This window comes from Talpa occidentalis, unplaced genomic scaffold, assembly GCF_014898055.3.
Source record: "Talpa occidentalis isolate TD23 unplaced genomic scaffold, MPIMG_talOcc4v2.1 talOcc4.7, whole genome shotgun sequence".
In the NCBI taxonomy this organism is placed as follows: Eukaryota; Metazoa; Chordata; class Mammalia; order Eulipotyphla; family Talpidae; genus Talpa; species Talpa occidentalis.
In genome coordinates, this window is record NW_023605083.1 from 51,745,723 (window position 1) to 52,034,080 (window position 288,358).

A 288,358-nucleotide genomic window follows, 5' to 3' on the forward strand; every position below is an offset into this window, starting at 1 on the left:
ACCGAGTCAGCGGTTGTGCGCGCATGAGCTCCCCGTGCCATCCCGCTTTGACTTTGTAAATGACCGGACTGCACAACATATTTTCTTTGGAGTTTATAGGAATAATGGAAGTGACATAAAAGTGTGCAGCCAGACTCAAATGAAAGGACAAATGTAGTTGGCCAAAATGAACAATTATAGGAAACAAAGGGAAAATAACGATTAAAGATCTTTCATTACAGCCGGCTAATTATCATGAGTTCTGGACTTAACTGTTCAGGCATAGAATTAAAAACCTTAATTATATTGTCACCTTTGTCTCTCAGCTCCCATTGCCACAAATGAATCCATTTACTGTAAGTGCCGCTGATGAGCAGAAATTGATGGCAGTCCCAGTGAGGTGGGAGAAGGGGCCCAGGAGTGGGGGGGGCGGGGGACACCAGTCAGTGCTACCAGGCCCGCACAGCTGGGCGGCATCTGCATTCCAGGACATTATAAATTAGAAACACTTTTAATGAGACAAATACAGGTTTGATGGATTTTATGATTTCTTCTCCCCTTCAAACGGCTAACAATGCTCCTCCTCTTTCTTTCTATTAGAGCTGGCCTCTTGTTAAGTGATTGCGTTAATGGTCTTTGGAGACAGGCTGAGTGTGGGGGGACAAGGGGGACTTCCCTTGTGAGGGCACTGGAAGACTCTTCTCTCTAAAGGAAGACAATTCTCGGCTGTTGTTCCAAATGGGAGCCTTTTAGAGCCCAGCGCAATGAGTGGAAACGTGAGATTACTTTGAGAGCGAGGGAAATTGGAAAAGAAAGCTGCAGGATGGTTGGGGAAATAAAACCCTCAAAACTCTCATTTGAGAGCCAGCCAGTTCGATGAGAGAAGCCAGGTGGGGCTACTGGAGGTGGTCAAGTGGTCAATTTCTCGTTTTCAGGGCAGAGTGGGCTGCAGCTGGGATTGAGGGGTCCTAAAATCATCACCAAATACAGTCTAGTGCTTATGACACAAACTCAGGAGCCAGCCTGCCTGGGTGTGAATCCAGCTCCTCTCTGTGTGACTCTGGGCTAGCTACCTAACCTCTTTGTACCTCAACAGCCTCCTCTGTGGGCCTCCCTGGTGGTGCAAGAGGTTAAGCACAGCACTATGAAGCTATCCGCAGCCTCTGCAACATCACTTCAATCCCCCATGGCACAGCAGACCTCTCCTGTCTTGCCCCCTGCTCCCCTCAACAGTATATTTCAGTCTGCCTGTTCTGCTCCCAATTCTGTCTCTGGTGAATCCTCTCACCCCTTGCACCTCTGGCCTACACCCCAGTTCTTGTATGCATAAATAAATAAAATCTTAAAAAAAATAGCCTCTTGGGCTTCCCCTGGTAGTGCAGGTGGTTGATCCTAGCTCAGTGAAGCTCTCCACAGCCTCTGCAGTGCCGGTTCGATCCTGGTCGACCGGCGAGGCTCCCACATGGTGCACAGACCTCTCCTGTCGAGCCCGCTACTCCCCTCAGCAGTGTATTTCATCAGTCTGCCTGTTCTGTTCCTCGCTGTCTCTGGTGAATCCTCTCATCCTCCTGCGCATCTGGCCTGTACCCCCATTCTTGATAAATAAATAAATAAATCTTTAAAAAAAAAAGCCTCCTCTGTAAGGTGGAACTGTTGATAGAACCTATCACACAGGGTTGTTATGAGGAGTAAAAGAGTTTACATGCATAAAGCTCAGAACAGTGCATGGCTTATTATAAGAACTACAAAAGTGTCAAATATGCCAGGTTAAAAAAAATACAGTCTTCAATTGAAATATTAATTCTCCCACTTAATGGTGGTATGATTTAGCCATGTTATTTAACCTCTCTGAGCTCCTGTTTCTTCTATATACTGTGGGGTGGCGTTCACCATATGTGCTTAGAGGTTTATGCTGGGGAGTGCACCATTGCTAGGGACTGTTCTGTGCTGGTTCCCACTCTGCTGAGAGACAGTTTGGATTTCAGTGCCATGGGGAGAAAAGGCAGGATCATGGTCATGGAGAAACTTGGCTGAAAACAAATGAAAGTCATCTGCTGCCACACTCACTGGCTGTGGGTGTGTTGGGTTGTGGGTGTTCCTGAAGCAGGTGCCAGGCACACAACAGAATCTCAGGCACTGTGCTTCTCTACTGGAAATGAGTCGAGGTCTCTGGCCCTCCCTGCATATCTGGGGAGGGGGTTCAGCCATGCCTGGCTTCGGTGGCCCTCCTATCTCTTATCTTTGGGAGAGTCGGGAGCCTGTGTTGCCATGGTGACGTGGAGGAGTTAATGGGATGGAACTCCTCACAGGGCTGGCGGGGTTGGGGTTCGGGGTGGTGGGGATGGCAGCAGCGGCTGCACAGTGTTCAGATGCCCAAAACAAAAGGGTGAGCACCGCGGCCATGCAGGGTCTCAGCACAAGCCAGCTCGTGCAGATTTCAGGCTTTGCTGCCCAGAGAGCAGTGAGGATCGCTGTCGAGGGCCTTTCCTGCCATATCTGGCAGCCCTCCTCTGCTTCTGCCACCCCAGGAAAAGGCAAGGACAGGGTGATGCCAAACAGGGTGGGCAGAGGAGAAAGGAGGGGACCAATGAGACAGGAAACAATGTGCAAGAGAAAAGCACCCCACTTTGGAGAGAGGGTGTGGGGATTCTCCCCACCCTCACAATTCCTTAAGTGAAAACCCCAGCCAACTAGGTGTAATGGGTAACCAGGGGCTTTGATGTCCCTCAACATGTTTGTTTCTCCAAATACCCTGGGGTGGGGGGTGGTGGTGCCGTATCTGGGAGGGATGCTGCCTGAATCACATATAGTTTAATAGATTTAACTAGATCTCTTAAAAAAAAATACCTTGGGGGTATCTAAAGCAAGATTTATTATCCCATTTTGTTGATGAACAAGCTGACTCTTACTCATGTGATAAGCCTTCCCCAGGGTCAGTGACAGAGCTGGAATCAACCTTCTAACACCATGCCCTGTGTCTTTTCCCTTAAAACCATGAGAACCGGCAGGATTTTGGGGTTGGGGTGGGCTCAGCCCCATGCTGTCTGGGGTCCAGACTTTTTGCCTTTATGGCTCTGACTTTTCGTGCAGAAGCCCAGGGCCCTTCTTAGCTCTGAAATAGGTCTCTGCCAACTAGAAGCAGCTTGCTCCATTGGCAGATGCAGCTGTACCCCCTGAGCTGGGTACCCAGGACTGATGAGGATAACTTGGGTAGCTCCCTGACTCTGGGCCTAAGCTTCCTCGCCCATGGAATGGGGGCAGATATGCCTTGCCTCCAATGTCATAGATTGGCTGTGGAAGCTCTTAGAAGGTTGGCTATAGAGATGGTGCAGAGGCAGGAACTGTGGAAGATGAGCTATTGCAGATGACACGGGTAACTTTAGCAGTTTAAGAAGAAAGGGATTTAAGACAGGGAACCAGGTGCTCACACATCACGTAAAGGGTGAGAGACCCTTGATAGGGTCCCCAGAGATGACTGCCAGAACACTGTAGAACTGGCCTTCCACAGAAGCCCCCGCCTTGCCAGTTAGGAAAATGGGGACTAAGGGAGCAGCACCAGATAGGCCCACAGCAGTAAAGCAAGGATGCCCAGGCTCTGCTTCCCGGCACATGGGGATGCCTGCAAATCTTGCTGCTCAAGCTTAAGGGGCAGAAGCAGAAGCATAGTGCCTGCCTCCCTTCACCCTCCATTGACAGGCTGCACTTAAATCATATCCGGGGCCTTCACTGCAAAGGTGTCAGGAGGCTAACTCTCATGGTTTTGCTTTGTTAAAATCCTCAGGAGGAATTGCTGGGCCCATTTTGCTCTGGCAGAAGCTGAGCGTTTGGAGTCTGGCAGGGGCCAGGCTGCCTGTCCTGTCCTCCCCTGATCCCAGCCAGCTCTTGTCTCCTGCTGCAAGGGCCCTCTTGTTTCCATAGTACAGGCAGGCCACATGGAAGAAAGAGGAAAAGTATGCTGAGCACCAAGCATCCACCACACAGCCATGAGGTTGAACAAAGCAAGCATCCAGGGACCAAATTCGAATGGGAGGGATGCTTACCTGGGGAGAGCTGTCCCTTGGCCAAGGCTCCTACAGTGCCCCCATCTTAAGAAAGGGAGCACTTAGATTCCAGCAGCCTGAGATTCCACACCTTGTCAGCAACTGGTGGATGACCTTGGACACTTCACCCACATACGGACACGGACACGCCCACATGCAACCTTGGTGGAGAGTGCGTGAAGGCTTGATGGGAAAAAGCTCTTCATCCTGGCCCCACGTGTTCAGTTGTGACAATCTCAGCCTCCTGGTCAGACCCCTTGCCATTGGGTGACCATTCTGTGAGTGTGCCTCATTTTGCCGCTGCCATCAGGGCTGAGGTTTCCTGGAGTCCCCTCCTTACCTAAGATGGGGAACTCACATGCAGAGAGGTAAGGTGATGGATGTGACCCAGTCACTGGGCCATCTGTGACCCTGGAGGGCTATTGACCCCTCTAGGCTCCAGTGGGCTCATCAGTAAAATCGCCTTTCTGACTGGCCTCCAGGGTTAGCATGAGGATGAAGAGGACACTGTCCACACCAATCACTCAGCATAGTGCCGGCACTTAGCACAGCTCAGGAGACATCAGCTTCCCTGTCCCCACGGCCCGTTCTTCTTTCACTACCCTCTGATGCATCACAACCTGTGTGTCATCGCCCCTGGCCTCCCTTGTGAAGGCCACTGCAGGGCTACCCCTGAGCCCACTGAACCCGGCCACGTGTAACCATTGAGAGCCTAACAAGGTGTGACCTGAGGACCTGAGGAAAGGGATGGGGGCGTGAGCAGACAGGGCCAGAGCTTCTAGGCCCTGGCTGCACAGTGACAAGTACTGAAGCCAGCTCCCCTGGCAGAGATGGGATGGAACTGCAGCAAGCTTTACCTGCTGTTTATTTTACAGCTCCCAGCAACGCTAATTGTAGCAGGGCCTGAGACACTCTGGACCAGGTGTTCTGCTCCAACCTGCCTGGTTAGGACAGAAGAAGGATGGCCTTCCATCTCAGTGGCTTTCCTGGGCATCTCTGAATCCTTCGGGATAGGAACTAAGAGTCCCGCTTTGTGACAAGGAAATTGAGACACTGGGTTTGGATGGCTCTGATCCACGTGTCCTGAAAGAGAAGTGAAGAGACAAAGTAGGCTAACTCTCATAGTTTTGCTTTGTTAAAATCCTCAGGAAGAATTTGCTGGACCCATTTTGCTCTGGCAGGGGCCAGGCTGCCTGTCCTGTCCACGCCTATCCCAGCCAGCTCTTGTCTTGCAGGGGACATGGAAGGGGCCCTGCCATTCCTTGAGGCAGTCACCAGGATGTCCAGGCTCAGAAAGAGAGGCCTGGCGTGAAGAGGAAGGAGCTCCTAAGTGGGGCCAAGTGCAGTTCCTTCCAGGACCCATCTGTGTGGTGGCATCTTGAAGCCAGCATGGTCCCAGTGCAAGTTGTCCCCGGGTTTGGCTCTAAGATGGGTCGCTCCGTTCTCCCCGTGAGGATCTCACCTCTCGCCCCATGGCTGGGGAGCATCCATCACTCTGAATGTCTCAAACATTGAAAGAGATGGGATTATGGATGGTGCCAGGAGAAAAATAGAGATCTAACTCCCGAGTAAATGAATTTATCTATTCCCAGACCCAGGTCGGACACCACCGACTAGAGGAAGTCATTTATCTCTTTGAGAGATGATTTTAGAAATCCAGTCATGGACGTGTCAGTTCTGTGCTCTGCAACTCCAGGGTGCGATAGCGAAAGCCAAAGTGTCTTCTGCCACTGGAAGACAGCAGGAGGCCCCTAGGTGACGGACTGCTCCGCCTGACAGCAGGGTCCAGGCATCGGGTGCTAATTACCACATCCTCTTCTGAATTGGAGTCTGTGTTGTTCCTCTTCACTTCCTTTTGATTATCTCAGGGCAATTTTGAGAGAGCCGGGGACAAATTTAAGCAGAGCTGGTGCACACATTATTATGGCCTCTCTCTGGGCTTAAATGGCTCTCTTGAAAATAGGCCTTTTTATTTATCTTGTCTTCTCCTCTCCTTAAATTGTAGCCCAGCCCTAAAGGCATGGATTGATTGTGCATTTCCTTTGCTTTGGAATGAGTCTGTTTATCACTTCTGTGGGTCTGGAAATAGCAGGGGAGGCTGCTGGGACAAGATCCCTCCAAAAACCTCTTCTGTCCGCTCGGACCAAAGGTAGCTCTGCCTCCACCTACAGTTTGCATTAGGTGTAGGGGGGTGCAAGGTGTGTGTGGCAGGTAACTGGAGGTTTTATTTATTTCCTTATAAGTGGATGACTCCTTGGTCCTCGGACAGGTGCTGTTTAAGGTCAGTTTAACATCCTGGCCTCGGCTAGTGATGGAGTCAGAAGGGCCCTGGGCCCAGAACAGGAGGCCCTGCCCAGGTGCACTGGCATCAGGCTGGGGTGGGGGACCAACTGTGTCCCAGGACAGTGATCTGCATCCTGACTTCTGATCTGGGAGTTAATGGCAAAGCTGGGACCAGAGGCTGGGTCATTGACATTTTCTACTACATCTTTCTAGTTTCTCCTTCATCTCGACTAGGACAACTTTTGGGGGAGAATCAGAGACAGAGGCCACACTTTGCCTTGGCTTTGTCCTTGTTGGTGTAGGTGGTTCTGCAGCAACACGTCCCACTTGGCACTGTGGTGGACCTTCCATCAGAGGAGACAGTGCTGGCTATCCTGTACTGTCACTCTGCAGGAGGTTCTGTTCCACATGCTTCATTTGTCCTCATAGTGAACAGCTGGGTGACATGGTGCTATTATTATATCATCCCCTGTATCCATTATATGGATGAAAACACTGAGGCAGAGAGAGGCTATATAACTTACCTGTGGTCACACAGCTAGTGAATGGTGAAGCCAGGATCAAACCTAGGTAGTCTGGAGCTTCAGCTATAACTCTTTTTTTTTTTTTTTTTTTAAAGATTTATTTATTTATTTATACAAGCACTAGGTACAGTCAGAAGTGTGGGAGGGTGAGAGAATTCACCAGAGCCAGAGTGGGGAGCAGAGCAGGCAGAAGGACCGAAGTACACTGCTGAGGGGAGCAGCGGGAGGCAGAGGAGGTCTGCGCGCCATGTGGGACCCTCCTCAGGTGGCCGGGGAGCAGCCGGGGATCGAACCGGCGCCACAGAGGCTGCGGGCAGCTTCGCAACCCAGCGCTCAACCACTGCGCCACTGGGGAGGCCCTCAGCTATAACTCTTAACCACCATCCCAGGGAGTCTGTGCTGGGTTTTGAGGAGTGGTTCCAGGGTGACCCCACTGTCACTGCCCTGGGCTTGGCCCACTCAACTCTCCCACTCATGTCTCCCTGGCCACATTCCAGCCATCCACCAAATGCTGCTTGTAGCATCACCCATTCAGACACTCTCTACCCCAGGGACCATTCTAGCATATCCTTCCTACACATGTCCCCCTCCATTCTCCTTGTATGTCTGATTCTGGGTCCCTCTGACACTAGTCTGATCTCTCATGATGACTTTCACAAGTTCTAATCCTTCTAAACAAAGGATGCACCACCTTTTGCAGATGTGTGTCTTCCCACCTGCGAGCCTTTATCCAAGCTGTTCCTCCTGCCTGGAATACCTGCTGTCTTTCCATAGCTATCTCCCTTACCAGCCCAGCACACGGCAGTGCTTGCCAACCAGGTGCTGTATGTGGGTATTTCTTTGTTTGCTAAGGGTGTTTTTTTTGTTTTTCTTTTTGGATCCTAAAAAGAATTCAAATTCATTTTAGAAAATCTGGAAAATACAGATGAGCTCTCAGAAGAAAATAAAAAGTAACCTGGAATCCTACATCTGCTGAAATATTTTGGTGTATATCTTTTCAATCTTTTTTCTTTCATATTTTTCTCTTACTGTGAAATATTTCAAACAGGCTGAGTAGAGAACAGCACTCCCCTGGGCACCAGCCCCCTCTTTCATCAATCTATGCATAAATGCACAGTGATTCGTAAACACATTGGGGCGACATCGTACAAATTGTCCACATGTTTTGAAAGCAGCTCCCTCCACTTAATAAATCACAAACATTTTTCCATGGTTGAGGAGTATTCTTTGAAAAGATGTACAATAGCTTATTCAGATAACCAATCCCTTATTTCTGGACATTTATAATTATCACAAGCAATACTGCACACCCCTGACTATTTACTGGGAATAAATTCAGAGGAGAGGAGTTACGGGGTCAAAGAATTTGGCCATTTTGATATATTCTGTCAAATTGGCTTTTCAAACGATTATACTCATTTACATTTCCATAAGCAACAAACGAGGATGTCAATTTTAGTGCATCTTAGTGAGCAGTGAGTATTAACATTTTTGGAAAACATTATCAATTAGGAAGAAAAGCTGGAAAAAAGAAGGAAGGAGTGAGGGAGAGAGGGAAAGAGGGAGGGAACTATGGGAACCGCGAGGTCTCCTTGGGGTGCTCTCATCACACTGTTAGTCGCCTCATGGCCAGCACTGTCTATGTGCTCGCGTGAGACCGGTCAGGGGGTGGGGGAGGCAGAGGGCTGACTTCCAGACCCTCTCAGTGCGCCTTTAGACTTCAACCAAGTCTCTGAAGTGGCCAGGCAGCCAAAGTAATCACCTTTCTGTGGACCAGTCTGATGTGCTCCTTCCTCGTCATGTGGATCAATACCATACTTAACGCAGATTAGCTAAATGAGCCCGTGGAGCTGGAAATGAGCTTCTAGAGAAAATGACTATGGAAAATGTGGCCATATTTTAGTGAGCACCACATGCATAAAGCTCTTTGCAAATATCAATATATATCTACTTGCTTGACAAAAACAGATCAAACCTAAGTCAAGAGATTAATCCAAATGATCAGACTACAAATGATCCTTATATGAAAGTGTGGCAAAACCTTGACCTTTTCCATGGTTGTTATTGTTGAGATTTGCTGGAAATACCTGGCCTGGCAGAACTGGGCCCTGCCGTTGTTTGCAAATTTGCCACAGGTGGAAATGGGGGGAGCAGAGGCTGCTGTCAATGATAACCATTCATATTTACATAGCATTATCTCACTTGATCTTCACCATAACCTTGGAATGGTCAAGAAACACTTACTTAATAAATCATCTCGTTCATTTAACACATAATGATTGAGAAGCCTTAACGTACTGACGTTGTTCTAGGTGCTGGGGAAAAAGCAGTCAACAAGACAGGATGTTTTTCTGGGGAGTGTGTAGCCTGGTGTGGCGAGACTGATGATAAATGAGAAAAAGCAAATGGATGGGTAGCCCACTGAAGGAAATGCTACAAAGAGAAAGGAAAATGGTGCTATGAAAAGAAAATCTATGGAGTGATGATACTTAGTGTTGATGGGCTAGAGACAGCCTCTCTGAGGAGGTGACATTTATGTGGGAATTTGAAGGATGAGAAGGAGCCAGGGCAAGAAGAGAAGGGTGTTCTAGACTGAAAGAGCAGCTTGTGCAAAGTCCTGCCTGGGAACGAGGCGGAGAGTTCCAAGGAAAGGCTGCTGCGGTGAGAAAGGGGGGAACAGTGCTTCATCAGTGGGAGAAGCAGCCAGACCACACAGGGCCCTGTGGGGTGTGGTAAGGAATTTGGGTTTTATTTTAAGGGGGAGGGGTAGCAATGAAGGGCCTTATATAAGGGAAGGAAATGATCCAACTTATATTTTTATAAGTTTTAAAAGATCACTCTAGGGCCTCCCCGGTGGCGCAGCGGTTGAGCGCTGGGTTGCGAAGCTGCCTGCAGCCTCTGTGGCGCCGGTTCGATCCCCGGCTGCTCCCCGGCCACCGCAGGAGGGTCCCACATGGCGCGCAGACCTCTCCTGCCGCCCACTGCTCCCCTCAGCAGTGTACTTCGGTCCTTCTGCCTGCTCTGCTCCCCGCTCTGGCTCTGGTGAATTCTCTCACCCTCCCGCGCTTCTGACTGTACCCAGTGCTTGTATAAATAAATAAATAAATCTTTAAAAAAAAAAAAATAAAAGATCACTCTAGGTTGTGGGTAGGGAATGAATGAAAAATACTCTATATTTATTTTGATTGTGATTCCAAGCTGGCAAGGGAGGGGGAACTGTGGGTAGATCTTCTGAGGGGCTTTCTGGGTTGTGAGGGTCAGCCAAGGCTGCCAGATGGATATGGGATGAGTTTTCCTGATTCCACCTCTCATCCCAGTTTCTCCCCACCTTGAGGGGGTTTGTCACTGGCATGATTCATGGCCCAGAAAATGGAAAGAGAAAGAACAGAGGGAAAAGAGAGCTGGGAAGCTTTGAGTGGGCATTACAGGAATACCAACCGGCTTTCCCAGGCTGGGGTGTCCTTCTGTACTAGTTCTCACCCCAAAGAACAGCATGGGAGCCCGTCCTCACTACAGCACGCCCTCAAATAAGGTGGATTCATTCAACACAATTTGTTTGATGCAATGATGAGAAAAACAAAATCCCGACCAGTGTTGAGTAAGGACCTGCTTTCATTTATATAGTTTTGCTTAAAGCTGCAGTTTCCAAGAATATATCTGACAATGTCAAGTGAGGACTTACTTGGTCCTTCCAGTTGTGCTTGGGCCTCTGGGTCCCTGGGGAGGTGTGTAAGGGATCCCCGCCATTACTTGGGCAAAGTTTCCCCCTCTTTCTCTGGACTATTGGAGGCCAGGGTGACCCGAAGTTCCTCTCTCATGAAAGGTGGGTGTCTTGTTGGGGAGGCAGCCTGTGCTACAGATGTGCTGGGGTCCGTGCATTCCTCAACATCTGTGATTGGTTCCCAGTATCCTGTCCTTGGACCCCACAACTCCTGGTGTCTTCTCCTCCACAGTTTTCCTTCCCATCACACCTTCCTTACTCCATACAGCTGCCAACTGAAAACATAACAACAATGCTTTTTCTCCAGTGTCTGAAAACAAGCTGCCACTTAGGAAAATGGGAGAAGGGTCAATATGAAGGGAGGGGGATAAAGACACCAGTTCCCTTGAAACCATGGACAAGTGTAGTTAAAGGTGTACTTAAATGTTTACAGGTTCAACTTTATTTTTTTTAAAGATTTATTTATTTATGCATATGCGTTGGGGTACAGGCCAGAGATGCAGGGGGTGAAAAGATTCACCAGAGACAGAGTGGGGAACACAACAGGCAGACTGATGAAATGCACTGCTGAGGGGAGCAACGGGCGAGATAGGAGAGGTCTGCTGCGCCATGTGGGTTGCTCCCTGGCTGGCCCGGGATCGAACTGGTGCTGCAGAGGCCGCGGATTGCTTCATATTGTGGTGCTTAACCCCTTGCGCCACCAGGGAGGCCCCATAATGGTTCACCTTTATAAGAGAGGACTGGAATGCATAACTTCCAAACTAGTAGCAGGGAAGGAACTAGAGGAAACTATGGCTTCAGAGATGGCAAGTGACGGAGAAAGGAGTGGGGAGGGCAAGAGAGAAAGAGTCCTCGTTGAATTTCATTTCAGAAACAGGTTGAGCGTTCTTCTCTGGCAGCAGTCAACCTGGGGCATATTGTCTCAGGAGGCCAAAGTGGGGGAGGCCCTTGTCTGTGTCTCTAGCACCCATGGGTGCCAGTTAATGATTTCCACATCCCTATCTCCTCAATGTTAAACTTCTTAGTGGAAATGAAACTCTTTGAGATCTAATTCATCACGCTATAGCCCCCAAACAGGGAGGATATGTTGCCAGAGAAGGAATAAATGTTGCTAGCATCTGACACAAGCTTTACCTTTCTGTCTGGCTCATGCATCTTCTGAAAGTGTGAGTTCAGATCCCATTCTGAACTGGTAAAGGATTGGGATAGCATGGACAGAGGGGTCCAGGGGCCCCCAGTAATGTGATACTCAGGTGGACAAGCCCCCAGGCAGAGAGCTCCGGGTGTTTGGGGATAGGACACTTGGTTAGCATATTGGCTCCTCTTGCCATGCCCTCCTCCTCCCTTCCCCCCGCTCCTCTGCCATCTCCCTTTCTCTCCTTCCTCGCCCATAGCTCCTGCTTCTTCTCCTTTTGACTTCTAGCTAGCACGTTCCCTTGAAATAAAGCAGTTCCCTGAAAAGCATATGCGAAGTCCCCTTGGGAGTACAAGAAACTCAAGAGCTTCCAGAGGTGGGGAACCACGTGAGACTTGTGCTGCCCCAGGCGGTGGTGACGCCCACAATGCCCATTGTTTTCTGGAGGCATCTCAGAGAAGGCTCCTGCCACCCAGTGACCTCCACATTCACCCCAGGAAGGCAGGAAGGGGCTGAGCGGCAGGACCATGTTCTGCCTGGAAAGTGCGTCTGTTCATTACCCGACCTTTGCTAAGTACACCAACTAATGGAGCGAGAGACATGAAAGATCTTCACAGGCCATGTGGAAATGTAATTCAAACCCAGCCCGAGGAGGTCACCGCAAGTTAGATTAATTTTCATCCTGCCTTTCCTTACAAAGCTAACCTTTGCCTTACAAAAAAGTTCTTTAAAAAGAGATAAGTCAGTGTTTATTTGGCATTTGAAGGAGTTTTAATCCTAGCAACCCTGTTGGAAGCATCCCCACTTCCGTGGGATTTAGCCCAGGAAACTGTTTATTGATCCTGTACATCAGAAATAATTGTTCCAGGTTTGAAATTTATCAAGTATTGGAAATTCAAACTAAACCATTTGTGAAGTTCTGTTTAATGAGAGTTATCAACTGAGAGAGTCGTTTATTAGCAGCGTAGGTGGCCCCCACCCCACCACTCCTGCGGGGACCCAAGACCTCGTTCCGATCCTTAGATGTAGTTGGATGGGCCCTTTCTTGTACCCGGCTTCTCTGCCTACGATGCCGTACATGTCATCCTGCCGGTCCCTGCTCCCTCCACCTTCGCTTCTCTCTTCATCCCAGCCCTTCCATGTCTAATCTTCCTTTTCATTTTCTACTCTGTCTCTTCTGTCCCCTGGCCTCCCTTGCAGGTTCTTGACGCTTTCCTGCTTTGGTCTGTTTCTTTCCCTCTCTGCATCTACATTAAGACCTAGCATTACCAGACCATCTCCCATCAGTGGCCTCTGAAGTGCTAAATGCTTCCCGGTCATGTTGCAACTTGACACCATGAGATTTGAGTTATTAAAATGTTCACCCATCTTGGGTTCACAGTCCCCCCCTTATTTGGCCTGGAACTTTGGCCTTTGTTTGTGGGCTGTCTCTTAAGCACTGGATTGTGAGTTGATGGCGAGTTCCCTGTGCCTCCTCTCTGGCCCTCTGGGCTTTGTAGATTGTAAGCTTGTCCTCTCAGCCCGTGGTGCTCCAGACTGGAAAGTTCTACTGCTCGTTCTCACTATCACTCTTATGCTTACTACTCATCCCCTTTGTTTTCATCTCTGTGTTAGCTTCATTCAGTGAAAGCTTTCCCCTAGGCTTTGGCAAAGGCAGTCATTGCAACCCTGAGCTTATCACCCATCTTCTTAGCATTGCACCATCATTCCTAATAGTTTCAGCCAAAGTCCCTAACTGGCGCAGGCTGAACCAGGTGCTGAAGCCAGGCACCAAGGGCATGTGGTGCTGACATTGGCCATCTCTGGAGCCAGGAACTGGGTTCAGCCTCATTCCAAACCACACAGATTGTGAGTCAGGCAGTGGTGGTGGCCCAGAGTGAAGACCCGGGTCTTGCTTCTAGGTGTAGGATGCTGGGCAGAAATGCAGATGGAATAGCCTCAAATTAGAAATAGAAATAGTCTTGAGCGAACAATCATGAGGCCTTTTGAGCCGTCTTTAACTCTTGTGATGCTGTTTTCCGAAGCAAGCTTGTGCTTACTTGGGGGAGGATGATCAGAGATTCAGGAGAACCTGTGGCAAGTCTGAGCTCAGGGTGAGGAAGTGCTTAGAGCCACAGAGCAGTCAACAATGGAAGGGCTTTTGCCTTGGGAGGGGGCCAGAACGGCTGTGTGTGTTATTGAGAATGCTGTACCAGCAAGGCATGCCGTGGGGAGGGAGTGAAAGGAAAGCAGAGGCTTTTACACCTTTGTTACTGTGACCCATGGAAATGGGTTTACATTTTGAACCAATACACACTCAAACCAAAATTTCACAGAGTGATTTTACTTCATGACAAGCAATGCACTCGCACACAGACTCTTCTTTCTTATTCTTAAAACACTAGTAAATTGATTTCCCAGCCTAGAGCACGGGAACCTGGCCTTGATGGCTTCTGTGGTCCCTGGCAACTTAGTTATTCTGTGTTCAGTGACCACTGGGCCATGAAGGAGGAAATGTGGCTGGGGTGTGCGGAGCAAGCAGGGAGCAGACTGACCCCAAGGCAGGAGTTGGTTGGGGTCCCACAGGGTGGCAGTGGAGAAGCTGTGGGCCGTAGTCAGATTTGGCAGGTTCTGAAAGCCGAGCTGCAGGGCTTGCTAACAAATTCCACATAGTATCTGAGAGAAACAGAGGAAGCAATGATGACTCTGAGGATCTTAGCGTGAGCCCTCAGGGGGTGGAACTGCTGTGACCTGAAAGGATGGAGCCAGGGTGTGGAGGCACTTGGGGGTGGGGGGCGGTTTGATATGCAAGTGCCCAGCTGGACACAGTTCAGTGGCAGAGCCCTTCAGCCCTCCAAGCAGGCGATACAAACTGCCCTGGACACCCATGTCTGGAGGGCAGGGCAGGAGCACTCCAGGGCTGCCAGAACCATCAATTTGGAGGTCATCAGCATCTAGAGTCTCCATTAGTGTGTGTGTGATGAGTGTGTGACATGTGGGGGAGATGGGGACATGGCTGAGAAAATCTAGGTGCCTTTCTCAGGCCCAAAACTGCCCTTTCCTGGACTATTCTAGGCCAGATGCTCAGGAAAGGGTCAGAGACTGCCCACACGCTCTGGGATGCCTTGGTAGCTTGAACTATGGTGGGTCCCTGCCCCTGAACAGGGGTGGGGAGGGGCACTGAGGAGCGGGGTCTTGATATTGGAGACGGTCTGGACAAGTTGCCTCTCAGTTTCTCTACCTGCGATTCTGGCACTTTCCTGGCCTTGAGGGCTCCTCTCTTCTCAGTCCCCTGGGGTCACACACCCTGTCCCACCCTGTGCCCATCTGGAGATGCTTCTAGTACTTCCCTTGTTTTATTCTCAGTCTCCTCAAACTTTTGAAAGATATTAGTAGTGTGCAAGCTGAAGAGGAGAGGGGCATTGACAAAATGAATTCTGACAAAGATAATTGTGTAAATCCTTTGTAGCTCAGCCCTGAACATGGCTCCACACTGTCAGTTTTTATTTTATTCAAATCCTGGAGTCAAACGTCTGCCGGCAGGTGAGGGAGTGGTGGGAGATAAAAACAGGAGTGGGGCTGCAGGCCAAAGGCAAGACTGAAGGCCCCCTCCCCCGCCCCCATCAGGAGTCCTCTGGGGATAGGGTCACAAAGCTGTGCCCAGGGCTCCCTTTAGTCTGGGGACCTAGACAGACCCTGGGCTGGACAGACAGACAGACGTGTGAAAGGCTTAAGGGACTTCAGCATTGGTACTGGCTGCCAATGTGGGAATCACAACCTTAATGAACATTGAATTTCTTGATGAAGCAGGCACGGGCTTGTCCCTCTGGGTGAGAAGAGGGAGCCACTGGCAGGAGTTACGGTGACCTTGCAGGATTGCACTGCAGCCGGCGCCCCTCAGGGCTCCCTGCCGTCAGAGCTGACAGGGGGCTCTGGGCACCGCTGCCCTCAACGCATGCCTCTCGTGTCCAAATGCTTTCACTCCAAATTTCCAGCTCTCGTTCACTGGGCTGAACCCACCACCAGGCTTGTGGCCTCTCTGGGTCAGGAGGCAAGTGTCTGCAGGGTGCTCGGTGTAGATGTACCCATGGATGGAGCAAGTGGCTGCCCCCTGTCCTTTCTGGTCCCTTTGCTCACAATGACCTTCCTCAGAGTCTCAATTTTTACTCTGAAATCTGAGTCATTCATCAATACTTTACTCTGGACCTCAGGATCCTTCTCAGCAAGCAATGACCATGGAACAGTGAGCCCTGGCAAATGAGACGAAAGATATTTACCATCCCTGATCTAGACAAGGGAACCAAAATTTAACCATCATTAGTGCTTTAGTGAAATTGGAATTTATTTACATGTAGCTTAAGCCATGGGGTCAGACATTATTCTGGCTCCTATTATGACAAAGTTTTCATAATTGTTTGATGATGAATATTTGCCTCTGTGTGTGATGTTCTAAATTATAGCTTAGATTTAAGGGGCCAACAGAGAACCCGTCCTCTTCAAGTCATGTCAAAATCACCTCTTAGCAACTTAATATCTTAAAATGCCAAATTCCCATAGTAGAAGTGCAAACATGTGGGTAATTATACCCTATCAATCTCTTCAGGGAACAAATCAGTTGGACTAGTGAACCTGTCCCAAACGCTCACTCAGGAAATCCCTACAAAAACCTGCTTTCCATAGTTTACTGAGGCTTTTCCTTGCTTCATTGGGACAACATTGAGGCATTGGAGGGGAAACATTTATTACAACCAAGGGCCCTGGATGGCCTTTTGGGGAAGTGAGATTAGTCTGGAAGATCGACTAGGTACATCTGTCAACCACTTCTCTTCAGCTCCATATTCTCTTGTAAAATGAGGAGCTGTGTCAATCATATATATGTTTATATACATCTACACATATGTATATATACAAACATATATGTGCATACATATTTATACATATTCGATAGGTGATAGATGTCTGTATATAACATATATACAGATAAGGAAACAACTTATTACATACAGATAAGGAACCAAATCATTATTTATTATGTCTGTTAATTTTACAAGTTGAAATTATATCTCTTTCTTACTTAGAGGAATGTAGAGCAGTGCTGAATAATAGAACTGCCTGCGGTTCTATTGATGAAAATATCTATATACAAGAGAGTAACAACCAGCCAAATAGCTATTGAACATTTAAAATATGGGTAGTACAACAGAGGCACTGAATTTTAATTTTAATTTTATTTTTATGAATTGAAAATTAAATGTGAATCGCTGCTGTGGTTAGTGGCTACCATATTGGACAGTGAAGCATAATGTTGCTATTAAGCTTCTCAGCAAAAACACGCATGTGTCTCTCAGGTGGAGCAAAATGGGGTAGGTTGGGGAGAACTAAAGATCATAGAGACAAAGGAACAAGTTTAATTAAAAGTATCTGGAGAAGTTAGAGAGTGTGCATATTTGTATGTGAGAGGGACCAGAGGTGACAGAGGCTGAATTGTGGACAGTAAGAGGCAAGGAAAGAGGGTAGCTTGCCAGAGTCAATATTCTCATATGGGGTTAAATAAGGCAGGAGGTGGTGAAGAAGCAAGAATCAGAAAGTTCCATGTGTTGGCCACCAGAGTCTCCCACAGACAAAGCACAGCTGGGTTGCTAAGGTGAGAAGTCAGGTATAGATGGTGGGAGGGAGGGTGAGATTCAGAAAAGTCAGGGGAGTAGGGTAAGGCTCGTGACTCTGTGCTAAGCCCTGCTTTAAGTACTTTACAAATAACAACCCTAGGAGGTGTGTGAGTGCTATTTTATCACCCCCATTTTCCAGATGGGCAAGTAAGGCGCAGGGAAAAATTGATCACTTAGCCAAAGTCATAGTAAGTTAATAGGAAGTAAACTGAAAAGTCTGGCTGCAGCATCAGTTAACTGGTGTGCTCTGCTCCACCATGGGGGGTCTGGCCCTGCGTGGTTCTAGAGCTCTGCCTAGAGGGTGTAAATATACTGCCACTTGACTGGATTATCTCTCAGAATCAATCTGCTGGGAAGGGTTACAAAGAATCCTGCATTCCTTTTACTTTTTTTTTTTTTTTTTTTTTTTGCCTACAGCCACTTTTCATTTGTTATACTTTCATTTATTTGACAAATAAACATGGAACGTGCTATGTGTCCAGGCTGGGACTACAAAGAATGGAAGGAGCTTGCCCGGGGGACTTTCAGCTCTGCAGGGGAGATGGGGAATGAATAGAAATGCTTGCCATACAGGGACAAAAACAGAGGAGAGAGAGGATACTGACCAGCTGGGATGTCTAAGTCTTCTTGGAGAAGGGGCCTTGGCGCCAAACCTGGAGGACTAGGTAGCATTTGAACATGCCTACGTGTCTCCATTTTGGGTTTCAGCTGCCTCCTGCCAAACACTGACAAGATATTTGCTACTGGGAGAACGACGTTTTATAGGGAATTTGGAGCTCAAATTATCCTCTGTCCAGCTCCCTCCTTGGGGCTGAGCTTCTTGGTTGTCACAACCTGGCGTGCTGGCCAGAAGCTGGCGGTTCAGGGTCCTCCTGCCTCCTCCACACACTGACCTCCTTCAGACTCCCAAGAACAGTGAGAGCTTTCTTCCCAGTGCCAGCCTTCAGCACAGGCCTTGGCCACATTCTGGGCACCTGGATTCTACAGAAGCCGGCTCCCAGAGCCTGTCCAGCAAGGCTTGGAAGCCCAGGTCCCTGCAGACCTGCTAGTTAATGAGTTCTGCAAAAACTAGGTCTGTCTGTAATCGAAATGGGAGTACAAGGCTCGCGTGGTCTCCGAATTAATTCCTTCCTGTTAGAAAAGGAGCAGGGCAGTTTCTGCTGCTGCCTGCAGCATCCACTGAGAGGTTCCATGTGCCATTGCTGGGACCCGTTGTTTTCATCACTGCAGCACAATCTGGAAAACACTCTTCAAATCTGTTGCTCCTGTCTCCTGCGGCCACACTGAGGCAGTTGTTCACAATGCCCTCTGCCCTCTCCAGACCCCTCTCCTGAAATGCCAGTCTGATGGGCCAAGAGAATATTTCATGACTGCTCCAGTCTGGAAAGTTTCTGTGATTTTATTCCCTTCTTACCCTTGCCCAATTTCATTCCACTTGGGGACAGGTGGGTATAAAATAAATGAAACTGGAATTATAAGTACTGGTCTGGATACAGTGGGGAAATTGCATGTGGTCGGAAATGTGTCCAGGTCCCTACGGATGTGTCCCGTGAATGCTTCAGGCTACTACATGCCAGCTTCTGGCCTAGTCTTCCTCCACATGGCCTGGGAATGGGGAATCAGAGGGATGGGAACTTCCCTTCCCATTACAGTGGTCTGAGTGCCCTGACTGAGGACAGGAGAAATTCATCAAGGGGACTTATCTTGGCAGCCTTCAAGAGGCCCAGGCAATGCCAGTTCCAGGCTACACTGATGATCATAAAATGGGCCCCCAGTGTAACAATACATAGTTTTTGTACACCTCCTCTGGAATTTTCTTTTCTCTTGTCTTCACTCAAATGCCTTCTCCTCCAGGAAGCCCTTTTCGATGACCCTTTCTCAGAACTGCCCCCAAACTCCATTAAATGTGTTAGTTGTCTAGGGCGCTCTCTGCATTATGAGTCCTGCTTCTAATTTCAATGGTTGGTGACTTTCTGTACAGAGGATCTGGAGACACATGTGCTTGAGAATGACTGTTCTTCCATTACTTGCTTGCTGTGTGACCTAGGGCACATTCCTTATGTCTCTGATCCTCAGCACTCCAACTGCAACATGGGATGGTAAGACTTACATTACAAGGCTGTTGTGAGGACTAAATGGGAGCCCAGCTCCCTCCTCTCTGCCCTTAAACCCTTTGTATCCACTATTCTTAGGACACTGGGGTTCTGGAGTCAGACTGATCTGGTTTAAATTCTGGTTCCACTATTTTCTAGCTATGTCCTGTCATAGTCTCTCTGTGCTGTTTCTTTATCTGCAGAATGGTGCTGATTAACCCCTCACCCTTAACTCATAATACACTTGTTTGAGGATAAAATGAGACAATACATACCAAGTGCCTAGCACAGTCTGGACTCAGAGCGAACATTCAAGAAGTTAGCTATTACAATGGCTGTTGTTGCTATTACTAACACTGTGCACTTAGAGAGTACCTTAGCCTCATATAACACCCAGAGGCCAGTGAAAGTTGAGGTTAGAAAGGAAAGGACAATGTTTTCATCCTAAGTTGGAGCTCTATCTAAACGTCATGCTTGACACTGTTGCCCTTTGTTACTCAGGAGTGATTAGGATGTGATACAGCCATCAGAGGACATAGGCTGAGGGGGCCTATCCCTACTGGCTGTCACAGCCCCTTCAGCCTCCCAGCTTTTCCAGGCTTCTGCCTGGTGTGGTAAGCTAGAGGTGACCATCACTCACCTACTGACAGCCAGAAATTTAACCCAAAAGGAAAGAAAATCCATGGCTGCCAGCTCACCTGCAGTCAGGAGCAATTGCTAGTGAGTCAAGTTTGATGGCCAGACAGACAGAGAAACCAAGGAGAGGGTTGGCACTTACTGAGGTTCCTGATCTCCGAGCTCAGGGTGGTGGTGGAGCTGCAGAAATGTGCTTGTGGAGATCATGTCCCTCCATCCAGGTTGGGATGGCCAGGCCTGTCCTGCACTGGAAAGACTGGCCCAGAGCTGCATCCAGGTTGGTATCTATGCCCATGTCTGTGACTTGCCCAGCTAGATTTTGATAAGGGCTTCTTATGTGCCACCTGACCTGGGCCAGTCAGTCATGTTTGGTCTTGCCTGAGACGCAGATGCTCCATTTCCTCACCACAAAATGGGGACAGTGTCAGGCCCCATGGGTATCAGTCAGGTCAGCTGAGTTGTGCTGTGGTAACCAGCATCTCCCAGATCTCAGTGGTTCAATGTGGCCTCAATCACTTTGCGAGTCTGTCCTGGACTAGTCAAGACCACCGGTCTGAGCTGTTCTCACTGTCAAGCTGGAGGACAGAATGACAGAACCACCATCATGTGGAATACCATGGTCTCCTGGCAGAGGAACTGAGAGCATAAAGAGGTGCATTGACTGGTCAGCCTCCCTCCTGACGTGACAGCAGCATGGCCACTCACACTTCAGTCTAAAGCCTCACATAGCCACATCTAACTCTGAGAGGATGAGCAGATGCAACTCTACCAAAATGCCTGACAGGAGAACTGGAAACCTTTGGTGAACAGCAAAAGGTGATCCTTTCATAGGCTGGTGTGGCTTTGGGCATTGAATGGGTTCAAGTTCATTATACGTTTAAAACAGGCACTCAATATGCTCTACAAGGACATCAACGAGGGACAAGCACTACAATTGCCATTTTTTGTTTAAAGGTGGGGAAGTAGAGCACAGAGAGGCTAAGTAAGTTGTCCCCAGGTCACACAGGGAGGGAGTAGGTATTCCCCAGAGGTTGCACTCCTACCCTTGGCACTAGGACCACTCCACCTTCAAAATAACAGGCTCACTCTGAGAGCTCAGGTTGGGTCCAATGGACATAGCAAGTCCTTGAGGCAGACCCAGGCTGTTGGGGGAATGAAAAGGAAGCTATCGTTTAGTGAGCACCATATACGTGGTCTCCTTGAATTCTTACAACTGCCCTGGGGTGGGGGCAGTTGGTGAACTGGGTATTCCTTCAGCTCCTTCCCTGTGGGCTTGGCTTCCCTGTGGGCTTGGCTCTGTGTTCAGATCCGAGCTCCCTTCTCGTGTTTGGTGCCCTTCACTACAGATGAAGCTACAGGGGTGCTCTCATAACTGCTTTCTCCTGCTGTCCCTTGTGGTGTAAGGGTGACAATGGTTCCTCTCTGTTGCTAGTTTCACCATCCCTTGCTGGTTTTTCATGTCCCTGGCCACACCTTCATAAACAATCTCTTCACTAAACTCTCTCCAGTCATGCTTTTGAGTGAGCCATCTGTCTCCTGCCAAAACAGAGCTCTTCCCTAATCGACACAAAGATGTCCTTTGATTGACAGCAGCTTCAAAAGCCTTCTGACCTTATTCTGGAGCATTTGGGGAGGATATTACCAGCAGAGGGGTTGGGAACAACCCAGACCACATCACTCATGGGGTGTCTGAAACAAAAAATGCAGGAACAGAGCAGGGCAGCATGGTGAGATCTGCCTCTCCCCCAGACTTCTGGCCCCTCACAACTCTCCTGTGCAAGCTTGTTACTCTGAGATTAGTTGAATTCTGTAGGCTGGGGCAGGAGAGGCTCAGGATTTAGTCACAGTGACCTCAGGTACCTTCACTGCTCTCACCTGCAGGTACCCCCTTAGATTTCCAGCTCTCTGAGGACAAACTGGAACCTCACATCTCTGGCTCTGCCAATGCAACCCAGAAGGAGATGGGAGTGGGTGGTACAGAGACTTGAGCTGAGTAGAGCTGGCTTGAGTTGGCCTGAAAACCCCATTGGGTGAACCCTGATTTCCTCTAAAAAGTATACCTGCCCATATCAGAGAAAAGTCTGACTTAAAGGGATTTTAGAAAACACCATTTTATTCTTTTTCAAAATGTACAGCAAGTAATCAAGAACATTCCTCCTGAGTCCAGTGCTATTTCCTCTCCAGTTCACTGCCCCTCAAACCAAATCCCAAGTCTGCTTTAATGAATATAGAAAACTCACTTGTCATTAGTTGGACAAAAGCTAATGGACTGGAGTCCTTGAGGACGGTGGGTCTCTTCAGGAAATTAAACACTCCCCTTGCAATCTTGAAGTCTATGTTAAATTGTTTATCAAACCTTTCCTTCCCAGGTAGCATTAAAGTTGAAATTTCCCAAGTTCTGACCATTAGATCAGAAATGTTATTGAACTGGAGACAGGCAGAGGAGGTCATTTAAAAAGTGGTTTTGTTTTGAAGAGGAAAAAAGCATATTATTTAAGGTCTGGGAAAAGATCCATAAATATACTTCACCTCTGGTGTCATTCTTACCTTTGCTCATGGCAGACATTACTAATCAATCATATGTTCTTTCCATTAATTCAAAACAAAACCTACTTGCAAGCCAGGGCCTAGGGAAAGTGGGCCTCCATGATTTTGGTGAGCAGGGGCAAAAAAGATTCTTCACAGGGCAGAGGAATGAGCACTGGGCTGGGCATCTAAAAACCCAGTTTCACTGGGAGAACATTTTTGCACCCAACACTAATGATAAAGGACTGATCACAAAAATCTGCAAAGAGCTGATGAGACTCAACAACAACAAAGAAAATAATCCAGTCAAAAAATGGGCAGAAGAGCTTAAAAGAAACTTCTCTGAAGAGGAAATGCAAATGGCCAACAGGCATATGAAAAAATGTTCAACATCACTTGTCATCAGGGAAATGCAAATCAAAACTACCATGAGATACCATCTTACACCAGTGAGAATGGCACATATTAAAAAACTAGCAACAACAAATGTTGGCGAGGGTGTGGAGAAAAAGGAACTCTTCTGCATTGTTGGTGGGAGTGCAAACTGGTCCAACCACTGTGGAAAGCTGTATGGAGATTTCTGGACCTACTAAACATAGAGCTTCCATATGATCCAGCAATTCCACTCCTAGGTATTTACCAAAGGACACAGAAACATCAATTCCAAAGAACACCTGCACCCCTATGTTTATAGCAGCACTGTTTACAATAGCTAAGCTTTGGAAACAACCCAAATGCCCAAAAGTAGATGACTGGATCAAGAAGATGTGGTACATATATACCATGGAATATTACTCAGCATTCAAAAAAGATAAACACATGCAATTTGCAGCAACATGGATGGCGCTGGAGGGATCATGCTCAGCGAAATAAGCCAAAAAGAAAAAGAAAAATACCGGATGGTCTCACTCATAGCAGGAATCTAGAAAACTTAAATAAGGGACCAGGAAAATGAGTAACTATAAGAAAGTGAAAATCAAAATCAACAAAAAACTATGAACCAGAGACACTTTTAGGGGGCGGGGGTGGGAGGGGAGGGATTGGGGTCAGAATGGGGGGCTGCAATTGTATGGGGAATATAACAATAAAATTTATTAAAAAAAAAATTTAAGAAAAAAAAAAAATAAATGAAAGCGCTGACTGAAAAAAAAAAAAAAATAAATAAAAACCCAGTTTCAGTTCTGCTGTTCCACCTCCTAGTTTGCCATTTGCTCAAGCAGGGAATCCTTCCTGACCTCCCAGCTGAGGTATCATGAGGAGGGGCAAGGTCAAGACTGGAGGAGCTCATCAGGGTGGTACAGTAATGCCAGGCGAGCTAGCTGGTCATGGTTGTCCTGGGTACTGCCATTCAGTGCACACAGACCAGCTCTCCAAGATGCTGAGCCAGTTCATCAGAGATGTCTTCCTGCTGCGCTGCTGATGTCTGGGTCCTGTGACTACATGTGGCCCTGGGGTGAGGTGTGTGGTTTGGGAGAATGGATATAGGGTTTCCTGCGCAGGTTCAGAGAAGTGGAATAGTGGAGCGTGGGGAATAGGGGAGCATCAGGGAGATAGGAACTTTGTTCTAAGTGGCAACAATTCATTATTCATTCATTCATAACAGTTTTCTGCCAGGTCCCCACTAGAGTCTGACGACTCATCATCAGCTCAAGTTGGAGCTTGCTGTCTCGTGGGTGAGAGAGCCCTTAGGAGAGCGTATAGCTACAGAAAGGTCTACCTGGGTGTCCTTGGGCAAGTACTCTCAGAGTCAGTTTCCTTATCCATGAAGTGGGGTTCAGATCACCCTTAAAGGATTCCCTCAAGGATTAAATGAGAGCATGCATGTCTGAAAATGCCTGGCATATCTAATAAGCACTCAAGGAACATTAACCAACCACCGACTATCAGGTCCAATCATTCCCCAGCAAATGCTTCCAGGAATGCCATTCAGTGCAAGTATCCAAAAGGAGAGCTTTCAGAAAAATGGAAACGATTTTATATTTGTGCAGGGAGAAAACAAATATTATTTTTCCTAAAACTGTGAGGAGCTTGCTAAAAGCTCAGAATGAGGCTGTTGGAAACTGAATAACTTCACTTGCAGATGTTGCATCAATTTCATTCAATTTGTAAGCACTTGTCTTTGTGCTCAGGGGGAAAAATGAATTCAGCTCAGTCTATCAGCCTGTTCCTGGGTGGCCTGGAGGAAGCCACCCTCTCAAAGGCCCAGGTGTCTCAAGCTTCCTGGAGCCGAGTGACAGGACCTTGGTAGCTTTGCAGCGAGTTGGGAATGGTACAAAATGAATCTTTGCCTTGCTATTTTTTGTACTCCCAGGTCAGGAACCTGCAAGGAGCCGCTTTGGGAAGATGTTTCAGTCCCATGTTGGGGGAGATTTATGCCTGGGCAACAAGTGCACCTTATGGTACTCCCCAGCTTAGTGGCTGAGGGGAAACACATGCGAGATAGGGGGCGTGTCCCTGCAGGAAAGGCAAAGAGCTGAGGAGGAGGATTCCAGGAAGCAGCTGCTATTTTTCTTGCTCTTTCCTTCTTACCTGTTTGACACCACTTAACTTAAATTGCCCTGAGCATAGCCCTGTTCACAATCAAGTACAGAAATATGACTTTTGGACATGCATATCGCCATGGTGTGCACTACAATGGGATTTTCAACACTCACCTTGTCATCCCTGCCCTTAAGGAAAGGTTAAACCAGAAGCTTGAAAGGAAAGGAGACCCTAAACACGGACACTGATTGAAGAGACTTTCTGTAGCTCCTGGCCAGCCTCTTTCTCCGCCCCACCCCTCCCTTTAAGAGGTGCCCTCTGCCTGAAGTTCCACCGGGACGCTTTCAGTTAGGGTTTCCACCATGAGCTTCTATAAATTGCATGTTCGGGTTTAACAGTTGCCCCTAAAGGCATGAAGACATGTAAATGACCTATATTTCCTCAGTCCCTGGCCACTGGTTGCTGTGTAGTGGTGAGCAGGTAAGAACACGTAAAATGAGGCTGAGACTGATGGCTGGGGTGGGAGTGGGGCCAAGGCCTGCATCTATTCTGCCTTACCTCTTTGATGAAAGGCAAATAGGAAAAGGGGGGAGCGGGAGGAGGGGCTGGTGAGGGAATCCCATCCATAGGCATTTGTGCTCAATTGAGAAGACAAGACACGGCTCAGCCCTGCCAGCCTCCCGCCCCCACCCCCATGATGGAACAAGCTCTGATTGTGTTAAATGTTGACTATTCTCGTGCCACAGCCCCTCGGGGACAGATTCTGGCAAAGATGATAGATAGACCTTGGAGTGGGAAGGCAGATGATGTTTGAAAGCACAGCGCCGGGGGAGAAGCGTCTGGGGCTTAGAGAAAAGAGCACGTTTTGTTTGTTTTTGTTTGTTTCAGCTGGATCTTGTTCAAGGGAGGTGGCGGGGACATTGCAAAATGCCCTTTTGGGTCCACTGTGGAGGCTCAGACCTTGGGCAGCAGCCATTTAGCATCCTATCCAACATTGTCAGGCCCCCGCTCTGGGTCAGGCCTTGTGGGGTCTCTAGGGATGCAGAAAGGAGTCAGATGTGGTTCCTACCTTGAGTCTGGGGGGGAGACAGAGCATGCTTAATAAGGATGATGCAGTGTGACTCATGCTGTGATGGAGGGGGCACCAAGCTGGGGATGGAGGGAGGGGGCAAGTGAAGTGCTTGTGCGCATGTGTGTGTGCGTGACTGGCAGAAGATAGGAAGGATTCCTGCACGTTGTGCCAGGAGGTGTGGGTAAGCGGAGGTTTCTTATGGATGGCGCCAGTGCAAGGGTCTCATGTAGAGGAAATACAGGAGTAAAAACTGGAAAGAAAAACTGGGGCTGCTTCATGTTGGGTCTTGAGTATCAGGCTTTCTCTGGGACAATGGGGAGACAGGAAATAGTGGTAATAAAGTGGATAACTTATGATGAGCTGGAGTTTAGAGGGGAGAGTCCCTGATTGTCATAGAGCTATGGGGTGGGGGGGGACTCTATTCACAGCCTCCCTTGCCTTTAGGGCCCAGCTTGTCTTTGTGAAAATCTGTGGGGAGCCCAGGAGAGTTCCAGAGGACAGGGAAGTATCTCCTGCAGGACAGAGTGGACTGGGACAGTTTTACCCTTGGAGCATATTTTCCAATCTGCAGGCTGTGATAAGGAGGCAGTGAGGTGAGAACCAGGGAGCTAGGAAGAAAGGAGGCAATGGAATGGCGGAGTGGTGGAGCACAAGCTTTGAGAGAGGACATACCTGGCTTCCAATTCCTTTGGAAGCTGCACAACTTCACAGCTGTCTAACATTAAGCATATTATTTAATGTTCCGGTGTCCATCAGGATAGTCTACATTATACTGCAGTAACAAACAGCTCTAGAAAATAAGTGGCTTCAAATGACAGGGGTTTATCTCTTGCTCATGTCACAAGTTCGTTAAAGGTTTGCTGGAGATGGCACTGACCTGGTCCTTGTCCTTGCTATATTTATCTTTTTGGAAACAAACCCAGAAAACCAGGTGGAAATGGTTGAGGTAAAAGACAAGGGTTAAGCCACAGCCTCACGACCATAGTCAATAGCATGCCCACCAGCCATGACAGATCCAGGCAAGGACAAACCCGAAAGAAAAAGGGTCATTAATGCAGTTTCTGGAACACCCAGTCTATTTCTCTGAAACCCTGCTGCTGCAGACCCTTTAGCAGTTCCCTTTCCTTTGTATTTTCCCATGTAAGTCCCTGCTTCTCTCCAGTTCAGGGAGAAGATCTTTGGAGCATGAGCTCCCTTCTTCATTCCTGGGGCAATGAATAAAACCCTCCACTGATTGAATCTTTGTTTTAAGTGTCTTTCCTGAACTTGTTCAGGTGCTGGGTAGGTAAAAGAATCCAAATGATGGGTAAGGGAGGCTCTATGCGTACACTAACTCCAGAACCCAGGTCATGGGGACATCCTTCTAAGGCACAATGAAGAGAGCATGGAGACTCACTTACAGGTTCTTTGAAACTGAAGATAAATGGTTAAATTGGTTTCAGACCCTAAAGTACAAAAGAGAGGAAAAAAAAAACTTATCTAACTTTCCTTTGAGATTTGCTTTCACAGGCAGCAAAGCCTGAACCTTATCAACAAAAGACCCAGCCTGAGCAAAAGAAAGTAACTAACCTTGAGCTGCATTCCAAGGCCAGCTCAAGACTGAGAATGCAGAGGAGAGGTGGGGACTGCCCAGAGGCAGGAGCCCATCTACAGAAATTCAAAACTCCAGCTAGCTGAAGAAAAGCCTCTTCATAGTTCACGCATGAAGTGTCCTGTGGCCAGCCAGTGAACTTCAGCCAAGTCCACATTTCTTTGCTCCTAACTTGCTTTCCAGCCAATAATATTTAACTCTGTTGTCCTCAACCCTGGCCCCCCTTTTCTTTCTTTTTTAAAAATTATTTATTTATTTATGCATACAAAAACTGGGGTACAGGCCAGAGGTGTGGGGAGTGAGAGGATTCACCAGAGACAGAGTGGGGAACAGAACTGGCAGAATGATTGAAAGACACTGCTGAAGGGAGCTTCGGGTGCTCGCTTCGGCAGCACATATACTGAAGGGAGCTTCGGGCACCACAGGAGAGGTCTGCTGTGCCATGTGGGTTGCTCCCTGGCCGGCTGGGGATCGAACTTGTGCTGTAGTGGCTGTGGATAGTTTCATAGTGCTGCATCTTAACCCCTTAAGCCACCAGGGAGGCCCCTGGTCCCCCATTTCATTTCTTAATTGGCAAGGTAGATTTGCATTTATCACCTGCCTGCTTGCCAGTTGATTCACAATAAAGCTGATTTCTCAAAAGTCTTGTCATGATCTGATGTATGCATGTCGGGTAGAGTAGCCCATTGTTTGGAAACAAAATGAGTCACTTCCACTCTTGTGTCACCGATCGAAGCCTGTCCTGTTATATGGCACAAAGGAAACATGGGCACCAGGGCTAAAAAGAAGCAGGTTGAATGCACTGGTGCTGACTCAATGCATTCACAGCCCAAGGCTGAGCCCCCTTTGTAGGAAGTCAGGGGCTTATATACACTTTCAGTTTCTACAAGGTTCCAGGTGGGTTTGCACTGGCAGCTATATATGGTCAGATATGATGTGGCTACATACAGAGAGGTGAGTCGTATAGTTGCATACCAAGGGTGAGTAAAGGGTCATGGGACCCCCCAGGTGCTGCCTCATGGCGGCATACGGTCTAAAATTCATATCAGGGACTAAGTTGCAGACCAGGAACTGAGCAAAAGGTTGTTATTAAGGCCCTCAGGCTGTTTATCCCAGGTCACCATGCTTCATTCTGGCTGTGCCTACCTTCACAGAAAGTAGGGAAGTGAGAACTGGAAGAGTTGTGCACAGCTTACACACATACAGTGAGTCTCAGTGTGCTTATCTGTAAAATGGGAAAAAAAACTACCAGGCTCACATGGCTATTATGAGTCTAATGAAAGAATGCGTGCAGTGGTCTAGGGGATAGATACATAGTCACACTCTATCAAGAGCCAAAAAACAAAAAAGCAAGCAAAAAAACCCATGGTGGGCAAAAAAGACTATTAAGCAAGGTATCTGTTGCGTTTGCAGTTTCCCAGACAGCCTGGTTGATTTGCCCAGAGGAGCGGCAGTGCCTGGAACAGCTGCATCTGGAGCTTGGGGTTGGCTTGTGACTCCTGGAGCCCCAGAGCGCCCAACTCCTGCCTGGGGAAGACTTTCCTGTCTCCGTGAGTCTCAGGGCTGAGCTGGATGTTCTCAGAGGCTGCCTCAGACCTCTGCTCCAAGACTGTGCATTTCAAACACCGACCCAGCGCCTTCGCTGCTGCCACCGGGCCCAGTGGAAATAGCATTTCTATTCTGAGAATCAGTTCCCATTCATCACCGTGAAGCACGATACCTGGGGGGAAATGGTAACTGAGACCTCGCGAGTCTCCAAAGACAAGACTGTGTCTGTGCGAGCTGAGTAATTAGAGCAGTTTTCTGCACACATGTCTAATCTTTATTTAAGACATTTCACTTAGATACACATCTAAGTTATTCAAAAGTCAGATTTGAGACATGGGTATCATCAAACAGCCTCTCATCCCTATTTTAGAATAGTTGAGTAAGCACTAATAACCATAATTGCAAATATTTATTGAGGCTACATTCCAAGCAATTGTATTCTGCACTTCACTTGAAATAACTCCTTTAATTTTCATAACAATTTCATATTCCTTCTTGGGCTTGATCTGGGAAATTCATAGGACTTTCACGTTGTTTCCCTATGAAAGATTCTTAAGTAATGCTTAACAGGAAAATGCTGAATAAATGGAGAGTATGTGGTCTGTGAGATTAAGGAAACAGTTGTAATTAATGTGTATATAGAGCTTATTAAGTGCCAGCCTCTTGTATTTGGTCATTAATTATCTCAATGACCCTATGAAACATATATTATTATCCCCATTTTACAGTTGAGCTAACTGAGGAATAGAGAGGTTACAGAGTTCTCTTCATAAAGCAATAGCTGGTAGGTGGTAGAAAGCACTTGAAACTAAATAGTTCGGCTCCTAACCACTGCACGGTACTGCCTCCTGGTGTCTAGCAACTCTGTCTTAAGTGACTATAAGGAAGTTTTTCACTGACTTCAACAATGGACCAATGGTATAAAGCACAAAGATCTATTTGGACTCCACCCCAGAAAGAACTTCCCTCAGCTAGTATTACTCAGAGGTCAGAGTTCCTTAAGTTCTCTATCACCAGAAATCCTCAAGAACAGACTGAATCGACCTCCCCCTGAAAGGCAGGGTCGAATTCCTTCCTTGGGTAGAGGGGGGTGGGTCAAGGTTGGCTTAGATGACCTCTGTGATCCTCTGATATGACAATTTTATGGACACAATTGTCATGACCTCTGAATATGGCAAAAAGTTTTGAGATGATAGATCCTCTCCCTACTTAACATTGGGAGCTGATGGTGCCATATATGGCACATATAAAGGTGCAGGATGCTTTGCCAGAGCTCAGTTGTATCATTGAAATAAATTCCTAGCATAGCTGCTCTGACACATGATAATGATGCAAATAATTGTTGTTACCTGGATGATCGATTAAATTCAGTTCATTTCATGGACTCTAAGTAGCATCATTTTCCCTAGTCAAACCCACATTTTTATGTTTTTCATTTCTAGCTTTATTACTTTACTTGCTTTTAAAGCACGGTTGAATTTGGTGGTTTTTCTTAATGCTTTGCAGAGTTTTATAGCAATTCGAGGATGAGAGGCTGGTTGGGGACAGAGGCCAGTGGAGGTTGGTCACTCCTTGGGCCAGGAGAGCCAGGAAGGGGCCAGGGAACTCCTGCAGAACAAGAGCAGGTAGAGGGAGACCTGTTAGAGACATGAGTCAGCCTGGACTGGGAGTTCGTAGGGGGCAAACAAACTGGCAACAGAAGGTAAAAAACCAGAAAAAGCAATAACCCCATGGAAGGCCCCCAGTCCCTTAGGAGATGGAGTCCAGGGCAAGGGGAAGTTTGGCTATCAGGATGAGACAGGGTACACATGGAGGAATGGCATGGACAAGAGGTGGCCCCTGTCTCACTTCTGGGCTTTGGTCTGAATCTCCTGCGGCAGGAGACAGTTACAGGTGGATAGACATAAGATTGAGATGCAGGGACAAGGAATTGGTGGTAGTCAATGAGCAAAGATCCAGCAGAAGGATCCTAGGAGCTCCTGGTAGCTAGTCCAGACCAATGATAGCAGGAAAACTTCCTCCGTCTCCAATTCTTATCCCTTCAGTAGAGTGGAGGGTCGGGGTGGGGGTGGGGTGTTGGGGGGAGTTGTGTGTGCACAGGGCTTGGATTCCCATCTCAGGATTGCCTCTGATTTAATGTACAGCCTGGGTAACATCACTTCCCAATCTGTCTTCTGTTCCTCGTCTCTACAGCAGAACTGGTTTACAATCTGCTAAGACCCTCCAGTTCTAAAATACCATGGGGACAACTCTCAAATAGCTTTTTCCCCTTCTTAAGGGCTGTCAGGTAAGTTATACCAACTTTGAGAGTCTCTCCTCTGCACATGAACTAGAATTTTGATTTCCAGTCCCAAGAGTAAAGCAGTGCAGGAGGGAATAACAAGCTCAGTTCTGCCCAGGAGGAACTGTCCCACCGCATTGTCAGCCCATCTGGTTCTTCAGGGTCTAGGGAGATCCAGCCTGGAGATACTGGGTTCCTAAGTCTGACTGCAGAAGACAGCTGATGGTGTTGTCACCCTTGTATGCATGAGGAAGATTTGTAGAAGCTTTCTCCTAAAGAGGAAGAAGAAAACGGAGAGTCAGGACAAAGAGCAGATAATAAAAGCAAATTGCTCACTGTGTTTCTTCTTGGCAAACTAATGCTTATTGAAATTAAGATAAGCTTGACAGACTTTTGTTAGCTGTTTTGGGGGCTTATCTGAGAATATCTTGCCTTGAGAGACTTCTATTACAACTGACTCCACAACTAATAATGTGGTCTCTGTCACTTAACTCAAAAGTCCCTACTGGACCGGCACAGTGAAGCGTTAAGGAAATGAAAAAAAAAAATTTTTTAACATATAGAGCAAAGTTTGATTTGTTGAGAACATTTCTTCAACTGACAAGTTACAAGCCATGTCTGAGAGGCCCACTGGGAACTTTCAAATTTTGAGCAGCAGTTTCTAATCACTGCTGATCATTAGCATTTTAGTGAATAGATTTTTGATAAGAAAAATCTTTGCTCTGTGGGAAAGAAAAAAAAAAACCCTGACATTTGATAATGCAAACAGAGTAACAATTTTAATTAGGCCTCTAGTCCTCCTCAGCGGGCCAAGCATCGTACCAGATCCAGATGTTTTCCATCATGTTGGATGTGAACTTAAGGCTGGTTCAAGTCCTTAGTGCTGGGTTCTATGCACTGAATGGTGAACAATCATAACCACTGTTTACTGAGCACATACTATGTGCTAGAGTGTGTGCTCTCTCACATGTGGTCTCTCAATTAGTTGTGACATTTATCTGATGAGATGGCTATTTTTATTATCATTCCCATTTTATAGATGAGAAAATTAAATCCATAGAGAAAATTAAAGACCCAAAACCACCTGCTTATTGGTGGTGCAGTTACTAATTCAGGCTGTGCACCTTCAGAGTTTCCACGCTCACCTACTGACCCATACTGCCTCCTGGAGGTCATCCGCATGGGGACAGAGTGAACAGGGCTGACACTGGGCTCTTGCCCTAGCTCTGTCAGAGTGTGGGACTGACAGTCATTTGACCTCAGTCTCCCAGCCTATGGAATGGGGCAGCGATCACCCATGTCTCCTACACTGGACCCTGGGGGGCTCTGAGGAAGGGGTGGCTGTCCTTAGAAGAATATGTTTTCCTCTGATGGAGCTAGAGTGATACTATATCTTCTTTCCATTGATCTTAGCCCCAACCTATGGGACCACTAGAAGAATTCTGGCTCCCTTTCCCTATGGTCTTCAGGAATTTGTAATTGGTTCTTGGATTTTCTTAATTTTATATTCTCCAGCCAGACACCTCCAATTCCTTCTGATGTTTCCATATGTCATGACACTGAATTTCAATATTCTGTGTGGAAAATGTTTGTCATCTGCAAAATGGGGATAATGATGGTCATTGGGAGAAGTAAATAAGTTGTGTGATACTCTGAAAATATGCCTGGAACAGGCCATGAGAGGGGGTGGGGAGAAGGGGAGGGGAGAGGAGAGAAAAGGGGAAGAGAAATAAGGGAGAGAGAAGGAGGGGAGAAGGGACGAGAGAGAGGTTATTATTATTGCCTTTGCAATTTCTATTCTCCCCTTTTACTGAGTAACAGAAGCATGATTTCATTTGGAGTATCAGGATGGCAATATCTCCCAGCTTCCCTTGCAGATGGGGGTTCACCCATGAGGTATATTTGCAAACAGTGAACTGCTCAGCTCTTATGTGCACTATGCCATCACTTTCCATGAATGCCCATGAAGACAATGTTTCTAGAAAATCCCCACTCACGTCAAAGTAACCAATAATCCGAATTCTACTACACTTGTCAACTTTGCCAACTCTAGAATAAATGGAATCATTCATTAAGCATCCATTGTTCCTCATAATTTGTTTGATATACATCCAGTTCATCCTAGGCATCTGTGGTTTGTGTCTTTGTACTGCTGAGTGGTTTCCCATTGGGTGACTGTACCACAGTTTACTTGTTCTCTTATTTATAGGCCTCTAGGCTATTTCCAGTTTTTAACTATTGTGAATAAAACTTCTATGACAATTCTTATGCCAGCTTTATCATGGACATGTGTTTTAATTTCTCTTGGATGAATAACTAGAAGTGAAATTTATGAGTCATTGGGTAGATGTGTATTTAATTTTTCAAGAAATTGCAAAATAGTTCTCAAAAGTGGAATTATTGATTTATGGAATTTATATGTTTTGGATACAAGAATGTTGTCACATAAATGTGTTGTGAATATTTCTCTTCATTCTTTGACTTGCCTGTTTGGATTTTTGGTGGCAGTTTGATAAGAAGTTTTAACTTTGATCAAGTTCATTTTCTCATTTTTTTTTTATGATTCATGTTGTGTCCTTTCTAAGACACCTTTAGATCACAAAGATATTTTTCTGTCTTTTCTTGTTTTTACTTTTACTTGCTAGTTTGTAATCTTGAAGTTATCTTTGTTTTTGGTGTGATGTGGGGTCAAGAGTCTTTAATATTCATATGGCTATCTCATTTTTGCAGCACCATTTGTCAAAGACATTTTCCTTTCCCCATTTAATTGCTTTGGCATCTTTGTTAAAATTCAAGTGACAAAACTCATGTAGACATGTTTGGACCTTCTATTTCTGTCTATTCTTTCACCAGAACCATACTGTTTTGATTTTTATAACTTTACATTAAGTCTTAGAATCTGGTTGGGTAAGTCTTATCATCTTGAAATCCATTTTCAAGATTCTTTTGACTATTACTAGTTCTTTGTCTTTTTTTTTTTTTTGTAGTTAGCCACAGATATTTATTTATTTATTTATGTTATTATTTTTTTTAAATAATAAATTTTATTGTTATATTCCCCATACAATTGCAGCCCCCCCATTCTGACCCCAATCCCTCCCCTCCCACCCCCGCCCCCTAAAAGTGTCTCTGGTTCATAGTTTTTTGTTGATTTTGATTTTCACTTTCTTATAGTTATTCATTTTCCTGGTCCCTTATTTAAGTTTTCTAGATTCCTGCTATGAGTGAGACCATCCGGTATTTTTCTTTTTCTTTTTGGCTTATTTCGCTGAGCATGATCCCTTCCAGCGCCATCCATGTTGCTGCAAATTGCATGTGTTTATCTTTTTTGAATGCTGAGTAATATTCCATGGTATATATGTACCACATCTTCTTGATCCAGTCATCTATTTTTGGGCATTTGGGTTGTTTCCAAAGCTTAGCTATTGTAAACAGTGCTGCTGTAAACATAGGGGTGCAGGTGTTCTTTGGAATTGATGTTTCTGTGTCTTTTGGGTTAGTTCTTTGTCTTTCCAAATAAAATTCAAAATCATTTTGGGCAGGATTACAATGTATCTTTAAATCAATTTAAGGAAAGTTGACATTATAATAAAATTGATTCTTCTGATCCATGATTTTTTTCAGTTTTTGATTCACTCAATTTATTTAGGTCCTGAAATTCCCCTTTGCCATTGTTTTTTAATTATAGGTGGAAAAGTTTTACATCTTTTTTTAAATTTCACCTTAAGTGTTTGATGCATTTGAATGTATTATAAATAGTATTTGTTTTTATTATCATTTTCTAACTGTTGACTTTTAAAGTAAAAAGCACGGGGCCTCCCTGGTGGCGCAGGCAGTTGAGCGCCACACTGTTAAACTGTCCGCAGCCTCTGCAGTGCTGGTTCAATCCCGGCCAGCCAGCAAGAATCCCACATGGTGAAGCAGACCTCTCCTGTCTCTCCCACTGCTCCCCTCAGCAGTGAATTTCATCAGTCTGCCTGTTCAGTCCCCCACTCTGTCTCTGGTGAATCCTGTCACCCTCCTGTGCATCTGGCCTGTACCCCGGTTCTTGTGTAAATGAATAAATAAATCTTTAAAAAAAAAAAGTAGAAAGCACAATTTGTTTTTATATTGACTTTTAACATTGTGATATTCCTAAATTAACTTAATAGTTCTAGTAGTTTGTTTTCCTAATTTGTAGGTTCCTAGGACTTCCTATGTACATAGTCATATCATCTGCAAAGGGCACTTTTAGTTCTTTCCTTACTATCAGTATGCCTTTTATTTATTTTTCTTTTCTGGTTGCACTTGCTAGATCTTTCTTTTCCTCTTTGACACATCCCAAGAAGCTCTTTGGTGAAAGTCAGTCTTTGGGTAAGTCAGGATTTTTTACTCTCACAAAAAAGCTTAAATAAATAGTTGTAAAACTCCCTCCTATTCACAGTGTTATTGAATATAGTATTCTAAACTTCAGAACAAACTCAAGAATTTACCTTCAACTTTTCTTCTTTTTATGGGCTGAAATTTGACTTCCTTAGTATATATTAATGCTATTTACCATGTACTTTTAGCCCTCTTACTTTTTGGGTGGAATACAGCATTGCACTATCCAAATACCTCATAGTAAGGTGGGGCCACATGACTGGTTTCAGCCAGTAAGTGAATGCTGAAATGACATGTGACACTTCTGTATCAGAGCATTGGACTACTACTCAAGCAAGAGTCTCCAGAACTCTTTCCTCTAGCAGGTTAACCAGTGATGTTTGGATGAAAACTACTCCATTTGCCTTGATCTCATAATGTCTGCAATGAGCAGAGCCCCCCATCGCTGGCCCACCATGGACATTGAATTGAGATATAAATAAAATTCTGTTGTATAAAGCACTGAGATTTGGGGATTGCTTGTTAAATAGCATTCTCTAGTCTATCCTGACAGATATGACTTATATGAACTAAAGGAGCCATACCTGAGCAAAATGAGAAGTAGAGGAAATATAAGAGAACATATTGTTTTCTTTCTTTGGGCAATAAAAAGGACATATATTCCTCAAGAAACTAGCAGTAAGTCAGAGCCCGGAATCATTTGGGGGTCTTGTATGCAGCAGATTCCTAGTGCCCAGTTGCTTTTAAAAAAGGGTTTGCTTGCATTCAGTTAAACCAGAGTTCTCCTTTCAACTTGCGCTCCGTATAAGTAGAAGCAAAACATTTCCCTTCAGTCCTCTACTACTTTCTCCTTGCCTGCAAATGGGAATGACAAAAACAACTTGTCCTCCACAATTGTTGGGAGAAATTGTGCTGATTACAAAACACTTTGCAAAATGTAAAATCCTATCTAAGTTGCAATTTTCTCCATTGCTCTGCCAATTGTAATAAATAAATATTGTTTTTAAAGCTGGCTCCTGGCTTGCTTTCCCGTGGCCATCCCATCAAACACTTCAACACGCCTGGGGTTATTGTCCACTCTGGATTTGCATGTGTGTGCATGGTGTTGTGTAATGCTGTTTACTGAGGAGTTGAATTAGCCCATCTTGTAGCAATAAAACTTGGGAACGATGTCATACCCCATTGGAGAGGTGATGGGTCAGAACAACTCACTCAGGACAACTGTACTATACACGCCCCTGGGGTTGGAAGGCTTCTTTTAGTCATTTCTGCAGCCGAGTGTGCCTGGATTAGGGAACGTTCTCTGTGGTTATTAAAATGTTTCAGTATTTGGCCCAGCTTGGATTGAGGCCGTAAGTTCCTGGCTCATGGTACAACCATGGGGAGAGTCCAGGAACTCCCATAAATTTTGCACCTGCTGATGGTTAAATTCCTGTTCACTGAACACTTACTATTGGCAATGCTAAAAAAATGAGGGAATGTAAAGTTTCCTGACATGGTCCCTGACCCCAGCAAGCTCCCAGCTAGTAAGGGACTGGGGGAGACATTCATTCACTTGCTCATTCATTCACTCAACTATTCAGTCACTGATTCTATTAATACTCATGCCACTAATATTGAATGATATTTCCAGGTAACATTCTAGCTACAAAATAAAATCTTAGTCCTCACGGGAGCATACATTTTATTTATTTGTATTTTTTTTACATTTTAAAAAGGCAGATTTAATAGGAAATGAGCAAGAAAGAAAGAGAAAGTTACCTGTATAGTCACAGGTAGGCAGGAGAGCTGTCTCTGCAGCACGTATTTTAATAGAGGGGCAGGCATTAGGCAAATAATTACAGTGATAAGCCTTTTATTATAATCTGTGATAATCACTGTTAAAGAAGAGTTTAGAGTGTTGTGAGTCCAAGAAAACAACGGGAATTGCCAGCCAAGAAAAGTCTTCTAGTAAATAAATGATCTTTCAGTTAGACCTAAAGGATGAATGCAGAATTATTCCATCTGGGGGTGAGCTGGGGAGAGGAGAACATTTAATACAAGACAGATTACAAGAGGGGCTACAAAAGAGGAACAGCGAACATGCTAGAGAACAAGTTTTATTGTCGCTAGGGAATGAGGAAGGCTGTGGTACTTGGGCTGGGCTGGAAGGATAAGATGGACTCACAGGTGGGTGGAGAAGGAGGAGCACCAAGACCCAGAGGTAGAAAAGAGAAGGAGTCTCGGGTGGACTGTGCAGAGTTTCAAGTGCCAGGCTAAGGGATCTGAATGTCGCTTCTGGCAGTAGACAGTCAGTGGAGATTTTGGAGCAGGGCAGTGATGTGATCAGAGCACTGGGGTGAGAGAGGCTTCTTTGTCCTCCACAGCCGTGTACGGACCCCAAAAGGATTTCAGAGCCACTGCCCACCCTGAACCCAGAGAAAGGTTCAAGTGCTTGGATTTCCTCTGCTCGCAAGGAGACCTCGCAGGAGAGGTGTAGCATGGGGCACACAGCCCTGCACTTGGGGCTTCTTCCTCAGTGGCAAGAGAATTATGCATGAACACAGTCCTCAAAACAGAGCAGTCCAGAGCAGAAGGCTGCGAGCACCAACTGTCATGTCAGACAGGCTGTCCATTAGTTTGGGGACTCCTTAAGGTACAAGGAAAAGAATCCCATCGCAATCTAAAATAAGAACTGAAGAAATTAACAGACCAGTGAGACTAGGTAGCTTGGCTGCCTCCTCCGGAAAATGGGGCGAGGCCCCTGAGGGGCCTCCAGCCCGGGGCCTAGCTGATGATAGGCACGAGGCAGGGGACAGAGGGAGCGGCTCGAAGCTGGTAATTAATAAATGAAATGCCCTGGGACTGCCGCCCAGCCGCCTCAGATGACATATCTGTCGCGGGCTCGGCAAACCATTAAATGACCATTTTCTGACAGAACGACTTCCTCGCTGCCGCCACCGCTGCTGCTGAGCTGCCTTGACTTGCTGGGATGTATCTTCTCTCTGCACCCTCTTTTCTCCTGCCTGCTCCTCCCCCGCCACGACTCAGCCTCTGCCTCTGCCTTCCCTGCTGTGCTGCCCCAGGTGTCTGTCTCTGACGCTCTCCACCTCTCCGCCTCTCTCTACCTACCAGCATCCCTGTGTGTGTTGCTGCTCCTTGGTCTCTCTCTGTCTCTGCCTGGCTCTATCTCTGTGTGTCTCTGTCAACCTCTCTCCCCGCGCCCCGCTGGCATCTCTTTGTGGCTGCCTCTTTCTGTCTTGGTCTCTGGCCCTCTCTTCTCCCAGGCTCAGCTCTCTCTCCCACCCCCTGGTCCCTGGCCCTCTCATCCCCCTCGCTTTCCCCCCTGCCCGCCCCCCCACCACACTCCATCCTCTCTGTCTGTATAAGGTTTAACACCCCCTCCCCCCTCCGGGTGTCTGCCTCAGCCTCCCCCTTCTGTGCCTCCCCCCTCCCTGCTGCCTGACGGCTCCAGTTCATTTCTGCCTGTTTAATTGGGCCCCGGATGAGTTTGGTCGACAGGGCCATTCATCATGTGGCCGCGGCTGGCGGCGGAGCCCGGGGGAGCGGGGCTGACAGCTCCGCCAGGCTGGGATGCGGCCTGCGTCGGGAAGTTCACATATTTGGGCATTAGTGCAGCTATTAGTTTAACAAGCTTCGTTTATCCTTGTCACTACCACTTCAGCTTCCCATGTAATCATTTGAAATGTAGATTACAGCCAGACAAATGGGACAGCGCTAGACACGCAGGGTGGAGGGAGTGACACACTGCTCGTTAGGGCCGCCTTCCCAGCCCCATCCGTTCCCAAGCTAGGCTTTGATTAGCTTAATATTCGCATGATTTCAGTGGGAAGCACCAGTCACCTGTGCTGAGCTCCTGGCACTGGGCAGAGGTGCCCAGGGTACACCCAGATCAGGGTCCAGGTCCTGCCAGGGTGGGGTCCCTCTGGTCCAAAGACCACCCAGTCCTGCCAGGAGACATGCTTGTGGCCAGGGTCTCAGAGCCTGTCCCTGAAACAGCTCCAGGAGGTTCTCCTCCCAGAAGTCTCCCAGTCTCCGGTTGCTCCTCCACTTCTGATTTCGGCAAACTGGATCCTGGATCATGGTTTCCTGTGTGACCTGGGCAAGGCCTGGGCTTCTCTGTCATGTCCCAACTGGAAAATAGGGGGTTTCAGATTAAGTCACATGGGCCTGTTTCCCCCCATTCCCTTGCTAGACCTCTCTCTTTGGCTCCTGTGATGGAGCCAACTGGTCTCCAGCCATTTCTACTTTTACCTGATACACTGAGGTCTCTTTTCAAAATGTAAACCTGGTTAGATCTGTGCCCTTGCGAAAACTCTCATGGCCCTCAGGATGAAGCCTTTTAGTAGGAATTGGGGAGAGGGAGAAGAGGTGGGCATGGGGCCTCTACCACTCTCCACGCTAGTTCTAGCTTTGCCTCTGCCTGCCCCTCCTATGCTTGTGCCCTTCAGGTCTCTAGGCCCCTGGCAGTTGTCAAATGCCCCAGCTCTGTCTCACGCGCCTCTGGGGTTTGCACATGCTGTTTCCTCTGCCACAGACACAATTCTCCCCATGGCCCGCCCTCCAGCGACTTTTCTGACATTTCTTTCTCACCCTTCAGGTTCCCCATTTAGATGTTCCTTCCTCTAGGAGTTGTCCCCTACCTGGCCTCTCCACCTAGCTCCTGCCCTTCCACGTGCATCTCAGAGCCCCCGGAAGTGCTTCTTATAAGAGCACTCAACACACGGGACCAATGGATCTATTTACATCCATCACTGGACTGTAAAGCCTGTGAGCACAGGGCCTGCCTCCACAGAACCTGGTTCCTGCAAGCTTCCCAACCAACTACTGTAGATGGAACACAAGCAGCGAGGTGCCTGAGAAGCCTCAGATGGAGAAGCAGCCATTCCTGTGTTCTTCATGTAAGGATCGCATTGTGCCAAGGCTTCTCTTTCCCCATCCTGCTGCCTAGGACCATCCCCCGTTTTTCCCCCAAGTAACTCCAGATGGGTCAGGGTCTGGTTCCCATTGGGAAGGGTCCTTTGATTTAGTCAGGGTCTCCGGAACAAATGGCCAGAGCACTCAAAGGGGTCTCTGTGTCTGGTGAATCCTCTCACCCTCCCGCACATCTGGCCTGTACCCCGGTTCTTGTATGCATGCAAAAATAAATCTTAAAAAAAATTATATATATATATATATATATATATATATATATATAAAGGGATCTGCCTGGAAAAGTTTAGGGACGAGGCTATATGCAAATGTGTGTGCAGGGTTAAGGAGAGCAGCGAGGCCTGAGGGCAAGGGGAATGTTATTACCAGGCATTGAAGAAAGAGCAGGAGCCTCAGAAGAGGGACTGCCACCACAGAACTGGGGTTTTGCAAGGAAGGAATGGGGGGGTGGATCCTCTGACCTTTCTCTCTTGTTTTCTCCAGTCTCCACTGGTGCCTCCCACGGGCCGAACCCAATCAGAAGTCAGAGGGGCAGGAAGTTTGGGGATGTGGTCCATGGAGATCAGCTTCCTGGGGGACAGAGCAGGCCAGAGAAAAGGGATGACCTGGTGGGAGTAGGGACAGTGGAAATTACTCCCCTCAAATGCCTCATGCTTTCCCCCCTCGCAGGGAGGCCAGGACTCCCTTAGAAAGACCACAGGAAAAGATGTCTCAGGACCAAGCGGAGGTCTCCACAGAGGGCTCCACAGGGCGTGGGCACCATCGGCAGCAGTCTTTACATCACCCTCACTGTCACATCTCCCCGCCTGGCCCAGCTGAGTCCTAGACGCTGTTTCTTTTTTCACCTCTTCCCCTGCTGAGGAGCTTGTCTCCGATTTCTTCCTGACACCTTCTGAATAATGACACCAGACCTTGAAGCCAACGAGTCGTGAATCAAAGTGGCTTCTCGATATCATAAAAGAGATGTTCTAAACCCCAAACATAAAGATCGTTTTATCTTTATTAATAGTTTAATGCATCTGAGAAAGCTATTTGACATTTTTTACACCTCCAACTCTTTCCTTCATGCATTGCTGGTCAGATTACACCAGGGTTCAGCCACTTAAATCCACTTAATAACTGACTAAATTCTACACTGAATTTACATTGAGCTACAAGCTGATTCTAGGATACAGATGAATTTTCTAGCGGGGGAAGAAAAAAACACCACCAATGCCCTGACTCCAAAGTTGTAAATATGCTTTGATAATGAAAAAGGAATTAGTTAAACTGTTAGAATTGATGTCATGTTTAACAGCTCTTCCTGATGAAGATGCTGCAGCACAGAGTGAAGGAATATACCTTGATTAATAATTGGGGGTGAGTTGTTTCTTCACCTTTTTAATAAAAGTGTCACACTTGCAAACACCCATGTGGAATTAATTGAAAACACGCAAAATTTGGGACACAGAATCATTCAACTCTCCCCAAATGCTGGCAGGCCGAGGGCATATCAGTATATGACATTGTAAGGAGAAAGGTTTGGGCATTAATGACATCTGAATTGGAAAAACATCTAATCGGATAATTGCTCCTATTACTCACACACACACACACACACACACACTATCATGATCACTACCACTACCACTATCACGATCATCACTACCATATCACAAAAACAGATCCAAACTAACATACACATGTATACACTCTGGAGTTCAGCTCACCACACACACAAGCATATACCCACCCCACTCCAGACACATACATGCAAATATTCTCTTAATAAGAGACACACATTTAGGTCTATAGGTTGCAAACAAATATTCCCAAGCAAGCTTTATTGAAAAATCTGGGGAAAAAACCTGTTCTCTGTCTCTCCCCAACTTCCTGGAAAGAAGAAAAAAATTGTAACTGTCAGAAATTTGATAGGACTGTCGAAGACATATGGAAAAAACTCAAACAAACCATGTAAGTTGTGAAACATAAATCCCAATTCTATTTGTTCTGTGACAGTGTATAAACCACATATTTTTCATCAAGATAGAACATTTAAACCCTCCCCAGGTTCGGAATTGCTGGGGAAGTTGCCTAGCGTCCTGGCCAAAGGAGAACCAACAACTCTTCACTGGCCTGGGACTGAAGGAAACTTCTGGACAGTGGACAGCAGGCCTTAACAGGCTCCCCTCTGCATTTTATTCACTTTCAATTTTCTTTAAAAAGTTTATTTTATTATTTTTAAGAATCATGTTTATTAAAGCAATGTTGATTTAAAACACTGCATATGTTTTAAGGGTATAGGTTCACTCTCTACAAATGTATGTTATTGTACCACATCCACCACGAAGCCCCAATAATCTTCTATCTTAATCCACTGGGCTCCCTCCCCTCGGTACTCCCCCCAAAACACATACTTCCCTTCTGGTGGCCTCAATTCTGCAATAAGATTTCAAGGGTTTGTTTTGTTTGGTTTCATCTGTTCCTATTATGTCCCATGTATGAGAGAAATTTCTGGCATTTGTCTTTCTCCTTCCAACTTATTTCACTGAGCATAATCCCCTCCAGTTCCATCCATGTTGTTGCAAATGGCAAGATTTCATCTTTCTTTATAGCTGAGTAGTATTCCATTGCTGGACGCTGTGTGTATGTGTGAGAGATATGATATATATCACATCTTTTTTATCCACTCAGTGTCATTGGGCACTGAAGTTTTTTCCATAACTTGGCTAATGTAAATACTGCTGCAATGAACATAGGAGTGCACCTATCCCTTTAAATTAGTGTTTTTGTGTTCTTGTGGAAGGGAGAGGGATTGCTGAATCATATGTCAGGTCTATTTTTAATGTTTTGAGAAACCGCGATATTTTTTCTATAGAGGTTAAACTAATTTATTATCTCACCAGCAGTGTATGAGGGTTTCTTTGTCTCCATACCCTCACCAACACTTGTTTCTGATTTTTCTGATGTGGGTCATTCTGACAAGTTTGAAGTGGTATCTCATTGGGGTTTTATTTGTGCTTCCCTAATAAGCGATGATAAGCATTTTTTCATGTACCTTTTAACCATCCGTATCTTTTTTTTTTTTTTTGAGAAGTGTTTATATAGCTCTTTGATCCATTTTTGATTGGGAAATATGTTTTCTTCATGCTGAGTTGTGTGAGTTCTTTGCAGATTTTGAATATCAGTCCCTTGTCTGTTTATGATGTGCAAAAATTTTCTCACATTTGGTGGGGTGTCTTTTTATTTATTGATAGTTTCTTCCCCTGTGCAGGAGGTTTTTAATTTGAAGTGGTTCCATTTAGTTTTGCTTTTGTTTCCCTTACCATTGTAGTTGAATTTCCAAAGACATCATTGAAACCAATGTCATGAAGTGCATTGCCTGTTTGTTTTTTTTTAAAGATTTATTTATTTATGCATACAAGAGCTGGGGTACAGGCCAGAGATGTGGGAGGGTGAGAGGATTCACCAGTGACAGAGTGGGGAACAGAACAGGCAGACTGACTGAAATACACTGCTGAGGGGAAGCAGAGGGTGAGACAGGAGAGGTCTGCTGCTCCATGTAGTTATCTCCCTGGCCGCTGGGGATCGAACTCGTGCTGCAGAGGCTGCAGATTGCTCCATAGTGCAGTGCTTAACCCCTTGCGCCACCAGGGAGGCCTGTTTTTTGTTTTTTTTTTAATGTATTTTATGGTTTTAGGTTTTACATCCAAGTCTTTGATCTATTTTGAGTTAATTTTTGTGTGTGGTGTGAGATAGTGATCTAGTTTCATTCTTTTACATGTGTCTGTCCAGTTTCACCAACAACATTTGTTGAATAGATTTCCCTTTCTCCTTTGTATGTTCTTGGCTCTTTTATCATAAGAGTTTCTACTGATTTCTGCTGTGAACCAGGCAGTGCACTATAGGAAATGCAGACATGATAGCGTGTCAGAAACTGCTTCTCACGTTCCAATATCCACTGTCTCCTTTTTTCCGTAGTAATAGATTTTATACCCAGACAGATAGGGTCACTCAAATAAAGATCATGTCCTCCATTCTCCCTTGCAGCTAGCTGTGCCCATGTACTTCAGTTCTGGTCAGGGGATATAAGTGGAAGTCTCAGGTGCCAGCTTTCTGGAACCTTACTCAAGAGCAGCTGGTCCTCTTTATGCCTCCTCTGTGCCACTGTCTGGAATCCTGACCTGCCATCTTGGACCTTGGGACCTTGGGACATAGCCTCAGGAGGACCAGAACAACTGAAAGAGTCTGATCCTCCTTCAACAAAGTTGCCATATCAGCCACAATATCAATTACCAGAATCCAAGTGAGAGAAGGTAAGTTTTTGTCTTGTTTACACTAGTTACCCTGGATTTTTCAGTCATTTGTAGGCTATCTATTCTGTTACAGGCAGTCAAATAAATACTTAATGATGGTTTGAAAAAAAAACCTTATTCTTTCCAACTTTGCTAAGAAAACATCAGAATTTTTCAAAAGGAAATTTTATTAAGAAACTAGATTCTCTGAACACATTTTAAATAAAGAGATGTGTATATGTATGTGTGTGTGTATATATATATATACAGACATATCTATGCACATATATAATATATGCTGGATTATCTTTGGAAGAATAAGAAAGAAGAACTATGTTCATGGGAAAGAGAACAGGGAGCCCCAAGTTTAGGGTTGGTAATAAGACTCACTGCCTACATTTTGTGTTCTGTTTGAATTTTTTAACCATATGTATGTTATTTTTTTAATGCAAAAGTTTAAAAATGAATGAAATACCATTTTATCCCTTAGAGGCCTCCCAGTCTAGCCACTATCAGATGAGCCTCTACAGTGTTGTCAGGTGCATGCCCCGCTCCTCCTGGAGCATCTCAGCGACGGGCTGCCCCCCACCCCCACCCCAAACAGCTTACTCCATGGAAATGGAGAGAAATGACAGGTGTGCTGACTTCTCTGAACCTGTCTCTTCATCTGGGGGAGGTGCAGACCCTCCTCACGGGGCTGTGGTGAGTGCGCCTGAGTCAGCACATCCTAACTGCTCAGCAAAGGTGTCGATTATTATTACCACACTTCATGTCTGCCTGGGTTTCTGCATGTCCCATGACACCTGCTAGATTCTGTGCCTGGGTGGGATGTCCTGATATGGGCTGGCCTCCCCCTCATCAGACAGGTGCTCCCCGAGGGCAGGAACCACACCTGACTCACCTTCAACAGTGATCAAGAGAGTATTTACTGGCTGAAGGAAGGAGAAAACTACTGGCAGTTTATTTTAATATGAGGAACCTGACAGCAGTTCCCAGTAATGCTAGTTGATTCCTGGTTTTCACTGGAATTTGTTTTTTCTGCATTCACCTTTCAGCTGCTTCAATGAATGCCAAGGTAAGACCTGATGACAGAAGCGCCCTGGGACTCTGCCTGAAGGTATCATCCAAATGAGTGCTTTCCTCATGAAGAATGAGAAAGTGAGAATGAGATGCCCCTTGGCATCTTCATCAAGGCTTCACTGCCTGCCTGCTGTTGGGCAGGGGCACTGAGTCCATAGCCAGAGTACAGATTTATGCGGGCCCCACTCTGGGGTCACACAGCCTGGAGTCAGCTCCACATTTTACCAGCTGCCTAGCTGGGGTGAGCTCCCCTGGCTTAGTTTGCTCATAGAATGGTCATATTGGCACTTACCTCATAGGGTTAGCTAAAGATTAAATGAGATTATGCATGTGAAATCAATTTATGAAGGAGTCTCAATTCTTTGAGGTATAATTGCCCCCTGCCCCTCCAGTTCTGCTTCACAGAACTCTACACCCCTGGTGGGGTGACAGATGTCTTTATTGACATCTTGGTCAGATTATAGAACTTTCTAGTAACTTCCTCTTACTAGAACCTTTTCATTCTGGAACTTAACAATCACTCCTCTTCTTTTTGAAACTTCATTCTCAGACATATAATCAAAGCTAGAACTTTCTTCTCATACACCACAACTGACTGGAAATTTCTGTGACTCTGGCAGCATGCAGAAAAACTTTGTTTTCTATTGCAACATAGCAAACTGCTACAAACTCAGTGGCTTAAAACAACATGAATTTATTATCTCATAGTTCCTGTGGGTCAGGAATTTGCTCATGACTTGGCTGGATCCTCTCAGAATTTCACTGAAATCAAAGTGTCGGTTGAGACTGCAGTCTCCCTTAAAACTCAGGTTGTCTGGTTGTTGACAGAATTTGTGTTTATAGAACTGACCCCTAAGCTCCCAGAAGCTTCCCATAATCCCCTGACACACGGCTCTTTCCACAACATGACACTGCTTTTTCAAGGCCAAAAGGAGAGCATTGGCTTTTCAGGTTAGGTCAGGCCCACCAGGATAATCTTGATTAACATAATATCAACTAGTTTGAGACTTTTATTACATCTTCAGATCTCTTTCCCTTTACCATCACTTCCCTCCTGACCCTGACTCCTGCCCACAGTTCCTGTATCTGCCTCCGTTTTTCCTGTTCTTTCCCCCACTCCCCTCTCACAACTCAACCCAATGAGCCTTGTACTTGGAAACAGGGCAAAAGAGCAGAGTGGACAGGGAGTTAGGCTGCTGATGACCAGATCCAAAAGATAAAAGGAAACTGAATCCCTGAGTCTCCTCATGAAAGGCTGTCTGCCTACTAGGAATGCCCACATTTAACATTGATATGGGCAAAAAATTGGACTTAAACTGTAAGACATTGAAGTTATAGGGTATGTTTGTTACATCAGCAGGCATTGCCTTTACTGATACACAAGTTGCATGGAAAATGAGGAAACAAGTCTGCACCCACACAGTGCATGCTTTAAGACCTTTTAGAACTTCTAGGAGTTCGCTGTCGTGCACTATAAAGTACGTACAATGTTTTAATTCCACTTTACAGAGATGTTTTCTTTCTAAAACCTCTTCAGGGGCCTTCCTTATTAAAAAAGTCCATTTATAGAAACTACTACTTAGCATTTTTGGAACTTGTTATCCTATTCAGCAGAGTCTAAGTCAGGAGGCTTTGAACTCGGACAATTACTGCTCTTGATTAACAACAAGAACTGATGAGTTGGCCTTTCCAGTGAGCTAAGCAAACTCAGCCAAGCAGAAAATATCATTGAAGGGGAAACAACGGGAAGTGATTTTCTTAGTTACATTATGAGCCGTCGTGATATTTACACATGTTTGTGGATAATGTGGGAAACTCTGCTGCTTACGTGCCCTTCCAGATGACACAGATGGGCTTGAAACGCCATCTATCCCACTTGACCTGGACTGTAAGTCATCCCAGACTGCAGGCAGCAGCCTTGTGGAAAACCACAGACCAGGGAGTGGGCAGGCCCGAGTGCCGATCCCCACTCGGCACCTCGAGAAACTGCTGGCCCAGGTGTGGCGGGGGCCAGCACCCAGGCAGCTCTGGTCTCGTATTGTCAGCTCAGCGTCAACACAGAGGAGTATGCATTTCCCTGCACCTTGCCAGAACTGGATATTAAGAAAAAGATGTTGGTGAGGTTGAATTATGTTGCTTTTAATCTTGGACTGGACATTCTGTGTTGTCTTCATTTGTGAGTGATCTGTGCAAGTTCTTTACCCATTTCTCTAACAGGAATGGTAGCATATTTTACATAATTATATACAAACTTCTCATCCATTAAGGGCTTGTACCTCTTCACATTTCCTAGATTTAGTTTTCCAAGTCATTGGCTTTTGCACCTTGTTAAATCTTTTTTTGTACATGGAAGAGAAAACAAACGTAAGCAGTCAAATATTTCCTTTGATAATTTCCCTTCTTTTTAAGCTTTAAAGTCATGTTTCATATGGAGGTTTGAGATATAGTCACTTCTAACCCCACTAGCTTTATTTAAATTTTTTTTTAAAGTAACTGTTCAAGCCATTGGGGATTTATTTTCATGGAAAATATGACGCAAGGATCTTGCTGGGGTCTCCATGAGGAGCTGAGATCTGGGACTCTTGAGTGGGTAGGTAAGAGCTTGGATGACAGGGGTGTTAGGGGAAAAAGGATGTCCTAAAGCTAATTCCATACAGGCTTTGTGGACTCCACCCCCACCCCAGGCCAAAGCCAAAGACACTGGGAACTCCAAATCCCATCACCACCAAAGGGAAGGTGGCTGGGACCTGAGGGTGGGGTTAAGCAGCCAGGTTGGGATAAAGCCAGACACGTGGGCTTTGGAGGGGTCCCCCATTTTGACTCTCTGCCAGCTCGCAGGGTCCAGCCAGCTCGGAGAGTGCTTTTTGGGTTTCCAGGTCGGTGGATCGGGTAGGACACATTTAAGACTTTATTTCCCTATTTTCTCCCTGAGTTGTACATTTCCTCAATTCCCTTTCCCTTGTAAATAAACCTTTTATTAACCTTTTGTGTGTGCCTGTAGTGGAGTATTCATAAGTCCCTTGTAAGCGCGCAGGTGAGGACCCACAGCCAGGCAACCCGTTCAATATCGGGGCTGCCCTATAACAGGGGCAGACATCCCTGGGCAAAGGCAGAATTGAACATGCCAAGGAGGAGTTGATGTGTGAAGGGAAGATCCAAGTTGGGCTTGAGTCTAGGGGTCTCTTTTTTCTCAGGTGATATGTGGACTGAATTGTGTCCTCCCCCCCACCCCCCACCCCCATTCATGTGTGACTGTATTTTGGAGACAGGATCTTTAAAGAGGTAATTAAGTTACAATGAGGTCATTAAGGGCACCCTAATTCAATCAGACTGGTATCCTTCTAAGAGCAGATTAGGACACAGACAAGTACAGAGGAAAGTCCATGTGAAGACATCGGGAGAGAAGAGCCATTTGCAAGCCAAGGACAGAGGCCCCAGAAGAAACCTACCTTGCTGCCACCTTGATCTTGGACTTTTCGCTTGCAGAATTGTGAAGAAACAGGCTGTTGTTTAAGCCAGTCGATGGGTCCATTGTTATGGCAGCTCTAGCTAACTAATACAGGTGGCTCCCCAGGAAATGCCCCCAGGACCCGTGAGGCTTGCAAACAAAGGCTCCCATCAGTCTGCTGCTTAGAACAAGCCAAGATAGCAATGTGAGTTTTTAAGTTATTTTAAAATTATATATTATACATATTCATTAAAGAAAAATCAGGACATGCAGATTAGCAAAAGAAATAAGATCACTGGGGTGCTAATCCCCAATGGTCCAAACTCAGAGTCTGTGTCTCCTGCAGTGGGGGCCTCCCCTTGATTTGCTACCAGTGATAATGCCCACTTCCCCTCAGGCTGTGTAGACAGCTGCTGCAGAGGGTGCAGCAGAGCAAAGGCAGCCAGAGGAACCCCTTCCCCCATCACTGCACAGCTAGATAGGACACCCAGAGGCGGCTAGCTCTGCAGGGCTGGAAGTCCATCTGCTCCCACCCTCTTGGCAGCCTCTAGGCAGGGTCTGCAGCCTCTGCTTGTGCTCTGCATGCTCTTTCACCTTGGGCAACTCAAGCTATCAGGGAATGACCTGAGTCCAGGCTAACCTTCACCTTTGCCCCAGAGCCCAGGTTAGCACTTACCTTTGAGCCAGTGGCCCCCACAGAACCTGTAAAGGCAGGCTTGGGGAAAAGACCACAGTACCTCATTAACTCCAAGGGCTAAAGATTTCACAACACAATTTTTTCCTAACCCCTGGGACTTGTTACACACTCTTCCCTCTACCTGGAATGCCTTTTCTTTCTACTTTCTCTAAGATATCCTGTTGGAATCGTGCCCAACACTCAAGGATCTGCTAAAAGGCCATCTCTTCCAAGAAGCCTTCTCTGATCACCCCTGCCCCAACTAATGGAATCCTCTCTCTGAGCCTTGTCTGCTTCCCTCCTGGCCTGACCCACCCATAGGTGGCTCTGATCATGTGGAATTAAAACACACACACATCACCTGCCCCAGACTGCAGGGTCCCTGTTGGTTCATTTCTGCAGTCCACCCTTCTCTTGATCTGCTCAGGCTGCCGTAACAAAAATACCATAGACTGGGGGGCTTAAACAACAAACATTTATTCCCACAGTTCTAGATGCTGCAAAATCCAAAATCAGGAAACTGGCAGATTCAGTGCCTGGTGAAGACCTAGGTCTCATGTCCTTATAAGGGAGAAGGGATGAGAGCCTCGCAGTGGTAATTTTGGTATTTTTTCACGGCGCTAATCTGGTCATGAGAGCTACATACTTAAGACCTAGCCACCTGCAAAAGCCCCACCTCCTACTGGGAGTTACTTTTCAGCACATGAATTTGGGGGAGGATGGAAAGAGTCAGCACCACCCCCCCTGCAACTGCACTGAGCCTGGTTCAGAAGAGGTGCCGAGTAGAGTTTGATTTCTTTTTACAGCTGAGAAAACATCTTAGCACAACTTACATTTGTCATTTGGAAAATTTTTCACCCAATACATAACTGTGTCCCTCACAAAACCCTCAAAGTAAATATCCCATGGAACCAATGGAACTAAGGTTCTGAGAAGTAAGGGAAGGCTTAGAGCAGCAGATTGACCATCGAGAGCTAGAACTGAGATTTTAGCCAAGCTCTTGGAGCCCTTATCCCTCTGGCTTTCTCACAGCTCTGGAGCAGCCCACCCTCCATAGGTCACTTGGCAGCAGCCCCTAGCTTGGGGCCTGGCTCCTATGGGCACTTGAACAATGAACAAACCCCCGGCAGCCTGCTTCGCTCTGTGAGGTGACAGTCACTGAAGGCAGAGGCTGCTGAGGCTACCCAAGCTGCATGGGTATTTCCATCCTCCTTGCTAGAGGCCTTGTTCTTGGCCCTTATTCCACTGTGTGTGTGTAACAGGGTTGTCCCCAGGAAGCAGGGAGGTTCGGGTTCCCCACCCCACCCAAAAGAGGGTGGAGCTAAAGAGAAGAGAAGAAGCTGGAGATGGGTTGGAGGAAGGAAGGAAGCAGGATGGAGCCAGAAGGAGACCTGGAGGAGGCACATGGAGCAGAGAGACCCGTGAAGAAACTGCACTTGCATTTTGATCACGGACTTGGTGACACAGATGTGGGCGAGAGACCTGTGGAGAGGTGACAATGGCAGCTTTTATCTTGATTTTGATTTTGCTCTTTTCCTTCCAGACTTGTGTGGTTGTTTCTGATCCTTTTCTGTGGGTCCCCACTGGAAGATGCTTTAGACTTGTAGCAGGCTTTGGGGCCTTGCTCTGGGCCAATTCCATTTAGGTGGAATTTTGCCCACAAGGGGACGGGTAACTTTGGGTACTTGATTTAGAAACTATATTCTTTGCCTTTCCTGTATCGTTTACTAATTGTATTAAAGTTCCTTTTCATTAAAGTCTCATATGTTTTGTGTTGATGTGGCAGATGGCAGACCCTATTTAGAGCAGGCAGGTTTGCGGGGTCTGGGGTGCCCCTCTCCCTGCCCTGTAACATGTATAGGGGCAAGCCTGCACATACCCTATTTACTGCAGATTCTGGCACCCCACTTCCAAGGTCGGCAGGCCTGAGGCCTCTAGCCAGGAAGAACCAGGCATCAGAGAAGGAAATGCCTGCCCAGCCTTGCCAGTTCCTGTAAGTTTGGGGTTCCATTTCCAGTTTCAAATGCTGCCTCTCCTCTTTGAAGTTTGTGCCTTTAAGTCATGAGCATTGGGAAGAAAGAGCTGGACCAGTGGTCTGCCACCACCGCCTCTTTCTCTCCCTCAGGAATCACCTTCCTCACCATCCATTGCCAAAATGAATGGAGGCCGCACAGCCAGCTTTATTAAATATGAATGAGTCACAGCCCATGGCCCCCACGCGGTCACTCGCCCACTTCATCTCTGGCAATTACTGCATTGCACACACTGTGCCAAGGGGCGCAGCGGTCCCCGTCTGCCCTTGCAGACTGACACCACCCAGCAGGGGCAGGGTTCTGGTCTGCAGCTGCCCTGCCCCCTGATGGAGAGCCACCTCTGGGCTCCATGCAGCCAAAATGTGCAGTTCTAAAGGCAGAGGGACAGGGCATCTCCCACAGAAAGATGATGGATTGTTGGACTCTGGCCAAAAAAACATGACTTTGGATCCCAAAGACAAGGTCTCCTGGGCTCTGTCTGCAGGTGAGAGACATGTGGGTGGCACCCAGACATTCAGATTCCAGGCAGTTTTGTGATGCAGCCTGGATCAAGGTTAAGAGCATGCCTATGCCGTTACCCAGCACGCAGTTGACGTGTGTTAGTGTAATCCTCATGAGAACCCACTAGATTGAAAACTTCATATAGGCAGGGTCTGCGTTAGCCCTGTTCACTGCTGCGTCCCCAGTGCTGAGGACAGATTAGATGCTCAACCACTATTTGTTAAATGAATGAAAGATGTGGGCGTTACTATTTTGGAGCTAATAAAGGTGAGGTTATAGAACTCAGCCAAGGTGCCATAGCCAGTATCTGTGTCTGTGCCAGCATTCAGGCCCAGGGTGGGGCTCAGACGCTACTCCACCCCATGGAGAGCTGGCAGTCTGCCTGAGGTCAGGGACTCTGCCCCCCCACCTGTCTCACCCCATTCTCTCCTCACTCCTCTCCCCTGACCCCCACCCCTCCCCTTGCTAGGGCCCCATTCCATTCCGAGGACAGTACACCTTTTCAGTTGCATGGATTTTTTTTGTCCCCAATACAAATATTTAATATTTGTAAAAATTCTAAATGCCTATAATGATAAAATTTATTCACACTTAGAATTTTATTTTTCTACAAGGATTTAAAATAGTACAGATGTTAATTTTAATATTTTTATCCTGAAATTTCAAACTCTTAAATATCTGTTTTTCTGCTTAGACTTTTTAATTTGTTTGCTTCACTTTTTTTTTGACGTAACATGGATTTATAATATTATGTAGGTTTCTGGTGTAATGCATTGTAAGTCAATATCTGTGTATACTACATCATGGTCGCCACCAAAATCAGGTGAAAGGGGTCAACTGCACGGTGAAGGATGAAAAGCATGGATTTGTTTTGGTCCCAGGAGGAGAGTCAATAAAATTCCCTGAAGCCTAAGTGGTTTTGTCAAAATTGCCAAAGCCCATCTATGAAGTTGTGCAAACAAAGGAGATCAAATTCTTTTCTGAACTTAAAAAATTACTTTTATTTTAGGAACCAATAAAATTATGGCAAATATTTACAAATAATTATCTCACATAAAGGTTACATAAAATCAATTCTTCACAAGTAACAGTCACTCATGAAAAGACACACAGATATTGAAACTACGCCAATCTTATTGCAAGTTTCTCCAACTAATCTAAAATAAAAGTGTTGCAGTCAACCATTTAACTTAGAATAAAACCACAAATTCCAGGTTTGACCAAAAAAAAAAGATAAAAAATTAAACCAAAATCCCACCCCTGTTTTCTCCCAAGTCCCACCCCCAGCCCTTGCCCTCCTCCCAAAAAAAAAAAAAAAAAAGAAAGAAAGAAAGAAAGAAAAATATGTCCAACATCTTTGGCAAATTGGCACTGCTGTAATTACATTCAAATATTATTACACACAAAAGCAACACACGTCACTAAGAAAAAAAAAAACCACCAATATTTCAAGTCAGTTATTTTCTACTAGAAAAAAAGAATACAAAACATACACATTTTTAAGAAGCATTTTTTTTCCAAACTGTTGGAGACAGAGCATCTCCCACTTTCAAAGGCAATTCAATTGTGGTTTCTTTTTTTGTTGTTTTTTTTTTTTTTGTACTTTTTTTTTTTACAAGTAAGCGTCTATGCAGGCATCACAAACTTTGGCGGATACAGTAGATATGTATTTCTTTGATTCTGGAAGGTCGGTTCCTAAGACAAAGTCAATTGTCTCAAAGAATGAAAAGCAAAATCCAAGTGTCTTCCTGGCAGAGTTCCATTTGTAATGTAATCTGCATTTCTACAAATACTCAAAGTCCAAAGGCCACTAGAGGGTGAAAAACCAGGGCAGCATCTTCCAGCAAGAGTCAGGGCAAAACCCGAGTCAGATTTCCACCCTCCGCCTGGAGAGGCCCAGAAGCTTAGACGGGGAAGTGGGGGGTCCTCACTGCCTTCTCCCCCACACCGTGAGGGCAGATCTGCCCAACACAGGCCTGTTTCCCCCGAGCCCCGGGACTGGCTGCTGCCAGGTCTGCTCACCTGTGACCAAAGGCAAGAAGAGCAGGCAAGAACTGGCAAGAGGAGACTCAGCGCTTTCTCTGAGTTTCAAGTATGTCTGAGGTGTAGGGGCGTGTGCACACGCGTGCAGAGGGGAAGGCCAGACTCCACAGCTCTGAGCTTTGCGGGGCGTTTAAAATGGACTCGGGATTTATTTATTTTCTTTTTTAGCTTTATGGCAATTAATTGGCTATTGATTGGTTGGAATGTTCAACTCTCCATTTCCTCAAATACAATAAAATAGTTTCATTAAAATGTATTCATGCTTGAAAATAAGGGAGCCATCAAATGGTTTCCTTTCTGTTCCACTTCAGGGAAAATGCACCGTTTGTAAATCAAAAGTCCATCATCCAAAATCACTTGTTCCTAATGGTGCTTTTGGAGAAGATGGGGGATGTGGCCACACACATGGTGATTTGGGGGATAAGGGTGGCCTGGCAGCCAGAGCTGCAGGATTGGGTGAGCCATGGGTGAGACTGCAGGTTGGCCTCCTTCAGCCAGGAAGGAGGGGCATGTCACCTCCAAGTCATCCCTTCCCTGCTGTTTTGCATGCTTCCCTCCCTGTGACACACTCACAACTGCCCAAACCCGAGGGGTGTAATTGCTGCCTGCGCTCTACCTGAGACCAACTCCACTTTAGAATTCATTGCGATTCCCTTAGTATAAAAAAACAGCTACAATTTCTCCTTGTGCCCCTTGGGGGGCTAAGATGTGGGATGAAGACTATCTAGGCTTACTTAAGGTGGTTATCTTTACCCCCAACTCAGAGATAGATTAAACAGGACTCCTGGGAACACGAGGACTGAAAGTCTAGAATGGCAGGGATGTGACACTGAGGTCTCCTTTGATTTTGGGGGGGGCAGGGGGCTTGGTGATGAGGGGGTCCAGGAATGGGCCCCCAGTGCTGAGAAATTACAGTGAATTAAAGAACACCTGCCTGCTCCAGCCAGCAGGCCAGCCTGAGAATCTCAGTCCCTCTCAGGAGAGCAGGCCACCAGGGACTGGCCTCCAGCGCTCTGCAGCCGCCCCTCAGGACCTGGCCGCCACTCTGGAGGTGCAGCTGGGAGCTGACAGTGGGGAAGTGTGGATCGACACTGTGGCTCCACCATGAATATGCAAGAGGGAATCCTGGGGAACAGGATGGCAGGGGACAAGAGGTTGAAGGGGCTGCCGGGAGGTGGGGCAGACTGCAGGTTGGGAGTCATGGCCTGACTGTCCAACTTTCCAATAATGGATTTTGTTACCTTTTAAGAAATGCACTTGCCTTGGGCCTCTCTGAGGCCAGAAGAACTAAAGCAATCAGTTCACCGGGACCATTGGTGTGCGTGCCTGGAAACCATCTGAGGCAGACTGCAGGATGGGTGTCAAGACCAGGGCTCCTCGCAGGGCCCTGGGAGCTGGTTTAGCCCAGAGCCCGTGGGATCTGCCCACTCCAGAGTGGGTCTGGTGTGGGGGCCTGGATTTTTCTCTATCATCCAGGGCAGCTATGTCTCAGGCATTTCTGTATTCAGCTACCTGTCAGTAGTGCTTGGTTTGTCTTTAAGATTTGCTCCCCGTGACTTGGAGATAAATTCTAGCTGAAATGTCATCCAGAGCCAGTGGCTAGTCAGGGGCTGCCAAAGGCCAGGCAGTCACTCTGGGATATGACTTCTCATAAAGGGATTTCACCCCTCAGTGCCCTGTGGCCACATGTGGGACTCTGCCCCATACACATGAAAGACCCCAGCAGCACCAACCTCCCCTCAAAGTCATGAAGAGTCCCTTGCACATGGCCCCCACCAATCTCAGATGTTCTATCCCACCCATCTTCAGAGCCCAGTTTGCAAGAGCCTAGCATTAAGGAGGGGGCAGAGACTTGCAGTGCCTCTTTCTGCTACTGACTTGCGAGACAACCTGAAACTCATTTTTCATCTCACTGGGCTCCCATGCCCCCAAACTTGTAAAGGAGGCCAAGGAGGTAAAGAAGAAAGGGAGCATTGGTCAAAGAGCAGGGGTCACAAGCTTGTGGCCAGGGGGTCCAATTTGGCCCACAGACATACTGTTTTAACTGACAGAGCATTTTAAAAGCTTTTACCCATTGCCATGGGTGGGGAGCACTCTTTAGGTGTCTGGGATTCCACCACCATGCTCTCTTTTGCTCCACCCACCTGGCCTGGAAGCAGTTAGCTCAGCATCCTAGAGACTGATCTGTGTTTCTTAGGCCTGCAGGTACCCCTGTGGCCTTGGTGTGGGGACCACATCATGGTACTGGAGCCCTGGGCCCCAGCAGGCAGAGCCTGCCCTCATGCAGGCTATCAGGATCGCAGTGTGGCCTTGGGCAAGCTCCCCCTCCTCTTGAGCCTTGGGGCACAGTAGGAAAGGTGCCTGGGTGAAACCTCAGAAGTGTTGGTATGACTCTGGGCAAAAACTTTGCCAGGTTTCAGTGTTAATGGGAATCAAATTAGACCAGCGAAGCGACCAACCCCAAGGTCCCTTTGCCGGGCCAGCCTCTGGCTCCCTGCTTTTTCTTTCCTTGTTCATCTGGGAGGTTTCTAGGGGCTTGAAGGGTGTCTCTAGGCCATAAACTTCCATGACAAGAGTACAATTCTATGGAGAGAGAATGGGGCCTAGACATCTGAGAATTCACTTTAACCTCTATTTTGCCATCTGAAGCCCAAATCTCAATTTTTCCATCTGTGAAATGGGCATTGTGATCTTTGCCACGTGGGATGGTCAAGAAGTGCAAAGCACCATACAAATGTCACTTATGAAAGGGCTAACCCTAAGGTGCCTTGGGAAAGGGATGTTGGGTTTGATATGTCAACACATTTTTCTAGGTTGGAGCCAGACTCATAGTATGAACACTTTTCATAAAATTCACAATGTCCTTTTCAAAAAGTCAGGTCTAGAATGTGGGGCTGAAGGCCTGCAGAGGATGTCCCAGGCCTCCTGCCTCTATGCTGGTGAAAGTCCTGTCCTTGTGCTTTCCATTCAGAATTCTCTGGCATCTACTCAGCGGTGTGTATCCCTTGGATGTCTCCTCTCCAAGCTCCCAGGCAGCTCCACAGGGCAGCGTGGGAACTCGGAGTTGGAGGGCAGGTACATGTGTGAGAACATACATGTGCATTCATGTACTCTTGTGCTTGTGCCTGGCAACCCAGGAATCAGTGGGTCATCTAATAAATCCAAAACTGAGGGCCAGCAGAGCTTCATGGGAGAAAGGAAGGGCATGGAGGAAGCTCATCCCAGGACAAGAAGAGGAACAGGATGGCTCAAAGGCATACAGTGGGACCAGGAAGGCTGGCCTCCTTGCAGCCTCAGACCACAAGGAGGGACCGGAATCCAAAAATATGGGTGTAAGAGACCATGAGCCCAGCACCTCCTGTGGAAGGTAGGGGGAGGGCCAAGGAGCTAGGTAACATACCTTCTCCCGCCTTGCCTGGCATGTGGAGGCTGGAGCTGGTTCTTTCTGGCTCCGGGAGGTGTTCTCTTGCCCCTGCTACCTCCTTCTTTGTGCAGCAGGTACTGGGGCAGGTGCACCACTGTGAGCTTACTGGCTCCAGTTGGTTACTTCTCGGGCCTTGGTGACTGGACTCCTTTGGCAATTCTAACAGGCAGTGGGCCCAGAACCATCTCCTGCTTCCTCCTGTCCCACACCCCCCCCCAAGGGTGTGCTAGGGGTCAGGAATCTCAGACCTGCTTCTGCCTCAGTTTCCCCTTCTCTCCCACCACCTTATAGAGGTGTTGGGTGACAAACGCTTGGTGGTGAGAAGCGGTGGAGTATGCTATTTTCTCTCTGGATGGTCCTAGGCTTCCTCACCGGGTCTCGGTTTCCCAAGGGGAAATGGATTAGGTCTTCTTCAAGGCTGATTCCTACCCCTTTGGGTGTCTTGTTTCCTATTTGGTTCAAATATTCTGAGGACTGAGGTTTCCACTCCTATATGCTTGCTCAGATGACCCTGTCATAGACCAGAGAGGAAGGGAAGGAGAGAGCTGTCAGTGACCCCTGTCATGGCTCAGCAAGGTGCGGGGTCTTGTCTGAGGTGCCGTAGCAAGACAGAGGCATGGCCAGGACAAGACTTCTCAGGCCTGGTAACCTCGGGTGGTGTGGGTTCGCTCAGCCCCAGCTCTCTGCCAGCCTGGCGACAGACAGACATTGGGGACACTGTTAGATGAAATGGCGAAGTCCATTGTCATCGCTGTAGGTCAGTCCAGTTTCAGAGGGAGTCCCCACCTGGCCATCTTGACCTGGCAAGAGATCATGCTAGGAATTGAGGCCACGGGCAGAGAGATGGTGGCCCTCAGTACCCCATCCAGCACCACTCCCGGTTCACACATCAGCTCCTCATGCCTGTCTGTCCTTCTCTGCCAGCGGGCCTTCCTCTGTCCCCATATCTTCCCAGGTGATTTCTCCTGACCACTCTAGCTCACAGGGAGTTCTCTAAGCTCCCTAAGCCACAGCCCTGACCATCTCACCCCCTTGTGTCAACAGGTAGATACCCACTGTGGGAGTCAGGCCCACCTACACTTCCCTTCCCAGCCATGTGCTAGTAGGCTCCACAAGGAAAAGGCTGCTCAGGAAGTCCGGGCTGATTGTTGGAGGTGTCTGTGGTCTTCAGTGCAGGGATAGTCCTTTTTGTTACTCATTGTCTACATGACAGAGTCCGCTTCTAGGGTGCTGAGGTTTGGGAAAGTGTCCGTGTGGATGTCCAGAGTGATCTGAGCCTGGGCACGCCTCCGTGAAACACATCCCAGTTCAGTTCAGTGGTTCCAAGGCTGAGGAGTCAGGAGAGCCTTGGGTCCTGCCTTAGACTGTGGTCTCCTGGATCTCATTCAGCCCTAATGTTCAAAGTCCATGATGCAATCAACACCTTGGACGACATCTTACTTTAGAACAGTGGCTGAGGAATTTCCCAGAAAGTTCTCTTTGAATCCTTTGATGCAGAAAAGAGCTGCTTGCACTGCATTGAGCCCAGGGAAATGGAGGTGGGAAGCCAGGATATCTCCCCAAAATGTGTTTCTCCTGGGGAAGGGTCTGGTCAGGTGGCAGGGTCAGGTGGGGGGAGCTTGAAGCATAACCAGCCCTGTGATACTCCAGGTCAAAACATTAAAGAAGTAATAATGAGCAGGAGGCTGGGGCCCCGAGGTGGGCATCCTGTCTCAAGGACAGCTTCAAGCCCACCTATGGGGGCCCCAGGGCAGAGGGGGAGCTCTGCACACAGGTCTCAGATGTTCTGGGATGCATCGGGAGTGCAGGATGCGTGATACGTGGGCAGTCTGCTTCTTTGGACCTTAGGGCCCACCAAAAAGCAGGAAGGTATTTACATGGGTGCTGTTGAAGCAACCAAAGCAAGCTGTCTTTCCCAGGCCTGGGGCGGGGAAGACAGGTGGGTGGTCAGATAGCTGGGGGCTGGCAGGAAGGGCTGGGGCTGCAGCTGCAGTTGACTGCAGAGACCCAGCTGCCACTGGGAGAAGCTCGATTGACTCTTAGAAACAGATGTGTCTAGAAGTCCAACAGCCCTACCATAGAACCCCAGAGTCCCTGGCAGGAAAAGGGGGGAGGGAATTTCAGCGAGTTGGGGATGCCTGGGGGATGGTCTCGTTGGACCCCTCTTGCTGTCGTCAGAGGGACTGGGAGGCTATCGCCCTCAGTGATATGTGTTTTAAGTGCTTGGCACCCGCCTGGCTCCGAGGGTCAGTGGCGGTCGTAGGCAGTGGCAGCGGCAGGCGGCGCGGCTCCTCGGGCGGCAGCGCTGTAATAGTACGGGGAACCTGGAAGAGACAGAAAGGGCATGGAGGTCAGAGGGTGACCTTGTGCCCCCAGTCCTATACCTGGGCCCTCTATCCTCCCATGTCCCTCCTCTGTGTCCCATCCTCCCCTCACCATCCTCTCTCACCAAAGCCCCTGCTCCCCAAACTGCAAGCCAGTTCAGGGGTGCTACCTGCTTCGAAGATTTCCCTAGAGCTGGGGTGGGTAGACAGGAGCCCTTAGGACCAATCCTCCCAGCTGCCGGTTTGGGTCAATGATGTTCTACCAACCATGACTTCGATGCCACCCAGCAGAGTTGAGTCGCTGCAACAGAGACCATAGGGCCGGCAAAGCCGCACATATTTGCTGTTGGGTCATTTGCAAAAAAAAACCCTGCTAATCCCTGACCTAGAGAATGCAAAGTCCTCACTTTGGGACCTCGCCCTACAGAAAGAAGTCTCTGCATTTACCTCCCACAACCTGTGCCCTCCTACCACACGCATGCACTACCAGCATCAGGCTCTTGACAGCAGCCTCAAATAATGATAACAGCAACTAGCACAGCTGAGCATTTCCTCTGCTCCCCACTGCTGCGTCCTCACACAGGCGTCTCATTGAAAGCTGCATATGGGATAGGAGAGGTAGCCCATTTTATCACACTCTTGTGCCTTCTTTCCCACACTCGGCTTCTTGCCTGGAATCCTTGGCTGCTCTTTCCTGTTGCCTCCTTCAAGTCCCAGTACCTAATCTCTCCTGGGAAGCCCCCTCACCTCAGGGCTGGACCCCATGCTGCCATTACTCCTGCCTGTGCTTTCTTCTGCTCCCCTGGACAGACAACCCACTTAGGCAGGGGCTGATTCTGCTCATCTTGGTGTCTGTCCCCGTTCGCACTCTAAGGACAAGTGGCACGTGCTCAGCTAAGTAAATGAACAACAGCACCGAGCGCAGGAATGAACAGTAGTGAGGATCCTGCCTATTCATTCACGACTCATTTTCTAAGCCTATTGGGTGCAGGGCTGGGCAATAATGCACAAGCATCACCCTTGACACAGGCCAATATTCAGAGTCAGGAAGGGAAGCAGAGTGCTGAGAAAAGAGCTCTGGGGAATGCAAGATTATTCTGGCAGGGTCATGCATTCCAGAGGATGTGGGATCGGCTAGGGCTTAGAGGACAAGAAGATTTGGACGTGGGCTATGTGGCAGAAGGGCAGGTTGCAGCCCTGCTTCCTGGGACCTCTGGACAGAGTCAGTGTGAGGTCCCTCTGCCCCTGGCCTCCCCCATCATTGTCTCCATGTGGTTTTCTTGGACTACATGCTCTGGAAGTGGCCCCTTTGAGTCTTGCTTTGTGCAAACTCTTCCCTAGGAATGACGAGGCCTAGAGGCTCAGCAGGACCAACAGATTCTCAGCACCACAAAGGTAAGAGATGCTAGGCCATTGCCTCCTTTTACCAAGCAGGAAACTGAGGCTCAACAAACCAAAGACATATACTCAAAGCCATATGGGTTCTTATGCCAGGCCCTGGCCTGGAACTCAGGTCTTCTGCCCCGATTCAGGACTCTCCACCACAATGCAGTTTCACCACCTGCACACCTAACACTTGGGGTGGGGTGGGGGCATGATTACCTAAATGGGCAGCAGCTAGGGCCCTGTTAGCCATAATAGACCACATGTCTGCTAATGTGGAAAGAGGAAGCTTCTTACTTTCCCAGGTGAGGGGACTCATTGGTACTAAAATCTCATCCAAATCCAAAGCAATCCTGGCAACTCCCCCAGGTACAACAACTGGCCTCCAGGGTCTGGAAATGACCAGTCAGGCTCTACCACTTCTTGGCTGAGTGACCTAGGACAAGTGGCTTCACTCCTCTGTACGTCAGTGTTTCCATCTGTAAAATGGGGTCACAATGGCTGTGAGGACACAAGATCAGGATGTAAAAGTGCTTTGGAAATGGACACTTTGTATTCATTAACGTTTTTGATTGCCACAGTTCTGTCTCTGAGAAACTGATATTGTTCAGCCTACAACTGAGGCACACAGTAAATAGCTTGCCCAAGGTGACCAGCTGATGTGTAATCAGGAGAGCAGGATGGGAGATTCTTTAGCATGTCTCACTCCCCTCCAAACCCAGCCCTGTTCAGCAGATACATTTCCCAACTCATCCCTGCCGAAGGAAAGCAGTATGGCCCAGGTAGCAAGGACAGCCCTGTCTGGCTATGCTGTTCTGGAAGGCGTAGACACCAATCCTGTGTCCATGGATTCCCAGAGATGGATCTTTCTGCTGCCTCCTCTGTCACCTCCCCAGCTGGAGTCCTGCCGCAGAGACACCTGTCAGCCTTGCCTGCCCTCTATTCTGTGGGATGGGGACAGTGTTAGGACAGTCACCCACAGAGCATCATCAGGCCAACCCTGCATCCTGCCTGCAGGTGGGCTCAGGAGAGAAGGATGCACGTGAGTGTGTGTGTGTGTGTGTGTGTGTGTATGCGCACGCATATACACCAGACCTGCAAGCCTGGCCATGGCACAAGAGCAGAAAACTACATGGGCTGCCCTTACAAACAGACCTGAAGGGACACAAGCAGTACCAAAGGCTCCTCGGCCTCCATAAATCCCACACTGGCCACCTTTGGAAGCTGGCTCTGACTCTCTTCTCTCAAAGCCTAATCTCTTGACCAGGCTGTCCAGCGGCCTCCATGTAAGAGCTCCACGGTGAACTCAAAAGCACTTGCATCAACCAGGAGAAATGAAAATATCACCTCATAAAGCACTCTGTCTTCCTGGTGCCCATTAGACTTCCATCTAGAATAAACTTGTCCTTTTTTCTGTCATTTTTCCTCTCTAATTCACATTATCATCAATTTACTTCTTGACACAGTCATTTTGGGATCCCACTTGCTCTCTAATCCCTTTACAGCGAACACAGGTGCTCCCATTCTAATCCTAATTGACCAGGCAGCCTCCCTTCCCGTCAGCCCTGCTGCCCTGCTTGCCTCTTCTGCCCCTAAGCAGCGTGGGGTCCCCTCAGGGTTGGGGCCCAAGCAGGACAGCCTGTAGGCAGCTCTGGGGAGGAGGCTCAGCACAGAAGGACGGTCTCCTGAGAAGCTGGGTGCAGTGTGGGCAGTGGTGTTTCTCTGAGAAGGCTTCAACAAGGCCCAGGAATGTGACAGTGGGAGTGAGTAGAGTGAGGGCGTGAACACATGTGAGTGTGTGTGGAGGGTCTCACTCACTCCTTACCTCCCACTCATCTTCCAGGAATGCCAAGGAGCCTCACTACAGGTTTCCATACCCCTGGCACTCTCCCCAGATGGCAGAAATAATCAGTCTAGCTCTCCTGTCTAGAGGGGTTCTTTGGCCTAATGCCCAGAAGAAAGTGGAGAAAGGGCAGACTGGGAGATGTGAATGGACCAAGAACATCTTTGCAAGCCTGTGGTAGAGTAAGCTTGGCATCTCACTCCTCTCAGCAAAAGTGGGATTACTGATTATTTGGGGCTGAGGAACTCAAGAGAGCATCCTGTTCAGCTCCTGCTCATTTAGATGAACTAAGTTTTGATTCCTCCTCTTCTCCATACTGCTTCTGGACCCCCTTCAATGTACTGAGCACCTCCCCTGCATAAACATGCTTGCCAAGTCGCCCTCATCCCAGCCCATGAAATAGAGTCTGGGACAGAGTCAGGCTAGGCACTCAGCCCATACCTAAGAATTGGGGATGGGACCTGGATTTCACTCCAGCATAAGCAATAGAAGTCTCAGATGTTGTCCAGTCCTACTGTCCCCGCTATCCCCCATCCTCTTGGGCTCCTAGCTGCCCACATAGTCAGGTCCAAACTTCTTGTCTGGCTGTCTGATCTTTGGGATGGCCCAAATATCTTCATGATGTCCACAGATCAAGCCGGCACCCACCATGAACAATCTGCCCATCTGAAATGTGGGTGGAGATTGGGCCACAGATGAGCTCTGGATGCTATGCCTGAGAAGGCTTCAGCCACAGGGCAACCAATTTCCAATGGACCTGGCTCTGGAGATATCCATGCAGACATTACCAATCAATCACTGGGCCTGAGAGTCCTTATAAAGTCAGGTAGCCATGACCAATCAATCTGAGTTGACCTCTGTGCTGCCTCTTATTTACAGATTTCTCAGCTGAATATTTATTGATTCTTAAGAAATATGTTACTCTCTTGGGTAGGGACTTTCCCTACCTCCTTTTTCTCCTTCAATGACCCACCCCTTCTTTTTTTTCCCCTCTGTTCCTTTCCTGTGCCATTTTCCCTCATCCACCAAACATGTGGGGGAGGGATGGAGGCCTGGAGAGTGTTTACTTAAGGCCCCACCATAACTTGCATATTGCATGTGTCTCGGGCAAACTACACACACCCCACCTCAGTGACAGACCTCAGGATATTAAGGTACCCTGGCCCAACAAAGGGGAGTGATGGGGCAGCCAATGGCCCTGGGGCCTCCACCAGTACTCACCGAGCAGCCCCGGGTTGGGGAACCTCCAGGAGTCGTTGTACGAGGGATACTGAGGGTGGCTGTAGGGGCTCCCAGAAAACTCACTCCCTGCATGTGATAAGCGGGGAAAGAAACAGGAACCAAATATCAAATCAGGTTTGAAAAATGTCAGTGGTATTTTCCTCTTACATAAACTGCTTGTACTTTTTATAACCAACAAAGGCAAGTCTGGTGCACATCCTTGGTAAGTGGATAGCTGTTATTGGCATTGTCTATATTTTTCCCCAAAAGTGTTCTTGTTAGTGGGAGTGACTACCAGCCTCCCACAAGTGTACTGTGAAATTACCACTTGCCCGGTGTTCCCTGAATTTATTGGCCAATTTTACAGGTGAGGAGACTGATCTCACAAAATGAGTACATCCATCGAAAGCCCCAGACTTGTTGGTTCTCATCCCTGGCCATTGCAGACCATTCCAGGACCCTAGTGTGGATACAGTTCCACCTCCCACATGTTTCTGGAGTGACTCTGGATTGAGAAGCCACAGGTGACCTAACTCTAGTCTGGCCCTCTGAGCTATGAACTCAGAAATGGCTTCTCCCAGAGCCTTGGCCCAATGGGACAGATGACACATAAACTCAGAGCCTCTCCTGGGACAACAGTCTGCTGAATGGAAGGGACAAGCCAAAGGGCTGGGGAGCTCATAAGAGGGAGCAGTTGGGGCCTTCCAGGCACTGGGGTGTGCTCAGGCAGGACCTGCAGCTGTGCCAGGTGGGGACAACAGTGGGTGTGGGAGGGGGCACAATGGACTTGGGGTGGTTCGCTCTTGCCCAGCTGCTCATGGACCAGTGATCCTTGCACTTGGAACATCCCCATATGCTCACTTCCAACCCCAGGAATCCTCCCTCCCACCAGCTAGTCACAGGACAGGAGTTCAAAATTCCTGCCACAAACCTTACTGCCTGGTCTCTATAGCAGGCAGGGCCCGGCCTGTGTCCTCCCCGTGACTGGGGACACCCAGAGGGCAGGGTTCAAATCTGACTCATCACAGGGACCCCAGTGCCTGGCACAGGTTGTGTCGGTGGTTGGCTATTGAATGGCTTTTAAAGTCACTGGTTACAAAACATGTGGGCTCCTCACTGGCCATGGTGACAGGAGTTACAGCCCCACGAGACCACCTTCAGCCCACACATGCTTCCATGGATTTGTCTCAGGGATGCTGAAGGGCCAAAGTGCAAGAGCCTCCAGAAGGAGCAGCCAGAATCGGGACCAGAGCACTGTTCTTTCCCTGAGGGCCTACACCCAAATGCTGGGGCTCAGTCAGGTGCAGCTGGAACAATAACGCAGGACTTGGGGGCCAGTTACTCCCACCCGCTGAGCCAGGTGGGCCTCCTCCCTATTTCTAAAGGCAAGCACAGGCAGAATGTGCGTGCACACACACGTGCGCACTCCTCCCCAGGCCTCTCTGGGGGCCACTCCCAGCCTGACAGGCTGAGACTTCCAATTCTCTGTTTTTTATGCCTCAGTGGTCAGGGTGTCAGGTTCCGGCGTACGGAGGGAGAGCATGGTGACAGTGCTGGGCCGCAGCCGCCCAGCCTCAGCATATCCATCAGCGCCACGGCACCTCCTCCTCCTCCTTGGGGGCAGGGTGGGGGTGCACAGAGACAGAGAGGCCTGAAGAAGGGGACAGCTGCCCTCCCCTCTCGCTCCAGGCGCCTGAGGAACTGTCCCATCAGAGGCACTTCCTGACAGCCCTGGGCCTGGACCCAGGGCATTGGGCTCCTCTGGCAAAGTCATCCTTCATCTCCATCTAGCAGCACCACACCTGACTGCCAGGCCCAGCTCCAAGGCCATCTCTTCCAGGAAGTCTTCTTGGTCTCCAGTCCCAAAGGTGCAGGTCTCAGGTGCAAGGCACTAGAGCGAGACTGCCTGGATTCAGATCCTGGGTCTACTTCTTCCTAGCTCTGTGATCTTAGACAAAATCACTCAGTCTGTCTATATCTGTTTCCTCCTCAGTAAAGTTAGGGCAATTAATGGGCCCTACCCCATAGGGTCGCTGTAAAGCAGAAGAATAACACACAGAGTAGCTGACATGAAGTGAATACCCCATAAATGATGGCCACAGAGGCAAAGCCCTGATATCAGCCTCTAAAGCCTCCTTGGCACCCAGAATCTATTATCCCTCCTGACAACCCATGAGGTTCACAAAGGTGGCTGCAACTGCCAGATGCTATATGTGAGGAAATAAAGCCTCAGGAAGGTAGGGAAGGTAGGAGGACTTGGCTGGGCCAGGAGGTGACTTCAAGGTTGGGCTCCTGTCTTCCACACAGGGCCCTCTGCCAGGACACCACCACCTTGGGCCTCTGTCTGCCATGTGTTAGAGAGCAGAGCAAGCCTCCCTGGTGATGCAAGGGATTAAGTCTCAGCATTATGAAGCTGTCCGCAGCCACTGCAACACGAGTTCGATCCCCGGCCAAGGAGGTGACCCACACGGTGCATCAGACCTCTCCGGTCTCATCTGCTGCTCCTCTCAGCAGTGTATTTTCGTACAATGCTGTATGAAAATACACTGCTCCCCACTCTGTCTCTGTGAATTGTCTCACCCTCCACACTTCTGGCCTACACCCCAGCTCTTGTATGCATAAATAAATACATCTTTAAAAAAAAAATAAAGGGCAGATCAGATCAAGTGCTGTCCAAAGGCAGTCCTTGTCTGATGAGCCTGAATTTTACTTCTCAGGGGCCACTGTGCTCCTGACAGGGAGGGATGCCCCTCCTTGGGGCTGTGAGCCTACTTGATACTGGCTTTCTTTGGGTCTGGAGGCTCCCACCAACAGTTTCATATCCCTGCCTGAATTCACCACCATCATTACCCCCAAGGAGCATTTACATTTTCTCCCTCAAACCTTGAAATAGCAACTTAGAAAAATGAGCCTTGGTCAGCCAAGTGCAGATCTAGGGGAGCACTTTCTGGGGTGGAGGGGAGCAGTGAGCCAGGAAGAACAGGGTTTTGATATGCAGAGGGAGCCAAGGTATTGCAGGCACAAGCAACGGTCTATATGGGTAAGGTTAGTGTATGCTCCCTCACCTCCCATGATCAGGTCCTCATGAAGCTCAGCAGAGGCAAAGCACTGAGCAGAGTGGGAATTGGGGGCAGGATCCAGATCCTTTGCTTTCATTAGGGTCGGAGCCCAGAAAAGCCTTCATGCCAGAGTGTGCAGGACGACTGGAGCTTCCAGGGATCCCAGCCTGCTGGTTGCTGTCACAGTACAAGCGAGAGGGACAGAGCTTGGGTGACAGTACAACTGCAACACCCATGCACCTAAGATGATGCCCCTCAAGTGCAGCCATGGTAGTCTCAGGACAGAAAATGAAAGTCCCCACTTCTGGTTCACGGTTGGGGCCCCAGAGGTGCATCCAAACTCACACAGAACAAAACTCACACAGAAGCACCTTCTCTTGTGACTGCACAGCTCACCTCTTTCCATACTTTGCCAACTCTCAGAAATACTGAGTCCTTACACTGGGTCCTCATGAGAGACAGCTCCTGCACTGTCTGGAGTTGGTCACATACAAGCCCCTTGGAACTCTTTCAACAGTGAAGCCCAAGGCACATTCTTCTCCACCCTGGCCCTTTGGGAGCAAGTGGCCCTGAGGAGAAGCCAGGATGGGCCCAGAACCAAAGAGACCTGCGGTCAGCAAGGCAAGTCAGGCCCAGTAAAAAGCCAGGGGAGCAGAAGAGGGACAGAGGGAAGGCGTGCCCATAGGTGGGTGTGGCTATTCCTGTGGGCAGAGCCAGGAGAGAGCACCCTCTGTTTTCAACACTTGGTAGCTGTGTGGCCTTGGGTGGGTGACTGAACCTCTCTGGGCAGTGTCTCCTCCTCCTCTCGCCTACTAAAACACTTACATGGTAGGAATGGCCAGAGGTAAATGAGGTAACATTATGGAAGATTAAGATTCTGAATCTGGGAGGGAAATACCCTCTCCTGGGCCAAGGGGACCAGCGAAGTTGGAGAGAGAAGGAAGAGGAAAGAGTGTCTTTTAAAAGCTGAATAGGACCAGAAAGGAATTTTACAACACTCACCTCGTCCCTGGGTATGCAAAAGGAAGCCCAGAATGGGGCTAGGATGGAGTAGAGAGGTAAAGTAAAAGAAAACAGAGCTGAATTGGGAGGGGGTGTTATTGAGGATGGGGACAGGGGCAGGGGCACATGAACCATGGTGGGGGGGGGTGTCTCAATTCCTATTTGAAGTTATCCAGATGGAAGGCTGTGTCACCCACCCCCACTGCCCACACATTCATTAAGCTGGCTACACGGTCAGCCACCTTGTACGTGGTTGTTTCCCCTGCCATGGAATTTGAAGGAGCTGACTGAGTGCCATGTTTGAGTAGCCAGTGGGATTGAGATAAATAAATGTGGTCCAAGAACAGTAGAGACTGCAAAGCCCAAGAATTCAGTGACATCAGGAAAGATGAGCTAGAGGCGTAGAAAGAAGATGGGATTTGACAGAACAGGTACATTGTGTCCCTCAGGACCAGACAGGGAGGGCTGCTTGGGAACTGGGGGTGGGGTGGGAGTGGGAGGGGCCTCCTGGAAAAAAAAAAAGTGAGTGAAACGGGAAAGAGAGAAAGAAGACCAGCTGCCATGAAGTGTCTCTGAGGGTAAGGGGCAGCCTCCCATCAAAGATGTTAGAGCCAAGAGCGCCAGGCTTGGGGCCACAGGACTTGGCTTCTCCCTGGTCAGCCATGGGCCCAGCACTCATTCCCCTGTTCCTGCCCAACTCCAGGCCATTCATTCCATCCTGGAATTAATGGGAGGTAAAATCAGCCCAACCCCTCCACAGCACAAATTTATCTTACATGGACTCTTGCCGACCCGTGCTGTTATTCAGAGTCCCAGATTATTAAGACTGGAAAGAATTTGAGAGATAATTTCCCTCAACCTCCCTCCCCCAGAGCTAGAGTTGATCAGAGGCAAAGCAGGATGATAGTCCCCAGGCCCTGGGGTATTCACCATCCCAAGGACCAGCAGAAGAAGAGGAATCCCCCTGCACACCCCTTCCCACACCCGTGCAAATTTTCAAACACACAGCAAAGTTAAAAGGATTTTATAGTGACCACTATGTACCCACCACCTAATTCTACCATCAATACTTTTTTTTACTTGCTTATCATATGTCACCATCTCTCCAGCCTTTTATTCATCTTATTTTTTATGCATTTCAAAGTAAATTGTAAACATCAGTACATTTTCCCTTAAGTGTCTCAGCATGCATATTAACTGAAACTCATTATTTGTCTACAAGCATTTTCTTTTGGTGTGAAGTGTACACACAATGAATGGGTAAACGCACACATCTTAAATGATCTATTGCTGTGATTTGGCAAATGTGTACACCTGTGTAATCAACTTCTATCAGGATTAGGACATAATCATCATCCCAGAGAAAGTTCTCTCATTCTGGAGAAGGGAACTTTTGGTCAACTGTGCACCTACTTATCTGAGAATCTGATCAAGTCTTGTGCACGCACATACACACACACACACACACACACACAGACATAGACTCTAAGATTAGTACTGACACCCCAAACCCTATTGCTGACCTTGACTTACAAACCAAAGATTCTTTCAAAGCTACTAAATAAAACAAAGCTAGAGAAATGCATGTTCTTTTCTCAGACTCAGAAAGCAGAGACTTTGGAAATGTAGGATAAGCGGTGGGTTTCCCCCAAACAGCACTGTCTTCCAAATATAGCAGAGCTGGCTGTAAAAATCAATGAGGTGACTAGAAAGGACTGATTAAAATTAAAAGTTTAAAGGGGACCATGAGAAAATGCACTTAATGCAGCTGAACTGGAAACTCCAGGGCCAGGAAAATGCAGAGAGTCAGAGATGTTTCCAGTTTCCCCTTCACTACAAGCTCAAAGATGGCAAGAAAGTCGAAGTTTCCTAAAATTCTCAGAAGTGACAAGTAAACGGGCTCAGTGTAGCTCTTAATTAACCCAAAACGACACCTGCCAGATGATGGGGATTTGCAGAGCGCGCTGGGGGCCGACCCCATCTGCAGATGGTGGGCTCCCACCTCTGCTCGAGACCTTGGCCGACTGTAATTAACATACAGAAAGTCTTTCAAAGTGACTTCACAGCCAAGTTCTATTTCTGAGGCTTCAAACTGGGCTGGGAGAGGAAATCTTTGAGGAGGAGGAGGAAGAGGAAGGAAAGATTTGAAAAAGTGGGTGAGATTCTGCCGGTACTCCCCTGTGGTTTTGCAGCAGGGCTCAGCTGCTCCTTGGGGTGTTACTGAACAAGGCCGTCTATGAAGACAGTGACCATAATTCAAGTAGCTCACACAGACACAGCCAACCTTTATGCTATATATATAATACAAATTATACATTTGTCAATACATATGACATAACTCATATAGGTAAAATATACCATAGCCTGTATTATGTATTAGTACACATTATATATTATATTAGCATACATTATTCATTATATAAATAATTTATATAAATTATTATAATACACACAGGTATACATAACATATACACATAATCATATATGCATGTATAGTTTTAAGACTCACATATACATAGCATATATACGTGTGTATATACCCATATACACATACTTGCACACACATGCACACAGGAACACTGTCAAAGTCTTTCTAATGACTTGATCAAGTCCCTTCTCCTCACCAAGCCTCAGTTTTTTCATCTGCAAAACTTGTGTGTGGAGAGATTTAAATAACTGACCTCAAAGGACTTTCAGCCTAAGACTCCTATCTTCACTGCATTCCTCTTCTCCCCAGCCTGGACCCCTTCAAGGGGTCTTGCTTCTCTCCAGAGCAAGACCTTCCTGGGCTCCCACTGGGGAAAGGAAAACCCAAGCAAGCTCAGTAAAGGTCAGGCCTGTCAGCCTGGACAGCCCAGCACAGAGCATCGATCCATTTCTGGGAAAAACCTCTTCCCCACCAGCTCAGGTTAGACACGAAGGCACAGAAAAACAGAGAGAAGAGAAAAACCAAGAGAGAGGGCAAGAGTGAGGGAGAGAATACAGAATGTGCCTCATTTCTGTGTCTCTCCAAGAACCATGGGCTCTAGCTGGATGGCTGTGCCAGGCAGGCCACAGTGAGACCAACTGTCCTCACTGCTGGCTGGCCACGAGGCCTAGGGTGGCCATTCTGGGCCCCCATCTGGTCCTCCGCAGCCCACTCCCTCTGTCTACGCTGTAAAGACCTGAACTCAAGGGAGACACCGCAGCATTGCAGCTCCTCTACCTTGGGTCACGGGCTATTCCTGAACCTACCAGTTGGCCATCTATCAGAGACAAGAACTAGAACCCCAGTGCCACATGGGCCAGGAGAAACATATTAGTGGGCTGTGCAGTGTTTAAAAGGGCAAGGCTATCCTAAGTCACAGAACAAGCAATTTAGAACCATTGTCCTATCCCTAAGGCCAACTTCCCACCTGGGCCCATCAGGCATTTCAGTATGAGACCCCTGGCTATTCTCTGGCCCAGCTGTTCTGGTTATATTTGAATTCACTCTCCTGTGTGGTCTTATGCTAAACTCCTGTTCCATCCTGACCCTCATCTTAAGCAAACGACGGAGGAGACACTGCAAATGCAGCCTCACAATATAAGACAATACCTTCTAGTGCCACTGAGCCACTTAGTTGAGTGACCCTGGAGAAGTCACTTTACCTCTATGAACCTCAGCTGCTATTTGCAATGTGGTTATGATAACACTCACGGGAGCAAACAATATCAGCGCATTTCAAAGCCCTCTATGAATCAGTGCTCTACACAGTGAAGGGCTATTCTGTGCTTCATTCAGTCCTCAGCAAAAAGTGCACAGTCCATGTGTGACTGCTGTAGAGCTGGGTGCCCTGGGGCTTGTTTTCAATGAAAAGTACATCTCCAGATGGCTTTCTTGCATTTCAACAAGAGTCCCACATTCTTATTGTAGGGAAAGTCTTGGACTAGGTGTCAAGTCTCTGCCATTGTGTGACTTTAAGCATGTCCCTTTCAGGTTCACTTAGCTCTTTCCCCAAATGGGAACAGACAAGGTATCATGGGAGGGAAACCAGATTGGTTTCTAATCTTCCTGCCACTAAGAAACACTTGTTTTCCAGTGACTTCTGTTCAAATGATCCTTTGCTTGCTTAAATGAGTCCAGTCCCACACCCTTTGCAAGTGTCCTACCAGGATTTTTGTGAGCTAACAGAGGATTTCCACCAGGCTGCTTGTAAAGCCGAAACAAGTCCCTAACCCCCATTACTGGCTCCCAGACTCAAAAAATGGCCCTACCTCCCTCCAGCTCAGAGGCCCTCTAACCTCCCCACTCACTCCCAGAGCCTTCAGGGACCCCTCTCAGGCCAGTGTCAACCTAAAGCTGACTTACTTTTCTGTGACCTAGACCTTGGCCTGTCCCTCAGAGCTGCCAGGGGTCCTCCTCTGAAGAAATGGCCTTCCCCTGGCTGGGCCTGGCTCGGAGAAGGCCCCAGCACCCTGCCGCTGACTAATGAGGGGGAGGTGACAGTGTCATACCTTGCTGGGAAGTCACAGTGCTAGTCCCGACCCGTGCCTCCTGCCATCAAATTTTAATGCTGCTGCTGACATATTTATGGAATACCTCACCAAGTGTTTGCGAGGAGACCAGACAAGATTTACCTCCACAATTACCACCGCGATGTGCGGGCTTTGCTCTGTGCTGGGAACTCGGCAGCACAGAGGCCCCGAGCCCCAGTGCGCCCCAAGGAACACACTCAATTCCGCACACCTTTCCTGCCCCCAGTGTGCAGGACCCGGGACCAGGGGAGGACAGAGATGAATCAGACACGGTCCCTGCCCACCATGAGCCCACAGTCTGCGGGAGGAGGCAACATACACATTAATTACAGGGATCCTGGGAGCTGGGAGCCAGCGCAGGACACAGGTACGACATGCAGGCTGGAGAGGGGGAGGGGGACTTATTTGTCTACTTATTTGTCTCAGGGTCAAGAGCAAAAATGAAGATAGGGTTTTGTGGAACCATCTAGCTGCTTCAGCTCTCCTGGCCCCTCCTCTGCCTAGAAGTCTCCCCATGCTCTCTATCCCCCATCCTGCTGGCCTGAGGGACTCAGTAGCCCCCTCTTCTTCACTACCTGTCTTCTGCAGGGCACACTGGGAGTGGGATGCAGACTCCCAGCTCCTTACTCTTCCTCCTGTGTCAACACATTTCTTTAAATTGTGTTGCTCTCCCATGATGAAGCCGCCCCAGGGGGCAAGAGCTGACCCAAGCCAGGGGTTCTCAGAACTTGCTGCCCCGCAGAATCTTCTGGGAGCTTTAAAAAATGCAGATGAATAAGCTGTACCCCATCCTGGACAAGTCAGAATCTGGACTCAGGGATCACTCTTCTAAGGTGATCCCAATGTGTGGTGCATTTGAAAACCAGTGGTGGGGCACTTGGTACACAGAGCAGGGCAGCATTGGTGCCGCTGGGGAGCTAGTCAGAAATGCAGTGTTCTGGGCCCCACTGTAGCCTGGCTGAGCCAGAATTTGCCCTGGAAGAGGATCCCGGGACAGGGTGGGGGCTTGTGCGCAGTAAAGGGTTGGAACAGTGAACCATGTTAGAGTTTCCAGTGTTCTTATGGCATATTGATATCTAGTCCCCAGGCCCTGTGCAAAGGGATTCTTAAGAAGGCCAGCCTCTAAGAGGTTAACCACTTAGAGGGGCCAGCCTAGTATGGGTGGACCCCAGTGGTCAATGGGCAACTGCAACTATTACTCAGCGAGCTTGACAAGACATGCGCTCTTGTCAAGACATGTGCAATGTGTCTACCTTGACGCAGGGCACACAGAGGGGCGCTCTGTGGTGAGAGCTGAATCAGGATCGCCCCCAAGCCTGCCCTCACAGCTGCTAAGGCTGAACCAAGAGGCAGGAGCCTGATATAAAGACTCACAGGAGGAAGGCCCTGTCTCAGTCCAGGCCTCAGTTTCCCTAGGAGTGCAGTGAGTAGAAATTGGCTGCAGTCCTGAAATTGGCTGCTGATGGAGATCTTCTCTTCCTTATATTCAACTGACACTTGCATCTGCGTCCTCTGACCAGTCCACAGAGCTGGCTAAGAGGTGGTATGGGAAGGAGGGGCTTGGGGGAGGGTGGATGTCTTTGGGGGCCAAGGGAGAAAGACCAGAGAAGCCTCTTAAAGGAGGGATAGGGGAATCCCCACAGTTGTGTTGGGGAACCCAATGTGTCTACCTTGATGCAGGACACACAGTAGACTGTCAATATTTCACCTACCCATTCATTCACCAGATATTGACTGAGTGCCTACTAGGTACCAGGCACTGTTCTAGACACTGAGGATACAGCTGTGAACAACACACAGAAGTCCCTGCCCTCAGAGAATTTATATTCTAGTGTAACAAACAGACAACAAACAGGAAAAATTAATAAAAATAGAGCATACAGGGTGTGTTAAGAAGAAAACATTGTATCATTTTAGGTTGAGTGACAAGAAACAGCTTCACTGAAAAGGTGATTTTTGACAAAGAGTCAAAGGAAGTGAGTTAGCTATGTGACTCTCTGTGGGAAGAGCATGCCATGCAGAGAGAACAGCAAGTGCAAAGGCCCTGAGGCAGGAGAGTGGTGGTGTGTAGGAGGAGCAGCTAGAGCTCTGTGTGGCTGGAGAAGAGGAGAAAGGGAGGAAAGGACAGATAGAAGGAGGGAGGGAAGGAGAAGCTGAGGTATAGGAGGGAAGTTTGTATAAGGACTTTGGCCTCTACTCTAAGTGAGCAAAGGAGGGACATGACCCGACTCAAATTTTAACAAGCTCACTCTGGCTGCTGTTTTGAGCCTGGACTAAAGGTGGCAAAGGTGGCAGTAGGGATACTGGTAAGGACATTACTGCAGATATTTACTGAAAGACTGACCTACTCAGAGAGTGGGCCCCTCTGGCGCTTTGGAGCCCAGTGCCATGAGGCTGGGAAGGGCCAGGCTGTGCTGGCATGCAAGCAGAGGGCCAGCCGACCAAGACCAGATATGGGGGGATTGGGTGGAATGGAGAGTACCCTGGATTCCTGCCTCTGCGTGATCTCAGGCCAGCCTCTTCCTCTCGCTAAGTCTACGACAAAATGATAACCAAGGCATTTAAAGGGTTGTGGTGAGGATCCTATGAGAGCATGGATGTATCAATTTTGGAAAAAATGAGAAGGGGTGCATGGCCATAAAGGTGGTCCTGTCCTGTCCTGCCACACGCCTGGAATGCAGGAGGACGTTGTGTCCCAACTCTCCACTAGGGGGAGCCTAGGCAATTCTTCCTAAAGCAGAAATGATGTTTGCAGGCATCCATCCTGTCTCACCCTGCCATTTGGCATCGGGATCCTGTGGTTGGCAGAATGTTCTAAGAGATGTTCTAAGTAGCACAACAGCAACTATTGAGACATTGGTACATGAAGTTCCAAAGTTCCATCACATTTATTCATGAGCCCGAAATAGACAACCGAAGAGTAGTTGGAAAGGGAAAGTCATGGGAAGGAAGAGTCGCCCTGGCTCTAGGTGTTTGGTCTGCGGCTGGCAGGCGGAGTGGCTTGCAGTTCACCCCCTGCATGGGTTTGTGTGTCTGTTTTCACTCTTGGTCCACAGGTTATACAATGTGGCTGCTCAGCCCTTCACTAAACATCTACTTGGTGCCAGGCTCTGTGCTGGCAGCGGATGGTATCATGAGGAAGCAGGAATGCCTTCTGCCCCCATGTAGCCACATCTATCTGAAGGCTAAAAAAGTCCTCATAAGATTCCCTTAAACAGGGAAAAGGGTCAGGGCAGCCACGAAGGAATGAGCAGGCTGTTTAAGGCACGAGTATATGAACTCACTGGGCGTGTGAGATCAAGTGCAGCCTGCTCTCCATTCTGCAAACTCTGAATCCTGGCATGGGGCTTCATCTGCTCATAGGAGGAAGGAGCAAGGTCCTAAGAAATAGTCGGGGGGGGGGGGGTTGGGGAGGAGCTTCAAGATAAGCTCTGTGGCTTTACTTCTCTCTCCAGCAGTAGCTTCTGGACTCTGCTGTCACAGATCAGGAAGGACCATAACAATGACACAGTGTATCCCCCAAAGACAATTATACTTGCCCTCCCCCCCCAGAGCTGTCGTATAACCCACACTTATCAATACTGAGAAGGTACCAAGCACAAATCATCTGCAAGGGGGAGTTATCTTGCTACGCATAGTTGAGGCTGGGAGCATGAGCTGGCTTCAAGGGCCCTGTGATTTCACTCCCTAAAAGAGCAAGCGAGACTGGACTCTATCCCAACCCTGCCACATGGGCAAGTCACTCCATGTGTGCTAAGGCCTCAGCTTCCTCCTCTGCGAATAGGATAATGTCAACACCAACCTAGTACAGTCACTGTGAAGGGCAACTAAGTTGGAGAGCGAAAGGCACTCAGCACAGGGACCACACATAGATGTTCTCAACAAAGGTCAGCTACAGCTGCAAAGCAGGGTCTTCTCCTCTCTCTCACTTATCCTCATTACAGCTGATGGGGATGCCTCCACCATAAAGCTGCTGAAACTGAGGTCCAGAGGGGGAAAGGTGACTCCCCCAAAGACAGTATGCCCGGAGGTGGGACTAAGGCCCAAGGCTGCTGGTCCAGGGGCTTGACCCACACCACAAGTCTTCTAAGCCTCTCCCTGGTCTCCATTCCACTGGAGGAATTCCATGGATGGATTTGGACAGAGATGCTCCAGGTCTGGGGGCAGGTGAGCAGGGATATGTTAAGTCAGGTCTGGAAGACAAAGGAGGAGAACAAGCAGGACTTGAACTTGCTCCTTGTGGATGTGCAGGTGAGAGTCCCGACAGACCACTCAGAACCCACCAGCTATGAGGCTCCCTGTGCCCCAATGGGGCCCTGAGTCAGGAGGCCACCCCTCTACCCTCACTCTGCCCCAACTGCCCCAATTCCACCAACCAGCCTCCCCCGCCAGCCCACCCGCCAGCCCGCCTGCCTCCTTGGCCCTCCAGCATGGTGGCAGGCCCTGCCTGTTCCCCAGGGAGCCCGCCGCCAGGCCTGATGGCGCTGACGGAGGGAGGGAGGCCGCCAAGCTGTCAGTCTGGAGGTGCCCCTCGGAGCCCCTCCTGGCTGGAGCGAGGAGGGTGGGCCGGCACTGGAGCCGGGCTGTCAGGGCCTTCACAGAGACGAGGCCAGAGAGGCGCTGCCTGACAGCTCGCCCACCGAATTAGGACCATTTGCATGCTAATTTCCAGCGCTCTAACGGGCTGGCAGGCTGGCTGGGGTGTGTAGAGTGTGCAGAGAGAGGCTGCCTCGGCCTCCCCGCCCGCGATGGAACAATGCTTGACTGATCTAGCTGCGTTAACGAGCAAATTATGGTAATTTTGTTATTACAAATGCATAGAAATTTCCAAAGCAGGCAGCCATTCAGGGCAGCTCCCTGCTCCTCCCCCCTCCTAAATACCGAGCCCCCTGTTTGTACACACGGGTCTGGCATCCACTCCAGGGATGGAGCTTTCTCGGGGCCCCGCTTGCCTTGTCGCCCTCCCCGAGGGGCCAAGATGAGCTGGCCGGGAGCTGGTCACCCGTCAGGGCCTCCCTTCCCATCAGCAGCCGAACCCTCAGGTCCTGCACCCCTCAAACCTCATCCTCTTATCCCCAAGAAAAGGGTGGTGCCCCGGACTTGAAATGCCACAAAACCACCACATTTGAGCTGGTCTCTTCCCATCTGAGCAGGTGACATGGGTGATTTTCCCCATCGTGCTCTTGGGTCTTGAGAAACTCAATTGTTTCTGTGCCCACCCTGTGAAGTGGGCTCAGCACCTAGGAGGAGCTCAGGGATGTCCAACAAAGGAATGAATGAATGATGAATGAATAAATGACTGATGAATGGATGAGTCAGTGACAGAGTGAATGAAGGAAGGAAATAGGGATGAAGGAGAGGAGAGAATAAGGGAGGAGGGAGAGAAAGGAAGAGAGGAAGGAAGAGAGGAAGGAAGGAAGGAAGGAATTTCACAAAGGAGGACAATTAAGAGAACCCCACCTGGTCAGCTTACTGGTGGCATAATTAATCCAAGACCTCATCAGAGGAGTTTATTTGCCAACTGGCAACCCCTCCTGGTATTTATAATTGTCCACTGTCAAAATTACAAATTGTCCCCACTTTTCTGGTGATCTTCTTTTTGATTAAAAGTATGTTTTTGGAAGCATGCTCTGGAATGTATCCAGACAGAAACTGTTTCCAAAAAAGCCACTCCTGGCTCCCAGCAGTGACATGTGGGGACCTCCAGGCACAGGGCTGCGTAAGTGGCGGCCCCCGTAACCATGAGTCCACCGGTGGGTGGGGGCGGCAAGGCTACCTCCGTGCCTCTGCGTGTGACCAGCTGGCAGCTCTCCTATTTTATGACGGATTTCAAGTTTGGGCTGACGTTATTGAAAGGTCAAGAAGCTGCCTCAAATCCATTTTGGAAGTCAGTGGGGAATAAATCATCAATTACGGAGGAGAGCAGCACCGAGCAAGAGCTGCTCAGGTGGCCCAGGAAGCTCGAGCCGCCCGGCTCTCAGCAGCGTGGGAGGCAGAGACCTAAATTCAAGCAGAGACTTTATAACCTCAGCCAGGGTCGCCGCCAGATTTTTCTATTTGTCTGATTTTCTAATTGGGTCACAACTTCCAGAGGGAAACTGAATCCAGGAAAGAAAACAATCATTTCTTTGTGTCTAGCTGCCTGACTCTGGGGGGGAAAGCAGAGAGCTGGGGTCTTGGTGTGGCCTGTAGGTCCCAGGCTGAACCTCGGAGGGGTCTGGGGAGGTCCTGCCTGCATCCTAAGATATGCCTTGCATCTGGCCAGGTCCCCGGACTGGGGAAAGAATCTGGGCTCAGGAAAAACATGACCAGGTGGGTGTGAGGTAGGGCAGGAGTCCTGCTTTGAGTTGTTCTAGAAGCTAGATCACCCAGAGACAATACCCCCCCCCCCCCAGCAATATCAGGCCCGTATGAGGTCAGGAGGCAAAAGCTTCCTTTTCACTGAACTACAGGATAGGGACAGGGAGGGGCAACAGAGCAGGTTGGTACCACAAAAAGAGAGCTAGCCTGGCCTTTTCTCTGATTTGTCATATGACCTTGAACGAGTCCTTTTCTAGCCCTCAACTGCACATTTCTGGGTTCATTTCTAAGGTTGCGTTCCATCGACAACAGAGGGAGAAGTGGCTACACAATGTGCAAAGGCCCTCTCCAGCCCCTCCGTGAGATCTGTGTTGGAACAGAACCCTCCCCCGTGAATCCAGACAGGACTAAACACCTTCAATGCTTCTATGGGCAGATTCCCCCTAAATCAAGGGCAGGGCCTGAGCTGGAGACCACTGAGTCAATGCTTTTGCTGCTGCCCCCAGTTTCGTGCTCTAAGCTCATTGCCCCCAAAGGTCCTGGGTGGCGGTGGGTAGTCTCCAGAATCTAATTCTCTTGCAGCCTCACTTGTCCAGGTGTCTCTGACCAGGGAGTTCTCTTTGCAGGAATCTCCCACCCAAAGGACTATCAGAAAGTTTGCACCTTCACAAAGTTCTGGGGGCTGTGGGAATTTGCTTCATTCCAAGACTCCTGGGGCAGACATGGTGTCTCTCCTGACCCCAGATCTGCTGATCTCGCTGTCTTTCATGTCAACACAGAGAAAGCAATTCCTAGAATTAGCACAGTGTTGCCAAATCCTTTCCTTGTCATCTAGGCTCAATCACTCGCTGCCTGCACGGCCTCAAGCAGATCCCGAGCCTCAGTTTTCATCTCTGTGAAATGGCGCTGCTCACGGCTCCCCGTGCCTGCCTGGCGGGGATTCACTACGCAGAGAGGGTGGTGAATTGTAAAGATCCGTCCAGATGGTGGTTCGTTTCCTTCGCATTGTTGTGAACAAGACTTCAAAATGACCACAACTGTCAGGCATCTGGCTGTGCGGGACAATGCCCGCGGCATCGGTGACCCGGCTGGTCTTTAGACTAAGGGACAATGATAACACCCTTGTCGTTTGAAGGTTTCCTCTCCTCCCTCATTTCTGTCTTGCTGTCTTTTCCACTCCTTCCCTTTCTCTTTCTCTTTTCCTTTCAACCCCGGATCTAAGTCGCCCTGAGCCGAGTCCTTTATTTGTGCTGTAGCACATAGACTCTTATAAAGAAAATTCATTTGTTCAGGGTCACCGCGTGGTTTTTCATTAAAAACAAATTACCCGCATTCAGGGAGGACATCTGGGCTTCGCGGGTCCCATTAATGACTATATTTCCAGCCTCCCCGGCCCGGTTGGGCTCCCCTTGCCTGTCACCCCGCGTTCCCGGCCCCGCGAGGACAATGAGAGTGACAGTCAAGTGAAAGGGAAGACATGAGGGATGAGGGCGAGAGGCGAGTCCCCCGAGAGGGAAGGAGGGAAAAGTGAAAAAAATAAATAACTCAAACAGAGGGTAACAAGGGCCATTGTCTCGGCGTCTTCCAGCAGGAGCCAGAACAAATATTGGAAGAGCCAGTGGGGGCGTTGAAGTCAAGCGGAGCCCTGCTTCATTACACAGTTGGGCCCTAAGCCCTCAATTCGGGACCGGATAAGGTCGAGGGGGGCATGTGCTGGATTCAAATAAATGCCACCCATCTCCATTGAGCACCTGCTGTATGCAGGGGCAAGGTAAGGGGAGGAGGAGCCGGGAGATGGGGACTCTCAGTCACTGTAGCTCTGACCACAGTGGCCATAGACAGTGCCCTGGGGTTTGCTCAATGGAGTGCATTTGATCTGGGCCTGGGAGGATGGGTCAGACATGGAGGTGAAGGTGGGGAGTAGAAGGGAATATACTGGAATCTGAAGTGTGGTTCCCTGATGTCCCAGCTGAGAAGGGTTTCTCCTGGGTCATGGAAGATCTCTGGGTCAGAAAACCATCCCAGAGCCCTCCTTGGTGGCGAAAGGGGTTAAGTTTCAGCACTGTGAAGTTATCCACAGCCACTGCAGCACGAGTTCGATCCCCAGCCAGGGAGGTGACCCACGTGGCTCGGCAGACCTCTCCTGCCTCACCCGCTGCTCCCCTCAGCAGTGTATTTCAGTGGATCTGCCTGTTCTGCTCCCCACTCTGTCTCTGGTGAATCCTCTCACCCCTAGCACCTCTGGCCTGTACCCCAGTTCTTGTATGCATAAATAAATAAATCTTAAAAAAAAAAAAAGAAAATCATCCACAACCTGGATGGAGCACCGAGGACCGAGGAATCCAAGCCTCCCACTGGAGGAACTCCACTCACTCTCACGTGCCACAGGTACTAGGCACTATGTGAACTTGAGACCTGAGTTCTAGGCACCCAGCCCAGCTGTTCCCCTGACTGGCTGTGTAACTTGGGCATGTCTCCAAGATAGCATGTCTCCAAGATAGGGACAACCATTCCAACCTCCTGAGGTGCTTCCAAATTACAAGTTCCAAAGGGCTAAATGGTGTGCTTGCCTTTATAGACTAAAGCACCTTGCAGGTTGGTCCCTAAGCTGGTAGCTTACAGGAGAAATGAAATGGTTTCCTTCAAAACCATCGCCTTTGGAGAGCAGGATTCAAGCCCCAGTGGTTCTTCTGCCCTGGAGGTTCTGGGCACTGACACAGGTCTCTGGAGAGAAGTCTCCCAGGTGGGGTGACCCACAGGGTGAAATATGGTGGTCAGTGCAGCTAAGGACTGACAAGCAATGAGGTCTTGGAGACGGGGCTACAGATTCCAGCAGATCAAAGGGAGGAAAACACAGAGAGCCACAGTAAATTCAATTTGATGACTGGAAGGACTCCAATAGGTACAGAAGCAAAACCTCTCAGAACCTTTGAGTTCTTGGCCCCAGTCTCTGCATGAAGCATTCACTTTCTCCCTTCTCACTCCGCCTCCCACTGGCTGAAATATGCTCTCTCAACCCCAACTCTGAGACACCCCTCCTCCTAGATTCCTCCCATTATCGAGATGCAGCCCCCAAGGGTACATGTGGACAATGGTGTTTTCTCAATTTTAGCAAAACTCTCTGCAAAGCCATCTTCAGATATGCCCACTCCCAACCCCTATCAACCTTCCTACAGAGAAATTCTGGGTTCCTTTATGCCATCTCCAGTCTAGGCAGGATCCCCCCATCTTTGTGCTCCCAGAGTCTGAGTTTACATGTGATCACATCTATTCCCCACAGCCTATCATGACTTCCCCGACTGCACTACATACAGACTAAGCATTTCTCATGGAGATCGGTCATGGCTTTTACCTTCACACCTCTAATGCCTGGCACATGTCGGTAGTGAATACATATTGGAAGGGAGAGAAGGAAAGTAGGAGAAGAAAAGAATAAATAATGGGTAGACAGATGGATGGGTGGGTGGGTGGATGGATAGATGGGTGAATAGGTGGGTGGACTAATGAATTAATAGATGGGTGAATGGACAGGTGGCTGGATAGGTAGCTATGACTGGATGGATGGGTAGATGGATGGATGGATGGATGGATGGATGGATGGATGGATGGATGGATGGATGACTATTGCAACCTAGTCAACTCAAGGTCCCACCATAACAGTTTATGTTCGGTACAGTTTAACAGAAAATCAGGGTATCTCCCAAGTCCGTCTGTCCTATGGAGACTGCTCTCCACTCCACCTTACAGCACAGCACATATTAAATGCCCACTATATACCCTCCAAATGATACTTTTGCTCTAAAAATATGACTTATTTTTGTAATTTTATTCCCCAAATTATTTGGCCACAAGTAATTTATTTTAATTTATGATTGGCTATGATTTCTCAGCAATCAAGACACAGACTTGGAAATTCTCGCCAAGTAAGAAAATCTAACCTAAAAATTGTTTTCAAATGTAATGAAATTTTTACGAGCACTAAATTTACTAGCTAATGAAGTTAACTTAATAATGTTATAATTGGTAGGCATTTAATTTAACATTTACTGACGCCAGTTTTCCAGCTTCCCTTTCTGAATTTTAGAGACAAAAGGAATTTTGGTTGGGCTGTTATAAAATTCTGAAATACTTTTAGGTTCTCAGTCCAGGACCTGCCCCAGAGCCTGCATCCCCACTCACCAGCCTGTGGCAAGTCCTGGGACTCCAAACTCCTTCTTCAGGAGCTAAGATGCAGTCACAGACAATGTTATAAAAATGAAAAGGAAAGGTAACCGGAAGGAGTAAGCTGGGCCCTGGGCCTCTAACAGGTGGCTGGCTGCTATCTGGTGGCTAAGGGGCTAGTCTGAGTCCTGGTCACTGCAGGTTACAGGCTCCTGCGTGGGGATCCCTTCTGAGAGTAGCTGCCTCGCCACAACTCAGCCCTTCCACAAGGAGATGTAGTGATGGGTACATGGGGTTAGTTCAGCCGGAGGCGCCTTCCTTCAGCTCTGCCCTTTGGAACTTATTACCAACTTACACTTGATAGCTCGCCCAGGGCCACTGCCTTATCATGCCAGAGCCCACATCTTAAGGAAACTGCCCACTTAAAATAGACGTGGCAGAGCAAGAGGAGCCTCCCAGTTCAGCCTGCTGGAGGTGATACCAGCAGGCATGGGTGTCACAGATTTAGAAGTCCTTGAATGGCACGGCCAGAAAGCCTCTCTAGGGCGAGGCTAATCCAATCTCTGCACCCCCTGCCTCCTGAGTTAAGAGATAGCAGGAAGTCCCAGGGTCATAGCCCAGGGTTACATTGCAAATATTGATACTCGTTGGAATCAGACCCCAGCTCTCCTAAATTCAGTAAGAACATCATGCCCCCAGTATGCTTTCCCACTTGACTTCTGCAATTCTTTTCTTCCCAATGCAACAATGAACTCATAAGGCCCCAATGGATGTTGATTTTCCCTAATCCCAGCATCACTTCCACACAGGTTTCTTGGGTGCTTCAGTCACAACGATGGCCCAGATCAGCCACTCCAGAGCCCCAGCTCTCCATTCTGTGAGGTGAGCACACAGCAGCCTCCCCTCTGACCCATGTCAGATGTGCCCAGACAGAGCCTGCTGTTTTTCAAGGCTACTGTGTACCACTTTCTGCCATGGGCTTCCAGGACTTAAGGCTTGGGTACTGACAGAGCCCCTTCTTCATTAGACCAAGCCTGCTCTTCCTTCTCATTCCTGATACCCCACAAGGTTTTGGTCACGCCTAGCTCCTCCTTGATGCCCAAGATCTCTGTTTCTTTGGACTTCTTGCTCAATAATTCTCTCCTAACATCTCAGACTGGCAAACTCACCCTTCAAGGTCCAGCTCACATGATCTCTCCCAGGAAGTCCTCCCTGATTTCCCCTCTCCTTCCCCATTGTCCCAGAAGATTCAGCAGCCTCCTCCCCTGCATTCCCTAGCACTTTGAATATTACTACATTAAAAGTTTTAACATCTGGTAGGAATGAATTTTTATCTTTTAGAGGGTATGTATCTATTAGATAGCCCCATTTAGACTGCGTGTTCCCTGAGGGCAGGGGCTGTATCTGCAACACCACACATAGGTCAGAACTGGCACACAGTGACTCTTAGGAAATATCTGGAGAATCAGTGAATGAACAAGTGAATGCCCACCTGCCATTTCATGCAGGCTGTATCTGGCATCCCCCAGGGTCAATTCTACATTCCTGGTGTGGCAGAGTGATTGGGGGCCACTAGAGGGCAGCAAAACGTCAGAAATGAGCAACAGGTGGGCTCCCCAGAGCCCAGGGAGAGTTTGACAAAGGTGCAGAAGGAACCTGGAAAGCACCCAAGCCCCAAGAGTACCCAGAGCCTCCTCAGCCAGGGAGAAATAGGAGCTAAGAACAAAGATCATTCATTCCCTGATCACACACTCCCCAGAGGCTTGGGCTGGAAAATACTGGGAAATTTCTGGTCCAATCCCTCCAAGTCCAGGCTGGCTCTTGATATGCATCAGGCAAAATTCTAAGTCTTTACACAGATAATATCATCTAGTGTTCACTCTTATTATCATCACCCCCATAGGATAAACGAGGAAACTCGGGCACAGAAACATTATGTATCTGGCCCAAATCACACAGCTAAAGAGAAGCAGAATGTCAATTCAAAACCAGGTAATCCGGTGGTGAAGAGGGTATGCTCTTAACTCCAGCCTTTCTGCCTCACACGTGGCTGCCTCTCCGGCCCTTGGGCAGCCCTGGCAGCTTTGCTTCAGCATGGGGCCAAGCTCTCACGGCAACCCAGCCCGAAGATCCCCTTTTTTAATTTCAACTATTTCCTGAGTGCTGCTATGGGCCCGGCACTCTGCCAGGAACCAGGGCATAGTGATGGACAAAACAGACAGCCGCTTCTACAGCCCTGTGGACCACACGGGCCTAAAGGGAAGGCAGACAAGGGAGGAGCGAAGCACCAATGAAATGACAGCCACTGTGCTTAGTATCTATCAGGAATGAAAAGAGCACATTGCTTTGAGAGAGGTCTAATGGGGGTTCAGGTTTAGATGGTATGGAGGGTAGAAAGAAGCACCCCCCAACCCAGCAACGATGAATACATCCTAATCCCTGCAACCCGTGAACATGTAGGTTTTATGGTGAAGCGGAATTAAGGTTGCTAATTAGTTGATCTGAAGATAAGGAGATTATCCTGGATTATCCAGGTGGGCCCAATAAAATCACGAGGGTCTTTATAAGTGGAAAGGGAGGAGAGAGGGGGAGAGGGAGGGAGAGAAAACCAGAAGAAAGATGTGTCATGATAACATGATAAAGACTCAGCCCAGGCAGCCCAATGTTGCCAGCTTTGAAGATGAGGGAACTGGACCTGGATGTGGGGAATGGGTGTTGCATGGGAAGCTGGCAAAAGCATGGAAACAATTCTCCCCTAGAGCTTCCAGAAGGAACACAGCCCTGCAGAACACTTTACTTTAGTCCAGTGAGACCCATTTTAGACTTCTGACCTCTAAGATAAGAAATGTCTATTGTTGTAAGTTATAACTCATTATAGCAGTGAAAGGAAACTAAGATCCATTAAGTGGTGGGAAAGACTCCTCTGAGGAGGTGAAACCCACAAAGGAGGCCAGGTCAGCTGGGCCAGTGGGCCATGGGAGAGCAGAGAGGGCTGAGTGCCCAAGGAGAGGAAATCGCAGGTGCTAGGGGGGGTAGGGGGGCTCTCATTCCTCCTGCTTGCCCACCTCCCAGGTTCCTGCTCCAGCCTCATCCTCTCCTTCCACTTCAAGAAAATAAAAGCCATCAGGTAACTGAGCAATGTAATTGAAAGGCATCTAGAAATGGCGGACACCAGTCTCTGGTAAGTGGAATACTCAGGCTAGGAGGGCGCCACGCTCCTCGGCTGCTCCTGGTGGGCTTCTTGGCTGCTGCAACATGGTCAGGATTCCCAGGGACTCTGGCTTCAAGGCCCCAAGAGCAGTCAAATGAGAAGGGGGGCTTGTGGGGGGCAGGCCTTCCTTGACTGGTTCATCTCAGAGCCGGTTACCTTGCGGCTTAGACTCACTAAAGCGAAAGGGCAGTGAACACCCTTCCTTCCCCCCAGTCCAGAATTTTTAAGAGTTTCAAATGCCATGTCGATATCTGTTAGGCTGTGCAAATATCTTCAGGCAGGAAACAACTAGTTCCACCAATCAAGACTCTATGGAATCTTTGGTGCAAAACTTTTGGCATTTGCTGGCACTTGATGAAAATAAAATCTGAAGCCTGTCTCCATCCTCAGCTGATAGGATGTGCTGTGTTCCAGTCAACGTAAGTGGGTGGCAGAGACACGGGGCTCGCAGAGCTGCAGAGAGGGAATCTAGGAGCACTAGAGGAGAACCCTGTTTTTTGCAGGCATGAGGATGCCCTGGAGCCAGAAAGGGCACATGGTACCCTGTTGGCAGAATCTGGATTCAAAAGAAACAAGAGTCCAAGCTGCCAGAATGTAATGGAAATATGTGGAGTTGGAAGATGTAACATTTCCTTTCGCAGACCCAGAGGTTCAACTGTCAAGTGTACCCCAGAGGCAACTCTCCTCCAGAAGCCATAAAACAAACCTTATGTTTGGAAGCCTTGCCTCATAGGTGAAAGAGGTGCAGCCAAGTCTCCCAAAACATAGGGCGGCAGAGACCCAGAAGAGTTCTGGTTTCCCTCAGGCGAGGAGGGAGGACCGCTCAGCTCCGCACAGAGAAGCAGCCTGGAGACAAAGCAGGATAAAGGGAGGCAAAGGCTTGGTCCACTGGTTTCTCCAAACCCTGTCCGCTCGCCTGGGGGGTTACCACAGGGGATCATCTCAGCCCTGTGATCACAAACAAATATCTCCCAGGGTCAGAAGGCTAAGAGGTTAGGAATCAGAAATCCAAACATATACAAAGTTGAAATTCTCACATAAGTAGAGGTCTAACCGTGTCCTAATCCCTGGAATCTCTGACTGTTACTTATATGCCCCCAAAAGTGGGGGTGAGTTCTTTGCAGACTAAGGATCATGAAATGGGAAATTATTATGGACTATCTGGGAGGGCCTTCAATGCAATCACTTGTCTCCTTATCAGAGAGAGAGAGAGAGGTGGAGGGACTTCTGATGCACATGGAAGGGAAAGTGCTATGAAGAGAAGCAGAGAGATTTGAGCATGAGGGAAACAGCCAAGGATGCCAGGGGCCACAAGGAGGCAAACCAGCTTCTGGAGGCCATGCTGGGTTTCAAGGCTGTGAGAGAAAATCATCTCTGTTTTCTTAAGTCACCTAGTTTGTGATTGCACTTGTTACTGCAGCCATAGGAGATGAACACACAGGTCAATATTAATTTTCCCTGCCTCCCTCCATTGGCCAACACACACAGAAGAACCTACTATGTGCTAGGGACAGGGAAAGGGTAAGAGACTAATAAGGCGGAGGACTTGCCCTTAAGGAGCTCACCTCCCATAGGAGAGAGCAGGACCCCAGATTCACACGTGTGGGGTCACCGCCAATGGCAGATGTTTCTGCTCCGCCCAGAGGGTGAAGGTGGATTCCAGTAGATGGAGGCAGGAGATGGCCTCAGTCAAAGGCACAGGATGAGAACAGTCACTGACCAGTAAGAACGTGAGCTGTGCTGGGAACCAGGGAGAGGCCACATGGGGAAAGGGCTGGGGGAGGAGATCAGAACTACAAGCTGAAGCCAGACCTGGGGAGGCCCAGGACCTGCTCTGTTGACAGGTGGGCATCTCGGCTGTGGGCCCAGCCTCAGGGCAGTGCCAACAAGGACCTTGGGAACTGCACATCACTGCCCCGCCCCGCTGAGCTATGGAAGAATCAGATTTGGAGATCACATTGTAAATAGAGTCCCGAGCCCCCTCTCTGCTTTGGGTGTTGAGAAACAGGCACTAAGGACTGTGCCCACCAAGCATGGAGCTCCGGCCCTGACAGTGAGTGCGGCACTGAGTGGCGCTGGGTGGTGTCTGAGAAGAGAAAACAAGTGAAGAAACAAGAGGACAGAGGAGGGAGGAGAGGAGAAATGCGGAGAAGCAAGGAGTGGAGGGAGAAAGGAGGAAGACCTGCCAAAATGCTTGTCTCCCTCCCTCCCTGGAGACCCCCCCACTATGCCAGGGGACAGAGTTTCAGGGGACCTTGGGGTCACCCATGTCCAGGTGCTACCAGCAGGTTTCCTTAGTCTGTGCCCTAGCTCGGGCTTGAGCTTCCTGGGGCCACCGTTAATGGCAAGGAAACTCCTGGGTTCCTGCTGGGGGCTCTGCCAGGCCCAGGCCCTTCACCTCCTGAGCCTGGCATTAGGGCTGGCGGCATCACAGGGGCCTGGGGCGGGCTCCGTTTGGATAAACCTGGGCAAGTTCTGCTGTTTCTCTGAACTCAGCCTCTTTGGGGTTTGCTGTCAGGTGCTAGCAGGGGCAGCTGGGTGGCCTCAGCTTCACCGGCCAACGTGCCCTCAGGACAGGGCGGACAGGGCCCCGGGCTGCCGCTGCCTCTGCTTGGTGTCCCTGAGAAGCTTGTGTTGAGGGGCCCAGAGCCCACTGGCGGCAGAGGGCGGAGGAGGGAGTGCTGAACTGGAGGCAAAGCCCCAGATCACGGTCCTCCTACCTGCCAGCTGCACCGCTGTGGCAGCCCCTTAACCTCTCTGAACCTCAGCTTCACTTTTGGAAAATGGAGCGGGGGGGAGGGAGGCTGGACTCCTGAACCTGCCCACCTCACAGGCTGGAATGTGAAAGTGCTCCTGGGAAAGCACTCTGCCTTCCATCAAGCACTACACAGAAGCCAGGCCCACAAATGGACACCACGTGGGCTCCATCTCCAGAGGCTGCACTAACTTGCCAAGGGCTGGGCAATGAGCGGAGGATGGGGTAGGCGGGAAGAGGTAGAGGGGTGTGTCCCCCACCTCTGTTTGCCTGGTGCACTGTGAATAATTTCCCGATGATCTGCCATGGGTAGAAAAGGCAAAGGCTTTGCTGGCATGAGCCTGGCAGGCCTCCCCAGCATTGGCAAGGCCCAGGGCAAGAGTACACATGGAGGCCATTTCCCATATGTCTCATATTTAAAAGTCATAAATCAAACTAACAAACCGTTAAATGAAATATGCTCTACCCTCCCACCTTGTTAAATACATCTTCGTAACAACCTGGAAGGCCAGGATGCATTCAGAGCCCTCGGACGCCTCAGCGTCTGCACCAGGACGAGGCTCGTGGGGCTTCCCTCTGCTCTGCAGCCCTTCCCACCCCGCCCCCTCACCATCCACAGCTGTGGACACCCAAGCCTCACATTCCAGCTCTGTCCTCACCCCCACGACCAGCTGTCCACAGGGGTGCTCACACTCATGAGCTGGGCTAGAGAGGAGATTTGGGGCTATTTGGGCAGAACCCCAGGGTGGGATAGAAAGAGGAATGTGGGCACCAGGTGGCCACGTCCCCTGGTCCCTGCAGATGCTCCCCGGTCTGTGGGCCGGGGAGACACTGCCCTGTGGGGCCAGACAGGACCCTCAAAGGAGAGTTCATGCCAGGTCATGGCTCTGGACATGGCTCTTGCTCCTACTTGCTGGGTGATCTAAGCAAGTCCCAGGCCTTCTCTGGGCTCAACTTCCTCATCAAGAAAGTGGGGTGAATGATCCACCGCCCAGTTCTCAGAGCTGTTATGAGGCTCCAACAAGACAGCTGTCTCAGTGGGGAGGAATAACCAACACTCATGAGAGTCAACAGCGTGTGTTAGGAGACAGTCCCCAGCACTGAATGAATGACTTGAAACCAGAGACAACAATAACCCATAAAAGAAGTGAAGCAACATCCAACCAATTCTGATTTCCCCCAATTTTAAAAAAAAACAACTTTCAAAGAATGATACTTTAGGTATCCCTGCTTATGCTGATGCCCTTAGTCCATGGAAAGCCCAGCACCTTGGGGATGCATTGCCTCGACCCCACATCACCCCACTATTGAAGGAGACTTGGGGGCTGCCTTTCCAAATGTTTTGAAAGAAACTGACACATCACTGGCCTGAAGGGATCAGGTTTCAGTGGCCACAGGGTGTTCAGCTTAGAATCAAGCAATAATCCCACATCCTGTCTGTCCTGAGCACAGGACCCTCAGCCAAAGAGTAAGACCATTGAGATCACTGGGGGGGTAGACAGGGGCTCCCCTGAGTTCACAGCATACTAAGTGGGTGAGGGGAGAAAGGATGGAGGGCCCCACTCCCAAAGGGCTGGGTCGCCTTCAGCTGCTGCACCCTCTGTTCAGACTCCCCGTGTGGCCAGTGAGGGGCCCCTCTCTCTGATGTGCTCTGGGCACTGCTGCTGACTGGTCCTGGCCCCGCTGCTGGCCCAGCTGTAGAGGAAGAGGCCAAGAGCTGAGACCTCTGCCTGATTAATTCAGGTCCACTTCTCAGAAGTAAAGAAGTCACCGGGTTGTTTGGGGGGTGCCCCCCGCTGAAACCCCATGCGCGGCCTGCTGTGGAGACGCCGACAGTGCAAACTCACCAGGCACCATCCCTGTCAGCGTCGGTGCTGAGTAGCTGCCCTGTCCGGCGGGGGGGACGTGTGGAGGGTACCCGGGGAGGGTTGTGCTCGCCAAGTCACGGCCTGAGGAATCAAAGCAACAAATCATGGGGTGAGCATCTCCGCGGCCAGCTGCTCGTGTCCACAGCTCCCTGGACACTTCTGCACATTTGTCACGTCTGGATGCTGAACACCAGTGTGCCCCCAGCCCCAGACCTCATGCAATTGTGCATGCGCACATGTACACACACACACACACACACATAAACACACACACACACATCCCTCCACAGCCACCCTGGCTCCATTCAGGAACCACTAACAGCTCTGCCAGGGACACGGCAGAGTTCCTGGCAGAGCTCTGTCCCTGGAAGAGCTCCTTTCTCTCTACTCCCCAAGGAGTGCTTGGATTTCTCACCTCCACACCTTGGCTTCTGCCGTGCCCTCTGCACGAAGCACCCTCTCCTCCAGGTGCACACGGTCCAAGCCACCCACCTTTAAAGACCAACCAAGGGCTTTCCTCCTCCTCCTCAACAGTGGGCAAATGCCTCTGACCCCTAGATTTGGATCAGGTGCTAGAGGATTCTTCCTCTTATGGCCTAGAGCTACTCGTTCACTCAGTGGAAGTGCAGGAAGCACCTTGTGTTCTGGGCACTGGGACCTGGGGGTTAAGGCTCGGCAGGCCCTCCAGTGGATGCGTGTCCTCTTTCTGCAGTTCCTTGAGGGCAGGGGTGACAACCCAGAAAACCTGCTTTCCCCACAGAATTTAGTATCTGGTAGGCTCTTTTAAACGCATGAATGAACAGAGCATCCAAGTGTGCTGGTTTCCAGACCAGGTGGAAAAGAATTCCAAGGTAGCAGGGGCCTGCATGGGAGAGGCCACTGAGGTCTGTGAATGTCTTAGGAAAAGAAGGGGCAACAGCCCTTTCAAACACGGCCAGTTGTATATATTGACGAAGTGATCACCAATAACTTGGACCTTGGCAGTCAGACTAGTGGGTAAAGTTGGCAGTTACCCCAGAAAGTGCCAGCCAGTGGATGGGAAATGAGGTGGTCTCGGGAGGAGGGCGGGGAGGCGGAGCCTACACATCTTCTGGATGTGGACTCTGAGGACTGGGGAGACCAGAAGAGATCTGGGGGTGTGCTGGGATGGGGGGGCAGCTCTTCACCACACGGAGCCAGCGGAGCCCCAGGAGTCTCCTACTGGCCCAAGCAGGTGGTGCAGGCAGAACAGGTAGCTGACTGAGCTCCAGGCCAACTAGCAGGTGGCCCAATGAGAGGGGCCACCTCTCACCAGCTCCCCTTGAAGAATCCAAGCCAGCACATGGATGAGCCTGTGAACGTTCCCTGGATAAGTGAACAGTCCTTCTAGCATCAGTCTACCTCATTTCCCAAGGTTCTGCTTGCTTACCTTCCAGAACACCAGGCAGCTGCCAGACAAGGGGTTCCCTCCCTCTCTTTGCACATCTCCTCCCTGGCTTGTGATAAATGCAGCTCACATGTCTTCACAGGAGGCATTGCTACAAGGGAGCAAATGCCCCAGGACTTAGCACTGGGACTTCTCAATCCCCCACCCGAGCCGCGTATGACTCCCCATGAGAGTTGAAATCAAACACAAAACTGAAGTTGGCAAAACTGACCAAACTTATAAGGTGATTTAAGGGGGGTTGCCCCACTCCAGGCCTCTTTGTCTCCCCCTCTCATCCTCCTTTGACCCGGCACCCACCACCCTCTATGGCAGCCCTGCTCATGCAGTGTCAGCTCCGGGAGCAAGTCTCGTACCCAAGGTTGGAATAGGATTTGTCAAGCAAAGGAGTGATGAGGCCCTGCTAAAGTAGGAGCTCTCCAGAGTCCATAATGCTTCCCTCCACCAGCAGCTCGTCAGGGGTAACTGTCCCGGGCAAGAAGGGCCTTGTTGCTCTTCTTCACCAGCTCCTGTTGCCATTTAGCAGATGGAAAAGCCAGCCACGGTGAGTGGGGAGCAACTGGCACAGGTCTCACAGGGGGTGGGGGCAGAGCAGGTACCTTAGCCCAGACCCCTCCTCTACCCTCAGCAGCATCGTGGTGCTGTAACCACAGTGGTTACAGAGACTCTGTGCCCTGGGCTCTGCAAAGATGTCTGAGGGAGCCCATGAGCACAAGTGTCAGTCTGGTCCCTTCAAGATCAAAGTGTTGAGGCCAGACTGAGACAGGCTCCAGCCTGGGGTTGATACATCCAATGACACAGCAAACCCCAAAGGCTTATAGGGATTACAAAGTTCCAGGCTCTGTTCTCAGTATTTTGATTATGTACTCACTTAGTTTTCAACCCCTGAGTGACAGCAGACCACATAATGCTCTCCCCATTTTACAAGGCTCATGGGACACGATAGAAAGGGCAAATCATTGATGCAGGGTTGAACAGTAAGAGTCAGAATTTGGACCCAAGCAATCCAAAGTCAGCCCATGTGATGGGGTGAGAGTCAGGCCCACCTGATGAGGGGGAGGCCAAAACTACCCACTGGAAGTCAGAGGATGTTATCCTGACAGGAGGTTGCCTAGTGGAGGGCAGCTCAGGGGTGTCAAGCCTTGGCGGCTACCTGGGATGGAAAAGAGGGTCTTGAGAAGGGACGGGACAGGTCCGAAGAGCCTCTGCTGATTTGAGGCAAGGCCAGGATTGGAATCCAGCTCTCCTGCCTACTGAGATTGGGTTCTTTCTTCAATGGGGGCTGATCATCTCTGAACCCCAACAGTTCCTGCCAGCATTACACATGTTTTAAAACCTTGATCTCTAAAGCAAGGGTGTAGAAAATCAGTGCTTCACCAAAGCACTCAACTCAAGAAGCCAGATAAAAAAGCAATAAAGTGAACCCAGGGGAAGGAGGAAGAAGGAATCCATAAATAAAAAAGAGCAAATAATGATTTAGGAAACAGAAAAGCAGGCACAACAATAAATATGACCAAGAATTGTTATTTGAAAAGACCAAAAAGATTGGCGAAACTGGGGCAAGTTTCAAAAAAGAAGACACAAATATCAAGATACTCAGAGATATGGATGGGACGGTATTAAAAAAAATCAGAAAATGCATGAATGCTTTACACTAATCAAAGTGGAGATCTCAACAAAGGGCACAATTTTTAGAAAATATGAATTAACAAAATTAACTTGAGAAGAGGTAGAAAATATGAATCACCCAATAACCTTAGAAGAAATAGGAAAGATTCTTTTAAATTATTTTTTTAATAGGTGCCTTGTCTACTTAGCTCCTTAGGCAAGCTTCTGTTTGTATATTGTTTTTGTTTTTGGCAAGTTCTTTTAAACCTTCTCAGGACATAGACTTGTGATATTAAATTGTTCCAAGATATGGAAAATTAAGAAAATCTAATTCATTTTGCCAAGTGGGCATAATCCTGATATAAAAACTTAGCAAAGGTGCACAAAATTGCAAATTAATGACTAGTCTCACAATTCATTAAAATTCCTGCAAAAAATCTACTTTCTCTTGGATCAAGTAGTGTTAGAAAGAATAGCATACTAGGTCAAATTAGTTTATTCCAGGTAGGTAAGAATGATTCAGGGCCTCCCTGGTGGCACAGTGGGCTGAGCACAGCGCTATGAAGCAGTCCGCAGCTTCTGCAGCACGGGTTCGATTCCCAGCCAGCCAGGGAGATTCCCACATGGCGCAGCAGACCTCTCCTGCCTCGCCCACTGCTCCCCTCAGCAGTGTTTTCGATCTGTCTGCCTGTTCTGTTCCCTACTGTCTCTGGTGAATCCTCTCACCCTCCCTGCGCCTCTGGCCTGTACCCCAGCTATTGTACAAATAAAAAATAAATCTTTTTTTAAAAAAAGAATGATTCAATATTTAAGCACTGGCTGAGATATCATATTAATGTATCAAAGGAGGACCACCATATGATTATATCAAAGCAGTGGGAAAGGCATGGGCTAAAATATAACATTAATTCCTTACAATACCTCTTAGCAGATAAGAATTGCAGTAACACTTCTCTGATCTGATATTGATCTTAAATCTAGAGTTAACATCATAGGTAACTGCTAGAATACTTGAAGCATTCTTAGTAAAATCAAGACTATATCCAGGAAACCTGTTCTCCATGTTATCACTGAAAATTGTTTTTAAAGTTTTAGCTGATCCAGTAAGATAGAGACATAGGCAAGAGGGGGAGAGGAGCACCCAAATTATCACCAGCTGGGTATAACTGGAGCTTGAAAAATCACAAGATAATCAGTTCATCTATTGGAGCCAATGAAAAAGTTTGGTGAGACAGGTAATAGATGTCCAGAATCAATACCTTTCTAGATGCAAAAGCTCCCTAATGCCTATTAAATTAAGTACAGATCTTTGGTTTGACTTTCAAGGCCCTCTTCAGTCTGTGCCCCCAACCTGCAACCTTCCAGCTTTATCAATACCTACCTCCCTGGGCCATTCCCCAAGCTAACTGTTAGAAGCAAGCCAGCAAGCAGGCATGCTCACCTCGCACTGTGCCCCCTCTGTGATGGTTACAACACCAGGAAATACAGCCTGGGGTAAGGAAGTGGAAATTGAATTGCTGGTCCCAACTCTCAACCTAGTCCTGAACCCCACCCTTATGACCACCATCTTGAAAAGAAATGGTCATTTGACACCCAACATGTAAGAAAACATATTAAACTTTTTAAACCATACAAGTTGACTTAGGAAAAGCTAAGAGACATCCTTTGCTGTTCTTTCTATTAGAGGTGGAGTTTGTATCTCTGTTCTTGGCCTCAGCCATGTGCCTTGCTCTGGCCAGTGGGATGTTAGCAGTTAGCTACATGCTCATGGGGCAGGTGACTCCTTTGTGCTCTTGACTTTTCCATGGCTCATATGCTATGTGGAGGGAGACGTGGGAGAAGAGATGGATCCAAACCAAAACCGGGGCCAAGCCCAGCCCAGATCAGCCCACCTCTGATGCATGGGTGAGGACTTCAGAGGAGGCTTACTCAGAGCAGTGCTGTGAGAATAGCTGCTGATCAATGTTACCTGTTCTTATTTATATCATTATTCTTTCCTTAAGCACACACACTTTCTCAGGACACCTGTCTAAACCCAGAGACTGCTTACCAGCTGGTGGAAAAACTACAGAGTGAATGCAAGTCTCAAATTTGCTTTGATGGCCTGTAAGGACTCTCCCAACTCTGAGACAAGGATTCGTAACCTTGGAGTATATGGGCATTTTCATCTATTCATACCCTATTCTAAGGTTTCAGGCATGTTGCCAAGGCTGGGTGTGTTAACAGTCAACAAAAGGCAGCTAAGGGGATGGTACTGCTCCTTTTAGTTCTAATTGAGGTCTTCTGATTGAATGGGAAACCATAATTCAAGCTTCTGAACTCAAGCGGACTTCAAAGCATCACTGATGTTATTTTTTTGCCAAAGAAGAAATTACTTATATCATTTGTGATGACTCCAATTGTTATTATTGACATGTAGTAAATTTGCAAATAACTAAATAAAATGAACTGATTTAGGTTCCTGACATGATTTCTCCTATTAATGACAAATAAGTACACCTTGGTGAGCTCATATGTGGCCTCTCTACCCAGACAGAATAAGCAAGCCTTAGTATTGCTCACTGTTAGAAAGGAATCCATAGTTTTAACTGACCCAAGGTCACAGAGTAAATGGTAGAACAGGAACTTCAACTCATGACTTGTAGTTAAATATTATTTGTCAAGGATTAATCAAAATGTCTCCCTCAAGGGGACCAACTCTCCTAGATAGCAAAAAGTCTAAAAAGTTTTTATAATTAAAACTGGGATATTGGTACATACATAGACAGAAAACCAAGGCAGGAGAATGAAAATCCTACATATGATGAAGGTTGGATCTCAAATCACTAGGGGTAAATATGGGCTTTTTATTAAGCGGTGTTATGACAACTGGAGTTATTTGGGAAAAAAGATAAAATACATGGATTATTCACACTATAGCTAAGAATAAACCCCAAATGAATCCGAGTTCTTTTAAGTGTAAGGAAAAAAACAACTTCAAGACAAATGAAAACATGCCCACACAAAAACTTGTAGATGAGTATTCAAAGCAGCATTATTCAAAAAGCCAAAAAGTGGAAACTACTCAAATATTCATCAAAGGATGAATGTATAAACACAACACGGTATGTATTATACAATGAAATGTTTATCAATAAAAAGGAATACAAAATTCCCAAACCCCAGTCTCAGACAAACACTACTCTACTTTTTGTCTCAATAGATTTGCCTATTCCAGACATTTTATATATATAGCATCATACAATGTGAGAATGGGGAGAAGGGAGTAACTACTAATGGATATGAGGTATTATTATCATAGAGAACACAGATAAAAATAACAGAGAAGGGAGATTCCTGAGACCGGGAAGGGTGGAGTCTGGAGTCACACAGGCCTGAGTTAAAATCTTAGCACTACTACTTTGTCATTCTTCTGACCTTTGGCAAGTTACACAGTCATCCAAGCCTTGGTTTTCCTTTTCTACTGATACTTAGAAAAAAGAAGGCATTTGATGGGGGGAATGAGCAATGGTACTCACTGTGACAGTATTAAAGGAGGTCTGCAAAATCCTTGTTACTGTTCTCGTGGAGGAGTGGCCGTAAATGTGGGCCACCTTGGTGACTAGTCAACCAACAGAGTGACAGTCTTACTTGGAAGTTCCTAAGATCCAGGCCCTGGCCCATGTACATTCAACACTCACAACCCCAGAAGGTAGGTGTTGTTATCACCCCACTTTAAGATAAGGAAATGGGGCCTCCCCAGTGGCGCAGCGGTTGAGCGCTGGGTTGTGAAGCTGCCTGCAGCCTCTGCAGCGCCGGTTCCATCCCCGGCTGCTCCCCGGCTGCCGGCGAGGGTCTGCCGGCGAGGGTCCCACTTGGCGAGCAGACCTCTCCTGCCGCCCGCTGCTCCCCTCAGCAGTGTGCTTCGGTCCTTCTGCCTGCTCTGCTCCCTGCTCTGGCTCTGGTGAATTCTCTCACCCTCCCGTGCTTCTGACTGTACCCAGTGCTTGTATAAATAAATAAATCTTATAAAAAAAAAACTTAAAAAAAAAGATAAGGAAATGAAGTCTCCAAATAATTGATGTGCCCAAAGTCACAGTTAATAATCATAAAGATGACTAAAGGTGTTGACTTACATAAGCCAGGCACCGTTCTAGGCATTGTCCAAATACTGTTTCTACATATTGACTTATCCTCCACACTCTGCAGGGTTAGTCTTATGATTGACCCCATTGTATAGAAGTGAAAACTAAGACACAGAGAGCTTGGGTACCTGTCCAGGGACCCATGACTCCTAAGGAATGGGACTGAATTCAAACCCAGGAATTCTGCCACAGATTCCTTCAATTTCCCCAACACACAGGGCATTTTCCTTCTGCCCCTGGGCAGGAGGTCCCAGAAAACAAGAGCTGCTTGCGTCTCTCCCTTTCCTGCATAGGGCTGGCTGGTGCTTTGAAAAGGTCTGCCAAGATGAAAGCAATCAGAAGACATGGGTCTGCCTCCTGAAAGGAACTTTGGTTCCCATCTCACCAGCATCTCGGAAAAGTCCTTCATCGTGAACTCTGCAAAATAACTAAGACCCAATTTATCAGTTTTTTGCTTGGATGCAACTTTTTCTTTTTCATGCAGCCCATTTCTAGGTAGGCTCTCTCTATGTACACTAATGGGGGGAAATGTGAATCCAATTAACTTCAAATTTAGCTCATAATGAACTTATCTCATTTTGCTACCAGCTCGGTTCTCTTCGTGTGGCAGTAATTAACCACTGGGGGTTGTCACTCCCAGACACATGACATGGAGATCCTCCCAGCCCCTCACTTCAAACCCTTGCAGAATTCATTACCCTGACAGTGTGAAAACCCTTCACAGTGCATACCACCAGGCACCAACCAAACTCCCCCTCTATGTACCTGATGGTGTAAGAGCAGGAGAGAGAAGGAAGAAAGCAAGTCACTGAGAAGCCATGGAATTGTGAACAAGATGGGAGGTCGGGTGAGATGCTGGTAATGGCATGATGACTAGAGAGGGGCTGCCAGAGAAGGGGGCTCTCCCCACCTCGATGCCCAAACTATAAGGGAATATGGTGGAGCTGGTTGGAAAGGCAAAGTGGCCATCAATCATCTTCACTGGGGACTCTTGATGCCCAGGAAGACTCAGCCAGGCAGTGATAAGGTGACTCGCTGTGTGACTTGGGGTAAGTTCCATTTCCTCTCTGATTTTCCCATCTGAACACGCAAGCAGTGGGAGCATGTGGTCTCTGAGGGTCCTTTTCTGCTCCAGCACTCTGCAAGTGAGTGGCTTCACTTTACCGTGTTGAGGTTAAGGGAAGCTGGCACTGACTGCTATGCAGGACATGGAAGTGCCTTTCCACCTCGTCTTGGCACTCCTGTCCACAGCCCCAGACTCCCTGGAGCCCTAGGTGAATGCTAGTGAAAGGAGAGTAAGCATCGGCCTTGTTTTCTTATCTCCAGGAATGGAGCTTATAGAAGAAGATGAGGATGGCTGAGCTGCACGCCATTGCTATGGTCCTCTCATCTGGGGGACCCCCGCCTCCAAGCCTGGGACAGCAGGCCCTAGAGAGCTCCAGGGAGTTTTCAAAGGAAGCTGGAATTTCAATTTCTTTTGGCCTCATCTCATTTGGGAACCTCCAGTCCAGATGCAAGTAGACACTAATGAGTTTTAAAAATATACACCAAAACTGAAGAAAACTTGCCTAAAGGCAAGTCTGCAGACTTCCAATTTTCAACCTGTACTCATCCTCAAAGATCTCGGATGCTGTCCGAATGGACCCTCCCCCACCCCCACCGGCTTCAGCAGTTGCCAGGACTTTTAGGGAAATGAGCCCTGCTTGGTATCCTGGTAACTGGCAAGTAGGTAACTACCTGCATGGGGGCAACAGGCCAGAGCACAGAATAAAGCACTGCAGAAGAGATTTCCAGGAAACTGGGGTGTGAGCACAGCCAGCTCCCTCAGGCTGCCCAAACCTCTTGCCATCCTCCCCATTTTTATAATGACAGCCCCGGTCTCCTGGCCATGCCTCCTCCCTCATGCCCAGTCTCCAAGTCCCTCCTGACTCTGTCCCTTCAGCCCCAAGGCCCTCTCCCACTCAGCTCAGACCTAACCTGTCTTCCCTTTCCATTTCCTGGTGACCTCTCCCTAGACCACAGCCCCACCCTCTGCTCTGGACAACCTGCTGAGGCTCTTCCTGGGCTCCTCAGGCTCCAGCCACAGGGAACCTCTCACTTCACCCTGAAGGGCAACTTGGAATGATGTGGGAACTCACTGAGCATCCTGAAGCCAATGCTTCTGATACCATCTGGGTTCAATCATTTAACCAGAGCAGCAGGCACTTCAACTTCTGAGACAAGAGCAACATTGTCCCAGAAACATGGGAATAATTTTGCATGCTAAGAAACATTATTTAAAACTTTTTTTTGGGGGGGGGGCTCCCCTGGTGGCACAGGCAGTTGAGCGCAGTGCTGTGAAGCTGTCCGCAGCCTCTGCAGCACCGGTTTGATCCCAGCCGGCCAGCGAGGGTCCCACATAGTGCAGCAGACCTCTCCTGTCTCGCCTGCTGCTCCCCTCAGCAGTGTATTTCTTCAATCTGCCTGTTCTGTTCCCCACTCTGTCTCTGGTGAATCCTCTCACCCTCTCATGCATCTGGCCTGTGCCCTGATTCTTGTATAAATAAATAAATCTTTAAAAAAAAAAAAACTTTTTTTAAAAAAGGTCATAAAGGTAGGAAGTATCACTTTCCAAAGTCACAGGCACACACCCCAGATCATGCCCTGAGACAACATTCCTGTGTTCGATGACTCCTTACTGCTTAACTGGGGCCCAGACACTGGGGAGACCTATGTAAATGTGTAGATTTCTATCAAGTAGAAAACAATAAACCCCAAAGGTTTGGGTTTATTGCCTTGTAGGACATTAACTCATTTTGTATCTAATCTGGCAATTTTATTCCAACATTTTTTAAAACGCCTTTCCCGATGGATGATATAAACCCTGCTCCTCAAATGCTCCTGGAACCACTCTTATCTTTTTATAGGTTCCCTCATTAATTTATGAGTTAAATAAAATCTTCACATGTGTTCATTCTATATTGGTACATGAGTTATGTGCTTAACTTTTTGAAAACGTTACTTTGACCCTTGTTAAAGGAAAAAGCCAACCATGCCTGGGTGACACGAGCTGAAGATTTCGACAAACGCCAGAGCAGATGACAGTAAACTGCCACCCTGGAGGAGGGGTGAGGAGCGCCGGGCTTCGAGAGGGGACCGATTCCGCAGCGCAAGCCTAGTGTCGGGTACATGTGGTGCAGACACCCCCAGGCTCACTGACTCCAGCTGGCGTTTGAAACATGTGACAGTTTGAACAGGGGCAGCCCTGAAGTCCCCCTTTGTTGGACCCACAGTGAGTGAAGGGTGTGCTGAGCCGCGCAGTACAGAGGGGGTGCATTTCGCCTTGCGGGAAAAGGCTGTATCAGCCCCACTCACATGTCGAAATGGACAAGCTAATTGCAGATGAGCCACATCCAGTCATTAAAGCAGACCTGGCAGGCCCCTAACAACAGGTTTATTAGCCATTAGTTTAGGTGGTGTTATTTACTTAGAAAAAATAACCCTAACTTTCTTTGTCCAAAATTACTTAATCTCTACTTTTCACTATTTCTGACTGGCCTCCCTCTAATTGCTCTGGCTAAAGATCTAATCTGGATTTGGAGAGCAGGGAAGCCAACTCTGAGAATTCATTAATCAGGACACCGTTTACTTAGCGACCATCAGCTTTCTCCGTTTCCTCCTTTGGCCTCATCCACTTCCTTGGAATCACTGGACACTACCAGACTCCAACACCGTGTTTCAATTTCCAGGGAGTGTTTGAATTTCATCTGCGCAGCATTTTAGAGCAGACACTGTGGCTTGGTCAATATTTTCTTATACATTTAGGATGCAATCTCTCTTGAACTACCAACTGTTGATCCAACATAATAAACCAACCAAGGTGGATTCTGATGAGCAAGGCTGCAAAGCAGCTCTGCTACACTTGTACCCAGGGCTCCCTGCCTGCACAGCCACTGCCCCAGGTATAAAAGGAAATGGCATTTACAGTAGGAGCATGCTGAGGGCGACTGCAAGCAGGCTGTGCCTTCATTCATTCACTCATTTATCCATGCATTATCTACCATACACGAAGTTCTAAGCACCTTTCTAAATGCTCCAGGAGACTTGGGAGACAAGACTACTACTAATAATAATAACCACCACAACAAAAGTTATCATTTATTCAGTTCTTACCATGTGTCAAACACCATTATAAGTGCTTTCTGTGTATTATTTCATTTAAGGATTGCAGTTACCCAGAGAGATCTAAACCTTCATAATCCTTAATTTGCAAATAAGATACCCATCAAAAAAGAGGTGGGGCTGGAGGCACACTGAGGAAGGCTGACATCCCCCTGCACGAACCCCCACCCCTGCACTATTCTGCTTTCACAGGTGAGTTGCATACTACAAAATACATCTTCCCTGAAATTCCACTTCTAGGATTTTAGCTGTATATATACACGCACACACAAAATTTACATTTAATGGAAAGAGAGCAAAGAAGAGAGGAAGGACGACAATCCAAGTATCGACCATAATGACTAGGTTAAATATATGATGCTGCCTCCCTGTGAGCTATTAGACAGTTATGGGAAACAATAAGGTAGATTTGAATGTGTGGATTATGGAGAGAGTCCTAAGATAATTATTAAGTGAATAAAGCAAAGTGCAGAAGAACATCATGTACGGTATGATTCCAGCTGTGCCAATAAAAAGTGGATAAAATCTATCTATACTGATAGATGCATAAAAATGTTACCCATGCTGTGAACTTTGGACTGAGGGACTATGGGTGGGAGTGCTGAGGTCGGGGAAGGAGATTTATTTTTCATTTTATATTTTTCTGGGTGGTTTGAATATTTAACCACATGCATGTATTACTTTTTTATTCAAAATTAACTTTTTGATTTAAAATTAACTTTTTCTTAAGAGCCAGACACTGTCTGTGCCCAAGGGGCTCACTCACAGTCTGGAAGGGGAGACAATGAATACAAGATGCACCAAGTCGCGACTCCTCCCTGCCTCCTCCTCCCACCTCGATGTCCACAGGCCGGTGCTGTCACAGCAGGGACTTTGTGCTCTCAAGGACGGGCGGCATCCTAGTCAAGGAGCCCCTTGGCTGAGTCACATATTCACAGCTTGTGGCCTCCCCCAAGCCAGCCTCCAATCCTTATACCCACAGTAAATATAGTGATGTTCCACTGATTGGAAATGCACCATACAGTAATCTCAGCCGCAACAAGAAGCCACAAAGCCTATTCCTAGGGTCCCTCTGGGAACCAATTCTGGTAGGTCCAATCCTCACATGCACACAGTTCCAAGAGGCACAGTGTCTTGCTTTCCCAGCCCCCACAGATTGAAAGCAGAAAAATAATAAGGGGAAGAAAGACTTCAAGAGATGGGTAGGCTGACATGAGAAGTGACAGGTGAGCAGCAAGGATGGACACAGGAAAATAGTATCAGCTGACATAAGAAATCTAAACCTTGGTAGTTTAGGGTGCTTGGTGGGAAGGCAAGCCGCCCTCTAACAGACTTCCAACAGCTTGGTCACTATTGGGGCGAGGTTTAGTCACACAGGTTCAGCCACCCCAGTCAGTGGGGTGGGTTGGACTCCTGTCGTGCCCACGTGATGCCTGCATCTCTCCTCTGCAAAACTGATGTGACAAACTGGTGTTTTGAAAGTTGGCTTGGGACCTATATAATCATAAGTAGCAGATGGAGAAAAGCCCAATTGTCCATCTCAGTCCAGGATGGGTCCCTGGAGAGCCCTTGGGCAGTGCACGGTCACGGAAAAGCCTGTCAGGAGATGAGGGAGCTGATGGAAGCCCACCCTGCCACCCCTCCTGGTCCCATGCCCACCCACGCTGCTGGCAAATACAGAGAGTGTATCTCTGCCTCATGACATGTCTCAGAATCATGGAGTGCTGTGGTGAGGCTGAAACTGAAGGTGTTCCTGTCCCTTTCTTTGGGGCTGACAGTTTCTCATCACGTAAGTAAGATTACTTCTCAAGTAAGATTACTTCTTCTTCCCAGTCTCCTCATCTACAAAATGGGACTAATGATAATGCCACCTCTTTAGTCTGTTTAAAGATGTAATACATATAATTCCCTTTGAAAGGTATCTGGTTCACGTAAATGCCCCGATGTCAGCTATGCCTATTGTTACCTCCAAAATTCAGAGGAGGTAATTGAGGTTGAGGGAGGTTTAGTAACTTGCCCAAGGTCACACAAGTAAAAATGTGGGGAGGAGGCAGGAATAGAAACCTAGGCAGCTTGTGCTCTGAACCATCAAATTCTGAATCTAAGATGGGTTCGAAATGAAGTCAAGTGTGGTAGGAGGGGCCTTCTGGACATTTCAAGCTCAAAGGGAAGGTCTGGGCTGGAGGGCTGAGTGCAGCGGCCCAGAGAGGCACAGTCAGTCCAGGGCTGGGAGCCAGAAAGTTCTCCACTTCCTTACTGTGCCTTCAGACAGGTCCCTTCCCTCTTTGAACATTCTCATCTGTGAGTCTGAAGTCCCCATCCCAACCTACACTCCTAGGGGGAATCAGGTGCTGGAGACTCGAGGAATGCAAGCTATCAGGTTCCCTGTCCCACTTCCTCATTGACTGACAGCCATTTATTTTAAGAAATAGTCAATAGGTAAATGTGTAAGCCAGAAAGGCTCAGGTAGGCTCCTGGCCTCTTGTGAGGGAATTGTCATGAATCCTAAACCTCTGCATTTGCTGGTCCACTCTGGTTCAGCGGGCAACAGGACAGTGAACATCACAGAGCTCCAGGCCGGGAACCCAGAAAGCTCAGCCCGACAACCCTCCTGCTCTGCCAAACCAAGAGCAAGGCTGGGCTTGGTAACTGCCAGGAGGGTCCACATGAGGAGCAGACTGGCAGGTGCACTGCTTGTCAGGGGAAACCAAGCCCACCCCGCAGAGGCGCCTCCCAGGGAGCATGGCAAATTAATGTGCTGCGGAGAACACGCATGAAGTCACGCTGACTACCAAGCCCTCAGGCTGCGGAAGCACTGCCAGCCCCTCCCCTCCCAGAGAGGCTGGGTCAGGTGCAGGTGCTTCTGAGAAGTGCGTGGTGGCTTAGGCTCTTGCTTGCAAGCCATTGCTAGTTCTGGGATCACCCCTGCCCCGCCTCCCTAGTGAGTCATTGGGAGCCCCAAATGGGACTACAGAAGTAAAAGTGCCTCCCTCATCATAAGGGGAAACACAAGTCATTCAGGTCTGGGTTCAACCTGCTGATTAGTCACCATCCCAATGCCCACAGTGGAGAAATCTGAGGCTCAGAGAAGTGAGGGGTCCTCCCCAATATCCCACATGTAACAAAGACCAAACATGAAGTTCATTTCTGGCTATTGGATGGCAGGCTTCCTGGAGGAGGCATTACAACTGGGCCTCAATGGGTAGGTAGGGTTTATTAAGAGGGATTGAGAGTGGAATTAGGCTGAGTGAGGATGGTACTGGGTGGGCAGTACAGGGGGGACAGGATACCTGTGAGTGAGCCTTGAGGGGTAGATGTGTTTGGGTCTAGGGCTGGGCTTCCTTGGGTACAAATAGAAGTTGGGAGGAGGTGGGTGGACAGTTAGGGTGTAAGGCGAATGGGCTGGGGTCCCAGAGGGGGACATTGAGAACCAGACCAAGCAGACAATGCGCATGTTCTATGAGCGGCCTTCACACTGGTTTGAAAACACTTCAGAATTGGGGCGCACAAGAGCCCAAAGGACACTTAAAGCCGAAGCAGGACAGAGTTTCAGCTGTGATCCTTTGGGTCTCCTGGGACCCTCCAGACACCTGGGAATTCTACTCCCTCAACCACTGGCACTCACTTAACTTGTTTATATAAAGGGCTTCCCAGGAAGGTTTTATCTAAGAAAAAATTTTCTTAACCAAAAAATTTAAAAATCTAATAGTTGGGAAATCACTGGTTGTCCACCCTGTAGGCGGAGGAAGCCCCTGCGAGGGCAAAGCCTTGCCCAGTCACGCAGAGCCAGGCTGGACCCCAGAACCTCCATGGCCTTCAATCCAAATTTCCTTTCCTTGTTATCTCTGTCCTTTCTTGCCTCTTCTGCTCTCTTCACAGAATACTCCTCAAGCTCAATAAGCCAATTCTCAATTTTCCCCCCATGGTTCAGAGCATGAGTGTCCCTGGTGAGGTGAACTGAGCACTTTCCTCCAGGAGCAGATCCAAGGACGTGGGCATCCTCTGGGGTTCTGCAGGTGTGGCTGAGGGCTCCCTGGGCCCTGGAGCATAGAGGATGGGAATGGGGGGGCAGACACAGCCGGGCCCGGGCCTAACAGGCAGGACTCTTACCCAGAGACGTTGGCCATAGTGTTCCTAAACTTGCTTTTTGTCCGTGGGGTGGGGAGGGAGGGTGTCTTTATACTTACAGGCCGTGCTGGACATCACCCAAGAGGGGTGAACACCCATGGGAATCAGACTTCACAGACATCACCCCTGGCTCCCTTCCTCTATGTTACCAACAAATGACTGCACCTCTCTGAGTCTCAATTTCCAAATCTGCAAAATGGGGATAGACCCTTTTCCTCCCAGGGTTTCTGGGTTTTGGAAACAGAGGAAGGAGACAGGGTGGTAAAGAGAAGGAAAAGGAGGTGGAAAACTAGAAACATTCAAAGTACAACCCAATGTGGCATCGGCTGTAAAGTCCCACAGACCAGTGCTTGCCAGCCGGCCAACCACACACCGCTTACACAGCCTGTTCTGCTCTCAGTTTCCTTGCCTATGGAATGGGGACAGTAACAAGGGTTGTCTGAGGTCTGAACCAGATCACCTGGGAGAAGGAAGTGCTGGAGTCTGGACACAAGGCCCCCACAGGGTAAAAAGCCTCTGCCCTCCCCTCTGGCCCAGGCCCCAGGGCCCCCTCCCATCATCAGCTCCTTCTGCTCCAGCCGTCTCCACCAAAATGAACCTCACCGGGCAGGAGGACTCGGAGAATTAAAACACGCAATCAAACAGCTTCTTGACGGGAAATGCTTTGGAAATTTTCGGGTCCATTTACTTCTCAATCTAATTTTGTCCTCGGATGCACATTATGCGCGAGATGGGATCTCATGTGGTTTGCCCGGCGCTCCGCACACCAGCAGGAGGCAGCCAGCTTCTCGATTGCTGTTTGCATCGCTCCCCGCCTTTGAGCGACATAATGAGGGCACCCAGCAGGCTTCAGGGGTGCCCTGGGCCAGAAGGCTCAGCCTGGACACTGTGGCACCTACAGTGTCTTCCACCAACACTCCTAGAGCAGAGGGAGGGGGTGATCTCCGGGTCGCAGTCCCTCTACATTCGCAGCCAACTCCAGCCAGAGTTCACCCCCACAACTATCTCCCTCCCCCAATATACCAGCCCTCTGCTTCCACCCTCAATGCTCCCCCCCACCTCTGGATCAAGCCCAACCCCTTACTGCCCTCCATCCCTGCTGGAATAGTGTAGGATCTGGCCCCATTCCCACTCCAACCCTAAATGACGTGATTTCCCCCAATTGACCTCCAAGCCCAAGCAAATGTTTCTACCACACCTGGCAAACTCCACCAATGTCCCCTCCACTGGTAAACCTTGCCAGGTGCCCACCCTCCTCTGCCCACCCAATGTTATATCCCCTTAGTGCTCGCAGGACACCTGTGCCTGGCTCAACGCTATAGTGCTGTCAGTCTGCCTGGGGCAGCTGTCCATAGAAAGCACTGGACTGAACCCAGCCAGGGTAGGGGCCACGTCCTGTGTGTTTGTTTCCCTGTGGTGCCGGCACAATGCTTGGGCATAGAGGTGAGGCCAAGAAAATGTTTACTGGTTCATCATTTAGAAACTTTTTCCAAGTCATTCTTCTGGGTCCAGTCCTGTGTCAGGTGACATAGATTTTGTGCCTTTTGAAAATAAGAGGTTTCTCTTTGAGACTGACAGATACTTTCCATCTCCACCACTGGAGAAAAAGCCACCAGCCATATAGCCCAGAAGCTACACAGTTCTTGTCAAAAAAATGCCTCCCAGCTTCTCCCAGGACCCCCATAATCCCTCCATGCTTCTTTCTTCTCCTCTACTCTTCCCCAAGACAGTTGCAAGTGTGCAAAGATGGGGGACAGGTCATGTTTGTGGGATCTTCACCCGTGCACTCATAGTTGCAAGATGCGGCTAATCTCAGGGTCTCACAACAACAGGGTTTATTTACAAGGGGAGATTGGGAAAGAATTCCTAAGGTCACAAATGGCCTGCTGTCCTACCCCAGAGAGCGTCCAGTACCCAGCAGTCCAAACCAAAAGCTGCTCGTGCAAGATGGCGTTGTCCCTCCGATGTGAGCCTGGAACTGGTACACATTGGGCTGCAGTGGACCAGGATCCATCTGGGTAGTCATAGTACGACCTCAGCAGCACCTCTCCTGAAGCTGAAGCCTGTCTCCTCCTGCAGCTTCTTCCAAGCCCTTGCAGCCAGGACACAGACGCCTTCCTGGCTCCACCACGCAGGCACTTGTGTGAGTTGTTCATTTGGAAACTCATGACACAAAGAAGTGGGTGCCCAAGGAGTCCCTCTGCTGATGCGGAAGTTCTAGTGGTGGCATCCAGTGTCCAGTGACAAGATGTGGCATCTCCATGGGAACAGTTCTACAGTGTGTTTCAGGTGCGGCTCGGGTGTGATTTTTGGCTGTGAAGTCACTGAGCCTGGTTCAGTCGCCCTTTTTTCATCCTCATAGCATCTAGAAAAGCCCTTTTCCACTTAAGCATCTAGAGAGAAGTCTGTTATCACAACCAAGAGTTGTGACTGCTGCAGGCTGGAAGATGGAGAACATTCATGCTCTGCTTTGCCTCACAGGTCACCTCTTCCGATACATTTCCATGGCTTCTTTCTCTGGCCACCCTTGTTGGCTGGAGTCCCTTTCTAGATCTCTTCTTCTCTCGATCCTTCTCATCTCCACATCTTCGCTGGGTGACCCATTCCATGCTCATGGAGATGAGTCCTCAGCCTGTACCCTCCCCCATTGCTTTCTGGGTGTTTCCACCCGGGCATCACAAAGTCCAAGCACCCAAACCATCTCCTCTTCCTGATGGCTGTGTTTCAGCTGGTAGGTCCTCTATCCACCCTAAGCTCCAACCAGGCATTACCCTCTGACTTCTGCATTTCTCCTATCCCCAAAATTTGACTAGCATCAATTCTATTCCCAATTTTTCCCACCATCCTCTTCCTCACTACCTCTACCCAGGCCTTCACCCTTCCTCTCCTGAACTCTTACAACCACCTGCAATGGGTTAAGTCTTCTTGCTGAGTCTCATCATTGCACTGACCTTCTAGCAAGACCCCAGAGAGATTTCTTTGAAGATGCAATTCCCCACTTAAAGTCTTTCAAGGTTCCCCAGCTGGAGGCCATGATCCTAGGTTCTTGTGAGCCTCCACCTCTGACTCCCCCCTGCTTCTCACCTGCAGCTTCCTGCACTTCCTTACTCACTTATGCTGTCTTTGACTTTATCATGTTGCTCCCTCTGCCCAGAATGCCCTTCCTCATCTGCCCTCCCATATTGGTTAATTCCCATTCATTCCTATCAACTTAAATGTTACCTCCTGCAAGAAGCCTTCCTTGCTTACTACCTATACAGTGTCAGAAGGTGGTGGAGGGGGTTGAGCACAGCGCTGTGAGGCTGTCCAAGGCCTTTGTTGCGTGAGTTCAATCCCCGGCCTGCTGGGGAGTAACCCACATGGCGCAGCAGACCTCTCCTGTCTCACCCGCTGCTCCCCTCAGCAGTATATTTCGGTACATCTGCCTGCTCTGCTCCCTGCTTTCTTTGGTGAATCTTCTCACACCCCCACGAAGGCATAGGTGGCCCTCCCCTTGCTCCTGTGGCATCTACCATATGCTTTTCCTTATTGTAGTTATCCTTTAAAGAGCATTTATTGAACACTTTTGACAGGGCAGGAAACTTAATAAGAATCTTACTTGCATTATCTCATTTAACCTCCTGACAACCCTTTGAGGGGAATGTTATTCTCATTTTCAGATGAGGAAATCAAGGGTCAGAAAATTGAAAAGACCTTCCCAAGATTAACAGCTACGCAGTGGTGGGTCTAGAATTGAAACCCAGGGCTGGCTAACTCCACATCCAAAATCTCTAACAGGGTTGCTATTGCTTCCGCCAGAGGAAGCAGCCCTCTGCATCTGTCCGGTGGCATCACCCTGGCTATGTGCTTCACCTTGCTGAGCCTGTTTGCTCTTCTGTAAAATGGGATCAAGTCTCTCCCTACCACTCTCCCCAAGGAGAGGAGGAGGATGTGTAAAATCACTAAGTAAAATATAAAGGGAGGTGCATATTCAAGAAGGTGTTAGCATACTTATGGAATGTTTTTTCACTGAACAAGTTCGTTGCTCACCTTAGAATCAAAGGCCTGCCATCTGCTCCTTCCCTTAAAGCGGAAAGGGCTCCCACTTCCCTACCCAGGTCAGGTTGCCCCTGGGATTTTTAAAGTCACCATCCAGCTGTCCCTATCCCCCCTCCCAAAACACAATTGTGACAGTCAAGCAAAGAAAGGAGAGAGGGGGTAAAAATCCATAAAGGCCGGCAAAGCGGCGGCTGGTGGAATTCTCCAGCTCCTGACCACCAGTTAGTGACGTCAGGATTTATAACTGTATTAAATGGTGTGACAGGCAGCCTTGATATATCAGTTCCCCCTTCTTCCCAAATCACAGACAATAAAAGCTTTGGCAGTGAAAGTCATTCATCATCATAAAGACCTGAGACATCCCAGTCATCAATTTCACTCACATCCTTAATACACTGGAGAGAGTGCAGGAGTTGAGCACCTCGAAAAGGGGGGGAGGGAAAAACATGAAGGAAGATTGAACAGGAATAATTACAAAGGTCAAAGAAGGGATTCCTCCAGGGGGTGCCATGGGCAGTGTCGGCCCCTGCCAGAGGTGTGCTCAGGCCACAGGGAAACTGGACAGTTGCAGGGCATGCTCCAGGGCAGCCAGAAGCCCAGCCCTTAGGCCAGACATGGCAGCCTAGGGTAGGAGCCAGCTGGCAGAGGTCAGCAGAGGGAGGATGGGGTGCTCTACCCTGGGCTCCATGTCCCCAGGCTGGGTTCTATGGGAATCTTTTATTCCATCAGTCTAATTAGTACTAAAGAGATTTAAAGATAATAATAAAACCACAGGAATCTTTTCATAATCTCCCTTCCTGTTGGCACAGATGGCTGTGTGTGCCAGCTGTGGTCTTCTTTTGGGCAACACCTTTTGAGCAACTATCCAGGACTGACAAGACCATAATACTGCCAGGCCACCTGGGAAAATTCTCAGCCCAGAGCTCCTGAGTACCCGCTCCCATTCCTGCCCTTCCCCTGGACACTCTGGACATCACCCTCCCTTCCCAATCCAGCTGCCTTGACCATACTGAAAGCCAGGGATCCCAGAGAGCAGACACACCCAGGCCCCCAGCTCACTGGATAAACCCTCACACCCCAGGCTGCCCTCAGGGTGAGGAGCAGGACAGCCAGGCACAGCCTGAGCCCCTCCCACCGGCCGTCCCACCACAGTCTCCCTACCAGCCCCCCTCCCTCCCCCCTCCCCCAGCCTGCCCAAACACCTGCCCAAGCATCTCTTGCCACCTGACTATTGCTTGGCATCCTTTCTCCTCTCAGGTGGGCAGGGCAATAAAGAGTAAAAAGGGGGAAATGACTGGGTGTGACGTGAAGAGCTAGGGACGCTGACAGACTTGTTCCTGGAGAGAAGCAGGACTTAGTGGCATGGTCCATCCCCAGGCACTTGACTAGGGAGAGTAAAAAAGTTCATTGAAGGAAAACAGTGACAATTATTTTTCTTCTGCTTTCTTTTCTAAAGACAAAACAACTAAAGGGAGCTTGGTTCTGGGGAAGGGGGCAGTTGCTGGAAGTGCTGTGACCCCCCGCCCCCGACAACAACCAGTGAGGGGAGAGGATAGTGGATTGCAAAGGCTGAGAACTCTGGGGTTACCAGGGTACCTCCTAGTACCCTGGCCCACGTAGGAACATCCTCAGAAAGATGTAACAAGGATACCTGTTTGTCCATCTGATCAACAAACCTTCACTGAAAGCCTACTGTATGTGGGCCTAGCTAGGCTGTGAGGTCTAGCTGGGGTGCAGGCCGACTTAACTGAGTGCCAATTGTTGACCAGTCAGTCAACCCTATGCCCTTCAGCCAAATTCCACTAAAGATGAAAACAAGTCAAGTGAAACAACCCCCCACCCCACCCCAGTGTGGCTCTGACCCACGCATTGGCTTTGCTTGTGGTCTGTTCTCCAATTCAGGTTCTGCCTGACTCACACCCAATATCCTCTGGTCAGATATCCTGTCTGCCACTCACAGGCAGGGTTGGTGAGAAGCTATGTGGCACAGAGGTCAGAAAGAATGCCACCTTGACAGGTTGATTTTAAGACATCTGCCATCCAGGGCCTGAGTGGTGGCACAGGAGTGAAAGACAGCACTATCAAGCTATTGTCAGCCACTGCAGCACGAGTTCGATCTCCAGCCAGCCGGGGAGCAACCCACATGGCACAGCAGTTCTCTCCTGCCTCGCCCCCTGCTCCCCTCAGCAGTGTATTTCAGTAGAGAGGCCTGTTCTGCTCCCCACTCTCTCTGGTGAATCCTCTCACCCCCTGCAACTCTGGCTTACACCCCAGTTCTTGTATGCATAAATAAATAAATCTTTGGGAAAAAAAAAAAGACTTCTGCCATCCAGAAGTGTAAGATAATGAAGTGCAGTTTTAAGTCACAGAGTTTGTGGTAATTTGTTACAGCAACAACTGGAAACTAATACAAGAGGCTAATGGAATATCCAAAACAGGTTGCCAGCAGGCCTGCTCCATGCTGAACAGATCCCTGGAGAGCTCTTCCACCATCCCCTTGCAGCAGAGGCCCCCTAAACTTGGCTCAGGCTGTTTTCCTGAGCTCCACATTTTTAAAACAGCACTCACGTAGCCCATATTGTGTTCCTGGCAGGGTTTTCAGTGTTTTTGAAATATCAATTCATTTCATCGACATGTGTGATCAATCCCCATTTTATAGATGAGGAAACTGAGGCTCACACACATGCACACAGCTGGACAACTGAGGCCATCAATTCATCAGTGGCGGGTGTAAGAATCTAAAGACAAGTAATCTAGCTCCAGACTGTACAAGAGGCTTTAAAGTTTGATCTGTTTCCCAGACCCCAGTGGCCACCAGTCTACCTAAGCTGCAGCTGAGTGGGAGAAAACTCTGCTTGAATATCTCTGCTGACACGTAGCTTACTAGCACCCGAAGCAGTACAGTACACGGTTAAGAGAAAACCAGCTCTGTACTTACTGCTGTGCGAACTCAGGGCAGTTTCTTTAACTGTTAGTTGGGACAAAAATAGTACCTATGTTTCATTGAGTAAAGGATGAAATGAACCAAGACACATAACAAATGCTCAATAAACATTTGCAATCATTGTTATTATCTCCGGAAGCAGTCTATTTCATTTTCAGAGAGCTCAAACTGTTAAAAAGTTCTGTGTGCTCAGCTAAAGCTGGCTTCCCTGCGGCTTCCCTGCATGAGCTCCTAGCAGCCACACCTCCACCCCACAGCTCTGAGCACAGCCAGGCCCCAAGTCAGCTGATGCTATACCAGCAGCCCTGAGCCTCTGGTGGATGATGAGGTTCCATGCCCTCTGCCCTGCCTGGGCCATGTTCCCTGATGCAGGTACACCCCTGAGCCCTAGGAGGTGAACTGAGTCTGCCACATTGCTCAAGAAAACTTCATGATGGATCATCTGGAACATTAGAGAAGAGGGAAGTTTGGTACCAAACATGTTGGGTGTCCCCACAACATGAATTACAAATTAAAAAACCGAATGCCAGTAAACCCATTTGGAGGGAAAAATGATGTGCAGGGGCCTCCCTGGTGGTGCAAGGTGTTGAGTCTCAGCACTATGAAGCTATCAGGAGCACGAGTTTGATCCCCAGCCAGGGAGCAACACACATGGCGCAGCAGACCTCTCCTGTCTCGCCCTCTGCTCCCCTCAGCAGTGCACTTCAGACAGTCTGCCTGTTCTGTTCCCCACTCTGTCTCTGGTGAATCCTCGCACACAACCCTCCCCCCACCAGCTCTGGCCTACACCCCAGCTCTTGTGTACATAAATAAATAAATCTTTTAAAAAAGAAAAAGAAAAAATGATGTGTGTATAACATGGTGACTGCTTTCTATGCACTGGGACAGCATTAGAAAGACAACTCACCAAACCATCAACTCTGACAACACCAGCAGCAGTGGTCAGAAGCAGGCAAGGCGGCACTGCCATGTGTCGCTGCACACACTCATGTGCCATTTGCCTGGATTCTACAATAAGCATGTATTACTTTGGGATTAAAAAGTCATGAAGGGAGAGAGAGGGGTCAAAACAGGCGCGGGAAGAGCATAAGGGACAGTGAAGATGGGTCACGGAGGCTGTGGTGGTGGGAGAATTACAGGGACAGCACCTGAGAGGAGAAATCAAATACTGTCCAAAAATGAACAACGATGTAAGAAAATAAATCAATTAATAAACAAAAAAAAGTTAAATGAAAAATACTTTTAAAAAGTCATTATGAAAGGGTGGTTTGTGAGACTAATCCAAGCTTCAGAGCAGAGAAACCAAGAGTGCGTGGCTCCCCCCAGCCCAGCTTAGAGGGGGCCTCCTCCACAAAACACTCCCCAAACCCCGCAGTGAGAGAGACACAATCATCTTTCCTTCATGCCCTCAAAAGCGCTTGGCTTCCCCCATGGTGTTTAGCTTCCTTTGTCTTTTTTGCTTTGTTTTCCTGGTACGTGTATCCACATTTGCCTTTCCCATCAGATGATGAATATGTTGAAGACAGGACTCTACAAACCTCAAGACCCGGCCAAGGCTGAGGCCTGACCCCAAGGAGGAGCTGGGTTTCCATGGAGAGATGAGTGAGTGAGTGAATGAGCTCATGAATGAGGAATGGTGGCATTCTGCAAATTGCACTACAGTTTGGTGTGTTTTCTCCTCCAGTTAATGGTAAGGCAGTGGAGATCTCTGAACAGGAGAACAAGCTAATGAAATCGCTATTTTAGGAAGATGGATCACAGCAGGGTGGGCTGGGAAGCTGGAGACCCAGGGACCTGCTCGAAGGCTATTTGGAAAGGTCGGCTTCCAAGCTGCCCGCAAGTGTAAAAATCTATGAGTGCATTACCAGGACGCCATCCAGCTTTGTTTATTTTTATCCTACAAAATACAAGGTCAGAGACAACTGGAGTACTTTCTGCTGAAATTATTTTTTTTAATTGACACTGCACTTTACACAAACATTAATTCATTTATTCAACAAACAGTTCTTGGGAACACTGTGCTAACTAGAAAGCAAATCATATTTCCCTTTGATGTGCATGTTAATGACAGAGATGCTTGAATTTCATTTTGGCTTTAAAGTGAGCAGACCTCTGGTTTCTGTGAACCTCTGAGTGTCCTTCTGAACACTAAGATGCCAAAAACCTGGGTTTCTACAGAATCTGTAACTGTGAGTTACAGATTATTTCACAATCCCAAAACAGTTCAACCCCTAATCGGATTCACCTTGACTCTCTGGAATACAAATAGTCTTGTATCTCTGGGGAAAGTTGTGAACAGCTTTAATCCTGAATATTGAGTTTTCTCTCTGGATGTGGTCCCCTAAAGCAGGCCCACAACATTTTAGGTTGGAGAGAGTCTGAAGTCACTGCAGGGGATGAAATGTGACACGGGTGCACAGTTGGAAGAATTCGGCAGTCCCCTGTCCCCTCTGCTGGGCTTACACACTGGGCAGTGTTTGCAGGGAGAATAGTATGAGCAAAGGCCTGGAGTCAGAGACAGGCAAGTCAGCCTGTGAGCAGCTCTTCCTGGCTGCTGGGCAGGGATGAGAGGAAGTGGAGACAGGAGGGTTGGGCTAGAGGAAGGCCAAAAACTCAAAAGCCCACAGGAGGCAGCAGGAAGGTCACTGGGAAAGGCTGCCCCGTGGAGTCTGGCACTGCCTCATCTACAGGGGACAACCAGTTCTCAACTCTACCCGAGGGTGGCCACATGGGAATGTGGACCTAAGGTGGATAGACTTCCCAGTATTCAAGAGAAGTCACACATTTTCATTCTTATGTTAAATCTCCTGGAAACCACCCCAATGCCCATCAACTGACAGATGGATAGAGAAGATGTGGCATGCATATATAGACATATATATGTGTGTGCGTGTGTATATGTGTGTGTATATATATATACACACATAGTATATGTTCATATCTATATGTATATATATGAACAGTATTTAGCTATATAAAAAAGATGAAGCCCTGCCATTTGCAACAATATGGAGGAACCTAGGACCATATGATTTCTCTACATATGGTATGTAGCAAAAACAAACAAACAGATGAAGTAAATAACACAAAAGCCAACTTTTGGACTCTAAGACCAATTAGTGGTTATCAGAAGGGAAGGGGGCAGGGCATGGGTAAATCAGGAAAAAGGAAACAGTGGTTTTGTGGACAGACTTGGACTTCCAGAGGTGAATTTAATGCAGAATATACACATGCTGATTCTCAACCATGAACACAGTAACTTAATGTAATGTTGTAGTGCAATGTTACTTCAATCAAAAATTAATTTAAAAAATCTCCTGGATTTTTTGGTGGTGATACATTGACAATGTTCAAAAAAATTGTTAATGTAAGTGATAGTCATTAAAAAGTCGTCTTCCCACACCAGTTCATAGTCCCTGCTTAAATACAGTCGTTAAGTTCCTGAGCCCCATCCCAAAATTTCTTTATGCATGTTTGTAGAATGCAAGTATGCACTCCAATGTCCCTCCCTTCTTTATACAGAGGGGAGCATTTTGCACACTCTTCTTGCTGCTTTTTTTTTTTTTTTTTTAGATTTATTTATTTATTTATACAAGCACTGGGTACAGTCAGAAGCACGGGAGGGTGAGAGAATTCACCAGAGCCAGAGCGGGGAGCAGAGCAGGCAGAAGGACCGAAGTACACTGCTGAGGGGAGCAGCGGGCGGCAGGAGAGGTCTGCACACCATGTGGGACCCTCCTCCGGTGGCCGGGGAGCAGCCGGGGATCGAACTGGTGCTGCAGAGGCTGCGGGCAGCTTTGCAACCCAGTGCTCAACCGCTGCGCCACTCTTGCTTCTTTTTTTTTTAAAGATTTATTTATGCATACAAGAGCTGGGGTATAGGCCAGAGTTGTGAGACGTGTCACCAGAGACAGAGTGGGGAGCAGAACAGGTGGATCTATTGAAATACATTGCTGAAATACACTGCTAGGATGTCTTTTAGTCCACATAATGGCAGCAGGTCACAGAAGCCAGTCGCTAGGTGAATCCCAGTTCCACCTCAAGGTTACCTCCCCTTTCTGGACTTGTCCCCCCAGCAGTGAAATGAGCCTTTGGACCACACGCCCCTCATACCCAGCCAGCTGTGGTCAGCATGTTTGCTCTGAGGCAGGCTGGGAAGTGCCAACCCTGGATCCCGCACCCATCGGGGTCCCCTCCCACAGGGGTCTGCACACACTGCAACACTCCCCTGTGGTTCTCCAACCCTGTCCCCACACGGTCTCATTATAGCTTGTAATAGCCAAGGAAGGCAAGCAGGGCAGGAGTCGTCATCCCCATTTCATAGACTGGGAAACTGAGGCTAAGAGGAGAGTCTATTCACCTAAGGACCGTATGGAAGCAGAGTTGAGGCTTCAACCCATTCCCCTGACTCCTGGCCGAGTGCTCTTTCCTCCAGTGCTCAAATGATAAAGGGAGAAGAGGGTAGACTTTCTTTACTTCAAGGACGAAGTTTGGGGTAGTGAGACCCCAAACATTAAGCCTGAGGGCTACAGCAAACCAAAGCTGGTAGTCTCCGGGACTTGGCAGCCATTCTGTCTGTCTTTGTGGGTGTTCACCCGCTGCCCCATGGCATAGTCTCAGAGGGGACAGTAATAGGAGGAGCCTTAGACAATGGTCTGGGTCATCTACTAGGTCAGAATTTCCCAAGCTTGTTTGACCAGAAGACTCCCTTAGCCTCCTCCTGACATTCCAACCTGCTGATGCAAAGAGATGGTCCTCGGGGAGGCACCCGTAAGGATACATGCGGCCCCATTCCTTTGTTCTCCCAGGCAAAGGGTCAGGTGGGCACAGCAGGGGGCCGGGCAGCTGGGGCCTTCTCCGGCACCCACCCACTGTCCTCTCAGGCAGGTAGGCATCATAGCCGCCCCAACAGCAGGCCCGTGGCCCAAGGACACATCTGCAGATAATTAGTCCCAATCAGGAAAGGCCCAAAGTGCTGACAATGCAGGAGTGGCCGGCCATGTCACTGGTTTGCAAATGGTGAGCGGTTTCTGAACCGTGGCCCTGGTTGATAGAGCAGGGTTTTAACTTAATATTTAATGTGGCATATAAACGAGGGAGAGATATCGACTCGTTCGCTAATGAGATCTTTCCTGGGCAGCCCAGAGTGAGGGCCGGGATGGAGCATTGAGGCCCCAGGCTGGCACAGCTGGCTGGAACCCTGAGCTGGAACCCTGGGCTGGACTCACGCTCTGGCTGAGCATCTACTACACTCTGGGTTTTGTAGGGAGGGGAGAAAATAAGGAGGAGGGAAGAGTCAAGCTTCTGAATTCTGAATTCCTGAAGAATTCACAACTGTGTCAACACATCGTGAGCACAAGTGGAATTAAATTAATGCCCATAGTGACATGGAAGTTCACCCCAACAACTCTCTGGGAACATTCCCTCAAGGTGTTCTCACAATTCTGGGGCGGGGGGTGGGGGTAGGGTTGGCTACTCCTTCCTAGAGGGTGTCTGAAATTTTGTGGGACTTTTTACATGAATGAGGAGTATTATTGGCTTCTCACACAACAAAGACTTTTCCTCCATGCTGCACAATTGCCATCTCCTGCCCAACATTCATGTAGGTGAAAAATCTGTTTATAATTATTTGAATCTAGAACTGAACTTCATTTACATGTAAATGTGAACTTGCAATTTCCTTGAATTTCTAGGAATGTAACTACCATGTAAATCGAGCAAAGCCCGTACTTTGTTTTACTTGGCGCTCTGCCAAGAGCTCCTCACTATTTGTAAAACCACGCTGGCGGCGTGATCCCTGAGCCCACACTCCTGCACGAGTCCGTGGTCAGGGCTCTTCCACTCGTGGTGGTTCTGAGCATGGGGTGATGCTGAGCTGACTCCTTCAGCATGTCTTGCAGTGTAGACATGCAGAGTATGGTCGAAGTACACAGTATTTAACTATACAGAATTTTGTTTTCATTTCTTAATCTCATATTATTTGAAATTAAACATGGTAGACTAAATTTTTTATGAGCTTAACTTCAGGAGAATAAGGGAGCACTGTAAATATTTGCTATTTCAAGGGGACACTGGGCAGGAATGCGCAGAGAACCCCAGCTCTGGCACAGCACTGTGATGCCCCATAAAGCAGGGGAAATAGTGGGTTTTCCACTGATTCCTCACATACCAGCATCTGACCTGCATAAGTGCATCTGTGTCTCTGAGTGTGTCACCTTTATATTTTTACCAAATAGAATCACACTTAACATATTATCCTTTAAATTGTTTACTTGAAAATATGTCTGGGACATTTATTCAAGTCAACGCAGATGGCTCTACTTCATTCTTTTTACTAGTTGCATAGTATTCTGTGGTGTGAAAGAGCATTAATTTATTTAATCTCTCTTATTGGTAGACACTGTGTTATTTCCACTTGTTTGCCATTATAAATAATTCTGTAGTAATTATACAGATACAGTATCACTGTACACCTCTGTGAATATATCTGTGATATAAAGTTCTAAAAGTACATATAAATGTCCTTATATAGTAGCTATGTACATTTAAAATTTTGACAAAATTTTAAATACAATATTTTTTGGTACAATAAACCCATAGCAGTTTATGAAAGTATGTTTGCATTCCCTCTCTAACACTGGATCTCAATAAACATTTCAATCTTTGATAGCTAATGGCTTTCTTTTTAGTGATTTCTTTGCATCGTTGTTTTATTATGCAGTTTTAAAATTCCTTTCCAGGTAGACTTGTAAGGTACACGAGAGCACAGTTAAATGGGGGCAGTGGGGCCCTGTCTTGAGGGGTTTCTGCCATGGAGACCCCACATCCCATGACCCTGTGGGAATATGGCCCAATGTGGTGAGATCTTCTGATTTTTCAAGGGAAAGCAAAAATCCAGATTTTTATTTCTCAAAGTTTGCCTCACATTTTTTCTTAAATCCTTTGTGACCTGACTAACCCTCTCTGTGGACTAAATTAACCTGTGGCCACCTGTCTACCAGTCCAGTGGACAAGTCTCAGAAGTACAAGCAAGGCCTCAATATTGACTGGCTTCTTTCCCATCTGTACAGACTGGGGTATAGATGGCAGACTGCAGCTCATCCTGTGATGTGCCTGTACCTAGCCTCCTATGAATCTCAATCCTAACAACAAACTTTGCAGAGCAGTCACCTTGGGGAACTCATTTGATCCTCACCAAGACAAGTGAGACCAGGACCATAGTACAGATGGAAAAACCAAGGTTCACAGAGGGGTCCAGAGTCAGACATAAAGGACATGGCAGCATTGGGATTAGTCCTCAGATGATGTGTATGGCAGAGTAGCTGACTACGAGGGTCCAGACATTTAAGTTTAACTTAGCTGCTCATCAGCTGTGATCTCAGACCAGTTACTTAATTGCCCAAGCCTTAGTTTCCTTATTTATGAAATAGAAATGATAGTAGAGTACTCATCTCCCAGAGATGCTCTGAGGGTAAAACTAACTTACTAGCAGAGTAACCACTGGATAAAGGGACAGTTACTATTATTATTAACTAGCCCAGGCTTCCTTCCATTTCACCACCCTGACTCATTAATTATTTGCAGTTCCTTGAAAAGAATAACAACCCCAGGGTCTTGGAGACTAAGGGTCAGCTCAAGTCTCCCTTACCTTTCATATGGGGCAAACCACTACCACTCTCTGAAACTCATTTTTTACATCTGTAAAATGGGGGCAGGGGGAGCCATCAGAGGTATTGTCATAGGACCTCAGGATAATGGGGGGAGGACCTCAGGGACATCTGCTCACACTGACCAAGGCTTGCTGGCCCCCATGACTGGCCCATGGTGACACCTCCATCTGCAGTCTCAGCTGCCTGACCAGGCTCTTGCCGCATCATAGATGGTGGGGGGACGAAGAACTCTTGCCACTGGACTGACCTCCACATGGTGTTGGGGTCTGCAAATAGGCCCCGACTGCATCTGCTTCTGCTTCAGTCTCAGAGCTAGGCCTCTCTGCTGGGGCTTATGTGACACAGGACTATCCATTCCCCTCCCCAAAGTTCTCATCCAAGTCCAGGGCCTAGTTTCCCTGCTTCAGCCACAGTCTTCCTGCACTTGTAAGAGCCCTTGCTCTGTCACAATTTGTTGTGTCCAGGTTCTGGCCTAGCGCTGCCACCCAGGACCCCTCTCTCTGCACAGACTGCCTCCTGCCTTCCAGGCTGGACAACCTCCCAGAGTCTGTCTCTCCAGTTTCTCCCATTGCTACTAGCCCCTGCCTGTGTAACCTCTTCTGCAGCATTGGCCCAGTGGTGACCAGCCACCATGAAAAGGCCATGGGAGGAATAACATTGACATGTGTTGGCTACCTGCTGTGTGCTAGAGGAGCACCTAAGCACCTTGTATGTATTAACACATTAATCCCCACAACACTATGGGGGAGGGGCTATCATTAGCCCCGTTTTACAGATCAGAAAACCACAGCCCAGAAAGCATATATAACTAGCTCAAGATTATACAGCTAGTCAATGGCAAGCTCCAACCCAGCAGTGTACCTCCCAGATCCAAATTCTTCATCTGAATACTGACAGCTAAAGAGGCTAGTTGTAGGCCTTCCAGAAAGCCAGCTATTTCACATACACCAAGAACCTTCTGGCCTAAACCTCCTGCCCTTTGTGACTCAACCTTTGCTGAAAATCTGAAATGCCAATGACAACATGCCTGAAGTTACACTCTTCCTTGAAGATGGCACCGACCAGGGACTATGCTTTCCAAAGAAGGATACATCTCAGACCTTTGAACCCTTATTCACAAGGGACTCCCAGATCACCCAGGCCCCCCTCTCAGGAATATTTCCTATCAGCCCTCCTAGTCCACAGTCCTTTTGACTTTTGCTCTTTCCTTGTTTTATCAGAGCAATATGCAGCTACATCTCATCACAGACACTACTCCTGGCCCCAGCAGTCTGGTCTGACCTGTTCTAAGACCTCATAATCTCATTAAAACAAAAATGACCAGCACAAATCCAAAGGCACTAAGCCATTCTTCCCACCACACATGATTCTCATTCTCTCATTCTCTCTCTCTCTCTTTCTCTCTCCCCACCCCCCAACCCTGTACTCATCCTTCATACCCTACGTGCCCTCACCTGTCACAATGGGGTAGGACTGAGGCCCAGGCACGCTGCTCCCAATGTCAGCGGGGGTGGGGCTGGTCAGGTTGGCCTTCATGTCGTCCAGTCCTCCAGCGAGTGAGGCCATGGCTGAATACTCAGTGGTCTGAAAGAGGAAACAAAGCAGAGATGGCTCAGTGTGGAGATGCCAAAGTACCCCAGCCAAATGCCATGGCCATTTCTAGCTCAGTCATGTAGCTGGGCTTGCCCATGCCAGCACCGAGGCCCACAGGGATTCACAATCCCCCCATGTTGAGAGGGCAGATTCAGCTCAACAGATCAGACAGGCATATAAAATCTAAGAGATGGGCAGGATTCATTGCAACTTCACAAGAATTCAAATCTGGCTTCTTCATGGCCCACAGGCTCCCCTCGCCCAGCCCCATGGCCAGCGAGAGCCATCTGCCTGAATGCAAGGAGGGAGACATCAGTAATGCAAGGCAGAAATAGGAGTCTCCTGGCCAAGAGGATGGAAAGCAAGGTTTATGATTTCTTGCTCTTAAATCACAGAAGTGCAATCACAGAAACAAGGAACTGGGGACATTCTCCAGTCCAAAACCTCATCACAGATGAGTAAACTGAAGCCTGAGGGGAGGAAGGCTTTGCCCATGGCCAAAGGGTAGAATCCCAGTTCGAGGGATGGTTCACCATAAACTCTCACCCAAAATCCCATGCGTCAAACCAACTAAGCTGCAGCTTGGCTGGTGGTTTTAAATTCTGGAAGTATGTAAACACCTGTATGCTGCACGCTATGCGGTGCATATATATGGACTTCACCAAGTGCACGCCAACTGTGTGCACTTGGCCATGAGTCACCCTCCTTCCAGTCATTTCATGAAATCAGAGTCTGCAATGAGTCATTTCTGCAGCATCCAAGCCACTGTCAGATGGGTCTTACCATAAAGGACTAAATTATAAGTGTGCGTGACAGGTTCCATCTTCCCACCCAACCCCCAGGCCTATTTGCAGGTAAAGAAAACATTTGCAAATGCCTAAGGCAAAGGATTTGGTGGTGCGTGCCAACCACATGTGGGGAGTTCCCTCCAGGACCCTGACATTGCTGACGGAGAGCACATCACTAGTCACTATTAGGATCACGTCCTTGGCAGACAGAGGCAGGGAAGCAAGTCTTCTGAAAGGAGTTGCTGGCACCATGGGCAAGATGATAAGGACTGGGCTACTGGGGGAAACAGAAGGGACCGCTGGGCAAGTAGCAGGCAGAAGGCACTCGGGCTCAGGCACATTCCTAGTCATCTTTTCCACAAATGAGTGAGAAGAAACCTCCTGGTCAGCTCAAATGCCAACCAGGTGGGTGACAGCAGAGTACAGAAGGCACTGCAGGGCCAAGCGTGCTGAGATGGAGCCTCACTGAGCACAGTTGTCCAGAGTCCCCAGGCTCCTCAATGATCTCCAGCAGAGGCTGATTCTGAAACATTCAAAGAAGGACACAGGCCCAAAGCTAGCCCGGGTGCTCCAAAGAGAGAAGGACAAGACGGGGACAACACCTCCCCGACATCGGGAACCACTAAAAAGCTATAGTAATGAAGACAGTGTGGGATTGGCACCGGCACAGATAAATAGACCAATGAAATAGAATCGGGTCCAGAAACTGATCCATGCATGTATGGAATCTTGATATATGAGAGAGGCGAGGTACAAATCAGCAGAGAAGGATGAGTTCTAATAAACAGTGCAGGGTAACCCATTATCCATTCAGAAACCAGGAGGAAAAAAGAAATTGGATCTTTACTTTACACCAGACACAAAAATCAATTCCAGGTGGATTAGAGACCTAAATGTGAAAGGCAAAGGCATCTAATGTGGCTGGCTCTAGGTCCAACCAACAATCCTTGGGAACAAGTCTGCTCTTCATGGAATGAAAACAAGTAGCCCTGAGATGCTCTCATAAGGTTTTCAATCACTGTGACGACAGTAGTGGGCCATGGTCATTCAGCAGGCCTGCTCCAGTGCTGCCTCCTCCAGGAAGTCCTCCCTGACTGCCATTTCTCTGGGGCAGGAATTCCACCTTTGTTTTGTTTCCCTTGCCAAGTGGTGCCAGGTAATAAAAACCATAATCTTTATGACCATGTCAAAAACTCACATTTATCGACCACTTACTCTGTGTCAGGAACTTTACCTGTATCATCCCATTTAATCCTCCCAATTACTCCATGAAGTCCATTTTATGTTATCCCCATTTTACAGATGAAGAAACAGAGACTTCTATTGCAAAAAATTAAGAAGTAACTTGCTTAAGGATACATGGTTCCTATGCACCAGGGTCAGGATTCAAACCTGGGTCCATATGACTCCAGAAAGAAGTCTTGACAACTGCCATAATGATTTTTATGTTGGTATGTCCTGACACTTTAACAGATACGAAATCAATTTGGTAGCCCCAATATTTTTAAAAATGAAATTAGAATGGCTAGAACAGAAAATATCCAAAAGTCTCACAGTAGAAAGTGTAAGTCCTGCTTTGTGACTGTTTCACCTGTAACAGTGGATATGTATGTACTAACTGGAGATGAAAATATATTTCTTGCTATAGGTCATGACCAGCATGGTCTTCATTCTGTGCAGCAGGGAGTTGCTGGGAAAAGGTCACTATCTAGACTTTATCCTTTGTAGAATGGGACTTGGTCATGGCATTTGCCTCCTTACTTGCTAAGAATGAGTTTGGAAGTAAAGCTCACCAGAAACAGCTACTTTTGTGCATTGCTATGTGCAAAGATAGGAGGTCAAAACACCTCTGGTATCTTCTGAACTGGGGCGCCCAGGGGTCGGGACAGTGGCTCCTTTTTGTTCTGAACTGCCCTAGTGGAGGCCTGAGCACCATAGGTATTTAATTGAGCCTCTTTTGGGTGGAGGTGGCATATGGACATCTGACATGCTCTTTGCCCTTCATCCACAAGCCCCAAGGGAAAAAATGTCTGGTCCCAGAAGCTCATCCAGGAGGGACAATAACACAAAGCCCTTAATATACATGGGTGGGAAGTAGTCAGGAAAGTTTTCATAGGACAGATGTATTTAACTTGGGTCTGAGCAATCCCTGAATCCCAAGGCTGACAAGAGCTGAAGGAGAGTTTAGAGGTATGAGGGCAGGAGTGAATCAGAAACAGAGCCAATATCTGCAATAGATGAAAGAGATAAAGAGGGGAAGAAAGACCAGCTGGAATCTGACCACAGAGAATTTGCACAATGAACGTGGGTGAACAAATGAGCAAGTGCCCCTTAGGAAGGCTGGACAGCAGCTCAGCCAAGAATCAGCATCTTGGGCCCTCTCCACCCCACTGCCAGGACTGTCCCCTTCTTGGACTCCAGGCTGGGCAGCTGGGTTTGCCAGAGAAAGCCTCTATTTCATCCAAGAAAGTAGAACAAACCTGGATTTAAGGAAATTTAAGAGTGCCAACAGGGATGTCCTCCTCTTAACTTCTTTAACGAGCAGATGGAAGAGCCTTTTTGCCATTTGATTTTTAGTCACTAAATTTGGCCTCAGTTTGTCCAGTCACTTCAACAGTTGCGTCTGGATCATCTTTTTTTTTTTTTTGTGGGACCCTCGCTGGCGGCCGGGGAACAAACCGGCGCTGCAGAGGCTGCGGGCAGCTTCTCAGCCCAGCGCTCAACCCCTGCGCCACCAGGGGAGACCCTGGATCATCTTTTTAAGACACGAACTCTTCAACTTGTGTTATGCACATGGCAGAAGGTCCAAAAATCCTGTCACCAACAACCACCGATTGTCAGAAGGTAAAGGGAATTTTCTAAAGAGTCAGAGCTTGGAGACAGCAGAGCTAGGAAACCAGCCCTCACTCTTTTGCACTTGCACCTTAAACTATCCCTACCTTACAGGGCTGCCCCCTGAGTCCAGACTGTCTTCTTGGTGGGATTCCACACCTCTTACTCTGCTCCCAAAGGAGTTGTTTAGTTTGGGCACATGGTGACTCCTAAGTCCTCACTATTGTGTCCCTCTGAGCTGCTTGTGATGTGTAAATGCAGCTGCATTTTTGTCAAGTCTCTTGTACTCTCTGGAACCTCACTACACCAGCAGCTTCTCAGCCATTTATAGGTACTATAGTATCTCTGCCATAACTTTTGTCACTCAGTCACTTAGGGAACTCCTCCAATATCCACAAGGACAAGGTCAAATATCACCTCCATAGTGAAGCCATTCCTGGGCCCCCTCTCCTATGAAGAAATCACAATCCCCTGCTTCCATACCTGTGACATTTTGCACAGACCTCCACTGTCATACTTCCCCACCAGTATATCCGCTATTTGCCTGTCTCTCCCTAGGCTGCCTTGAGAACACAGAAGACGGACTATCCCTAGAAAGTCCTAAGTGCTTGTTGAATGAATGAATGGTCCAGGAGTGTGACATTAACTACAACATACAAAAATGTATTGGGAAGTGTTTGAACAAGAGCTCCATAACATTCCTTTGTCCCCTTCCCACTTCTACCCCTCATCAAGTTAGGTAACTAGACTTGCCTACCATTAGGTAAAGTCCCTAGGGATGTATACTGGTCTGTCATGGAATATTAGGCATTCAACATATGTTAGATATAATAAAAAGAAACAGTCATACTGATGACTTATTTTTTAACCTTTGCCCATTAGAATATTCAAATTCCTTGTCAATCCCTCCTTCATTTCAGTACTTGGAAAAAGTTTTTTTCTCCAAATGAATGACTAATATGCCTCTGATTGAGCAACATGAACATTGGAAACCATTGAATATCCCTTTTCGCCTTGGCTGCCAGGAAACTCAGTCAAATTCAGTACTCAACCACTACCACTACATCATTGCTGGCATCTGGTACAATGATTTTCACTTTTTCTCTACATAATTTCTGAACTTTTGTTCAGAAATTTCCTGAATGTAATTTATTTGTTTGTTTGTTTGTTTGTCTGTTTGTTTGTTTTGCAAGCTATCTCAAGTCTTTAGTGGAAGTGGAGGCTGCGAGAGGTAGAATGACAGAAAAAGAAACATGGGAAGGAAGATCAAGAGTGAACATGGGCCTCCCCTGGTGGCGCAGGTGGCTGAGCACTGCGCTGTGAAGCTGTCTGCAGCCTCTGCTGCGCCGGTTAGATCCCTGCCGGCCGGCCAGCGAGGATCCCACATAGTGCGGCAGACCTCTCCTGTCTAGCCCGCTGCTCCCCTCAGCAGTGTATTTCATCAGTCTGCCTGTTCTGTTTCCCACTCTGTCTCTGGTGAATCTTCTCACCCTCCTGCACATCTGGCCTGTACCTGGGTTCTTGTATAAAATAAACAAATAAATCTTAAAAAAAAAAAAAAAAAGAGTGAACAAGAGAAAGAGAAGAAAAGAGGAAAGGATATCTTGGTGCCTCTTTTCCTGGTAACAGCAGCAATCTACTTAGGAAGTCAAGAGCTGAACAATGAGGTGCAGAGCCCTTAGATATGCACACAGTCACACATGAGTGTGTTGTTAACACCTGCAAACTTGGGAACATAGTTTCCTTCTTCACCCTCTCCCCAACCTCTCCTCCTCCCCAGCCATTGACAGTCACAAGCAGTAGCTTTGTTCCAGGATTCCTAATTATCTGAGCTCTTGGAATTCTTTCTTACAATATCATTTTGGGCTTGGGCCTCCCCGGTGGCGCAGCGGTTGAGTGCAGGGTTGCGAAGTTGGCCGCAGCCTCTGCAGCGCTGGTTCGATCCCCGGCTGCTCCCCGGCCACCGGAGGAGGGTCCCACATGGTGTGCAGACCTCTCCTGCCGCCCGCTGCTCCCCTCAGCAGTGTACTTCGGTCCTTCTGCCTGCTCTGCTCCCCGCTCTGGCTCTGGTGAATTCTCTCAACCTCCCACGCTTCTGACTGTACCCAGTGCTTGTATAAATAAATAAATCTTAAAAAAAAAAAAAAAAGAATATCATTTTGGGTTTCCGCTCCCTTCCCATCAGGGGCCCTAATGCTATCCTTGACTATGACCCAGGAAGAGAAGCGAAACTGAGGTCAGCAATTCAGACCGTCCGCTCAAATACAAACAATCAGAATAAAACTTCTCTGCCTACTGCCACAGACTCCTGTAAGGCCTGGAGGTCAAGTCTACCAGTTAATTGCACCTGCACCACTGACACCATGCTTCAGATAATAGAAGTCTTGAACTCTCAAATATCTGAGTTAGAAAGATAGTCGGGATCATCTTCTCTGACATGGAAAAACTGAGGTACAGAGAATGGAATGGACTTCCTTAGCTAATTTTCTTCTGTATCATTTATAGCCTTTGACCTCATAGTAAAAAGAACAGTGAACTAGGAGCAATGTCACAGGTTTCTGGCCCAGCTCTGTCTCTTTCTCACCTCTGTGGCCTTAGGCAAGCCAGGTCAGCTCACTGAGGCTCATGCTCCTTATGAGATTTAAAGTTTAACCCCTTGCTGCCTACCTGCCAGGGTGATGGTGAAGATCTGAAGGGATATGGACAGGGTTAGAACTTTGGAAACTAAGCAACATGAAGGGTTAAGGAATCTAGAAGGGATCAAGGAGGCATGTGCCCCAGGAAAGTGTGTGCTGGGCATCATTTGGGTCCCTAGGAAATTACCTGGAAAAGGACTGCCTGGGGCGGCACCAAGTATTGTCTCATCAGCACGGGGCACCACTGCCATAGCATGGAGGAGAAAAGAAACAGACACGTGAGAAGGAGGGCAGCACGAAAGAGGGCAGAGCAGGGGCATGAGCTGCAGGGCTGGCTATACTTCCACGGCCATCTCCGGGCACGGGCTTCCCCGCCACCTGCTGAGCACCTCCAGGCTCAATGCCTGGCCTCAGGAGACCCAAGGGAGCTGGGCCAGAGCCAGACTAGCCACTCCCATGCTGAGGGACCAGATACCTGCCCACCTACACACCTACCCAGAGGAGACTGAAGTAGGAGAGGCATGTCCCCATGGCTGGCTTGATGACCTGGTGGAGGAGGCAGAAGAATCTGGATTCCTAAAACAGCAGGGATGGGACAGGGGCCTGGGGAAAAGTCTCTCCTTTCACTGGCCTATTTCCCCCTCTGTTTGAGGACTCATAATTGATCTCTAAGTATTCTGCCATCACTGGTGCTCTTTGCCTCTGGAACTGAGCACGTGACAGAGTCTGGGCTCCCTCTTCAACAAATGAATTCCAAGGCAAGAAAAGAGAGGGCAGAGGGGGCTAGAGGAGACTTAGAACATCAATCAACTGCAAAGTGGGCCCTGATTCCAACAAATAAACTAAAATATACAATTGTAAAAAAAAAATTATAGCATGTCACGAAACAACTGGAAATGTGAACACCCATTGGAAATGCGATAACATTACAGGGTTTGCTAACTTTTTAGGTGTGATCATGAAATCGTGGTTATGCTTCTTCAGACCTCATCTTTTAAAGAAACAGTCTAAAGAATTCAAGATGACATGCTACGATCTGGAGTTTGCTTCTAAATAAGCTGGGGGGAACAGAATGTGTTCTATGTACACACGGAACACTGTCCAATAAGGAAAAAGAACAGAGCACCACATGGATGCATGTCAAGAGCATACTGAGGGAAAGAAGCCAGAGATGAACAGAATGTCCAGAACTGGCAGATGCACAGACACAGAGAGCAGAGCAGGGCTTGGCTGGAGGTGGGGTGGGAGCAGGAGTACCCCACAAATCCACAGGAGGCATTTCCTGGGAGGGGTGCAGCTGTCCTACAACTAGATGGTGGTGCTGGAGGCTCAATTCCACAAACTTACCAGCAATTGCTGACTCATATGCTTCAAAGGAGTAAATTTTAATGGTATAAGATTATTTTTCAATAAATTTGTTAAAAAATAAAGTAGGAAGATGGGGGGCAGCATGAATTAAACAAGACTGTTGGTCTGGGTGACCAGTGTTTAGAGTTGATTAGACTATTCCATGTACTTTTGAAATTCTTCATAAGAAAATAAAAAACCAACAACCCAAACAGTACATATTTGGCTCATGGAGCCACCTGCCTGCCTCTGCCTGCTGCCCAAGCAGCACCTGTGGGTAATGAGAGAACCCAAGAGGCCAAGGATGTCCCGGAGCGGCTCTCCTGAAGGCCTTTACCATGCCATCTTAGGGACTCCAAAGTCCAAACTTAAGAAGCATAACGCCTCTCAGCTGCCTCAAACTTTCCACTTTGTAAAGTCCTTGTGGTTCCGTTATCTTCTTGGGATCCTGGGGTGTGGGCCAATGCAGATGTGGTGCCCAAGAAGAGGGCCCAGGTGTGCCCACTCAAAGCTCAGGGGCAGTCCATTATCCCAGACACAGAGCTCTAATTCGAGAAGACTTCACTATGAGCTCTGAAAGCTCAGACACTTATGGTGGATGTTCCTCCTGTGGAGAGCCCAGCCACAGCCCATGCTCTACTCCCCAGCTAGGGAGACAGCCTGAGTCTGCAGGTAAGGAGGAAGGCCCCACATATTTTAAACTTAGGTACACACAACCCTACCTGCCAAACTTAAGGGTTAGGTCTGTCTGGATTACAAGGGATTCACCAGATTGGCGGGGAAACTGGAGACCCAGCTCTGCCTTAGAACCCCATGTCCCTGGGGCAGACCCCCTCCCCTTCCTCTGCCTCAGTGGCTCCATCTGTGAGATGAGGGAGATGGACAGAACTGCCAGGGCCTTCTGGCTCTGATGAGGGTTTCTCCCTGGCATGACTGGCCCAGCATTGGCTTTACTTCTTGGGCTGGTGAAAGTGTTGCCATTCTACCCAGACCCCTGAATCCAGACGCCTGGCAGCCAGCAGGGGAGGCAGTTTGGCTGAGGAAGCCCCCTGGCCTGGGGCCAGGAGGACAGGGCTCAAGTCTCACCTGACCAGAGCTGTGTGGAACTAGACTGGGCACCTCATGTCCTCAACTCCTTTTCTCATTGTGAGGAGGGAATATATGACCTTCACAATGTTTTAAGAAGGCACAAAGCAGTGATAAGAATGGTAAGTCTTTTTCTCCTTTCTCTCTCTCTCTCTCTCTCTCTCTCTCTCTCTCTCTCTCTCTTTCTCTCTGAGTCCCCAGGACCAGACATGTAAATAAACACTTTTTAAATGCAACAGGAAGGATTCTTAGGGTGATAGAAATGTTCCCTATGGAGTATCTCAATGTCATCTCCCAGGGTGATACTGTATTATAGTTTTGCAAGATGATATCACTAAGGGAAACTAAATAAGGGCATATGGCTCCCCTCTATATCATTTCTTACAACTGCATGTGACTACAATTATCTCAAAATAAAAAGTTTAATTTTTTAGAGTTAAAAAAAACTTTTTCACATTCTATCCCTCATAAACCAAATAAAGATTAATCAAACTTGAAGAAAATAATGTTAGCTGACTGAAGGGGAACCCCAAATATTGCCTACAAAAGGGCTCTATAATCTATAAAAAGCTACTGTTGGTATTAATTGTGGAGGGGGGAGAAAGGAGAACAGTATTATGAATGGTCTCCCTCTTCCAGGAAGCCCTCACTGATTTCCCCTTCTTGGTGTTCCTAGAACATCTATGTGTTCTTAGAACACTCTGCATTTTTCACTTAATTGTTTAGGACCCTGGTCCCCCAATTAGAGTGTGAACTTCAGGAAGACAGGGCTGTGTCCCCCTCATCTTCGTGACACCAGCTCCTGGCTCAGTGCTCAGCTCTAAATAGAGGTACCGATAAGGCCTATGAAACCAAATGAACTGGGATGGGCACAGTGGCCTGGCTCTGCCAACATCACCAGCAGTGCTTCCCAGTGACACCGTGAGAATAGTGATCTCAGGGTGCTATTAGTCATCAAAAAGTACCATAGGCATAAATGAGGCACACTATTTATATTCATTTGACTCCCTAGAACTGTGCCCATGTGAGCTTAAAACGGTCTACAGAGGAATCAAGGGATTCCAAGAAGAGATTTGCAAAGCTGAACTGACTCGTGTTTACAGTCCGCCAGGCCCTTCCTCTAGCACACTCACAGGTGATGTGGAATAGCAGGGAAAGCCCCAGGGAGGGACTGAATCAGAGATTGTGGGTTCTGTCTGTGAGAAACACTTTTAGTAATGATTCATCAGGAGGTCCCCTTTGATCCACTGGCCACTGAGAAAATCTTAGCGAGCCCCAAACCTCAGGGCCCAAAGTTGCTCAGGGGCTATGGAGGCTGATCATAGCTGCTGCTTGAAGCCCACCAGTAATGGGGAATTCCCTACTACCTGAGGCAGCCATCCTAGGATCACACAGCTCTGGCTTCAAGAGTAAGGAAGGAGAAGCGAGACTTGGATTTTAGCTATTATGTGAAAGTCCAAAATTCAGCTAAAATAAATAATAGAGGAAAAACTAGCACCATGACAACACTCTGTTTAGAAGCCTTCTTATCAAGGTTAACTTTACTGAACAGTCTTTGCTTTTGATTATCGAAAAATACATGTGCAATTTGCAGTTATATGTTCATTCCATGAATCTTGCATTTCAAACCTAGAAACAAAGCATAAAAATCATTTTTTTCCCTACTATCTAGAATTGACTTAAACCAGCAAGCCATTGGCCTTACCTGATCCAAAAACAAACACACTTCCGTGGGCTTTGATTTTTTTAACCACGCCCTCTTCTTTCTCCTACATACAAATACACTCAGTTTAGCTTCCTTGTTTTATTTCTTTCTGCCTCTCTCCTACAAATCAAACCTCAAATAATATAAAACTGCTGGCTAGAAACACTTCCCACAAACAAAGGCTTTAAGCCAAAGGCAGAGATGCTCACATCTCCCCAGCCAGCCACCTCCACCTCCTCGGCCTGCTCCAACGAAATAGCCTCCCTCTGCCCAACTGCCCTGGAAACCCTGAAACAGCTCGTTTTTCTTTCCAGGACAGAAAGAGGTTTAATCCCCAGATACAAGAAAAGTTCAGAAATAACAGTAAGCTGGAAAAACCCAGGCAGACTTCTCCTTGCCACTGGTGTCAAGCTCACAAAGAGAAAAAAATCGTACCATCCGACATGGTTGGGAGAGTTTAATCCAAAGCAGTGCTAATTAATATCCCCAGCTTTCCAGAAGCCAGTGCCACATACAGCTGTGAGGGCAACAAGGCTGTTCTCCCTTCAATTTTATGGGAAGAACATTTCATTACAAAGCCTCCTCCCAGAACCTCCCCTCTCCGCCAGATTAGCCTCCAGAAGGAAGTGGATGGTCCATCTACCAGAACGCCTTCTCCCCCCCCATTGTTTCTTATTTATATTCCATTTTTAAAGTTTATTGGTGCAATTCTCTGTGCACCTGGGCAGAGTCTTTCTGACAAGCAGGTACCTTCCCTGCTCAGGCAGTTTCTGCATCGGTCACCAGAATGTGCCAACTTTTTAAAATTTGCCTTGGAAAGAAAGCTGAATCCAGTAGCGCTTCCAGACTGCCCCTCCCCCCAAACACACACACACCATTTTTTAAAAAATGATTGTTGAAGCTTCTAAATTCACTCATTTGTGAAATATGTGTGGACTTGATGGTTTAGCATGAGCTTTGGGTGATCCCCAGAGATCCCTGAAAAACCTGGTGATGCCCTATGTGCCCCCACCCAAATTAAGCATCCCCAGCTGTGCCAGCAGAGTTGACCCATTTTTAACCCAACTTCGCATACCACAGACAGGCCTGGCGGCTGCACTGGTCTGACCATTTTATTCTGAAACCCCACGTGTTCCAGGCTGTCTTTTTCCAGCCTCCAAAAGGGACCCCAAATCCAATCTAAATGTCTCGATTTACCTGTTTGTCTTTTATACATATAAATAGCTGCATTTCCATTCTCTCTTTGTTTCTCATTTTCATTTGGTTCTAATATCTGCATGTAAATGTCGGAAAATAGCATCTGTAATTGGAGATTATGAAGTATGGCCAGCTCCTGACAGGCCGCTAAGGAAGATGGATTATCCTCATTTTTCTGTAAATTTTGTCAATTTTGGAATTCATAAGCTATCAACACTGATCAAAATGGGACTTCACAGCTGTGTCAAAAAAAAAAAGCGAGAGAGAGCACGCGCAGGCGGGTGGCTGTACGCAGGGGCTGGGCGGCTACTGGCCCTGGAGCTGATGGCAGATTGGATGCCCAGTGTGCTCTCCCGCACCCCCCTTACACATCGGACCCTCCCTCAGCATGGCCCGCCTCGGATTTCGGGTGGGGCTGCCTAGTCCCCTGGCTAAATCAAATAGCTAAATCACACAACTGGAAGGCCGCAAATCCTCCAAGGCACCCACTCAAACCCGAGGCTTAATTTATTGCCGGGCGCTGCCTTCCTTATTTATCCTGAGGAGTCGACGGGCTCCCTGCGCACAGGACTGTGAGATGTTCTACTCCTTCCAGACCATCACGGCCCACTTGAGGCAATTGTGTTGGTCTCTCTCTCTCAATTTTCCCATTACTGGGAGTAAGTACTGTTGGGACTCTGTAATAGCCCGGCTGCAGCCCATATCAATAACAGATGAGGTTTAATCGTCCAACACAAAAATTATTTAGGCGCAGTAAGGACATTCAATGTCATTTGCATAATGGCATTTCTATCGCACGCACCTAACCCGTCTTGCATAAACAAGGCCTTGGGACCATAAATAATAATAAATCATGACGTCTGCACGCCTCTTGCGGTAATAGGAGCCACTCTTTGTGGAAATTATTTCAGCAGGAAATGGGCACTGTAATTTTAAAGACATGTGGCGCAGTGAGGCACAGTAAATCACAGGGGCGCTGGGGACCTGCCCTGAGCCTGCAGCAACATCCCCAGGGCCACTGGAGGAGGAGGACAGGACCTAAGGGGGAAACATCAGGGGCCTCTCTAGTGGACCCCAGAAGGATTGTCCCGGTTAACAGTCAGAGGGCAGGATGCTCAGAACCCAGTCAGGAAGAATCAGCTTTGAACCCAGGTCACAGGTCAGAAACCATCTTTGTTCCAGGAGAATGGAAACTCCATGAGGGCAGCCATTCTCATGCGTTCTGTTTCTTGCTGTAACAGAGCAGTGCCCAGCAATGCCCACTGAGGAAATATCCTAAAGAAATGCAATGAGGGGAGAAGGTCCTGGGCCTGGGTAGTACATGGAGAAGCACCCCATAACAGGTTATATGAGATAGAAGGAGGCCTGGAGACAGAGGAAATTGAGGCAGGAACTGGCACAGCAGTGCTGGTACTGTGATCCGGTAAGTGACAGAGTGATAATGGCCAGCAAACTCTAGACACTATTGCCAGGCAGCATGGGGTAAGAGGAGGAGCACAAATTAGGGAGGGGGAAAAAAGAGGGGCAGCTTAACCTGCCCTGGAGGCAATGTAACTGGGTTAGAATCCCAGCTCCACCCCTCTCAGACCAACTACTCCACTCATCCATGCCTCAACATCATCTGTGGACCTGATAACAGAACAGCCCACAGAGTTGCTCTTAGGATTAAATGAGATCATGTACAAAATGGCCAGCACTGGATCAAGCTTTGCTGTTGGTAAAACCGCAATTATTCTTCAGGAAGGAACAGAAGTGAGTTCCAGTATAAGTTCTGGGTTTTGCTGGCTGTATGATTTGGAACAAGCTACTCCATCTCTCTGGGCCTCTGCTCCTCTCTCTGTGTTCAAGAAGCAAATAATAAATAAGATGGTCCCCACCTACCTCCCGGAGCTTTTGATACTCAAATGAGGCCATGTTGTAAGGTTCTTTGTTAGTTCCTTGACCATGAGGGTTGAACATTAATATTCCCCATGAGTGTGAGTAGAAAAAGAAGTGGGGCACTTCTTAACACCTGCCCAATGTCATGGCCACACCCCCAGCCCCTGGGGACGTACCTTTTTCCTGGAAAAGTGCTTTCCAGGAAAAATTTAGGCAGGATGCACACCAAATCAACTGGGAGGAAGAAGAGACTGAGTTTGGAGTTGATGTTGATCTGTCACATGCTAATTTCACTAGAAGAAACGACTTTGTGTCACTCATGTTTTTGAAGTTGAATCTCATACCTTTAGGCTTTAGCACATGCTATTTCCTCCACTGCAGTATCAAAAGCTATAAAAATGCTGATGTAACAGCAATAAAGGGCCTATCTAGTGATGATATAACAAGAACTGCATTTCTCTCTCAAAGGAACTAAGAGAAACAGCAATCATGTCTCCATTGAGTCTGAGTCGGCCTTACCACACTGGAGGCCTGGGCAGTGGGTTGCTCTGTGCTGGGAATGATGTCAGTTAAAGGCACCCACAATCTAGGTGGGGCAGGGGGAATTCAACGACACTTTCAGTTTACATGTTTACCTTACCCTGACCTAAGTTTGAAAACTTTATTCAAAAGCCAAATAATTTCTGGGATTTAATTATTAGTATTGTACCATCAATGTTGGTTAGTTTTGACAAATGGATTATGGTTATATAAGATGTGAACATTAGGGACAATTGGGGAGACGTATGTGGGAACTCCCTGTACTACCTTTACAACTGGTTTCATACACGCCAACTTCTATGTTCACACACTACCTTGAAAAAGGTTCTACTTTCTTTTCCTACCTGGAGAGAAACCTCTACTTCTGTGCTGGGTGGACCCTGAGGAAGATCCAGGAAGGGTGTAAGGGTTGTGCTTGGCTGCTGACACCCTTTAGGTCGAGTTTTGCTCCAACTAGATCAAACAGATACTGTCTTCATTATTCTCTCTTTTTTGTAGATGAAGAAATTGAGGCATGAGAGATGAAGTGAATTTCCCATGATCATACAATGAATACAACTGCAACCTAGATCAGGCAACTACAAATGCTGGAGGCAGAGATTTCAGCAGAGAAGCTGTGACCATTGGTGGAGGCCTCCTTTTCCCCCAAGTGCATGAGCACAGGCATGCTGGTTGCCACAAAGGCCATGGCCAACGGGCAGGTGGTACCAGCTGGCAGCCACCTTCAGCACAGTTGACTGTGCCTTGAGGAGGGCTGCAAGAGCCAGGACACTCTCTCAGGAGTGGAGCACCCCTGACCTTTGTCTCCAGTCCCCTTCTTCTGCACCCAGTTCTCGATAACCCTTCCCAGTGCCCCTTCCTGTCCTTAGGACTTTTCCTCCAGTGCCTGCTCCACCTCCACCAAACCCATAAGTCTTCTCCTCCTCAGGCCCCTCATGACCCACCTCAATACCTTCACAGTCTTTTTTTCCAATACCTGTGACACCAACAGGAGCATCTTACCTGTAGGTCTTTGGTCTGTCTGTAGGGCATCTGGATGAACATCCCTAAGAATGTTGCCTTAAGGGGTTCAGTCCAAAGAGGGAACTGAGGCAGAGTCCCCAGATCCTCCACAGTGTCTGACTGGCTGGCTCCTAACATCCCACAGGTAGTGACTCTAATCTGTTTCCCATCCTTTCCTAGCCCTCAATTTAAATAGTACGCCTGGCCTCCAGGACACAAACTTGAGTTTTACCAGCCAATGTTTCTTCCAAAAAACCTTGTGGTTAGAAAAAGTTGATTTCGTTCTCTCGCTTCAATTCTTCTGAAGACATACTGAGGATTTGTGGAATAGTTCAACACTCACATGCACACACAAAAGCCACATCTTTGCAAGATATTTAATACAAGAAAAGAAGGCCCAGAGTTCTTTGCATAAGGATTCAGGATAAAAATATAGTGCAAAAATAATTTTGATAAAATAAGTCAGAAAAGATAAATAAAAGTCTTTGAGAAAAGTAAATCAGTCCCCAAATGACCTGTGTATTCTGATTGTTACATCAACTTTATTCATTCCCTCCTTCTTTCATACCTCATCACTTTCCAGTAAAGACTTAAGGGATTTCACAGAAGGCAAAAAAATACAAAGAGGTGGGAAGGGAAGATAGAAAAGCAAGAGCAAGCATGCATGGGAAGGACCAATGATAGTCGACTGGGGCCAATAATCAACACTGGTCCACCTGGGCCTCACAGACCCTGCAAAGCAAGCTCATCTCCCCCATTGTGAGGATGAAGCTGCTGAGGCTTAGCAAGGCCAAGTTACCCACCGAAGACCACAGAACAGGCAGGCAATGGAGTGGGGACTGAGCCAGGGCAGTTTGGCTCCAGGGCCCAAGCCCTCAGACACCTCACTTTCCACACCCTCAAAGGAAAGATCACTGCTGGAAGCTTATGGGCTCACTACAGGAGGCGCCAACTGCCCGCCCAGCTGCCAAGTGGGGAAGAGAAACCTGGTCCCTGCCTTCACGGAGTCCATGAGGTGCAAGCCGTTCCTCACAGGCTCTCCTGCTGACTCTCACCCTACGCAGGGCTCCTCCCCAGGTCCTCCCTGAAGAGCAAGCCAGGAAGTCCTGGATGTCCTCCAGATGCAGGGGTGGCTTCCACAGGTTGTTTCTTAGGGTGTCCCTCACACAGGCTCAGATATCACACCTAAAGTGTAGCTCAGTGAAAGTAACTTGAAGGGATCCATGTGAGCTGTTCAGTTACTCTGCTGGCGGGCTTGGTCTGGAAATAATTTTAGAGCGACTGGAAGATTCAGATGACGTGTTCTCCAGGCAATCCTCCTAAACAACGCTCCTCTGAGCCAAACGAATAACAGTGCAAAGCATTTCAATTCCTAACAAGTGGCAGCCAGAGAGCTACTCTGTGCCCACAGTGAAAGAGACCTGGCTGGGAGCTGCATGGCACCTGCTTGTCAAAACTGAGGGCCTGACGAGGACCTGGCTGAAGCCTTGAAGAGATGACTAAGCAACCCGGTGGCAGGGATGGGAATCTTAGAAAATTGGTTTGGGTCCATTTGAAACAGACATGTAGATGATGGAAACACGGAGGCTTTCTGTCACAGGGTTATATGTCCCAGAAGATGCTTGGTGCAGGTGTAGCCACGCCCCCACCTTTGTGGTTAAAAAAGCAGAAGAGGGCCTCCCTGGTGGCGCAGCGTTTGAGCGCTGGGTTGTGAAGCTGCCCGCAGCCTCTGCAGTGCCGGTTGGATCCCCGGCCACCGGGTGAGGGTCCCACATGGCAGGCAGACCTCGCCTACCGCCCGCTGCTCCCCTCAGCAGTATATTTAGTCACTCTGCCTGCTCTGCTCTACCCTCTGGCTCTGGTGAATTCTCTCACTCTCCTGTGCTTCTGACTGTACCCAGTGCTTGTATAAATAAATAAATAAATCTTTAAAAAAAAAAAAAAAAAGGCAGAGGAAGTAAAAATCCCATGGACAACCAGCTTTGACCAGTGTTACTTCCAATACCTCACAAGATGAAATCTTTGCCAAGAGAGCCAAACCAGGTATTTTGTTAAAAGGGATGCTATTTATAAATCTGTTCAAACAGAGGAAACAGGTCCTAAATATAGTAACTTTGATTTTACAATACTCAGCCCACAGCCATGCTCTCTGATAAGTGGGATCAGCTGGTCCAGTTGCTTAGGCCAGCCCTTGAATGAGCTGGTCTTCAAATCCCAGCACTACCGCTCTCCAGCCACATGGCCTTAGAAGCATTCGCTGAGCCATTTTTCTCCTCAGTTTCCTCATTTGTAAAATTAAGATGCTAAAATCTCCACCTTGTGCCGTTGTTGATGGGATTGAATGAGTCAATCCATGCATAGTGCTCAGACTAGCACTTGTCATGTTGTACACACTCTTACTATGAAGTGGTGTGGTCACAGGCTACAAAGCATCCAATCTTGAGTTCTCTACACCTACACTCAGCACACATACCATCCTCCCCTAAGAGGCAAACTAAAAGAAGAGCATGCAGGAAATCTATGCTTCTCCCAGGAGGTGATTCCCTTCAACTCTGAGGCCACAGAGGTGCCCCTGAGCTGCCCTTGAACCTCAGGGGAGCCACATGCCAGCAAGCGGCTCCGCAGGTCCCCGTGTGTCCCACAGCCAGACAGCCTGGGTTTTCAATCAGGGAACCAGTTAGAGATTTAGAGAACTTCAGGCAGTTGACCTCAATTTGTAGGTCAACTGGAAAATAAACTTCTCCACGACCTGGGCCCACACCCACCAGGTTGAAACCTCCAGAGATTAGGAGCCCCAAACTGCCCTAGTATAGGACCTAATAGCCAAGTTCAGATTCTCCGCTAAGATTTTCCTGTCACTATTCTTCTTCCAGACACTGAGGGCTTTATCTTCCAAGGCTGGTGTCAACATTTCTGAGTTGGTTTGCCCCCAGTGCAGGAGTGTTCTGACTCCTGGTGAATGGAAGAGAAGACTGGCTGCAGGTCAGGTCAGAGACTCACCAGGGCCCCAATGGCTAAAGTCCATCTCAGGTAGCTAGGAATCCACTGGCAAGTGCGAGGCATCCCCAGGAGATACCTGAGGCAACTCATTTACCAATAGGTGATCTACCCCCAACCATTGTCCCACAGCCCATTTTCTGTTTCTAGGCTGCTAACCTCCCCAACCACAAGGTATAAATGATGAAAGTCAGCCATGCCTAGGGCTAAACAGGAAGGAAATGGTTACCCAAATATCCATTCTGAAGAGGCCCAGAGGCCCAGAAAAAGGTTAGTGGCAAAAGAATTGATAGTGCAGCTCCCAGAGCACAGATATCACAGAATTTCTCCTGGATTATTCCATATGCTACAATTTAATATCTAGATTCTGTTCATATAGGAGCTGGTTGAAAACAATGCCCATAAATTAACACACCTATTTAGAAAAGAGTGGTCCACAGGGAAGCATCAGTCCCCTCCCCATCAGCTCCAGCCCCAGTGCCATTAGTTCCACCACCAGTCCTCATACTCCAACACCAGAGTGATGAGAGCCAAAGATGGAAATACCATAAAATCACCATGTAGCCAGACCTACTGCATGTGTCTGGTCAGGCAAATGTAGTGTAAAAAATTTAACCTTGTTGAGCATTAGGTATCAGTCCCTTCGTCTGATACCCACCTAGAAAATAAATACCCACCTAGAAGTGTTTGTTAGGAGAATTAAATAAGATAATACAAATAAAGTATTTAACTGTATCATTGTTCAGATATTACAATATTGTATCACATTACATTATAATGTATTATATTCTTTTCCAGTGACATCAAACCCACCCTTTCAACCTCCCAACAGCTGAAACTACTCCCCCTGGCCTCTATGTATTTGGTCTTCCTCTTTTCTACCTGGAACCCTCTTACTCCGCCTCCTCCCCACAACTTCCTGTGTAGTTCCCCAGACTATAAGCTCTGGGAGGACAGAACCTTGCCTGCATCAGGCAGGCTTTCTCTGAGGGTGTAAACAATAATGATAAATAATATCTGCTGTTCCCATGTGCCAAGAGCACATGCCACTGTTCCATACCAACTCTGAGTGGGGCACACTAGCATCCTCATCTTCCTCTTACAGATGTGGAAACTGAGGCTTGGAGAAGTTGAGCTACCTGACTGATAACACAACTAGCAGTGTGGGTGCTAAGGTCCAGGACCAGGTGAACCCCAGAGCCTTGTGCTGAACCACCATGCCATGTGACCATGGTGGGTGCCACTGAGTTCCCAGACCAAATGAGCATGAGAGGGAGAGGCAGGCACCGCTGAGCGCATGGCCACAGGCTCTGGCAATTCCAATCCTCTCTCCTACAAGGGACATTCACAAGCTCTGCTGGGTTAGTCCCTCAGAAGTAGCAGTCTGGGTTTTAATACCCAGTTTTCCCTTGAAGACAGATGTAGGAGACCACAGAACTATGCTTTATTGTACCAAAAGGGAAATATTAATTTGCTTGTGTGTAGAGGAAATTTTTATACTATAACCCAAAATTAATAATTTATTACAAAGATTTCTTAACTCCTCAGGCAGAAGTTCTGAAATAGGTACAATTGCTATTTTGATTACTTTAATGGGATTTTCCCCCTTTGAAGCCTGGTCTAATTTGCCTGTTTAACCTTTAGCCAGACAAACAATAAATGCAGAGATGGCCTGGGGAGAAAAAAGTTTCCAGCAACCCCACAGTGGAATGTCTCACCACTGCAGATCCAGGGTCACCTCTAGGACTCTTCTCCGCCCTCCCACCAATTCCATCCTCTCCTGCCTCCTCACACACTCCCATCCTGCCCAGTCAGCCCTGATCCTTTTCCCAGCGTGACCCTGGAGCAACTGCTCTGTGGCTCATCTTGAGAGTTCCCAAAAATATAAAAATGGAATTTTGTTTGACCCAGCAATACTGCTATTAGGTATTTTTCCCCATAACAAGAAAGATCTCATATGAAAAGATCTAGCTACATCTATGTACATAGCAAACTGTTTATAATTGTCAAATTATGTAACCAACCCAAGTGCCCTTCAACAGATGAATGGATAGAGAAGCTGTGGAGCATATATTCACTGGAATATTATGCAGCTGTGAAAAAAGGATGAAATGGTGGCATTTGGGACAAATGGCTGGATCTTGAGGTAATTAAGTTGAGTGAAATTAGTCAAAATGTGAAAGACAGATTTCACATTATCTCACCTATGGAATATAAATACCAAAAAAAAAAAAAAACTGCAACACAAACAATAGAAGAAATAAAAATTTGAACTCAGCAAAAAGAAGATAATATTTACCAGAAGGAATAGGGGGAAGGGAAGTAGGAGTGGGGCAGGAGGCAGATGGGATAAGGGCATGGGTTGTTATGTGGAGGGAATTTTGAAAAAGGGAAAAAAAAATTTTGAACTTTGAGACTCTTTTGCTACGTGCATATACAGGTTCAATATAGTTATAGCTTCCTATAACTTATTATTTATTTATTTAAACAAACATCATCACTGAGTAATGATCCTCTTTGTCTTTGAGAATACACCGGGCTTTAATTTAATCTGAGACTGACATTACTCTATCCTATTTTATTTGGTTTGCATTTGCATGGTCTGTTTTTCTGTCTCCTTTCTTGCAGTCTTTCACTACCATTTGTTTCAAGTTAATTCTTATAAACAGCATATTCCTGGATTTTTAAATATCTTTTATATTATCTGGCAAATTCAATATATTTATATTAATGAGACTACTCAAATATTTTTATTTCTATCATCTACCATCTAATTTTGTATTTTTAACTGACCATGCTTTTTCCTTTCTTCTTCTCTCTTGTCTTCTACTGGGCTCACTGAGTATTTCATAGATCTCTTTTTGCCTTTTCTGGTTTAGAAATTATAAAATCTATTACTATGCCTTTAATAATGATCCTTAATTTGCTAACCTGCAACCCTGACATAACCAGACCTAAGGTTTATCAATACATCCCCCCTCCTCCTGAGTAATCTTAGAGTTTTTAACTCAGATCAACCCATTCTACTCTTACATGTTATTGTTGTCTCTGTTTTTTTCAGCTTTGTTTTTAAACCCCCAAATACACCATAATTTTTACAGTGACTAGTTACTTAAACTATCTTTTGTTATCAGTGTATTTGGCTACAATTGTTCCTTCAATCTTGTTCCTTCTTCCTGTATATTATACCCTGTTTCAGGCAACATACAATTGGGTCTTGTAAATATTTTTAATACACACAGACAATCTATGTCTTTCAATGAGTATACCAGACTATTCACATTGAAAGCAATTATTTATAGAAGTAGATTTGTATCTACTTTGTTGCTGTTTTCTATTTATTGAACTCATTATTTATTTCTTCCCCTCCCCCTTTGCTTTCCTTCTCTGAGTTAAATTAAAGATGTCATATGATTCCATTTTAGTTGCCTACTATTATTGAACTAAATATGGTTGAGGATAATTTTTACACTCTGTGTTTTTCACCACTACTAAAAATTTTTAAATGCAAATTAAAAAATTTTGGTGATTGACCTAAAGGTTTCAATATGCGTTTATAACTCATCTAGGTTCACTTTCAAATGACACATTTCTATACCTCTTCAATTGTAATATAGGTACCTCCTAGCAATTCCCCCTTCTTTGTGACATCGCTGTCATTCCTTTCATTTATCCCTATGTTGTAATCACCCCATATTTATTATTTACTTAAACAAACAAATTATATTTTGGACCAATTAAGATTAAGAAAAATCAAAAAAATTGGTTTACCTTTATTTTTTTCCTCACTGACGCCTCTCATTTCTTTTAGTAGATCTGAGTTTCTGACATATTATTTTCCTCCTCCCTGAAGAACTTTTTTTTAACATTTGTTTCAAGACAGATCTTCTGGCCATGGATTCACTTCACTTTTATTTAACTGAGAACGTATTTATTTCTTCTTCACTGTTTGAGGATAATTTTTTTTTTTTGTTTGAGGATAATTTCCCAAGATATAGAAATATAGGTTGGTGGGATTTATCTTTCGATGCTCTAAATATATCATTCCACTCTCTTCTTGTTTGCATGGTTTCTGACATGAAATCTATTGTAATTCTTTATTCTTGTTACTCTGTAAGTAAGGAAGTTTTTCCTCCTCTGGTTTAAGATTTTTCTCTTTGTCTTTGGTTTTCTCATTTTTCAATATGATAGATATCAAAAAGTCTTGATATTCTCTCTTCTGTTTCTGGGATTCCAACTGTGCTTATGTTACTTCTCTTGCTTTTTCCTGTTTTTTCCTCCTTGCATTACAGTTTCTATTTGCAAATCTTCAAGGTTATTGATTCTTTAATTGACTATGTCCAATTTACCAATGAACCCAAAAAAGCCGTCTGTATTTCTGTTACTCTGATTTTTTTCCTAGCATATCCTCTTTGGATTTTTCTTAGATTTTCCATCTCTGCTTACATTACCCTTCTTGGAGTACTAATTTTCCTGGTAATGTCTCCTGTCTTGCCCTCATTTACTTGTGCAGTTTGTAATTTTTTTAACTGTGCACTTCTCTTCGGTAGGCATATTGTACATACTAAATTGTGGAAGGATCCAGATAAGAGATGTTCATATGCTAAGCATCTCAAAGATTTCACTGATATGAACTCATGTTTCATATGAATTTTTCTTCTTGGATTTCTTGTGCATGATATAAGGTGAAATGCTACACCTGTACATGGTACAGGCTTGGGATTTAAACTTTCTATGGGAAACTTTTGTTCTACTCTGAGTCCCAAGTAGAATCAAGTTTCCTGCTGCTTCTCTCAGTCTATAAGAGGAACTTAACCTAGAGCTTATTTTATGGAAAGTGCAATCTTTCCTGATTTTCAAGTATTTTGCAGGAGTTTCAATTCCAACTCCTGTATCACACAGTTCTAAGGCCATTATCTTCTGTCTCAATGCCAGCATCAGAACCCCAGTCCCTGTTCATTGAAAATTGTATCGGACCTGTACTCTGAATCACCAGGATGCCAGCTCATACTTAAAATTCTGGTTCTGAGTTCTCTCTTAATTTCCAGCTCCTGATGATTTCCTTCTTTTTAATTTATATATATATGTGTGTGTATTAATTTTTATATATGAATTTATATGTATATATAATATTTTACAATTATATTTGATACAGTATTTCTATTGTTTGAGATGGAAAAAGAGTGTGCAATGACTCAGATTTTGTTATCAAAGCCAGAAATCCATGTTCTCTTTTTGTAATTTATAAAACAATAAAGGTTTTTTAAGAGTTTTGTGAATAGCCAAATTCCTTAAGCCAAACTTCCAGTGCACTCGCAAAGAAAAAAAATGATAAGACTAGGATTATTTGCTCTTTGCCTTTTTTATTCTTATTACAAATATTGGTTAACCTTGCTTAGGGGAAATATCTCTACCCAAAAGTCAATTTCCACACAGTACCTCTGGCTGCATCTATTGCTGCTACTTTATGCCACACAGCACAACACAAATGGCCAATGTCACTGACAAGGCATATCTGTAAAAATTTCTTGGATGAATGAATGAATAAATGAATGAAAGAACATCCCAGCAAGGTGCAGGCAGTTCTTTGACAATTTACTCGTAATCTTTAAACCCCACATACATAGAATTTGCCTGTCATCTAAGAAAGTGAAACAGACAAGAGGAAAGACTGTAAACAAGTCAAAATAAAAATAAGAGATGGGTTTCAATTTGTTTTATCTCCCACAGAACATTAGAGCTGGAACAGAGCTCAAGAATGATGTAGTCGAATCCTCCACCCAAAGGCAGAAGCCACAACTGAGAGAGAAGTGACCAGCCCAAGCACCATCACAAAATCCCAGGTGTCCACCCCATGCTGTCACACTGTGGCAACCTGCTCAGCATTCTCTCACACACTCTCCTGTCTTGCAAAACAGGTGTAATGATTTTTTCTGAGAAGTCCCTCTTCTGCTTGATCCACAAGAAGACAAAAAGAATACTTGGCTATATTTTTTATTTGCTTAGAGAGAAATAGGCATCCACAGGCAAGACTCCAGGCAGCAGGACAAGTAAAGAAGGCTGTGACTCACGACATCCATGTAAATTTCACCCTTGGATCACTTGGAGATGATGAATAGAAGGGTACGGGAGAGAACAGCTGATCTAGAAAACATTACTACCCAGTATTTCAAGAGATCTAGGAAACAAGAATTTCAGCATAATCCTTATTGTTACCTCATTCCTAAGGGAAGATGATATCCAAGTTAAATTTTGCTTAAGCATCTCAGCCTTCAGGAAGAAGCTTCTATGCCCTCTCCTCATGCTGGGGAGCACTGGGAAGAGAACTCCTACCCTCCTCCCTGCTCTATCATTCTCTCCGCCAACTAGTAGCTCCCTCCGCAGGAGGAGACCCTCATCTGACTGCTCAAAGCCCAGAACATGGGGCCTCCCTGGTGGCACAGGGGTTGAAGACACAGCTCTATCAAGCTACTGCCAGCCACAGCAGCACGAGTTCGATCCCTGGCATGCTGGGGAGCTATCCATGTGGCACAGCAGACCTCTCCTCCACTCTGTCTCTGGTGAATTATCTCACCCTTCCTCACCTCTGGTCAGCACCCCGGTTCTTGTATGCATAAATAAATAAATTTTTTTAAAAAAAAACAAAGCCCAGAACACTCACTGGGCCATGTTCACCAGTAACAGCGTTGCAGTGGCCCAGGGTCAGTAGTCTTCCTCTGGAACGTTCTGCTTCCAGGCAACAACTGGATCAGACCATGCCTGCTTTGCATGCCCTTTCTCTCATCTGGGTGGAGAGGTGAGGTAGGTCTGCTGGGTGGGGCCCATCAAGTTCTGAGATAATGTACCAGAATTTCACTTCAGTTTCCTCTGGTCCAGGCAGTACTGCCCAACTCAGGTTTTCAGAGAATCCCAGAGATATTAGAAAACATAAGGAGTGAGTGTTTGGGTACTTGCTGAGAAACCCAAATCAGCACCTCATCGCTTTTCCTTGTGCTAGCAACCCACAGAGGAGGAGAGAGGGAGAAAGCGCACAGTCCCACAAAGCAGAGTCCCCCAAATTGTGTGTGAGATGTCAGATCCTCTTGATCCTCAGGAGACCAGGTAGGATTTGGGGAAGTCAAAACCTGCAGGTCAGTTCCCTGCAGCCACCAGCATCCCCTCTGCTTAACCAAGCGCCATCCAAATGAGGACACCCTCCTTGTGTGCCACCACAAGAAAGACTGGGAACCCCTGCACAAAAGCACATCTAACCCGCCATCTGCTTCTGTAATCTCTTTTCTAAGATATATGACTCCCTTCCTTCAATACCTGCCAAGTTCCTGCCTCCCCGTCCCACCTCAGAGAAGCCAAATGCAAACTACTAAAATCTCGATCTCATCAAGAGTTGAGTTGATGGAGAGATACATTCCTATAGACGAAATTTCTCCAAAATGGGGTATCTTTGGGGTGACAGGTCACAAAACCCCCAGATAGCACATCTTTCTAGAACAGCAAATTGGAAAGCCAAGGAAGAGCTAATCCAGCGTATCTGGGATTTTTCTGAGTTTAAGTTGCGCTATTAAAAGACGGTATTCTTGAGCCATGAGGTCACACAACCCTGTCCCTGCATAAATGCACTGATTGTCATTTCATTCATGCATAAGACCCTAGAAAACCTGCTGCAGCACCTCTACAGGTGCTTTTGAGGACTTTACCCATGGCCTCCACACTTTCCCATGCCACAGGAAACCTATGTGAAAACTTCCTTTCCACTCGTTGGAAAAAAGGTGGCTTCCTTTGGGACATTGGCCTGTTTTTCCTGGTGGAAAAACACAAAAGCACACAACTGACTCTGTTTTCCATTTTGCTTTGACTGTCAGGAAACTCAGAGGCAAATCTGAGCTCCACTCTAATAACTCTGGGAGACCCTAGTAACTCCAGTTGGAGAGTTAGGGATTTGGGGGTAGGTGGGAGGAGGTAGAGGGTTGGGGGGAGAAGGGAAAAGCAATGCATCCCAGCAATGCCACGGAGGGCGATAAGGCCAGCCCCAGACAGGGCAGGCAACCATTTCCACGGATACTTTGTTTGCAGGTTCCCCTATTCCTTCCCAACTCCCCACCCTATCCTTCTCACTCTTCTTCCTTAGAATCATTCTTTCAGATTGGAAGGAACTTGCCATTTAGCAAGTGGAATAAGCTTCTAATACAACATCTATGAAAAAGTTTAGTTTCTACGTACATACCTCTTGTGTCAGGAAGCTCATAACTTCACAAAGAAGTGCCACATTGCAAAGTTTGGGCTATTAGGAGGCCCCCTTAGCCTATCTCCTTTCCTGTTCACATCCCTCCCCAAATCTTCCCTTCTTCATACCAAGCAGCCCCAATTTCTCCAGATATCCCTCCTAGGAAAGAATTTTGAATGACCTGGATAAACTCTACTGAGCACAGCCCTGCAAGGGGAGGGCAAGGGTGAGGGCACAGAAGCAACTCAGAGTAAAACAGAACAGTCAACACCCAGACTTCTGTTCGCACAGCCAGAGACCATGTGGGAGCAGCAGCCCTTCCTAGCTTCGTGCATGGCTCCCAGGGAGTGTACAATGAACCCCCAGGCTGTGTCCCTAGGAAACCACCCACCTGTAAGAATTGGTGGGCAATCTGATTGTGCTGCAACTGGGTGTAACCCAATGACTGCCAACCTGGGCTCTGGAGCCAGGAACCTGACTTCTGATCTCAGCTCTGCACTGACTGTGGGCAAGAAGAGGGACGTGGGGGGTAGTGAAGGGTCACAATGAAGATGAAGGGCTGAAGTTCATGTTTTTTGAGCAGTGGGGAACCATGAGGGGCCCTTATGTGGGGATGGGCTCCAGGAAGAGAGATTCAATAGTAGCAGCAGGCACAAGGTGAGAGGCAGGAGGCCTGGGGGGGTCACTTCCAGTGAGCAGAATAGTCCAGGCCAGATTCAGGGTTCTTTGGGGGCTAAATGCTCCAAAAGCAAACCCTCACCTCTACCTTTCAGCCCTCTGGGGTTTGAGTCACCTTGCTCTTTTCCAGCCCCATTGTCCTAGACTTCCTTTTGCTCAGCCTACATTCCAACCACCTAGACCCGCTTGCAGTTCCTTCATATCCTTGTCTGCTCTGCTCCTCCTGCCTACATGCCCTGTCCAGGCAACTCTGCCATGTCCGCGGATCTGGATTCGGTCCATCCCTCAAGGCTCAGCACGAATGACACCTCCAGGAAGACGTACTCCATTCTCAGCCTGGCACACCTCTCTTCTCACCCCTCCACTACCTCCCCTCTACCCTCGCTGGGCACAGACTCACTACTGAGGAAAATGAGCTCCCTGGAGAACAGAAGCGTGGCTAGCATCTCATCTTTTCCCCACAGTGCCCGGCCCTTTTTCTGGCTGAGGTGGGTGTTCAGACCATCCCTAATGGCCAAGCTCAATCATGCTCAGAAACACAAACCAGCCTGCCAGGAGTAGGATGCCCACAGGAGTAGGCGATGCTCAGCCCCAGGCCCACCAGCCTGGAGCAAGGCCACCATTCAGAGGGCAAAGCCACTGTGAGAGCAGGAGGCCTTTCTGGTGGCTTTCTGTTAAGACAAGGGTCAGGCCTTCTCCCTGTTTAACCCCCCGTGACCTTTGAACTTCTTGGGAGGTCAGCAGCACATCCCCCTTCCCCAGCTGTCTTTCTGTCTCTGGCCCGATGGGAGGGAGGGCCCTGGGCCCGTTCCATTTTGCGCCCGTATTGATCTGTTGGCAGCAATGGGCTGGATAATTAGCCAGGAATTAGGGTTTCTATTACAGCCAGGAGGCTGCTCCAGCTGATTTATCACCTGAATAATTTACTGTGATTGAAAGGAAATTAAAATGAACTCCATTTGACAACTGTGAGCTTTTATGGGCTTTAGTGAAGGCTCAAAAGCCAGATTAATAGCCTGGTGTTGGTTAATAGTCTGCTGAGAGTAAATACGGCAGGCTGTGCTCCGCGGCAGCCTTCCTGCCTGCTGGCCGGAGGAGGCACCCGCTCCCGCCAACGACAGCGTCAACGGGAGTTTTACTGAAACAGATTCCACTGTTCGAATCACACGTGTACACACACCACCAGCAGTTGTTTCTTTTTTTTTTTTTTTCCTCTTCTCCTCCTCCAAGGTGATTTTTACTCACTCCACATGTAGGGAAAACAGAATTGCTTTTTCAATAACCATTTTGAAAAGGAAGTGTTTCATTGTCACAGGAGTGGTGTGCATTAACCCCTTCCACTCAGGCCCAAAGGTTCCCTAAGTTTCCATTTAAAAGTCAGAAGCCTGGGCAGATCTTGGTAGGAAAGTGGCAAAACATGTGTGGCTCTGGGCTCAACCCCAGCCTGGCCCAAAAGAGGGATATTCTTCCGAGGATAGATTGGTGGGTGATTCAGGAGGATTTGACCATCCGCGTTTACAGCAAGACAATGAGCATTCTGGAATAACAGGTAGGTTCCAGGTGCAAAAGGTCAGTTCAAAGAACCAGTCTGCCAGAAAGCAGCTTCTACAATCACTGGAGATACAAAAGGCCCGTGTAACCAGCTTGTGAAAAACCAAGACAGAAGATCCTGAGGTCAAATATCAGCTCTGTGGCCTCGATAAACTCCCTGCACCTGAAAGCAGGTAAACAATCTGGGAGGAAATGTTCCAATCTGTACAATGGAGCTTACAAATCATGGCCAGAATGCTTAGCAGGTGAGAGTCCAGTGAGAAATGGATATAAAAGATCTTCAAAAACTGTACAGCATCAGGTATAGGTGAGGAAGGTCAATGTTACTGCTATGCTGTTGCTGTGCTATTGCTGTTATCAAAGTCAAAATCACCACCACCACAGATTTGGAAACTGAGGTACAGAGAAAAAGTGACTTGCTTATTAACAGGGCAGAGGCAGGACTGTAGTCAATCTGCTCCAACTCCAAGACCGGAAAGTGCTCAATGGAACTGACAACTAGGCCCCCACCTGGGCCACTCCACCCTGGAGACACAGACTTGGATAGCTTGCTTGGCTCACAAACAGAAGAGGGGCCAGCCTCAGCATCAGAGCGCCAGGTCTCCTTCTTTGTGTCACCACCATGCCACCCTGGGGCTCACAAGTCACGGCAGAGAGCCGGCATGGGGGGAGTTAAAGGAATCTGTACCCTTGATGTCTCCCTTACCAGCCTGCGGCCCCTTGCTCAGCCATCATTAGTTCAAAGTGATTGGGAACCGGGAGCGAGGGTATGTCATTCATAGTCCAGTGCCTGTGTATGTGGCTGGCAGCCCCGTGGCCTCACCTTCCATCTCTCCTCATTACAGCACATTATGGGGAGGTGAAGCAGATTAACCAGAAAGCACTGAGTCAGTCATTATCCTGCCTTTTGGTTCACCTGAAGGCCCCGCCTCATAGCCCACAGTCAGAGACAGGCCAGCCACATGTCCGCCTCATCTGAAGGACACTGCATGGCAAGACTGCAAGAAATGGAGCCCTGGCTGAGTTTATAATTCAGGGCTCTTCGCCCTCAGGCCCCATCCCTACATAGGCCTATGAGCCTGTCTCCCAATGTTACCTCTGCTGGATCCTCTATCATCTACCTCTATCATCCTCCTGGATGCTCCCTGTCCAGGCACCTTCTCCATTTATCAGGACCCGCAAGGTCTTCCCTCTTGCCTCACAGTTCCTGAAACTATGCCACTCTGTGTCTGTGAGGCTATGGGCGGACAGCCTGATGCCTGATTCAGCCTCCTCCCCTGAGTGCCTGGCACTGTGCCAGGCTCACAGCCAGCATGAAAGAAATATGTTGGATAATTGAGAATATGAGTGTCTGAACAAGTGAGTGAATGGATTCATGGATGGCATTTGGACTCCTCCCAATTACCAACGCAGCCCTATAGTCACTGCCCAATGTTTCTGGGCATTCTGAGAGAAATGATTTATGATTCACATTGTGAGTTTCCATGAGAATCATGTGAAACACAGAGGGAAATGTGGTCTCTTAACATTGACGTCTGAATGAAGTAAAGAAGGACTTAATATAAATCTGGAGGCTTCATGGGGTAGAGGCCAGACTGAGGGCAGAGGTCTGGGCCCTCACTTTTCACATTCACTTGCTGGGTGACCTCAGACAACCCTGTCCATCTCTGGGCCTCTGAAAAATGAAGGGGCAGCGGGGCCTCCATGGTGGTGCACAGGTTAAAGTCTCAGTGCCAATAAGCTATCGAGCTAGCAAGTTATCGCCAACCACTGTGGCATGAGTTCAATCCCTGACCAGGGAGTTAACCCACATGGCGCAGCAGACCTCTCCTATCTCACCCACTGCTCCCTTCAGCGGTATATTTCAGTCATTCTGCCTGTTCTGCTCCCCACTCTGTCTCTGGTGAATCCTCTCACCCCCCAACATTTCTGGCCTATACCACAGCTCTTGTATGTATAAATAAATAAAAATAAATCTTAAAAAAAAATGAAGGGGTAGAAAGCTTGCTTCCATATTTTCTGCTAGCTCTAAAATCATATATTTTGTCAATGGTTAAAAGATAAGCTTTTCCCAGATTCTAGAGAGAAAGGTAGATTTCATCCAATGAAGTTTTCCTGGTGCATCTCTTTCCTTTCTCCTGTGGCCAATGAAGTGTGATTTTGACCATCCCTTAGAAGGGCTCTGAGCAGGGCCTCCCCTGGTGGCGCAGCGGTTGAGCGCTGGGTTGCGAGGCTGCCCACAGCCTCTGCAGTGCCAATTCGATCCCCGGCCACTGGCAAGGGTCCCACCAAAAAAAAAAAAGGGGGGGGGCGGGGGCTCTGAGCAATGGGAGAGGCCATTTGTGAAGGAAGCTGCCTAGGATCTAGAGTATGTAGAATTGGCCCTGTCCAGGTTATATTACTACGTCATTCCAAGAGAAGACTGCTCTACTTGTAGGAGGGAAAAAAAACAGAAACAGGGCCTCCCCGGTGGCGCAGCGGTTGAGCACTGGGTTGCGAAGCTGCCCGCGGCTTCTGCGGCGCCGGTTTGATCCCCGGGTGCTCCCTGGCCACCAGAGGAGGGTCCCACATGGCGTGCAGACCTCTCCTGCCGCCCGCTGCTCCCCTCAGCAGTGTACTTCAGTCCTTCTGCCTGCTCTGCTCCCTGCTCTGGCTCTGGTGAATTCTCTCACCCTCCTGTGCTTCTGACTGTACCCAGTGCATGTATAAACAAAACAAACAAACAAACAAATAAATAAATAAATAAATAAATAAATAAATAAATAAACATGCCTCTATTAAAAAAAAAAAAAAACAGAAACAAAATACTGACCAAAATATTAAGGATCTACAATACCTGACCGTCTTCTTTACATCATCCTCATACCTGCCCCCGCTTGTTCCCTGAAGCCCAGTCACACTGGATTTCTTTCTCTTCCTCACTCCTGCCATGCTCCCTCTTATTTCAGGGACTTTGCACTTGCGATTCCCTCTGTCAGGCATATTCTTCCACCCCAACACTGATTCTCCTGGTGTTGCCCAACCCCTTCAGAGCTCCCCACAAGTGTATTTCCCACAGGAAGCTATTGTGACTTCTCGGCTTGCTCAGCCTGTTTTACACTTTCAGAGAACCTCAGACATAACCCTCCTCAGCACCTGGCACATTTGGAATACACAACCCTTTAGGTCATTCTTATTTATTGTGACTCTTCCACACATCTGCAGGCTCCCTGAGGGCAGGTCTAAGCCTATTGTGCTCACTGGTATACCTGGTGCCTAGCTCTGTTTCTTGCACATGTGGATACTCATCAATGTTTGTTGAGTGAATAATGATTTGCTGTGTGGCCTTAGGTAAGTCTCTTTGCCTCTGTGGGCCTCAGTTTCCTTATGTGAAAACAAAGCAGCTAGATGGTCTGTGTGAACTCTCATAGAAATTGAGCAGATGCAGCTAGACAATCACAGGGGGTGGCTCCTGAGGCCTTGCTCATTCTTGTCACCCATGGTTCTCTGGCACCTCTCCTCTTATGCACATAGCCTACACGGTTTTGAACATCTTTGGAAAACTTCTGAAGCATCACTAGAGTGAGGCCAGTCCTCACCACCAGTATCAGCTAGCAAAGTGCTGGGCAGTCATTGCTCATAGTACTCCTCTTAGACTCGCCCACCAGATGGGAGCTCTTGGCAGGCAGGAACTTGTGCCTACAAGATGCCAGCCCAGGCCCTTCACAGACTAGATGTCAAGAAATCACCTCCTGAATGGAATCTGGTACGCTGGGAACCTGACCGTGGCCCCATCTCTGCAGCCAAAGGCATGGCTGTTTCTTTCCCCGAAGCAAAGATGGAGGCTGCTCAGCCAGAGTCATCCTCCTCCTTCCTTCCTTATCCTGCAAATGACCCAACTGCGAGTTTGTCCAGTGAGACATTCTTCAATTCCAGACTCTTGGGTTCAGTCTCCAAAAGCACAGTAGGCGAGCTGATGAGAGAACTGATGGTAGGGTACACAGCAGCACCATCTTAATGTGGTTTATGGCCATAAAGTGCTTACATATTTCCACCTTCACCCTGACTGACAGGATAATGACCCAAGACCACCTCAAGTGGCCCAGAAGATCATTACACCCTCCTGTGCAAAGGGCCCCAGGAAACGACAACACTCATCAATGGCAGAGCCGCCAGACAAATCACACTCACACACCCCCGGCTGGCCAGAGTAACAGAAGCACTGAGCTAGAAGTTGCCAGAGCCCCAGACCTCGTGTCCTCCTGGCCCCATGAGATGCTGTGACCAGTCAAGGCTAGCGAGAACATCAAGATGTTCGCCTCTGAGTAGAATCTTGCATTTCACCCATACCTGGCCAAACGCCTTCAGGAGGGCCACCAGGCCTGTGTTTGGGTGGTGGGTGTGGTGGGCAGTGAATCATGGGACATACCTGCTCAGGCTTGATGGGCTCCGTGGTGGTGAAGATATCCGAATAGTGCTGCCTCTCAAACACACGGTCCAGCACCTCCAACTGCTGCTGCGTGAATAGGTCTCCCCGCATCTGCTTCCGTAGAAAATCTCTGCCAGGCAGTGAGTGACCATTCGGCACTGGAGACTCCTGAATACCTTCGATGAGCATGAGAGAGGAAAGGGAATGGAGGTCACACCAGTTACTAAACAAAGCATGTCAGACCTGAGATTTGGAAGAAGGCCTGAGAGCCCAAGAGTTCAGCTCCCTCTCGCACAAACGAGGAAACAAGGGCTTTGCCAAGGGGCTCCTAAGCCAAGGTCACCTTGCTGGTTAGTGCAGGGCAAGCCTCTGATAGCCGATAGCTGCATGCCAAGCTAGCACGAAGCCCTTTTTATAGACATCATTCTCACCTAATCCTCAAAACAACCCCACTTTTGATGCTATAATTTTCCCCATTTAGCACATGAGAAAATTGAGGCTTAGAGAGATTAAATGATTTGCCTGAGGATTAGAGCTCAAGTTGGCTGAGGGGCTTGATCACCAGGTGCCAATGCCTCTCTTGCACTTGAGACCCCCCACCTTGGAGGTACAGTTTTGTTCAGAGCTGATGCCCTTACCCAGCACATTTGCCACCATACCACGTGAACAAGCGGCAAGCCAGTGTGTTAGGAAGGCTTAGGGAAACAGATATCTCACACAATTCTAATGGGAATCCACTGGTCACACATCTGTAATTGACAACTTGACTAAATCTATCAAGATCACAAATGCACATTCCCTTTGATAGAGCAACTGCACCTCCAGAATTGATTTTACAGCTAGACTTACACATATGGGAAGTGATAGATGTACAAAGTTCTAGTAGCAAAAGACTAGAAAGAACCCAAGAGTTTATTTGTAGGGGCAGGTTGAATAAGTTACATGCACTCACACAGTGCGGCTGCAAAAGGAAAGAGGACCCCCTCTGTGAACTGATAGGGAAAGATCCCAGATACATTGTTAGATAAAAAATAAACAAGCTTCAACACGGCATGTGTAATATACAAGCTTTTGCATAAAAAAAGGAAGAAAATGTATTTGTGTGTATAGACAGGTTTCCCCTGCTCTCCAAAAGTAGAACATTCAGATTTGGTAGGTTATTTTGGGGGCCTGGAATGTTCAAAAAAATTCCACCTAAATTGATATTAATAATGTTCCCACCTACCAGCACACTGCTGCTGCAGACTTCACCCATCATGTGAGGAGTGAAGTCAAACCAGGAGCTTGAAGCGGTGGGATTTTATGTCACTGACATGCTGCCCAAAAGTTGGTGTGTCTTCCCCCAGTGTCCAGCATGAGTGCTAGACTTTCAGAGTCCCCTGTGGAGGCTGACAGCACAGATCACCCCAGCATTCTTTACAAGAAGTATCTTCAAAGGCAGCCCCTAAGCCCCCTGAGAAAATGGATCCCAGGTAAATTTTGCCCAAGACAATGCCATAGGCTAGGCTAAGCCTGACTGACCAGACAACCCAGCATGTGGGCCAAGGCAGAAGCTGACCTCTCTGGCCAATGTCCCCCATCCCAGAGCCTAGGCCCTCCTCCACTGACAGCCTTTGACACTGGATTTCCATGTGACAAGTCCTGTTCCTATTCCCAGAGCAGCATCCTCTCCCATCATGGCTTACCCTAAATGCATTCATCCCTACAAAAGCAGCAAGACTAGCAGAATATGGGAGTTCATGGCCCCATCTGGGCCCAGCAATATTTTCCAATTGGTTGGCACCCACCAAATGACCCTAATACACATACACATATACACAAAGATGGCTGAACTTGTTTCCCCTCAGTTATTGCTCTGGCCAACCACCCTGGCCCAGGCACTGCTGCCAAAGCTGGACCTTGGCCTCAGTCCTCAGTACTCAAACTATCAGATAGACCACATCTACTTTTAAAAGACTTCTCCCTGTCCATCAACTTCACTCATACCTCCCAAACCTATTCTGGCAGCTAGGCCCCACGCCTTAGCAAAAGCTCCTTTGTCATTCAATTACTGATGATGACTCTCACCAAGGCCTCAATCCACCCCCCACCCCTTGGGCACTGCCCATCTCTTCCTTCCCACTCAGGTTGCACCATTCAACATGCCCCAACCCTGGCCCTCCAGGAAACCTCTCCCTGCTAACCACACTGTCCTCTCCCAGATGTCCTCAAGCTCTGTTCCTCTCCCAAAGGCATGACAGGCAGGACTTTGGCTCAGAGATCTGAAAGGGCACAGACTTCCACTGAGGAAGTTCGGCAAGTGTGGCCCCTGCAGGCCAGGTCACTGGTCACCGAGTAGGATCCTCCACAGAGTAAATGCTCGGGTGCGTGGCCCACCCATGAATTTGCATGGGGGGAGGGGTCTTTGGAGGCCACTCCCACAAGGACACCATGCACACTCCCAATGCAGGTGGCCTCACCTCCTCAACATGTCATTATTTATTCATTCATTTAAGAAATATTGATAAAGTGCTTACTCTGTAGTAGGTAATAGTTTTTTAGCCAGACAAGCCTTTCTTTCCAATCAGAAAGGGCAGCCAGTTTCAGTTAAGTACTCACCCAAATAGACATGGTTACAAATGGTGATTCATACTAAGTGGAAAAATCTAGAAATACATACAATGACTATGGTGTGACTTCGCGGAGAATTGGGGAGTCTTCCAAGCAGGAGTCTTGCTTGAGAGTCCAAGACAAGGCATCAGTAGGGCAAAAGCAGGCAGCAGTGGAGAGGGTATGCCCAGCAGAGGAAAATGGCTTTGCAAAGGCCAGGAGATGAGAGGTAGATGGACCGAGCTGAGAATAATGGGAAGAGACCCCAGGATTCTCTGGAGAGACAGCCAGTGGTCACGACCGAGGCCACGGAGTGGATGTTAGCCTTCTGGGTCCTCCAGAGTGGGGTAAGGGAATAACCCTCCACATGTTGCAGTCCCAGGGCCCAAATCCCTAATTCCTTTACATCAGACCTGCTCCCAAGCTTCATCTTTTGGAAAGACTAGGTGCTGATAACATGAATTTTGCATTTGTGGAAGTCTGAAGGTAGAGCATACATTTATCCTGTCAGCTACAGGTGACCACCCCACAGTGGAAAGGCAAGCCCTTCCTCACTGATGTGAGCACTGTTGCTAGGACAGAGAGGGAGCCGGAAGTCGCGTGCCATGTCTGCCAGGATGCCTTCCTTCATGCATAGTCACTTCGTTCTCTAGTTCTCAAGACTCTGACCACTGTCTTCCACATCTTAGGAGTCAAGTTCCCTGGGCCCTTCACCCCCACACTATATTATTGGTTACATTGGTGGATGGGAGAAACCAGAGTTAAATCATCTCTGTCTCCTCTATTCCCATCCAGGGAATATTTGTGGAATAAATAACATTTATTTTATTTTTTTAAAGATTATTTATGCATACAGAGGTATGGGGAGAGGTATAGGGAGTGAGGCAAGAGGTATTGTTAGGCGGAAAAGGATGTCCTAAATCTAATTCCATACAGGCTTTGTGGACTCCACCCCCACCCCAGGCCAAAGCCAAAGACACTGGGAACTCCAAATCCCATCACCACCAAAGGGAAGGTGGCTGGGACCTGAGGGTGGGGTTAAGCAGCCAAGTTGGTATAAAGGCAGATACGTGGGCTTTGGGGGGGGCCCCCAGTTTGGCTCCCCACCAGCTAGCAGCGTCCGGCCAGCTCTGAGAGTGACTTTGGGGGCTCCCATTTTGGCTCTCCACCAGCTAGCAGCGTCCGGCCAGCTCTGAGAGTGACTTTGGGTTTCCAGGTCGGCGGATCGGGTAGGACGCATTAAAGACTTTATTTCCCTATTTTCTCCCTGAGCTGTACATTTTCCTTATTTCCTTTTCCCTTGTAAATAAACCTTTTATTAACCTTTTGTGTGTGCCTGTAGTGGAGTATTCATAAGTCCCTTTTAAGCACGCGGGTGAGGACCCACAGCCAGGAACCCGTTCAATATTGGGCTGTCCTATAACAGTATGGGGAGTGAGAGAGAGAGTGGGGGGCAGAACAGGCAGATGTACTGAAATACACTGCTGAGGGGAGCAGCGGGCACCCCAGGAGAGGTCTGCTGCACCATATGGATCAGCTCCTGTTTGGGGATCGAACTCATGTTGTAGTGGCTGGCAATAGCTTGATAGCACTGTGTCTTTAATCCCTGAGCCACCAGGGAGGTCCAACATTTATTTCAAAAATAAATAAATGAACACATTACTAATACCTTTGACAACCACCTTCACTCTGCATGTCTGGTCTGCAGATGTCAGGATCCCTCCATCTCATTCATTCATTCATTCTTCCCTAAACTAACCTTAGTAAGCAAATACTGTTAACACTGTCATACAGCTATGGACAACAGCTGGCCTAGCTCTGTCCTCATGGAGTTATATCCAGTGGAAGAGACACACATTAATGGAAAAACAATCAGACCAGTAAAGGAGGTATCAACCAAGACAAAATTCTCTAACAAAGAGGTTCATGGTGCTCAGAGACCAGCAACATGGCTGACCTGCCTCAGGGTGCGGCCCACAGTGGGTGACAGTCAGTGTGAACCAAAGAACCCACAACACGCTCAAGACAGCCACGAAAGTAAACACCAGAAAATCATGCCCTGCACGAGGGCAGGTCTGATACTCCAGGCCTCCAGTAGAATCTTCCGTGGCATTCTTTATCTGTGCCACAGAGCTGTGATGCGACTTCATCGGGAATGTGGTCTTGGAGGCAGCCTACAGAAATGCTCAGACCCATTTTATTCCAGGGAGAAAAGTCTGAACTCGCAATGTGAATAGTATGCTTAAATATATGGACAGACATGGGCAAAAGTACAAAGGTATACAGGGGGCCTGGTATCTTTAAATCTTTTTTCTACTCCAAATCAAATAATATGTAATAGACCCAGTGCTGGGCTTAGTCAACCATGGCTGGTAGAATTAACATTCTGGAAGCTAGCTTCAGGGGAGCAAGGGGCAGGAAGCCCCGTCTCGGGGAGCAAAGAAATGCTGCCTTTAAATTTCAGGTTAAACCAATGTTATTCACAACCCGGCTTTGAAGCTAAAAGCTTTACACAATCAGGTCTGGTCACGCAAAGGGGGAGGAAGCAAAATAGCCTCAGATTTCCATCTGTCAAGAGAAAGCTGTCTCTTGTGTGTCTTAAAAGATCATAAACCCATTGCGTTTTCTTCAGAGCACAGCAAATTCAGGGGCTTTGCATTTTTCTTGGAGGTTCTGGTTTGTTTCTTTAAAAATCATCATGTATTTTATGCCTGCAGATGCTCACTGGGAGAAAAACAAACAAACAGGAATCTCCATAATCCCTCTGGTATCATGACTTTCAGGGATACAACCCCAGTTGGAGGCCAAGGAGCCCCAGGAAAGGAGGCTAGTGCCACTTGGTCAACCTCCTGCCTTTCTCAGAGTCCCATTTCTCTACTGAGCTCAGACCCAACCCAGAGCCCTTGCAGACCCACCTTCATCCTCATGGCTGCTCCTCAGTATGCAGGGCAGTGTCCAGACCCAGTGGGAAAAGGATTGGGTGCCAACACACCAGGGTTCTAGCCCCAGCTCTGCCCTTATTTACTGTGTGAGCCCCAGCAAATTTCTTTCCCTTTCTGAACCTCAGGGGTTCCATCAATAAAGTGAAGAGTTTGAGTCAGTCATATCTGCTTTCTCCTCCAAAATGCACCTAGAATTTGTCTATTAAATAGTATTAAATGAGCATTAACTTATTTTCCCATGTGGATTGTTTGTAAGGAAATCTTTGAAAGGGTTGTTGCCCAATATTCACCCCACCCCTAAGCAATAACATGGTATACATGCTTACCCAGGGGATCCACTGTCTTTCCCAATACTTAGTTTAGGAATAAACATGTATGAGGAGAGACATTTGGGGGGGCAGGGGCTTCAAGAAGAATGTCAGAGATGGGAAGAATTGTCTTATTTCTTCTCTAGTACATATTTACCCTTAATCTTTTTGAAGTTGTGAAAAAAAAACTCCCAGATCCTGTTACTGCTTTTCTGTACACCACCACCACCACCACCCCCCACTCTTACCCCAGTGTCCCAAGTCCTCTCCAGAACTGTCCTGCAGTGTTCCTTGCTGGCTGACATCCAACCAGCTTGCTGCTACTAACTGGGGTACCCACTCCAAGATCTGCTTCTCCCAATGAAGAAGGGGCAGACAGTTTTGGTGGTCCATTTGCTGCAGGAGTCTAACATCAGGGTGGTTGGGAGATTCAGCTTGTGTGACCTGAGACATTTCTAGCTTGGGCCAAGCGAGCATAGGAACCTTGGGATTGGTGTCCTCTGATGACTGCAGTGCTAATTCTGAAAGCAATTTATAAAGCAGAGACCACCCTAATTCATATTATGCTAATTTGCAGCTTTAAGAAATTGTTTCAGATGCAACAAAAGCCTGCTGAGGGCAGTAGTAATTCCAAGATTTCTTCACAGGAGGGGCCAGGCATGATTATAAATTATCAAAGCAGGGACAGGGTATTTGTTCCAGGGCTTCATTAGAAAAATGTTCTGCATACAATTGATAGCATCATCTGTCCCAAGTAAAGAATAAAAGGGCTACTGACAGAGATGAGGGGGACTCAGGCTTCTCCAAGGCACCTGACCCATCCAGGATGGAGCACTGTTCAGTGAGGCACTGGTAGAAGGTATTTCTGCATCTTTAAATTTCATTGATCCTCAGAACATCTATATAAGGTTCATATTGTATCCTATTTTACAGACTTGAGATCTGAGGCTCAGAGAGACTGACTAAGATCTATCAGCTGAGATTTATACCTTGGTCTCTCTCTTTTTTTTTTTAAAGGTTTATTTATTTATGCATACAAGAGCTGGGGTACAGGCCAGAGGTGCGGGGGGGTGGGTGGTGAGAGGATTCACCAGAGACACCGTGGGGAAAAGAACAGGTGGATCTACTGAAATACACTGCTGAGGGGAGCAGCAGGTGAGACAGGAGAGGTCTGCCGCGCCATATGGGTAGCTCCCTGGCCGGCTGGGGATTGAACTAGTGCTGCAGAGGCTGTGCATAGTTTCACAGTGCTGTGCGTAACCCCTTGCACCACTAGGGAAGTCCTATACCTTGGTCTCTTACCTGCTCTTTCTACTTCCCTTTACTCTTCATATAAACTATTAAGACTAAAGTCCTCTGTTTCCTCATCTGTAATCTGGGAACAATGTATGCAGGACAATCCCTGGGGCTTTTAAAAGGATTAAATAAACTAATCCTTGTGACACGCTTAGCCTGGCACAGGATTAGTGTGCAAACATTGTTAACTGCTGTCCTCATCATTTTCAGCGGGAAAAGTCTTACCCAGGACAAAGACTAAACCCTTTTGGTCTTCATGATTTGGCTTTCTAGTGAGGATCACCCCTCTAGTCACCACCAAAAGTCATCCCAACAGAGTTTCCCTTTCACCACACTCCCCAACACCACCATTCATTCTATCCCTTCCACTGTCTCAACCTTCACCCTGGCCCATTGAGCTCAGCCAGCATACTACCTCCTCTCTGACACCAACCTTAAAGTCAAAGGCAGATTTAATTGCCCTTTCTACTGGATCTCCCTAGGGAGCTGTAGGGGCCACCACTCTGTCTAGATTTTACTCCTCACAATCCATTCTGTGAGGCTGCTGCTCTTGGAATTTCCATTGTAGAGCTAAGCAAACTGGCAGAGACAATAACTAACCTATTGAGGTGACAACAAATCCATGACAGAGCACTTGCACACTTCTTAACATGTCTTCAGGTGATGAGCTGAAGAACAAAAGATACTTCTCCAAAGAGGAAATGCAAATGGCCAACAGGTATATGAAAAAATGCTCAACATCATTTATAATCAGGGAAATGCAAATCAAAACCACAATGAGATTACATCTTACACCGGTGAGAATGGCCCATATTAAAAAAAAAACTGGCAGCAACAAATGTTGGCAAGGATGCAGAGAAAAAGGAACCCTCTTGCAGTGCTGGTGGAAATGCAAACTGGTCCAGCCCCTATGGAAAGCTGTGTGGAGGGCCCTCAAATTACTAAAAAATGGACCTACCATATGAACCAGCGATTCCCCTCTTAGGACTCTACCCAGAGGACGCAAAAACATTAATTCAAAAGGAAACCTGCACTCCTATGTTTATTGCAGCACTATTTATAATAGGCAAGATATGGGGCCTCCCTGGTGGCACAAGGGGTTAAGCACCACACTATGAAGTAATCTGCAGCCTCTGCAGCACGAGTTTGATCCCTAGCCGGCCAGGGAGAAACCCACATGGCAAGGCAGACCTCTCCTGTCTCACCTGCTGCTCCCCTCAGCAGTGTATTTCAGTCAATATGCCTGTTCTGTTCCCCAATCTGTCTCCAGTGAAGCCTCTCACCCCCACACCTCTGGCCTGTACCCCAGCTCTTGTATGCATAAATAAATAAATCTTTATAATAGGCAAGATGTGGAAACAACCCAAATGCCCAAAAATAGATGACTGGATCAAGAAGATGTGCTATATATACACAATGGAATACTATTCAGCAGTCAAAAAAGATAAACTCATGTCATTCACAGCAACATAGATAGAGCTGGAAGGGATTATGCTCAATAAAATAAGTCAGAAGGAAAAAGAAAAAAAGCAGATGGTTTCACTTAGAGGAGGAATATAGGAGAACCAAATAAGGGATCAGGGAAAAATAGTAAGAAAAAAAAGCCAACAAGATTGACAAGCAATTATAAATCAGAGGCATTCCGCAGGGGAAGAGGAGGGAGAGGGACCAAAACAGGGGTGGGAAGAGCACAAGGAACTATGGTGATGGTGCATGGGTGAATTGGTGGTGGGAATTCTATGGGGACTACATCTGAGAGGAGAAAGCAAACATTGTACAAAAATGAACAATGATGTAAAACATATATAAATAAATAAATTATATTTTTAAAAAATCCTTACTCTGTCTCTGACAAGTCTATCACATTTGAAGAACATCTTTAATCTCGCTAATCATCAATTTTCTCATCCATAAAATGGAACAATAATGACACCTGGAGCTGATGAGAGAATTGAATGAGGATACATGTTAAATGCTTTGTATAGTAAGTGCTCAATAAACAGGAGTTATTTTTAGCATTGTTATTTCACTCCTTGTATACCAAAAGTAAGAACATTCTGAGGACCGACTCCATGTCTGATTCACTTCCAGCATAGGAGAAGCTAATCAATGTTTGTCAACTGAACAAGTGATCTAGGAAGACATGAGGGGTTGTAGGTCTGGATGGTTCAGGGGAATTCAGCAGTGGGACAGTCTCTGGCATGATCAGAGATACCAGGAGAAACCCTTCAGGAGTGGTTTCCATTATATCTGTGACCCTAGAGGAATCAACTAAGAGTTTATATTCCACCTACTTCTGAGAAAGATTTGAGGCAATTCATAAACTTCCAAGCAATAGGATAAACAACAACACTCAGCTGAGCTTTAAACTTTCTGGTGGTACATACCAAAGGAAAATTCAGCAGGTCATATATTGCTCAGAATTCAACAATGACAAGATGTCATTAATTCTTCTACTCAAAATAATTCACAGAGCTTCTATTCTCTGCATGGAGGTGTTTGAATGCTTATGTGACCCAAATGACTAACAACAGGGAGAAAGGGTACTGGGGAGGGGCCTGAGATAAAAGGAGGTTCTGAAATAAGGGGACAGGATTCCAAGCACAGGCAAGATTCAGTCTGCAATTTTCTAGAGCACCTGCTTGAGCTGGTCCTGTGCGAGGGACCAGGGAGGCAGGTCTGGAAATACCCCGTGGCAGCCCAGAACCAAAATTGATGTTTCAGGTGATTTTGTAAATCCCATCCTAAACTGGGGCCACAGACTGAGAAAATCAAAGTGGCGTGGAGGAAAATTCCATTGGAACTACCGTTATCCAGACATTAGTTTCACTCAATCTTTCTTCTCGGAGAAGGAAAACGCGAAATTGTAAAATTGCCAAATACGTTCAGGTTCAACTAGAGTGAATCTGATTGTGCTGTGTGTTACCTGATGAGTCACAGGCTGTCAGCAGGGAAAAGGCCCCAAGGGACCAATGATTCTGCTCTCAGGGATGGGGAAGATGAGGTCAGACTGCAAAGGACTGTGAGGAAAATGAGGTCAGACTGCAAAAGACTGTGCAGTGCCAGAAGCACAGCAGAAGAGAGTTGGGCCTAGGAAGACACAGGGCCCCCAACTCTTGCTCCAGTCCTCACAGACCCATCTATCCAGAACAAGAAGCACCAGACTCCTACTGGGTGTCTGGCCCTACATTTGGCCCCTGAACTAGAGAGGGGTTTAGGTTCTCGTGCTTGTTCTCCAGCAGAGGACACAGACAAGTGACTAATTCCAATGTAGTGATGTGTGTGAGGGAGACTGAGAAGCAGACAGCCCAAGGGCCCACGGGTAGAGGTCAGTCTTTGCATGGAGCTTACTCTGTGCCAGCCATTGTTCTAAGCACCTTATCTATTTAATCCTCATAACAACCCAATGATGTCATGGGTTGTATTATTGCCCTCTCCCACTTTATAGATGAGAAAACTGAGGTGTTGGGTCACAGAGAGTTGCACAAGGTCACAACAGCTGAGAGAGGAGCTGGGATACAAACTTGATAGAGTCTGCTTCTTAACCTACACTAAGCTACTCCACTTAACCCAGACTAGGCACATGGATGATCTGGAAAGTCTCTCTGGAAAAGATAAAGCCCAAGTCTTAAGGAGGAAAGGCTTATTTTAAAAAAAAAAAAAAAAAAAAAGCAGCAGGAAAGAGAGGAAGGGCATTCCAACCAGGGGAACAGAATATGCAAAGGCCAGAGTAAGCCTGGTGCCTGGGAACTGGCTATAATTCAGTGGGATGAGAATGCAGAAACTGGAGGAAAGGGAGAAGAGCAAAGTGTACAAGCCTCTCCCCTCTCTCTAGCTGCTCATCATCATTATCCATTATCTAGAGCCTAAGATATACTCTGATGTATAAGCAGTACAAATATATTATTGAAGCTCTCGTGGTGTTGGTATGAAGAGATGGGATTTCTTTGTGCTTCCATGAATCAAGATGACCTCAAAGAACAGAAAGAAAGGAAGTAATACCTTATGCATCGCCGCAGGACAAATCTGTTCTCTCTAATCCATACTTTCCAAGTCCATTACCTCAAACAGTAGTGCCTAATTACTCCACCTTACAGAAAGATATGCACACTAATTAGGAAGAATGTTACCCACCATAGTGAAAATATTCCAAAGCAAATGAAATATTATTAAGAGCAAAAGGGGGATTTGTTTCTGTGAATTGTGCTTTTAAATGAGATCAAAGAATGATAAAGGCTTTGTTTTAATTACACCTGGAAGGACTCCTTGTGTATGCAACCTTTTTTCGACTTTCATGCACACAGTAGTCTGTCCCCCTTCCCCCACCACACAAAATAAATAAATAAAAGGGTTTAAAAATCATATTTACTCTGATATCTTTGCATTACCCCCATTTGAGTTTTTGAATTACTGTCTTTATTTTTTTCCAGGGACAATATAACTAAAAAGAAGGTTCATATTTTGAAGTGTATCTATCTGATCATTGCACAAATGTTTTCAGGAGAAATCACTATATTTCTCCAAGATGGGTATGGGTTTTGTCATAGATCAAAGTGAGAGGGAGGAAAAAAAAGATAAATCATCAGAGATCCAAAAATACTTTTCATTTGGAGAAGATATCAGGCCATTTCGATGGGACTGATGGAGTCCCTGTTCTGTCTCCATTACCCGAGGCAGGCAGTCCCAGCCAGGAGCCAACTACTGAGATTATATTCCCCATAAGATGGTCCCCAATATATATATATATATATGATCTTCAACCTCTATTGATTGACCAATTTCACAAGCAAAGACTGGTGAAATGAAGCTGAAATGAACATCATGCTTTAACTCATTGAACCTATCAGGCCTGAGTTAATCTCACTGTCCACTGTCTCTGATAGAATTCAATTGATCAATCATGTTTCGGTGATAGTACCATTTCACTGGCTTATTGCTTCTTCATTTCAGAGCTTGACCTGTTAGATATACTCGGACTGGCTCGACTCCTCTTGGATACACAGAGATCAGCCTCTGTCTGCCATCGTGTGTCATCTCCTGTCCCAGCTGAAAAGAACTTGAGAGGCTTTTGTGTGTATCTGTGGTATGTTTTTCCACCAAACACATGCACATGGGCAGTGGATTTATCATGGCATGGAACTGAGCAAGCACAAATTCTAAGAGGGGCTCTTCATTCCTCGCAAACGCACTGTCATTCCCTTTTGCATAGCTAAATTCATTTAGGCTCTGTGTTCTCCTGCAGGCATCTTCTTGTATGATACTGGCAAGCATGTATGCCTTGATCAGGTAAGGCACATGTGAAAATGATAACAACCATAATAACAACAATCACCCGTCCTTGAGTATATACTCATGCTGACCTTTCACACTCATCAGCTTATCAGCTTCTCACCCTAATCTCAGAAGGTGAAGAAGAGATTATCATTCCATTTCACAGATGAGAAAATAAGCATGGCAGGGAGGGGAGAGGGTGACTATTCAAGGTCACACAGCAATGTTATCAGATCAGACAAGACTGAGGGCCCAGATGTCTCAGATTCTGAGTGACGCTTACTCAACTGAGTCCATTCTCCAGGCCATCTCAGAATTTCAGGGGCACACACCCTTCTGCCCCCATGACTTGGATAAAGGAAACACTCAAACTTCAGTTCAGAGAATTTTAGGGCTTAGGATAGATTCTAAGATTGCCTATAGCTTCTTGGATGATTTTAGAAATTGAAGCCCAGAGGGTAGTAAAGTGTTATCCAGAAGTCACCAAGACACTCAGCCATCCAACTGGGACTTGAACCTGGATCCGAAGCCCTTGGGCCAGGACTCTGTGCTTTCTCTCATCACTCCCTAATTTATGCCACGCCAATGAGCTCTTATCAACAGAGAGAACTTCATTCTCCTCTGTCAACATGGCCCAATGCGCTGTTATGTTTCCTCCGTGGCATTTAATTTAATTTTCCCAACTGCAAGCCAAGACGCTGCGCTTTGGGAAATCAGGGGACAGGGGCTTGGCCTGGCTGTCTGCCTGGGGGAGGTGGCTCTTGGAGCCACAAGGCTGAGCCCAGCATGGGAGTCTCTGGAGGAGGCCAGGGCAATGACAGTTTGCAAATAAGCCTTGCATCTGCTCAGGCTGGCAGAGTCCGCAAACACACTAATGGACTTTCCTCTGCCCGCAGGGAGCTGGGGAGAAGCAATAAATAAAGCAGGCGCCTCTGGGGGGAGCCATTGCTGAGGCAAGAGACAGAGCTGAGATTAGGGACTGTTTGAGGAGGGGGGAAGGGCTTCTGGACCTCCCACTACAGCACATTGCCTCCCTTTCTCACAAAACGACAGTCCACCTCCCAGGAACCCTAATCCCTACACCCCAGATTCCTGTCTGTGTCCCAAGCCATCCAGCCCTTGTGTGATTGTATTGATGCATTTACAGTTCATTCCAGGCACAGAGGGGCTCACAGAGACCCCACTGCGGAGAGATGAGACAGAAGCCTGATGACAGGAATGGCTACCCAGGTTCGGGGGCAGTTTCATGAGATGAGGAGGGCAAGTCTGTCAGAGTTAGTGGCTCACTGGGCAGCAGAGGACCAAACACGCCTCTGAAGTTCCTGTTGGAGGTTCTGGGCTGCCATCCTCTGATGCCCCATCTCACCCTGAGAAAGATCCATAGTGGGCCATAGTTTATAAGGCCAACTGTATCTGGGTACACGGCCCTACAGTCTTACCTTTCTGGCCTCCCTTCCTCCCATCTCCTTTCTTATTTTGTTATCTCTCCTTTCTTATTCTAGCCACACTGGACTCCTTGATGTCCCCCAACCGGACCACACACCTCCCTGCTTCAGGCCTTTACATACGCTGTTGCCTCTCTCCAGAACATTCCTCCCCAGATACCCGTTCGGCTCCCGGAGACTCTGCTCATATGTGGTCTATTATTGTTACCACCCTCTATAAACCAGCTTACCCCCCCTTCCTTTTCTGTCTCCTCTCTAGCTTTGTGATTCTCCAGAGCATTCAATGACATGCCCTTTATTTCCCCTATTTATTCTCTCCTCTCATTAGATATCACTCATGAAGGCAGATATTTCTGTTCTGTTCCTTGCTGTGTCCCCAGCACCCAGAACAATGCCGCCATCAGCCTTGCCCAACATGGAGTCAGAAGCCAGCAAGTGGATGATGACTCCCCAGGGGCGAGGCCCAGCCTTAGAAGTGTTTAAATGACAAAGATGGTAGAGCATTGGGTGCCAGCTCTGGTTCTGCCACTTGCCAGCTGTGTGACCTTGCTTACACAGCTCTGCTCATCTGTGCAGTGGGGTCGATAACTCATGCCAAGTCTATAGCACTAGGGCAAGACAAGTAAGCCAGTAGCCCCCAAATGAGGTACAGCACAGCCTCTCAAGTTAGCTGATGAGGACAGGAAAGGGAAGGACAAGAAGTGAACAGAGAGGGTGTCTGGCTAAGCTGCATCCCCTGGTCCAGGCCTTTATTCATTTTTTTGCTGGTGTTCGGACTCCAAGCATAGTGGGCTAAGGTAACCCAGTCTCAGCTCTCAGCAGAGTCTGTTCTCTAGCAGGGAAACAAAGCCTGAAGAGGGAATTAGGATTTAAGCTCAGGAAAGTATCCTAAGAGCACCCCAAAGAGCAGGCAGTAGGTTCCCAGAGACAGAGAGAATCTGCCTGATGTTGGAAGGGAGGAAGGTCAGGGAATGTTTTCTAGAAGGAAGAGGAGGAAATAGCAGACTTGGACTTAGGGCCATGAGGAAGGAGGCAGAGGCTATGCCAGGAAGATGTGGGTGGGACTGTGATCACCAACCTAGGCCCCCAGGGAGATTGCCACCCATGGAATCCAGACATGTGGCTTTCATAATCCCAGGTGTAAATCAAGCTGTTTCTACGGCTCCCCAGTGCCAGTGTCTGCACACAACAGGTACACAATAAAGGCAAATTTGGCTTCTTTACAGTCACAGAACTTCCCCCCAAAAGATGGAAACTGGTTTGTTCCACTGGATCTCAACTAGGGTGATCAGATCTAAGGAGACTTGGGGAATCCCTGAGCTGTTGTTACTGGGAAAGAGATATGGAATTTAATGGGCTGGTCCAGCCCGGTGTAGCACAGCATAGGCTTGCCCTATATGCCACACATCTTTGGAGCAGCCTTTCTTACATCCATGTTAGGGACCTGACTCCGTTTTATTTACATACACGATCTTGGCATTTTAATTTACACTGACTTTTCCAAAAAGAGAGCCATCACATAAAACAAGGAAAGATTATGCTTTGCTTTGGTTGGAATTTTATCAAGACATGTTCACAATTTTGAAAATCAGTTTGCTGATGGCAGCACACCACCAGAGGTATTTGTATTGCCAAAAAGCACAGCTGTCCACATTTGTGGCCTTTGCTTTCATGGTGATTCTACGCCTAAGTGCAAACAACTGACTACTTTATTATGTCTTCTGGTGTGGTCATGCCTGAGCATTTACATAATGAAATACATCCTTTTATTATGATTTTACTTTTCTTTGCCCTTTTTGCTACAGTTTGGGCCTTGTGTTGAATTTTTTTTTTAACTATGTGTTAGTGTATTACATTTTTTTCAAGTTTCATTTTGGGTAACAAAGGGAGTATTACAAAATAACTGTTTTAAAGAGGGGACAATGAGTTGACAGGATTTAAATCCTGTCAGGATTTTAAATCACTGATGTAATTTCCAAGACCTCTCCAATTCTACCGGTTAGGATGATCCCAGGTAGGGATGATCCCAGGTAGGGATTATCTTCCTAATCTGTCTTCCTGGAAAAGGGATCTCTCTAGAGAGAAAGAGTTCTCTAGACCCCTGTTGAGGGAAAGGTGCCAATATTCACTCTAAAATAAATATATTTCTTTGGCCATGAAGAAGAGCTTGTTCCTAAGACGTAACAGCAAAGTTTTCCCTACCCTTTTTAGAAAACCATTTCCCAGATAATAATTCAGCTAAGACTGAACCAAGCAGGCATCCAGGTTCCATTGCAGCTTCTCCTTTCTGCTGGAGCCTTCTCTCAGATGTCTGCAACAAGGCAAAAAGGGAAAGGCTGGGGAAGAAAAGACATCTTGAAAAATCAGTGATTGGGCTGCCCCACACACATACAGAATGAGCCTTGGCACTCAGAGAGCAAGGAGGGAGACTCAAACTGGATGAGGCATAAGAGCAGGAGGTACATTGAGGTGGGGGAAGAGTTGTGCACCTCCTCTGCCACTAGCAGAATGGTTAAATGCATGGGTTCTAAAAGCAGACTGTCTGGGTTTGAATCCCAGTCTTGCAACTTACTAGTTGTTTCACCCTGAAATGGTTATTTAACCTCTCATCTTTCCCAGCGGTCTCACAAGTCAGTCTCATAAAGCTGAGAAAAAAGCATTCTCTTCCCTCACATTGCCCTTATTCTCCCACCCCTGCTCACATTGCATGATCAGGGAGCCTTACACCTTGGACCTGGGTCCATCTCTCCTTGCTCATACTCACTGGCTCTCAGAAACCATCAGTTTCAACTCCCCCATTTTACAGATGGGGATAGTGAGGACCAGATAGGGGACAAAAATGGACAGAGCTCACACAACAAAGCAGTGTCAGATTCCCAAGTCTAGGCTCCTTCCACAGCATCAAGTGGAATGATATTCTAAGAATCATACGGAACTGATACTCTCAGCATCAGTCTGTACATCTGTGAATAGGGATGACTGTCACAGGAAGACAGCACGGATCACCAAATGCAATGACAGGTGGAAAAGTCCTCAGCAAGACTTTATTAAGCCTTTGCCAACTAAAGGAATTTCAGTCAAGGTTCAGCATACAGTAGGTGCCTGACACATACTTGTCACATGCCTAGTATTATCATCTCTCACTGGCCAGTAAGTTCCCCAAGCGCAGGGGTCCATTATATATTAGAGTACCGGAAACACAGTTGGTTCTCAGTAGATATTTGCTGAGTGAAAGAATGAACGATAGCATGCCTAAAAACAGAACTGGAAAAGAAAAAAAGCAGGGAAAAAAGCTCTCTGATTTCTCTATGCAGAAGGAAAAGAGAATTCAAAGAAGAGAGAAGTTCACTCCCTCCCTTCCACATCTGTGCTCTGTGCCAGGTCCAATACTGGGGGCCAAGGGAGCCATTGGGATGATTCCAAGGTGTCTCCTGCCTTTGGAACTCATGATCTAAGGGGAATGACAGTAGGAGGGTGTGGGGGCTCAAAAGCACATCCTCTGTGGGAGCAAGGAGGGCTTTCTGTGAAGATGCCAGGCCACAAAGCATGGGCATGCAGACAGAGGACCAGGATGGAGGGATGGCCATCTCTCCAGGGTGGAGGGCACGGAAACAATGCCAGCGCATATGGTGGGCTTAAGTCCAGCTCCGAATCTGTCAAGTCCTGACATGGGAAGCAGGGGTGGCTTTGTGCTTTTTTTTCTACATTCCCATTGGTGGAAGAGACAAAAGTCTATGTGAGGCATCACTCAGCTAGACCAGAACCAACCCTGGGCCAAGGAAGAGAGTGGGGGTCAGAGGGAAGAAGAAGCTGCAGGGAGATCCAGCAGGGCTTGCAAGTCCAATAATAGCAAGCAAGGAATTTACGGGACCCCCATCCCCATGCTGCACCGAGGTCCACGGGGAGAGCGGCATGCGCCATCCACCCGGGCACCTCGGTCCAAAGCAGCCCAGCAGCCTGGCTTCTCAGCCAGCGTCTCTGGGGCTCCTGATGCTGGGTGGGCCGGGTCCCCCGCCGCCGGCGCCCCTCGCCTCGGCGCGCATCATCTGCTCGGCTGCCCAGCTCCCGGCTGCCGCCGCGCCCGCGCTCCCCGGGGCCCGGAAAGCTGGCATCCGTTGTTGCCATAACAAACTCAATTGTTCTCAGCAGGGCCCCGGCAAATAAAGTCATTCATTACGGGCCTCTCCCGGCCGCCGTGGGCTGCGCGGCAATCAGCGGGCCGCTCGCTGCCCCCTCGCGGGCCGAGACACGCGCCATGGCCATTACCTGCCGGGGCCCGGCCCGCCGCGCCGCGGCCGCCACGCTGTGCCCCGCGGCCCAGCCGAGGCCGCGCCGGCGGGGGGAGCGCCGGGCCGGCGATTAGTTTTATCTCGGAACGTCAATTGACTTATACTGATTGGCTTCCTGCCGCCAAATGTCAATTAAATTGCAAATGCTTGGCGGAGGCCGGGCGCGCGGGCCGCCTGCTTCCCGAGGGCGCCCAGCGCTCCCTTCTTTTTGCGCCATGTTCTGGCGGGGGGGAATTTATTTCTCCTTCCATAGCACACAGCAAAGAGCAGCTTTCCTCCTGGAAGGCGTGTGCCCTGCAGTCAGAGCCGAGGGGCCGTCCCGCTGACGGGCAGGGCTGAGGCAGGAGAGTGGAGCCTCTCCACGGGGCATCGGCCTTTTGGAGGGACTTTATTCTCAAGGTGGCACGGAGGAAACCCTGAAAATTTCTCAGAGATCTTAGGATACAATTCCTGGTGCGCCCTTGAGCCCATCTCTTCGCGCTCCACTCTGGCCCGGCTTTCTTCACCGGTCAAGGAGGTTTGAAGGAGATGGCGCTGCGGTTCCCTGTGCCCAGGAGAGGAAGGTCAGGCAGAATCGCGGATGCTCACCTGGCTCTGACGCGGAGCTCCGACTCGGTCTAATCTGCTCGACAACTCTCTGAAGGGGACGTTATTATCACCCTTTCACAGGCAAGAGAATTGAGGCACAGGTTAGAGAAGCTGCCCTGAGTTCACCTGCCAAGGGATGGCCCATTAGGTTTCAGACTGGGCAGCCAGGCTTAGGAACCTGCGGCTTGATTATAAGCACTGTGCACCCAGGGAGAGGCACAGGGAAGAAATAACTGAAAGAGGCAAGGCACCAGCCTCGACCCAGCCATCTGCCCATGCCAAGGAGGGTGCCAGGTGTCTAACATCCCTTATGGAATTCTCACAGTAATTATATGACCCAAGTATTATAGTCCCCATTTTACAGATGGAAAAACTGACCCTTGGAGAAGGTAGGGAATGTGCCCAAGGACACAGAGCAGACACACGAAATGAACTACAAGGACACTCTCCTCCCTGCCTAGAGCTTTACAATTTACAAAGCACTTGCTCACACATTGCTTCTCAGTGAGTTTGCCCAGGACTTTAAGGAAGGCATTCTGTGATCTCATTTGCCAATAAGAAAACTGAGGTCCTGTATGTCTTGTCCAAGAATGCCAGCACTCAAACCCAGGACCCTGCGACTCCAAAGGGAGCCACAGGTAGGGAATACCTTTAAGAGGCGGTCAGATGGGCCTCCCTGGCGGCGCAAGGGTTAAGATGCAGCCCATGAAGCTAACTTGCAGCCACTGCAGCATGAGTTTAATCCCTGACCTACCAGGGAGCAACCCACATGGCGCAGCAGACCTCTCCTGACTCGCCCCGCTGCTCCCCTCAGCAGTGTATTTCAGTCAATCTGCCTGTTCTGTTCCCCACTCTGTCTCTGGTGAATCCTCTCACCCTCCACACCTCTGACCTGTACCCCAGTTCTTGCATGCATAAATAAATACATCTTAAAAAAAAAAAAAGAGGCAGTCAGACAAAGATGACTCTGCCCTCACCTTCTCCCCCTTCTCTTGGGAGCTAGGAGGACGTGCTTTGTAACTGTTGTAACTGAAGTCAATCTAGAAAATGCTTAGGGGTAGTAAGAAGAGGGGAGGGGGCAGGAAAAAAAGCGTTTGTTAGAGGGACCATATATTAGGTCCCCAAAGACATTTTGCTTTTCCTCCACTGTGTCCCCTAAACCCCACCCTTTGCTGCTTCTGTCTGTCTCCTTCAGGCTACCTCTTGGGAGAGAGGTGCACAAGTTCTTAACTGATAAAATGTGCCAGCGTTTAAAAGATACAAACCTGACCATTCGTCCTTTTCAGAAAAGAGATGTTAATGGAACAAAAGTACCATTCAAAAGTGCTGGATGGCATTTGTGTCTCAGACAGAAAGGAAACTGAAGAGAGATGATGGAGGAGGAGGGAGGGAGGCAGGGAGGAGGGGGGGTCAGGAGTAAGAAGGGCTGTCCAGGCTCACTGCATCCAAACCAGGGACCCAGAGGACAAGGGCCTAACTGAGATGTTGCTGCAAGGAAGTGGCTTACCCGGGACCAGACCCCAGGCTCTCCACCCCCATCAGGCCCCATCCCCCTCTGCAAGCTGCCCTCATCTACAGCCTGGATTATCAGCTTCTGCAGCATGGAGCTAAAATTCTCCCAGAGTAAATTCTGGTGTGTACATCATTCTTTTTCTTCTGGACCTAGCCAGAATAATCTTATCATTAGATTTAGCAATATAACTAAAATAATTACCAGAAAAGAGAAAATGAGAAGACAAAAGAACAGGGAATTGAGAAAATTCTCACAAGGTTTTCTTGAGGAATCTGAATTTGGGGTTAAAAACTCTTTGCTCTAATGATGGAAATAGTAATAGCTGATAATTTTAAAAATGAGTCATGTGCCAGTGTTAATCAAAATAGTATAGGTAACATTTTTCTAATTACCAGGAGACCCAGGAGTTATTATCCCTTTTTGATAAATGAAGAAACTAAAGCCCAAGGAAATTAAGGCCCTTGTCGAAGCTCGCACAGTTAGTAAATGGAAGGGCTAGGCTTGAACTCCAGTCCACCACTGAGCAGCCCTGCTGTGGCTTCAAGTCCACATGTGATTAGTCAACTGCACTTGGGATACCTGAGTAATGAAGCAGGCTCTGAACCAAGTTTCCCCTGAGCTCAGCCTGGCAGGATGATGGGGACAGCAGAACTGAAAAAAAAAAAAAAAAAAAAATGGTGGAATTGAAGCCCCCTGTTGGAGAGAGCTGAGGATATTCCCTGGTACCACCCTGTTGTCACTGTGCGAGGCAGACCAGGGTGGCACGTGACGCTGCTCTGGGCAATTTCCTTGTTCTCTCTGAATCTCTATAAAATGGGTGTGAAAAGAATACCAACCTAGTCCAGTGGTGGTCAGTATTAATAATTTAAAATATAGATAGTCAGCACTCAGTAAGTGCTGGCCATTAGAGCTATGCCTTATTGCAGTTTCTACCTGGGTCATGATCTATATATACCTGGAATATATGCTCAGGTAAGGCAGGTGGAACCAGGGCTGCAGGCTGCAGCAGGCCTGTCTGCCTGAGTGTGTGTATTTAGACTATGGGAGAGCTCCCTCCCCCTCCGAATGGTTGTCACAAGATCCTTTTTGTGACAACTGGAGGGTGGAGGCTTTGGGGTCAGCCAGGAGTGGGGGGATGTCTGATGTGCGGGGTCCTGCACCCACTGACCAGATGGGCTCCAGGCTTCTATGACATCTGGGGCCCCATTCAGTACATATTTGCTACCATGAACCAGACACTGTGCCAGGCACCAGGGTCACGATGGGGACCTCAACAGATACTGTTCCCCTTCCCAAAGGGTTCCCAGTCTCATGGGAAAGACAGATGATGACAAACGTGATATTTTTGCCAACAGACAGGTTCTGTGTGTGGCAGGTGGCGTTAGGGCGCTAATAGTTAGGTGTGAACATCAAGGAAGCCCTCACTTAGGAAATCCAAGCTGCATCCTGATGTTTGGGAAGTTAGCTGGGGAAATGGTAAGGTGCACGAGTGGGAGGACAGTCAGGATAGACCCCCTTCACTGAGCATGATCACACATGGGCAGTCATCCTGGCCGCTTTCCCTGCATTACCTCATAGAGCCCACACAACAACCCAGTCACAGGCACACAGCTGGCCTCGTTTTATATCTAGAAAAATAGACTCAGAGTGGTCAAATAACACAAGTCACACAACTAGACACTGGTGGAGTCAGCATAGGAACTCCTGTTACCTGATGCTGCCACCTGGGCATGTAACCCTTAGGCTGCAAGGGGTGTTCAAGGATGGAGGGATCTCTGGTCTGGCTGGAGGGCACTTGAAAAGAGGAGGGTGGAGTGTACGAGGTTCACATGCAACCTCATTAAGAAGTCTGGATGACTTCTGGGAACAAAGGGCAGATTTGCAGGGTGAGAAGCCTTTAGGCAAGTTGCTAGTGAGAACTATATTTCAGAGATGTCACTGGGACTGTAATATGAAAGACAGGTTGTTTGGAGAAGTCAGGGATATTGGACGTGGGGGCCTGCTAGGAAGCTACCCAACAGTCCAAAGGAGAAAGTGCTGGGACCAAAGCAGAAGCGTGGGAATGGAGAGAATTGAGTAGATGCAAGAGATATTCTAGGGCCTCCCCAGTGGTACAGCAGTTGAGCGCTGGGTTGCAAAGCTGCCCGCAGCCTCTGCAGCGCAGGTTCAATCCCCGGCTGCCATGACGCACAGACCTTTCCTGCCGCCCGCTGCTCCCCTCAGCAGTGTACTTCGTCTGTCTGCCTGTTATGCTCCCCGCTCTCACTCTGGTGAATTCTCTCACCCTCCCATGCTTCTGACTGTACCCAGTGCTTGTATAAATAAATAAAATAAAATCTTTAAAAAAAAAAAGAGAGAGAGATTCTAAAAGAGAAACAGTGATGTAGAGCAGACACTTGCCATAAGACAGAGGACAAATATTCTAAGCTGTAAGGATGGCAGAACATCTACTGGCTAACTTACATTCAGGAAAAATAATAAATAGCAACTTCTCCCTACAATGCCAGAGAAGATCTCAGAGCATTTACCAACCTGCCATTTTATAGAAAAGTCTTTGGGGAGTTACTACCATAATCCCCACAGACTGGAAGTAACCATTCCAAGGACACACAGCTGACAGAGGAAGATCCTGAATTGAATTCCAACTCCAGGGGTCTCTCCAGCACACCAAAGAAAGTCAGTGCCCCCCCAAATCTCCACATATTAACAGGAAGAAAATTGGCAGACAGAAGTGACTTGCCCAAGGTCACACAGCAAGTCATGGCTTGGAATGAACCAAAAATTCAATTCGCAGAAAGGTTTGTATTAAGACATCTTCACCATGGAGATGAGCAAGGATTGGCTTGATCTCCAACAGTGATGGTCCAGCCTCCACCTACCCTGACTAAATGCTGGCAGAAAAGTGAGACCCAGGAAAATGGTCAGCCTACCTGCACACTGCCACCCCCCACCAACTTACAAGTATATTAAGCTCACAGAGTGCACAATGCCCTGTTACCCCTCTTGTCCCTAATCCTGGACAGCAACTAAGCTGTCTTGGGTCAATGGTGCCACCTGGTGGCAGGTGCTGGCAAGTGTCTGAACCACCACCTTCCCCTTGTCTCCTTTCAACCTCCTTCCCAGTCTTGCAAGGCAGTACCTCTGTCTCCTCTCATAGCTCAGCTCACCGGTGCTATAAGCAATCTCTTTCTCACATGTATATTCTCTAGCACCTTTACCCTCCCTCTCACCACTCTCAAATTACCTCAGGATGTTCCCTTTCTAACTCTGCTCCATTTTAGTTCACTAGTCCCAGGAAAGACAAAGGCAAATGTATAAACTTGTATCAATGAAAATGAAAACTAGAAATTTCAAAGTGAAATTACATATACACATATGAGTGACCAACTACTTACATCCCAGAAACTCCCAAGGAATCAAAACAAAAAACCCCCCTCTTTCAATTACCTTCCAGGCCTGCTTTTTTTCCTCAAATGCCAGTAGTTGAAATAAATAGCAAATCTACTTCATTTCTTTTGTTTCATTCCTAATCAATCTCTTTTGTTGAGTTTTTTCTCACCAAAACTATGTTCAGGATTGGGTGTCAGGGGTTTTCAGGCTAGTGCAGAGTTGAGCTGGGATGGGGAAATGTGGGGGTGCTGTAATGCCTTCTCCCCCAGGCCTCTAGGGAGCAATAGGAAGCTGCCAGTGGTCCCAAAGGAAGCCTGCTGGGGGGAGGTCAGAGCTCAAATCCTGCAGGAATTCTGCTGGAAATGACAGAAGCCTCTGTAGCTGCAGCTTTCTGTGGAAGCGCAAGCTTGGGAGACAAGCCAGAAGCACTGCAAATGCCCACCTACTAGAGAGAATCTTCAAAGCCCAGCATCCTATGTCACTCCCTCCCAGCTCAAAGATCTGCCCTGGGCCCGCCCCCCCCCCCCCCACCGTGGCTCAGGCGGTTGAACGCCACGCTGTGAAGCTGTCCGCAGCCTCTGCAGCACTGGTTCAACCCCGGCCGGCTGGCGAGGGTCCCACATGGCGTGGCAGACCTCTCCTGTCTGGCCCGCTGCTCCCCTCAGCAGTGTATTTCGCCAGTCTGCCTGTTCTGTTCCCCACTCTGTGGGGAGTTGAATCCTCTCCCCCTCCCATGCATCTGGCCTGTACCCTGGTTCTTGTATGAATAAATAAATAAATCTTAAAAAAAAAAAAAAAAAAAGATCTGCCCTGGCTTCTGGAGCCAAGAACAGAACGATATGGTGGCACTTGTCTTTGAGCTGAAATCACCTACCTATTCTACCTGTTCTCCCTGTCTGTAGGAATGACGAACAAGCTCAGAGTTTGCAGCAACCTGAAGCAAAGATTCTTAAGGTTTAGTCCAGGAGTCCCTTGAGGCATCCCCAGGACCCTTTCAGGGGATCTGTGAGTTCAAAATTATTTTTATAATAGGGCCTCCCTGGTGGTACAAGGGGTTAAGCACAGCACTATGAAGCTATCCACAGCCTCTGCAGCACGAGTTCGATCCCCAGCCCAGCTGGCCAGGGAGCTACCCATATGGCACAGCAGACCTCTCCTGTCTGGCCCACTGCTCCCCTCAGCAGTGTATTTCAGTCCGTCTGCCTGTTCTGTTCCCCACTCTGTCTCTGGTGAATCCTCTCTCTCTCTCTCTCTCTCTCTCTCTCTCTCTCTCTCTCTCTCTCTCTCTCTCACTCACACACACACACACACACACACGCACATACCTCTGGCCTGTACCCCAGCTCTTGTATGCATAAATCAATAACTTTTTTTAAAAAAATTATTTTCAGAATAATACCAAGATCTTACTGGACTTCTTCACTGTCACCAGCACACAAAGGAGTTTTCCAGAGGCTGTAGGCTGTGTACTCTCACAACAGATTGGATACAGAAACAGACATGAGAATCCAGCTTCTATTCAACCAAATACTTAAGAGATTTGCAAAATCAAGAAGCAACGCAACTACCAGGAAACTTTTTGATTTAGGAAATACGTTTCTTTCTCATTTCAAAAAGATTATTTATGTTACTTGTTTATTACTGTAATTTTTTAAAGTATTACTGTTATTTTGAATGAATTAATAGTTTTAAATTTTATGCATTTTCATTAACCATCACAAGCTAAAATTTTCCTTGGAGTCCTTGAGAACATTTAATTAAGAGTTTAAAGGGGTGCCAAGACCAAAAGTTTGAGGACCACTGAGCTAAAATAACACCAGGAGGATTGAAGATGGGTCAGGAGATCACAATCTGGGAACCTTAGAAATCTCTTGATCCCATATTACAGATGAGGAAACTGAGGCTCAGACAGGGGAAGGTATTTCACCATTGTCACCAGCAAGTCAGTCAGGGTCAGGACTAGAAAGAAGGCTGAACTCACACTCCCGCTCCCACAGTCCCTTCCCTTGCATCATAAACCTCTAGTAGTCTGAAGCCTGCACAATTTCTGAACTGCAAACTTTGCAGCCAGAGATGAAACCATATTCAAAACCAGAGAGAAAGGACTGTGGGTTCTCTGCCCACGGGGCAGCAGGGCATGCAAGGGGTGGGGGGTGGGGAAGAAAGCCAAGTCCATTCCACCTTGAGTTCTAGACAGGCCTAGCAGGGGACCTGCCCACCAGGAATTAGACTCTATACCCTTCTTCTCTCCCCTCAGTTCTCCCCAAACCTCTTGTTCTGGTTAACCCCAGAACCAACTCCCTGAACTTTGACCCTCACACTGCGCTACCCTACCCTTTATATTCCCCAGGGCTTTCCGGAACCCCAGTACATAGCCCCATGGGAAAAAGAGGGGGGCCACAAAGCAGGTGTGCAAACAGGTGGGGGTAGGGGTAGGGTGTTCGGTATTCTCAGCTCTCATGAAGACTCTCACAGAATCAAAGTGAAACTCGGGGGTTGGGAGGAACTGAAACCTGACCCCCCACCCAAGGGACAGGCCTAGCTACAAGGGAAAGGCCCACAGAGCCCCTCCAATTGACCACCTGGCCTTAGGTCCCTGCTTTACCTAGGATGCCGCTGGCAATTGTCTCCCTGGTACTCAGTTGAGGTGCCAGTGACTACAAGGCCAGAAGGACAGGGGAGAGTGAGAAGCCTGATCTTCACCTCTGCCACTCACTACCTTGGGCAAGGCCTGTGCCCTTTGTGTCTAGACTATCCTATCCTGTGTGTGTGGAAGAATGACCTGAATCTCACTGTTCTTCTGGGTTCCAAAGGGTGTGGCTCCTTGGCACCGGCCTGCTGCCCTCCCTACCCCACCCCTCTTCAACCTACGAGTCTGGCTGCCCACTCACTTCCCTGAACACACACACACACACACACACACACACACACACACACACCCTCACACAAATACACACACACTTTCTGCCTCCCATAGACTTCAACAGCCACAGACTGTACTCAACCACACTTGCTCCACAAAGTCCACATTAGGACTCTGGGTGCTCCAAGGTCTTCAGGTAAAAAAAAAAAAAAAAAAACAGGGCACAAATCCCATTTTGGGGGAGGAGCTCTGTGGGCAAGTTGAGTAGGGAGGAGCAGTTTTGGATTCAGGTCCAGCAGCCCCAGCAGACTTGTCCTGTGGGAAAGCCCACCCAATACTGCCAGATTGGATAATTTCTTCCCAAGAAAAGTCAGACATCCATATATGAAATCTCCTGACTTTTACACACTGACAACTAATTCAAAGTTGTCTGAAATTTAGGCCAAGCTGACTAAAGCACAACAGGCAGCGGCAATAGCCAGCCTGGGTTCTATGCGAGAACCTTGGTCCTGGTCCCCATCCCCCAACAAAAAGACAACTCAGAGAAGGAGTTGTCTGAGGGTGTGTCCAGGGCATATCTCATGGGGGCCAGGAGTAGGGTTGTCCTGGTAAAGTCCCAGGAAAGACCAGGATGACTGGTGGTCACTTCCTGCCCACTCTGCAGAGCCTGCCTGTTCGCTCAGCTCCATGCCTGCCCTGATGAACCTGAGGGCCTCAGCTGGCTGTAGGGCTGATGGTCCTCACTGAAAATCCCCAGGAGTGGACTGACTCTAGAAACCATGCCAGGTCCACAAACCAGCCTGAAGGACTATGCTCCGGGTGTGGGGGGGCTGTGTCTGGCTAATGACCCAGAGACAGGACAGCTCAGAGGAAGCACAGGGACTGGAAGCACAGAAGTGATGGGGAGGGAGAGGGGAGGTCAGGGTGGGCAAGTCAGGGCTCATGGTCAAGAATCCTGAGGAAGTAGTGGGTCAGTCACCACTACCACACTCCAGGGCATGATAGACTGATGGGATTCGTTGCTGGTGGCTTTCAACAGAGGGAGGCAGGAGAATGGAGGAAGGGAAGGGAAAGAAGAAACTGAGATGTGCCACATCGCATGGCAGTGAGAGACCAAGAATGTTCTGAGGGACTATTCTACCCCTCTAAGTTTTGTGGGTTTTTACTGCCCAACCTGACCAGACCCCTTCTCTTCTCTCAGCCTGTTTTCTCATTTGAATAATGATTGGGGTGACATGGCCTAGATGTTCTAACAGGAGCAGGTCTTCAGGTCCAAGTTGGTGACAAGCCCCAGGTGCCCGGGACGCTCAGACCCAGGAGCCTGGCCTCCTGCCCTCCATCCTGGAGAGTACCCCACCAGTGTGCTGGGGCCTCTCTTCATGGAAAACTGAGGCTTGATTGACACTTTTATTCTTCCACCCGGGGGCTAGGAAGCAAAGGAAAGTGAGTGGGCCTTCATTTTGCGGTCAACACCTGGGGGCACTGTGGTTCAGTCTTGATGCCCACCCAGCAGACTGACAAACAGGAAGTGGGGGGTGGTCTGACGGCTGGTTTCAGCTGCCAGACAGAACTGTGACTGGAGCCAACTCGCCCTCAGCCTCATCAGATCTCCTCATACCTTCAAGTCCCAGACTTCCCCTGTAGCTATTTATTAAGCACTGACTACAACCAGGCCCTGGGGCTAAGCCATTGGTGGGTGTGACTTCATTTTATTCTTCCAGTAACCACAAGGTTTGTGTCACCTCTATGTTCCAGATGACAAAATGGAGGTTCAGAGTGATTAAGTCACTTGCCAAAGATGTCACACAGGAAGTCCTCAAACCCATTCATCCCTGGCCTGTGAGCTGTGTCCTCGCCTCAATACCTCACCACCTTATTTGGGGCTCACCAGAGATCAGAGATTTAGTTCTTGGTGCCAGAAAGGCTGCCCATGACTCCTGACTCAGGAATCCTGAGCTTTTCCACTGTCTCATTCCCTTCTGGGAAATCTGTGAGGATTCTTAACAGCCTTCTGCATTTTGCCACAAGCCCAGGAGCAACAAACAGGGTGGGTCTGAGTGAGTCCTACTCCTCTCTAGAGTCCTAAGGGAGGAAGGCCAGGGCCTGCCCATGATCAAACAGGAGACCATAGGACTCTCCATGGTCTGTGAGCTTCTAAAAGCCCTGCCCGACCCTCGGTGACCCCCATGGAGGTCTGCAGGGCAGGGGCTGAGCTGGAGGAGATAGGGGAGAGGGGATTAGGTAAGATGGAAAGAGTGAATACAAGCAGGAAGGGGGAGAGAGAGAGAGAGAGAAGAAAAGGGGGGGGGGGAAGGGGGAGTGAGAAAAAAATCAAAGTGAGATCTAGACCAGGAGACAGAAGTAGACACAGAATCTCAATAAACAGGACAGAAATAGGCAGAGAACACTGACAGAGATGCATCCCAAACAAAAGACATGGGGAGAGACACAAAGACAGAGAAGAGGCAGGCATCCCCAGGAAGAAGACTGACAAAGAACCCCCCACTAAATGCTCCCAAGCCTCCCCCATGAGAACCTTGCTAGATTTGGCAACTCTTGGGAAAAGCCAGGCCTCCTCTGGGTTCAATGCCCTGTGCATGTCAGGTAGAGGGCAGTGCAGGGCCCAGAAGGCAGGGAATTGTGTCTGCAATATACCCTCTACTGCCCAAACAGAGGTTCCGACCCCCACCATCACTCTGGCGCTGGATTAGGCTTTCAGAGCTAGTGAAAGGGATTCGCACTCGGGTGACCTCGGTATGTTCAGGGCCTTTCAAACTCTGGGGGGATAAGGGGAGGGGAGGTCGAGGGGCCCTGAATGGACCCTGGAGACAGCGGAAGGAGGCCCCACAACAGATCAAAGGCTCAGAAGGGAACAGAGGATCTGGGGCTGCCCTTTCACCCACAGCCGCTATTCACAGCCCTGCCTGCTCTGCCCAGTCCAGTCTGCCACCACCTCCTCCAGCCTTCCGGGGGAGGGAGGCACCACCTCAGGCTCTTCCCACCAGCCCAGAAGGATTCCTAAGGCTGATGTCCCAGCCTTCTCCATGAGAGCTCTCAGGTGGACCCAACCAAGAGATGAAGCAGCAGCCCAGCCTGAGTCTCAGAGCATCCAGAAGCCTCCTGAGCATCTCCGCAACGGGCTGGCACTATACCAGGGGCCCAGCACACAACGTGGCCCTGCCTGGTCAAGACCACATGGATGGCAGACTCAGTCAGGCAGCAGGAGGCAGACCCACTTCCAGACAGAAGGCAGTCGCAGATGCACTTATTACCCAGATTGTAAGAGACCTCAAAAGCCACAGGGCCCAAACCACACGCTTTCTTTGACGCATCTGCTCCTGCTTTGTCCTGCCCTGCTCACGCCTCCTTCCTAGGATAATGCTGCCATCCTTGGCCCAGCCTGGCTCTTCTCTGGAAGCTGTTCCTCATACTGAGTTATATCTGCCTCCTCCAATTTCCTTTGACCAGCCCAGCTCTAGCCCCAGGAATGGTATCTACTGCCACGCCCACAGGACAGTCCATCTGGGATATGGACACAGCAGCCTCCCCATGCTTGGCCTAGGAGGCAAACACCCCAGGGAGAGCCCTAGAATTTCCAGACTGAATAGTCCCCTGGCAGCAACAAACAGTGATCTGACTTTGTTTTGCTGTAGAAGTCTTTACTCAAATAGAGCTTTCTATGGAATCCCAAAATACTAGATAGAAACCTGCTAAGACTAGAGGTACCCCCCTCACCCTCCTCACTAATCATGAATGCTTTGTAGGCATGTGGACAATCTATTCCACCAAGGAGAGTTTACTGAGCACCTACAATGTGCCAAGGACTTGTATCCAAGCCAGGTTATTGAAAATAGTCACCAGCCACATGGAACGTTCATTATTTTGGATTTTAATTAATTTAAATCTAAACTGTTTATTTTATAAGATTTTAATTAATTCAAATCTATAAAACAGAAGTAACATAAAATATGCTTTCCTCAGTAAAGTGCTACTTCCTATGAGGAGCCCTCCCAGAGCCTTTTGGTATAAATCAGCAACACCTCCTACCTTTCTCTCCCCTTTAGTGCTATGTCCAACTCAGCACCTCATCCACTGTGCATCAGAGCGAATTTGGACTTGCCAGGCTTGCCCAACACTATGCAAGTTCTAGAGGGCAGGCCCTCTGTGATGAATCTATGCCCACCACCTCTCCCTGGGGAAATGTCCACAGGGTAAAACTCAAGTCCAAGCTGGACACGACCGAGAACCAGATCTGAACAAGGGACTCTACCCTGCAGAGCCTTAGCCAACGCATCTGAGGACCCTTGGCCTTCCTCCTGTGGCCCGTGAGGCCTCTCTTGTGCCATGGCCCTGCCCCCAGGCTGCTGAGGGTTTCTGAGAAAGTGCTACCACACTGTGAGGTTGCTCTGCAACCTCACAGACAGCCCTCTGGTGCATCTGGCAATTCCCCTGTTCTTCCCCAGGGGCTGGTTCTTTACTTTCCCACAACCCTGTCAGCAGCAGTCAGCTTGCTGGCCATGCCCTTTTGCATGAATTTCTTCCTTCCACAGTCCCCAGGCTCTGCCCAGCCCAAGGCTGTTCCACTTCCAAAACCTCTCTCTGGAAGGGTAGCAGGTAGTCGGACAGGAATAGGGAACTGAGGCTTCAGGGGCACTCCAGCTCCTCCCGACACCCAGTCCACATCAGCAGTGTGGCTTTGCCAACATCACAAAACTGCCTGGAAACTGAGCATCCTCCCTTACGAAATGGAGGTGGTGACTCTTCAACAATCTCTTAAGCAAATGCAAGGATCCAGGGAGGGATACAGGAAGGATGGGAAAGGGCAATAAGGAGCATTACACAGAATTCCTCCCACACAGTGTGCTGGGGTAAGCAAGGGCACTTCTGCCCACCTCTCTGCTCAACCTTATACATCTCAATGGGGGAGGGGGGGAGAGAGACTCTGGTTGGTGCCTGGGTCTCCAATTCATCTAATCCTATAAGCTTTCAGGACAATCACATCATTTTACCTTAGTCCCCAGATCACAGACTGGATCACGATCCCAGTCTTACTGGGGATCAAGACTCAGTCATAAATTTCAAAACTGGATGGATCTCAAAGATCATACAAGCCTACATCTGATTCTTGATTCTCTTATACAGCAACCTAGCAAGTAGTCACCTACTCTCTACTTACATACCTCTAGTGACGGGATACTCACTTCCTCCAGAGGCAGCCCTAGATCACTCTTTTATTTGCAAAGTGCTTTGTTCTGCATCTGCTGCATGCTGGCATTCAAGGGCACATGGCAAATTCTCGTTCCTCTTGCCTTCCATGCCAACCCTCCGCATGTTTGAAGGCAACAACCCAGTCCCTCTCACTCTTCTCTTTGTGCCAAAACATCTCCAGAGCCTTGAGGTGTTCTCTAGGTGCTGTGATAACCCAGATCCCTGAGCATTCCAGCTGGACATTCCAATTTGTCCTTGTCTCTCTGAAAGGTCAATAGCCCAAATGGATCACAGTACTCAAGGAATGATTTGACCAGCACAGAGCAGTCTAGACTAAGGACATATTCTGACCACTCTATACCTTTCAAAGCAGATTGAGAAGCTAAACAGTAACCAATAATCAGAGGCTAAGGGCCAAGCAGCACTCTACACACGTCAAACACTCCCCCAACTCAGAACCCACCTGGTGGTAAACAAAAACTAGATTTTTTTTTTTCTTTCTCCAAAAATCTCCATCCAGATTCCTCAGCCTCTGAGGGAGTCTCATACCACCTAGCCCTCCACCTTGAGCAAACACAGCCAGGCCCCAGCTTGGGCACATCTGCTGCGAATCCAGGTGACAAAGGCAGAAAAGATGACACCATCAACCCCATAAACCAACAGACATGTTAGGCCCACTGCCTCCTGCAGTAATGGCACAGCAACCCACTGAGTTAAAGACTTCTGACATCTGCTCTGAGTGTCAGGGACAGGGGAGAGAGGTAAGGCAGGTTCCAAGGGCTGTGAATCATCCCTACGCGCCCCCACAGCTCCAACCAGAGGCTGCAGGCCCAGCTTCTGCACTGCCTGGAACACACAGACCACAGAGCAATCCACTGCTCAGCCGACTCAATTTTCTAGTTACAGATCTTAAGTACTTAGGCATGTGCTCACGAGAACATACATCCCTTACAGGGAGCCGAGAAAGGGAATTGTGCAGAGGTACAGAATAATTGAATCAAGATTTCTGTCACGCTGCTCTCAAGCCCTAGACCACTGCCAGCCAGTTTTTTTTTTTTTTTTTTCCCCTTCCTTTCCTGATGTAGGTTTTAGAGACTCCCAGGGGGCTTTTTCTCCTCTCAAACCCATTAACATCAGCCAAGCTGGCAGTCCATCCAGGGAAAGGCAAGGGGGTTAAGGTGGGCTGGTGTCTGGGACAAGCGGACCAGCTCAGGAGGCCCAGGTGGCAGACCCAGGGGTTGAGAAAAAACCGACAGGGAAGATTGTCATCTTTGTAATCCCTGTGAAGCCCCTGGATTCCTTCCTTCCAGGCCCAAGAGCAGAGATGAAAAGATTATTCACTTCCTCAACCCCCCACCATCCCAGCCACCCTTGGGGGTATTCTGGGAGAGTCATGCATACACAGCCCCCCAGAAAAGACACCCTTGACCTCACCCCAATCCAAGCATGCCTCTTGAGCAGCCCACAGGCCCCGCCCTACCTCCAGGCCTCCCCTACAAAAGGGACACCGCTTCCAGCTCATACCCTCCACACACTGCCCTCAGGCACCTCATCTGCACTTGAAGGTCTTAAAGGCCACAAAGGATCTGCCAAGTCGGCCTTATTCCACCCAAGGGGTGAAGATTAGGGAGATGAGGGAAGAAGGGATGAGAAGAGGAGGACTCAGCCCACCAAACATATCCAGGCCTGGGGACTCTGCTGGTAAACCGGCGCTCAGCGGGCCTCTTTGCTTCCACCCCTGAGCAACTGGCCGCCAGCGAATGCCGCCTCGGTTCCCTCCCCGACAGACAGGTGCGCGCAGGCTTCTCTTACCTTCATCTCTTTTGCGCTTGTTGGTTTCAGCGCTGGGGGACGTGATGCCTAAGATGCCGCTGATGGAGTACGAGGAGCCTGCCGAGTCCGTGCTCACCGACGACACCTGCGTCACGGAGCCCGTGGACACTGTGCAGAGGGAGAGGGCGGTCAGGGCCCAGCGGGAGGGCCGCGAGGGCGACCCGGTACCCGGGGCGCATCAGCCAAACAAAGGCACTCGCCCTCCACGGGGCTGCGGGGCCGGCGAGGGAGCTAGATAGGCGGGCGGGCTTGTGTGTGTGCGCGCCTGGAGGACACCAGCCCAGTCGCAGCGGCCACACCCGGGCGCTGAGACCGGCCCTCCCGCCTCAGGCTGTTCGCCCAGGACCAGGCAGGCGGTTTGCCCAAGGCAGGGTCTCTGCTGCTGGACGAGGAGCAGCGAGAACTGACAATGCAAAAAGGAATATAGCAACAACTACTACTGTGCACTGACTCAAATCCTAGCCTGTCCAAGGATGCTGAAAGCACGGGGTGGAGAAGGGAAAAAGGGGAGCTAGGGGGCCACCACCAGCCGGGGCTTTGAAAAAAGAAAAAGGCCTGGACTTCCTTGCTCCTCCCTGGCCTGGTTTCATGGCCTGGGAGTCTCCTTTTATTTCTGTTGCTTTTCTCCTCAATAAAGTTTTTCTTTCTCTTAAAAAAAAAAAAAAAAAGAAAAAGACCTATAGGTACTCATTAGCAGGTTCAGCCCTGCGAACATACCCAGCCATCCACACAGGCATAAATACTTGCACATTCATACACACAGCTAATAAAACTCCAACAGTTTTACAGTTCCTCGCTGTCTTTTTTCCCTTCCAGTTTACCTGGATTTAAATTTTTAACATGAATTATATAAAAGGGATATATTACTGTATATTGTATAATGTATAGTTATATGCAATATAATGCATATGTAATACAGTGCTAACTAATGTTTTGGGAGCGCTTACTCCTGGCCAGGTTGAAGCATCTCATTTAATTCTGAAAGTTTTGAAAGTTAGAGTTGTTGCCACTTTGCCTTTAGGAAAGGCATACATTAGCAGCAGTTTTCACAAACTGAAAGAAATCCAAAAGATTTCTATTGTTGTGACACAAGTCGCAAAGGGGAATCCAGTTTGTTTTGCCACAGGTTCTAAGAGGCAGCCTGACCCCAGCTGCAAGGAAAGCGGCCGGGTCATGCTCCTTTCCTGGGAACAACTTTAAACATGTGTATCCTATCATACTTGCTTTTGCTACATGTTAGTGTCATTTAGGTCCTATGTATTATTTTTTGGGGGGAACTCTCAAAAAATTTTCCATATAAGTTAATGGCAATCGCTTCTTCATCTTAAGCCATTTCAGCTTATGAAAGCTTTCCTAAGAGTGCCCTGTTTTTGAATGGGGTTCAGAGGGGCCTGTAACCCCTTTGGAAAGACAAGGCTCAGAGAAAGTGACTTTCCCAAAGTCACACAACTAGTAAGAGGCAGAATAGTGACTGCAACCCAGAGACAAAAATCTTAACTCCTATAGTTATCTGTTCCTCAGTAAACAATATTTTAAAAAATGTTTCACTATACTTCAGTGTTTTTCACTTGATGCTTCCAACAACCTAGAGTGGTATTATTTATCCCCATTCATCAAATGGGGAAACTGAGACTCCATAAAGCCAACAATTTGTTCAGTCATCTAGCCAATGATCAGTAACACCAAGACTCAGTCTGTAGTCTATTGACTTAAAATCTAGAGTGCCCCTGGCTCTGGAAATGTGGACAGAGTTCAGTGACTTGTTATAACTGAGGTCAGGTCTCTAAGATCCTAAGGATAAGAATGGGGGAGGGGAGGTTTTGTGCAAGTTTCACATTAACTCCTGGCCACAGAGTCCAAGGAAGAGACCAGGGAGTGGTCAGGGTCAGCTCAAGCTATACAGCTGAATCTCCATCCTGGGCTATGGGAATTCTTTCTTGGTTCATTAAAACCTACAAACCAATCTCAGACACATTTCCTTGGGCTATAACTAGCTAGAGGCAGGTGGGGGCCGCCTTTGACTCTAAAGTAGAGGAAATTACTAGAAATAGCGGTGATTTCATGAGAAGCCGTTGTTGCTTTCCTTGGAGCACATCCAGCTCTTGCTCCTATAAGACCCAGGGGGAACGGTGCCTTTCTTCTCATATTTGAGTTTGATTTTAGATCTTCCTTAGGAGACACAGAAGTAGAAATCGTTAACTTCTCTTTTCCTTCAGCAGAAGCAGCGCCTCAAAAATAGATTTATGCAAATCTCACAACCTTTTCTATATTGAGGTCCAAAGAACAGAGGAAGAAAGAGGACCAAAAGTCATTTGGTGCTTTAAGCAAAACAACCACCATGTTGTTGACAGAGCCGATGATATATATTCCAACATTTTGCATGAGACTCAAAGACCCAGATTCCAATTCTGGCTCCAACACTTACTGGCAATGTGACCTTGGACTAGTTATTTCATCTCTCCAAGTTTCTGTTTCCTCATTCCTCAATAAGTTTTTGAAATATAAGAGGCTATACACATATAAAATACAATTTTTACAGAGATTTCTGAGACAAAACCAAGCATCCTGCTGACCTACAAGGCAAATTATTCCTCTCCTCAGTTGAAGGAAAATTCTGTTACTGTTAGTTGATATTTTACGTGACCTGAAATAGTTAAAGCCACAAGTGAAATTTCAGCCACAAACATTTCCCCAGGAGTCTTCGTCAACTCTCTTTTCGCCCCAGTTCAAGAGAACTGGTAGTTCCTTCCTTGGGCTCCCAAGGTACTGCACCGTGTGAGCTTTCTCTCAGCATTTTGCAAACTTCTCAGTCACATTCCCCCATTAGACGGAGAAGCCCTTGGGGAAGGGGATTTTGTCCTGCCTACCTTATAACATTAGTCTCCAAGGGCACCGTCCACACAGGAGTGTAGCAAACGCTTCTTGAACAGATTATTAGAGGAAAATTTATTTTATGGCAGGGAGAAATTCTGTCTTATCTTTACATAAAGAGACAACTCAGGAGACTCAGAGACCTCACAGAGCACCAGGTGTTACTTTTCAGTACACATATGGGGAAACTGAGGCTCAAAGAGATGAAGAAACTTATACAGTTCACTGAATGAGTTCATTGCCAGACTGGAACTAGCAGCAAGATCTTTGCCTGATCTCCATGACCATGAGGAAGCTCAAGTTTACAGTTACAGAAGTGACTAAGGTGTGGAAACATTACAGTGTCTGGAGCGTGATTAAGCAAAATTGACAGGGACTGTGGCTGACATCTCTCAGAGGCATGCTGAATGCCACCTCCTTTTTTATAGTAGAATAACTTTTCCCCCAGCTCAGTAGAGGTGTTTCCTTTATCACAAGTGGAGAAAGAATATGTCTAAAATTGATAGGGGTCATTTTCATCTCAAAATTTTTGCACGGAAGGGAAGGCAAGGGAAAAGTGGAACTCTTGAGTAGTAGGGAATATAACTCCCATCCTTACTCTGACTTCAGAGTCACTCTCAGACTTCACCACAAATGTCAGAAACCCCACTGGCAGCCCTGACAGTTCATGAAGTACATGAGATTGAAGCAAGAGAGAGAGAAAAAGAAAGTTTGGGAAGTTTTGCCACATCTTCACTCAAGACTGCAAGTGCACAAAGAATTGTAGAAGGGCTGGTTGATAGAAGAAAAAAACACATTCAAAACTACTTACTGACTAATGATGCAGAAAATGTTATGAATAAGTATCCCTTTCTTGATTTATTACTTTAATTATCTGACATTCTATAGACCCCCATTAGTGGATTTTTTTTTTTTTTGGCTTAGATTTCAATTTTCTGTCTCATGGTGAAAGCTATTTATCATAATAATCAGTAAAATTCAAAACCTTTTAGCAGTATTTATAAAATTCATTTACCAGGTTCAGCCCTTGGAGAATGACAAAGAAGGCGCATTAGTACGTGTGCCGAAGTGTTTTATGCAGAATTATCTGTCCATAAGAATGATTAAAAGTTCTTTAGAATATTTGGAACCCATTAGATTTTTAAATTTTTTTTTTTTTGAAGTTCTTCTTACCTATACTGTGACTGGAAGCTGGGACCGGCTGATTGGGCGGCTGCTGTACTTTTGTCCGGATGATCCTGTGGGCATTGGGGAAAAAATAATTGGCTATTTACCATCATGGAGAAGAAGCAATCTCAACTAGCTATGCATGGAAAACCAGAAAACCCATATCAAGCTGGGGCAAGGATCAAGCTGGGGCAGACATGAGGAGAGATTATAAGCCCAGATTGGGAATTAGGGGGTTGGAAGAATTCTGACTAACCCCAACTCATTTCCTACCTCCCAAGTTTCTGGGCAACTTGCACCCTCTTTGGACCTCAGGTGCATCTATAGCAAGAGGCAGATGTGTTCATGTTGCCAATAGGTATCCCTTTCTCAGTGGCAGCTCCAGCTCCATAAGGAACTCGCTGAGTGATATTAGATAATTCCGTCCCTCCCTGGTGGAATGAAGGGACTGAACCAGGTAATGTCTCTGTCCCTGTTTCTTTGCTTTAGAGAGCCACAGGAGGACTAAGATCCCCACACATCAAAAACAACCATGGAGGGGGTATATATGGAGTTCTGAAACTAAATTGCTGAAGTACTACCAGGGGAGGACTGGCTGGGTTTTGCTAAAAGAAATCCTGTTCACCTCGTACAAAACCTCGTGGACAGACTCCATAGTCCTGGGAGCTAGGGCCGCCTGGCCTGTCTTCACAGAGACTGTGCTCCGGTTCTGATATGAACTTGATTGTGACCTGGGGTAAGTTCACTCCGTGTGGGCCTCAATACAATAAGGGAGTTGCAACAGTCCACTCTTGGCTTACTTAAGTAATTAAATCCCTTTGGGGGAAAAAATAACCTATGGAAAAGCCCAGGGCATAAAAGGGATAAAAGCAGCCCTGCCTCTCCTTTATCACCTGGCAGCTCTGAAGGCCTTCTGCAGAATCTTGGGCTCTGGGAAGCTTAGTTAGTAAATCTCCTCCTGGAAAAACACATGGGGTTTAACCAAGACCCCAAGCCTGACATATCATAGAGCAGCCCACCAGGGCGTGGGCCAGATGTTCTTTTGGGAGCTGACAGAAAGTTTATTTGAAAAAGTTCTACTTCAGTCTCCAACTATTACCTTTTAAAACAACGCTTATTACTAGAGTATTCTTTGCCCATTGTAGACTATTTGGACAAGTATAAAGAAGACATCTAAAAATCACATTTCAGTGTATTTCCTTTATGCTAACATTACTAAGCATATTTGGAAACATCATTTTCTCTTAACAAAATGTAGCCTGCATTTTTTTAGTCAACATTATAAGAGGAGTGTTTTCATATTCAAGACCACTGGTTCATTTCAAGCTGCTTTGGGTCTCCAGCTTGTGCAAATGCAGAGGACAGAAGTGGCAGGTGCCTTCCCTTAATCTCCTTTGCTGTGGCCTCTGTCTTCTTTTCTCACTGGGCACCAAGGCCATGCAGCATTCTCCGCTAATGACCTGGAATAGATGTTTCTCACCACATCACCTCCCAACCACAGGCCCTCTGGAACCCAGGCTGCATGAGCTCAGCAAAGGTCCTTTTCCTTTTTCAGTGAGTCAACATATATGTTGCCTCAACTATATTCAGAGTTTTTCTTTGTCTGTCTTCTCCAATATTTAAACCACTTATTTTGACTAAGCAGATGTGGAGCATATTGACACAGACTTGGGAGTGATGTAGTCTTTTTGATCACCTAGAATTAAAGTAACATCTGATCTAATTTTACTATTTGTATGTATGTTACCTTCTCTGTAGATGTGTGGACTGGCGGGACACATACATATATATATACACATATACACACATTTATGTATGTACCTATATGTATGTATATAGGTGTATTTGTCTACAAACATATACCTAGATATATATCATATGACTTTATAAGATATAAATATAATTTATCTATATTATAGGTTATGTGTATATAAATATATGGTAGTATATATTGCACCTATTTCCCATAGAATTCCAGCATAAAGTTGTCAATTTTCAAAGCATTGTCTGGCCATTAAATGTGTGCATAAAATAAAAAAGCCTCTCTAGAAGCAAAATATTATAGTTTGAATCCCAGTCTTGCCATTTGTCAGTTACATGACTTTGGGGAAGTTACTTAATCTCTTGATGCCTCTATTTCTTCATCTGCAAAATGGGACTAAAAATCATTCCTATTTCATGGGGTTATTATGAAGATTAAATCAATTAACACTGAGAATAATGGCATTTGCATAATAAATGTTCAATAGATATTTGCTGTTGTTATTTTCAGTATTATCTTCATAAAGATCAATACTCAGCTTTAACCTTAAAAGGTTCATATTTTCAGGCCTCCCTGGTGGCACAGGGGTTAAAGTCTCAGCACTATCAAGCTATGGCCAGTCACTGCTGCTTGAGTTCCATCCCTGGCTAGGGAGCTAACCCACATGGCGCAGCAGACCTCTACTGTCTCCCTTGCTGCTCCCCTCAGAAGTGTATTTCAGTAGATCTGCCTGTTCTGCTCCCCACTCTGTCTCTGTTGAATCACTGTACCCTGTACCTCTGGCCTACAAACCAGTTTTTGTACACATAAATAAATAAAAATAAAATCTTTGGGGAAAAAAAGGTTCGTATTTTCCACAAATGTCTTAAAAACACATGGAATTGCCTCCCCAGCCTTGGGAGCTGGGGAGGGGAAGGCAGGCACCCCAACACTCCATTTTAAGGTTGTGCTGGGGTTGTCCTTTATGGGGAAGCCAGAATTGTAGGGAAGCCTCTAACACTTCCCCCAGGGATACAGATTTTGTCCATATGCTTGCAGCAGCTGCCAAGACAAGAACAAAGAGCATCATGGTCCATTGAGAAGAAAGTATAATGGAAAGAATAAGACAAATTGAATCATAGCAATTCTTTTAAAAAATGGGGGAAAAAATGGTGTCTTTAAGACTCGTCACAACAGGAGTAATACATAGAAAATTGATAGTCAGGGCTAACTGGCAGTCAACGCTAAAAGGCACAGCCTTTATTTTGCTGAGTATGAACATGATCCTGGATGCCATATGAACATCTTAGATGATCCAACCTAGAAGGGACCTCAGCAATGAATCAATTTCTGTGAATGAGGAAACGAAAGGCAGAGCATTCAAGTGACTTGCCCAGGATCACACAGTAAGTCAGCTGAAAACTCCCAGTTCCCAAGCCTGAGTAGCTTTCTTTGAACCACTTTCGAAGGAAGTGACTCCAGTGCAAAATATTTCCTCCTTGAAATTTAAAGCCAATTTGGATTCAAATTCCATTTAGAGTCTGAGAATTAAAACTTCAAGAGCAGTGAAGTATTACAGGCATTTGTTAGGATCTGACTTCAACATTGCCCCCGCTGCTTAGAAAGACGATGTCTTCTCACAGCCCAGATAGGGTTGTAGAAATACCCGCAACTACTGCACTGCTCAAACTGCCATTGGCACAGTAAGAACCTCGGGCCATTGGCTTTGCCAAGAATTCAAAAGCCGAGGTTCCAACTGGGCCAAGCTGGGAGAGGGCTCACAGGTGACACGCACGCCTGCGACTGATGTGTACAAGAGAGAATGAATGGGTAGGTAATCTCAGAAAGCTGCTGCCCAAGGTAGGATTAAGAATCAAGTTTGCAGGGCCTCCCCGGTGGCTCAGCGGTTGAGCGCTGGGTTGCGAAGCTGCCCACGACCTCGGCGGCGCTGGTTCGATCCCCGGCTGCTCCCCGGCCACCAGAGGAGGGTCCCACATGGCCAGCAGACCTCTCCTGCCGCCCGCTGCTCCCCTCAGCAGTGTACTTCGGTCCTTCTGCCTGCTCTGTTCCCCGCTCTGGCTCTGGTGAATTCTCTCACCCTCCCGTGCTTCTGACTGTACCCAGTGCATGCATAAACAAAAACAAACAAACAAACAAATAAATAAATAAATAAAACATGCCTCTATTAAAAAAAAAAAGTCACCAAAAGCCACTTGAATAGTAAGAGGCAACATTTTTACAAAAAAAAAAAAACACAATCAAGTTTGCAAACTGTCATCCCCAGGTCATATCCATCCCTGTACAAATTTTATTTTTCCTATACAGTATTATTTTTATCTTAGTTATCGGTATTGGTAAGTTGGTAGCTTTTACATAAATACATGGATTTCTAGCTTCTTCTGAAAAAGCAGAGCACACAGCAATCTTGACCCCACATTTTCACATGACAACCACCAGGTACTAATAGAGCTGTTCCCTAAGTAGAAATGCCTCTCAGTCCTCCCACGTGGCCCCTAACTTAGAGTCACAAGACTGGAACAGCAGAAGGGAGACTCCATTCCACCCACCACTTGGGTCCACTCTAGGACAGCCACCTCCAACTGACACTCAGGCTGATTCTAAGAATGCCTCATGCAGGTTGTACAGCATCCCAGCCCGTATTTGTCACATCACCACAATGACTTGTGTCCCAGGAAATCTCCCACAAGCTTAGTAGGTTCAGTGTTGCTTAACCCCATGTCAGGCATGGTTTCCCAGATTGGTCTCCTGGAAGATAACAGAAAGGCACACACTTCTAGGCGTGGACAGTGGAGATGTCTCTGCAGCCACCAGAACAGCTGCAAATCCAGCGCTGCCCTCCCTCGCTATTTGAAATAGGAAAGGGTTGCCTTCAAGGGAGACAGGGGCAGGGAGAAGGAGCTATGGACCTTCGGACACAGTGACATTTGCAAGACGGTTATTTGGAAGCTGCATCTGCTTGAATGCAATGGGAGCTTTGCCTTCATATGAAAAATAAAACTGTAAGCTGGGACAGTTCAGTCTTTGTGGGGGCTAGAGGTACAGAATGCAACAAAAGCAAGCTCAGACTGTCCCACCACACTTATTTATTTGTATGACAGGAATGGTTGTGAGAGACACCAAAGCACTTCCACTGAAAAATGGAGTGATGAGCCAAAGAGTGCTCCCAAGAAGAGCTCCCAGAGCCCAGGAAAGAGCTGACGTCCCAGAGGGAGCCGGCAGACAGGCAGCAAAACATGTCAGGTGCAAGGCTCAGATCCAGGGTAGAAATGCTTTAGTCCTCCTTGCCTTTCCTCACAGATCTTCAATTCTGTCAGGGCAGAGTCCTGCAGCGCAGTAGTGGAAAGAGACCAGCCCTTCTTTCACCATCAGGGACCCCAGGATTTACTCCCATCTCTATCTCAAAATTCGTCTGCACTCCACCTGGGCCTCAGGTACCTATCACAGGGCAGAATTAGGCCTTGAGGGCTGTAGGAGACCACAGATGTGAAAGTACCTCAGAAGCACAGTCAGTGGGCCACCATTATGGACTAGAACCCCTAAGTGGCCCCTGAGTTGGCCAGGCCCTAACAACTAGCAGTCAGCAGTGTCCGTGCCCTCCCCACCCTCCACCCCCAGCACAGCTCTGGGCACAAAGCTGAGCCACTATTTCCCTAGATACCCCTTTCCATTAACCCCCTTATAGCCTACACTATGTCTGCAGCCACTGTGCTCCATCTATTTCATGTTTCTTTCAAATAACTTGTTTTTTGACTTAAGGAGATTAATTTTTGTAAGGCAATATTAGTTCTTGACTATAAATAAGGGAATCACAAAATTCACACTCACTGGTTTGGTGTGTTTTTCTAAAATACATTCAAATAAGTTTATCACAAAATAATTTGTATCTTTGTGTCATAGAGAATGTAAACGAGGGCCCTACAAATGACATGTGCTTGTCCTGCAAGACATTTTTTTCACTAAAATTAGTTGGCAGTGTTTAACTCCACAACCTGCTAACTCCACAGACATTTTATACACACAAACATGCACACATTTGTGCACACACAAGTCCTAGTTTCTGGTTTCTCTTTAAGAAAGGAAAAAAATCTGGCAAACGTTGGACCCACATTCTTGGAGCATTTAGCAGGAGCTGAGAAGCGACTATCCCTCAGGAGACCTGTTGGGGTCTACTTTGTCATCAACCCACTGCTCCACTATGGGTATAAGACTAGTCTGCTCTGTTTGTTGCAATATCTGCCTGTCCCAGCATTAGCATTAGAGTCTGTGACCCCCACCAGCAACCTAAGTTATCTTTCGAACCACTACACTATACATTGGGAAATCTGGGGGCTCCCAAATTCTGCTGGGTTAGGCTGAGATTCCTTTGCAGAGCAGACTCACTGCCTCTTCACTGACCTAAGAGTGTGTGCTCACTCCATACTGGGCTTGTGAAGACCCAGGAAAATAGTCGTGTTGTTTTGTGTCATGGAAATACTGCCACAATTCAGAAGTAGGAGACTCCCAAAGCACATAGGAGCCCCTGGTAATCCAGACAAAGAACAGAAGTTATTCCCCAAAACCTGCCACCACAGTGACCATTTTCTCAACAATTTCATGCCTAATTTGGACTGTTAAGACTGCTAAGTGCATACCAGAAGCCCACCCTCGACAAAGACTGTGTGCCTGCTACCCACTCTCATCCCAGCACCTCGCATGATGTCAGGGACAAAGTAACAGTTTGCTGAGAGAAGAAAAGCAGGACTTGGAAGTTAAATCATGGACACGCAGCAATTCTGTGCATTTGAGCCATTGTAGCAGGGATGACTGCCAGGACCCCAGGGGACCTCAAAGAGATTCTAGACTGACCAACTCTTTCTACTGAGGTGAGGGGTCCTTTGGGCAGGCTCACCACTGACAAGGTTAGGGTGTAACCTTGGAGAAATGGTTACATTTCCCTTGTGTAGAAAACACTCATTTCTATTCACCTCACATCTATGTCCTTGACTCTATGGGTTTAAGTGGAGTTGAGACTACCATCCACAGTAGAAAACTTTCTTTTAGGAATTGGCTTTTAAAACTCTGAGATCCATGTTTTCTGGGTTAGACCAGAGAGGAAAAGGAGGTGCTGTGACTCTTAGAAAGAGCTCAAGCCTGATTCTCATGGTATTGTTCTGGTTCTTTCTCTCCATGGGTGAGAGTCAGGGCAAGTGGGAGAAGGCAATCTCCTACTTCCACAGCATCTTAGCATCCTGAATATCACTCCTGGAGATCTTAGACCCACATCAGAACCACCAGGGCCCTGGGCTGTCAGAGAAAAAAAAAAAAAGCTTTGCCTAGGTCACATTCTGAGTTTGTAGTAGAGCTGGAACAAGAGCTAAGTCTTCCAACTCCAAGTTAGGGTTTTGTTTCCCAAACTCAGTGGTCCAAACTCTGCCCAAAATAGAGGCCACGAAGATCCCGGGAACTTCTGAGATAAGTCCATGCTAAAACTTTGAGCCTGGGCTTTCAAAGAAGTGACATTTGTAAAAGTGTACTCAGGACAGCTCATTGTTAAGTTATAGACACACAGAGACAGTTGGTGAGGAAGAGATGGAAATTACTCTGGGCTCAGAAGAATTTCAATCAGGAATGATGTTGGCATGACCTCCTTTCCCTGGGTCTCGGGCTCCTGCCCACTTTGGAGAGAAGAGGAAGGGCAAATAGAGAGACACATCATGTTCCATTAGCTTCCCTCCTGTCTGGTAACCAAGAGACCAATCTTCAGGGAATGCACACTTAGAGCCTATAAGATCCATCTGCACACTTAGATCCATCATCCTACCCAGAACCCTAGTCCCCCACAGGCACCAGTCCCTCACCTGTTGATGGAACTGACACTGGGCACCGTGTCATTGTCACACACCCGTTCTGCCAGCAGCCGGTCCCTGATCTCCCAGGCAAACATGGTAGGATTTTGGCGTTTATACTCAGCGATTTTTTCCACCACTTTGGGTGTGGCGACCTTTGGTTTGGATCCTCCAATTACCCCAGGCTTGATGCTCCCCGTCTCATAATACCTACGACCCAAGAAGAAAAGAGATTAGCCATAAGAAACAGAAAAATGGGTGCTGGCAGCAAAATAAAAGGGTACTCTGACTAGGAAACATCCAGATCTGCACTGCCTGATACAGCAGCACTGGCCGTCTCGGCTTTTCAGCATTGGAAATGCTGCTAGTTTGAAGTGAGATGTGGTGAGTGTAAGATACGTACCAGATTTTTAAACTTAGTACAGAAAAGAAGGTAAAATATCTCATTCATAAATTTTAAATTAATAATATATTGAAATAATATTGTCTATATTTGGGTTAAGTAAAGTATATCATTAAAATTCCTTGTACCTGTTTCTTTCTCTTGTTTTGAAAGTGCTACCATAAATTTGTAAATTTCATACATGAATCACATTATATTTGTACTGGACAGCCCTGGTCAAGATGCTAGCATTCACTCATTCATTCCTTCATTCTTTCACATTTGTCTACCATTTATAGGTTACAGAAAATTTACAAGTCAGCTTTCCCATTTGATCCCATAATAGTTCCAAACCACATATATGTTTTGAATGGCTGAATGATTGAATTGATGAATGAATAGATTCCCATCTATAGGTATAAAACAGAGATCCATAGAGGTTAAACAGTTTGCCCAGGATCACACAAGTCCAACTGACCAAGCCAGGACAGTGGCTCAGCCTCCTGAGCTAAAATTTCCCCAGAGAGTTGGCTTGTACCTTTAATTTGATCAGCTTTCCTATCCCTTGGCAGACTTGTCTGCATTCTGTGAAACTTTCCCCTAAAATGCAACTTATTTTCAATAAGAGAAAAACAATAACCATGATTTAAAATTAAAAGGATTCCAGAATGAACTGGAAATACATGTTCTATATAAGTCCAAATCCAAAAAAAAAAAAAAAAACAAACAACCACAAGTCAAGGCAGCTCTTCCAGGGACCTCCCCTGAGGTAAATCGCTATTTCTAAGGACATTTCCATGCTATCAGCTCTTCCTCGTTAGTGCAAATAGGATGTCAGGGTTTAACAGTAAAACCGAGACCAGGGAGAAAAGTGCCATGAAAGATCATTTCAGAGTAAAAAATAGCTTGATTCCTTTTCTGAATCTGAGCCTTCACTGGGATATCTCAACATTTACAAAGGAATTCTTGACTTCCTTTTGGAAAAGAGATTATGTGGCAGTTGAAAAAAAATTTAACCAAAAAGACATTTTAAAAATGACTAGTAATTTTTAAACCTAACTAGAGTTTATAATAAGGAAGGGAAAGAGGCCATTCTTCCACGGAATTGCTGGGAAAGGCTACCTAGGAACAAGACAGGTTTACATATAAAGAAGTGCTGAAATTCTCATCCTGGGTTAAATCTGTTTAGGATCAATTTTAATGACATTCCAGAAACAGTAGAAATAATTTTGGAGCAGTGGCATGGAAGTGGAAATTATATTTTTCATTGAAAATACTGAGCCATTTACAAATTTTGACCATAAGGGAAAGCCCAACTTATCCCCCCTCTTTCTATAATTGCTGAAAAATTATTAGTTGCAAGCAGATTTTTATAGAAATATCCAAGAAAATACTTTTTTCCCAGTCTAGAAAAATCCATAAATCAAGGCACACAGCAATGTCTGCTGCCTCCAATTATCATTTCAATTTTGCCATAGAAAGTCATTTTTTGCTATCAACACAACAACTCATTTAGACACCGGCTTTAAAGTTTACAGAGATCTCCCTTGAGTTATCTTAACTCTCACGTCGATCCTGAGAGGCCAGCTGGGTTTAATAAAAGGAAAAACCTATCATCAGAAGACTAAGTGACTTGCCCAACTCCCTTCTGGAAGTTAGAGGCAGCCCCAGCTTTCAAACTGACTATATCCAGCAAGCCTACCACTCAAGTCAATTGCTGCTTTGGCTATAACATTAAAGTGATAGTAATAATGATCCCTTGGATTTGTATAGAGCTTTACTGTTTACCAGGCATTTTCATGTGAATCTTTTCATTTATTCACTCACTCAATCAATAGTCCCCAAATGCCTTGAGGCAAGAGTTACACACACAGATAGCCCTACGCTGGGTGCTCAAAACATGTTCGCTTAATGATACGGCAATATTCGTGCAGCCACTCTGAGAAGGTGGCAAGATGGAGCCTCTTCTCCCCCGCCACTTGCCCCGCATAGAAGCCTCTCTACCGATTCCACCCGAGCAGTGCCAACTGTGACCTGAGAGATCTCTGTCTTCCTTTTGACCGACACACAGGTCAAGCACATAGACGACAACCCTATACTCAGGAAACCTCACTTGGCAACTGTATCAAGTGAGGATTCAGACTAAATAACTGTCCTTTCAGCTCAGCAAAACAATTGCTTAGTCCTTCAGCTTCCACACAACAGACGAACAGCAGCCACCAACACCCAGTGCAGTTCCGAGCAAAGAGCATTAGTTTGGGAGTCACGAATGTAGTTACTAGTCAGTGGTTCTGAAGCCAACTCACTGTATGGCTTTGGCCAACTCATTTAGCTGCCCTCAGTCTCAGACATCACATTTGTATAAAATGGCAAAGCCTGCCCTGCTTGCAGGGCTGTTGTGAAGGCAGAAATACAGAATGATTAAGAAAAAGCTTAGCAAAACATAAAGAGCATGCGTTGTGGATTAAAACCCTCTGAGTGTTTATTACTGTATAACATACCACCCAGTTCCAAGTGGTCTGAACCGTCCACCCAGGCTCCAGTGAAAGAAGACAACAGCCAGGTCTTCTGGGTGGATTTAAATGGGCCTCCAACCACCAGGCTGTGCCTGTCGAGCGCCTCTGGAGTCTTGAGCTCTGTGGACTGAATACCCACGCAACTGGCAGACTTCCCATGTTCCAAGATGATGGGGGTCCCTGCATGCCTGCAGGGACTCTGCCAGCCTTGCCCTGCAGCTTCTGAAAACACAGCCACCGCACACTCTCCACAATCTGTCACCTGTGTGCGCCCATCAAATTCTTCGGCGACCAAAAAAAAAAAAATCTCAGTGGATGGAACAGCCCCAGTTCAGAAATTTCCAGTCACACTGTTTTAGGGCTGAACTTGTTTCTTAAAAGGCAGTTCTAATTAGAGTGACATTTTGTCCACTGTGGTTCTTAGTTATGAAAATAATGAGCTATGAAATTCCAATTTATTGTTGACAACTTAAACGGCCAGGCACCGGAGCGGCGCGTAACTTCCGAGTGCCACTGTACCTAGTGACAAATCTATTCGGGCCTCAGGAGGCTGCCGGAGGGGTCTGGCAAGGGTCCCGTCCCCTTCAATCTCCAGGAGAGATCTGTAGGGCTCCCAGCACCAGGACATGAGGACCTGGCATTTGGACATCCCCTCTGAGAAGGGCTCAGCATCTTGCCCTGAGAAGAATTCAAGTACCGAGCAAAATGTCGGCTCAGCAAAGATGTCTCAGCAAAAACAAAGGAAAGAGCCTTCTTTTTCTCTCTCCTTCCCTCAGTATAGTGGAGCAGCCTCCCAACAAGCAAGCTAAGATCCATTCGGCTGTACAAGTCTAATGCTGGGAATCGCCAATATTTTTCTTCTCTCCTTCTATCTTCTCTCTCTCTCCCTTTTCTCTTTGTTTCCTTTTTCTCTCTTTCTCTATCTCCCTCTCCTCTATTTTTCCTCTTCTACTCCTGCTCTCATTCTCCTACCTAAAACTGCCATCTACCAAGAACTGATACAGAGCTCTGCCTTCTCCCTGAACTGTGGCTGGGGGTCGTTTGCTTGCTGAGTACTAACCGGGAGTGGCACCGCCAACTTGCACCATTGAGGTGACCTGTGAAGGGCAGGCAGACGAGGAAGAAACACAGGGATCAAGCTCCCTAAAAGGTTGCCAGACCCTTAGCTCTGAAACTTATTTCCTTGGCCCCAGCAAGGTTCCCAAGGTTAGAAGATGTCGCTCCCTCCACTCGAGAGAAGGTCTTAAATCCCAGCAGATGGGAGGGCAAGAGCAAGCAGCAAGTCATGAAGTCACATACTTCAAAATATTTCTCTGCTATTCAGGTATATCTGTTCTCAAACTGAAATGCAACAGGACTAAGGTTGTTTTCTGACTCAGGGAAAAGAACAGTGAAAGCCGAGAATGTTCCTGGCTGCCAGTACAACTTCACAATGCCTGCAAACAAAACGGTGGCTTTGATTTGGGGCTATGGATGATCTAGGAGTCCTTTCTTCACAGTTCAAGTACTGACCGGCCCTATGGACACAGGTCACTCACTTCGTCTCTCTTAGGTTTGTTTCCTCATCTCAAAATACACATCCCTGCATTGTGCTGAGGCTCATCCGAGGAAATAAACGAGGGCAGCGCTAAAAGGCTGAACAGCCCTCTGGGAGAATCGGCATTGTTAGTGTTTTGCTTGCAGCAAATCACTGGGTCAAGTGGCAAGTTTCAAGTGTCAGATTTGAGAGTTTGTGTTTGGTTTGATTTTTTTCTTCTTTAATTTAATATATACTTAGGATGTCTGTCACTACAAAGGAAACCAAGCAGATAGAAGGAAAATACTGCAGCCCGACACAATAAGGTTGATGATAACCCACAACAGAAAAATGAGACTTGACTTTTAAAAATGGAATGTGCTTTTGAAACATTAAAGTGAAACGTTGAGCTCTGGCTAGTGATTTATAATTTGTAGATTTTCCACACAGCCCTGCTCAGGCCCTGGGCTCACCTAAGGTGTGTAGGAGGAAATTCCTAAGGATTTCTTACTCCTGGGTACTTTGGAATAATTCGGGCTTTCAGAAGACATGCCATCCCTCTGGACTAGTCACCCCATTCCATGGGTCACTTGTAACAGGGGTTTCCCATGACTACTTTGAACTGATTGGTCTCAAAAGGGCTTTGTAAACTCTAAAGTGCTGTGCAATGGGCAAAGTGGCACCATGATGCTCACTCTGACCTACACACTGGGTAGCCGCTGGGTCAGGTTTTAGACTGTTGTTTGAAAAATCAAGGGAAGCCTGTAGCTCCTGCCTTTACCTGCCAAGAATTTTGCTGACACAACCATGGCTGACCCGAAGCTGCCTGGAGATGTCGCAGGGCCTGACACCTTGATGAGCAAGTTCCACTATCCTTTGGCGAACTACATCCGGGAGTGGCCGTCCATTCACAAAAACCCCCCCAAGCTGATTCACTCCTCCATGTCCTGAAACAGATCAGAAACAAAGGCAAGGGAAAGGGTGGTTAGAACCAGTCACAGAGTAGAAGTGGCACCCAGAGCCCCTCTGAAATGGCCATAGGCTGGATGTCTTGAGCCTGGAGCCAGATGGAGCAGACTACACCTCAGACATATTTTAAAAGTTAGTCTTAACTTTTGTCCATCTTCTGCCAGTCCACTGGGCTATTGACAGAAAACATCCCCACACTATTTTCTTTTAATTGCTGGCATTTTCCTTGCAATTTTTTTAACAATGAAATATGTGAAGACCCAAATGTATACTGGTGATACAACCTACTATATACATGATGTTGAGGTCTAAGAAAGATTCAGGGGAGGAAATATGTTTTAAACACATCAGATATCAGATTTAAAAAGCTTTTTAAAATGAATCTCTCTTCCCTTTAACAAATATCATTAATAATGAAAAGTACTACTCCAATAAACTTAAATCTCAGGGGGTAAATTTTGTTTTTTATATCTCAGGGAGTAATTTTTTTTTTTTTATATCGGCAATCTGATTCAAAGGCTCGGGACTTCAAAAAATATTTTTTTAATAGTATCTGCAAAATACTGAGACAAAATCCACCCACTGCTTAGATTTAAAAAAAAAAAAAAAAAAACCTTTCTTTTAGAAGGTGAGGCTCACACATCAATAAAAATGGGAAGGAAATAAATAAACAAAAAAGGTGAGGCTGATGTGCAGATTTGACCACTGGACCCTCTGAGAGCACATGAAAGAAATGGGTCAGAGGACCACCTTCCACCCTGCCGAATCAGGATTTGTCATAAAGGAGCTTCCCTGGAATTTTTGGAGTGTTTTGCAGTTGACAAGCAGTTTTAAGTTGATTCAGGGAAAATAAATAAGCCAGAGAAGGCTTCTGAGTCCCAGGTTTTACAAGGAATCTAGGATGGGTTTTAAGTAAAAGGAATCTAGGAAGTATCTTCTCGACCCAATATGCTCCCTTCACTTACATCAAGGTCCATCTTTAAGGAAACGGATCCAATAAGTGAAGAGCCAAACCAGTAAACACAGACTGATCCAGTGTAGCAAAATCATTGACCTTGTAGCTGTTAATCAGCCACTAACTGACATCATTTAATGACTATCAAAAGGCAAAAGCCAAGTCCAAGCATTTACCAAGGCTGCTAGCAGCTCAGAGGCCAAGGAGGGGGAAATCCCTTAAATTGGGGCTTCACTGTGCTACAGAAGCAGGGAATCTCAGAGGTCACACAAACACACCACTCCAGCTCTAAAACATAAAATAGAAACCTAATCTCAGTCATCCCCCAACCACCCTCAAGTACTATCCAGGCTCACGAGCAGCATCTGAAATAGGGGTGGGGTGTGTGTGTAAATACCCACAACATAATCTTTTCCCTAAAAAAAGCTGCCAGGGCAATTCACTGAAGTATCCCATAAGAGTCTGAATTGAATATTTCCTAAAATTTCCGAGCTCAGGCTTATTTCCAGGAAAAAACACAGTTTTAGAGATAACTGCAGTACTTAGTTTTAGTTTTAAACTGAATTTCTCTTTGATTTTCAAAATGAATCAGTTCTGATTATTTTAAAAGACTCCAGATACGGGAAAAAGGAAAATTATTCTGAATAGGATTTTGCAGTTGCAACATAATTGTATAGTTCACCTAAAACAGAAAGACTGCAGCTACCTCTGGTCAAGTATCTTAAGAAGGCTTTGTTCTGGGGTTGGGAGTACCTACTAAAAAAGCATTGAACAGATCTTTCAAGAATAGGTTTAATTTAAGAAGTAAGTTCAAAATCGGTACAAATTCATCTGAATGGATAAAAAGGAAGCTAAAACACCCAGCATAACCCACCAGCCCAGGCATTGCGGCCCATTTACAATAGCCTGTCCCTTAATACTAAGCCAGTGGTTTCCATCCAAAATCCAGTGGCAACCTTCAAAAGACTTAAATTCTAAGATTAGTCCTACAAGACATTTGTGAGCTTTGGGGGCCACTTGTATCATGGAAAAAAACTACAAAGATCAGACACGCAAGGTGACAACAGGTCCCCAAACCCTCTACTCTTGACCACAAAGATTGGGCTATCAATGCTCTTCCAGAGTCCGATGCACATGTCCACAGTTGAGACCAGGCCCAGAATGACCTGGGAGCTCACCACTTCCCTCAACTTCTTAAAAAGCACCCCAACCCATTTGACTCTCTGCCTCAATCACTGTCCTATTCAATAGAGCACTTCAAGGCTGGCAGAGTAGTGACTTACAAGTGTGGTCTGAGAAGGCAATTGAGATCGGAAAGAAGTAAAACTGCCTGAGAGAGGGGAGGCAGGATGGTGAAGAAGAGGAAAAGAAGTATGAAGGGAAGGGTGCAGAGTGCACAGACTAAATGAGACAGGCAGCAAGAAGAGCGTGGAAAGGAGACCCGTGAGGAAGTCAGAGGAGGACTAAAAAGGAAAGGATCAGCCACAACAGGCCAGACTGGAAGGAAGAAAGGGAGGGAGGGAGAGAGGAAGGGAGGGAAAGAAGGTGAGTATCATGTTCTGTGGGAGGGGAGAAAACAGAAGAGAAAATGGAGGAAGTCCATTAACGGGTAATCTGGAAGACAGAGAACTTGTGAGTGGGACCTTTGTTTTCTGGGATTGCAGCTCCAGTCCTGCATCTGCTTTGAGCACCCAAGCTCTACCCTCTCCTTCCTGTGCACTCCAGTTGGGTGAGGGTTTATACCAAAGAGGATGCTGAAGGGGCATACCCACACTCAGTTACACTTTTCAGGGGCAGGTAGGATTTACAGAGACTGATGTAAAGATTGATATAAACACATCAAGGCAAAAACCAGGAAACAGACACCGATGCAAGGGAAACACAGCCCCACCCCCAGAGGGCACAGAGCAGAGTTTGGAGGTGGGGAGAGGAAAAAGGGGGAATTGCAGATACTCTGGTGCCTTTGTGGCTCAGTCTGAAGGAGTCAGCCTCCACAGATGCTACTCAGCCAGGAAAGGACATGTTGCCCACCAGGGCATAGGGTCTCAGGGAGAGGGTCTCTGCTGACTCAGCTCCAGATTGAACTCCAGAACCCACAGATTATTGAAATTCCTCTTAGTGTAGCAGAGAAGATGAATGAAGGGACGCACAGACATGCAAACAGGAACACAAGGAAAGGGCAGGGATAAAATCTTGTCGATGGACTCTAACCAACAGATAGGTGCTGACCCACGTGTGCAGTCTGCCCGTGGATACAGAAGCAGTTAAACCAGGCAGAGAGAGAAGGCCATGCACGGATGTGTACCACCCACACAGTCCACTGCCCTCTCACTGTCCCTCTTTCTCCACTTCCATGAATCCTAGAAGATCCCAGAACCAAATCCAGCTTTGCTTGTGTGAACTTGCTGTCAGTCCTTTTGTCTCTCAAGTTTCAGTATCATACTCTGTAAAATGGGTTTAACTAAAGGTCTGGATGTCACTCAGGAAGGAGACTGGCTTTAAAAGTGTTTTATAACTGGTAATCATATGTGGAGATAGAAACATCTGGGAAGGGGGAAGTCATTGTCCTGATGAAAAAGGAAAGCTTGGAATAAGGGGTGGGGACAGGGGAACTCAGAAGCCCATTTCCTAGTAGCACCTGCACCTGCCCCCATACAACCTCCACGCCAATGTTGTCCCATAGTAAAGTGGGGGGAGGGGGGAGAGGTAGGAGAGAAGGGAATTGCTGGGGAAGGGGAGAAACTGATCTGGACCAGGAAGGAAAATGAAGAGGTAGGTGGGACTTGGTCTGAGCCCCTACTACTCCAGGGGTCTCTCAAGGTCTACTATACTCCCCCCCCCCAATTTCAAGTAAATTGGGACCCCTGAGGGGGCCTACATTGTGCAAGCAAATAGCTTTCAGTGTCAGAGCCAAGGGCACTTCCAGAGAAGCCAGGACTAGGCTGGCTGGGACCCAGCCCCCACTGTGCTGCCAGGGAGATTGAAAATGGGAGGAGGGAGTACTTCTCCAGGAGGGGCAGATGAAGGCCAGGACAAGGAGGGACAGAGACACAGGCATTATCAGTAGCTAAACAGCACCTGGAAAAAGCTGCTTTCTCCATGCTGGCACACAGCCTGGAGACCACTGGGTCTGATGCTATCTCCCCAAGGGCCAGGGGCACAACCTTTGGGTCTCTGGACTCTGCACAGAAGGAGGCAGTAAAGGTCTCTGGATTCCTGCCTGTGAGGAGCGATGCGCAGGGGGCAGTCCTCCCCTATTTTGTTCCCCTATTGCTCCTGGCTGAGCCTGCCCACCTCTCAGAGTATTGACCCAACTCATTTGTTTTATGGCTCACTCTGAGGAATCGGTCTCCCCCGAAACCGGCTCAACTCTGCACAGAAGGCTGCTGAGAGTGCTGGGTTCACCATGGACTGGAAACCAGTTTGGCATAGGCCCCAAATGGCCAGGAATCCAGGAGTCATTATTTTTTGGTTTTTGAGTTGTTGTTTTTTGTTTTTGTTTTTGTTTTTTATTTTTTTTTTGCTTGCACCAGGGCAAGCGGCTTCTCTGTGCAAATCTCCCTACCTCTTGGGTGGATTACCTCAGGAAATTGACACAAAGAGATACTGACCTGCCCACAGCCAGCCCAGCTGCCTAGATCAGCTTTTCCCTGCCTACCAGGCCACTTGGCCATCCGGGACTGAAGCAGACAAATTCGCCAGAGGAAGCTCGCCTTCTCTCCAGCCGGGTCTCTGCTGCCTTTGTTAAATGGGGGAATGCAGCCGGGCATGCAAGATCCCTGGCTATCTAAGAGGAACTTGACTTAAGGAGGGATCCCAGCCAGGGAGCAACTCCCGACCCACAGCCAGAGGGGACCAAGCTGGACCTCGTTGCTCCATCCCAGCTCTGCAGCCCGCAGAAAGGAAACATGATTTCTTTCACTTGGAATTTCCTTAAAATCTCAGAACCTAATCTAACAGCGAGAGAGGCACACTCATCTCACAGGAAGATCTGTTAATAGGCAAAGTAACAGATTCAGACAGGTCAGGCAGCTGGGTCAGCCTTGCTAGCACCCAAAATGACCCTTCCCGTCTCCTACACACGCTGTGTCTTTCAAAAGGCAAGGGAGCTGGTATGGTGACTCACTTCTTGATCTTTTCTTGCTTGCTTGCTTGCTTGCTTGCTTTTTTAGGAAAGAAGCCATCATGAGGCTGGCTCCTGCAGAGAAGGACTTAACAGGGTCTTTTAGGGTCTCTGAATGAGCTGGCTGGCTTCTAGGCAGAAGCTCAGCCAAGGGATTGCTACTTCGTTGATTTTTCAAATTCCCCTCTTCAACTCCCGGACACTTTCGGAGCTCTGGATCTGGTGTCCTCCCTTAGCCCTCAACCTCTTCCTCCACACATAATAAGCACACAGACTCCGGTGGAGGCCCTACCTCCCCCCAAGCCCGAATCTTGATCAGCCCCACAGCGGAAAAAGGCGCTATCTGGGTCGGGGTGTGGGACGCTCTCTGAGACTCGGACTGACCTCTCCCTACAACTTCGTGTTCTCCAACTGGACTGGCCTCCAGCTACTCCGTATCCAAGCCAGGATTCTCCGGGCACGCTGAGATTTCGCTGCCACATACCCTAAAGGTTGCAGCTCGCTGCCTATACTCTGCGTTGCTGGAGGCGGGATTCCCGGTGCCAGGTGCTCAGACACCAGCGGCCGAGCGCGTTGTTTCACATCCCCTGCCTGGGAGCCCTGTACTTGGCAAAGTTGGCTGCGCGGCTACTGAGGTCCTGGGTCCTCCCGGCCTTAATACCTGCCCCGAGGTCCGGCACCCCCAACCCCGTCCCGGCTGGAGAGTGAGAGAAGCGAGCTCGCCGCCTACTTACTATGCATGGATGCAAACGGGTCGTGCTTACAGTGTATTTCCATCGGGGCGCTCCAGACTGCAGGCCGGCCCACGCCGCCGCCGCCTCCCGGCGCCAAGGGGCTGCCCAGCACCGCTAGGGAACCGCGCCGCCAGGCCGGGCACCAAGCGAGCTGGGCTCAGAAAACACCGCCGAAGCTTCGGGGCCTCTCAGAGTCGCCCTCCCAGAGATCGCCGAGAGCTGCCTCTAGAGGCGGGAAATGGAGCTTGTACAGTCTGGCTGGGAGCGGACGTCCAACTCCTGGTGGCTTCGCTCCGGGGCTGGCTCAGGAGGCGGCTCCGGACCTGGCCCCGAGCAGGAGTCGCTGCGGCCAAGGCGCCCACCGCTTCGGGGGCATAGCGAAAGGCCCGCCTCCGGGACGGCTGAAAGCCCCCGGCCTCCGGATAGGAGAGGGCTTGAGAGGGCTGGCAGGACACACGGCCCTTGGCTTCCTCCACTCGGGGGGCTGGAGGCCCGGGGCTGGCAGGCGGGTTCCGCGGCCTCGCTTCTTCTGGAGCCGCTTCTCCACCCCTGGTCTCCACCGGATCCTTTCTCTCTCTCCTTTTTTGAGTCTCTGGGGTTCGGACTTGCCCCCTCAGTCTCTATCCACCGACTATCCGACGTCTCGGACTAAGTTGCAAAGAACTTCCTCTCTGGGCGCGTCGGGGCCCCCGGCGGGTTGCGAGACGCTCCTGCCCCTGGTGCTTAGGCCGACTCCAGAGTCCCGGGAGCTTTGGCACCCCGGGACCCGCAGACTTCAAAGTTCCAGCAGCCCCAGCTGCTCCCCCATTGCTGGACAAGGAACGGGGACGGCAGCGACGGTCTCCTTCTAGCCTAACTCTCTGCCTGAAGCCCACCAACTCTTCGACTCCCCCCAGCCCCCCGCTCTCTCTTGGGGATCTAGTTCAAATATCTTTCAGCTGCCTCTTCCAGGACGGCCGCCGCGCCTGCCCCGGGCGTGAAGCAAGGGACAGAGAGAGCGGATGGTCCCCTCCACCAAGGCCGCCGGGACTGCTGGTGCTCAGATAAAGCCGCTGCCGGCTTTGACTGCCCGCGCTGCCGCTGTTTCCGCCGCGGGCGCTAGCCCTTCGCCTGCTCGGCGCGCACAGTGCGCCACCGCGCCGCCCCGGAGCCGCTTTCAGGACCCGCTGCGTGTGGACAGCGCCGCCCGGGGCTCAGCCTCCCTCCGGGCGGGGGCGGGGGCGGGGCGGGGGCTCAACTGCCAATCATGCTTCATCAGACCAATCAGAAAGGTGGTAGCGGGCCCTGGCCCGAGACGCTGCCCTATTGGCTAAGCAACCGGCGGGCTCCGCCTGATTAGCCGGTACCTGGGCAATGGGAGAGAATGGGGGGCGGGGCCCAGGCGGCGGCGCCACGTTCATTGACAAACGCGCGGGGCGAAGGCCTGGTGGAGCGCGTATGGGGGATGGGGAAGGGAAGCCACACTGTGCCTGGAGAGTCCCGCAGCAGGTCCGGAGAGAACCTGGCCTCCATGCCCGCGGCCTGAGGGACTGAGGACAGCAGAGGCCGGGAGTTGGGCGGGGAGGGGAGCAGGTAAGGGTGGGGAGAAGAGTCACCAGAAACACACACAGAAGAAAATGCTGGAGGAAGACAAGGAATGCTGTGCAGATAGATCCAGCTTTCAGTCTAAACACATCAGACTTACTAGGGACTGGTAGTGCGCGCACATCTGACCCTTTTGACCTCAGCTTCCTAAGCCGTAAAATGGGCAGTGTTGGCTTACCCAGTTTTTAATGAAGGCTCCTTCCCAGGGAAATATTTCCTACATTTAACAAGCACCTACTAAGTCGCTGTCACCTCCTCGTCTAACCCCTACCTTTAATTTCAGGGGCCCCAATTCTGAGCTAACCAGAGGGAAATACATCTCACCCTCCTTTGAAGTTTATAACCAGGGTATTCCTGGGAAAGGAGAGTAGCTGAGGCTTTTGATCAATTTGCCAAACACTGAGTCCAGGACTTATCTTTTCAACCTCAGACCCAGCGGCTGCCAAATGTTTTGGGGGCTGGAGTTGCACACAGCTAAAGGCTTACATTTGCTATGGCAATTCTGCATCTGGCACAAGGCATCTAGGGCTCTGAATGAGCCCAATAGTGTGCAGTGTGAATAAGAGTCCCTGAAACTGGCAAATTGGCAGATGGGCTCTATCTGCAAAGTATGAGCAAAGCCCTGCCAGGGGTGCTACCATGTTGCTTTTAGTTATCCGAAAACCCAATCTGACCAGAGATTCTCAGTTTCTCAAGAGGGTGAGGCCCTGGGACCAAAATCAAAGGAATTGGACCTGAAAAGGAAACAAGTGGACAGCACTTCTACACCCAGGAGGCAATAATTCTGTGAGCACCTATGTGTACCAGGGTTCGTTTTTTGCTCAAAGACCTGAAGACTCAGTAGCACAAGGGAGTGGTCCCAAGACCCACCATTTCAAATTCACAAGCAACGATCCTCTAATATTAAAGATAATCTAAAAACAAGGACTCTGGGGTGTCTGCTCCAGTCCTGGGCTTGTAAGCATAGAGCACCTCTGCCCCATTTCTCACACTTCTACTCTGGGCAGGCCCTTGGGTCCACCTTCTGTTTCTGACCTAGACTCAGCTGTCCCTGACCAGTAAATAAGTTTCCGGTGTTGACGCCCCACCCCACCCCTGTTCAGGGCACAGCTGCAGAAAACGACCACAGGCAGGCCTCTGGAGGCTGCAGTGTGCACTGGGGTGGGGTGGCCATGTTATCTCTCCTTTGTCTGGAACCCTGCCCATCTGGATCCTTGCTCCTCCTCCCACCACTACCCCTGTGGAACAGGAATATCAAAACAGAGGAACTGGGATGAGTTAGGGTTCTTGAGTTCGTTCCACCTCTTATGTTGTGAATTGTAAGTGACCAGAATCCAAACTGGTGAATCTGCCATCTGATCCTGGCAGAGAGACAGGGACAAAGCCAGTGACACCTCTCCCCTCAGCCCTCTCTCAGAGCTCAGCCCTAGAAACCCAGATTTAAAGTCTTTGAACTACAGGGCTTCGAGGGTATGCGTTCCCCATTTTACATATGCAGGACAAAGACCAAGGTGAGATAAGATGTGTCCAAGGTCAAATCACTAGCAGGACTGAGGAAATGTTGTGGGCCACGGGGAATCTCTTCCTCAGAAGGAGCTCCCCAGAGCCATTCTCAGGATGGCAGGGCGGTTTTATTTTGGTTTGCTTTGTTGTTTTGTTTTTCCGGAAGGAGGGGGCCAAGCTAGTATATGCTGCACAAACCTATTTTCCTGTGTGGCTTGGACAGAATCCTCAGAGCATTGCTGCAGTGGGATGGAACTGAAGATATTACCCAAGCAGGAATACCTCAGATTCCCATTTCACTCAGAACGCGATCTTTTCAGGCTGGTGTTGGACTGCCGAGCCCTTTTGGCCAGTGCGATTCCCTTCCGCACCCCACAAAGCACAAAGGGCTGAGAGAGTTTCACTGCGGTCATGGTCAAAGCGAGACAGCCTCTGGGAACTTCCAACGCCAAGAGGCAAACCTCAGACCAGACATTCTGGCCACAGAGCCCAGCCTAACAAGTCATCAAAAGGCAGCCCTGAGAAGTTAGCGTAGCCCGGGATTATACAAGGGTTAATGACGAAGCTGTGTTTCTGTGCCTCAGTTTTGCCTCAGCCAGCTCAGGAGCCCTCAAGTTTGAGTCCCGAGAGAGAGACACTAGCCAAGATGTTCTCCACGCCCAGCATTGAATGCCCCAGGCCTTGCCCTGCACAACAATGGCACAGTTGCCTCCCCCACCAGAACTTTGGGCAGCCTGCTTAGTGCTAGGCACTAGAGAAAGGAAACCAAGCAGGAAGAAACTCCATTTATGTAAATTGAATTGACTTTGAAAGGTTTGCCATTAAAAAGAAAGTCCATCAGGGTATCCCTGGTGGCGCAGGGGTTAAAGACAGTGCTATCAAGCTATCCCCAGTCACTGCATCATGAGTTCAATTCCTGGCTGGCCAGGGAGCAATTCACATGGCACAGCAGACCTCTCTGTCTCACCTGCTGCTCCCCTCGCAGTGTATTTCAGTAGATCTGCCTGTTCTGCTCTCCACTCTGTCTCTGGTGAATCCTCTCACTCCACCCCCCTCCCCCCCAATCTCTGGCCTGCACCACAGCTCTTGTATGCATAAATAAATAAATCTCAAAAAAAAAAAAAAAAGAAAGTCCATTGAAAATAATGTCTGAGAAACCAAGACACCAAAGAACTTCTACCTCTGTCCTCGTCTTCAGCCTCAAACCCAGTTTCCAGCAGCACACGCTCCCTCCCTATCTTCCCCTCCCCCTCCTCTCCCAGCAGGACACGTGCCCAGCAGCATCAGGGGGCTGAAGGGACTATAGTGCTCTGTGGGCCTAAGATCTGCAAAGACAGCCCAATTCTATCCCATTTCTCTGCTCTTGATTGGAGCAAAACAAGACTTTCAGGGTTCAGATGTGCTGCTCTATTGGGGTGTGCAACGGGGGTGGGGGGTGGGGGTGTGTGTGTCAGCAATGACAATGATGCCCCTGTCCTAATCTGGTTGGTTCCTTCTATCCTTCATTTAGAAAGAATCAAAGAGAAAAAGCAACTGACCAGAGGTTACACAGCTAATTCTGGAAGAGCAGATTCCTGAGCCTCAATCAGGTCATCTGCTCTAACAGGCCCAGGTCTGTCTGTAGGAGTCCTTGAAGTAGGTAGATAAAAGAAGAGTTTGACCAAATTTTTTCAAGAACTATTAACTGTCTTTGTCCACATTTGTTCTCATTACCAGGGCACCCCACAGACCAGGGGCTCTGGGACTACCTTTCTCTCTCCTAGAGCTTTAGACAGGCAGCTCCTTCTCTTAGGACTCAGCTTCCCATGTGTTAAAGGGGAAAACAACACTTAGGAAGAGGCCTCCCAAGGTTCTGAAAGATGAAGATCTACAGACAGCAAGCATTGTTATTCTACCCAGTCATTCCAGAACTGGGGACTGGATGCCAATGTCCATTCAAAAAGTGTTCAGCCTATCCAGGTCTCCCAGGTAGCTAACTTACCCAATAGGAATTTTTCTTCAAGGGTTCTATCTCTTCTCCTGGCAGAAATGAGAGATCTAAGGGAGAGAAATCACCTTCTAGTTCTACTCCCTCATGTTCTGACAAGTTACTGCCCCTCCCTGGATCTCAAGTTTTCCTTTTTGCTACCACAACGAAGACACTTAGACAAGAGGACTCTGCTCAAAGCTGACCTTACCCCACCTTGGGCTTAGAGCTAGCAGGGTTTATATTCTTTCCTCATTATAAATGGTTGGGGAAACTGAGGTGAAGAGACAGAATGGAATATAATTCTGAGGGGAGGAAAATTCTGAGGTTATAGGTAACCCATAAAAGACCTCAAAGTTGGGAGAAGAGGGTCCTAAACTGGACCCTCAACATCTCCCCAGCTTGGTCAGCTTCCCAGTCCTCTCCTTTTCCCCAGTCAGACCCCAGGTCAATGCAGACAGCCAGAAATGCAGTATCATCAGAGATGTCCTCTTTTCCAGGCAGGTGGCCCTTACCTCAACTCCAGGGTGAGGAAGGGGCGTGGCTCTCCAGACTTTAAAACTCTAACCAGCTTAGCCCCCGACTCCCACCCCCCCAGGCCCAACCAGGCCTGTCTGGAGGAGAAATGAAATGCTTTATTGATTAAATGATTATTCAGGCGATTGAACTAATCAAAGAGCCCATCGACCGCCATGAATTACATTCTTTGTAGACAACTTGTCGTCAGAGGCAGCCAGGCCAGTGGTACAGACACTCTCCTGAGCCCTCTCAGACTTCTCACCCAATTCAAATGTACATACAGCACCTAGTCTCCAGGCACAGGCATTTCTAGAAGTTCCACCTACTAAGAGAAAGTGGGGAGCAGTAGAGGGGGTTCCAGATTCCCTCCCCCCCCCCCTCCGGGGACTCCTCCTCTTCAATTCTCCCTGCCTCTTAGATAGTTGACTTTACTTCCTCAGTCGCTATTTTGGAAACACATCTCTGCCAGGAGTTGTACAGGTTAACCACTCTCTCTGTATTTTGGATGGGGAAAAGGGAGCTTTTGCCTGAGCCAGGAGACTGCTTGGGTGGGAGTTAGCACAGGTGGCCTAGTAAGTAAGACTCTCCTACCAGCTTTTACTTCAGGGCAGACAGAGGCCTCCTGCTGCCTGCCACCTCCTCTCAGACATAAACCCACCCTGCTACCCACTGCCTGGGCCTGTGGGAGGCACACCAGGTCCTGTGCCAGGAAGACCTGTGTGTATATGGGCTCCAGGGCTATATGCCCAGGCTAGCGTCACACATGTCCACCCACTTGTGCTCTCCTCCATTGGAGCAGCAACCACAAGATAAAACCTGATCATATTATACACACACACACACCAGAATCAGAAGTCTGTCTAGCTGAAAGCAAAGACAGGCTGGGGTCCCTAGAAAATGTGATGGCTAGCCTGCAGGCTGCCCACTCTCACATGCAGGTTGTGCATGCCACAGCAGAACCTTTAGTGGAATGGTAGTCTCAGCAGTGCCCACAGAGTGAAGCAGCCGCACCAAAAACCCACACTGAGGGGATGCATACCCTGAACTCCTGCCTCTACTCCTGGTTCTCCCTGAAGAATGAGACCTCAGCCTGACTGTTAGCAGGTTTAACACAACAGATCTCAGCACCACAGGCCTCAGACCATCTCTATGACAAGAGGCAAGCACTTTTGTATACACAGTAACAGCTTTTGACATCCAAAAATGAAGGGGTCAGTGTAACCATCTCTTTCCAAAATCACTTAGGCTATGACAGGTGAACAGGATACCACACATTCTGGATACTCAAAAGCACAGTACCCAGGAACATGCACTCTTACACACACACACACGAATACAAAAGACACACACACACACATAAGCTCTTGGACACGCACTAAGGCACTAAGACATTTTGAAAATACATACACAAGGCACAAACTCATTGTCATTCAGGCACACGCTGAGGCCCTATGTAAACACAACCCCAAACAAACTTTCAGACCCCCCCACACACACAAACACCCACATAAACTTAGAGAAATAGAGAGAAAAACACAAACTCTCAGACACTTGGACTGATGTGAAGTGAGTAAACTCTTTGATGAAAAGACACAATAACGCACCGAAGACAGAGGCGCAGTCAATCCCTGCGAAAATGCAGCGCACCCCCTCCCCCAGAGCCGACGTGCGCGAGGACCAGCCCCTGGCTGGGTCCCTGGGTTAGCACGCCTGGAGCGGGCAGCGCTGTCCTACCTGTCCTGCCGGTTCGAGGAGTCGGGTAATTTTTCTCTAAATCCATTTTGATTTTTCAGAACTTGATGGAATGGACAGGGAAAAAAAGTTTCCCCTTTTTTGTGCTTCCTTTTTTTTTTTTTTTTTTTTTTTGGTGCCAGAGGCCGCTCACAGGTCGGAATAATTCAAGCCTTCCGCTCCCCCGCCGAGCTGGGGTAGCTGATCACTGAGCTGAAACTAAACGTTTTAGGTGGAAAAAAAGCGACCGAAGGCACCGTGAAATGATTAAGGAACTAAAGAGCTTCTCGCCATGTGAGATCATGTCCTGTTCTCGCCAACATCACAAGATGTCCCCAGACGCGCCGCGCCCCCAGCGTGCCGCCCCGCGCAGCGGGCCGGGAGCAGGGAAAGGGGTGCTGCGCTGCGCAACGGGCCGCTCACTTGGCCAGACGGGGCGGGCCGGGCCGGGCCGGGCCGGGCTGGGCTGGAGCGGCGCGCGAGGCCGGGAGAGCAGCAGTGCAGCCGCCGCGCCTCCCCGGACTTTTATAGGGGGTTGGGGGGAGGGAAGGAAGGCTTCAGACCGAGCTCGGCGCTAGCCCGCGCGCCTACGGGAAGGGGCCGACGGAAGGCGAGCCAGAAGTCCTGGCCTCGCGGCTGCACCCTCTCCAAATCCCTGCGCTTTGGTGTTCCGGCCCTCTGTGCGGGGCGCGGGACAGGGGACCCCTCTAGCTTCAAACACAGCCGAATTGGTGGATGCAGGCCGGGTTTTTGTTTTTAAAGAAATAAACCAATTTGCCAAGCCCGTGCTTTTGAAGGGAGTGCAAAGGCGAGCAATTTTGTGGGGCACAGAGGGAGCGTTCCAGTTGCCTACGATTCACCTCTAGGGCGGCGCCCGCCGCGGACCTCCAGCCACCCTAGCCTTCCACACCGATTTTCAGTTCTGATACTATTGCTAGGTCCCAGGCTTTAGGGTAGTGCCAAAACCCTAAAGTCCCCATGGCCTACTCGGCCTTTTGGTACCAGTGCCCCTCCCCAAACCAGATTTCATTCAGGCCCGCAGTAAAGAGATTAAGCTGTGAAAAGCTAAAGTCCGGGCCTCCCCTTTCGAGCACCCGCACAGAAAAGAACCATCTTGGGATGTCCCAGAGGTTGACAGGAGTCCCGGACACCTTACCCCGGCCCATAAATGGAATCTCTTTGCCCTCAAACCCTGAGGCGTTGCGCGGTCTCGGAGCCCCAGGACTCGATTCTGGAGGAAAAATCACCCCGAGAGAGACCGGGCAGAGGTGTGGCACGTCCAGCCTTCTCTTCAGCCCAGACTCAAGACTTGCCCCCCTTGCCCCCCATCCTCCTTCCCATTCCCGAGTCCAGCTGCTTGGCCAAGGCTGCGGGAAACCCTTGAGGCCCCGCAGCGGGGTGGTCGTGGGGCCGAGGCTCTCCAGGGCGGGGCCGCGCTCCACAGGAGGACTCTTGGCCGCCGGACAATGGCAGTTTCAGAAAGTGAATCGTCCTCTGCAAAAGTGTTGTTTGTTTTTTGGAGGGGGTGGTCACGAGGCTGGGACGGAACTTAGGGGGAAGAGCCCAGAACTGTAGGAAAGGCGGGGGGTGGGCTGGGGGCGCAGCGGGAACCGGACAACGCTTATCCGCTGAGCCGATTTCGCCACAATCGGAAACGTGGCTGTGGATCCTCCGGCGGCCCCCCCACCAAGTAGTCTGCTCAGTCCCCCCGCGCCGCCTTCTTCCTGCAGCCTTCAGGTCCGGGGCTCTGCCCCGGCGATTTGATTTTTGGCCATCTCGGAGCGCCAGACTCTTAGCCTGCGTCGCCGGGCCTCAGCCCTGGCTTCCCGCCCTCCCGCCTAGCCCGCGCGGGGAGGCTGCGCCGCGGAGGAGCGGCCTGTCGGCGCCTTGAGATCAAAAGCCCTCTCGGAACTGACATTTCACCCCAGGCTGGGGGCGGGAATTGTTTGTTTGTTTGCTTGGTTTTTTTTTTTTTTTTTTCTTCCCCCAGTTTGGAGGGTTTGTTTTGTTTTGATTTTCTGTGAGTTTTCATTATGAGATAGTCTTTTGTTTCGGGTATTTTGCGTGTTGTTTTTTCGTGGATTTCATTTTAGCGGATTTGGCTCTGTGAGTCTTGGTCTTTTTGATGGGTTTTATCTTGCGTGTTTTGATTTTGTGTGGGTTTTGTACTTTGCCCGTGTAAGGTTGCCTTTTTTGTGTGTCGTTTGGAAGCCTGTTCCCTCTGCGCGGTGTTTTGATTTCCTATTAGTGGGTGTCGTTTGTGTTTTGCCTTTAGGTGAAATGTGTGTTTATGTGCGTTTTTCTTTTCGATTTTGATTTTGTGTTTATGAGCCGTGAGTTTGTATGGGGTTTTGATTTCTCTTTTCCTGTGTTGGCTTTAGTTTTTGTGTTTGTGCCATGCTTTTGTGTGCGGTGTGGGGATTTTGGATTAGGACGGGGACACCGGCCACTACTCGGTTCCCATCCGCAGCCAGGAAGGGCAGAGGATTAGGCCAAGCAGCAGGACTGGTGGGTTCTTCGTCAGGTTCCGAAATACCTGACCCTGGCGAGGCGGGGTCGAACCCTGCACGCTCCAAACTGTGGTGAAACAAATGTGCGTTCCCGAGGGGGCGCCCGCCCCAGTCATAACCCCGCGAGTCCGTAGTGTCTGGGTCAGAATTCACAGAGCCCCCCTCGCGGCGCACCCAGGCCTCAGCGCGGTCCTCTTGGCCACCCTGTCGGGTTTGCATCGATCCCCCCTTGCGCGTGGGTAGCTGCTTCTGACCTCTCCGACTTCCGAAACGTTGGACCGAGGGGCCGCTTCCCGCCGCTGAGCAGGTGGCAAACCTTTTCGGAGGACGCGGTATTGATATTGCGGGCTTTAGAGAAGGGGGCAGGGACGCATGGAGTCTAGGCGCAGATAGGCTTAGGGACCCCGAAAAATCTCGCGTCGGACTTGTCCACAGCCCTGGCATCCCAGAAACTCAACCCGGCTCAGCTTTCGGTTTGGAGAGCTGCAACCACAGATACATACGTCTACACTCTAACATAGGCATACACAGCTAGAGAACGAGCAGGCGCATTGGTAGCAGCGGCCTGCTTGGGGAACCAGAGCTGGCACCATCTCAAGGGGAAGCCAAACTGTAGTGACCGGAAATGTTCCAAGTAAAGAATAAGACATTCTTTCTGTTCACGTTGCCGGAACTTCTCCAACCTCGATACACCTGGATTTCTTTAATGCTACACTGGGGAGGAAAAAGGGCACATTTAGAACGACAGAGAGACTCGCTTACTAAATCGGCAAGGAAATGGGGGAGAATCTGTACAGAAACATAGAGAGGGAGCGACGGGACTATGGGGAAAGCAGATTAGAGGCCCAGGAAGGGGACTGGTGCGCAGCCTGCTGGGCCCCTTTGCGCTCTGACTTTGGGTTAAAGGGAGAAAGCAGAAATCGAGAACAGAGAGTGACAGGAAAAAGTAGAGTTGCAGAAGAGGCTGGCCCTGGCACGCCGCAAGCTTGCCTCCAGCCAACACTCTGCAGTTTAGGGAGAAGGAGGTCGACGTCGGGAGGCGAAGAGCCTAGCGTGGGCCTCTTCTCGTCCAGGAAACACCCGTGTACTCCAGGGCTGTGAAGCCGGGACTGGGACTCGGTTTCTGTCCGGCGCCTCCCGGTACCCCCAGCCCGCAGTCCAGCAAAGCCCGGGCCGTGGTCGTCCGCCGCGGGGCCTGCCTCTGTGCGAAATCTGAGAAAAGCCGCAGGAAACGACTCTGGCCTTGCCGCTGTGGGCTGAAGCCCGCGGAGTGGAGGGGTGGGAGCCGACGTCCAGGCAGCCGCGAGGAGGAGGCCCCGCCCTAAAGCTGGGGCCCAGTTCTGGGAGCCGCCGAGGCCACAGCTGGACTCGCAGGATTTGGGGTCCGCGCTGCGCGCACGTGTCACTGCACCTTTGGCAGGTGGCGCCCCTAATGCCCAGCCCCGCCCCGCTTCGTTTGCTGGGCCTGGATGGTGTCAGGATTGAGAGTGGACGACGAGTAGGTCCCCCGCGCGGAATTAGTTTGGGGCTTCCCTAGGGGCGGCACCCGGGTAGATGGGGGCACCTCTCCACTGGCAACTTCCCGGGAGCAGAGCGCAAAAAGCGCGCAACGAAATCTTCTCGCGGCCGCCGCAGGTTTTCTAGCCGCACCCAGGGCAGAAAGGGGCTGAGGGTTGGTTTGTGTCACATCACCCATTTCTGCTGCCAGTGGGGTCCTGTGCGCCTAAAAGGCTTCGAGCTTTTGATGCTGGTTCGCTGAGGCACCATGTGCTGGCGGCTCACCACCCAGAAATACTCGGGGAGCGCTGGAAAATGCATTGAGGCTGTTTGGGGGACCTGATGGTTGTGGTGGGTTATTGCTATTGTTGTTTTACTTTACTGCCTTTCTTATTTTAATTAAAAGTGTTATTGAGAGAAACCTGAAAGAGCGCAGACCTGAGTCGTTTGGATGGGTTCATTTCAACTCAAATCCAGTAATTCAGTTCATTTCCACGACTGGTTTCCAGCGCACAGGTACACATGGCAGACGTCAAGTGTATGCCATATACATATGCACAGAGATGCTATTTGAAGGCAACTCTTGGAGAATTTTGAGATAAAATTTCACTCTTCTGGAGTCACATTCCAAATATATGAATATGGAAAACAAGCAGTCAATTGCATATAAAATTTGCAAAGGCACCGCAGCAATCCACTATTACCTAGGAATCCAAAACAGCGTTGAAAATATTTACTGGCATTCTGATTGTTTCACATGGAAAACAAATGTAAACCAGCTTATTTCTCTTCACATTTCCTTTTAAATTTAACAATGCCACAATTGGTAAGCAATAAAATCCTAGTTGCTAAAGAAAGTTTGTATAGGACCTTTTTTCTATCAATATTTATATGATGAAATGTTAGCTCTCCCCTCCCCTTTTTCCTCTGATATTTCTCCGTACAATATGAGCTTTAAATATTCATACTGCGCACCAGACTTGCATATATTTAATATATTTTAAACTAATAACATTTTAATGTGATATAATTTGATTCCATGAAGTAGTGGAACACAAAGGAACCTACTTTACAAGTGATTTTGAGTGAGTGCACAGGTTAAACGATTCTTTTAGTTTTTGGACACAGATCAGAACGTTAAACAGAAGTGCAGCGTGCCTGTAAGTAGGCCCTTTAATGTTCTCGCTTACTTCACTCTCCATTTTTCTGTAATAAGTTCAGAGCTATGGCAGAGGATCACAGCAGGGTTGGGGCACTTTCCCTGGATCCTGTAACGTGAACTTGCAAATCACCAAGTGAATACCTCAGTCTCCTGGCAGGTTGTAGACTGATTTTTTTTTTCTTATGAAGGGAAATCTTGTGGGGGAGAAAAGGGGTGTGCAGGATATAAAATCTGGATTTGAGAACATGCTTGAAATAAAACTGTGCCCTAAAAATCTTCCCGAATTGCTGGTTATCTGTATTTAGCAACTTGACCAGTTATTTATTGGTAGCTTCCTCCAGGACTCAGTCCAGAGCAAGATGGAAAAGAGGAGCTGGGCTTCAATCCAAGATGTGTTGGAGGTGAGCCCTGTAATCTGTCCCAGTGTCTAGCAATCACCAGAGACACTCCCCAAAGTACTTAACTTCTCCTTTACTTCATAATGGAGGTGGGGGCGAGACCTTCAGATATTGAATGCCAAATCAGCTAAAGAAATGTCTACAGAAGAAAAATGAAAAGATGAAAGCTAAGTTGGTATGAGACATTTCTGAGCATAAGACAAGAAAATCATTTACCCTGCTTCACGACATTATTTCTGTGGCAAATCATGACCCTGTGTTCTCCATATAAGCATATAAGTGTTGCTAGCATATAAAGAAACCCTAGCAACCCACTATTACCTAGGAGTCCAAAATTAGGCATTGAAAAGACTGGAGGTCTTAGAGCAAAATATTCATAAATCCATACTTAAAGAATCATACTAAATTATTCATGCTAAACTTTCACTGAAAGCTATTTTTAGGACACGTTGGCAGTTTTCTTGAGAAAGCTTCATAAATTCTCCCAGGAAAACAATTGGGGAGTATCAGATGTTATGTACACACGCACATACACATATGCACACACAATATGCATGTGTAGGGTTCTGTGCATAAGCAGGTTGAGTTCACAGATAAGTTCCTTGTTAGAAACAAATTCTTAGAAACAAGGTATAAAATGGAAACATTTTGGTGAATTGAAAGAGTGTTGATTTTTTTCCTAGTTTGTTACAGCAGTTGGTGTCTCATTTCTCATGCAATTTGCCAGTAGACTCTTGTATCCCATGAAGTGACAAAGGAGAATTAGGCGGGGATGAAAACCTGCCAGTGTCTGCAAGCGGTGCCTCAAAGCACTCTTTTGGACTCACGTTCCTGGTGGTGGGGAGTTTGCTGCCTCTAAATCAGGCCTGACCTTTTGTCTTTTGACCTCTGATGCATGAAATTAGGTAGCAAAAGAAAATGGGAAGAAAAGGATACAAAAACATGGAAAAACAGCCTTCCTCAACAATAGTCATTGTATCAGATCATAGCGGAGCTGCCCTGCACAGCCCGAAGTGCTGGTTTATAAGGCTTGGGGTCTTCCTGGCTGCTGGCATCCTGGTTCTCCTTTGTGGGCGATCTGCATTTGTTGCGGGAGGGATTAAGCACTCTTTCTAATTAAGCTCAGAGCTGGGTTTTGTCCCAACTCCTTTCACCAAAACCCATTTGGCTTGGTTCCTCCATTTCCTCCGAGGCCCTCTGAGTAAGCAGGTGCCTGAGTTGCACCAGTCAGGGCAGTTTGGAAGACCCAGAAAAAGGCTCTACCCCTAAAATGGTTCTGGCCACCCAGGAGGAAGTTGTTTCCCAGCAGGCCAGGGGGAGGAGGAGCAGTGTGCTTCCCAGTGCAGGGCCTCATATTCCTAGTGGATAGCCTTCCACTCTTTCTCCAGACACAGGGGGGGAATTTCATGCTGAAGGTCCTGGGGTTCCCAGCCCCATTAGCCTCATGGGCCAGCCCTATGTCTTCCAGGCAAGACAAGAATATTTGCAGAGATGCTCTTGATGAGTCTCTACCGAGCAGTCATTGGCCCTCACTGGCACCCTAGAACTGGGTGCACAGTCCTGTGTCAGGTGCCAGGGTATAATGTCATTCAAATTCAGGCTCTGACTGAAGGGGAGACAGAACTCTACTTAGACCATAAGAAAGCCAAGAGGGGTAGAAGCAAAGGGAACTATGAGAGGATGGAACAGGGTGCTCAAGCCCGACTTCAGAAAGAGGGAAGTGGGGCAGACCTGTCCTGGAGAGCAACCTTGGTGAGTGTTGAAAGAAGAGAAGGACTTTTTTAGATAAATAAGGAAATGGAAAACATAGTTAATATTCCAATTTGCAGATGAGCTGCTGACGTCAAGGAAAATGCTATGGAAAGGGCTAATCAAGGGCTTGGGGAGTGGTAGGTAAGGCAAATGCTTCTGAGGGAGGGAAGGAATCGGAAGTGCTTTGCATAGGGAGGCAGAGGAAGGAGCATGAATAGGGTGGGAAACCCCTGCCACACCTCCCTTAGAATTGCTAGAGCAGTGGCTGCTGGCATTCTCCCATTACCAGATGGAGTGAATGGACCCCAAGTGTCAAAGAGAAGGGTCTTACAAACAGAGGAGGAAAACACAAGAAAGTTAATTTCCATCAGTTGTCTACCTTCTGCCCCAGGGATTTTTCAATATTCATGAAAATTCTCAGCATGGAACAACAAAACAAAATAACAATAAAACTTCCACCAGGGATGTGCCTCAGGTACATTAGTAAACCCTCCCAGGCTGTGGGAGGCCCTCCCAGTGCCATTGCTGGAGGCCACCATTTTACTGCTCAGGGCCCAGAGCCCTGAGCACTCCCTCTCCTGTTTCCCTGTGTGTTGGGGGTAGGGTATCTGTGTCTGGTCCTTACCACCCTTCCCCACCTCTGAGATCCCAGTTCTTCCTGGAATTGGTCATTCTGTTCCACTATAATAAGTAGCTAAATTTTTGTGTGAGAAGAGTCATACCCAGGTCCCTGGGTTGCATTTCTGGAGAGCTTTATTTAGTGGCCACATACCACCTGGAACCCAAATTTTTTTTTTCTTTTTTAGGGTTTTTTTTTTTAAGATTGATTTATTTATACAAGTACTGAGTACAGTCAGAAGCGCGGGAGAGAGAGAAATTCACCAGAGCCAGAGTGGGGAGCAGAATAGGCAGACTGATGAAATACACTGCTGAGGGGAGCAGCAGACTCAGCAGGAGAGGTCTGCGTGCCATGTGGGACCCTAGCCCAGCGGCCAGGGATCCAACTGGTGCTGCAGAGGCTGCAGGCAGCTTTGCAGCCCAGTGCTCAACCGCTGCTCCACCAGGGGAGGCCCAACCCAAATATTTAATAACTATTCCAGGTGAGTCAGATGCAGACCGGGAGATGAACCATGCATTGAGAAACACTGGCTTTAAAACTTTTCTAGGACAGAGCCTCCCTGGTGGCACAGGGGTTAAAGACAATGCTATCAAGCTATCCAGCTAACCCACATGGTGCAGCAGACCTCTCCTGCCTCACCAACCACTCCTCTCAGAGTGTACTTCAGTGCATCTGCCTGTTCTGCTCCCCACTGTGTCTCTGGTGAATTCTCTCGCCTTCCATGCCTCTGGCTTACGCCCCAGTTCTTGTATGCATAAATAAGTAAACCTTTAAAAAAAAAAAAAACTTTTGCAGGACTATGCCTATCCAAACATTAAGAAGTTGGAGCTTTTGTCAGGATGGCAGTACCCAGATCCCTAGTACCAATAGCCCTATTTGCAAACCATTGCCATTGTACCCCAACATGACCAAACAACCACCTTTTCTTCTCATAGTTTTAATTCAGTTCCATTCAGAAAAGAGAGCTTAGTGGTTACTCCTGGAGGGAGATGAGACTCTCCTGGCCTCTAGTTGCTCACAGGTTAGAGAAATAAGTCTATAATACAAGGTGGAACTTGGCCAAGCTGTTAATTAAATGTAATTCGGAAAGTGGAAGGAGTCCTTTCTTGCTAGGGGGAACCTATGAAGATTTTTTTAAGTGAGGTGGTATTTTATTTAGGTCTAGAGGGAAAAGATGGGGAGAAGGGTGTGACAGGCCAAAAGTTTGGTATCATTTTGTCAATCTTGAATATGAGCCCTTTGCCAGATGTATGATGTACAAATGTTTTTTCCCATGAAGCAGGGTATCCTTGTGTTTAACGATAGTTTTGTTCACTTTGCAGGAGAGTTTCAGTTTGATGTAGTCCCAGTTTTTATTTTTGCTGTTGTTTCCCTTGTTATTGGAGTCAATTCCTCAAAGATATCCTTGAAGCTAATGTCTTGGAATGGTTTGCTTGTTTTCTTTTATGTATCTTATAGTTTCAGGTCTTGCATTTATTCCATTTTGAGTTAATTTTTGTGTGGTATGTGATAATAGTCTAGTTTCTTTCTTTTGTATATGACTGTCCAGTAATAGGCAGAAGAGCTAAGTAGACAATTTTCCAACGAAGACATATAGACAACTAACCAGCACATGAAAAAAAAAGTTCATCATCACTTATCCTCAGACAAATTGCAAATCAAAACCACAATAAGATACTTATGAGACCTATGGGAATGGCCAAGGAGATGTGGTAAGAATTGCATTAGAGAAACCTTAAAATTTGAATAACCTACTCTTTACTCCCAGTTGGCAACCATGGAGCATATGAACTTTCTTCTGAGCATTGCAAGTCACGTTTTCTTGCTAAGTTCCTCCCAATAAGTGGAAGTCACTGCCACCTGCTTTTGTATCTGCATCATGCCTACAGTCACTCCAAGGAACATAATGGGGTCCCACACTTCTGTTAATACTTTTGTCACACTATCATAGCAATTTGTCCTCTTGTCTTAAAAGAGCAGGTGAAGCTCTTGCTTTACTACATCCTAGGATTATGACTTCACTCCTCTGCACCCCACCCCTGCTATGCTAATCTGCAATAAGAATAATTGCCACCATGGGGCTTCCCTGGTGGCATGAGGGGTTAAGACACAACCTATGGAGCTATCCGCAGCCACTGCAGCACAAGTTCAATCCCAGGCCAGGGAGCAACCCACATGGTACAGCAGACCTCTCCTGACTCACCCGCTGCTCCCCTCAGCAGTGTATTTCAATCTGCCTGTTCTGTTCCCCACTCTGTCTCTGGTAAATCCTCTCACATCCCGCACCTCTGTCCTGTACCCCAGTTCTTGTATGCATAAATAAATAAATCTTTTTTAAAAAAAGAATAATTGCCACCTACTCAACCTACTCCCGGGGCTGTTGTGGAGAACAGATAATATAATAGCTAGGCAGTTACCTCATGAAGTGTTTTTTTTTTTTTCTTTAAAGATTTATTTAATTATGTATACAAGAACTGGGGTACAGGCCAGAAGTGCAGGGGGTGAGAGGATGCACCAGACAGGATGGGGAGCAGAACAGGCAGAGTGACTGAAATTCACTGCTGAGGGGAGCAGCAGGCGAGATAGGAGAGGTCTGCTACACCATGTGGGTAGCTACCTGGCTGGCAATCGGACTCATGCTGCAGAGGCTGCAGACAGCTTCATAGTGCTGTGCTTAATCCCTTGTACCACCAGGGAGACCCTCACGAGGTATTGTTAGGATGAGTTCAGGTTTCCCAATGCTGTTTAAAGAAAATGTTTTTTTTGTCCATGTATATTTCTTCTCCTTCTTTGGTAGAGGAGCCAATGGTCACACATTTGACAGGAGCTATGAGTGAAGGTTTGTAGATGTAGCAGTTCACAGTACATGTGTTGGAAACCGTGTGGTTCTTTTCAAAGTGTCCTCTGCCAGCACTGCAAGAAAGCAAAGAACAAGAAATTCAGCTCAAGCACATCCGAGAGCCACAGGTTAACAACTGTCATGATACTGCTGCTAAAATTCTGAAAAGACATTGTTGGATCTAGAATTGTTGAGAAAAAGCACAGCTTGGCAGAGCTGAAATGGGAAGAAAACCTCAGATCCTACAGGGAAAATGAAAAGACATAGTTGCAGTCAATAGCGCATTAATGATGTATTCACACACACATACGCGGCCCATACATCATATACGATATGGAAAGAATTTCACTGTGTGGGAAAGAAGGTTTAGAAAGATACACATCATGTGATCTGATTCTACAGCACCTAACCCCAGGAGTTTTCTACTGTGATTGCTCTTCAGAAAAAATCTAGAATAGGTCAGAACCTCTACGATGGTACAACCAATAGTTTATCAATTAATGTATTATTAATTATAATAATAAATCAGTAAATATTTCATTAATACAACAGAGACTTGGGGTAGTAGACCTCATTAAATTGTCAGCTGATATCTCTATAGCATCCCAGGAAATAGTCTGAGCTTGAATACCTCCACAGATAGTAAGCTCACTAGCCCTTAACATTGAGGAGCACTGAGCTCATCTCAGCTTCCATGTGGCTTCTGTCCACCGGTCCTACTTCTGGCCTTTGGTGGGGGAGGGGCTGTTGGGTGGTGTCATTGTCCTTAAGAAGGAACAAACAAGATGGCACAGTGAAGGTTCCTGTGAAAATATCTGCTCAGCCAGTGGGGGGACTAGAGGGGGGGGTGTGTGTGTGGAGTTCAACATCTTCCCTTTGCCGCTGGACAAACATTCCCAGCTGGAAGGGATGGCCTTGGAATGTCACCTGGAGGAAACACATTTAGGAGTAAAATAGGAAGAAGATTGTGGAGCTGAAATTCCCTTGTGCAGAGATTCCCTTCTGGAACCCACAAGGGCTACAGATGCCCATGTAAATCTGTCTTTGAAAGGACTTTGCTACCAGCACCACTATGACAGAGCTGGGAGACCATTGAGCCTCCTTGTCCCATTTGATAGATGGAGACAATAAGGGTCAGAGAAGAAAAACTGCCATAGGCAGTAAAGCCAGTTAGTGGGAGGGGCAGACTAAAGAGACTAAGAGCCTTTTCCGGATGCTTACTATTTACCAAACATTCTGCTTTATAGACCTTATTGTCATGAGCTGAGTGAAACTTCAACTCTGAGATTCAGAGACCTGAGACTTTCCAGGATCTCACAGTTAGGACAAAGCAGAGGTGGCATTGAAAGCCAGTTTTTTATTTGTTTGTTTGTTTGTTTGTTTGTTTATACATGCACTGGGTACAGTCAGAAGCGGGAGGGTGAGAGAATTCACCAGAGCCAGAGCGGGGAGCAGAGCAGGCAGAAGGACCGAAGTACACTGCTGAGGGGAGCAGCGGGCGGCAGGAGAGGTCAGTGTGCCATGTGGGACCCTCCTCTGGTGGCCGGGGAGCAGCCGGAGATCGGAGATCGAACCGGCGCCGCAGAGGCCATGGGCAGCTTCGCAACCCAGCGCTCAACCGCTGCGCCACCGGGGAGGCCCGAAAGCCAGTTTTGACTTCACGATAAAATTTCCTTTTTTTAAAAAAAAAAGATTTATTTATTTATGCATACAAGATCTGGGGTACAGGCCAGAGACGCAGGGGGTGAGAGGATTCACCAGAGACAGAGTGGGGAACAGAACAGGCAGATTGACAGAAATACACTGCTGAGGGGAGCAGCAGGCGAAGCAGGAGAGGTCTGCTGTGCCATATGGGTTGCTCCCTGACCTGGGATTGAACTCATGCTGCAGTAGCAGTGGAGAGCTTCATAGGTTGTGTCTGAACCCCTTGTGCCACCAAGGAGGCCCCACAATCAAATTTCTTAACTGCTAACACTATGCTGCTTCCCAAAAAACCAGTCCTCATCCTCCTCTACCATCACCCCACTTTTCCCCCAATGTCACCTCTAATTAAAGTACTTGCAATAATGCACTTTTGTGTCTTCTTACACATTAGCTTCAGGGCATCCTGACAGCAGGGCAAGGCTGCAGCCAGGGCAGAAACTAATGTGCTTATTTTACAAAGCAGGACCAGTTGGGATCCCTAATCTAACTGGATCTTCCCTGCCACTGTCTGTACATCTGAGTGGGGGTTGAGAAATGCATCATGTAGGAATAGGGACCCCTGAGCCAGCTGCAGAGAACAGGGAACTTTGCCAAGGAAACTTAATCCAAAGGGAAAAAAGAATAACTTCTTCCTTTTTAAGTCTTAAGTAGAATAATGAGGTAATCCTAAATTTAAAAATTTTTAAAATGTTTAAATTGGTGCTTATATTTTAATTTATTCTCAGAAGGATAGGAAGGCCTCGAGGAAAAGTAATATGTAGGTCTTATTTTATGATTTGCTATGGTAAGCCACATTTAATCCCTTTCTTCAGTGAAAGGATTTACTAAGGATACAACAAAATGTACCTATCTGTTGCTTTCATTGTATTTCTTTCCAGTTTTTTATTTTGTTCACAATGTTTTGAAAATAAAGGAAATTAAAAGGAAAGAATATTATCCATAATCCTACCATCCTAACAAATGAACTGCTCAACATTTTCTGTCCTTACTTATATACTAGAAAAATTTACACAAAAAATTTATTAGTGCAGTTACAGCTCTGTATTCAGCTTTCTCACTTAACAGTTTATCATTATAACACCACATGGACTTCATAATTATCATTTAAAATGTTTTAGTAATTATTTTAATAGCTGCTTAATACCCTAGTATTAAGCGTTCCCTAGTATCATATATTTAGAAGTACTCAACTTTTCACTATTACAAACAATCCCAGGGTGCACACTTTCTCCTTTTTTGGTTATTTCCTAAAATCCCCAGATCTAGATTTAGATCTTGATACATAGACAAATCACTTTGAATGACCTTTTCCAGTGTATTTTGCCTCCAGTAATGGAAATGCTGGAAATGATGGATGGAAATGATGCCTTCCTACAATACTTTTGCCACAAATAAGGGAAACCTACTGACAAATGAAAGAAGACTTGAAAAGCAACACTTTTACTTGTTAAATAAGTGGTTTGACAAAGCTGGTCTTGCCTCTCTATCCTCTTATTTCTGTTGCTGTCATACTCTAAATACCTTTACCAGGAATTTGAGGAAAGCAGCAAAGCAATCATTATACCCATTTTATAGCTAAAGAAACTTAGACTGGACTCAGCGTTTTGCCCAAGGATGCGCAGTGAGTGCTAAGACAGGCAATCTCCGTAGCTGTAGTGAACCAAAAATAATGGTTCTGGTTTCTTTTAACCTTCAGGTTTTATTTTTTATTTTATCGCTGGGGTTTTCAGAGAGGCAAAATATAGACACAACTTTCAGCTTCTTTTACCAAGTATCATAGATGGCCTTGTCTCCAATGGCTACTCAAAGCACAGACAGCACCACTGTTAAATCTGTAAACTTCAGAAGCAGAAGGAAGATCAGAGATAATCTCGAACAGCTGACGTATTTTAGGGACAGGGATACTGAGATGCAGAAAAGAGAAAGGACTTCGCAAGTCCATTCATGGAGTCGGTAGTGAACCAGTATCCACTCTCTTTTACACTTTCTGGCTTGAAATGTTAGCTAGGGCACATTAATGGGTCGCTTGTGTTCTGTGAGATAGTAATAACTATTTATTTATTATTAAAGATTTATTTATGCATGCAAGAACCGGGGTACAGGCCAGAGGTGTGGGAAGTGAGAGGATTCACCAGAGACAGAGTGGGGAGCAGAACAGGCAGATTGACTAAAATACACTGCTGAGGGGAACAACAGGCGAGACAGGAGAGGTCTGCTGAGCCAGGCGTGAGCACTGTGAAGCAATAAGTGAGTATTTTAAAAAAGTATCTCAGGGTCAAATCATTTGGGAAACTTTGGATACTTCATGGGTTGTTTTACTTATTTGTTTTTGGAGTTCCCTGGTCAAATAAGTCCGGTAACCTGGAGTAAAATTAAAACAGGTTTATTTTTTAAAGGACTCCGAAAGTCTTTACTATGCCAAATGACATTTGTTTTTATTTATTTGTTTTATTTTGTCTTGTTTTTTTTTAAATTTTAAGTAAATCTTTCCTTTGATTTTATTTTTAAATTTAATTATATATATATATTTTATTGAGTATTCAAACAACTAAGTATGGAGAAAATTCAAAAGGCAAAGAAGCAACCTGAGGAAATGTCTCTTCCTACTTCTGTTCCCAGGCCCCCTTTCTGATAATTTGGTAATCGGTGTTAGCAGTACACTTTAAAATATCATCTGTAGGTGTACATTTAGTGTATCTTGGCGATTGCTCCACATTGGCACCTAATGAGCTTCCTCGTTTTTTGTATTTTTTTTCCCCATAGAATGGCATTTTTTCCCTACAGAATGGCGTTTAACATGATTTGAATCTCCCATTGGAAATACAGCCTCTGCCCTCAAGGAGACTATACTCATATAGTCCCCTGGAAAAATGAGATGTGCTAATTATAACTACTAAAAGGAGGTGGAACATGCTCAGGGAGGAGCACAAGTGCAGTGGCCTTGTGAAAGAAAGAGAAGCTCATTCTCCTGTAGGTTTGGTTTGGGGTGGGAGCTGGAACCTGAGAAAGTGCTGCAAGAGTTTGGGCTGAGGGACAGTGACAAGCAGTTACACATGACAATGACCTTTGTTTTAAAACAAAGAAGGCCAAAATGTGTGAATCTGGCCAACCCCAACATTAAGATGCTGAGCACAAAAGCTTGATTTTTATTAGCTATATTTGTTGCCCATATATTGGAACCAATCTTAAAGTGAAAGTCAGACGTGTATATCAGATATCATTTGGAGTAATGAGTGTGTTTTCCTAATCTTTCCAATACCAACCTTACAACTCATCTCCAGTAGCATGCATACTAATTAATTTGTTTTCCATATAGTAATAAGATTAACAACTTCGCATTTACACGGGGTACTGAGTCATGTTCAAATAAAACAAGTTCTAATGAGAAAAATTGGATGCAGCCGCAAATCATGTCCCACTCGGCAATCCAGGTTTATGTGTGTTTGTCTGTCTTTGCTACACGTATTTTTGTGAGGATCTCACTGTAAACAAGATGATTTCTTTCATGTTGGGTTAGTCTGGGTAAATTTGCTTAATGAACAACAAAGTCATTGTAAACACTGTACAAATCTGAGTGCCTTCCAGCGTGGCTAGGAATCTTTTAAGCTGCTTCAAAAAATAAATGTGTCAACCACAAAAACAATATTGGGGGAAAACACTATTAATATATCAAGGTTCTTAGATATGCAGCCTGGCTCAGTTTTCTCCTGGACAATTGAAAAGTTTGTGGTGAAATGAGATGTGACCTTTTACAATCAATCACTCTGTCTGCCTTAGCTTCCCCTTCTGTCAAGTGGAGAATTGTCTAGGCCTATGAATGTCCCACCAGAAGCAACTGGTAGACTTTTTGAAATTACAATGGCCAATCTGTCCTACTAAAACCCAGTCCTACTAAACTCCATTCTCTGGGGCTGGAGTCCTAGAATCTATATTTTTTCAAACAAGCTCCTCAGATGATTAGATGATCAGCCTAGTTAGGGACTAGGCTGATTACCACTAAGATCTTTTGCCACTCTTATATTCTCTTTCTTCATGATTTCATGACCATGAAAACTCATGATTCTAACAACTCACTTTGGAAAATACTGTTGTTTTCATTTGGGCAGTGTAGAATAACTGGTTATGGGGGCATTCTAGTCTTGGGTTCCCCTCAAGCTGTCAAGATGACTTTGGAAAAGTGACGACTCTGGACCTCAGTCTCCTCATTCACAAACAAGGTCATTAGACCCAGCAATATGGAGGGTCCTTCCTCTTTGACATTCTGGAGCTTAATTCCCAACCCTTTTGGGATTCATCCAATTGCACATAAAACTACCATGTAGTTGACTTGAATTTTGAGACTAGAGAGTGACATGAAGGCTAGGTAATTCATCTGGAGAAGGCTACTCCCTCTTTGGGGGTCCTTTTCCATCTAACTCTTTTTCAGAGGACTATGAGGATGAGTCCTGGGTAAGCCAGACACTTCCAAGACCCTCATTGTTCCCACCCTCATTTCAGACTCAATTCATTCTAGTCTTTCTTTCTCCTCTGGTGCAGGATCCATGTAAGATGTTTGTGCTCTACCTCTCATCATCCCCAGGCCAGAAGCCCCTGTCTCGCAAGACCCCAAGCATCTGAGGAATAAATGAGTGAATGAAAGCCTCCTGAGGTGGCTTCCAGTTGTAGCATTCAGTGCCTGTGTACTTCTTGGTCCTTAGTGGGTTCTGTCCTCAGTGAGGTGGAGGGACAAAAGGTGCATCAGGTCTGCATAGTGCTAGGAGTGAGCAAAGAGCATGGTCACTTTGCCCAAACGTGTAGCTCAGCAGTGTCTGACTTTACATGAACAGGATGATACTGGATGCATTCTCTATATCCTGACTTTTTCACCAAATATCATACTCTGTTTTCTCACTGGAACAGCGGGTTGGAGATAATCAGTTTTCACTTTTAAACTATACACATCTGCTTTATGCACTTTCAATATCTGTACTATATTTCACAATAAAAGAAAAAAAAAAGGAGTCTAAGACAGTCCAATTTTGTTCTCTGTTGACTAGAGGAAAGTGACTTGGGAATCTACAAGAATCTTTACAAAAGGTAAGGATCATTGGGGAAGTTTCTCATTTGGGAACACTGCTTCAGAGTTTCCCAGGTGCCTCCCCTTTTCCCCACCCCTAAGCCAGCATTCTGTCAAGAGCAGCATTACCCTCACACTTGCAACATCCTTCACCACACACTGGCCTGACCCTAGCAAGTCGCCTGACCTGCCTAAGCTTCAGTTTCTTCACAAATAAAATGTCTGTGTTGCCTGCAGCATGGGGGAGGGTGGGGGGCTCATAGATAAAAAAAAGGTATCAAAACCCACTTGCCATATCTATGATTGGGTCCTGAATCCACACATGTGGCAAAGTAACAGTGTGGAAAATGGGAGTTATGGGCTTTGTGTTGATAAATCTGAGAAAGAGTGGAGAAAATAATTTTCCATTAGGAGACCCAGTTCAGCAACACTTCAGTATTACCTGCCTGGGCTGCCTTACGTGTTGCTCTGTGGGGAGTCAGGGCTTAATGAAGTAGGATAAACCACACACACACATTAGTTAGCCTCAGCACAGGCAGGATTAACTTTACACTCCATTTGCAAGAGCAAAGCTCCTCTCCTAGAGTTTGTTATAAAGGGATTTAGAATCACAGAATGATAGAGCTGGAAGAGAGCCCCTAAGACATCATCATAATCCTCCCCAGTCATTTTATAGAGGGTCAAACTGAAGTCCAGAGAACAGAAGGGACGTGCCCAAGGTCACCTACAGTGTTAGTGGCACAACTCAGGTTGCAACTGGTCCCCAGGCCTGTGTCCTCTCCATTTTGTCATGGATTAGTATATGGTTGCCTTGTAACAAAGACAGGGTACTGCATTTCTCTTTTAAAAAAAAAAAGATTTATTTATTTATACACACAGAACTGGGGTACAGGCCAGAGGTGTGGCAGGGGGGGCTGTGAGAAAATTCACCAGAGACAGAATGGGGAGCAGAACAGGCAGATTGAAATACACTGCTAAGGGGAGCAGTGGGCGAGACAGGAGAGGTCTGCTGTGCCGTGTGGGTAGCTCTCTGGCCAGCTGGGAATCAAACTCATGCTGTAGAGGCTGCAGATAGCTTCACAGTGCTGTGCTTAACCCCTTGCACCACCAGGGAGGCCCTACTGCATTTCTCTTGATGGATGTGCACTGTACCCCTTTATACACACCCCCTCCACATTCAGGTTTAATGGGTACGTGAGCAAGCCAGGTGAGGGCAGGGAGAAGGAATGTGTTGCACAGGATGCATTAGGAACATTCCAAGATCTTGGTTCACATTCTAGGAGCTGTAGCAAACCCAGGGGCTAAAGTCAGGTACCCTCATACTAACATTGCCACCACCACCATCATCACCCCACCTAACACATATACCACACTCCCTCAGGCTCTGTTCTAAGCAGTTCTGGTGTTCATTCATTTGATCTTCACGACTCTAAGTGGTAATTACTATTATGTACATGCTAGTGCCTCAATTAACCGAGGAGGGAACTGAAGTAGAGAGGTTTAAACAAATGCTCACTGTCACTCAGATTGTAAGGTACTTAGTGGAATTTGAAAAAGGCAGTCTAGCTCCAGAGTCTGGGCACTCCTAAACTAGTCCCATCTATCTTTATTCCCAGTTCACCTAATTTGTTGTATGGCTTTGGGTAAATCCTTTCCCCTTTTGTACTTTCCTTATTGATTGAGAGGGCTCCTCAAAATGCCCTAAGTTAAGTGTGCTCTGTAAATTGAAGCCAAAATCCTGTGGCCAACTGATTTTTGCTCCATTTTTTTAAAATTAGAGTCTCCTCACTCCTTTTTTTGCATAAATCTGATATCCATGTCCACTTGAATGCCTCAGTCATCCTATTGCATCTCTACCAGAAGGACACATCAGAGCCTTTTAACAAGGGAAAACAGACTGTCTTTTTGGTGTCTAAAAACATGTGCAGTAGTGGGAAGGGGAGAGGCTTGGGGAGTGCTCTTTACCCCTTGTTTAGTCTCACCCTTTACTAGCTATGTGACCTAGAGCAAGGGGCTTAATGTCTCCAACTCTCAGTTTCTTTGTCTGAAACACAGGACCAATGACACCCCTTTGCTGGGTGCAAGGATTATTAAACATGAGAAAGTAAGTAAAGGTCTAGCATAGTGTCCAGAACAGTGACTGGTCCTCACAGGTGGCTATTCTCCCTATCTGGGAAAATGTCCATGTATTAGCGGATTTGTGGTCACGAGGACTGGCATCTTCAAGGAGCAGTCATCCTTAGATCTTCTGCCACGAGTCCCAAGTGGTGGAAGAACCATGTCATGAAGACAAGCATCCTGGTGTCCATTATGAACACATTCATCAGATAGCTCCAGGTTGCTTGATACTAAGCACCTCAAAATGCAAGGAATGACTGACGGTCATGAGATTCTAAGGCCTTGAGAGGAACAGGAAAGTGAGGGAAACAAAAATGCTGCCTTCAATACCTGAAGGACCACACAAGGAAATGCTCCTCTTTGACAGGGAGGATCAAGAGAGCTTCTGTGGGCCAAAGACTTTCCAACATCTCATCTTGGAGAGACATGTCAAGGACAAGTCAGAAGCATGTCTGAGAAGAGCCAGCAGAGACATCAGACAATCGGGACGGGGGAAAAGGGGTGCAGTAGAGTCAGGGAGGGCCAACAGGGTAGCCTGAGCACATGCTGGAGGTGGAAACAGCTGTATAAGGCAGGTAGCAGCCAAGAATGCCAAGTGGCCTGGTGCTGAGAACCAGTCTGACAGTGGGTAGGTTTTAGAAAAGCAGATCTGGGCTTCCTCAAGGAAATATTTTTCTACAAGGTAAATCTTACTCTGGTAGTGAGGTTATTTGGGGGTCGAAAGTGAAAGAAACCTAAATGAAGGAAACTAAAGGGAAAATGAGATGAAGGTAGAGCTTCAGGGACTCTAGGAACCTGAAGGATGTCATTGCTGGCTGCCTACCCTTGACCAGTGCTTGCTCCATGTTAGTTTCTCACTAACATGAGAAACTGCCGACTCCATTCTAATCCCACCCCAGCTTAGTGATCACCATCAAAAAGTGTTTTACAGACTTAGAGAAGGACTTCTGATAGGTCCACCTTGTGCAATATGAACATCCCTGAACCAATCATGTGGCGGGGTTATAATTGTCCAGTCTGGACACTGTAGCAGTTAGGATCCAATCAGAATACAGAAACATCTCTGGAAAAAGGGAATGTATTGGCTATACACAAATGGCGGAAGAGCTTCCAAAGCCTTCCTGAGAACAGTGAAACGACTCAGATATCACTAATAGCTACAGGCCATTGTAATTTTCATTAAAGGGAGAGAAGGAAAAGGTGGTGTTGCAGGTGTCACCTGGTGGAAGCTGGGACAGGTGGCTGTGTCCAGTGAGAGTTGGGACTCACTCATGGAGAAAATGCAGCTGCATACATGAATGTGGCATCATCTCCCCCCTAGAGAAGGAGAGGATACCTCGACTTCTCCCTTTCCTTCCCCATCCAATCTCCTGCAAATATCTCCCATTGCTCAGACCCACTAAAACCCAGCTGACATGGGAGCCTGAGACTGAGGGCTGATGGGGACAGCCTCTCCTACCTTCAATGCAAGGGAAGGCAAGGAATGAATGTGAGGACTAAGATCCAGGGAACAACACACCATCCCAGCATCCTGTCAGGACCACATAGAAGAAAGAAGCAGCAGATTCCCTCAAAGAAGGTGGTGCTGATAACTAAAGGGAAAAGGATATTGGATAGTACTTCCAGATTTCCAAATATGAAATGGATCGCTTCGAGAGGCAGTGAGATGTCCATTGTTGGAGGGGTTCAAATAAAGACTAAATGTCCATCTGTCAGAGATCTGATAGTGGCATTGTCGTGTCTGCAGGAAGACAGACCATGCTGTCTCTAAATTTCTGCTAGTTCTTACCTAGTGAATTTTCTACATGGTTATTATTTTTAGCCCTGCTGTTCCTCCCCTAAGCCTAGGCCATTCATTTCTGTGATTAGCACAGAGTAACAAATTTGTAAAATGCAAGCAGCTTTGATTTGCAACATGCTGAAGAACCTGGCACCATCAAGTGGGCCACTGATTGTATTTCCAGCTTGCATCTGGTCCTTCTTGTTACATCTTTGCTCCTGTGCCAGAATTATTGTTGCCAAAAGTGGTCAGAGACTTAAAAGTTTACTTTTACCTTTTGGCAGAATCAGTAAACTGGATTATTAAAGTTTTGTGTTCCCTCTTTGAAACTCCCTAAAGAAAAGAAATCACAAGAACAGATCTTGGCATAGAAAGAAGATGAGACAAAGAATGTAATCATAATACTAGTGAATGGTTTTCAGACTGACATCTGTACATTAAGAATATGTAAAAATACCAATTTCATGCTCTGACAACTTATTCTGCATCAGGGGTGGGGTAATGCCCTGGGAATGCCAAATGTCAAAGCATTACATAATGTCAGCTATTCATGTGCTCCTTTGATGAGATATCACTGGGAATGGGAATACCTTAAGGGAGAGATGTCTTTAAAAAGAGGGAGGGGAGAGGGCCTCCCCTGGTGGTGCAGCGGTTAAGCGCTGGGTTGCAAGGCTGCCCACAGCCTCTGTAGCACGGGTTTGATCCCAGGCCACCACTGGTGAGGGCTCCACAAAAAAAAAAAAAAAAAAAGGGGAAAGGGAAAAGGGAAAAGGTAAGGAACGGAACAGAAAGGAAGGAAGAAAAGGAGCAAAGACAGAGGGAGGCTGTCAGGTCATAATAAAAAGAATGACCCTCTTCCGTAGATTTTATATGTGTGTGTTTGTACATATACTTAAGCAATATATATCATCCAAAATCTAAGCTACCATGTGTTGTAGCAGTTAGAATACCCATGTTTGATTACACCTGAAGGGAAAAATCAATTATACAAAAATGAACACCGATGTAAAAAAAATTACACAAATATAAAAGAATACCCATGTTTAGTATATTTTCTTTTTTTAAAAAAAAGATTTATTTATTTATGAATACAAGAGCTGGGGCACAGGTCAGAGATGCGGGGGGTGAGAGGATTCACCAGAGACAGAGTGGGGAACAGAACAGGCAGATTGACTGAAGTACACTGCTGAGGGAAGCAGCAGGTGAGACAGGAGAGGTCTGCTTCGCCATGTGGGTTTCTCTCTGGCCGGTCGGGGATTGAACTCGTGGTGCAGAAGCTGCGGATTGCTTCATAGTGCTGTGCTTAACCCCTTGCACCACCACGGAGGCCCCTGTTTAGTATATATTCTATCATGTGTATAATAGTTACTTTTTGTCTGACTTTTTACAAATTCAACAGAAATCTAAAAATAAAAATTCATCCATGATCCTATTGCTCTAGCAAATCAAACTTGCCTTTTCTGTTCTGTTCTCGTTCTTGTCTAAATGCATAATTTCACACAATGGCTATCAGAAGTGAAAATTCACAAGCTTTCTAAAATTTTATTATAAGAATTTCCCCATCCAATCCTGTAGACTTCACAGTGACTACTTTGATGACTTAATAATATTCCAAGGTGGGCCTCCTCTGGTGGCGCAGCGGTTGAGCACTGGGCTGCGAAGCTGCCCGCAGCCTCTGCAGTGCCGGTTGGATCCCCGACCGCTGGTGAGGGTCCCACATGGCGCGCAGACCTCTCCTGCCGCCCGCTGCTCCCCTCAGCAGTGTACTTTGGTCCTTCTGCCTGTTCTGTTCCCCGCTCTGGCTCTGGTGAATTCTCTCACCCTCCCGCGCTTCTGACTGTACCCAGTGCATGTATAAATAAATAAATAAATGTTAAAAAATATATATATAAATAATATTCCAAGGTATCCTTGTACTGTAATCTACTTATTCATGTGTTCTTGGACTTTTGTTCCTCCCCATTTTTCATAGTTCTGAGTAATGTCAAATACACATTTTTCATATATAAAATGCATTCAATAAACTTAAGCATATGAAAATATGGATTTTACACCCGGTGACTCTGTCCTCCTCCATATTTGACCAGTCACCACACAGTGTTAATTGCACCTTTCCCACATCTCTTGGGTCCATCCCCACTGCCATTTCTCTCGCTCAGTTCTTGTCACCTCTCCCCGGAATGACTGGTAATAATTGCTTGACTGGCTTCCCTGCCTCTGCTCCCATCCTCCTTCCTTGATCCTTTTCTGATCTAAAGTGATGCTATTATTCTTTTTTCCCCTTTTATTTGTTTTTTTATTATTTTTATTTTTTAATTTTTCTTTCAAGATTTATTTATTTATTTATACAAGCACTGGGTACAGTCAGAAGCGCGGGAGGGTGAGAGAATTCACCAGAGCCAGAGCGGGGAGCAGAGCAGGCAGACTGATGAAATACACTGCTGAGGGGAGCAGCGGGCGGCAGGAGAGGTCTGTGTGCCATGTGGGACCCTCCTCCAGTGGCCCGGGAGCAGCCGGGATCGAACTGGTGCTGCAGGCTGCGGGCAGCTTCGCAACCCAGCGCTCAACCGTTGCGCCACCTGGGAGGACCTTATTTTTTTTTAAGCCTACATCACCCGGTATTCCCAGGCGGTCTCCCATCCAAGTACTAACCAGGCCAACCCTGCTTAGCTTCCAAGATCAGACGAGATCGGGCGCGTTCAGGGTGGTATGGCCGTAGACTTTTATTTGTTTTTTAAATTGCGGCAACATTGGTTTACATCATTTCTTATAGTTTGGCAGTATAGATCCCCTCTATCGGTGAGGTTACCATAGTTCTCTCACCACCAAAGCATCCATAGACCACCGTGCTACTCCCTGACTTTGTGTTTGCCTCTCCCCTTTCCACTGCCCCTCTAAATGCCTTAGTTCTATAAAAACCATTAATAGCCAGGGCCCCACTTGCAGCCATATAAAAACCAGAGGAAACTGCAAATACAAATTTGGTTCTGGTTTTTAATGGCTGCTATTATTCTTAATATGAAAATACAATCCCCTTCTGGCCTGAAGTCCTACCCCAGAGGGGAGGGAGCACCAATCACCAGGGCAGACTGGGCGCGCAGGGGAGCACATCCCCTGCATCACCAATTAAGAACAGGGACCTTTCTTCAGTAGAGACTGCTTGAAACTGGCAGAAGGCTCCCGGAGGAGCCAGAGGTGAGCTGGGAAGTTCACCCAAGATGCCAGCCAGTACCAGCAACACAGTGTCCCAAGGAATAGGGCAAATTAGAAAACAGGCAGTAGGGAGTAGAAAAACCACATGCAACCCAGCAACTCCTCAGGAAAAAAGCACACCGCAAAAAGAAAACCACCTACCAGATTGCAATGACAGTAACTTGGAAGAATTTCTGAGCCTTCCAGAAAGAGAATTTAAAATTGCTGTGATTAAAAAGCAGACAGAAGTCATAAAGGAAAACAATGATAAGGGAAAAATAATTAATGATCAGAAGAATGAAATTGAGTCCCTAAAGAGGGAAGTAAAAGAAATGCAGGAGATCAAAGAATTAATGGAGGCACAAAAGAACTCTGGGGAAAGCAATGAAAGCAGAATAGACAAAATGGAAGAACGAATAAGTACTCTTGAAGACACAGAAATACAAAGAACTAAAACAGAAAAGGAAAGAGAAGTACAAAGGAAAAAAACCGAAGAAAGACTTTGGGAACTATCTGACTCCATGAGGAAAGGAAATAGAAGAGTTATAGGAATCCCAGAAGGAGAGGAGAGAGATGTAGGAACAGAGAAAATATTCAAGGAAATAGTTGAAGAGAACTTCCCAAACATGAAGAAGGAGCTGAAAATTGATATACAAGAAGCAAGAAGAACACCAAACTTCCATGACGAAAGGAAAAATACAGCAAGACACATAATAGTAAAGCTCCCAAGAATCCAAGACAAGGAAAAAAAAAATGAAGCTGACAAGAGGGAAGAAACAGATAACATTCAAAGGAAAACCAATCAGACTGACATCAGACTTCTCTGAAGATACACTACAGGCAAGGAGAGAATGGAGGGACAAGAAAACAGATGCCAACCAAGAATATTCTATCCCACAAAGCTCTCCTTCCTCTATGAAGAAAGAATAAGGACCTTCCCAGACAAACAGGAACTCTGGAATTTCATTACAACTAAACCCCCACTCCAAAAAATACTACAAGGAGTCCTAAAGCCAGAACCTCAGAGGGACGAATAACAACAAAAGAAGGCCAAAAAAAATTATTAAAAGAATAAATAAATAAAATCAAAGGAAAGACAAACACAATGGCAAATACAGATGCTAATATATCAATATTAACTCTAAATGTAAATGGACTAAACTCTTCAATAAAAAGACACAGAGTCGCAGGCTGGATTAAGAAACAAAACCCAACCTTTTGCTGTCTCCAGGAAACACATTTAGCTACAAAAGATAAAAATAGACTCAAAGTTAAAGTATGGAAAACAATCCTACAAGCAAATGGACCAAAAAAGAAAGCAGGAACAGCTATACTTATATCAGATAAAACAGATTTCAAACTCAAAAAGATAAAAAGAGACCCCAATGGTCACTACATTATGATCAAGGGGACAATACTTCAAGAAGAAATAACACTCATTAACATATATTCACCAAATAAAGGAGCACCAAAATATATCAGACAACTATTGTCATCTTTGAAAACAGACATCAGAGAAATCACATACATAGTGGGAGACTTCAACACACTACTATCAACAATGGATAGATCAATGAGACAAAAAATAAGTGGAGACACTAAAGCTCTAAATAAGGATCTAGAGAGCTTGGGCTTAACAGACATCTATAGAACACTAAACCCAAAAAAATCTGAGTACACATTTTTCTCAAGTGCACATGGATCATTCTCCAGGATCGATCACATACTGGGACACAAGACAAACATCAACACATACACCAAGATTGAAATCATACCAACCATCTTTTCTGACCATGAAGGCATCAAACTAGAAATAAACCATAAAAAGAAGGCAAGGTACTCTCCTACCTCATGGAGATTGAAACCCACACTACTGGAAGACCACTGGACTAACAAGGAGATCAAAGAAGAAATAAAAAAATTCTTTGAATTGAATGACAAGGAGGACACCAATTTCCTAAATGTATGGGATGCAGCAAAAGCAGTAATAAGAGGAAAATATACAGCAATAGAGGCTCACATCAAGAAACAAGAAAGAACTCAAAGAAACAACCTAATCTTGAAGCTCAAAGATCTAGAAAAAGAAAAACAAAAAAACCCAAAACCAGTAGAAGAAAAGAAATAATAAAAACCAAAGCAGAAATAATGAAATCAAAATTAAAAAAACAATCCAAAAGATCAATGAAACCAGAGCTGGTTCTTCAAAAAAATAAATAAAGAGACAAACCCCTAGCAGGCTCACAAAGGAAAAAAGGGAGAAAGCACAAATAAACAGGATCATAAATGAAAGAGGAGAAATCACAAAGGACACAGCAGAAATCAAAAGAATAATCAGTAACTACTATGAACAGTTATATGGAAACAAGTTCACAATCTAGAGAAGATGGACAAATTCCTACAACTCTACAATCACCCAAGCTAGATAAAGAAGAATAGAACACCTAAACAGACCAATTACAAGCAGTGAAATTGAAATGGTAATCAAAAACCTCCCCAAAAACAAAAGCCCAGGACCTGGTGTATTTACAAATGAATTCTCCCAAACATTCAGAAATGAATTAGTGCCTATCCTTCACAAACTCTTCCAAAAAATTGAGAAGGAAGGTATAATACCAAACACATTCTATGAAGCCAACATTACACTAATACCAAAACCGAAAAAGGACAACACAAAAAAAGAAAACTACAGGCCAATCTCCCTAATGAACACTGATGCAAAAATCCTCAATAAAATTTTAGCTATCAGAATCCAACAATGTATCCATAAGATAATTCACCACGACCAAGTAGCATTCATTCCAGGGACACAAGGATGGTTCAACATCCGAAAATCAATCAACGTTATCCAACACATCAATAAAAAGAAATATAAAAACCATATTATAATATCAATAGATGCCAAGAAAGCTTTCGACAAAGTGCAACACCCATTCATGATAAAAGCCCTTGAAATTCTTGGGATACAAGGAACATACCTCAACATCATAAAGGCCATATATGACAAGCCAACAGCCAGTATCATTCTCAGTGGTGAAAAGCTGAAAGCATTTCCATTAAGATCTGGAACAAGACAAGGATGTCCACTCTCACCACTGCTTTTCAATATAATACTGGAAGTCCTAGCCAGAGCAATAAGACAAGAGAAAGACATACAAGGAATCCAAATAGGAAAAGAAGAAGTCAAACTATCACTATTTCAGATAGATAATGAAAATATACATAGAGAACCCCAAAAACTCCACAGAAAAACTAATTCAACTCATCAATCAGTTCAGTAAAGTGGCAGGAAACAAAATCAACACGCAAAAGTCAGTAGCCTTCCTATACACCAACAATAAATCTGAAGAAGAAGAAATTAAAAAAAAAATCCCTTTTATTATCGAAACAAAAAAAACAAATACTTGGGAATAAATCTAACAAAAGAGGTAAAAGACCTTTACAAAGAAAACTATAAAACACTTAAAAGAAATAGAAGAAGACACAAAGAAATGGAAAGACATCCCCTGCTCATGGATTGGAAGAATAAACATTATTAAAATGGCCATCCTACCAAAAGCAATATACAGATTCAATGCTATTCCAATCAAAATTTCAATGGCATTCTTCAAAGAAATAGAACAATTATTGATGAAATTCATATGGAAACACCAAAAACCCCGAATAGCTAAAGCTCTCCTGAAAAAAAAAGAAGGGATAGAGGCATCACACTCCCAGACTTCAAACTATACTACAAAGCCATAATCATCAAAACTGCATGGTATTGGACCAAGAACAGACACACAGACCAATGGAATCGAATAAAAAATCCAGAAATACCCACAGATTTATGGTCAACTAATTTTTTTTTTTTTGTTTGTTTTTTTTTTGTTTTTTTTTTTTTTATTAAATTTTATTTTTATATTCCCCCATACAATTGCAAACGCCCCATTCTGACCCCAATCCTTCCTCCCGCCCCCACCCCCAAAAGTGTCTCTGGTTCATAGTTTTTTTGTTGATTTTGATTTTCACTTTCTTATATTCATTTTCCTGGTCCCTTATTTAAGTTTTCTAGATTCCTGCTATGAGTGAGACCATCCGGTATTTTTCTTTTTCTTTTTGGCTTATTTCGCTGAGCATGATCTCTTCCAGTGCCATCCATGTTGCTGCAAATTGCATGTGTTTATCTTTTTTGAATGCTGAGTAATATTCCATGGTATAATGTACCACATCTTCTTGATCCAGTCATCTATTTTTGGGCATTTGGGTTGTTTCCAAAGCTTAGCTATTGTAAACAGTGCTGCTATAAATAGGAGTGCAGGTGCTCTTTGGAATTGATGTTTCTGTGTCCTTTGGGTAAATACCTAGGAGTGGAATTGCTGGATCATATGGAAGCTCTATGTTTAGTAGGTCCAGAAATCTCCACACAGCTCTCCATAGTGGTTGGACCAGTTTGCACTCCCACCAACAGTGCACAAGAGTTCTTTTTCTCCACATCCTCGCCAACATTTGTTGTTGCTAGTTTTTTTAATATGTGCTTCTCACTGGTGTGAGATGGTATCTCATGGTAGTTTTGATTTGCATTTCCCTGATTACAAGTGATGTTGAACATTTTTTCATATGTCTGTTGGCCATTTGCATTCCTCTTCAGAGAAGTTTCTTTTTAGCTCTTCTGCCCATTTTTTGACTGGATTATTTTCTTTGTTGTTGCTGAGTCTCATCAGCTCTTTGCAGATTTTTGTGATCAGTCCTTTATCATTAGTGTTGGGTGCAAAAATGTTCTCCCAGTTGGTGGGGTTTCTCTTTGTTTTTGTTATTGTCTCTTTTGCTGTGCAGAAGCTCTTTAATTTGATGTAGTCCCAGCTATTTATCTTTCTCTTCACTATCACTGCTTTGGGTGATGTGTCTGTAAAGATGTCTTTGATGTGCAAATCCCGTAGTGTTTCGCCTATATTTCCTTCTATGTATTTTATGGTTTCAGGTCTTACGTCTAGTTCTTTAATCCATTTTGAGTTGATTTTTGTGTATGGTGTGAGGTAGTGGTCAGCTTCATTCTTTGCATGTAGTTGGTCAACTAATCTTTGACAAAGGAGCAAAGGCTATGCATTGGAGCAAAGAAAGTTTGTTCAATAAATGGTGCTGGGAAAACTGGGTCGCTACATGCAAAGAATGAAGCTTGACCACTACCTCACACCATACACAAAAATCAACTCAAAATGGATTAAAGAACTAGATGTAAGACCTGAAACCATAAAATACATAGAAGGAAATATAGGCGAAACACTACGTGATATGCACATCAAACACATCTTTACAGACACATTACCCAAAGCAGTGATAGTGAAGGCAAAGATAAACAGCTGGGACTACATCAAATTAAAGATCTTCTGCACAGCAAAAGAGACAATAACAAAAACAAAGAGAAACCCCACTGACTAGGAGAACATATTTGCACACAACACTGATGATAAAGGACTGATCACAAAAATCTGCAATGAGCTGATGAGACTCAACAACAGCAAAGAAAATAATCCTGTCAAAAAATGGGCAGAAGAGGGCCTCCCCCGTGGCGCAGCGGTTGAGCGCTGGGTTGTGAAGCTGCCCGCGGCCTCTACAGCGCCGGTTCAATCCCCGGCTGCTCCCTGGCCACCGGAGGAGGGTCCCACATGGCGTGCAGACCTCTCCTGCCGCCCGCTGCTCCCTCAGCAGTGTACTTCAGTCCTTCTGCCTGTTCTGCTCCCCGCTCTGGCTCTGGTGAATTCTCTCACCCTCCTGCGCTTCTGACTGTACCCAGTGCTTGTATAAATAAATAAATAAATAAATCTTTAAAAAAAAAATGGGCAGAAGAGCTAAAAAGAAACTTCTCTGAAGAGGAAATGCAAATGGCAACAGGCATATGAAAATGTTCAACATCACTTGTAATCAGGGAATGCAAATCAAAACTACCATGAGATCCCATCTTACACCATTGATAATGGCACATATTAAAAAAACTAGCAACAACAAGTGTTGGCAAGGTTGGGGAGAAAAAGGAACTCTTCTGCACTGTTGGTGGGAGTGCAAACTGGTCCAACCACTATGGAGAGCTGTGTGGAGATTTCTGGACCTACTAAACATAGAGCTTCCATATGATCCAGCATTTCCACTCCTAGGTATTTACCCAAAGGACACAGAAACATCAATTCCAAAGAGCACCTGCACCCCTATGTTTATAGCAGCACTGTTTACAATAGGTAAGCTTTGGAAACAACCCAAATGCCCAAAAATAGATGACTGGATCAAGAAGATGTGGTACATATATACCATGGAATATTACTCAGCATTCAAAAAAGATAAACACATGTAATTTGCAGCAACATGGATGGCGCTGGAAGGGATCATGCTCAGCGAAATAAGCCAAAAAGAAAAAGAAAAATACCGGATGGTCTCACTCATAGCAGGAATCTAGAAAACTTAAATAAGGGACCAGGAAAATGAATAAGTATAAGAAAATGAAAATCAAAATCAACAAACTACTATGAACCAGAGACACTTTATGGGGGTGGGGGGCGGGGAGGGGAGGGATTGGGGTGAAAATAAGGGGGTTGCAATTGTATGGGGAATATAAAAATAAACAAACAAACAAATAAATAAATAAATAAAACCTAAAAAAAAAAAAGAAAGAAAAGAAAATACGATCTTATCCTACCCCTGCTACCACTGCTAGGCCTTTCCAATGATGTCCAGACCTAGTCAATCAAAACCATGGGGAGGCAGGGCGAAGAGGACTTTTGTCATGTCACTCTCTCTTGGTTGCAAATTACTAGCCAACAAAATAGTATCTTTGTCTCTGCAGAATCAGCAGAATCCTTGGTACTTAAAAGAACAACTATTCCGTGCTGCAAGATCCCTTAGTTTTTAGACCTGCACAGTGTCCCCTCAGAGGAAGACTACTACAACTAGGGGACTTTTAAAAATCCAGCACATTGGCATTGTAGGCCCAGGTAGCAACCAGAAAATTCTACTACTTCCCTTTCTTTGAGGACTTCTTTCCAGGCTATGGTAACTACATCCATTGGTATGATGGTAAATGTTTAGTAACCAGTTCTCAGAGGGGAAAAAGAAAGTTCTGATTTAAGGCAGCTGCTGATTTCCATGGTATAAATATTCCCACAATGACCAATTTCAAGTTACTAAAGTGATCGAATGGGTTGTTGGGAAGAGAGGAGCAGTAGCATACTGCATCTGGTATTTATATCATATACTATAATTTAGATATAAATGACAATAAAAGCAAAGGTACTGGTATGATAAGTAGGAGTCAGCACATTTTGAGTATTTAAAACCATTTAAAGTATAGTCTTTAATTATAAGTGTTTGTGATGCAATTTTTAGCAATGACACTATTCAACAACTGGCTTGAAAAATTCCTAAAAATTTGACAATCAGGTCTCATGAGCCAAGATGAACCAGTTTAAGCACTTGAGGGCCCCATACCACCAGGACAGTGACCCTTACTGGGTCAAAAGACTTCCTAACTGGCTTCATCCCTCTGGTCTTGCCAACCCCACACTACCACCTGAGAGATTGGATATAACACATTTGATCATGTTACCTTTCTTAAAACTTTCCTTTAGTCTTGATTGTCATTAGGATAAATCCAAACCCTGTACCTAGTACTCGTGGTCTTTCTCTTCCGACTCCTGCTTTCCTCTATGGCTTCCTAGCCTGTATGCTTCAATGCTGTAATGATGCTTTTCCTTTCTCCCTAGACCTTCCTCTCCCAGCACACCATGCTCATCAGACAGATCCCCTGCCACTTCAACACAGGAGACTGCCTCTAGGTCTCTGTACTAGAGACTCCTGCCTGGCATACTCCTCCTCTGTCTAGTTGCATCACAGAGAAAATTCTCTCTTCTTTCAAGACTCAGAAGCACTTATGATTTCTCTCATTCTCTCAGTGACATATGAATTCTTGTGTTCCCATGAACTCTCTAGTAGTTCTATCTCAGAAACTGAAAGCACTTTATTTCACATTTACTTTCTTTTTTTTTTTTTTTTAATAGAGGTATGCTTTTTATTTATTTGTTTGCTGGTTTGTTTGTTTGTTTTGTTTATACATGCACTGGGTACAGTCAGAAGCGCGGGAGGGTGAGAGAATTCACCAGAGCCAGAGCGGGGAGCAGAGCAGGCAGAAGGACTGAAGTACACTGCTGAGGGGAGCAGCGGGTGGCAGGAGAGGTCTGCGCGCCATGTGGGACCCTCCTCCGGTGGCCGGGGAGCAGCCGGGGATCGAACCGGCGCTGTAGAGGCCGCGCGCAGCTTCGCAACCCAGCGCTCAACCGCTGCGCCACCGGGGAGGCCCAACATTTACTTTCAGAGTTGTCTCTCTGTAGTAGGTTATAAACACACAGTATAATACTGGAGCAGAGCAGGATCTCAAGTAGGGATCCACTAAACTGAACGAGGGCCAAGGAGGTGCTAGAGTTTTGATAGTGTGACCTGAGCATAATCAGAGCTAGTGTCTTCTAAAGCAGCCTGAAGTCTTCTTTGGGTAATGTTCAGTCAAACAGATGGACTCAATCTCTGTGCCAAGAAACCAAAGGAAATGATAAAACTTCACACTGTTCCTGCACTGCTGAGCACAGACAGAGAGAAAGTTATAGAGTAAGTTCTCAGAGCAACAGTACAGCACAGGGAGAAAGAAGCCATTCTCAAGAGAGTGAGGCATTGAATATTGAGGGAAAAAACGTGCAGTAGTTCCAGGAGTTTACTAGATCTGTCCATGGTAAAAGATTTGCTAGGGCTGTACAAATATATTCATTGAAGACTATCCAGAAAGTGTAAAGCTTGAGGTGTTGTAGCTCAGAAAGTAGGATCTTATGTAAATAACATGTCTGATACAAGAAATATACTACAAAAAATCAGACTAGTATTTATCATAAAGAAGACCAGACCCACAATGAAGGCAGAGTAAGGTATGCACTTTATCAGAACAGAGACAGTCCTTTAAAGTCCTAACTTGTTAATGGTTTCACCAACTTAGTAAGAAATAATGGCTATTAATTGTTGACACACAGAGCATAAAATCTAGAGTTCATTGTATTTTTTTGAGATTTATTTATGCATATAAGAACTGGGGTACAGGCCAGAGGTGTGGGGGGTTGAGAGGATTCACCAGAGACAGAGTGAGGAACAGAACAGGCAGATTGAAATACACTGCTGAGGGGAACAGCAGATGAGTCAGGAGAGGTCTGCTGTGCCACGTGGGTTGCTCCCTGGCGGGGGATGGAACTCATGTTGCAGTGGCTGCAGAGGCTGTGGACTGCTTCAGAGTGCGATGCTTAACCCCTTGCGCCACCAGAGAGGCCTTATTATTTTTTTAAAGATTTGTTTTATTTATTTATTCATATAAGAGCTAGGGTGCAGGCCAGTGGTGTGTGTGTGTGTGGGGGTGGTGGTGACAAGATTCACTAGAGACAGAGTGGGGAGCAGAACAGGCAGATTTATTGAAATACACTGCTGAGGGGAGCAGCTGGCCAGATAGAGAGGTCTGCTGTGTCATGTGGATAGCTCCCTGGCCAGGGATTGAACTCGTGCTACAGTGGCTGCTGATAGCTTCTTGGTGCTGAGACTTAACCCCTTGCACTACCAGGGAGGCCCTAGAGTTCATTGTATATAATTGTGCTTAAATTGACTATAGTAAACTGTACATGACTCATTCAATAGGGTGATTATTCTCAATTAATTCTTTCTGTTGTCAATCTCAGGTCCCAAATAAAATAATTCATGCTAACGTCGATACAAAAACATCTTTGGACTGAAGATTGCAGGCATGATTCTGGAGTCCAGGTTGGGCAGGTGAATAAAGCTGCTCCCTTATAGAATGAAGGAACATACTACTTCTGAATAAGATCTGTCCTTATTTGAGTATTAGAGACTGTAGGTCCAGGACTCATGGACTTTTAAAATAAAGACATGCCTTTTGGAGTGTGCTGCTTCTCAATGTATTACTGATGACATGCTTTGAGATTTCCTGTATGGAATCTGATGATTCTTACATAAATTAGAATCTCAATAGTTTTGGTGGTCAATGTACATTATATAGTTACTTAGATCTAAGCCTTGAGGAATAAAGCTCCAACTAGGAAAAATAACAAATGAGAATAGAGTTCTTCCTCCTTGAAATACTACCTCCTTATCTTTACACTTTTATTGTATCCTTTATTATCATTTATATAGTTTGATTTATAGTATATATTTTTTAAATTTCATGATTTTATAGGGAAAAGCTGCCTCTAAGAAAAATTAAAAGCCATCTATATGAATGTCTAAATTTTCAAGAATGATTTCATAGCCTGGATGAAAATTGTGTGCTCTCCCCATCACCTTGCAATTTGAAGAACTGCAAAACCATGAATAATAAAAAAGGATGTTAAACTTTTCAACAAATCCAGATGGGTACCAATGTCATTGAGAATTCCTGAGAATCACCTTGATTGCTGCTTCAGACTAGGAGCCTGAATTTGAATAGCACTTACCAGTTACTGTATATGGATCTTAAGCGACAACAGTTTCTATAATCACATTTTTAAATTGTGCAGACATTAAGTCCATATTTGTGGAAAATGAAAAACACCCAAACCTCAAAGGATAACATCTGGCCATGTTGCTTGCTAGCTTTCTATTTCTGTTTCACCCTTTTAAACTTTAGCTCACCTTTTCAGACAGAAAGAATGATGGATTTTGAGCTGGAAACCAGTTTTAACACTAACTTTTGCTGGGACCTTGCAAATCCTTCCTCCATTTTGGGCCTGAGTGTTCACTCCTGCAAAATGAGGGAAGCATGCTGGAAGTCTCTTTTAGTCATTATTCTAGGGGTTGTTATTTTTCTACAGTCTCTGGACAAAGAGAAATTGCCAATGAAATGACTGAACAGCTATAAGAACTCAAGTTTTTTTTTTTTTTTCAGGACATGTGGCTGGGTATAAAGAAAACTTAAAATCTTCATTCGCAGTATTAGATTGCAGGGGAATGTGTCAGTTTGTGGGTTGTGTTGCTGGTCATCCCCCATACCTCTGATGCCTCTTGCTCCCCACACCATGCCTTGTTCTGAGTACTCAGAACCACTGGTTTTTCTTAATGCATAAGGCTCTTGGACTTGACATTTCCTTTGCTTATTCTTTTGCCAGAAGACCTCTCTGTCTTCTCGGGCAAATTCTTTTTTACTCTTTTTATTATTTCCTTTATAAATAATATATATATAATATATATATAAATAATCTATATAATATAATATATAGAAATATATATATTTCCTTTATAAATAATATATATAAATAATATATATATACCCCAGTTTTATATATATATATATATATATATATATATATATATATACATTACAGAGTGTTTCTCACTCTGTCTCTGATGAATCCTCTTACCCCCCACATTTCTGGCCTATACCCCAGCTCTCATACACATAAATAAATAATTTTTTTTTTAAAAAGAATAGTATATAGATATCATTTATTTTTATTCCTTATTGATGAATACTTATGTTGTTTCTATTTTTTTCTAGCACAATCTTTGCATGTACGTTATGTCATTGCATGTTATTTATCTAGTTTTACATGCACTTACAGTCAGAAGCTGAGCACTTTTTGCATAGATTTCCGTTTTTACAATTTTGATAGCCAGATAGCTCCTCTAAAGGGCTTTGCCAATTTGTGTCCCACCCACCGTGCATGTTTTGATTATCAGTGATGTTGAGTACCTTTTACCATATTACATGACCTTTAGGATTTCTTTTGTGAATTACCTATTGGTGCTCTTTGTATTAGAATGCTGGATTCTCACCGACCACTTACTGGCCTCCCCCTCTGTGGAAGCCTCTCCCCTTCCCCTGACTAGCCAGATGCTTCCTCTTCCACTGTCCCTCAGCACTGCTTATACAGTCCCTAGGCATTTGTTGGCAGGCATTCCACGATGAGTCTACTCATTCCACCAGCATTCACTGTGAGCTTACTACGTGTTCAGTCTTGGGCTAGGTGCTGCATGAACATCATCACAAGAGCAGATCATCATAATCTCCACTGTTAAGGAGTTGAGTTTTGAAAGGCAGTTTTGGGTATAGAAAAGAGCATGGATTTTATGCCCTGATAAGACTAGGCTTGAATCCCACCTGTGCCATTTAGAGTAAGTCAAAAGACCTTGCCAAATTGCAATTTCTCTACCAGTGAAATTCTGAAAATAGAAGAGAAACAATATATCTGAAGTAGCTAGCAATGGAGTGTTACATAGTAGGTTCTCAGTGAAAGGCAACTGTTAAGAGGTCAATGATTAGTTCTCAGAGGTTCTAATAAGCAATAACAAAAGGAAGTGGCTCCTTTATCTGCAATGATAGGGTAAGGATGAGTAATATAAGCCACTAGTCAAGAACCTGCTACAGTATATCCCTCATCTTGCCTGCCTGCTGTAAGTTTCTGCTTTGTCCTGGCCTTCACCTAAATCAACTGTTTACTGTTGATGTAGTATCAACATTGCCCTGGGGAAAGCAGGTGCTTCCTTCCTCAAATAAATGGACTCTTTAGGATGTTGTCTGTAAGAGAGGCTTCAGAATTCTTGTGCATGTTGCCACCTATGATCTCAAGAAGTGCAAACCACACATAGCTTGAAGTGGAAAAAGAGATTCTGTGTGTGTGTGAACAGAATGGGTGGGGGTGGTTTGGGGGTGGGTGGGGGTGGTTTGGGGAGAGACTTGGAGACCTGGATTATCAACACAGCTCAGCCTCTGTTAAGGCACTCTTGCTAAGTCTCTTACCTTATCGTCTCTAATTTCCCCATAACTGCAACAGAAGACTGGATCTCATGATTTTAAAAAAGTCACCTAAATGAGAACTCACCATATAAAGTCAGGGTGTATGTGTATATCTGTAGTCAGAAATCTATGCATTCTTGGGACCCCTGCAACTCTTTATATTCATCTTAGTTTTACAAAGCACTACATTACATTCCAGCTATTTGAGGTCTTGACATGATTTCCCCATTGAACTGACAGTGTTGGATCCATATTTTGTCCTTGGTTTCCTAGTGCCTACAGGGAGTTAGAACTCCTTCATTTCTTTAACACCTTTGAGTGCTTGTTGTCTGCCTAATATTGTTAGATGGTGAAATTATAAAGAGAAAATGTAAAAACTTCTGCCTTTAGGGAGCCTACAATCAGGCAGAGAGATAACGATAAAACAAATACAATATAATTGGCTGGATAGAGATTTGTCCAAAGTAAGGGAAACCCAGGGGCAGGAATGCCTTCTCTTAGTGGAAGATTTCTCTGAAGACCAGGACTTGAACAGAGTAGAGTGAATATGGATATTTTAGGACAGGAAGGAGTATTTTACAGGCAGTGGAAATGCCCTCTGTAAAGGCACAAATGTGGGAGATCCTAGTATGTTTTGGTAATTTCCTGGGATTCAGCATGGTGTTGAACAGGTAAGCAGCTATCAGTTCAAGAAGTGCCCTTTGTGCCATCCAATGGACTCTAGGTTTTATGACATAACCTAAAGTATTTGTGTTAGGGGGAAATGATGTCCAGAGTTAATCCCATACAGGCTTTGTGGACCCCACCCCCACTCCAGACTAAAGCCATCAAGACATTGGGAAAGACAAATCCCATCACCACCAAGGGAGGGTGGCTGGGACCTGAGGGTGGAGTTGGGCAGCCAGGTTGGATATAAAAACCAAACACGTGGGCCTTGGTCTCTCTGGCTCGTGATCGCTTGCCTCCTGGCTTCACCTCTCCTGGCTGGCGGCCAACTCTGAGAGCGCCGTTTTGGGATTCCTGATGGGCGGATTAGGTAGGACTCATTTAAAATTTTGTCTCCCACTTTTCTCCCAGAGCTGTACATTTCCTCATTTCCCCTTCCCTTGTAAATAAACCTTTTATTAACCTTTCGCGTGTGCCTGCAGTAGAGCATTGATAAGTCCTTTTAAGCGCGTGGGTGAGGACCCACAGTCAGGCACCCCGTTTTGTATCGGGGTTGCTCTACAACATTTGGAGAATTAGCAAATGCATGAGTAATAGTGGGAGGACTGGGCACAGTAATTTAGGAGAATTTCCTAACCTTGTGAACCTTGGGCAAGTTACTGACCTCTCTGAACCTGTTTCCTTTTCTGTGAAATGGGAATTTAAAAAAATCAGCCACAGGGCCTCCCCGGTGGCGCAGCGGTTGAGCGCTGGGTTGCGAAGCTGCCCGTGGCCTCTGCGGCGCCGGCTGCTCCCCGGCCACCAGAGGACGGTCCCACATGGCGCGCAGACCTCTCCTGCCGCCCGCTGCTCTCAGCAGTGTACCTCGGTCCTTCTGCCTGCTCTGCTCCCCGCTCTGGCTCTGGTGAATTCTCTCACCCTCCCGCGCTTCTGACTGTACCCAGTGCATGTATAAACAAAAACAAACAAAGAAAGAAAGAAAGAAAAAAAAAAAACATGCCTCTATAAAAAAAAAAAATCAGCCACAAAGGGCTGAAATTTAAAAGACCTTATATATGATACACTATGGGAGTAAGGCTGGCACTTGATAAAAGCTAAGTAAAATTTTTAAAGAAGACAATATTTAATACACACCCATTATCTGAACATTCTAGTGATCTATTACCCATTTCTTTTTTTTTTTTTAAGATTGATTTATTTATTTATACAAGCACTGGGTACAGTCAGAAGCGTGGGAGGGTGAGAGAATTCACCAGAGCCAGAGCGGGGAGCAGAGCAGGCAGAAGGACCGAAGTACACTGCTGAGGGGAGCAGCGGGCGGCAGGAGAGGTCTGCGCGCCATGTGGGACCCTCCTCCGGTGGCCGGGGAGCAGCCGGGGATGGAACCGGCACTGCAGAGGCTGCGGGCAGCTTCGCAACCCAGCGCTCAACGGCTGCGCCACCGGGGAGGCCCTATTACCCATTTTTAGCCTGTTTCCTACTGTGCAAAAATGGGTCCTCTAATTTTACCTTTTCATTATATTCTCTTTCTTCCTAGCAGTTGACATTTCCAATCTTTTTCCTGGCCCAACTCTTAAGGCTATGATCAAATAAATTATATTCTGTTTTACGTGCTAGACACTTCGTTCTCTGAGATCAGACTTAAATTTTTTCACTATATCCACAATTGGCTGGCACTGTCCACTTCTTAACAGATGGTCTATGAATGCTGGCAAACAGAACCAATGTTGAGCTTATGTTTCAGGACCCTTGCTAAGGACCAACGAATTGATAAAGTACTTCAGTTAGGGGGAAATGATGCCCTGAGCTAATCCCATACAGGCTTTGTGGACCCCACCCCCACTCCAGACTAAAGCCATCAAGACTTTGGGAAAGACAAATCCCATCACCACCAAAGGGAGGGTGGCTGGGACCTGAGGGTGGAGTTGGGCAGCCAGGTTGGATATAAAAACCAAACACGTGTGCCTGCAGTAGAGCATTGATAAGTCCTTTTTAAGCGCGTGGGTGAGGACCCACAGTCAGGCACCCCGTTTTTAATCGGGGCTGCCCTATAACACTTCGATATTAGCAAAGTTGTACAGATCGGTATATTACTGCTAAATATTAAAACAAGGCGAGAGAAGAGGAACCTAAGCCAGAAGCTCCTAACACAATCCTGTAGCATCCAAGAAAGTGACTTCCAAGGACCAGTATTAACTTTAATCTTTAGTAAGAGCTCTTCAAGACTCACAAAGCGTTAAATCTGTTGCTTTGTAGTCAAGAAAAAGCGAGCCGGAAGCACCTTGGGGTGAGTCAAGTTCAACTTCAACCCAAAGGTGGAAGCCTAGCGCACAGAAGCAGCTAGACACCAGACAGCCTTAAAGAAGCTTCTCCTTTGCTGGGGGTCCCCTGCCCGAGGCAGGGCTCGGTTCCCACGCCACGTGGCTCCGGGACAGTGTCCCAGACCGCGAGGGAGGAGGTGGAGCGAGCGCTGAAGCCAGCCCAAGGGCATCACGGAAGCTGTAGTTTTTCTCGCAGGCACAAGATGCGAGCCCCCCACCCTGGTTTTGCCCATTAAATAACATCTATTCCGTGCAAATCATTTAAAGAGCCCCCCATTACAGATGCATCCTAGGTAGCATCTATAAAGAAGCTGAAAAGAAGCCGTGCAGGGGAAGGGGCGAGGCAAGGTTGGTAAAGCAAAAGATGAACTGCTCGCGGGGCAGAGAAAGGGTTAACAGCTGCTACGCATGCGCACAGAGAGCAAGGCGGGTGGGCGGAGACGGAAGACGACTCCTGGGAGCCGTGTTTTCCCCGGAAGTGCCTTCCCTCCTCTCGGGTCCGCGCGGACGCGGTTTCCTTACCTCATTTGTCCTCGCCCCTCCCCGTCCCTCTACGCGTTTTGGTTCCTGGTTGGTGCTTCCTGGTCGCAGCTGCGGCAGTGAGTATGTGTGTGACGGACCCCTCGCCGCCCGCGGCCGGGGACCCCTCGCTCGCCGGGCTGTGGAACTAACGAGTGTCCCCTGGCCGGCTCCTGCGTCCCCCGTCTGTACCCCACTCTTGGCGGGGTGCGGCTTGTGGCCCCTCCGTCTAGCTCTGCTTCACGCGATTTGGCTGACCTTTTGGGGTGTCCACTTCACTATGTCCGATCAAGGCCGAAGGCCGTGGTTCAAAAGGGCTGGGTGTCCCTGGCCCCGATGGGCGTGGAGTTTCTGCCGATTTTACCTTCGCCACCTCCCGAGTACTCTGTCTGGTTTAGGGAAACTGATCAGTATGTTAAACGCGGAGGTCTCCCTGCTCTGAGGGTGAGGGCCGAACCTTCCTGGGCCAACTTCAGCCTCTGTTGTTAGAAGCAGCAGCGGCAGCTGTAAGGCCAGGACAATTTCAGGAGATGTGCACCTTTTTCCAAGTAAAACAAGAAGACTAGGACAGTGTTCTCTAAGATTCCTTTTATCCCTGACATCCTGTGAGCGGGCAGTTAACTTCAACTTTAAGGAAGAGCTGCCGGTGCAGAGGGAAAACGCTGGGAGTCAGCAGGCCAGAGATCTGCTCTGGCTGGGGACCTAGAAATCTCTTCTTTAGGCTGCGTCTACCTTAATTTCAGCTTACAGGGTTGAATTCGATCTTTTAGGGGCCTTTAAAACTCAATGGATAAATAAACTTTTCAGAGCCCAATTCTCGATGTGTAAAGTAAGTTTTGAATTTGACGACTCAAGTTCCTAACAAAGCTCTTGAATCTGTGTTTTGAATACTTCAGGCTATCACGTCCAAAAATGTTTTAACTGTGTGTATGTTTACGATGATGTTATGCTTTTGGAATTGTTCAGCCCTGCTGTTTTCAAGAGAATTGGAGGATGAGGAATTAACTGAATAGGAAATGGAATTGAGGGCTGTAAAAATAACTGGCTACAAGGAAAAAGGAGGGAAAGGTGAAGGAAGTGTTTTTAGATAGGATTAGTTCTCATAAAAGACTTTATATATATATGTATATACACACACATATGTACATATGTATATATATCCCAAGAACAGCTGACAGGTCTGAATAAATTTAGCATAATTTTCTCCCACCAAGCTCTTGTGTTCTGTGTTTCTCTTTTTTGATGACCATTGTTTGATACATTTGGATTCTCTACCCTAGTCAGATTTCCTTCAAAGTGTAAGTCAGATTTGAAGAATGGACAGGAATTTTAACACTGGATATTTTAAAAGTGTTTCAGTCTGTCACTGTGAGGATGGTACACTAAGTAAATTTTAACTTGAAAATAAACTTTGTCCGTAATCACTTTCCCAGGAAAACTGGGTTTAAAATCAGCCTGTGGATTTGATTCAAATCTATTGGATAAGATATGTATATCTATATCTCAAGAAGAAACATCTAGGATAAAGTTCTTTAGCAGGAAATAACATACTGTCAGGGATGAGCAGTAGGAAGGCTGTTAGAGTGGAAGTGTTGGCTTTACAGACTGTGAAATCTGAAATTTTACAAAATTGAGTGAATGGGTACCACTCTCTCTTTTGAATGAGAACCATTGCAGTTATTCTCTATAGGTGTTTTGTATTTGTTAAACCATTTTTATTCTTTAGATAAGTTTCAATCCCAAACCGATTTCTTAGGTTATTTCAGAAGAACCATCTTTTTTTGGTCATGGGATTGCTTTAATCAGAGTATCAACTTGGGAGGTCTTGGACTGTGAACTGACAAATTCAAATTACACTTTTCTTTCCAACTGAAATACATCTTTCATAGTTTTAACACTCTACTGAGAAGTAAAATGTATATTTGTGAGGTAAATTTAGGTGTTCAAATCATTGCAAATTAAATTGGAGGAAGGTTTTTCAAATTGAAAACATTTAAAAAATTTTATTTTAAAGTTTTAGTGAATCCACTTGGCATCACTTCTAGCTTGTTCTTAGCAAGCTACAGAATCTTGGGTAGGCCTCCTTAACAATTTGGACCTCAGTTTTCTTACATATAAATTGAAGTTTTATAAGCTGTCTTTCAGGTTTAAAATTTTGTGACTTCCATAGAGACCTTTTGTTGTCCATTTAAGTGTGCTTGAGAATTATGTACAGTGACCAAAAAGCTGAGAGCCTTCTGAGTCTGTCTATCTACATTTATTTCAGATTCATCTTCCCAATATACACTTAAAACAAAAGTAAAGTAAATGCATTTGAGTGTAATTAAAGTAATAACATAAACCCAAAACAGCCTCACGCAAATCCTAACCTTGGCATACATAAGCTATATAAATAGAAGAGCAAGTTATGCTAAGTACAATTTTCAAGTACAGAAGGTACAAAATCCTCTTAAGGGCCATGGGGGCTAAACTGTTAAATTCATTTTTCTACATTTCAGGGAAAGAGATAAACCCTTAGACTCAAGGAAGTCAGTTTTTATTATATTTCTGTAGTTTATTTTTGGCATACATTCACAGGTGTGCCTATGGCTCTATTCTTAATCCCTTTCTTTTGGGATGCCTCCAAGAGTAGTACAAATTTGTAATTCTGTAATTTAGCTCTTTAATTTTTTCTGTGCTGCACCAGAATTATGTTTTATCTTAAGTCCACACTGGATCCTCAGGATGGATCCAGTAAGGATTTTGAAGGAAACCTAATTCCTTTGACTTCTTTTAGAATTAATTTACCTATTAAATAAAAAGGAAAGGATTCATCTTTTATTGGAATTCCTCTGAGGCTAACATTTCAATATAAACTGATAAATGCTATGAGCATTATTATTCAGATAGCCACATTCAACTTGTACCACAACAACAGCATAGCAACCTAAAGGACATTACAAGAAAGGAACAGGTATTTTATACCTTTTAAAAGAAAAAAAGAAAGACTTGAAAAGTTGTATTCTTTCCAACTTTATTGAGATTTAATTGGCAAATTATGTAAATTTCACTTGTACAGCATGATGATTTGATCTACATATATATTGTAAAATGATTACCACATTAGTTTACCGTTACCTCACAGTTTTACATTTTTGTGTGTGTGGCTATTGGCAGATTCCAGGTATATAGTGCTGTTATTAATAACCAGTTACTCTGTGTGACTTTGAGGGAGTTATCATTTAACAAAGTGCTTATAGTTCCTGTCCTTCTGGGGTTTGTGATCTGTGCTTGTACGAGATTTTTATTGAGTTATTAGAAATCTGGTTAGTGTTTTGAAATGTAAAGTGCTATGGAAGTGTATAGAGAGGACATTTAGTCTTGTGGGTCAAAGAAAGCTTTCTTGAGGAAGTGATGTTTAAGCTGAGTTGAAGTTAAGCAAGATTTGTTATGATCACAGTAAGATGGCAAAATATTCCTAAAGCTAGGCGTTTTGCCTCAATTTTAGGTTTGTAGTAAGTTTGTATTTTATACACATCTTTATAGCTCTCATGGAAGTAAACCAGGTTTATCAGATATTTTTATGTATTCTTTGGGTCAAGGATCAGGGGGCCATTAGGTTAATTTTCAATTGAGAATAAAAATATCACATCAAAATATAAGATATGATTGTTGTTACCTATTGTGGGTTCTATTCATAGTTGGAGTAATATTCATGTTTGAGAATTTATACCTGAAAAGAAAAAGTACAGAACCAGAACAAGGAAAAAGATGAAGAGTGAATAGACTAGTGAGAACTACCAAAAATATTTTTGCAGTTTTTTTGGAGAGAAAGTGGTATCTGAAACAGTGGCTCAACTTGTTTTTCCTTCAAACTTACCTGTGAAGTATGACCTTTTCATTAATAACTATACCTCAACTTATTAGTAATTTTTATTTGTCAGGTGCCATCCATTATTAGAGCAGGTCACAATAAAATTTAGAATCCTTGAAAGAAAGGTACTCTGATAGACAAAGGTATCTTAATATGTCATTAAGAAAAGTGATGTCCTTCACATGTAAATTAGGTGTAAAGGGTGCTACCAGGTATGATCTGAGCTTTTAAAAATATATTCTTTGTATTACTTTCTCTTTTGCAGCATCAAGGTTAATTTCCATGATGTTTGGTGGTTATGAGACTATAGAAGCATATGAAGATGACCTTTACCGTGAAGAGTCATCTAGTGAACTGAGTGTTGATAGTGAGGTGGAATTTCAACTCTACAGCCAAGTTCATTATGCCCAAGATCTTGATAATGTCATCAGGGAGGAAGAACATGAAGAGAACTCTGGGAATTCTGCATCATCCAGTAGTAAATCAAATCAGAAGAACTTAATTATCCTTTCAGATAGTGAGGTCATCCAGCTATCAGATGGGTCAGAAGTCATCACTTTGTCTGATGAAGATAGTATTTATAGATGTAAAAGAAAGAATTGTAGAGCCAAAACAAAAGAAAAGAAACAAGGTTCTCCTGCTTCTCTTTGTTCTGATGAATTGGCTGATCAGAAATGCAAGAGGGATGTTGACAAACCTAAACCCCAGGGGAGATCAGAAAAGATCCGGGAGGTGATGATTATAGAGGTCAGTTCAAGTGAAGAGGAAGAGAGCACCATTTCCGAGAGTGATAACGTGGAAAATTGGATGCTTCTGGGATGTGAAGTTGATGATAAAGATGATGACATCCTTCTCAACATTGTGGGATGTGAAAACTCTGTTAATGAAGGTTAGTATCATATTGGCCATTTTGAAAAGTAGTATCATCTTTAATAAGGAAGACTGCTTTCCCTAAACAAAAGACCAATAGGGTCTCTGCTCCATTTAGTCTCTCACCTTTTGGTCTTGTGTTATGGCTTGTTTCTCGTGAGACTCTCTTACCAATGGCAACTCTAATGGTGGTCTGTCTGAACTCAGAAAGAGTATGTCAGAATATCAAAGACACTCTGCTTCTGCCATAAACATATTTATAGCTGCTTCTTCCTGTTTGGCTAGAGCCAGTTCTGGACCTGAAATCTTAGTTTCCCTCTCTCTCTGCTTGGTACCACAGGTGAGTACTCCATCTATCTGCATAGGTCCTGTGTCCTCATTCGGCCAATTCTGTTGGGACCACCTCTTCCTTAGTCATTTGCTTTCTCAAGAGTTAGGCAGATAGCAAGCATGGGGAATGCCAGGTACACACAGGATATAGAATTAGGATTTTAGGAACTCTATAGTCAGTAAAATTAGTAATTTATGAAGAACTGTAAGTCTGTAGTAGACTGTAAGAGAGAATGTAAATTCCGATAACCACATCATTGAGGATTAAAATTTTGGTATTACCATTATCTCCTTTGTCACATATAGTCATTGAGTCTTGATGCTTATTCCTTTAAAAACTTCCTTTTCTGGAAAAATCTAGTCTCTGGCAATAGTTTCTTAAATGATCTTTTTATTTTCCCTGCACACTGTTGTTGAACTAGTAGTTTTGAAATGCTCATGGTACTTTGCTGAAATGCTCAAAGTACCCAGGGTACTTTGATGGCACCCACTTAGAGGAAATGATGACATTGAATGTAGGTCATGCTTTCGAACCCCTGAGACTGACCAACAGTTTTTTATTTTTGAAGTTAAATAAAAAATATTTAGATTTCCAAGCTAGAGGATGTCCTGACCACTTGTCTTTTGCTGTTGTGGAATAGCAGCCGTAATAACTAAAGAAATGGGATGCTAATCAGGGTTTACTCTAAGAATTTGATTGCAAAGAGAAGAAAAGAAGTAAAACAGTCACTAGAACATAGAGCAGAATTGGGCCAAGTTTTGGTAGAATAAAGGAAATCCAATAATGTTTTCAGGGTGGAAGAGATAAAAGTTTTTGAAGAGGAGAGATTAAACCTGTTTGGTAGATTGGGGTGGGGAAGGCAATTAAGAGATGGGATCAAGGGTGTGTGTGTGTGTGTGTGTGTATAGAGAATTAGTTTTATAGAGAATTAGTTTTAAAAGAGAAGACACACAGCATTGATTGCCAATTTATCAAATATCTATAGAAGTAGAGAAGAATGAAATCTGTTGGAGAGGAGTGAATGAGGGAATATATGAGGATCTGTGTGTGACTCTTGGGGAAATGAAAGTGGGAGTAGATGTGGGCAGGGGATACTTGGAAACTTAGAGTGTGGAAAGGATTTTAAGAGCTCTGGGGGAGTGACTCCCAATATCTTGAAGGTGATAACAACTAACTAACTTAAACAATATTGAAAACTGAAATTATTTCCGAAATAACTTGATTAGTTGTATTTTTAATATTGTTAATTGAGAAAATGCATGTTAACAAAAAGCTATTATTTGGTAATCTCTTACATGACTTTGTATTTTATGAACTACAACATTGTGCACTTGAAAAATATTCATCCTTATAAGGAGGATATTGCATATATATATACACATTCTTCATGCCTCTGGGTTACCATTGTATTAACTAATTCGGCAGCTCCTTTAGTACTTTGAAGATAATACGTTGGAAATCATTGTGTTAGTCAATCAGCAATAAAACAAAAGAATTGCCTAGCATTAGTATTCAGTCAAAATTGAAACAATATGAACTTGTAGAACTTATTTTTAAGAATTTTATAACTTTTCCCAGTAATACGTGGTTCCTGGAGCAAGATGACAGAAATCTAATGATCCAGTGTTAGGAAGAAGGTAGCAGAATGTCACGCAACTGGTTCCATCAAACACTAATGTGTTCATAATGATAAAACATTTTTTAAATTCAAGTTCCACATGCCTACCTTGCTGAATATTTCCATTTGAGTATCTTATTTTTCATTTCAGATTAATACTACTGTAAAGCTTGGTACATTGAAAAGAAAGCTTATCTTTCTACCGTAAGAGGACCAGGTTAACTGGGAGGCAACTCACAGGAGAACTGGGGTTTGTCAGGTCAGATGAAAGGGAGTTTTGTAGGGTAGTAAGGATGAGGTAGTTGAACCATATGGAAATGAGAATTGTACAAAGAGGGACTGATGGATTTAGTCAGTTATGTCTTATAGGAATGAAGAAAAGAAGGTTAGTAGTCAGGTATATACAGAAATCTAGAAAACAACTTTAGTATTTTATGTTATAAACAGACAATAAAGACATGTCTGGCTGTAATTCACCTGCTTTTTTTGGGAGGTGGAATATTTGTATTTATTGAGATAAAATTAACCTAATATAAAATTAACCATTAAAGTGTTCAATTTGAAAAAAAAAAATGTGTTCAGTTTGGTGACATTTAGTATATTCATAATGTTGTGGAACCATAACCTCTCTCTAGTTTCAGAACATTCCCAGCGTATCGAAAGGAAACTCCTGCATTCATTGAACAGCCATTCTCCATCTACCCCCCTCCCTCAGACCATGGCAACTACTAATCTGCTTTCTGTCTCTGGATATATCTATTCTGAATATTTTATGTAATAGAATCATCTAGTATGTAACCTTTTGTTTCTGCCTTATTTCAATTATCATAATGTTTTGGGAAGTTTATACATATTGTGGTATGTATCAGTCCTCTTTTTAAAGGCTGAATCATATTCCATTGTATGACTAGACCATTTTTGTTTATCCCTTCATCTGTTGATAGACTTTTGGTCGTTTCCATGTTTTGGCAATTACAGTGTTTCAGTGAACGTTCATGTATAAGTATTTATCTGAATACCTGTGTTGGGAGTGGAATTACTGGTATTTTTATGTTTCATTTTTGAGGAACCATCTTTTCCCATAGTGGCTGCAATATTATATATCCCCACCAGTAATATATCCCCCGTAGACTTCCAATTAACTGCATTGTTTTTTATGATGACATGTCATGTTGCACATTTATTTGATTTGTTCATTGATTCCATTATTTCTACAGTTTTTTTCTCCCAGTATTTTGTTTTTCATAATTTTTACTTATTTTGGTTTATGTTTTTCTAGAATGGCTATTTTTGCATCATATTTTCCTTACATGTTTTCATCTGTTGATAGTTTTTAAAGAAACTGTTTCATTCTTATAGGTATGTATTCCTTGAAATTTTAGTGCACCTGTGTGTGTATAAATTTATGCCATTTTTTTCTGCAATATTAGTAAAACTATTTGATATAAGACCTAAGTACTTCCAAGTTCTTTGTATATCCCTGTTACCCATATTGAAATTTATCCCTATTCTAGGCTCCTAGGGTTTTTTGTTTCAGCCAAATTTAAACAAGGTCTGCAGTTCTGCAGATTAGCTTGCTTGATTCTTAAAAACTTTTGATTCTTATAAACTTTTATATAAAGTATTCATATATTCCTTAATTTTATTTCCTTGATCTGCTAATGCCATAATCCTATTTCTTTCCAGTTAATAGACAATATATTTAGTACTGATGTCTATTTGAGTGTGTTGTTATTTTCTAGTCATTATCATTCCATTCATAAATAGATTTGGGAATAAATCTGGTTCAGTTTATATAATAATTTTTGGAGAAAGGATTTTTTTCATGTCAGTGGAAGTTTTTGGAAATTCTGGCACACTTTTGAAATAATTGTTAAACAGAAGCAGTAACATTTTGTATACTGTTCCCTCAATCCCCCAAATAATGTCATGTTTAAAATGTTAATAAGAGATTGCAAACTCCTTGAAGGCAGATCTTTTCCATATTCAAAAGTCTCCTTATAATATTTAAAGTCATTTCTTGACAATACATCACTTTGTTTTCCAGTGATTGTTAAAATGATCAAACTGAGCATCTGTTCTATGTAAAGTACGGTTAGTATTGCGGATTTAAAGTGGTAAGAGATAATTTTAACCCTAAGTGATTAGTGTTTCATTGAACGATAGAATATAATAAACTAAGTAATTTATTGGAAGCACCTTCTTAATCATGGGAATTAAATCTCTCAAGTGTGGTTGAAAACAACACCGTATAAAAAAATTGGATTAATGAATTTGAGGTAGTACAGGAATGTATGAAAGACTTTATAAGTTCATATGTGTTTCCCATTGACTATTATTAAGTCAGTAGTAATGAGGTCAGTTCAGCATCATTGTTGCTCTGTGTAAACTTCAGGCTCTCCCTTACTACTTTAGTGTCAGTGAGATGATTACATATTTGTTTTGTTTCAGCATACAATTAGATAGTACACAATCAGAAAGGTAAAACACAATTTTCCTTTCTATTATTATAAATATTCAGTACTTTTCCTATTTTATATTTGAAGTTGTTGATTAACTTTCTAAGGAACCATTGAGGATTAAACACGAGTTAGCCAGGCCTTCCTCCATAGATACAGTTTTATGATGTTTCTTTTTTTTTTAAAATTTTTTTTTTTTTTTTTTTTTTAATTTTCTAGAGGCATGTCTTATTTATTTATTTATTATTTGTTTGTTTGTTTGGTTTATACATGCACTGGGTACAGTCAGAAGCGCGGGAGGGTGAGAGAATTCACCAGAGCCAGAGCGGGGAGCAGAGCAGGCAGAAGGACCGAAGGACACTGCTGAGGGGAGCAGCGGGCGGCAGGAGAGGTCTGCGCGCCATGTGGGACCCTCCTCCGGTGGCCGGGGAGCAGCCGGGGATTGAACCGGCTGCAGAGGTTGCAGGCAGCTTCGCAACCCAGCGCTCAACTGCTGCGCCACCGGGGAGGCCCTATGATGTTTCTTATAGCAAATTCATGCCAAAACGATGGCCTTCGGTGCCTATTTCCTTTGGCTCTCAGCTCTCTCTATTGAAGGATGTAGGTCTTTATTACTATTTAGGTTTCATTCCCCTCTCTTTATTTTTTCCTAACCCTTCTTTATATAAACTATGCCTGGTCTGTCTTTTGGTTTCCTTTTAAAATTCTCATCCTTTACCTTTATTATATTTTCAGTGACTTGCAATTCAGATCTTCTGGTTGAAGGAAAGATGCACCAATACAACATATTTTATAATTTGTATGGAGGATCTCAAAACAGGAAAAGATTACTGTATAAAATATCCGAATTATAGGGACAAACACTGAGTGTTATAGAAATTATTAAAGAATAATTAGAAGTTTATTTTCCTGCATAGAGAAGTGATTTTATTAGCTTTAGAAGTAATTGTTAACTCCATGTTAATTTTTTTATTATGGAAATTTTAAAAGTATACAAAAATAGAATGTTTTAATGGACTCACTGCCCCATAAACCAGCTTCAGTAATTATCAAATAGGACTAATTTTTTTCCTCCTCTATAACTCCATACCCCAGTGTTATTTTGAAGTAAATCACAGATAATGTATCATTTTATTCATACATACATGCACATTTCTACATGTATTTCTGAAAGATGAAAGTTTGTTTTTAAGAAACATAATCATGCTAATAACTCCTTTATCATTATTTACCTAGTCAGCATTTACATTTCCCTGATTGATTCTTAATTTTTTTCTCTTACAGCGTTACTTGATTCAGATTCATTTTTTATAATTGGTTTATAACTTAAGTGTTCTTTATAAAGTCCTTCTTTACCTCTTTTCTGTGTTTTTTTTTTTCCTTCCTTGTAAATTAATTATACTGGATTGTTTATCCTTTAGAATTTCCTGTAGTATGAATTTTGTGGTATTTCCTGTGTATTGGTAGTTAGATTTTGAAGCTTGATTAAATTCAGGCTTCTCTCCAAGACTATGCTATCTGAATGATTATGATTATTCCATGATTATGCTATCAACTAGATACAAAGATTAGGTTCATTTGTTTTTTTTTTTTGCTATTGATGTTCATTTTTCAATGTTAGCTTTTAAAAATGTAGTTTGTTTTAATATTATGTAAAATGTTTGTTCTCAAATTCAGATCAACAAGACAAGGTAAAATATATTCAGAGAATTATACTTTCTGTTCAGTCTTCACCCTGTTCCTGTCCTTCCCCTTTATCAGTAATTATTACATGAAAATAGATGTTTGTACTTAATATTTAAAAAAGTGTATATACATGCACATGCACATATATGCAAATATGTATATATCTTCATGCCCTCTCTCCCCTTTTTAAAACACTCAGCACACTATCCCCACTTTGTTCTGTTTCCTTGTTAAGGGTATATCCTGGTGATCAGTCCATAGTAATATGTGGAAATGTTTTGCATTTCTATGACTGTGGATTTTTTTTTTTATCTTCTACGGTAATCTGAGCTGGACATATTAGGCATATAATAAATACTTTTGGAAGTGAATGAATGGAAGTTAGAGAGATAGTTGACGAATGATGTACTTGTTATAGTCTCCAACAAGTAATAGCCTAGTTTTGCTTTCAGAAGTGTATTTTATACTTACTCCTGGCTTAATGTTTCTTTCTTATTTGAAAGATTTCAACAAGATTAAAGAGGTTCATATTTTAAAAAGAAAATACCTTTTGAAGAAGGAATAATATAACATATTTAGGAGTTGAAGAAGCCATGTTAATTCCACATCTGTGACTATTGTGGTGATTTACATGGCTGTGATATATAGAATTTTACATTAATGTAGTTCTCCTTTTCAGTACATGCAGTTTGGTACATTGTTCCTTTCATTTGCCAGCATTTGGAGTATAGTGGATACCTTGTAAATCTTAAGTGAATTTAATTGAAGTTCTATTTTGTATATAGAGTGTTGCTTTTTTGACATTGAAGTAAAATCATGGCATTTAATGACTTAAGGCAGTAAGTTTTTGAACTCTTTTTGTGTTAAGTCGTTTCCCCCCACCTTCCCACAGGCACATAAAAATTTTGGATAGAGCTTCACAGGTGAAGAATTGACTCATTGAGGCAGTTGCTGAATCCCAGGCATTTATTAGGCACTCAACCAAGACTTGTCAACAATTAAAATTTGAGGATAGTGAGTTATCCATTTGAATTTCAGTTTTTGAAATATGTCATATTTGATCTGGGTCGTCACAGGTACTGTTTTTTTGCTGGCTGGATCAGTTTGTTCCTTGCCTGGCTGATACCTGCTTACCCTCCAGGCCTCAATTTAAAATCTACTTCTGAATGAGGTAATAGACATAGGTTCTCAATTAGTGGTGATTATTAGGTCTGTTACAGCTCTGTATTTGTCTAGTTGTGACTGGGGGCAACTTAATTTCCTTATTGGTAGCATTAATTTTACTTAATTAAAGTTTAAAGCTAAAATTAGACAACAAACTAAATGTCATAAGGAAATATTTTGACAAAACTTAAGAAATATGTTCTTGATAACTATGGCAAGTATGGGCATATAACTTCCACATGCTATATTTGAATTTAAAGTTCTCACATCTTTTTGTGAAACCATGTTGATATTGAACAACATGTCTCTAGTATGGCACTTTGCTTAAATAACTTTCATTTTATGTGGTAATATTTTGTAAACTACTAGTTAAACCTAAATCTGAAATCTTAGAATCAGTCCAACAGTTACTTAAAGTGTATAAACCATATACCACTAAGGTGTTTGGATTTAAAATTTGCTGTGTAGTCCCTATCCTTACAAACCTTAAAATGCATGACAATATGGAAAGATAACTCTAACACCAGAGTTAAATACATTTCTACAAATATAAGAGATGTCCCAGCACAGCCCTAATCATTTCTACATGAATGTAATAGACTTTTTTAAAAAGATTCCTGTAGATAGGCAGAGTACAAGATTGAATTGAAAAGTAGCCCTTTCAGCTGAATCTTGAAGCATAGATAGGATTTAAAGTTCAGGTTAAATGCAATAAGGAAGAATAGAAGCTGAAAACTCTAATAGAAATGCAAGACTATAAGATACCATTAATGTTTAATATATGACTGGATATTTTTACTGGTAATACCTGATGGGGCTACTCCAGTGTTACCTCAGTTCAAAATAAATCATTAAAAAATGTAATTGGGTATTTTAAGCATTTTATTATCATACACACTTGTAGAGGCGACCTCAGTCTAAATCAGAAAGGATATTTATGTATTGCATATGTTCACTATGCTGTTGGATGATTTCTTAGTCATTATGTTGTTCTAGGTTTCCTACCTGTTTCTTGCATATATATTTCCTTTTTCTCCCCTTGAAGAAAATGGACATTTGATATAACTTTATAGCACATAGAAAAATTCAAGAGCTATTCAAAGTACAGTCTGTCCTAAAATAAACTTTGCTTCTTCATAGATTGTATTCTTCCCTATCATCTTTTAACATAGGAAAGGAGCATATTCTATTAGCTTTGGTAACATTAACAAATTAAACTTTGTTTTCAATGTTCTTTGGATCTTTAAAGTAGTGTTCCCCTCATCCCCTTCCCCCCGCATTCATCAGATAACCAGTCAGCTTAATTTTATAAATACAGTTTCTTGAGAGATCTTTCGGCCTAATTGGTCATATGAGTGCAATGCTGTTTGACATACTTCTCATTGATGTATAGTTTAATATCTTCCTCATTATTGAAAAATGGCCACATGCTATAGTTCCAGTGACTGAGAGCATCAAGGAGCTCCCTCCCTGATGTTTTCAGCTTTTGTAAGCCTGTACTACACAATTCCTAAAGCTGCTTTTGAACTGTGTCTCTAGTTGTAGCATGTCACCTTACACTTAACTATTGTAAGGGCATCTTTTTATTTAATTTCTAATTAGCATAATGACTTGAACTGGGTTATTCACTGTTCCATGGTGAAGTTGTCATAGGGAGAGAAGAAATAAAAATGTTCAATTTCAACTTTACTTGTAAATGGAGTGAAGTTTGAAAGCCTTTTATGGCCATTGTTCAGCAGACTGAAAATCTCATTAGAAATCCCAGAAATGCTAAGGCAGCTTTGGGTAGGATTTTAATAACATTTTGGAATGTTGATATTGTATGTCGCTAATTTCTGTGATTTCACTGTTGATCAGCAACTTAGGTATGCACTCTTCCAAAGTCAATTTATGACTTTTAGTCTAAATTCATTTAAAGCAGCTTTTCTTTTCAGCAGTGATAAAGTACCTAAGGAGAGAATTAAAATTTACTTTTTTTTTACTTTTCTTTTAGAAACAAATTTGATTTTCCTAAAAGATATATTCAATTTTTTGGAAACTGCTTAATAAGAAAAGACCATAATATATCTTTATTGAACTAGTGACTTGGTTGCCTTTAAAATATTATTTTCTCACCTCATCTACAGGTTTGATTTCTTGGTTTTTTTTTGAATGGAGAAGCATAAAAAGTAGATGGGCAAAATTTTCATTATCTTCTTCTCATAGGAACTTGAATCCTGTTGTCTGGGTAAAGAGTTTTTAAATATAATTTTTTTATACCTGTTTGCTATAAAAATAATCATGTATTGCTTATAGTTATCACTTGTCTTAAGATAGGTATAATTTATAGGCAGTATATTTTTATAATTAGAAGTTAAATTTGATGTGAACTACATGTGATTGGACTTAAAGAATTTTTCAAAAGTAGTACAGAATGGAGAATATGTGGTCTTTTTTTCTTGTAAGAATAAAGACCATTCAGACAATTCATGTCTCTAAGTAGAAGTCCTGATTTTAAGATTTTACTAAATTTATGTTTAATTTCAAAGTAATTTGTTAATCTCTTGCTAACACTCTCCTTGGTTAACCCTTAATGAAGTGTTGACTTAATCTAAGTTTTTCAGCAGAAGTTTTTAGTCTCTCAATCATTGTTTATCTCTGTTAAAATTCAAGTTATTGTCATGGTTAAGTTTTTGGCATTTTGTTACTTGCCAGATTGTAGTCGATTCTGCTAATAATAAAGATATTTTAATTAAACATTTTATGTGTAAGGTTACATTTTTAAAATTATACAGATATACTTAAGAATACCTGAAAGAATAGTTTGACCTGTTTAAAAAATTTTTGAATCTTATTAGCATTAGTTCTGGATAGAGATGTGTTTCTGAGATTACAAATTACTTTTGTAACGCAGATTTAGAATCATGTAAATGCTAAGTAAAAATAGATTATTTAAAACTTGGATCTTGCCTGGTAAATGTGTAACTTATTTCTATGACATTTTACCTTTGAACTTCAACTTTTGTCATAGTTTTGAAAATTACAGGTGGACTTGAGCATATGCTCTTGTTGTTATCTTTTGCAAATATATTTTAAGGAAAGGTAGCATAATTCTATAAGGGGAAATAGTTTGTATTCTTTCCCCCTGCTTTTCCTGAAATGCATAGTTAACGTATAATTACCTCAAGTTGAGCTACTCATTGAATGTGGTTTTATTGACAATTCCCTTGAAGTGGGTAGGTCACATTTGGTTTTGCCTTGTAACTCTGTGGTGCCTGTGACAGAATTATCTACTCTAGAGAGGATAAGTCCCAATTTCTAGAAAACTTTTCCAATTCTCTTCCCATAATTATAGTTAATAAGAAATTCTAAAGATGTAGGAAATAGAATGGCTGTAGCTGTTAAATCAGATTGTTAAAGTAATGGAAAAGCTTTGAAAAGTCAGGTGAGAGGAATTCTGTGTATAAGAAAATGGCAAATACATTTAACTGAAGAAAAGAGTAAAGAAAAGGCATGTAACCACATTAATGCTGTAATTTAGTCCTTATATTGCACAATTCATTCTTTAGTTCTCTGTGATCTGATTTAAACAAAAATGAACTTTTGTCAGTTTTATTTAAAAACAGCATTATTTTTTACTTACAAGAAGTTCAGTTGCAATAAAATTACATTGTTGTCTTAGTAAGTATTTGAAAAATTATCTCACTCCTATATAATTAATATTTTGCGTTTCATTCAGTACCTTCTACTTCAAATCTTTTGTTTTTGTTTTAAAAATGATATAAATTTTGTGGAATAAGTAACTTAAATATTACTGTAAATGTGTTCTTATTTTAATCTTATTGATTGTTTTTTGTATATCAACTACTTCCCTAAAGAGGTTCATAACAGTCGACCCAAATGTTTCTGGATAGGTGAGTTACTGGTAAAAATCCATCAGGTACTAAGTTATGGAAAATTTATATTGATTCTTAATTCCATCACTTTTTTGGTTGTATTTAAGTCCTTTTAGTCTTCTGTTTGAGATATTCGAGTTTGAGAGATTTCCTTTATTACCAATTTAACAAATGAAATGTAATGATTGTACCATAGATCATCTAATTTTCAAGCCATTTTGGTTAGTTAAACTAACTTTGGTATATAAAATAGTTCCTTATAGAGTAGTCAAAAAGGAATTGTGTTTAGCTATTTCATCGTGCCACCATTTAGGTTAACATCAACAGTGAAGGGCTTATCTCTGACTTTTCTTCCTTTTGTTAAAATTTTTGATGGCTTTAAAATTATTATAGAAAATAGAGTTGTGAAGTAGATTGCTGATTGGTTGAGTCTTAATATTAAGCAATGGTCCTCTTTGTTTACCTATGTCACATATGTCTATTTTGATTGAAGGGGAAAAACTTAATTTTCTTTGTGGAATAGTGTGGATAGTTATTTATTATTTAAAAATTAATAACTAATAAAGTTTGTGTGGAAATCTCAAATGATATTTAGTAGTATACCTGCATCCTCAGCAGGCCTTTTTTGTGTCTATACAGATTTGTCTGCCTATTGTGACCGTTTGCCCTGATTTAAATTTCCCATGGCTTTGGGTTGCAGACTTGGTTTTCTGCAAGAGTGCCCATGCTTACATGGTCATATATTCTGGGTGACTTTTCCACTTTTTCTTTTTTGTTATTTTGTTGATTGCTAAAGGAAAAGAGGTTTTTTGTTTTGTTTTTTTTTTTTTAAACTTGTTTCTTTGTTTTGATCTTTCTTCCTTAACCCATCTATTTCTGTGTTGTTTTGTTTTGCAGATTGGAAGAGTTATTGTATGGATTTAGATCCATGGGGACAAACAGGGGAAAACTAATTTTGTTCTTGGTTTTGTTTTCTTAATAACAGGAGCAATTTAATTTTTGAGCTATTGAATAGGAGCTCAAAAGATATGTTAGCTTTATGCATGAAATTGATAGAAAATTATGAATCCCGAAATTTTCTATTTCATGGTGGTTGTACTGTTGGAATGAAAATGTTTTCTTATAATTGAACTAAGTAAATACTAGAAATATTAATTAGCCATTAAGTGGTACTATTATAAAATTTTAATTTTAATATGGTATATTCAAAAAATATTCATAGAAAATCAGTTGTAACCTAATATGTGATTTCTCTTACATTCAGTTTTTGCTCATGATGTGTATATATATTCATAGGGATTTATGAATATACATTTGATTGGAGTCATAAGTTTTTAACTTGACCAGATCTTAACAATTTGTCAATTCCTGTAAAACATGCTTAATTTACAGATGTGAATTTTGTTTCTTGAAACAACTTTATGCTGCTGAATGTTCAGTTCTTGGAGAAAGTACTGTGTTAATTTAAATATTGAGTAATTTGTTACTGTTGTTAGGGAAAAGGAAAGGCTTCTAGTCCTAACATCTTTCCAAAATATTTTTTGTTAACATTTGAAAACTTAAAAAAAATAAAATTAAATTAATCAAAGTCACTTCATTTACTTTTGTTTTGTGAGGATACCAACATACAGTAGCATTATTTAACTTAATTTTGTATTTATTAGAATAATATAAAATAAAAAGATCCTTCTTAGCATTTAAAATTTTTAATTTCCTAATCTATCTTGGAACATGATGTGATATACTATTAGCCAGTAGACTGTAAGGACTTTCTAATAATGATAAATAGGATGAAAATGACAATTTTCATAGTTATGATTTTAGTTTTCTTTTGTTTGATTAATTATACATTGTGACAGCAAAGTATCTAAAATTCTCTTTCTGGATGTCTGTCAAGTACTTTGGGAAATAGGATAAGGAGAAGCCTTCTTTCTTTGCCTGCAAATTTTAGTTTTTTCTTGTAGATTCTAGTGTCCCTAGAATATGAAACTGATTTATAGAATTTGTTATTACTAGCAATTCTAAGCAAATAGCATCATTGAATTTTTGTTTTTCAGTTTCACATTTTGTTTTCTAGAAAATTACTTAATATCAGTGAGCGTTTCAAACTAATAAAATGTATCTTCATAGTCTAATTAATTTTATCCATGCCAATTAAAATAATCTTTTGAACTTGTACTCTTTAATCATACTTATAGAGGTTTTATAAGTTTATAAAATTATTCTATTTCTCATTAGTGTTTTCAAAGGTCTTCTATTAGTTTACACTTGATGTTCATATTTCATTATTGATAAACACAACCTGTAAAATATATTTCTTTCTAGTATTCACATCAAATCAGGGTATAACCTTTGTTGTGAAAAATGATCCAACTGTGTGAAAGTATGCAGCTATAAAAATATCTAGAAAATCTTTTGTTAGTTAGCACTTCTTGCTATCAAATATGTAAAATGTTAGTATTTCTTCAAGTTCATGGCATAGCTTTTGTGTGTGTGTGGCTTTAATAAGAGAGCACTGTTGAAATTTGTTAAGAAAAGAATAAACTGGTGAAGTGCTGTTAAAAAACTTCACAATTGTCAAACTTTTTTTTTAAAGGTCATGATTGCTTGATGCCTTTTCCAGTCTTTATTTGAAACTCTCATTTTGTAGGATTTCTTTTTTGTTCTCGTCTTTTTTTTTTTTTTCCTTTTGGTAGTGGGTGGAAAATTCTTTTTAAAACCAATGACTAAAAGTATATAACCATTAAAGTATAATGGAAATAATTTTATTTTTATTCTTTGGTTTTTTTTTTTAAAGAAAATGCTGTGAAGGTAAGCCATTGAGGGTAAAATTACATTGTGCAGTGTGGTAACTGATTTGCTTTAGGGCTTTTAGCTTATAAAAGTAAAAAGTAGGCTCCGGATTAGAGCTTTAAATAGGGGTTGTCTGTGAAATATTTTGTGGTTTCTTTATTGCTTGGTGAGCCTGAGGTGTTTTTTATGTTTCAGTGTTCTAGATCATTGTTATTATTTCCTGTAAAAAAAAAATATATATATATAAAAAATATATATATATTTTTTTGTATGAGAAAAAACTGGTTGTGAAAACAGAATGAGAACTGGGTAGAAAGAAACCTCCTTCCCCAAATCTAGCCACCTGACAGGTGGAGATTTCTATGCCATTATTGGTTTACAAAAACATAGAGTGTTTGAACTCTCTATTTCTGAGAGATCACTTAAACTTTGATATATTTCAGAAAGTTTGATTGTGATAAGTATTATAATTTTAATTCTGTTCCTTATCCTAAATTAAATCTTAACCCTTTACAAAATTAAGAAAATAATGCCTTGATGCTAATTGCTAATATTTAATTAAGTTGTTGTTTTCAGTTTAGTAATAGTTCTTTGACTGTGATATTTGTTTGATTTTAATATGATAAACTAAAATTACAAAAAGACTATAAGGGATTATATAAAATTCATTTTGATGTTTTGCCATAAAGTATGTCTTGGTGTGTAATAATTTTATGTCTAAGTGTAAAAAGGACATCTATAGACTTTTAATATATAGGAAATTTGAACCTTTGAAGTATTGATGTAAGTTAACCAGAATCAGACTTTTTTAAATTGCAAGAACTTGAGGAAAAATACATAAAATATGCTAGAGATTGTTTATTTAGGTTTTTAGTGATTAGACTTATGAAATAGAAATAAGGCCTGCGATTTAATTTTATTTCAGAAAATACACTTATTTTAAAAACACTTATCTTAGAACTAGAAGAATCTTGTCAAGTATGTTAAGTCTATAAACATAATTATTTAAAATCAATAGTTAGGAAGGTGTGAGTTGCTAATGTCTTCTTTGCTAGAAGTCATAAACTGAAGAGGATGATAGTAAACTCTCATGTAGAGTTGTGTCATTTTGCCATTGTATGGTATTCATGAGTTGATATCATAAAAGCCTGCCGAACTTCACAGATGAATAAGGTACATTTTAATTCAGTATACTCACTCATAAGTTTTGTGATAAATCTAGAAAATTTTCTAAAAAAATATAGAAATCTTGCATTTTTTTGTCTGTTTCAGTTTTCTTATTAATTTAGACATAATCTTATTATTTGTTTTAAAGATTTATTTCCAGTAACATTACTGCTTGGATGTAGTCTTGCTATTCAAATTATATTTCATTTATCTATGACATTTCATCAACTAGCCATTACTACTTTAGAGTTCTTTTTGTGTTATTGTTGTTAAGGCACAGACTTCAAGTCTAAAGTAAGAGGTAGTATATATTACAGTGTATATGACCATTTCTAATTTGACCTGTTACTGTAAAGAAGGCTAACAAGTGTGTATGACTAGCCCACCCCTTCTGGAGCAGTTGAAAACAGGCCTGAGAAGACTCAAAGGAATTCTTTTAACTCCTAGCAGGGCCACGGGGTCAATGTCAGATTTAGTCATGCTGTTATTTTAGCCCAGTGGTCCAGAGAGATGACTGAAAAGTGAGTCTTTTATTTCTTTTTTTGTGTGGTTATTAACAGGATTAAATGTAAGCCATTGTGTACTTAGTACCAATTAGTTTCTCATCTGAGAGGTTCATTATGATTTTTTGTCACCCTTCGACTTGTAATATTTGTTTCATTGTTTGATTAGTTAAGGGACTGAATGGACTAAAGAAAAGTTTTATAGTAGTGATTTTAAAATTCATTGGGAATTTTAATAAGTAGACAACTTTGCAGATATGTAGACCTTGATTGAAAAAAATGAAAATTGTCATGGAAGATGGCAAAGTTAAGTAGATTATTGAAATACTTCTTTCCCTGTTGTGTTTTCCTTTAGCCTTAAAAAAAATTAATATGTCAAATAATACTTTCATAGTTTTTAGAAATCTGCTTCAGGTTCTTATATGTATTTCTAAAAGTTATTCAGTTCACTGTGAATATGTAATTATTGTCTGGGGGGCGCACATACCCTCCAAAAAAACAAACAAAAACACTTACAGTGTCTAGATTGGAAACGTAGTTTGGGCCATTAAAGCAGAACATAAGAAATCTAGAATAATGATAATTGTCAGGTGTAAAAAAGTCTTAAGTTAAAGGAAGCAACCTGAAGGTTAATTCTTTGTGCTAAGTAAAAATGGAAAGTTGTACGAGTTCTGAAAGAGGAGCATACCTAGCTTTTAAATTGTTTATTAGGTAGATTCTTAACTCTAAAAAAAATCTTATTAAGTAACATTCCTCATTTAATGTATGAAATATTTCAGTAAAATTTTGGACAAAAATTGCTCCTAAATTGGATTAGATATATTGACTTCAATTAAAGGCAAGTATACAGCACACCATTAAAACAGAATTAGTTTGTTAGTAGGTAATGATATGGGACAGTTGGTGTTCTAGCCTGTTGTTGAAGTGCACAGCTCATATTTTCACATACGTTCTCCTTTAAATGAAAATGCCTATACTCTGATTCATGCTTGGCATTGAGTTCTTTATTATACTATTATAGTAAGTATTGAGTATTATTATAGTTACTATTAAGTATTATGCTATTATATAAATATTAAGTATTAATTTAGCAAGTGCAATTACTGTTTTAACTTTTTTTTTTAAAAGAGCTCCTTGATTTATCTCACATTGTTTTATCATTTTTTAAAGATAACCTTGTACGAAGTCATTTGCTTGCTGTCAAAGGTTTTTGATATCTAGATTACTTTATTATGGAGTTGGTTGTTCACAATTTTATGATCCAAATAATTTGAAGAATGTAAATCCTGACATAGGTCATTTATCTCAAATTGGTTTCAGCCCTTCCTTTTTAAAAAGTATTTTTTATCCATTTTCCTTAGTCAATATATGTGTTGTTTTTCTTACTTTGCTTCTTAGTTGTAATTTAGGAAATATTTAGGTGCTCCAAATAAAAAAAAATTCCTCTATCTTATTACCATATAATTATATGACCACATTACCAAATTACAACTGCTCTGGTATTGGACAGTAGTCAGTTTCTCTTTAGTCTCTCCACATATTTTTAAAATTAAAATGTATGGTTGGTGTATTAGCTGCTGTATTTTTAATTAACTGGAAGTAAATCAAGAGTAACTTTCTGTTGTGATTTGTTGTTCATGAAATAGGTAAGTAGTTCCTTTTGAGATAGAAGTGCAATTTTTGCTATTCAACATTCCCATGAGATCTTTTGCAACTCAGAGGGAGTCTTTAGTATTGTGGTCTTATAACATGGAAAAGGGCATATTTAAAATAAAAATTTATTTCTCCTATTACTACTTTGTATTTGATTTTAGAAGAAGCTGAAAGATATAGTGTTAAGTTTAAGAACTCTCAGTATCAAGTGCTCTGTCATATAATCAAATAACTTGAAATTAGTGAATATCTTTATGGATTGACCTAATAAAACATAGCTACTAACATGAGCTATTTGTAATTTCTTTTAACTTCAGTGATCTAATAGAGTAGATCCAGATATTAACATTCATGTAAATGTAGGAAGTGTAAGGTAGGTCAGGTTATCCCACAGATAATTCTGTAGGACTTCTGTTTCTTTAGCATCTTGACTTTAATAGCAACTACTGTAATTGAATTATAGATGTCAGCTGAATAGTAATCACATCATTGATAACATTTTGTACCATTTCTTATATTTGCTACCCAAACATGTTCAAATTATGCTGTTTTTAAAACAGTTTAATGGAAATTTGGGAACTTAATACTATTTCAGCTTACGGCTACAGAATATTCTTTGTAATTAAAGTTCTAGGGATAATGGATGTTGTAATATAATTGAACAATGTTTTTTCCCATTAAAACTACTTTTATTTTATACTTTGTTTTTCTCTCTAACCAGGTGAGGCCTAAAATATGTTGCAAAAAAAACCCCAACACACTTTTTTGAAAGTGTCTATTGTGGAACTGTAAATGTATTATTTATTCTTTAAAGTTAAGATACAAAGTTAGGGAAGAAAATCTCCCAAGCTATATAAATCCCAGGAAGATAAATGGAAGTTTAGTGAATGAGGAATAGAATAGAAATGTCTTTTTGAGTCTGCTAGCTAAAATTTTATATCCGAAGCTTAACCTTTCCAGGCTTTCATATTTCTTACAATGCAAATGACTTTCTTTTGTAAAAGGCATGACAATCATGATAGTATTAAAAGTAATAGTTAATATAGTGCTTCTTTTTAGCATTTCAGGAATCATCCATAGTTGAGACTATACATAGAATTGATTTTTTAATGGCTTTTTAATGCAGAACAAACCTTTGTGTGTGTGTTTTTTTTTAAAGAATAAGAGCATTTAAACTTACTTTATTTGACAAGTTTTATTTCATTTTGCATGAAAAGTACTGAAATCCCTTATCTGCAAAATAATTGTTTAGATACTGTGATGTAAGTGGTTCAGCTACTGCCCTTTGACATTTAAAAACAGGATTAAAAATGATTACTATTTATCAGCTAATTTGAAGTACACTGTGACATATCAAAAATCAATTATAGAGGAAATTTTGCTCTTATTAAGAGCTCTGATGATATTGATGTTTGTATCTTATACTGACTTTTACCTGGTATCTTATAATTGTAGTAATTGTGGCTTTTAATCTTATTTCCATGTTGTATTTGGAAAAAAAGGCATGTATGATTCAGCAAATAGTAACCAAGAATTATATTCCCTTTCTATTCATTCAGTCAACATATAATCAGGGCCTCTTTTGAATCACCTTGTGAGCTGTGCTGATCCATACAAAGATGAATAGACCCTTACCTCAAAGTTCTTATAATTTAAGATAAGAGACCAGAGAGGAGTGGAAGGATAGGGGGAAGATAAAATATCATATGATGGGTGGGGGGAGGGGATGTGCAAACTCTTAATTCAGTTTGAGTAAGGCAGAGTTTCTCAGATTGGGTTCCTTAGATTCCTAGGGTCCACTTTGAGGTGATGGCTGTTTAGGTTAAGAATTATGAAAATTTGTACTTCGATGTTTAGAAAGATGATGTACCAGTTTTGAATAACAACACTTTGCAATAATAATTTGCAATTGAAAAACATTTGTTATAGAATGAAGTTTTAATTTCTTATGTAAGTGTTTCTCAATATGGAGCGTGTGTGTCCATGGTCACGAGAACCTTTCTTTTTAAAGGGGTTAGTTCATGCATTCTTAAGTTTGAGAAGCAAAGCCTATTAGGCTTCTGACCACATTTTGTATAGCAAGGACATCCACTTGGGAATTAATTTTTTTTTCTGGAGGCAAGGAAATTCAATTCGTTTTAAATCCCAAAATTCTTTGAGCTTTTTGTGAGTCACTACATTCCATTTAAGTTTTAAATTAATGGCAGGGCTGATGAATGGGTACAGTTTGTTTGATTTTGAACAATAATGAACTGTGAATTTATTAAATAGAGGATGAAATTTCTAAATATATTCTGAACATAAACTTGACCTGTTAAAATAATTTCGGTTGTAGCCTTCTACTCTACTTTTGAATAGTGTTCTATCTGGTGGTCAAAGCCATTTTGTCATTGATTACTTTCAGAGTCCAGTTTTACTTTCTGCTTATAGTTTTGCAATAAATTATCAGTTTCATTTCATTAAACTTAATTAAACTTAGATTATTTTGTACACTGTGGCATAGGATTTTGTTTCATAAATTAGGAGAAAACTCATGGAATAAATAAGAACTTTGTAGTTGTCTCAAGATATTTGGGTTTTACATTGGGTAAATTGAACATGCTAAGTGTAGGATTATCTGTACACAGTGTCCCATATATTGCAAAATTTGCGGGGAAACATTGAAGAATTTTTCCCCCCTACTTTCCCTCTTAAAATTTTTTAGGGACAAAAATACTGACACCTGTCCTCCCCCCAACAAACAAACAAAACTTACCAAAGTAAGAACTAGATGATTGCTTTCAGTTTTTGCATTTTTCTGAAATTTACCCAGGCTTTTAGAATGGGGAAATTCCTAGGAGTCTATTATTTTACCTGGTGAAAATACTATTTTGATAAGGGAGAGTAAACTACAGTGACATTTTTTGCCCCATCATACGTAGAATAATTTTGTTTCATCTGTAGATTCTTATTTTCTTATCGTGTTTTGCATGTAATATATGCTGCTTTGAGGCTATTTTGTTACTATTTGAGGTCCTTAATAGTTCATATGTCAGCTTGCCTTTATGTAAAAATATATTTAAGTCACTTTGACAGATACTTTAAATAGTAATTGGGAAACACATGAATTCACCATTGCCAGGTTCTTTTTTGTTTTGCCTTTCTTTTTTTTAATCCCTGAGCAACTGTAAGTATTTTTCATAATTTCGTATGCACAGAAATTCCATGAAACATTAAGAAGCTGCTAAAAGACTCAAGCTCTGAAGGAAGTCCCAAAGATACATCACTGCTTGACTGCAAACATTTTTAAGAAGTCACTGATTATAATGAACACAGCCTTTAATGGCAGTTTTTCCTCTCCTTTTCATGAGAATGTGACAGAGTGTCATTAAGGTTTTAGAAATGAATGCTCCTGAGGAAAGGAGGATCACTAGGACTACAATGATGCCCAGTATGTGGCCGTGGGATTCTCAGTTAGGCTCTTTTTAGATTTTTAATCAGGTTGCAGAAGTGGTTGGAGAGGAAGGGAATGGGAATAGACAAGAGCTTGGGGACACCTGTACACCAGAGCATTTTACTTTCTCATTGATTTCTTCAAATATTGAATTAGTAAAGTCCTATATAGAAAGGTAAACCAAATTCTGAATATTTTGAGGGTCAATAAACAAAGCATCCCTAACTGTATTTGGAAGTGTGTAACTCCTTTTTGCATTTAGCTTAAACTGTTTGGATATATTAAATCTGAAATTTCATTTAAATTGTAATTCCACTTCTGCTCTAAGGATATTGTTTTAACCTATTGTTCTTTTTGTATGATGACAGTAATTGCCCTTGATGTATTCTGCAGGTCAATCAGATTGTATCACAAAGGGAACAAATAATAAATGTGTGCTAAAAAATGCTGTGTCTCAGAATAGGAACAGAAAAATATTTTTGCATTAGATGTTGGAATAGCATCCAGAAAGCATTGTATCATGTATATATAGATCTTTTTGGTGAGTTTAAGGTGGTAAAAGTTATTTTTAAGTGTATAGCAATTCTTTTAGAAATAACAAACATGTATCTGTATGAGTTTGTTTCATAGTGTTTTTAACATGACACAATATATATACAAGACTTGAGAGGTTATTCTCCGCCCCCACCCAGTTACTAAGTCTTAACATAGTGTTTCTGCACAAGTTTTTTTCTTTCCTGCGATTCACTGTAGAATTGGAATTTATAAAGACATAATAATTTATCTACTTTTCCACTTGCAATCAGAAAGAAATTACTAGACTATGTCAAGTCTGTTTCTCAGTGAGAGGAAATCTATTTAAAATGATCATTCTGTCCTTCACTTTATGTGGGGTGTTTTTGATGTTAAAACTGATAATGAGAATGGAAGTTTTCATTTTACTTTTGAGTTAGCTACTTAGGCTTTATGAAAAATTGTAAGTTGATCTTCATATGTTAAATTTTCAAAAAATTAATTTTCCATTGACTCTAGGGTGATGGGGAATTTTTGGGCTCTGAATATAAATTTAGCTTCTGGGGTAGTTTCTTGGTACATTTCCTGGTAGCTCGGTGCTATATCAGCAGTTCTTTATTTTGATAGTGTATATCCCCACACAAATTAAAAACCTTCTTGAACCACCCTCACTTTTTTTAAAATGAAGAATTGAGACTAGCAATATTCCATTTCTCTTGGGAATATGGGTTTAAATTACATCACTAACAGTGACGGTAGTGTATTCTACAGAAGGTTTGAGAATTTCTTCAGTCAGGAGTTTTAAAGAGAGATTTCCAAATGCCAACAGAATAACCTGCGTTGAATTATGTAGGAAAATAGTAAGACCTGTACTGTCCCCTTTCTTATTTTATATCTGTTTGCCTTTACTTTTTATTTATTTATTTTAAAATTTCCTTTATTTTATTTTATTTATTTCTGCATACAAGAACTGGGGTGTAGGCCAGAGGTACGGTGGGTGGGGTGGGGTGAGAGGATTCACCAGAGACAGTGGGGAGCAGAACAGGTAGATCTACTGAAATATACTACTGAGGGGAGCAGCGGGCAAGACAAAATGACAAGAGGATGGGTAGGGGCAGCTCATTCGTTCAGTCACAGTGGCAACCCAGTTTGGTAGGCAGTAACTGCACAATGGTTAATAACATAAGCTTTGAAATTGAGACCAAGGTTAAACTTTTACCACTTTGTATTGGCCATCTCATTTTGGGCAAGTTCTTTAAATTTTCTTTTTTGTTATCTGTAGTGAGGATAACAGTGCCTGTTCTTTGGGTTTGTTGTGAAGATTGAACGTAGAAATGCATGTGGAACACTTAAGACAGTCTTTAGAA

The 288,358-nt window shown here is 45.7% G+C and overlaps 2 protein-coding genes, 1 non-coding gene and 1 pseudogene across 5 annotated transcripts in view; 1 reads left to right on the forward strand and 3 right to left on the reverse strand.

Annotated features, from left to right (window-relative positions):
* LOC119231416 (glyceraldehyde-3-phosphate dehydrogenase-like) overlaps positions 1-2,382 on the reverse strand; it is a 16,101-nt pseudogene extending 13,719 nt beyond the window's left edge.
* A 56,261-nt stretch (positions 2,383-58,643) lies between these two features.
* PAX5 (paired box 5) lies at positions 58,644-212,893 on the reverse strand. The gene is made up of 10 exons (XM_054689166.1): positions 212,863-212,893; positions 206,863-207,028; positions 201,680-201,877; positions 194,087-194,151; positions 190,022-190,150; positions 156,508-156,683; positions 123,503-123,632; positions 91,932-92,033; positions 65,100-65,186; positions 58,644-60,652 (listed from the first exon to the last, which is right to left on the reverse strand). The coding sequence occupies exons 1-10, from the start codon at positions 212,867-212,869 to the stop codon at positions 60,576-60,578; spliced, it is 1,137 nt and encodes a 378-aa protein (XP_054545141.1). The 5' UTR covers positions 212,870-212,893; the 3' UTR covers positions 58,644-60,575.
* Positions 212,894-244,203: 31,310 nt separating this feature from the next.
* LOC119233070 (5S ribosomal RNA) lies at positions 244,204-244,321 on the reverse strand. Its single transcript, XR_005122238.1, has one exon. It is a non-coding gene; the product is annotated as a 5S ribosomal RNA (ribosomal RNA).
* A 16,706-nt stretch (positions 244,322-261,027) lies between these two features.
* ZCCHC7 (zinc finger CCHC-type containing 7) overlaps positions 261,028-288,358 on the forward strand; it is a 202,058-nt gene continuing 174,727 nt past the window's right edge. Inside the window, exons 1-2 of one of the 3 annotated variants that reach the window (XM_054689193.1) lie at positions 261,028-261,157; positions 265,192-265,815. In XM_054689193.1, the coding sequence (XP_054545168.1) occupies positions 265,209-265,815 (607 nt within the window). In that variant the 5' untranslated portion in view covers positions 261,028-261,157; positions 265,192-265,208. Of the gene's footprint in view, positions 261,158-261,199; positions 261,903-265,191; positions 265,816-288,358 lie in introns of those variants that run through there. The other 2 variants (XM_054689192.1, XM_054689194.1) reach the window with 2 other exon arrangements.

Excerpts from the sequence above, each read along its gene's own strand:
- PAX5 (XM_054689166.1), bottom strand. Across the intron at positions 123,633-156,507 it reads AGCCCATCAAGCCTGAGCAG|ACCACTGAGTATTCAGCCAT; the intron begins GTATGTCCCATG and ends TTCCTCTTTCAG. Across the intron at positions 60,653-65,099 it reads CCCCAACCCGGGGCTGCTCG|GTTCCCCGTACTATTACAGC; the intron begins GTGAGTACTGGT and ends TGTCTCTTCCAG.